Genomic DNA, 267632 nt, shown 5'->3' with positions numbered 1-267632 from the left:
ATGCTTCCAGCCTTCTTCCATTATCTAGGATTGAACCATATAATTAGTTACTTTGATTCTGTCCCTCTCCAGTTTGTTACCAAAGCCTGTTGATTTTTCCTTTTCTTTTCTTTCTTTCTTTTTTTTTTTTTTTTTTTGAGATAGGGTCTCACTCTGTCACCCAGGTTGGAGTGCAGTGGTGCCATCCCAGCTCATTGCAGCCTTGACTTCCTGAGCTCAAATGATCCTCCCACCTCAGCCTCCCAAGTAGCTGGGGCTACAGGCATCCACCACTACACCCAGCTAATTTATTATTATTTTTTTATAGATGAGGTCTTCCCATGTTGCTCAGGCTGGTCTCAAACTCCTAGGCTCAAGTGATCCTTCTGCCTCAGCCTCCCAAAGGATTGGGATTATAGGCATGAGCCACCGCAACTGGCCTTTTTGAATCATTTTCAATCTCTTTCTATCCAACTAAGAAAAAATCCCACCGCTTATTAAAGTAGTCCAGGTCCTCATCCTTCCTCACAATGGCCTTCAATCATGTCTTCCCAGCTTCTCAAGCTCAGCTTCTTGCAGTTTACTTGTACGATGCCACCAGATTAATCCTTTCAACTACTGCTTGACCATGCCTCCCCCACTGCTCAAGATCTTTCCTTGATTTCCCCATTTACAGAGGGGCAAGTCCTAGTGTGGGAACCATAGTGGCCTACTGGCAGCCTATATGCCAGCCTATAGTTGTTTTGTTTGAATCACAGTCTATTAAATGGCAATACATCCATACAATTTCTATTGTCAAGTGAAATATAACAAGCTTAGCTCTTATCATGTTGCAGACACTCTTCATAGACTTGTATCATGTGCCTTGTCCTGCTGTGGTTTGTGTTTGCAACCTATGTTTGGCCCAATAGCACATGTTGCCATGATTAGATCCTAGTTAAGTCTCAAGCTTTAATTTTTCCACCTTTCTACATTTTATTGTTTCAACCTGAAAGAACAAGTCGATAAAGTAGAAGGGGCAGAAAGGAAGGCAGTAGCCTACACCTAAGGCCCAAAGCATAAGACTGAATGGGGTCCCTCAGAGCTGCATTTCATGTAGTGAGAGGGGCGCCACAGGAAGGGGGATGGCTGGAAGCCAGTGAGTGGGAAAAAGAAGGGGACAAAGACGACAAAGAAGAGGAGGCCCCAAGGGCTTATCTACGGACTCTAACTCTGCAGGGCGTGGGGGCAGGTAGAAGAGGTATAGGAGGCTGGGAGTATTTCTGTGATATTCCTCGTCACAAGATCCAGCCTAGCTGTGGGTATGTGGGCGAGTGCATGTGTGTTTTCAGAGCTCTCTCCTGCCCACTGGAACAGAAGTGGTGATGGAGAATGAAGAAACAGGCTATGGAATTGAGCTGCAGAATCCTAGAAGTGAAAATTGAGCCGGATTCAAGTACTTGTAGCTTATTTAAAAGAGTTTCTCAGCAAAATGGGCTCCTAACTTTTCTTTTCTTTCTTCTTTCTCTCTCTCTCTCTCTCTTTCTTTCTTTCTTTCTCTCTCTTTCTTTCTTTCCTTCCTTCTTTTTTTTTTCTTTTCTCTTCTCTTTTCTTTGGGAAGTTTATTGCTTAGGGAATTCATGTCTCAGTTTTCCATTTCATCCTGGTCTCTGAATTGCCTCTTACTCAGAGAGACCCTCCTTGTTGGCTCTAAGGCAGTACCACTCCTCCCTAAATCCACCATCGCCAAGGCCTATCCTGTCAGCCTGCTTTTTGTTTCTTCTTAGCATTGGTCAGTTCCTTATACTTCATTATATAGTTGTTTGTTTGTTTTCTTGTCTCCTCACTAGAACATAAGCTTTTTGCAGTAGCAACTCTGCCCTCTAACTGCTGAGTGCCCAGTATAGAGCAGAGCCTGCCATATAAGAGACCCTCAACAAATGTTAGCTGAGTGGGTGAATGCATTTTCAGTGTTTTAGTTTTTGTTTTTGTTTTTTGTTTTTCCTTAGATTGCCCAACACTTGCTTCATGCTTCAAGCACATCAGGGTGCTTTCCACTTCTGGATGAGCCAAGTGTTTCCTCAGCTTTTCTGCACCTTCCTCTCTATTGACCTAGAGTGTCTATGGAACACTCAGAGTGTCCCCTGTGTAAACCACCTACCACAAGGTAAATGCCAGCCCCAAGAAGCCACTTTGGAAGTAACACATGCTTCCTTTCCAGTCCCTAACTACAGACATTTGTTTAGTAGGTCTACTGGCCTTCATCTGAGGCTAACAAGTTTGTGTTTCATTTTCTTCCTCAGATTATCAACCTCAGGCGATGGGCCACTCACCAGGATTCCACCTCTTTCTAGCACCTATCAGTGTTGCGCACATCATAGGCCCTCAACAAACAGGTGAGAATGAATGAGTTAAAAGTGAATTTTCCAAAGAGATGAGACTTTATTGTCAAAATATTTTAAAGATTTCACGAATTTTCATGATTTTTTTTTTTTTTGACAAAGTCTCACTCTGTCGCCCAGGCTGGAGTGCGGTGGCACAATCTCTGCTCACTGCAACCTCCGCCTCCTGGGTTCAAGCGATTCTTGTGCCTCAGCCTCCCAAGTAGCTAGGATTACAGGCGCCCACCACCATGCCTGGCTAATTTTTGTATTTTTAGTAGAGACGGGGTTTCACCGTGTTGGTCAGCCTGTCTCAAACTCCTAACCTCAGGTGATCCACCCACCTTGGCCTCCCAAAGTTCTGGGATTACAGGCATGAGCCACCGCACCTAGCCGAGAATTTCTATTAAATATATTACATATGTTTCTATCCTCTTAGGGTGTTCTCAACAGATTTAAATCTTAATGACTTCATTTTTTAAAAAATTATAAACTGAACCTAGGATCAAGAGAATTGAAACATCTTCTTAAAATAATTCACTTCCTCATCTCCAAATTAGACACAATGATACTTTGCTACAGAGGATTATTGTCAATCCGAGAATCAATTAGGGAAAATATATGAAAGACAATTCATAAATGTTTTGTAAACTTTAAATTTCTTTAGCTGCATCAGTTACTTTTATTCTTATTTTTTGTTTTTTGGGACAGAGTCTTGCTCTGTTGCCCAGGCTGTAATGCAGTGGCACAATTACAGCTTATTGGAGCCTCAACCTCCTGGGCTCAAGCGATTCTCTTGTTTCAGCCATCCAAGTAGCTGGGGCTACAGGTGTGCACTATCACACCTGGCTAATTTTTTTATTTTTTGTAGATATGGGTTTTCACCATGTTTCCCAGGTTGATTTCGAACTCCTGAGCTCAAGTGATCCACCTGCCTTGGCCTTTCTTCCTTTTTTTTTTTTTTTTTTTTGAGACAGGGTCTCATTTGGTCACCCAGGCTGCAGTACAGTGATGTGATCTCGGCTCACTGCAACCTCTGCAGTGGGGAGATACAGAATGAATAAAATGACGAATGGCTCCCTGACAGTGCTAGATGCTTGTAACTCTGAAGCCAACTTATAGTTTAAAAAGTAGCTTCCTTTTCTCTGACTTCCATTTTATTTTTCAAAAGGATCTCTATAAATCTATTAAAAATACTTCTAAGAATTATTGTTATGCCTATGTTCATTTTCAGACAAAATAGAGACAGAGTCTATATTATGGGCTTAAAATTTTTAATTTAAAGAAAATCAGTGAAAGTTTATGTTAGTATAAAGACTCAGAGCCTTATGCAAAATATGAGAAATGGGGGTAGGGAGGGGAAATTCACCTAGTAAATGCAATCTATAGCTTCTTTTAAACTCATTCAGTTGTAACAGAAAATGAAAACATGTATTCTCAGAATTTTAAATCAGTAACTGACAGGAAGATGGTTTTTCAAAAATGGTTATCTTTTGCAATGCCTTCCACAAAGCACTTACTGAAAACAAAAACAGAAAAATGCCACCATAAAAATCTGATGTTGTTAAAGTGGAACAGAATATTAGACAAACTTGACATTGAACAACTGCTATTTTACCGCATTAAAAATTTTTATTTAGTAGCCAAATGAAAAATGCTGGTGCCTCTGTTATTTTCTTTCCAATTACAGATTATTTAAATAACTGATGACACATTCTCAAACAGGAAAAATGATGGCAAAATAAACCAGGGTGATTCTGAGCTTGTTAAATATTTTGAAAGTAAATTTGCATGCTTTCAACCAACCGATTAAAACCAACTGATTAAACCAAATCAGTAATGTTTTGGCTTCTCCCCTACTTAAAAATTTAACTAAAAGATCTATAAAAACTTTTGCTTCTGGCCAAGATAGAGTAGGGACTCTGATTTATTCTCCTGCTTAAAACAACCAAAAAAAGATGAACAAAAGACAGTTTACAAGACAATGAATATCAGGCAACCCAAGACAGCAATCCCTGGAGAGAAGGAAAGAAATAGGCAAGCTCTGTGATTTTCCCAGCTTTCTGCCTTGAGAGAGGTTCCAGGCTGCTTTGCAGGGAGACAGAACTAAGGCAGAGCCCAGCAGATTCTTTGAGTTGAGGAGATGCAGATGAGATTCTGGGAGAGCAAGGAAACCAGAGTTCATAGGATGAATACCAAAGAGGAGAGAGCTGCAGAAAGAGACAAACGGTGTGTGGGAGGGCAGGCTTTGGAAACCTGCTGAGGATTTTCCTGGAGTATTCTGCTGATCAATGATCAATATGCACATGAGCAGAAAATAAAAGTTGCCAGAAACTGAACCACTGAAAAGGATTAGTGGGAACAAAGCCTGGTGCTTGCACAGAGACAGAAATAGTGCTTGTGCCTACCCATCAAACTGGAGAACCTCAAGATGAATGGGCCAATGGGTAGAGTATGCTAAAGTGTCTTACCTCAGTAGTGGGGAGCAGATAAGTCTCTGCTCTGGTCCTGCCTAACAAATCTTAAAAGCAGGATCCAAAAGGATGAAACTTCTCAAGTAACTTATCTGTGTTCCAGCACAAAGCTCAATAGCATTTATAGTAATAAAAGAAAAATCCGGCCGGACGCGGTGGCTCACGCCTGTAATCCCAGCACTTTGGGAGGCCGAGGCGGGTGGATCACGAGGTCAGGAGATCGAGACCATCCTGGCTAACACGGTGAAACCCCGTCTCTACTAAAAATACTAAAAATTAGCCGGGCGTGGTGGCGGGCGCCTGTAGTCCCAGCTACTCGGGAGGCTGAGGCAGGAGAATGGCGTGAACCCAGGAGGCGGAGCTTGCAGTGAGCCGAGATCGCGCCACTGCACTCCATCCTGGGCGACAGAGCGAGACTCCGTCTCAAAAAAAAAAAAAAAAAAAAAAAAAAAAGAAAAATCCACCACCCAACTAGGCAAAAAGGTTGGTGGTGATTTTTGAACCAACTGGGTTTATTAACTCACTACAGCAAGGGAAAACACCCTGGGGAGCCCTGGGGCATCTCAGAAAGAGAGTGTCAGAAAGGGGTCATTATGGGATGTTATAGGTGATTTGCATGAGAGTTTCATGGGGCAGGGCTTCGTTTTGGTTTAAATGTTCTAAGAAAGTGGGGGTGATTCTATGATTTCGTATCTTATTAAGAGATTAGACTAAGGCTAAGGCTGAAATTGGTGAAGAAACAGCAGTCATTCATATTAGCCAGGACCTGAAGATGTTTGGTCATTTTTGTGGTTTGGACAACGTTCATGTTTGCCTGTGTTCAGACATGATTATGGAGTTGGCTTGTGTTTGTCTTGATCCATCAGAGTCACAAGAGTGGTTTTGTCTGATGTTCATATTCCATGAAATTGTTTGTGTTCAGCAGGAGAACACTGAGGTCTGGCTGTGAGTGCCCATTCAGCTCCTGGCTGTCAGGGACTGCCTTTCTCATTACTCTCAGCAGCTCTCAGATTTTGCAGCCCCTGGTCCTACTATCAAAAGCTTAGTCTGCCTCTCAGTTTCCTCTTTCAAATCTGCAAATGCCCCTGGGGCATTTCTGGAATCCCTCATTCACCTCTTTGGGTTTCCAACTTTTCTAGAATCTTAGCTTAGTAATTCTTCACTATCTTTTTAGACTTTTATGCTTTAAAGATCTTTTTCTATTTTGTCAGTGTTTACAATTGTCTTCAGTGGGAGGGTTGGTCCAATTACATACTGTGCCATTACAGCAAAAGGCAGCACCCTCCTCCATCCCTGTCCCACTTGCAGATTTCCCTAAGCCTCCAAAAAGGTTTTTCTGGGCCTTTTGCCTGGGCACCCATCCTCTTCTCTGAACCATTTCAATGTGGATAGATGTCTGATCACCTTACAATAGCTCCACAGTCTTCATGGTCAGATTATTGAGGAGTTTTCACTAGACTTATGTTTAGCCTTCCCTAATTCAACACTCTTCGTTTCCTTCAGCTGTCTTCCTAACTCTCCAGAGCCATTTGACAATGTTTTTTGACATTTGAATACAGCAAAAAACCCCAAGCCCTTTGTTCCAGACAGATTGCTCCTTCTACCATCCTTTTCTATAAAAATCCTGAATCTACCTGTTATTTTCTAATAAATCTGTAAACTAAATAAATGTGAGTGGGCTCATGGTTGTACTTTGGAAATATGTTGAGTAAGCTAATTCTCAACTTTCATCCAGGAGTGAATAGAGTCTTCTTCTTTTCATGAGTGTCCTCTGTTTGTACCTCTCTGAAGCCAACACTAGGTATAAAACTAGTCAGTGGAGGGTAGAGGGTGATGGGTACATACTTTTAAATAAGCAGTTATCAACTAGAGAAGTTATGGATTACAGCCTTCAGGCCATGATGTACAGTTTACCACCTAGCTTTCTGAATTTTATTGACTAATAAGACAGGTCATTCTATCTTCAGAGCAAAGCAACTCTGTGTAACCCTAGCTATGCATTTTAAATTACAATCAGTGTCATCTAGTAGCCAACCAACAAGTTCTCTTGAGCGAAGAAAGCAAAAGCAGCAGGAGCTTCATCTAGTGGTAACAAGTGTAACTGCAGAGACTCCTGTGTTGTAGAGCTAACACTGTGCAAACACACATCTTGAGGCAAATCACACAATCCAAAAAGCAATAACGTTCTACGAGTATACAACCCAGACTTAAGATAATCAGATTTATAGGTAGGCTTGGATTTCGATATATGAAGTTGAGGACTGGGGGTGAGAATTTTTATGATACCATTACTAAATCTAATTTGAATGCTTGAATAACTATGCATTAGTAGAGCCTAGGGCAGTGATTCTCAGAGTATGCCTTGCCCCTCCAACAGCATCAGCAGCATCCTGAACATTTGTTAGAAATGCAAATTCTCAGTCTTTCCCAAATGGAATTAATTAGAAACTCGGGGTGGTGTCTAGAAATCTGTATTTTAACAAGCTTTTGAAATGGTTCTGATACACACTAAAATTTGAGAACCACTATCCTAGGGTTAGGAGTTCAGGATCTTAAATAAAACATTCCCTCATTATATCCCAGCTCAATTCCTGAATGGCTGGGTGGACTTGGGCAAGACACTTTTTCTCTAAGTTTTAAGTTCCTCATTTATCAAATGTTGGGAAAATAGCACAAACTTCATAGGGCTGTTGTGAGAATGAAAAGAGATATATCTGTGTTGCCTTAGTCAACGTTCCCCACAAAAGACAGCATAAGGCAAAGTTTAGGTATTAATGCTCTACTGAAGGGGTGGTAGGTTGTATTTCCAAGGATGGCCACACCGATAACCAGTCCCATTTGCTCTTGTTAGTGAGGTCTCTGTTTCCTCCCCTTGAATCTGGGTAGATTTTTGTAACTGCCTTCAATAATATGCAGCAGGTCATAAAAGGGAGGCGGCTTCTGTGCACGTGGAGGGCTGGGCTGACTTTTAAGAGAGAACTGATTGTATACATTTCTTTCCAATGTTGGGTCAGTGACTTCAAGTTGGTAGCCTGAGAATAGAGTTTTTTTGTTTGTTTGTTTGTTTGTTTTTCTTTTTTTGGAGATGGAGTCTTGCTCTGTCACCCAGGCTGGAGTGCAGTGGTGCGATCTCGGCTCACTGCAACCTCTGTCTCCTGGGCTCAAGCAATTCTCCTTGCCTCAGACTCCCAGGTAGCTGGGATTACAGGCACTCGCCACCAAACCTGGCTCATTTTTGTATTTGTAGTAGAGACAATGTTTCACCATGTTAGCCAGGCTAGTCTTGAACTCCTGACCTCAGGTAATCCGCCTGCCTCAGCCTCCCAAAGTGATGGGATTACAGGCATGAACCACTGCACCCAGCCCACATAGAGTATTAAAGCAGGTAAATAAACAAATTATACAAAGCAGGACCTTTTTTTTCCCCACCATGAGAGCTGGTTGTTAAATATTTCTTGGAACTACTACTTCTCCTTGGTTCTGTCTCTCTCTGCTGGTCCTTGGACCCTGCCATGAGGCTATGAGGAATCCCAGGCCCACAAGGAGAGATCACTTGTTGGCATTCTGGCAGATACTTCCAGCTAGGTACTTCCAGGTGACAGCCAGCATCCAATACCAGGCAATTGAGTGAATGAGTTTCAAATCATCCCAACGCCACCCTTCAAGAATTCCCCCTAAGACTCCAACATTTTGAAGCAGAGAAGAGTCATCCTAGCTATGCCCTGTCTAAATTCTTGACCTATAAAAACTGTGACAAATAGTAAATAATTATTGTTGCTTTAAGCCACTAAGTTTTGTGTTAATTTGTTATGCAGCCATAACTAAAGCACAGGGTATAACCTCAGGGAGAAGCCCAGCACAGTGGTTCATGCATGTAACCCTAACACTTTGGGAGGCTGAGACAGGGGGATTGCCTCAGCTCAGGAGTTCGAGACTACCCTGGACAACATGATGAAACCCCGTCTCTATTAAAAATACAAAAATTAGCTGGGCATGGTGGCGGGTGCCTATAATCTCAGCTACTCGGGAGGCTGAGGCAGGAGAATCACTTGAACCTGGGAGGTGGAGGTTGCAGTGAGCCAAGGTTGTACCACTGCACTCCAGCCTGGGCAACAGAGCGAGACTCTGACAAAAAAAAAAAAAATCTCAGAAAGGTAAAGCAGGGAAAAAGGGAAGTGAGGCAGGCAGAGAAGGAGGGAAATAAACACAAAGCTAGGTACTGATGACCTGGTCACTCATCAAGGAAACGTAGCTGGTTGCTTGGTCCTGTGGGACGTCCCCAGAGAGGCAGTATGGAACTCCTGGCTTCAGAATGGTTTATTTATAGAGTAAAAGGTGGACAAATGATTTGCTGGCTTCTTCTTCTCCTGTTTGTCAATAGCACATCAACTCCTCAGCACTTCCAGCTTGTGTCAGCAGGTCCCTCCTGGTGGCTGACCAGCCTCCAGGCTGGCTAGTGTGCATGTACGAGGTCACTCCTAGAAGGTGCCTTGTGATGTCTCCCAAGTTTCTTGTGGCTGTAATGGCAGGAACTATGGCTTTATAGCTGCGGGAATGACATTGGCTATTACTAAAGCAACTCCACCCAGAAAAACAACTCAGGCCCTGGGGCAGAGCTGGGATGGCGTATCAACCGGATTGGGCATACATGTTAAATAAACATCCTTAATGAATGTTGGTTATAATTATCACTATTACTACTATATGTTACAAACACTGGTGTTTGTCTATTTGTTTTCCACACAGATGTGTTTTTATTACTAAAATTGATATGAATATTGAAGAACGTAGAGATTAGCCTAAAAGTTGGCTCTTTAAGGCAAGAGTCACAGATCAAAATATGGGATGCATTAAGTATAAACAGCTTGTACACACATTAATTGCAGAGTTTAGATTATGTTGACACTTAGGAAGGGGAAGAGAACCAGAAAATGTGATCACTTTACCAAAGAAGAAAGTACAGGCTTGGCATAATGAGAGAATAAGGCATAACACTGGAAGCATGAAGCATGTAGATAACACTACTAGGCTTTGTACTTGTTTAAGCTAATAGCTATATTTCATTTTTAAATGGCTCCTTTTGTAAATACATAGAATAGTAATGTTACAAATAGATGTTACAATTGCTGTAAGTATGTATATTTGGTAGATTGAGTATGAAAAAAGCGATCTTGTATAGGACATACATGCGTAGAGTAAAAACACAACTAATTTTTGTCAGTCTGGGTGTAATGTCTTTGAGAAAGAAAAGTTCTTGGCAAGGCCTGATGAAAGCAACAGGGTTTGGAAGACAGTATTGCACCGCTTGTGTGGACCTATCTTATTTGACCATATGTAAATGAAGGCCATTCATCCATTCCAAAACCCTTATTGAGTATGCTGTGGAACTAGATTAGATGTGGTGTGGTAGGTGGTAGTAGAATTAAATGTTAGAGTTAAAGAAATTTTAGAATACAGTACTGGTATGGCATAATTAAAGCCTAAAGTAAGAAAAATGAAAAATAGAATAGTTACCTTTATTTTTTGGTAGACTAAAAACATTTGAGGGTTATTTGGAAATTGTATTTATCTTCCACTGCTGATTACCAATTTAGAAAACAAAACCTCAGATGTATTACTTGTAGAGAACAATTAACTATCTACCAAGTATTTCTACCTGGGTATTTTGACATCATTTCTGTAGCTTGCTAATGTTAAGCAAATCTCCGATTTCCTAATTTACTTAGAACTAGTTCGTACTTTGGAAAGCAGTAGGGCTTTTATACTCATATTTACAATCGGAACAGGAGCAAAGGCCAACAGGTTATATTATTTCAGTGAAGACATTAGAAATGAAGGAAATGGACCTCCTTCCAGTTCTGTTCTGGTTGGGTACTTTAATCACATTTTTTCTATAAGTTGCAGGTCTTGACTAATTTTCTGTGTCTATAAAAACATTCAGAGACATTTCCCATGACATGGATAAAAATTTCACTCATTTAGAAGACAAGGAGGATGGAACAGGTCATAAGTTCAAAGGAAAATAACTCAGTGTACTATCAGGGACCATATCCCATCACTTCAATTGTAGTTAATTATTGGCTAAAAAACCATAGAAAAAGTTCTAGGAAGAGTGCATACAAAAGTTAAAGGACAAAAATAAAACATTAGCTTTAGTCCAGGGCTTGTTTTTGAAGTTTTTAGCTCTCTGCTCAATTTCCATGTCTTTCAGATTATTAGCTCATATTTGCATTTCTGTATCCATAAGATTTTTACTGAAGACACACCTTTTTATAAATTGGACCTTTGATAATATTTTTATAGTTTTAACTTACACATATATAAGTCACTTTGAAAAAAAAAAGTATTGTTCCCTGTTCAACCTATCAAATCTTTCCAATATTCTAAGAAAATTACTATTGAACTTGCATTTTCAAGATACCCAAATCAAAATTATAAAATATGATACAGCTGACTAAAAAGGATAATTTCTTTTTAAAGCATTGTATCCTTCCAAGGGATTATAAAGGTTTCTTGTACAATCAATTGGCTTAAATTTATTATAAATTTATTTTTTGGAAAATAACCTTAAAACCTTCTACCACAGCTGAAATATGACTTCTGTTTATCATGTGTTGGAATATATCTGTGTATTTTTTTTTTTTACCAACGTGATGCATACAAAACATAGCAAAGTAAACCTGAGACTTTTCACTGTCATCTTGTCTGTACTAAGAAACATGTCATTTTGAAAGTACACTCATTTTCCATAAAATCTTCAAAACATTGAGTGTAATTTTTGAAGAATAAAGAAGCATCTGTTGGCCTCTCTAAGGGAAAACACAAAGACACATGGCTTTGACATAATTAGCACAAGTTAAATAACTTTTAGCTCAGCTACTGTGTCAACGATGGCAATTTCATTGCTTTGGGAGGTAAGTGTCAAATCGCCACTAAATCTAAGTACAAGGAAAGTGGTAACATTATTCATTTAGCAGCTTTTTTTGTGTGTGTTTACATTATCTACAAAGTGCCATAATAAGTATTGCCAGGAAGTCAACTATTGCCCCTGCTTGAAGCATCTTGTGTGCATGTAAATGTGAATATGTATATGAATGTACCCACCTTTAGAAACATCACAACAGTATATGCACATGGTAAAAAAAAAAATCAAGAATTTATAGTATAGAATTTAACACTATAGCTGGAGTCAAGGAAGCCTTTGAAGATAATACACAATATCAGCTGAGCCTTAAATGATTATTTGAAAAGGAGGAAAGAGCACATAAGAAGTGATACTAAAGGAGCAAAGTGATTGAGATGAGATTTTTTTTTTTAAATAAGATTTCTAAATTTCCTGGTTGGAATTAGGGGTTTGTACCAGAGAGGAGTGGTAGACGTGACTGGATCCTGAACATATCTAGCTTGAAGAACTAATAACAATTTTCACATAAAAATCAGTGGGTAGTTAGAAATGTGAACAAAAATGTATGAAAAAATCAGGTACGAATTCACATAAAAATGCAGCAAAGTCGTGACCATGGGTGAATCTGCTAAGAGAAAATACAGAGTAAAAAGAGAAAGAGGCTGAAGGAGCTTATGTTTCGGGGAACAAGAAAAAGAAAAGACAGCCAGAGAAATCAGGCACAGGGGAGGATTATAAGAACATGACAGAAGCCAAGAGAAGAGAGTTTCATGAAAAAGTGGTGATCAGGAGACACAAATGAAAGGTGAGTGAGGATGGTGATTGAGAAAAACCCACTGAATTGGATGACACAGAAAATGCCTCTGAGAGAAACCACTTAACTTCAGGGGTGGGCAAAGGGTGAAACCACACTGCAGAGGGCTAAGGAGGTGGACGGTGGGAGTAGAGCTGTTGGTAGAACCTGTAGAGGTTCTGGTGTAGAGGCTCTGCAGCTGACAGAGGGCAAATTGTGAGGGAGGGTGCAGGAAGAGACTGATTGGGGAACAAGCCTTGGGGACTTAGAATGGAGAGGAGCCTGAGGAGGGCACACAGGGAGTGAAGGTGGGGGCAGGGGGCAAACTTAGGGCACAGTGGTGGATTTAGAGAAGAGAGACTTGAGAGGATAGTGCAGGTGGATCTTCTGACAAAAGAAGAAATACTTAAGTAAAAAAAAATAAGTGAATCATAAGGTTCCAAGAAGCATAAGTTAGCATGGCAAGTGTGCCACTTTTAGTTATGCCCTGCTCAACCCAGACACGGGTGAGGGTAAACGAGGTAGCTCTGAAAGGTCCAAGGCATTTTGGTAGGAAGTAACAGCAAAATGGCAGGGGGACAGGAAAGGTCAAAATGAGACCTTTTCTTAGGGATGGGCCCAGAGAATGGCGCAGGGATGGTCTTGTAACAAGCACTTCTCTTCCTCCTTAATCTCTCAATTGCCTCATATCCTTGGAATGAGGCAGAGCATAAAGAATAATCTCTAGGCAATCATGGTGGCTGCAGAGAAGGTTACCCTGTTGCCATCAAGAAAAGATCAGCTTAAAATGAAACAACAGAAGTCCTTAAAACTCATTCGCTACTAAAAGTCAACCATTCACCAGACAATGATGGAATCTTTTAATGCCCCTTATTCATAACCACTGTAATTTCAGGGAGTTTCTGTTACAAGTTCCAGATCTCATATCTGGCTTTGACACACTGAAATATTTGCTAATAGCTGCCTTCTGATTTTCTGTGACTGCCTGGGTTAGACTGATTCTCAGGCCATCTTCACAAGGTTGGTAGCCGCAATTTCACTAATAAGAAGGCAAGTTTATTTATTTATTTACATGATTATTTATTGTAAAAGTTTACTGTTTATTGAGATGGCACTTGGGTAGCAATGTCTTGTCCACTAAAGAACTTATAGTATCACCTTTAGTAAAGATTGATTTAGACTGGGCAGGGTGGCTCATGCCTGTAATCCCAGCACTCTGGGAGGCTGAGGCAGGATTGTTTGAGGCCAGGAGTTTGAGACCAGCTTGGACAACATAGGAAGATCCCATCTCTACAAAAAATAAAAAGAAAAAAATAAAACTAGCTAGGCATGATTGTGTGCACCTGTGGTTCCAACTTCTTGGGAGGCTGAGCCAAGAGGATCACTTGAGCCCAGGAGTTCAAGGATGCAGTAAGCCATGATTGCACTATTGCACTCCAACCTGGGTGACAGAGCAAGACCTTGTTCTGATTTTTTTTTAAAAAAGAATCACAATATACCTTGGTTCACAAGTCATACAAGCTTTTTAGAATGGGATGCTTTAAATTTCAAGTTTATTTTGATCATTAAAAAGTAATAGGCAAAATTACTGTTGGGTAAATGCAACAGAATTCCCGCAAGGATGTTGTCTCTGCTCTGTAGTCACAGTGGAGTGTTAAGCACATGGGCTTTGAAGTTAAATGTCCTGGGTTCAAATGCTAGGCCATGTACTTCAGTTAGATGTTTAAGTTCTGTTGCCTCACTTTCCTCATTTGTAAAGTGGGGATAATTAAAATACCTACCTTAAAGCGTTGTAGCTGGGATCAAATAAGATGGTATGTGATGAAGCCTGGCATATCCCAAGTGCTCCAGAGATATTAGTGCTTATTATTACTGAGGAGGACAAATGGTATCCACAGCATCAGAGGAAACATTGCCAATTCTGATTAAGGCTTTCAGAAATGTCTTCAAGTACCTTTGGAGCTGCTTATGAACCTTGAGACTATCCCTGTGAAATCTTTAAATGAGAATAAGCACATACCAGTCAAAAGCCACCTAGATTTTTTACCTAATCTGCATTCAGATCCACTGGGGCTCAGACTGCTCATCAGAAACTCTCCTTAATTAGGCCAGTCTATCCTTTGTTACCAGAGAGTTAGTCGAAGGCTGCCTTAGTGAAGTATCCGTGTGTTCATTACCTCTGTAACATGAAGATGTCCCCAGGGAAAACCCACACTGATGCCACCTGCTTCTGGAAGCCACAGCAAGTGATAAGACCAGCAGATCAGAGGCACGAGCCCTTGTTCATACCTTCTTTGTTGTGGAGTGGTCAGATGCCTTATTCGTGGGAATTGATGAAAAGATTTTGGCAGTTCAAAGAATTGTCAGGAAGGCTGTAGAAACAGACTTACAAACTTCAAGGGAGACAATTTGGCCACAGAATCACAAAGGCAGGTTTTGACCTTGTAATGACTGCTCTCTTCAGTCGGTAGAGGCTTCTGCCCACACAATTAAAAAAAAAAGAAAGAAAGAAAAGAAAGCTCTACATGAAGACTGTTTACCTGTGTTGCTCACTTGTAAATTGAAGTCGCACATTACTGCATTGGATTGGCAGAGGGAAGTCACTTGTCTGCAATTTGGCTATAATGGAGGCTGGAAATTTGAGTCTGATTTCTTTGGGGCAGTGGGACTGAAAAGTGAGGCAATCATTTAGAATATGATAAACAGCAACCAACTGACAAATGTGCATTAGCTCCCCCTTTTATTCCACTCCCCTGAATTCTAGCCAACTCCTTCTTGTGGAAGTCTTCCAGAAACTGACTCTTACTCATGGAAACCTTCCTAGACCCCCTTACACTCAATTGGGTTACCAGACAGTAATATAGTAAGGTTGGGGCCCATGTCTTTTTCGTTCAGTGCTATATTTTAGTATCTAATACAGTGAGCTTGGCACACAGTAGTTGCTAAATAATTTTGTTGAATGAATGTAAGACTAGTTCTTCTCCTCTAAATTCAGCCTTAATATCACCACCACAAACAATAGCACAGGCCTAATTTATCATTATAAATATAATTACTTATATTTATAAATACACATCCTGTGAAACACATTCTCATTATAAATTTATAGACAGGGCTGGGTGTGGTGGCTCACATCTGTAATCCCAGCACTTTGGGAGGCCCAGGCGGGTGGATCACCTGAGGTCAGGAGTTCGAGACCAGCCTGGCCAACATGGTGAAACCCTTTCTCTACCAAAAATACAAAAATTAGCCAGGCGTAGTGGCACACGCCTGTAATCCCAGCTACTCTGGAGGCTGAGGCAGAAGAATTGCTTGAGACAGAGGTTGCAGTGAGCCGAGATCATGCCACTGTGCTCCAGCCTGGTCAACAGAGTGAGACTCTCTCAAAAATAAATAAATAAATAAATAAAATTAACAGATTGATAGACAATATGTATTTTGGGCTGTACTTTATCTCAATATGATGTTAAATCACAAAATGATATGCCATTCACTGCAGCCCAGCCCAAGCTCAGGGCAGGTAGTACGCTAAGTATTATTTTACACCAGCTGGAGGGGATTTTAAATTTTATGTATGAAAAATCTCCCTCAAACATTAACATAGCCTGCTTGGCCTTACTGATGTTATTAGGCTGATGTCAATAGGTCAGAGTCATAGTTGCCAGCCAAAATGAATAATGCCATAAGTACTACTAGGCTTGCTTAGCAGTTAACAAAAGCTTTGATATATATTATGTCATTGATCCTCAGAACAATCTCCACAGAAGTCAGGGGAGATATTACAGATGAGAAAATAGAAGCCCAGTGAGGTTAAGTGGTTTGCCAAGGTCTTAACAGTGACTAGATGAAAGGCCAAGGCAGGATCTAGCCTCTCAGCTCTGTCCCGGGCATTCCCTACATTGCACTTTGCAGCTTGTGTGACATTGAGGCTCAGATTGCCCCAATTCTGGAAAGATACAAGCAGGGAACCATCCACCTACAGAGGAGAATGGTCTTCTTTGGTTCCGCCAATCTAGTATCCCAGCACAAACGGTCTGGGAGCCTGAGGCAATGCTCTGGGCAACAGAACTGTTCCCTCAACTCAACCTACACTCGCAGAGCAACAGCGTGTTGGGAACACGAGGGTGAATGTGGCCCCCTGCTGTGTTTGGACTCTGTTTTCCAGGGGGGTTTTTTGGCAGTGTGGAGGGAAGGCTTTCCATTGACAGCCCCAAGTACAGACCAGGATGGACAAGAAGGACACTCCTGTGTCGCCCAGAGACCCAATTCAACAAACTGCACAGACAGCTAACAAACGAAGGCCTTGTGCTAATTACTTAGGGGCATGGAAAGGAATAGAACATGTCTGTTGTTCAGTGTGTGTGTGTGTGTGTGTGTGTGTGTGTGTGTGTGTGTGTGCATGTGGCAGGGGCTTGGTCTAACATAAGCTTCATCTTTTTCATTTGGAATTGTAGCAACCAATGTCATGCTTTAAAGGAGTAATCTTCAGAGCCAGGGTTCTTGGAACTGTTTTGTGATGTTGTTGGATTTGTGTTTGCCTCTGAATCAAGAACACAGGGAAGTTTTAAAGTGATGAGAATGACTTGCTGATGTTCCACACTGTTCCTCTTCCTTTTTCTCACTTTTGTTCCTTTGCTGGGCTTCTATTCTGGACATGACATTTTAGCTACAGTAACTATCTGTTTACATACCATGATTAATCTAACCTGGGGACTTCTCTGGGCTCTATAAAGGCAGCAGGTATAACAGGTGCAATGCTGATGGGGTGGAGGGCATTGTCATGCACTCTAACTTCAGTACTGAAGACAAATACTGTCACCCAAATTTAGGGCTCAGAGAAATCTTAGACACATTCAGTATTCTTTGGCATAAATCCCCAAGTTGAATGGCTGTCATTGATCACCAAGTAATTAGTTCAAGGTTATCAGGCACAATTAAAGTGAAGAATAATTTACAATTGGCCAGGCATGGTGGCTCACACCTGTAATTCCAACACTTTGGGAGGCCAAGGCAGGCAGATCACTTGAGGCCTGGCCAACATGGTGAAACCCTGTCTCTACTAAAAATACAAAAATTAGGTGGGTATGGTGACGGGCACCTGTAATCCCAGCTATTCGGGAAGCTGAGGCAGGAGAATGACTTGAACCCAGGAAGCGGAGGTTGGAGTGAGCCAAGATAGCGCCACTGCACTCTAGCCTGGGCAACAGAGTGAAACTCCATCAAAAAAAAAAAAAAAAAAAGAAGAACAAGGAGGAGAAGAATAATTTACAATTGTCAACAGTGGCTCAATGTTTGCTGTAACCAAATTAATCAGATACAAAATTATCTCCCATTGTGGCTTAACAGCAAAACCATGCTGGTAGAATCCACGGTTCAGCCTCTTTGCCCCTCCAAGCTGCTGTTCATTGAGCTTGCTTTCTCAGGTCCCTGCCACTGCCCTTGCTATATGACCCATTTGGAACATATTTTGAAAACTTGATCTTCGTTTTATCCTTTGCACATGATCCTTGGTATTTTCCCTCTGACCCTATTTATTTTCTTTCTTACCCTCTACCCTGCCCCTAGGATCTGTCATAAAGGGCTGAACACAAAATATGTATGCTCAGTCAGAGTTAGAAAAGCCTGAATACAAAACAGGTTTTCTCACTCAATCTGTAGCTTTTAAATTTAAGGTTATTTTGAAAGTTAATGAGGAATGATCCTTTATGATGGCTATGGTTCTATCCCTAACTCAAAAGCAAGAGGCATAGATTATAGAGTAGCAATTCAGCGTATAGGCTCTGGAGGCAGACTGCCTAGATTTGAAATGCACATCTGTATTTCTTGGCTATGTAACCTTCGGAAAGTCACTTAATTTCTCCATGCTCAGTTTCCTTATCTTTAAAATGGGAATGATGATAATACCCATGCTTTATGTGGTTGCATTTGTAGTTTTTTATTTTTAGCTTTTTATTTTTTTATTAATTTTTATTAATTTTTAGTTTTGTATTTCATTACACAAAAGTACTGAGAGTTTTCTATGGGCAAGGCCTTGTTCTGGATGCTGAGGATGAAATTATCACAAGATGAAGTTCTTTCCTTCAAGATGATCACTTCTTAAGTACTTCACTTAACTAGGGGAAACAGTCAAACAAAAAGGCAACAATAACCCAGTGTGACATGTGTGTGCTAGGAGTAAGACAGGGTAAGAAGCTTTAAGAGCACATAGGATGCTAACCTAACCTGGCCCTGGGAGATCAGGGAAGGCTTCTTTGAAGAAGTGGCATTGATGCTGAGTCCTGAAAGATGAGAAGCAGTTAGCCTGGCAAAGAGTGGAGGTCACATCCTAAGCAAAGAGAAGAGCAGATGCAGAGGGCAGAGGCAGAAGAAAGTATAGGAGATATCTGGGGGAACAGCCAGGGAAGTAGTTCAGTGGAATGACTGTGGTGGGGCATGAACTTGAAAGATCTACAAAGATGAGGCTCTGAGGTAGGAGCCCAACTGAGGGCATCAGGATGCAGAAAGTCAGACAGGCACCAGGGATCTGGAGAGGAGAAGAAGGGGAGAAGTGGGTGGTCTGTGCCCACAAAGTCCAATAAGAGGGAGCAGACAGAGAACCAGCAGAAAAGTGAAATGCGTAAAATATTGATATTTGGATCAGAAAGCCAACAGTGCCAATTTGATATGGTATCAAGTGGGAGAGACCAGTGAAAACAGAGACCCAGTGAGAACTATGCCGGAAGTGGGGAGAAGGAAAATGAACTGAGCATAATTGCAGGGGCCAGTCAGGGATCTATGGCCAAAGGCCAGTTAATGGGATGAGGACCCAAAGCCAGAGCAGAAGCAGCCAGAAACAGCAGCAGAATTGATATAAGTAATTACTGAGAACAGTGAACTAGCTCTAGCTCCATAAATGTTCTTAAGGACAGGATGACTGCCAAGATACAACGTAGGGTTTGAATTTGCTGGAAGGAAAGCAGAGGTTGGTGTCAAATAGCTCAAACAGCATTGTACTGAAACATACTTATATCTCAAAAATGAAAATAATTTGTTCCTTTCAAACTAATAGTCAAGTATTTGCGCTCTCTCTCTCTCTCTCTATATATATATATATATATTTTTTTTTTTTTTTTCTTGAGACGGAGTCTCACCCTGTCACCCAGGCCGGAGTGCAATGGTGCGATCTTGGCTCACTGCAATCTCCGCCTCCCAGGTTCAAATAATTCTCCTGCCTCAGCCTCCCGAGTAGCTGGGATTACAGGCATCTGCCACCACGTCCAGCTAATTTTTGTATTTTTAATACAGACGGGGTTTCACCACATTAGCCAGGCTGGTCTCGAAGTCCTGACTTCATAATCTGCCCACCTGGGCCTCCCTAAAGGGGTGGGATTACAGACATGAGCCACTGTGCCAGGCCTGCTCAAAATATATTTATAGGAAAGATCGACTATTGCATGTGAGTAAAAGAGAATAGTCTTTCTTCTGTGTGTCCCAGAAATTTGGTCGTGGCTACACACAGTCATTCCCAACATTGCAGTTAACAAGGCTCACACATACACATATGTGTGTGCATGTGTATGTGTGTATATACTTGCATAAATTATTTGAGAACTGAAAATTCCCTTCTCCTACATCTTTCTATTCCCTTTTACCTACAAGACCAAGAATGAGATGTCCTGGGACTCAGATTCACTCTTGACTGTGAAATCAGATCTAAAAATGACTCAGGCTGTCAAGTAAGTGGGAGAGAAGTGGAAATGATCCAACGGTGGCCAAAGTTATGCTGCAATTGCCTCTGACGGTTAGCTAGTTTTCAAAATGCCATCGCCCTTTTCTTCGGAGCAGTTCCTGGTTTCTGTAAGTCATGGAAAGGAACAGACAGTCTTCACTGTAAAATCACAGAGTTCTATGCAATCGCTGGTGAAGCTCCACAGAGAATGTTCATCTGGTTCCACTGCTGCCCACCCACCTGGGTTTTTTTCTTTTCTCCAAAGTTTTTCTGCTACAAAATTGTCTCCAGTGTGAGATATAGACAATGTATCCTGTGAAAGTAGTTTCGACAGAATCTCTGTTTACATTCTTAGAACTCAATTTCATGGATATTTATTCAACTCTGCAACAATCTATTCTTTTAGAACATTCCTTATCATTAATCGAAAGTGTTTTTTAATAGGAAATAAGGGTTACATTTGTTGTCATTATAATAATGATGCAATCATAGTCTGTTCTCCCACAATGTGTTTCTTTAATGCTAATTATCTCTACCATGACTGGTAAAGAGGAGGCTGAGGTCAGTGGAAGTTATGTGGCTTTATGCAATTTCCCCCAACATGCTAATGTTTTAAACCCATTATAGTCAAGCTTTCTTACTAATAGAGAAAAAGCTTCATAATATATTAAGACTTTAAGATAAAACCTATATATTCTGCAGAAATGCCTTTCATTTGTGTAAAGTGTGACTTATTTAGTGGTTTGAAAAACTGCTAGATTTTCTATATGTTAAGCTCTTTGGGGAGTTTCAAGAAAAGATGAAGCCTGAAGATATTTCTCTCATGTTAAAAAGAAAATTAATGATTAAAAAGGCTACCCTTGGATAGTATTTTAAGTTTTGGTTAAACTTCTTTCTATAGAAGTGACTGTTTCAAGGACATTCACTTTAAAAGAAAAATAAAGCATGACTCCATGGTAAAAGGCCACAAGGGTTGGAATGACTGAAATTTTATGGCAAATGCCTATGGAAATTGAACCATAATAGCATAATTTCTTATTAGGATTCTAACTGTTTGTGTTAGAGGCTTGATTTCAAACCTGTATTGGATTTAAATATCTTATTATTAATGCATTTTTCCCAAAGACCCTATTATTTTTAGTGTGCAATTTTTCCAAAATGTGAAGCTTTCTGGGGACACACATGGTATCATTGTAAGATGCCTATACTTGGCATTTGAACAAATAAGAAAAAATAAAAATTAAGAGTGCTCAGAGGTTTTTTTTGTTGTTGTTTGTTTGTTTTTTCACATTGGCCTTCAATGATTTGAGTGCATAGACCTGCTCAAAGTGATTCATTTATACATCCAAGTTAAATTATGGACTGCAGACCAGTTCAAGTATGTTTACATACTTGAGGTATCTATTGAATCATAAGCATAGTACTAATTTGCAACATTGACTGCAGTCTCATAATGACATTTGCCAGATAGACACTGCTAAGTGGTGTCTTTGCATGATCATCTCATTTGATTCTCATAAGAGATTTAGGAGGTTGATACTATTATCCATATTTTATAGATAAGGAAACTAAAGTAATTAGCTCAATAACATAGCTGTGTGTGTGTGTGTTTGTGTTTATTCAAGATTTGGGAGGGAAGGCAATGGTTAGAACAAGGTTATTTGACTCAGAACAAAGTCAGAAATGGCTGCATTCACAGATTTCTTTCATTGAGGTGACATCTTTCAAAACCCATCTTTTACCTGTCCTTTATAAATGAATGTTTCTTCCTCTGTGGGCACAAATGCAATTGCTATCACTATTAAGAGCATGTATTGGCCGGGCGCGGTGGCTCACGCCTGTAATCCCAGCACTCTGGGAGGCCGAGGTGGGCGGATCACGAGGTCAGGAGATCGAGACCACGGTGAAACCCCATCTCTACTAAAAATACAAAAAAATTAGCCGGGCGCAGTGGCGGGCGCCTGTAGTCCCAGCTACTCGGGAGGCTGAGGCAGGAGAATAGTGTGAACCCGGGAGGCGGAGCTTGCAGTGAGCCGAGATCGCGCCACTGCACTCCAGCCTGGGCGACAGAGCGAGACTCCGTCTCAAAAAAAAAAAAAAAAAAAAAAAAAAAAAAAAAAAAAAAAAAAGAGCATGTATTATTTTGTTCACTTTTCTAAGGTGCAGAAAAGTCCTCATGCTTCTTTTTTTTTTTAAGAACTTTTAAATAGCCTAAGGTTGATTGATCATACTTTTACCTGTGTCTTCTACTACCTTAGGTACTCGCTCACAAAACACATTTAAAATACTGCATGAAGTGGGTGATCTTTCCAAAGCCACAGTTCACTGTGAGTTCCAAATTCTCATCTGCCACTGGCCTGTGTTCAAAATGAGTTTTGCATTTTTAAGTTTGTTCCCTATTCTATGATGTGAATAAATACACATCATAAAACCCTTCCTGGGAGAAGATGAGTTCATTGAGCCAAATTAAGTTGATTGTAGCTGTCCTCTTACCTAAGAGCTGCTTTTATATCTCCCAGTTCTAGACATTTGTTCATCTGTACACACTTCTAACTAGAGATAAGTATATAAAGCATTGATATTGACTTTTGGAATAATGCTTTTGAAGTCGGTAGTGTACCTAAGGCAGGTTTGGCCTCTCTGTCCTGGAATCATAGAATTAGATTTACCTGCAGACTTCTCATCTCTTTCCACTATAGTCTAGATCCTGTTCTTTCCTTCTTCTGCCCTCAGGTTGCTTCAAACTGGGGCAGAGAGCAAACAACCTCTCCCCTGGGATCAGGAGCTACAATATTGTCTTTAGAGAATAAAGGTTGGCTATTCCTTTGTCAGTAGGTTTTTGGACCTAAAGGCTCATTTATTCTTTCTGTTTTAGCAGAGTCTCTGGCCTTGATCCCTTATATGCCTAATTCTGCGTTTGTTGAATAAATGGACAAGTGCATGTACTGCCAGCTCGGTCCAGTCTCCCAAGCCTGCCCCTGGAGTGAATCCAGGGGCATGATTTCTAGCAACCCAAGAGAAGAGTTTTAATAAAATGTCTGAGAAAATCAAATTTAAAGTCATCTACAGTCTACTTGTCACTCTGCCTCACTGTGGGTAGAGTACACTCATTTTTCATGGTGGATGAATCATAAGTTAATTTAAAACAGTTTAGCCATGAAAATTCCTGTAGCATGTGCAGAAGTAAGATTAAATTTAAGGCAATAATAATTCCCTGCCAAGAGAAAATGAATATATTCATCAACATACTTCATTTGAAAAGTAATTGAGTCACCATTTCTATTCACATTACCATCTGAACATTGTAAAGCTAAATTTAAAACTACGGGATTTTAAAATGATTTTTTGAAAAGTCTATTTTAATTGTCAGCCTTGAATATAGGACTTCGCATCTAAAATGTTGTTCTTTCAAAAGTAGGAAAGTACTAAATTTATGGAAAATTATACCATTTTTGTTATTGTTAAATAGGGAGACTATATCCTGCCCTTAAATTTTAACTAGAAAATCTGGGGAATGGAGTTTTTAAAAACATTTCTTTTTTTTTTATTATACTTTAAGTTTTAGGGTACATGTGCACATTGTGCAGGTTAGTTCAAATCAAACCTAAGAATGTACTTTCCTAGGCTAGAAACCTAGATGTGTAAAAATTGTATTTAGATTTTCTTTTCTATGTCTGACTTCTACTTTAAGGCCCAAAGCCACCTGCTGATGGAGACATCAGGGTTTCTGTACTACCTGGAGGTGGGGAGGGCACTGAATATTACACACAGATGGGAGAGGTTGGAGACACGGATCTGTCCACACTCAGCATTTGTCCATGTTAGCATCCTTTCTCATAAAAACAATATTTTATCTATGTCATTTCTGCCAGATTTCATGATCCTGAGTATATAAGGCCAAAACATTTTTTAATAATAACATTTAAATCATAATAAAATGTAAAAATAATAGAAGTGGGTGTTTAGAAGTGAATCAAGTTTAAGCTTTTCCCACAGAGTAAGTTTGTTGAATGAATGAGTGAATGAGTGAATGCCTTAATTACCACGCTTTTTGGGGTCGGGGGCTATTTGCCCCTCTCTCCACATGACAGAACTGCTCTAAGTTTCTTTGCTGCTCTTCTCAGCTGTCAGACGGCTTGCTGCTTGTTTTCCACACCACCATGTCTATTCTGTGCTGTCCTTTACTCTGCCTGTTTTTTTCCTTTTGTATTTCTTCTGGCTCTTGTCCCTTTCCCCACGTGTCTCAGCTTTCCTTTATTGCCACTTTCAGTCAGAGCAGTCCTGTGCTTCTGGTGCCGGCATACAATACTTACTTGAGTTTCTTGGCTTTTCTTGACTGTGCATCTCTTACTTCAACATAGGAATAGCCTGTCATAGAATTTCTCCAGTTCCAGGGCTCAAGAGGGAGATTGCCAGAAAATTGAGACTGTTTTCCCTGTCTTGGATTGAATTCATAAAGCAAAACCAGTGTTTGTGTGAGGGTTTGCTGTGTCATGCCTATAGGCTGTTTGGGTGCAAACCTATAGAATCCAGCCTGGGAAAAGAAAGAAACCAGAGAATAGCAGCATCAGAACAATGCTTGACATCATTTCTCAATCAAGCAGTCCAGTCTAAACACAGTAGGAGACCGTGCTAAATGCTGATCTGTCTCCTAAGTTTGCAGACGGCTCGGGATTTTTATTTCTCCCAGAGTTCATTTTACAATCTAATTAATTTGTAAATTGTGATGTCTCTGCTCATCCTTTACCTGTGAAAGGAGACACGGGATGTGAGTGAAGCACAGTGCAGCCTGATTAAGGAAACCAAGTTCACCTACTTCTCAAACTAATATTTCAACAGGGACAGAATTATTGCCTAGAAAATTACTTTTAGATAATCAACGATCAAAGTCATGCCTTCAAGTAAAAGAAAAGTTAATTTAATTACTATGAAGCACTAATTAAACATAGACCATAATATAATTATCCTGGGCTTTTAATTACCTGAAACCCTTTCTTACCAGAAATAATGTTCATGGATACTATTTACATATTCAAATAGGTATTTTTGAGGAAGCCGAAAGAAAAATGAAAGAAACTGAGCATGTCAAAATGTTTCCTAACTCCCCCAACCTCTGTTATTAAGTCTGTGACTCTAGAGCAGCATTTTACAGAATGTGTATCCTGGGATGTTAATGTGTAAGGGAGGTTTCTTTGGACTAATAGGTTGTGAAAGCAGTGGCCTAGATAAGGTTGAGAAGTTTTATTTTATTAATTTATTTCTCTCAACTATTCTGTGTACAAATATTGGCTTTCTGGATATCTTTGTCCAGCAAATCTTTTTTTAAAGGTTATTTTTATTTTTAAATGACAATAATTATACATATTTATGGGGTATAATGTGATGTTTTGATACACGTATACATCGTGGAATGAGTGAATCTGGCTAATTAACATATCCATCACCTCACTTTCTTATTCCACCAACAGCATACAAAAGGTCCCTTTTCTCCACATCTTTGCTAATGCTTATTAATCTTTCATCTTTTTAATTATAGCCATTCTAACAGGTGTGATGTAATACTTGATTCTGGTTTTGATTTGCATTTTGATCAAGATTAGTGATGTTGAACATGTTTTCATATATCTGTTGGCCTTTCTTTGTCTTTCTACGAGAAATGTCTATGCAGGTTTTTTGTCTATTTTTAAGTAGGGTTATTTGTTTTCTTATTATTGAGCAGCTTGATTTTTTAATATATCTTGTATATCAGCCTTTTATCTGATGTATAATTTGCAAATATTTTCTCTCAGTCTGTGGGTTGTCTCTTCACTCTGTTGTTGCCTTTGCTGTGCAGAAGGTTTTTAGTTTATGCAATCCCACTGGCCTATTTTGCTTTTATTACCTGTGCCTTTGGAGTCAGGTGCAAGAAATCATTGCTCAGACCAATGGGTAGCTTTTCCCTTATGTTTTCTTTTAGCAGTTTTACAGTATCAGGTCTTACATTTAAGCATTTAATTCATTATCAGTTGATTCTTGTATAGGAGGTGAGATAAGATTAAAATTTCATTTTTCTGCATATGAATATCCAGTTTTCCTAATGCCATTTATTGAACACTCATTGTGTGTTCTTGGCACCTTTGTTGAAAATCAACTGACTATACATGCACGGATTTATTTCTAGGCTTTCTATTCTATTCCATTGGTTGATGTGTCTGCTTTTATGCCAGTACCATGCTGTTTTGATTACTCTAGCTTTGTAATATATTTTGAAATTAAACAGTGTCATGCCTCCAGCTTAGTTCTTTCTGCTCAAGATTGTTTGGGCTACTTAGGGTCTTTTGCAGTTCTGTGAGAATTTTAGGATTGTTTTTTCCATTACTGTGAAGAATGACATGATAATTTTGACAGGGATTACATTGAATCTGTAGATCATTTTGGGTAGTATGGACATTTTAACAATATTAATTCTTCTAATCAGTGAATGTGAGATATCTTTCCATTTATTTGTGTCCTCTTTAATTTCTTTCATCAGTGTTTTGTAGCGTTCAGTATGCAGATCTTTCACCTCCTTGGTTAAAATTACCCCTAAGTATTATTTATGCTATCGTAAAGGGGATTGTTTTCTTAATTTTTTTCCAGATACTTCATTGTTAGTGTATAGAAACGCTAGTGATTTTTGTATGTTGCTTTTGTGACCTGCTACTTTACTCAATTTGTTTATTAGTTCTAACAGTTTTTTAGTGGAGTTTTAGGGTTTTCTACATGTAAGATCATGTCATCAGCAAACAGACTACTTCATTTAATTGTTTCATATTTGGATGCCTTTTATTTCTTTTTCTTATCTAATTGTTCTGGCTAGGACTTCCAGTACTATGTTAAATAAAAGTGGTGAAAGTAGGCATTCTTGTCTTGTTCCTTATCTTAGAGCAAAAACCTTCCATTTTTGAGTATCATGTTAGCTCTGGGTTTGTCATATATGCCCTTTATTGTGTTAAGGAGAATTTCTTTGATGCCTATATTATTGAGAGTTTTCATCATGAAAAGATGTTGAATTTTGTCAAATGCTTTTTTTGCATCTATTGCGATGGTGATATGGATTTTGTCCTTCATTCTGTTAATATGATCAATTACATTTATGATTTTCATATGTTGAACCACTCTTGCATCCCAGGGAAAAAACTCACTTGATTATGGTGAATACTTTTAATGTACTGTTCAATAGAGTTTGATAGTATTTTATTAAAAATTTTTGCATCTATGTTCATTAAAAATATTTGTAGCTTTTTTTTTTCTTGCAGTGTCCTTGTCTGGCTTCAATATCAGGGTAATGCTGGCCTCATAAAAAGAGTTTGTAAGTATTTCCTCCTTTTAAATTCTTTGGAAGAGTTTGAGAAGGAGTGGTATTAGTTCTTCTTTACATGTTTCATAGAATTCAGCCAGGAAGCCATCTGGTCCTAGGTCTTTCTTTGATGGGAAACTTTTCAATTACTGATTTAATATTGTAACTCATTATTGGTCTATTCAGATATTTTATTTCTTCATGATGGAGTTTTGGTAGGTTACATGTTTCTAGGAATTCATTCCTTCTAGGTTATTCAATTTGTTGGTGTACGATTGTTCATATTAGTCTCTTATGATTCTTTGTATTTCTGTGTCCTCTGTTGTAATGCCACATCTTTCATTTTTGATTTTTTATTTATTTGAGTCTTCTCTTTCTTAAGTCTAGCTAAGAGTTTATCAGTTTGTTTAGCTTTTCAGAAAACAAACTCTCGGCGGGGTATGGTGGCTCATGCCTGTAATCCCAGTACTTTGGGAGGCTGAGGCCGGCAGATCACTTGAGGTCAGGAGTTCGAGACCAGCCTGGCCAACATGGTGAAATCCCATCTCTACTAAAAATAAAACAAAATTAGACAGGTGTGGTAGTGCACACCTGTAGTCCCAGCTGCTCTGGAGGCTGAGGCAGGAGAATCACTTGAACCTGGGAGGCAGAGGTTGCAGTGAGCTGAGACAGCACCACTGCACTCCAGCCTGGGCAAAAGAGTAAGACTCTGTCTCAAAAAGACAAAAACAAAACAAAACAAAAAAACAAGCTCTTGGTTTTGCTGATTTTTTCTTTTGTTTTTCTAGTCTCTATTTCATTTATTTATTTCTGCTCTCTAATCTTTGTTATTTCCTTCCTTCTACTAACTCTGGATTTAATTTGTTCTTCTTTTTCTCGTTTGCTGAGGTACAACATCAGATTGTTTATTTGAGATTTACTCTTTTGGTGTAGGCATTTAATGCTATAAACTTCTCTGTTGGAATTGCTTTTGCTGTCACATAAGTTTCAGAATGTTTTGTTTCCATTTTTGCTTATCTTAAGATATCTTTTCATTTCCCTTTTAATTTCTTCTTTGACTCAATAGTTTTTCAGGAGTCTACTGTTTAATTTCCACATAATTGTGACCTTCCTATGATTCCTCCTGCTATGGATTTCTAGTTTCATACCACTGCAGTCTGAAAAGATACTCAATATGAGTTCTATCTTTTTGAATTTATTATGCCAGATTGTGGTTTAACATGACCTATCTTGGGAAATGTTTTATGTGCACTTGAGAAGTATGTGTATTCTGTTGCTGTTGGATGGAGTGTTCTGTATATATATGTTAGACCTGTTTGATCTAAAGTGTTATTCAAATCCAATGTTTCCTAGTTGATTTTCTGTCTGAACGATCTTTCCATTGTGTTGGGAGTGGGATATTAAAATCCCCTACTAGTATTGTGCTGCCATCCATGTCTCCCTTCAGATCTCATAATGTTTGCTTTACATATTTTGGCAAACAAGTTTTTAAAGCTGTATTTGTCTCATTTGTACTCAACTTTTTTTTTTTTTTTTTGAGATGGAGTCTTGCTCTGTCACCTAGGCTGGAGTGCAATGGCATGATCTCAGCTCACTGTAACTTCTGCCTCCTGGGTTCAAGCGATTCTCCTGCCTCAGCCTCCCAAGTAGCTGGGATTACAGGTGCACGCAGCCACGTCCAGCTATTTTTTTTTTTTTTTTGTATTTTAGTAGAGATGGGGTTTCAACATGTTGGTCAGGCTGGTCTCAAACTCTTGAGCTCAGGCAATCCATCCATCTCAGCCTCCCAAAGCTAGGATTACAGGTATGAACCACCACACCCGGCCCTGTACTCAACTTTTAAATGGCATTTTCCTGGACACTCTTTTATGCCATTCCAATGACCAGTTGATTACAGCATCCAAATAGAACCTTCAGTTCACAATTTGTTCCAGTTTTAAATTTCTTTACATCATCAGCAGCACTCTTCAGAGAAATAATTCATTTTTTTTACCATGGCTTCTCCATTTCTGAGTTTATACTTTTTTGCATCTTTTGGTTGAATGGATGGTGGAGAAAATGCTGGGAGGGGGGTTGGGAAAGAGATATAAAATTGTTGTTCAGGACTTTAATACTCATATGTGATCCCCAGACCAGCAGCAACAGCATGTCCTGGGTGCTTATTAGAAATGCAGGAACTCATGCCCTATCTCAGACCTACTGGAATCTACACATTAACAAGATTACCAGGAAATTCATATGCAAGTTTAAGAAGCACTGGAAGAAAACACTAGTTCTCAAACTTGGCAGAACATTGAAATCCCCTCAGCAGCTACAAAAAGTACTAATACCTGGCTTTCTTTTCTAGAGCTTCTGATTCAATTGTTATGGAATGTGGGCTAGGGAATTAGGATTATTTTTAAGAAGCTCCCCAGTTGATTCTAATGTGCAGAAAACTTTCAGACCTACTGGTCAGAAAGAATGAAAGAGTAAATAGACCAGTGCAGTGGCTCTCAAACTTTGATGTGTATTACCATCAAATAAAGCAATGCAGAGGACCAGATTGGTGGGTAGGATAGATCACGGGCCTCTGTTTATACCAATTTCCCCAGGTGATTCTAAAAACGCTGACATTTAAGAACTGCTAAACTAGGAGAATACATTACAATCATGGGGCAACTTTAAGGACCTACAAGGTTCCTGGAGATCTCCCTTGGGTTCTGTTTTTTACGACTGAATTAGGACATTGATACAAGCATCTGTGGGTGACCCTTCTATTACCTTACTATTTTATCCTCTAATATTTATCAATAACTGTGTCCTCTAGGGATTAAATTATGCCCTATTGTATGCTGGACTAGTACTACCAAGAACATTTTTTTCATATATGATCTTCAAAAAAAATCCAAAGGTTTAAAATCATGTACTTGTATAATTTCTCTCCTTCTTTTCTCAGAACATATACAAAAGTTTGCATGTGAAGGTGTGTATAGATTCACAGAGTGTTAGAGCTAGACTAGGTCTTAGAGATATCTAATCTAATTGTCATTTTCTATTGAGGAAATAGAGGACCAGAAGGAGTGAGTGAGTACCTCAAGATCATACAGGAAATCGCAGAATATGAGCAGTACTTCTGATAATTTTTAAAAGTTTGAATAGGCAAATATAGCTTAAATTATTCAGACTAATTAATATGAAGATAAATTAGTCAAATAAAAGAACCAATTTCATGTGTAAAATATTTACTTATATACATATAATTAATAAGTTGCAGCCAGGCAGTGTGGATCCCCACCTATAATCCCAGCACTTTGCGAGGCCAAGGTGGGCAGATCACTTGAGGCCAGGAGTTCAACACCAGCCTAGCCAACATGGTGAAACTTTGTCTCTATTAAAAATACAAAAATTAGCCGGGCATGATGGTGTGCACCTGTAATCCCAGCTACTCAGGAGAGTGAAGCATGAGAATCACTTGAACCTGGAAGGTGGAGGTTACAGTGGGCTGAGATTGTGCCACTGCACTCCAGCCTGGGTGACAGAGGGAAACGCTGTCTCAAAGGAAAAAAAAAAAGTTGCAACATAATTAAACCTAAATAATGAGAAGTTTGAATAAATGATTGTAATTTTATACTGATATTCTTATTTTTTAAATCAATTTTTCTATTCCCAGTTTAACTCTCTATTATATATTAATATAATCACCGCTAAAACTTGGTTTTCTCCCCAGTAATATACATAGTTTATCGTATTAAACATACAGACCATTCTGTAGGCAATTTTGTAAAACTTTGAAAAACACAATGCTTTAGTACCCTGATGTATCTGAGAAGAGGAATCAGACATAATTTTTCTCACCCAATTTGTTATTCCTGACTCTTCTCTGCTCCTCAAAGCGGCAATACCTCAACTTCTTTAAAGAATCTAAGATGATGAGCACTTGAAAATAAACAACCCTAGCTTCCATATTATTTGGATCAACAGCCCTTTTTAAAAGTTTGAGCAATTCTCGCCAAAGGAGGTGGAGAGTGCCAGAAGCCATGCTGGGCAGAATACTGAAGATAAGGTTTGTTTTTAGCATTCTCTTTTCTTCCACTTGCTTTCAGTGTCTGTCTACAAACCACAATGCCCTGGAGCTACCATCTGGTTGCTCAGAGATCACCCACTGGAATTGAAACCAGTCCTGTCTTCTAAAATATGTTCCTACTTCTCTTAGGACTTGTAAATTACTTGCTTGGGCAAGTAACTGATAAACTTCCTCAAAGTAAAATGTTAATTCATTAATGAGCAACCATATTATTTTAGGTTCTTTTAATTGCACATTATCAAAATTGGTTGTGACTAGCTTAAGCAAAAAATAAATAAATAAATAAATAAATAAATAACAATAATAACTTATTGGGAAGGAAATGGGTAGTGGTGGTGGCATTGGGGGTTGTCTCAGAGAATTTAAGAGAGAGTTACACTACTCAGCCCTGGGAAATGCAGGAAACAGAGCAGTAAGTATATTTGAATTATACCTGACGAGCTGACATTAAAGTGACAGAGTTTGATTGCTGTGCTGGAGCTTGCTCATAACAACTGGGGAGAACCAATTGTTGAAGAGTTGGAAGTCATCATATCACTGAATGATATTACATTAGCAGTGTTATTGAGATGAACTGAGGCCCCCTCACCTAGCACAGTGAGACCAAACATCCACACCAAGGTTTGCAGTGGGAGAAAGAAGGGTGTTTATTTGTAGGGCGCCAAGCAAGGAGAATTAGGCAGTTCAGGCTTAAGACCTGACCTTCTAGATGGCTTGCAAGTAAGGGTTTTTAAAGGCAAGGGTAAGCAAAATCATGAATCAACACATGGAGATAATACAATGGTTTGGCATAAAAAGGTAGGTTATCTTGAAGCGAGGGCTCATAGGTCATAGGTAGATTCAAAGATTTTCTGATTTGCAATTAGTTAAGAAAGAAAAGCTTGGTTTAAAAATTTGGGGTCAGTAGAAAAGAATGTTACCTCTGGCTCTTGGACTTGATTCCTTCCAGACCCCTCAAGGAGAAATTTAGAACAACGAATGGCCGTCAGAATTTAGTCCTCAGTTCTCCCTTACCTGAGGTTTATGTGCCTGTGGATCCATTTGGTGGGTGTCTGAGTTTCTGAAAAACAACTCAGGGACATATGTTAATGAGGCAGGAAAATAGGGTCTGAGGCAGGGAACCTAAGGCCAATTCAAGCTGAATTCCTGGAACTAAATCAAAAGGAAAACCCCAACTTTCCACGCCCAAGTAACAAAAGGGTTATTCCCTTTGCAACCTCCCCACTTCTGTGCATGGCAGATGAAAAACTGAAAGTACCTCTGGTCCCCTCCTGCAACCAATCAGGCTGGTCATGGGCCAAGTCTTCATTTGCAAGGGAGTATAACTTTGTAACTTCACTTTTGCCTCTGATTGGTCACTTTCTGCAACCAATAAGACATTTGGATAGGGTGTAACTTTGTAACTTCACTTAAGCCTCTGATTGGTTGCTTTCTGCAACCAATCAGACTGATCGCAGGCCACTACTTCATTTACTTAGGGTCTACACAAAATAACCAGTGGGAAACGTCGAGAAGGTATTTAAACCCCAGAAAATTCTGTAACTAGGCGTTTGAGCTGCTTGCGCTGGCCTGCTCCTACCCTGTGGAGTGTACTTTCATTTTCAATAAATCTCTGCTCTTGTTGCTTCATTGTTTCCTTGCTTTGTTTGTGTGTTTTGTCCAATTCTTTGTCCAAAGCTGCCAAGAACCTGGACATCCTCCACTGGTAACATTAAGATGTTATCTTTAACTGGCAAGTCAATTAAGGAATGTAGAAGAATGAAACTGGATCCTCGCCCCTCGCCTTATACAAAATTCAACTCAAGATGGATTGAAGACTTAAATCTAAGACCTGAAATCATAAAATTTCTAGAAGATAACAGTGGAAAAAAATCCTTCTAGACATTGGCTTAGGCAAAGAATTAATGTCCAAGAACCCAAAAGCAAATGCAACAAAACCAAAAATAAATAGATGGGACCTAATTAAACTAAAAAGCTTCTGTACAGTAAAAGAAATAATCAGCAGAGTAAACAGACAACCCACAGGGTGGGAGAAAATTTTTGCATGCTATGTGCCAGAAAAAGAACTGGTATCCAGAATCTCAAACAAATCAGCAAGAAAATATAAATAATCCCATCAAAAAGTGGGCAAAGAACATGAATAGACGATTCTCAAAAGAAGATGTACAGATGGCCAACAAATATATGAAAAAATGCTCAACATCACTAATGATCAGAGAAATGCAAATCAAAACCACAATGCAATACCACCTTACTTTTTCAAGAATGGCCATGATCAAAAAAATCAAAAGATAATAGATGTTGGCATGGATGTGGTGAAAAGAGAACACTTTTACACTGCTGGTGTGAAAGTAAACTAGTACAACTGCCACGGAAAACAGTGTGGAGATTCCTTCGAGAACTAAAAGTAGATCAACCATTTGATCCAGCAATCCTACTACTGGGTACCTATTCAGAAGAAAGTAAGTCATTATATGAAAAAGACACTTGCACACACGTTTATAGCAGCACAATTCACAATTGAAAAAATACGGAACCAGCCTAAATGCCCATCAACCAATGAGTAGATAAAGGAAATGTGGTATATACATATACCATGGAATACTACTCAGCCATAAAAAGGAATGAAATAATGGCATTTGCAGCAACCTGGATGGAATTGGAGGCCATTATTCTAAGTGAAGTAACTCAGGAATGGAAAATCAAACATCGTATGTTCTCACTTGTATGTGGGAGCTAAGCTGTGAGGACACAAAGGCATAAGAATGATATAATAAGCTTTGGGGACTTTGGAGGAAGGGCGGGATGGAGTGAGGGATGAAAGACTACACACTGGGTACACTGTACACTGCTCGGTGACGGGTGCACCAAAATCTCAAAAAATCACCACTAAAGAACTTATCCATGTAACTGAAAACCACCTGTTCCACAAAACTACTGAAATGAAAAAAATTTAAAAAATAAAATGAGAGTAAAATGAGTAATGCTCAAAAAAAAAAAAAAGAAGAAAAAAGATGTTAAAGTTTCTGGAGGGAATAAAATATCTTACTACTCTAACTTCCTTGGCTATTGTTTTAAGTTACTGTTACCTTTGTGCTTATCAAGTTGCTCACTTACTTCTCTGGGTTAGCTGGGTTGCCTGAAATTTCCCTTGGAGGAACTCAAGATTTTCCTTTATTTCCATGCTTGTGGGCATTTTGGGGGGGAGGGGGTGGTGCCAGGGTGGCACAGGCTCCTGAGAGAGATCCCTGCTCCATCTCAGCAGCTTGAAATTGGTCATGGTATATTTATGCCAAGGAAATCAGTAAATGTTACAAAAAGCATTACTAGAACAGTATGGCTGGGCTCTAAACTTGTTGCAAACAACAAGTTCTAAGCAGAGGTTGTTGAAATGACTCAGTTTGTGTACACTTTTGTGTTAATTATGTATGGCCAGCAGGACAGGGTTATAATATACAGATACCGCCAACCCAGAATATCAGTGGTGTCCTCGGGGAAGGGAATTTTTTAAACTGGGCAGCCACCCAAGGGCTTTCTGCACAGCCACTATCCTTTTTCAGATAATGTATTTGCATTTTAACCAGGTTAAGCAAGTAGAAAATTAGGAGACATGACATATGCCCCTGGTGGGAATGAATTTATGTACCCAGCCATGACTGTGATTAATGCTTCAGCTACCCCAGTGGTCATGACTGACGGCACATTTTTAATCACCTGGGACATTTAAAAATAGACCAATGCCTGGCCGGGCGCAGTGGCTCATGCCTGTAATCCCAGCACTTTGGGAGGCTGAGGCAGGCGGATCACGAGGTCAGGAGATCGAGACCATCCTGGCCAACATGGTGAAACCCTGTCTCTACTAAAAATAGAAAAATTAGCTGGGTGTGGTGGTGTGCGCCTGTAGTCCCAGCCAGTTGGGAGGCTGAGGCAGGAGAATCGCTTGAACCCGGGAGGCGGAGGTTGCAGTGAGCCGAGATCATGCCACTGCACTCCAGTATGGCGACAAAGCAAGACTCCATCTCAAAAAAAAAAAAAAAAAGTCCAATGCCTGAGTCCCATCAGACAGAGATCTGCTTTAACAGAGCATCAGCATTTTTTTAAGCACTCAGGTAACTCTAATATATAACCAGGATTGAGAGCAACTGAGATTACGAGTTAACATTATTAAGGGATTTAGAGAAGTGAAACATTTACACATTTGTCATTTGTTGCTAGGTTAAAACAATCATCTTTTTTTTGGTAGGCTATTGTTATTAGACTTCTAGACTATTATATCTAGCAGGCTTAAATTTTATGTTATGGGCTTTAAGGTGAAACCTGATTCACTGGGGGAAAGAGAAAAAAAAAGAGTGAAAATAAACCAATTAATATGTCTTCCAGGATCGGGGACGATTTTACTCCCTGGGGAGTGAGAAAGATTATAATCTGGGGCTGATGAACTGCAAAGAGAAGGCTGTAGTTAACTTGCCAATAACGTTGGGGTTAATAAGTCACACAGTCCCGATACATAAATCTTTAAAAGTTTTGAGACAGACAGTACAGATCTAAGGAGTTTTCACTACTGGAAAGATGGAGGTCCTTAGGAATGCTTAAAAGCAGCATTTCCTCAGTTATTGATTCCATTCTTCCTTTCATCTAATAATTGTTTATTGGAAAAAGTATTATATGCAAGGAATTGTATAAGGCTCAGATAACACCTGAGATTATTGAGTTTCCATTCTAGCAGAGGAGACAAGCAATAAACAACTCATTACACAATTAAGCATTTACTTACAAGTGTAAACAGTGAGGAGAAGTACAGATTTTATGAGAGTGTACAACAGGAAGAACAGAGACCTGAGAAATATTCTAGGAACTCAGACGAGGTCAGGAGATTTGGGGAAGTAATATTTGAGTTGAGATCTGAGTATTTTTGGGATTTATTAAGAAAAATTGAGGGTAGAGATTGTTTCAGGAAGATAAAATATATGGAAAGGGCTGTTTGACAGGAAGGAGCCTAATGTATTTGAGGAGCTAACAGAAGTCCAGTGTATCTGTTTGCTCCTTCCCTCTGAGCAGGGAGTGAAGGAGGAAATGAGACAGGTAAAAAAGGCTGGAAAATGATCATGCGGGGCCCTGTGGACCATGTCGATATATATCCTAAAGGTAATGAGAAACAATGAAAGGGTTTTAAGAATAGTATTGTGTATTAAAGAATTTGGCTGGTCTTTGTCCCTGGTTCCTGGGAGGTAACCTCTAAATCCTTAGAAGTTTCTGAGTAATTAGAAAGGAGTGTCTTCCTAACTCACAGTGGGCCCCTTGGGCCACACTTGAGTTTATGCTAATGAGATAACTCAGAATGGGGCTGGTCATCCCAGAAAGACCAACCATGTGATTAGAAATCTGGGATCTTGAGCCACATGCTATCAGCCAGATCTCTGGGGGGTGGTGGGGAGGGGAGCTGGAGACTGGCTTCAATCAATCATGTTTACATAATGAAGCTTTAATAAAAACTCTAGATATCTGAAGCTTGAGGCAGATTCCTGGTTAGTGACACACCTTTTATGTGCCACAAGGATGACATGTCCTCCAGACACAGAAGCTTCGAGTTTGGGATGTCCCAGACCTTGCCCTGTGAGTGTCTTCATTTGGCTGTTTCTCAGTTTTATTCTTTATGACAAAACTGTGTTTCCAAGTATAGTGTTTTCTTGGGTTCTGTGAGCCATTCTAGCAAATTATCAAACATGAGGGATTGTGGGAACTCCTGGAGTTGTAGCCAGCTGGTCAGAAGTGTGCACGGCCTGGGGAATCCCCAAGCTTGTAACTGGTATCTGAAGTGAGAGCAGTTTTATAGGAGATTGTGCCCTTAACTTGTGAAATCTGCACAGATTCCAGGTAGTTCACATCAGAATTGCATGGCAAATGTGTGTGTGTGTGTGTGTGTGTGTGTGTCTGTGACAAGTGATTTACACAGTTCTTCTCCCATATTATTGTTTGGAGCTCAAACCTAGTTCTGTCACTTCCTCTGTGAGGCCTTTCCAGTTCACCTGGCTTCTTGCATGGTGTTAAGCTGTTGTCATGTGTGGACTTTGGGAGGAAATATATGGAAGGAAGTAATAAAACTGGGCAACTTTATCTACAAATTTAAGAATTCAAGTGGACTTTGGGAGGAAATATATGGAAGGAAGTAATAAAACTGGGCAACTTTATCTACAAATTTAAGAATTCAAGTTACAATACAAGAACTATTATATCACTATCTATATGCATGTACTATTGCATCTATTACATACAAATAGATAAATCCACCTCTGAACCACCATGTTTTCAAAAACTGGGGGGAAAGAAAGCCTAGATAAGAGTGTATTTTCCAATGTAGACTTTGGACTACTGGCACCAGAATCTCCCTGAGGGCTACCTGGTCCATCTCAGGAATCTGTTCCACCTCAGAGGTACCCAGCCTGAAGCTCTGGCTGGACTGGGACCTGCACATTGGCAGCCTTGGCAATCAATTCAACAACCCAGGCATTTGGAGATATTATTAATGATAGGGACAGGAGGCAGGAAATTCTGGGCAGAAGAGGGCAGGTTCCCTGCAAGGACCCCACCCTTAAGCCTGGAACCACGGCCCAAAGTGAGAACATGCACTCCCGTTTTCCCGCTCAAATGTTGCCTTTCCCAAAACCACCCATGGCCCACCCCACCCCCCATCCCTGTGCCCATTAAAGCCCCAAGCTCCACCAGCAGAGAGAGAAGAAGAGGAGAAGAGGAGAGGCAGTGGGATGTCAGAGACTACAGTTGGACATTGGAGATAAGCAGGTTGACTTCAGAGGGACGGCTTGATGGCGTAGTTTCAGAGAGGGACGGCGGGACTCTGGGGAAAGCTTATCTTCCTGCTCTGTCCCCCTTTCAGCTCCCCTTCACGCTGAGAGCCACTTTCATCAGCAATAAAATCCCCCGCATTTACCATCTTTAATTTGTTCATGTGACCTCATTCCTCCCGGATGCCAGACAAGAACTCTGGTACAGGTGCGAAAGGCTGTCACACTGACCCTCCACTGAGCTGTTAACACTTAAGCCGTCCACTGACAGCAAAGCTAAAAGAGCACTGACTGTAACATTCCTTCTGGGGCTTCAGGAGTTGCAGGTACCTCCCTAGACGCTGCCATGGCACCCACAGAGTTTTGCTCCTGGTGGCGCCCAAAGGCACTCGCCCCGGCTCCTGCACCACCCACCTGCGCTCCCCGTCCCACGAGGGGTAGAACGCAGTGGGTTTGAGTGAGTGGAATTCACTCTGGCTGAAGCTCCTGCCTGGGTCCAGCGGCCGTGCACTCCAGTTCCCGCCCACGAAAAGGTCGGGGAAATTTCCTGCTTCATTAACATATAACTACTGACCTAATGTAGGTTTGTTTGCTGTTGTGTTCTGTACAATAACTTTGAAAAACTATGTACCCTTCCAACACTTAAAAATGTTATCTCTATATCTAAATTTCAAATATCTAAAAGTTTTATACATTTAATAGTTGTAAATGATATAATTCCTGGCATATCATAAATATTGACATTTAAAACTCATACTACATTTTAAAATGTGTCCAGTGGAATGTGACTATCGTAAGGAATTGATGCCTACATATCTACACTAAAAAGATGAACATGTTCTTTTTTAAATAGTTAGAAATTCCTCCTTCCTCTCCAATTCATTTTCTCTCCCAAATTTTAGCCTAATATATTTTGATTGAAAGTCCTTATGGCATCATAATTTTTTGAAACAGAAATATGTATGTAAATTGAAATATAAATAAAAATTTAATTTTCAGTGACCACAAGGCTTAACTATTTAAAAAATCTTCTGATTTGCATTATCATTATAATTTTTATTGATACCCAATTAATCAAAACATGGTAAGTACATTACACATTTTGATACATTATTTAACATGACGTATCTTTTAAGGAGAAGAATGAGGCCTGCTTTTCAATGGATGCATCCACATATGGCTCTTTATTGCTAGAATGAGTTGGGATTCAGCATCAGTTTTATTCCTATTTTAAATTATTCTTATGTAAGTGCTAAGGAATCTTATTCATATTATTTGGTGGCTGGGGATGAAATGAGTTTTGTTTTAGCAATGCCACTCAATTATTTGAACTCCTTGCCACTAATATGCCAAAAATCGTATAGTGACCTATCATCAAAAAGTATTTTTAATGATCTACTAGTTAGGTCTCCCTTTAATTTTGTTAAACCAAAGATGTGGACCGGGCATGGTGACTCACACCTGTAATCCCAGCACTTTGGGAGGCTGAAGTGGGTGGATCACTTGAGGTCAGGAGTTCGAGACCAGCCTGGCCAACATGGTGAAACCCTGTCTCTACTAAAAGTACAAAAATTAGCTGGGTGTGGTGGCTCAGGCCTGTAGTCCCAGCTACTTGGGAGGCTGAGGCAGAAGAACTGCTTGAATCCAGGACGTAGGGGTTGCAGTGAGCCCAGATTGCACCACTGCGCTCCAGTCTGGGTGACAGAGTGAGATTCTGTCTTGAAAACAAACAAACAAAAAACAGGAAAAAAAAAAAAAAAAAAACCCAAAGAGGTGGAAAATCCCTGAAATGTAAAAGGATTTGTTTTCCAGTCATTGAAGGCATTCATTTTTTCAATACCAGAAATATTATTTCACATTTCTCTCTCACTCATGCAGGTTTCTCATCTCAGAAATTGTATCATAGTAGTATTAACCATGGAGAGAAGTTGTTCCTTCTTTTGTCAAGTGAAAGCAAAGGTGAAACGGAGGTCCCATATAACCTTAAAACCACAAGAGTGTTCTCAGATCATGTTTGGATAGAGTATGCCTGCAGTTGAAATTCTGGAAATTGATGCCCTGTTAGAACCACCTGTCTGCCTGGGTGTCCCTTGGAAAGCCTCTGTGGTTTCCCAGAGGTCCAACCCCTCCTTTTAAAGATCCTGCTCCAGCTGATAAAGTTTGTAGTACCTACTAAGTAGGATGGGCCTTTCCAACTTGTGAGCCTTGGTACTGCTGGCTTTTTGAAGGATTTATTCATGTTTGTACAACTGTAAATTATGATAGTACAGTAAAACATGGTTATACAGAAGGAAAACACACTGTAAACTTAGACTTAAAATCAAACACATAGAGGTATTATTAATATACAACAAAACAATCAGCAATAATTTTTTTAAAAAGCACCTGGAATTTTTTTAACATTATTTCGTACAAATAAACTTCCCTACATGTAAGGATGCTCTACTTTGTTGTTTTTAAAAAGATATATGACAGAAAATCCTGACAACAGGGTTGGAATTTGAGACCAGCATCTAAGCTTCTACTTGGTCTTCATTTGTGTATCTTAAGATCCTTGTAGCAATTCACGTGGCTTAAAGGAGCAGTGTCTTGTCCTCAATCAAGTTCTTGTCAGGAACTTGGCAGGTCCCTGAAGACCTCACCATGTGCCAAGGATCACTCAAACTCCAAAGAAGTTCTAAAGCAGCTTTGGTCATAACCAGCTCGACAACTCCAATTATCCTTTTAGCCTTCTAGGACAGTCAACAGCAGAGTTTTGTCTTTCTCAAGAAATGTCATAATTTTATCTTAAGCCACAGACAGTGTCATGGTATTACCTTCTTTACTGTGAAAGCAAACTTCTCAGCCACTAGTACACGCCTAACAGCCCCTTAGTATTCTTTGAAATGTGGAAAGGGACAGCACACAACAAATACTAAAGGCCCTCATCCTGGTGGTTCTCAGCCGGTTGTGTGCCTAAGAATCATGTGGGTGTTTCTTTAAAATGTAAATTTACAGTCCCCAAATCAGATTTTGATTCAATGGGTCTAAAAAACTGCCTATTACTAGGTAAGTATTATGCAGTGTTTCTTTGTGTAACAAAAAATTACATAGAAATGAATCCTCATTAGATGATTTATACAGTAGAGGTTAAACACCATGCAATTATGATTTAGTAATAACAGTGAAATAGAAATGTTATTCCTTCCCACAGCATCAAACACTTCCAGTGATAACATTCACAGGTTTATTGTGTGTGTTTCTTCATTGAAGAAGCTCAGCAAATTGCACTACCATTTATTTGGATTGATTTTATTTTGATTGAGTTCTCAAATCTTTTTTTATTCTTCTTCCAGTAGTTCATTTTACTGTGAACTAGACCACAGGTAAAAGTTTTGTCTCAGTATAAGTTCACATACATCAAACTCAGGACTACACTTATCATATCACAACTTAGCAGTTAACTTTAAGTTCCTCAAATTGGATATGATCTGATCACTGTGTTGAAATCATAGAAGAAATGAACATTAATAATAGGCCCATTGTGCACAATGCTCTTTATGGTTGGGGTTATTATTCTATACTGAAGATTAGAAAACTGAGACTGGAAAGCTTGACAAACTCTAACAAATAGTAAGTGGGAGAGCTGGAATAGGACCCCTTCTGCTGAATGCAGACTCATGAGTTGAGAGGATTGACAAGTACACACATACCTTGGCAAGAAGGAAATTAATTTGTTGGAGAAGGAGATTCTTGTGGCAGAGAGAGGTATTTAAAAACATTTTTCTTTACTGAAAGCTTTAACTTTAACTGCGGAAGTCACTGAATTACTGAGGAACTAAATACCTGATGATGCTAACAAATTAAGGCTACCACTTTCTCATTCTGTGAAGCTATAGCTACCATTTTAAGTGTCAGTTTTTCACTTCAACTAGTTGTGGCTACCCAATTAGCAACTTTACTTCAACTGGCATGCATTTTGGTACAATCAGCAATGGATCATTACTACTACATTAATAAGTTGGGAGTATTCAATTTTTTTAATGAATACAAAGACAAAGATACGTGGACAGGAAAAACAGAAGACACATGGAGGGCTGAACCTGAAGGAAAGAAAATCCTGTCAGAATTCACATGCTATCTTCTTTTTCTTTTCTTTTTTTTTTTTTTTCCGAGCATTGCTCTGTCACCAGGCTGGAGTGCAGTGGTGCAATCTTGGTTCACTGCAACCTCCGCCTCCCGGGTTCAAGCAATTCCCCTGCCTCAGCCTCCCAAGTAGCTGGGATTACAGGCACGCACCACCATGCTCGGCTAATTGCTATTTTTTTACACAAGGTGAGGTCAGGAACCATGTGACTAAATTCTATTTATTTTCATGTCTTCCCACTACCTAAAATAGTGATCTGTATATAGGAGACCCTCAATGAACCAACATTTTGAATTGACTTTATGATTGAGAATATATATGTCCTTCAAAATAGTTCGTTTTTATCTTGACACCATTTTGATCACCAATATAACCACATACAAAAAAAACCTTTTGATCTCAGTAAACATACATTTCCAAAAAAAAACCTGTTGAGAAATATTTATATGATCAAAGCACAGAAGATGTAATGAACATCTTTTACTCATGAAGCTCAAGACCCCATCCACTGGAGAAGCATCATGGAACACAAAGAGATTTGCAGCTGGACAACAGCAATCCTAAAGTGTCACCTTTGGCAGATTGAATAATGTAATTAATAATTTCAGTTTCTGTCTAAATATTAGTCTCCAAATTTATCAGCTATCTTAGTTTAGGCTGCTGTAACAAAATAGCGTATTTTGGGTGGCTTATAAACCACAGAAATTTATTTCTCACAGTTCTGGAGGCTAAAAGTTCAAAATTAGGGCATCAGCATGGTTGAGACCTCTTCCAGGTTGTAGACTGATGAATTCTTGTATCCTCAGGTGGCAGAAAGAGAGCAAGATTACTCCCCGGGATCCCTTTTATATGGGCACTAATTTCATTCACGATGGCTCCACCTTCATGACCTAATTCGTCTCAAAGGCCCCATCTTCTAATATCATCACATTGGGTGTTAAATTTTATCAAATAAATTTTCAGGAGACACAAACATTCAGTCCATGACATCAGCCCAAAGGGATCATGAATGCAATTCAAGCAGTGTGGAAGAATATCGATAAAATCAAAGATATTTGTAGCATCACTGTCTCTTTTTATGTACAATGCTATCTGCTACTTATAGCACATTTTCAGAGACTTAAATACATTTTACAAATCCTGTTCATGTTTATAAAGATGATTAAATATTTTCAAGGATAAAAGTCATAAAATAACACAAGCTGGAAGGGGCCCAGAAAGAATTTTTTCAAATCCTTTAATTTTATGCATTCCTCATTTCAAAGGAAGACTTTAAAGACATTTGTGGAAAAATCTGAATGTGTAGGTCTTCTATATTTTTACAACTTTTCTCAGTCTTTTGCAGCTATTATATATACCCCCAATTCCACTCAATTTAATCAAGACTTTCCAAAATATTCGACTTGATGTTCATAGGTGCAACATTCTATTCTACCCATTGATTTAGTAACATTTTATTAACTTAAGTAACTACCTAAAGAATACAACTGGCAAGTCAGGTTTGAAACAAATGTAACTGCCTCCTGGCCAGCATTCATCTCAGGGGATAGAAGTTCTATCATACACCAGGAGCAAAGTTTGCTTTGATACCAGTCAATATGTTTTACAGAGTGAATAGAGAGCTTCCGTTAATATAGTGAGTCTGTTTCTGTACCTAATTATTGTAAAATTGGTATGTTAGGTAGGACTCTTGTTTCAGCGAGTTTACTGCCCCTGCATGATTCTGGCACACTCAGACCCATTCTGTGAAGCCAAGATTTCCCCATCTCTTAGATAAAATCACAAGCAGCTTCCATAATTTTCTCTCATTATTCAGAAACAATAAAAAGTTCTAATTACTTTATCTCAAAATACTGTCACTGTGGTAGTCAATATGTCCAGTTTACTGTAATAATAAAAATCTCTGACTGTATTCAAAGTTAAAGCTCTTCTCAACCCAGCTCAAGCCCACCACAGCAGCAAAGTCTGCAACGGGCAAGGCGAAGGGCTAGAGAAATGGAAAGAGGGAAAGACGTGGGCTAGCTGCTTCTCTACTTCACCATGTTTTGCTTCTACCCCTGCTAAGCTTGGATTCTGCAGGAAGCAATAGCAGCATTTCCCAGCCAGACAGATGCTATTCCTAGGACTGATGGCAGAGAAAAGGGCACATTAGACTATATCTAATTGACTTTGAGAGATGCTATGGATAAGACCCTTGGGGATTGTATCCCAGGAGTATTGATAAACCTGGGAGGAAAGTAGCTTTTGCACAAACTGCAGGTTGGCCTTATAATTAATGAAAGGAACATACTCTTTCCCTTTTCCAAAATAAGTCATACTATACAGTTGGCCCTTGAACATCATGGATTGAAGGACGCAAGTCCTCCTGTGCGTGGATGGAAAATACAGTATTTGCTAGTGATATGATTTGGATGTGCATCCCCACCAACTCTCATGTCAAATTGTAATCACCAGTGTTGGAGGTGGGGCCTGGTGGGAGGTGATTGGATCATGGGGGCAGAGTTCTCATGAATGTGTTAGCACCTCCCCCTCAGTGCTGTTATGGTGATAGTGAGTGAGTGAATTGTGAGATCTGGTTGTTTAAAAGTGTGTAGCACCTCCCTCCTCTCTCTTCTCCTGCTCCAGACTTGTGAAGTGTCTTGCTTCCCCTTTACCTTCCACCATGATTGTAAGTTCGTGAGGCCTCCTTCTCCTCAGAAGCAGAAGCTGCTATGCTTCCTGTACAGCCTGAAGAACCATGAGCCAATTAAACAATTTTTCTTTATAAATACCCAGTCTCAAGTATTCCTTTATAGCAATGTGAGAAGGAACTAATACAGCCAGGATATGAAATCCACCTATGTGGAGGGCCAACTTTTCATACACACGGGTTTTGCAGATGCCTGCTGCAGGATTTGAGTATACTTGGATTTTGGTATCTGCAGGGATCCTGGAACTAATCCCTTGTGTGTACTGAGGGATGACTGTATTTGGAGGATCATGAATGATTGTCTCTGCAGAGACATAACTAACATAGCTGAAGCACCCTGTGTGCACTTCCTTCCTCTCCAGAGGCAATCAGGGGCCCCAACTTTATGTTGATTGTTCCCTTGCTTTTAAACTTGACTCCAAGTGTATATATTACTAAACAATATTCTTTGTCTTGCTTGCTTTCGAATTCATATTATTGGTATCACACTATATATAATCTGTTACATGCTTGTTTGCTGAATTATATTTGCAAGATTTATCTATATTGATGTAGCAATGTTCATTTTTTACTGTAGCAATAGTTCATTTATTTTTACTGCTCTATAGTGTCCAATCATATGAATATTCCATCTTGTTGATGAACATTTGAGTTGTTTCCAGTTTTCAGTCACTGCCATAATGCAATGACCATCCTTGGTCACGTTCCCTGGTGCACCATGCTACAGTTTTTTGAAGTTACAAACCTGGAGTGGGGGAATCATTGGGTACACACATCTTCAAATTTCCTAGAGACACTTCGAGGCCTAAGATATTATTTTCCTCCAAAGAGGATTTTTAAATTACCTTTTGTCAAGTGCCCAAAGGCATCAGCCCTCTCGAATCATCATGTAATTTCTGGAGCCAGCTTGGGGACCACAAGCTGGTCTGCAGTCTGTACATAGGCTACTTTTCTTCTAGGTTTATCCTTATAGCTGGGATGTAGTCCCATAGGCTCTCATCTCACAGTGAGATATTTACCAGGGTCCCTCCCTACCTCTGAGTGGTCTTGGACTCCAACTTCTTGAAATGTCTTTCAAAGTGATCCCGAACATCATTCTTCAAGATCTTGTTAACTCTTTGATGCATTTGATAAGGTTTCTTTTAAAATCTTTCAAGCTTTTTTAGTTGTTGTCAGAGGGAAAGTTGGTTCAATTTACGTAGTCTATCATTATCAGAAGCAGAAATTCCACACTTTCAACCTTACTAGGAAGACTAATTTTCTGTTCAAAATGGTTTATACACCTGCTAACACTGAATAGCATTTCTATTGATGAGACATATTTACTTTCCTATGCATATCCTTTTGTACTCTTTGCCTTTTGTGCTCTGAGCATAAATTATATACTCAAAAAATCCATACAAAAATCATTAAAATAAAAAAATAGCCTATCACTATTTCGGAAGGCAGTTTGCTCTCAGAGAAACTAAACTGCATGTTGTAATTGCTTAACTCTGCTTCCCTGTGTCCTCGCTAATTTAATATTGAGCTGATTGTTATGTTAGCCTAGGAATTTTTCTTATGGACGACAATGTCTGGATTCACAGACTCTAAAATGATTAGTGTTGTTGGATTAGCATGGATCAAAAGGTCACAGTGGATGGAAAGAATTCAATCCAGAAGTCTTAATGTATATTTAAGAAATGACTAGTTCATTTGTTGCTATGGGGAAAATAATGTTTTCAATTCCTTCCCTACTAAGGGTGTTGTTTGATTTAGTAAAAATCAAAACAAGTCACTATGCCAGCAGTACCAATGCTGTAAGATGCGATCTTATAAGTAATCATATTAAATTTTGAAAATCCATTGAATTTTACTTGGTATATGAAAAAACAAGTATGTTTTTTCAAAAACAAGTATGTTTTTTCAAAAACAAGTATGAAAAAACAACCTATTATGTCAATACTATCTGTATACATGTGTAAGTTATTCGGACTGGGACCCTAGGGGACTGCACAGTTTATTTAAAATAAGAATTAAAATGTCATAGGCTGGGCGCGATGGCTGACGCCTGTAATCCCAGCACTTTGGGAGGGCGAGGTGGGTGGATCACAAGGTCAGGAGATCGAGACCATCCTGGCCAACATGGTGAAACCCCTGTCTCTACTAAAAATACAAAAATTAGCTGGGTGTGGTGGTGTGTGCCTGTAATCCCAGCTACTGGGGAGGCTGAGGCAGGAGAATTGCTTGAACCAGGGAGTCAGAGGTTGCAATGAGCCGAGATCGCGCCACTGCACTCCAGCCTGGTGACAGAGTGACACCCCATCTCAAAAAAATAATAAAAAAAAGCCACGAAGAAAAATACTATTAAATTGACTTTTATTGCCAGTAAATGGGTAATTTCTTAAAATCTATATATTTTTTTCTGACCTTCTCCAGACCCCTCACTCATCCCAAGTGTCTAGAATAACTGAAATGTACTATGCTCAAAACTAGGGCAAATTCCCATATGTCCAGGATGGGGTCAGTATGGCTCTTCCCTCACACAGAAGAATGGTCCTGAAAATCTCTCACTCTTTTTACCCTGGTGATTTTGTAACTATGATCCAAATACCACCCTGCCCTATTGAAAGTGTGGCTTAATTGGTGGATCTGCTCTAATACAAGTTCTTTTTGAAAAATGGACTTTGAATGTAATCAGTTCTCACTTATTTGTTTTATTTTTCTCTTAGTAAATATTTAAATTAGTAATGTTTATAATTGAAAATTTAATTTTTGAAAGACTGATACCAAAGTGCCTGGCAAATATTATTATTATTACTAATGTTTATTTACACTCAATCTAGAATCTTTTATATTCTTAGTAATTCATTTATGTTGGTAGTTGGATTATGAACTTTCCTAAATGTATCAATGTTTATTTTGTAGTCATAATTAAAATGTAATGACCCACAAAAGACCTATAAATTAGAGGCTTACCCCTGTAATAAATAGAAAATCAGAAGGCACTTGGAGCTAGACACCATAAAAGGCAACAAAGATGGTCTCTACGTTTTCAATGGTTCTGTTTACTTATTAGAAAATTTTTACATTTGTATAAATGTCGGGGAATTTCAGGCTAAAATTTGAAATAATTTACAAGATGGATGTATCCACTTCTAACAGGCTTAGTTTATCACAATAGCTTTAAATATGTTAGTCTGTGAACTACAAAGTCTTATTTGGAAAATAATAATGAAACCTAATAAATTCGAGTTTAAATTGGTCTAGTAGAAGAAATAATGGCCAGTGTTTCAGAACCCACTTATCTTCTATTATCCTCACAGGGTTTCAACCAATACAGGAGTCTCTGTTTTTTAGATTAGCATTTGGTGACTTAAATTTTATTCAGGGTGGTGGGTGAACATAGAATGGGTAGAAGTCAGGGGACAAAGTGAGGTAGAGGGGAAAAGTAAAATGGAAACTACTATTTAAAAAACTAAAAGCAGCAAATTCCCAAAAACGTTTTTATTTATTTATTTATTTATTTATTTATTTATTTATTTATTTAGAGACGAGTCTCACTCTGTCACCCAGGCTGGAGTGCAGCGGGGTGATCTTGGCTCACTGCAACCTCCACCTCCTGGGTTCAAACAGTTCTCCTGCTTCAGCCTCCCAAGTAGCTGGGACTACAGGCGCACGCTGCCATGCCCAGCTAATTTTTTTTTGTATTTTAGCAGAGATGGGGTTTCACCTTGTTGCCCAGGCTGTTCGTGAACTCCTGAGCTCAGGCAATCCACCTGCCTCGGCCTCCCAAAGTGCTGGGATTATAGGCGTGAGCCATCGTGCCCAGCCTATATTTTTATTTCTTAAACAGAGGGAAGCATTTCAATTTTATTTTTAACTTCTTAATCACTTGTCTTCTACCCCCAACTGACTTTTTAAAAGGGAAACAAAGAACACCTATCCCTTATGGCTATGAATTAAAAGACTCACGAGAACTACTCTTTGCAATTTCATCCAACACTGACTTCCCCTGCCTTTGCTTTATTAAAATCCAAGCAAAAAAGCAGGAAAGATCTGCTTGAAGGAATGTGAGTTAGAACCAGAATTAGAGGGGAGTCTCAGTTTCAGATCCAAAAAATTCTTGATGCAGTTTTGAGTGCTAACATTGTCACAAAAGTTTTAAAATTCTAACTACTCTCCTCCCCTTTCCAATACCACCTCATAAATACCACGGACATTTGAGCTTTGTGGGGATAGAGTTGGGGATTATTTTTATAGCTATTCCCTGCACTAAAAATATATCTAGTAAACATTTCTATAACTAGTTTATTTCAACTTCACAGTATAGTTTTCCCTATAGTTAGAGAAACTGATCCATCTCTAATGGCAAGTTTTTCAAAATAAGAGTAACAAAATTGAGACACAGTGAGCTGGAGTTCTTCCTGGAGAAGAAAAACCATAACGTTCAAGGCAGGGGTCAAAAATTCAGATGGTTTTAAGGGGCCAGTGGGCAATTAGGAGTATATGAATCAGCTACAGTAACATGGTTAGGAAGTCGTGTGCTGGCTGACTGGAGGAGGCACAGCCTTCTTACATGTATAAAAAACACCATACTGGCTGAACCTGGATGGCTAAATTCATCCACCACGACACCCATTTGTGGCTCTTTTTTCGAAAAAGTCCTACTTCAAAGGGAGAAAAAGGGATAGAGCTTATTTAACTGGGGGAGAAGATCCCTAAGAGTTTTACTTTCTTCTTTCTTACTTTTCCTAAGTAGATATTAAAAATAAAGCTTAAGGAATGGCCAGTCTAGTAAATAGACAAGTGTAATTATCTATTTATTTGAAGCTTTCAGAAATTCTCTCTGCCCAGATACTCTTCCTCTCTCATTTGCCACAGCATCTAAAACCACACTGTAACTGTACTGAGGGAACGGGGACAGTGGGGGAGGACATTAATGTACCATAGTAGCTTCAAGAACACACACGTGAGTCTGGCAGATGTTTAGTTGTACTGCAGCTAACAGCATACATCAAGTTTATTAGAAGAGTGGAAAAGAGTCAGATTTTTGTGGAGCAAAGGCATTTCAAAAGAAATTAAAATCTCTGGCCAGCCAGTAACACCAAGAGCATTAGAGTATAGAAGATATCAGGGATGCAGAATGAAGGAAAGCCAGGTGACTGGTGGTGCAGAATAAGCAACGAATCAAATAACTAAACTGAACTGATGTTACTGAGTGTCTTTACCACATACTATGCTTGGTGCTGGGGATACAAAGATAAATAAGGATAAATTCATCTAGAGGACCAGATAAACTTTAGCTAACCACAATATTTCATCAATTCTCTAACTCAAGTTTTTTTTGATGTTTAAACACCTTTGAAATTGATGGCATCTTATGATGTTAGCATTTATTTTTTCTTATACAGTGGTATATAAAATAATTGTGTGTTACAACAGAAGAAATATAGTATATGGATTATAAAATATTGCTAGCAAGTAGAAGGAACAACAGCTAAAATATATCGTGTAGATTATAGTGAACTATTGAAAGTGTTTAATCTGGGGAGTAACATATAAGATCTCTGTATTCATTTTTCCCTTCCTGTGCTTGCCTTCTTCCTTTCATTCAATAAGCATTTATGGAGCACATGCTATAGGTCAAGTTCTCTGTTAGATCCTGGGAATATAGTGGTGAAAAAGATAGATGTAACCATCAATCAACTGGATCTAATTGACATTTATAGAACACTTCATCTGACAGCAGCAAAATACACATTCTTCTCTGATTCACATAGAACATTTGCTAAGATACACCACATTCTGGACCATAAAACACACCCTGACACATTTAAAAGAATATATATCATACAAAGTGTGCTCTCAGACCAATGGAATTAAACTAGAAATCAATAACAGAAAGATAGCTGGAAAATACCCAAATATTTGAAGATTAATCAACAGACTTCTAAATAACTTCTGTGTCAAAGATGATGTTTCAAGAAATTAAAAAGTATTTTGAACTAAATGAAAATGAAAATACAGCCTATCAAAATTTGTAGGGTGCAGAGAAAGCAGTGCTTAGAAAGAGAGAAACACAGTCCTGTCCTCATGGAACTTACTGACCAATGACCAAGTAAATAGAAACATTTTTAATTAATTAATTAATTTATTTATTTTTGAGACAGGGTCTTGTTCTGTAACCCAGGCTGGAGTGCAGTGGCGTGATGATCGCAGCCCACTGCAGCCTCCACTTCCCAGGCTCAATCGATCGTCCCACCTCAGCCTCCCAAGTAGCTGGGCTACAGATGCATGCCACCATGCCCAGCTAATTTTTGGTAGAAATAGGGTTTTGCCATGTTGCCCAGGCTGGTCTCGAACTCCAGGGCTGAAGTGATCCTCCTGCCTTGGCCTCCCAAAGTGCTGGGATTACAGTTGTGGGCCACTGTGCCTGGCCAAAAACATTTTTTTAATGGAATAAAAATAATTATGATTACAGTGGTGTTAGAGAAGTAAGGGGATGTGACTACTTTTTGATAAAATGGTCAGGGAAGGTGACATTTAAGTTGAAGTCCAATTGTTGGCAGATGGGAAAGTTTTCCAGGCTGAGAGAATAGCATGTGTGAGGCAGAAAACTACTTAGCATGCTTATGGAAATGAAAGAAGGTCAGTATGATAGAAACTTAGCAAAGAGAAAAGAGATAGGAGATGGTTTGAAAGGATGGACAGGGATTAGAACACATAGGGATGTACAGACCTCAGGAAGTGTCAAGGGAAGTCATTGAGGGGTCCTAAGCAGGAGGATAGGATCCAATTTACAGGTGGACACAAGATTCCTGGGCCAGCAGAAGAGACATTTGAATGCTGGATTAGTGGAGTGCCAGTGGAGTGCCAGAGGAATGTGTTTTCTGAGGTAATTTGTTTTCTCAAGGGGATGAACATTTGAACATCAGGCATTGGGTGTGAATACAGGAGTCCACCCTTATCTACATTTCCATGGTTTCAGTTACCCAAAGTCAATCTCTGTCCAAAAATATTATGTGGAAAATTCCAGAAACAAACAATTTACAAGTTTTCAATTATGCATCATTCTGAGTAGTGTGATAAAATCTTGTGCCTCTCTGCTCTGACCTGTCTGGGATAGGAATCATCACATTGCCCAGCATATCCCCACTGTGTACACTACCGGCTCATTAGTCACTTAGTAACCTTTGTGGTTATCAGATCCACTGTCAAGGCATGGCCATGCTTGTGCTGAGCAACCCTTATTTTACTTAATAACAGCCTCAAAGCACAAGAATAGTGATGCTGGCAATTTGAATATGCCAATGAGAAGCAGTAAAGTACTTCTTTTATTTTTTTTTTTTTTTTTTTTTTTTTTTGAGACGGAGTCTCGCTCTGTCGCCCAGGCTGGAGTGCAGTGGCGCGATCTCGGCTCACTGCAAGCTCCGCCTCCTGGGTTCATGCCATTCTCCTGCCTCAGCCTCCCGAGTAGCTGGGACTACAGGCGCCCGCCACCACGCCCGGCTAATTTTTTAGTATTTTTAGTGGAGACGGGGTTTCACCGTGTTAGCCAGGATGGTCTCGATCTCCTGACCTCGTGATCCACCCGCCTCGGCCTCCCAAAGTGCTGGGATTACAGGCGTGAGCCACCGCGCCCGGCCAGTACTTCTTTTAAGCGAAAATGTGAAAGTTCTTGACTTAATAAGGAGGGAAAAAATTGTATGTTGAGGTTGCTAAGATCTATGGTAGAAACAAATCTTCTATCCATAAAACTGTGAAGAAGGAAAAAGAAATTCATGCATAGTGTACTTAGGGTTCAGTACTATCTGCAGTTTTAGGCAACCATTGGGGGTCTTGGAATTTCTCACCAGCCTAGTAGGGTAGGAGCTTGGGATAGAATTTATTGATTTAAATAAAATAAGAAAATGTGGTATTTCTTGCACACTTGAGTGAAGGATGAAGATTTTTGCCCATTTTAAGAAAACAACTTTGCCTGCTGTGTGGAATGGATTCTAAGGAGGCAAGTGCAAAAATGAGGTGAATTTGGAGGCTACTGTAGTATCTATGCAAGAAATACTGTGGACTCGAATGAGGAGGATGGCGGTGGAAATGGTGAAAAGTAGAAAGATGGGAAATGCCATCAAATATTTTTGGTACCTGTGATAGACAGGCTACCAATGTGTTTCCATCACCCATGCCTCCTGGTGTTGTCTTCATGTGATCCCCTCCTCTTGACTGCAGGTGGCATCTGCCACTTATTTCCTCCAAACAGAATATGACAAAGGTGACAGGAGGTGTATGATTATATGACTGTATTTCATAAGATTGTAAGGCTCACCCTAATTGAGTCTCTGTCTCCCTTGCTTCCTTGAGGAAGCAGGCAGCCACGCTGGGGGATCCCACATGGTAAAGAACTGCAGGTGGCCTCTAGGAGATGAGGGCGGCCTCCAGTCAACAGCCAGCAAGAAACTGAAGTGCTTTGTCCTACAACCTTGTGTAACTGAATTCTGCCAACAACCTGAGTGAGACTGAAAGTGGACCCCTGTCCAGTCATCCCTCAGGTGAGACTGTATCCCTGGATGACACCTTGATTCCAGCCTCATGTGACCCTAAGCAGACGACCCATATAAACTGTGCCTGGACTCAAGGCCCTCAGAAACTGTGAGATAATAAACATGTGTTAAGCTATTGAATTTGTGGCAGTTTGTCACATGGAAAAGTAATGCCTGCCCAGTAAATTGCCCAGTCTCGGGTATGTCTTTATCAGCAATGTGAAAAGGAACTAATACAAATGGGGTCTTGCTATGTTACCAAGGCTGATCTCAAACTCCTAGCCTCAAGTGATCCTCCTGCCTCAGCCTCCCAAAGTGCTGAAATTACAGGCATGAGCCACCATGCCTGGCCAAGAAATATTTTACAGGCTACCTGGGCATCCCTTAGTCCAGTCAAGTTGACACATAAAATTAACCGTCACACTACCTAAGACACAATTCTTGCATCTCCGTTTGATAACATTTGGAATTATACTTTATCTGGATTTTTTTCTAGGTTTCTGGGACCACCTTTGTTCCTGAGCAATGTTTTTGATTCTGCTTTGAAAATTCTTTCCCATGGCAGAAGTTGCTCTTCTTCTTAAATCTCTTGCCAAACTCTGGCTTCCTGATTTAGATTTCTGGGCTTCCTGCTAGCCTGGGAAGGTAGTTTAGACAGATGACAATACAAAAAAACAAATTCAAGAAGAGAAAGAGGTTACAAATTTAAAATATTAGTTAGGAGGTGCTGTGATAGCATAGGTGAAATTATCTGAAGCCTGATTAGAGGCAAGATAAATGAAAAGGAAGGGAAAGGCTCAAGACACCCTTTGGCAGCAAAATCAATAGGACCTGCTGAAATAGAGCAGTGAAGAGATGAATGGCGGGAGATAAGGCTGATGTGTTAACGACATCTAGCTTTGGTGGTCAGGTAGAAAGCAAGACAATAATCACACTTGGGATAGTTTATTCCTCCATGATCACTTTTAAATAAATATGACACATGAGTATACCCACACCAGGAAAGATTTGAAAGGCAGAATTTGTTTCTGGAATTAACCCCAGCCTCTCCACCAACAAGTCTCTATAGCTTTCTAGCTGTGTATCTCACAAAGTATTCACCTGACAGAGCAGACATAAATGAAGATTTCCTATAATTTAAGCTAGTTTATATTGAGGATATCCTGCTTGGGACACAGGAAATGCTCAATATAAACTAGCTCTTCCTATTGAGCTGTGTTCCCTCTGGCCCAGTCAGGCTTTCACCAGCCTCAGATTTCCTGCTATCTCGATGTCTCTTTCTTTGACTACATATTTCATTAGCTTTCACTGAGCTCTTAGGTTTCCTTGCTTTGACGTTGGTGCTCCTTCTAGGTGCACCACAGTACCTGGTCATAGATAAAAGATACTCTGCCCCTGCTCTTGCCTTTATCCTGTGCTTCCCCCTGGGTCCCATCAGCCTGAATGCCCAGGCCTGCCCTTCCCCTACGTGTGCCCACAGGAAGGAAACCAAAAAGGGAACACAAAAGGAGATTGAGTTTGTGAGGAATGTGAGGAATGTGGCAGTTTCTTTTGGAGTCTGTTGAATTTAAAAGTGTTTATAGAACATTGAGATGGTTAATTTTATGTGTCATCTTGGCTAAGCTATGGCACCCACATGTTTGGTCAAATGTTAGTCTATATGCTGCTGCTATTTTTTAGTATGATTAATACTTAAATCAGGAGACTTTGTGTAGATCTGATTATCCTCCATAATGTAGCTGGGCCTCATCCAATCCGCTGAAGGTCTTAAGAGAAAAGATTGAGGTACCCTGAGGAAGAGGGAGTTCTGACTCCAGACTGCCTTTGAACTCAAGATGAAAACATTGACTCTTCCTTGGTTTCTCCAGCTTACCAGCCTGCACTGCAAATTTTGGACTTGTCAGTCCCCACAATTGTATCAGCAAAATTCTTAGAATCAATCTCTCTTCTTCTCTCTTCCTCTCTCTTCCTCTTCTTCCTCCTCTTCTTCTTCTCTCTCCTGTAAGTTTTATTTCTCTGGAGAACCCTGATACAAATATTCAAGAGAAGTCTCCAGAATAAGTGTTTATACAGATTTAGAGCTCAAAAGAGAAATCAAAGTAAGTAAACAAACAAATTAGAAGTTATTACTATGAGAGTGGTATCTCTGAATCCAAGGGAGCTGAGAAAATGCAAGAAAGAAGAGGTTAGAGACAATATCAAACATGGCACAAAACCCAACATGATTGAGAAAAAAATATTTAATCTGGCAACTAACTAATCAGCATTTGCTTATTTGCCATTTAGCAAACAACATAGCTTAAAAAAAGACAAATGAAAGAAAATCTCATTTTCAGAATTAGTAGCAATTTTATAGGACTCACTAAAAAATTACATGGTTGTAGATATTCTATGATCCTCAACAGTTTAAGGAAAACTAGTAATGTTTAGATTTCAGCAAACTTTTACAAGACTGTTTATCAACATTCAAATCTGAAGTATATTGTTTTTTCACATATTAAGGACCAGATTAAGGACCAGCAATTAGAAGTATGACATACAAAATAATCACCCTCAAGGAAGGTTTAAATTAGGGATGAATTTCCAGTATTGACGTTCCAAACACCCTGCATATTCTTGCTACTGATTCTGAAAATGAGATTTTGTTTCATTTGTCTTTTTTTAAGCTATGTTGTTTGCTAAATGGCAAATAAGCAAATGCTGATTAGTTAGTTGCCAGATTAAATATATACTTGAGCATATATTTTCTCCCATAAAATGCAGTAAAATGATTTTTAGAACTTTGAGAGATCCTTTCAAGAATGTTCATGAAATTTTAAAGCTTTTTTTGTTGTTTCCGTTGAGATTTTATCACTTGAGAAACTGAATATGCCTGTGATGGCAAATGGAGAACAGAATTGGGTTGGGATGTGGATTCTGAGTCATTGGCCCACATATGGGTGAAGTGACTCCTTCTCTTGCATCTGTTCATGTAACTCTAACCTACGTCTCGGCAAAATTATAAACTACCCAAGTGCTAGACCTTCAGGTCACACCCAAATAGTCAAAATTGTAAATATTAAATCCATAGGTGCTTGAAGTCTATTACACGCTCAATCTTTTGATGATGTCCTGAGAAATAATGACTTCACTCACAAAATACTAGAATACTGTGCTGAATATGCAGGGTGCTTGGAAAGATCCACGTCAATACTGGAAATTCATCCCTAATTTAAACCTTCCTTGAGGGTGATTATTTTGTATGTCATACTTCTAATTGCTGATCTGATCTGGTCCTTAGTATGTGAAAAAACAATCCTAGGAAAAGTGTTTGGTTTTTCAAACTTACAGTATAACAAGTTTTGAAGAAGCTTCAAGGCAAGTAAAGGAAACACACCTGAGTTTTGTTGGTAGAAAACATTTTATTTTCTCTCTCTCCCTCGCACACACACAAACACACATACACAAACACACACACCCCTCCGGAGCCACAGGCTCTCCTGCCTTCCTCCTCTCACAGCAATTTTTCTTTGGTTCTTCCCCATTGTTAGTGAAATAGCTGGAACTCACCAGTCTACACTGCTGGTGATTGTCTGTAGGATGAAAACATGATGATATGGTGGTAGCAGCTGTCCATGAGGCTTCTGACAAATGAAGCTGTTCTTAGAGAGTACTTACCTGAAATTGAGTGATGTTACAAAATCACTGACATAAAGTCAGTTGGTTAGAAAATGCAGTTCAAGCCGGGCGTGGTGGCTCACGCCTGGAATCCCAGCACATTGGGAGGCCGAGGAGGGCGGATCACGAGGTCAAGAGATTGAGACCATCCTGGCCAACGTGTTGAAACCCCGTCTCTATTAAAAATATAAAAATTAACCAGGCGTGGTGGTGGGTGCCTGTAGTCCCAGCTACTCAGGAGGCTGAGGCAGGAGAATCGCTTGAACCTGGAAGGCGGAGGTTGCAGTGAGCTGAGATCATGCCATTGCACTCCAGCCTTGGTGACAGAGCGAGACGCCGTCTCAAAAATAAATAAATAAATAAATAAATAAATAAATAAATAAATAAATGCAGTTCAGGTTTGGCTTCATTGGAATTTAGGTTGACCTCAATGTATGGGAAAGCCAAGAAATGTCACTTTTCTCATGGAACACAAAAGACACTACCTTCCTTTAAGTGAATAGTGGAATAGCAGGTTATAAGATTGAGACTGTGGTTTGTTTATTACAACTCTTAAAATTAAACGCTACTGATTCTCACTGCAATAAAACTATCTTTATCCAAAAGGGAGGATTTATGGCATGGATTCTGAATGCCTCGGGAGTTGAAGAAAGCTGGAGGAAAGAGGTAGTCCCAGGCCTTAATTAAGGATGAACTCAGAAAACCTGCACAACAAAAAAGCCTCTCAAGCTTAGCCTCCTTTTCTTTCTTCTTTGGGGTTATTCTCTCAGCCATCACCCATAGTGGGAACTTAGCCATTAACTCTAGGGCCATATTTATATAGTGCTGGGAACATAAAGGAAAAAAAAAAAAAAGAGGCTTCCCTGTTAGCTTCAGCCAGAACAATCCTGGGCTGAGAGTCTGCTTGGACTGGCTTTGCCCTTGGCCTCTCGCGGTGGCCACAGAGTGGAGGTGTTGTGTTCATCTCAGACTGAGCCTGAGCAGTGTGATTATTCATTTGCAGGAGGAAAGGGAGGCGTGTTGAGCAGGCAAAAGGGTTTTAAAGCCCCTGGAGACATTCCAAATATACCAAATGATAACTTGATTTTTGGCAATATGCTTCTGTCACAATGTTAAATATTCATCTCACTCCCAAGTGCCCCATGTCTTTCATAATCTAAATCTATGATTGGTACCTCAATTATTATTTTTTGTTCTTAATTACAATCAATATTACTTGAGGCCTCCTCATGATTGCTTTATTTCTTTTTTATTTGTTCAACCTCAGTACAGTTTAATATTTATTGCAGATATTGGGACTGGCTCACTCAGCATCTCTTCCAAACGCTTTTCAGAATTTCTCACACCACTGCAGAGTCGGGAAAGCAAACACTTTATTTTCCAGACTCCTTGCTCCTAGATTCTAGATGTGCTTTAGGCTCTGCCAAACAGTAGCACTGGTGGGAGACTTGAATTTGGAATTGAGTTCGGTAGGGAGAGAGGCAGCTCTTGAGCTATTCATTTTGTGGGGAAAGATTGTGGCACACATGGTATGGTTCTGGAGCCAGCAATTGTGGCAGAGGCTGCCCAATTTAGCAGATGGCTCCTGGATCATGGAAAGAGAAGCAGTTTCACTGGTGGCCAAGTTCTACATTGTGGTTTTGCGATTTGTTTCTGGAAGCTCAGTCTAGTGTATTTTTTAAGCCTTCCCAATGATTATGTAAGTCATGTAATAGCCTGCAATAAATCCTTTCCCGATTAAATAGCTTAGTGATTCTGTGCTCTGCCACTGAACCCTGACACAACATAGAAATTAGTTTTTAAAATGTCATTGATCTTTTTGATTGTGTTATTTTTCTTTTTCTTATTTGTAATTGCATGGATACAAAACATGAAATGAGGTTGGCGTTATTTATTGCCTTGATGAGCAGGTGAATTAGGTGATCACAGTTGCTAACTGATGCTTGGTTAGTTAGACCCATGGGAAACACCTGCTGTGGTTCAACAAGCTGAGGCTGGAGGTCTTCCATTGGCCCCTACAGGTCCACTCCTTACCCTTCTCTATCCTGCTCTGTGCCCTGGGACTGCCTAGCAGGAATGGCTTTCTGTGTTCCCTGGCTTTGCCCATGGGGAGACTTGATTTATGCTGGTTGCCCGTCCCTCCAACCCCAAGTCTTTAGGTTACCATTTACTTTCTCTTTCAAAAGTGTCCTAGTTGATGTAATCCTCCTTTCTGCTTAGAGTTTGTACTCTCTAAATAATGAACACTTATTAATTCCTTACTATACAGTTCCTCTGTTTTGCCAACTGAGAATGTATAGTCCAAAACTCACGAGCAGAATGGCCACTCTGGTGCTGTAGCAGTCTGCTTTTGCCCCTGGAGTTTGGTGAGGTCCGGGATCTTATCTCACAACTACAAAATAGGCACACAGACACGGAGGGTGAGTAGGGCAGAGTAAAATTTATTAAGCAAAAGGAAAGCTCTCAGCGAAGAGAGGGATCCTGAAAGCAGGTTGCCAGTAAGTGTCTGTGTTCTGTGTCTTTTATGTGGCAGAAGCCAGGAAGTCTTCTGTGGGTTTTGCCCACATGGGAAGGATAAAATTCCCTCCTGGGGAACTACATCTACGCATGCCTAAGGTTGACCAAAGTGACTCCAACTGGTTGAATGCCTAAGTGAAACCCATGGTGGGAGGTGCCTGAAACCACAACGCTAATGTTATGTTAATGGCATTATAGTGAGCTGGGTCAAATTAAGGACATTTAGGTTGATTTGTTGCACCTGTGCCTAAGTTGAGACCGTCCCTGCTGAGCAACATCCTGGCATAAGGGCAAGTTCTTAACCACATTTCTTCCTGTTAGCTGCAGAGGCGGGGTAGGTGCTGTCCTGCAGTTGTTCCTGTGAACATTGTTCCTTTCTGTCCCTTCTCCCGAGACCCTCCATTTCTATCTGCCTATCCAGCCCCTAACTCCTCTCTCAGTGCTTTCCCTCCAGTACATACCCATATTTTAATTTTCAAGTGTGCAATTTTCACGTTTATAATTCGTTAAGAAAGAATGCAAGGGAACGATTCAGATAGTCGTCAACAAACTGCAGCTGAGTCCAGACTCTGCCTACCTTTCTTCCCTCTTCTGTTTGCATCATCTCCAATAGTTTTTCTAGGATCCAGAACTGATACTGATGCTGCCCAGTTTTTAGTGCTGGCCCTTTGAGGTTCACTGATTCTCCTACATTTTCTGGCTAACGTGTGGAAAATCTGCTTTGTTCCTAGTACAACAGTGATAAAATAATTTTTTATTCCCCTAAATTCCCAAAAGTAGCTTATACTTGCCATGAAGTTTAGGCTATATCTTGATCTCTATCTTTCCATTTATCTATCCATCCATCCGTCTATCCACACATACATATATGTGTCTATTTATCTCTCAAGATTTACAGTATCAGAATTTTTCAGAGTGTGGCTCAGGAATCTTTTTCTGTTAAGCAAGTTTCTTAAGCATTGTGATGTATTTTTTTGCTTCAATTTACTTATTGCATCTAATAATAAATTACTGCTTACAAAAACAGTAAAGAAAAAAAAGAATTAAAAACACCTTAATGGCTGAGTGTGTCTGTAATCCCAGCACTTTGGGAGGCCGAGGTGGGTGGATAATTTGAGGTCAGGAGTTCAAGACCAGCCTGACCAACACAAAGAAACCCCATCTCTACTAAAAGTACAAAAATTAGCCGGATGTGGTGGCGCATGCCTGTAATCCCAGCTACTCAGGAGGCTGAGGCAGGAGAATCGCTTGAACATGGGAGGCAGAGGTTGCTGTGAGCCGAGATCACACCATTGCATTCCAGCCCGGGCAACAAGAGCAAAATCCCATCTCAAAAAAAACCCACAAAAAACAGAAAACAAAACAAACAACAACAACAACAAAAACACCACCTTAATAGTTTGGGTGTTTTATTTAGCAGTGCATTTACAAAGATCAAATTAGTGACATAAACTTTGAGTTTTCTATTTTCATCTTTTAGAATGGGAACAGTCAGAATGCTAAACTCACACAGATTTTATAAAAGTTTAGCAATCTACCACCAGGACTGGAAAACCAAGGAAAAAACCAAATCTAACACAATGCTACAGAAACAGAAAAGCCCAGAATTCTTGCTAATTTAACTGAAGTTTAATTTTGACATCTTTGGCTGATCCAACCACTCAGTCTTGGTCTCTTTCCCTTCTCTTATGGACTGGGAGTTAGGTAATAAAAATGAGCCAAAGATTCTCAAAGTTCTGCAGAGGTAGACATGGGCTGGTCTTGCTGCCAGAGCTGGTTAGTACTTTGGGTCTTTCTAGAATATTTGGTGTTAGGCCTAGATAACTCAGCTACATCTGTAGTGCTTCTCTGTGGCTGCTCAGTTTATAATTCAGGTCTTGCTCGGACCCCTAGTCCCAAGGACACCTTTTCCTTTGTCTTTCTGTTAAAAGTCTCTTCAACTTTGAGCTTCCATTGGGCCTATACTATTTTCTCTAGACTGTAAAGGCTCTTTCTACCTTTAATCATCTTCTTCACCGATGTTCAAATCCAGTTATCGGGGCTTGGTCTCTTTGTTGGTCAGGATGTCAGCTGCCTTCTTTCTCCTGAATTTGGCATCACTTCTGATAAGCATAAGCTAATTCATTTTTCCATCAGGGAAAAAAGCTATCATTGATTTCTCATGAATATCTCTTATTTGGGAGATATTCCTATTTTCAGCTCAATGAAGAACCAAATCTTTCTAGTCTCTAGAATCTAGTCACTTCTGTAATTTCTTCCCAATTATCCACTCACCAGTTATTTTTTTGATATATGTCTCCTTCCCTGCCTCAAGAACACAGACTATGCCAATCCTAAGATTATAATAGTAGAAATACCTTCAATGTGCAGTAACATTAGTGTGGCAGACGTAATCTAAGTTGCCCCCATGATCCTTGCCTCCTGGTATTCATTCTCTTGCATAATTTCCTTTCTTTTAGTGTGAGAGAAACCTGTGACTTGCTTCTAACCCATAGGATATGGCAAGGAACTAGTCATATCTTAGAGCAGCCTCCAGAAAACAGTCAGCAAAACACTGAGGTTCTCAATCCGATAGTCAATAAGGAACTGAATGCTGGAACAGTGATGTGAGCTTGGAAGCAGATCCTTCCCTTCTGCTGGGCCTCAGGTGAGACTGCAGCTCCAGTCATTATCTTGATTGCAGCCCACAGAAACTACCAACCCACAGAAACTGTGAGTTAATAAATGTGTTGTTTTAAGTTGATATGTTCGTATTATTGATATACAATAATAGATAACTAATAAAATTAACAATAAGAGACACTTTTCCTCCAAAGGAAGGAAATGTGCCATTTTCTTAGACAAGATAGTAAAAAGTGACAAGGAAAACTTCCTAAACAAATATCATAACAGTTGGATTCACTAAAAAAAATTATAACACGAGAACACATATTTGAAATGATTTAGCTCTTTATGGCTTGATCTGTAAGTCTATCTTTTAGAATTTCTTTTAGCTAGATATAACAGAAGGCTGACTACAGTTTGTTAAACAAGTAAGGTAAGGTGTTTATCTTCCTCGTGTATGAAGATGCCTTATGCAGGCAGTCCAGGGCTTGTGAGGCAGTGCCAAGATGTCACTGTGGATGGGGTTCCTTCTGTCTTCCTATTCTAGCATCCTTAGTGAGTGGATTTAGTCTTCATGGTTGTAAGATGCCTGCTGCATCTCCAGGCATCTGTTACAGGACAGTGAGCGAAGAACAAAGGTGGATTCCGGCTGATTCTCTACTTTTTTAAAAAGGCTTTTCTGGATATTTCTACCAAGAAACTTCTACCTACATCTGAATGGGCAAGACAGAATAACAATACGGTCACCTGCAATGGAGTACGTAGGGGAGGCTGGGTATTTTATCTAGATATTTTGCTGAGGTATGCATAAACAAATCAGGGTCTGTTAGTAAAGAAGGAAAGGTGAGAGGATTTTGGGTGGGCTACTAGGAGTGTCCGCCACCACAGTCATGTAGTTAAATGGGAGTCTCTGCTTGGAAGAACAAAACTTACAGAATAACCCTTGGAGCCAAACAAGTCCAGACGAGTAATCAAAACTTGTTTTTAGTATAGAGGTTTTTTTTTTTTTTTTTTTTTTTTTGAGACGGAGTCTTGCTCTGTCGCCAGGCTGGAGTGCAGGTGGCACAATCTTGGTTCACTGCAACCTCCGCCTCCTGGGTTCAAGGGATTCCCCTGCCTCAGCCTCCCAAGTAGCTGGGACTACAGGCATGTACCACCACGCCAGGCTAATTTTTTGTATTTTAGTAGAGCTAGGGTTTCACCATGTTGGCCAGGACGGTCTCGATCTCCTGACCGCATGATCTGCCTGCTTTGGCCTCCCAAAGTGCTGGGATTGCAGGCGTGAGCCACCGCGCCTGGCCTAGAGGTCATTTTAATTATTTCCCTAAACCTGCCTATTAGACTACTCTTAAAATTTTACAAAGGCTTAGAGATTATCTTGCATTTTAAAATGTTTATGCCTAAACTGTTGCCCTTCTCTTCAATTTGATAGCTAGTATTTCTTTGTCTCAAAGGGCCTCTAAACACTTCATTTTTTCATCCTTTAGACAGCTTTGTAAATAAAACCAAGCGTTCCTCCTATGGTCCAGACAGCTTCTTAAGGACAGATAAAGTCAGCATTCCTAAGCACCAGGGTAGCCAAGGGAGTGTTGTAGGTTTATAGGGGTAAGATATTGTCTCTTTCTTCCACTTCCCACCACTTAGTTCAAACCCATAAGTTTAAATGAGATAAGGAGAACTGTCTCTTAGGAAGGGTTGGGAAAGAAAAAAAAAGAAAGGCTGTGGTGGCCTGAAGACCACTTGAGTCATTTCTTCCATAATCACAATCTAATTTTCCAATAAATGGCAAGCATTCCTAGAACCACAGACTTCACTTAAGCCAAACTCTGTCAATTTCACACTGCCATGTATGGATGAGCATAAATGAGTTTCTCTTTTCAGGCCCCGATTGTATATACTTTACAGAACTTCATTGAGAAAGTTATTCGTTTCTTTCCTTTTCTCCTTTGTATCATAGCTCATTTAATTTCAATATAATAAAATCCATTAACCTTCTAGAAACTAAGGTTTTAAAAAGTTATTTTTCCCATGTTTAGTTATTGCAACAGATATTCATTATAGCTAAGGCAAGACAATTATTTGGTAGCATAACACCATGGTCCCTCAAAAAATAACAATAAACAAATCTACATATTTTTCATCCCAATATTTTTATCATTCCTTTAGGCATATGCAAAGATCATGTTCACTCCTGGCTGGATAATTCATTCTTTCTTTGTGAAATAGCTGTGGCAGAGGGAGCCATAAATAAAATAAAGCCTCCTAAACAAAGGTTTGCTTTAATCTGTTCATATTGACAATATCTAGTAAATTCTGATATTTCAAACAACTCACCATAATGGTTATAGATCTGGGTTTTTAAGAAATTGACATGATTTATCCAGACACATTTGTGGGTTTTCTTTGAAACAGTAGAGCTTTACTGACTATGACACTTTGCATTTTAAAGAAATTTCATTGCTTTCTCTTGTGTGTCATAGATAATTTTTATATAACTGAATTGTGATTCTCCAGTAGATAAATGGACAAGAAACGTAAACATATAATTCTCAAAAGAGAAAACACAAAGCAAAAACGGCTAATTAACATATGTTCAGTGCATATGTTCAGTCTCATTAGTGATGAAAGAAATACAAATTTAAGAAATATGTCATGGTGACTTACCTCCTTGTTGACAGGAGCAAAGGTAAAAGCAACAGGAATAGAGAAGACTGGCTAGAGAGCAGTTAGATGGGCCTGTCACCTACTGAGGAAGGACAGAGACAGGTGGATTCCCTGGGTTCTGTAAGGCTGCAAGAACTGGAAACCTGCTCAGGTTACCTTAGGCAGCAGTATCTTGTGAAATAAAGGCCTGAGGGAGGGAAAATGGGAAACATGTGATCAGTCCTCGTGGCACCTAGAATGTTCTTCAGGATCCACAGTTCTAGAAGTTCAAGGGCAGCTGTGGTCACTCAACTTGCTTGAGTTGTTCCTACAGAATCTGGCATACATTGCTCCCTCCCATAGTGCTCTGTTGTATGGTAATACAGGACTCTCTCTGAAGACTGACTCCAACTGGCTAAATCAAAAAGGAAAGCATCGGTCCTCTTGAATGGAAGGTCTAAGGACAGGATTTGCTCAGGACAGCTGGAGTTGAGGGCTTTAGTGGAGGTATTCTCTGTCTCTGTCAGCCCTGCTGTCCTTTGAACTGGCTTCGCTTTAAAGCAGGCTTTTTCCATGTGGTGGCCCCTGGTAGGTCACTTCACATCTCTAATCCTGTTTCCTCATTCTAGAAAAATGGAGCTACTAGCCACCTGCATAAGTACAATGTGAGGATCCCATGAGACAGACTATATATAAATGCTTTCAAGCTGCCACATTTCAGAGGACTTCATTATTTGATATGAGCTCAGTGGCCTGTTTTGGAACAGTCTTTAACATGGCATCTGTACCGTCTTCCCTGTTTCTGATTATTAATAAGATGGTATTGCTGTTGTTAAGCAAGCCTGCTCTGCAACTTGGCACAGAGGGGGAAAAAAAGTCATCCTCTTTATCAAGAATATCAAGAATGAGGGGCATTATTATTTTTTTTTAAATTGGCATTTTAAAAAATTAAGTTCTAAGGCCCTGGGAGCCTACGGAAGAGTCTCAAGGACCACAATGTGTGTGGAAGGGCCGGATAGCAGTGGGCAAGGCTGACTGGGTGGAGCTGCCCTGTTTAATAAGAGCAGGCCTGCTTTTGTCTGTTTTCTACACCATGATTCTGGATGAGATTTTACATCAAAAAGGAGAGTGGTAATATGATTAAAATAGGAGCAGCTTTGGCAGCAAAACAGAAGAAATAAGCCAAACGCTGACATTAATTGACTAAAAGCTAATGAAAGCAGAACTGAATCAATCAATTACAGCAAAATTGAACATCACTTGACAATATCTAGAATTCAATATTTTTTAAGTAGACCAGTAATAGCTCAAAGTGGTATGTATTTCATTGGCCTAGGCCTGAAATTCTCCTCTTTCCTCTGGCTCACCTCTGAGACTAAGGACACTGAGAAGCCTCTGCAATGGATGGGCTCAACTGGTCAACCAGCCCTCCTACACTATATGGTACACAATATTAGTGTTTACCAACCCCTCCTTGTTCTGGCCAATGCAATGTGAGTAGAAGTAGTGTGTGTTTTCTCTTTGACTCTGAGCAAGTTGCTGACCTGTCTCATTTTTCTCATCTATAAAGCATAATATCTACATTACAGGGTTGCTGAAAAGATCAAATTATAAACACACACATGCACGCATACCTAGCATTTAACATAACTAACAGTTGGTAGGGAATCAATAAACCTAGGTACCCTTTCTCTCTGTTCCCTTCCTTCTAACCATTTCTAAGCTTGGTAATTTGCTGTTTTCATCTCACAGGCTCTAGAACTAGGACTCCTTAAAGTCCTTACTCCAAGGTCTGCGTCCTCTACATCCCTGCTAGGGCTTTGAAACTAGAAGTGAATGCTGCCAGATCCTCTAACTTATCGCTCTTTGTAGTGCACTTCAACTCTAAAGACGAAATCACGGCCAGGGCGACAGGCTAAAGTCTGAGTCAGGGTGAGCTTTTGGGGAAACGGCGTGGAGCGGGTGGTGGTGTCAGCTCTCTCCTCGCCTACACTTCAGCTCCTTTCTGCCTACATCCATTCAGGGCATTGCCCTGTTTGTCTCCTCAGCTGTCTTCTGTATTAACCTCCAGCCTGTTGGGTGCATTCAGTTCTGCCAGCTGGACTTTCAATATGTATTAAAAAAGACACACAAACAAAAAACAAAAACAAAAACAAAAAAACTTTACTAGAAGCCAAAGGAAAACCATCATATTCAAAAATATAAATACAAAAGCAAAGAAATGCATACATTTACTGGACAAAGAGGTCTCATCTTGAGTAAACTGGGAGCACTCCGAGATGTCTGGAGGTCTTGGAGGCTAGACGCTATCCATTGATACCTCCTGTCAAATTCTGAACATGCAGAAATTACCAGATCTCAAAGTCTTCATTTCTTGTTGAATTTTAATGAAAAAAACTTCCCTGGATCCCACCGTAGGTGAGTCTTGGAACAGGGTGTTAATCTTTATATTATAAAATGTCCTTGACTAGAGAGAATAGGCAGTATGAAACATTATATTTTTAAAAAGGAAACATAATATTGAAAAAAGAAAGAGAAATACTGTTGCAGTGACTTGGAATCCCCAGTTCTCAAAGGGAAGAAGGCCAATGAAGTGGGAGAAGAAAGTCTGAGAACCGCATGAAAAGGGTCCTGTTCCCACTAGGACCATGGTCCACTCACCAAATTATCAGAGACGTTTGAACCAGAGCAACTCCATCTTGAATAGGAGCTGGGTAAAATAAGGCTGAGACCTACTGGGCTACACTCCCAGGAGGTTAGACATTCTAAGTCACAGAATGAGATAGAAGGTAGGCACAAGATACAGGTCATAAAGACCTTGCTGATAAAACAGGCTGCAGTAAGGAAGCTGGCCAAAACCCACCAAAACCAGGATGGCAATGAGAGTGTCCTCTGGTCGTCACTGCTACAGTCTCACCAGCTCCATGACAGTTTACAAATGCCATTGCAACGTCGGGAAGCTACCCTATATGGTCGAAAAAGGGGAGGCATGCATAATTTCCCCCGTTTAGCATATAATCAAGAAATAACCCTAAAAATGGACAACCAACAGCCCTTGGGGGTGCTCTGCCTATGAGTAGCCACTCTTTTATTCCTTTAGTTTCTTAATTACTTGCTTTCACTTTACTCCATGGACTCCCCTCAAATTCTTCCTTGCGCAAAATCCAAGAACCCTCTCTTGGGGTCTGGAACGGGACCCCTTTTCGGTAATAAACTTGTAGCATTTGGTGTTTTAATGTTTGTGTTTTCTTGACTTGTTACCTCATTTAGCCTCAACTGTTTAAAGATGGTCTTTTTGGCCATTTTATTCAGCTTTAATTGTTCTAAGGGGAGTGAAGAAATGGTCATTTACTTTGAAAAATCAGAGGGAACGTGTTGATGCGGGAAGCAGCTAATCCTTGGGGTACAGTGGCCCTTGGTAGTGCAGGAAAGTCCTGGGGGCCACCTCTAACCCACCTTCCTCCTCTACAGCATCTCCCACTGTAGTCATTCTCTACCGAAGCCCCAGAAGGTGCGGCACTTTGCCACAACAGAGTACTGGGTTCGTGTTTCTTTCTGAGGCGGGCCAAGAGCTCTCAGCCCACTGGCAGTGGCGAGATGACGGACACCCAGCGAGTCCAATAGGCGTCGAACGCGTCTAGGCTTGGTGGACTTGTCAGCGCCTGCCTGGCTTCGGTCCCCAACTTGAGCACCGGCCCTTTCCTGCATGCCCCTAACCCTCGCAACGCTAAACAGTGAAAAAAAAAAAAAAGACAAAAACAAAAAGCATCTCAACACACACACACACACGGATCCTCGTTCAGAAAGGCGTGCACTTCCTACGCCTGATCCGCCGCATCGCAACCTCGCAGCTTCCCCGGCGTGCAGCGCTCATTTACCAATTCCCTTCCTGGGGGCTGCGGCCTACCTCGCTCGGCCCACTCCTGTTTACCCTTTCCCCAGCTCCCGCCTTAGTCAGGGGCTTCCCCGCCTGCCGCTAGGGCTCGGGCCGAAGCGCCGCTCCGCGCCCGCCTGCCGCTCCCCGGGCTCCACTTTCACTTTCGGTCCTGGGGCAGCTAGGCCGGCAGCAGTGGTGGCGGCGGCGGCGCAAGGGTGAGCGCGGCCCCAGAACCCCAAGAACAGCGCGCTCGAGCCGCGGGTAGGGGACTGCGGGCCGGGAGAAGAGCGCGGCACCCGTCCCTTCCCTGCGCCCGCCGAGGGGGGTGCTGAGGGCCTGGGGCACGGGAGGAGGGAGACGGGGCACGGGAGGAGGGAGACGGGGCGCGGGAGGAAGGCGACGGGGCGCGAGACAGGGCGCGGGAAGGGCGGGGGGAGTCGCTGGCTAGGCCCGAGTCCGCGGAGTGCCCGGCGGGTTGGCGGCGGGCCCACCGCTGCCGGTCCCTGTCCCTGTCCCTCCGGGCGCGTGGCCGGTGCGCCTGCTTCGCGGGTCTCCCCGCTGTTCCGCCAGCGGGAGCCTCCCTCAGCGCTCCGCCTGGCGCCTGGATGCCTGCCAGTCCTGCAGGCCACCGACGCCCGCGCGAGGCCAAAAGGCGGGGTGGGGCGGGCAGCTGGCTCGGGCTGAGGAGGGCACCTGCCCATAGCTGCTAGAGAAACCCAGAGGCTTTGGGTTAAAGACTCTGGTGGGGTGGGATGCGCGGGCCGTGTGTGTTGTTAAGGTCACTTCCCTCCCTGCTTGTCCTGTTCTTCTGGTCAGCAATTCTCTCTCTCCCCTTCGCTCTGGCTCTGGCTGGGTTTTATTCAGATAAAGCACCTCTGTTGACGCAAATTAAAAGTTTCCTATCTGGGTGCCTCACTGGCCAGGTGGTCCTACAAAGTTAATTCCATGAGGGGAAGGGGAAGAGCACACACTTCCTCACGCTTTTGGATTTCTTTGTGTAGGCTAGGTTCAGAAAGAAATTATCTGTTTCCTATTAAACACCCAGAGGATTCGCTCTGAACTCAGGACGTGGTCAACAATTAACAAAACAAAACAAAACAAAAAACTTGAAAATTGGGCACAGTTGTCTCTTGCCTGAGGATTTGAAATTAGTATAAGTAGCACATTTTCAGGTGCGGCCTGAATAGAAACATTCTAGTCCTTTTGTTTTTTTCAAATTAATCCAGCATTTTTGTTATTTACCAACAGTGCTTGTTAATTTCATTGTTCAGGAAATTCTGGAAGAACCTCAATTACTTCTTGATGATCTATTTCATATACTATAGTGCCTCAATAAAAGGAAGGGAGGAAGAGGTTGCAGTGAGCCAAGATCGCGCCACTGCACTCCAGCCTGGGAGACAGAGCGAGACTCCGTCTCAAAAAAAAAAAAAAAAAAAAAAGGGGGGGGGGGATCTTGGTGAAGCTGAAAAAGCAGGGAGTTTATACTCACACAGATGTAGATTGCATTCCAGCAAGTTGTGTGAACTTAGCAAAGTTACATGAATGTTTCTTTGCTTCAGTTACCCCACCTTGAATGAGACTAATAGGCTATTCGAGAGAGTGAGCATGTGTAAAGTGCCTGGCACTTTGGAGGAGCTTAGTAAATATTAGTTCTTTTTCCTCCTTGGCTTCTATTCCTTTAAGTGTTAGTGGAGTGTAACTTCAAAGAGAATTGTACTTCTCTTGGGAAGAGCTGATTATATTGAGTAGACTACTGTTTTTGAGAGCTTTCTTTTTTTTTTAACTGCATCCCTTTCAGAAAATTGTTAGTAAAACTAGACCCTAGGAGACCAGCCAGAACCATGAAATGCCATGTTTCAAATTGGAACACTTAACTATTGGAAGCAAAGCCATACAAGAGCTAATTTTTCAGGGGAAGAGCCAAACACACGAACATGATCACAGAATCTTGGATGTAGCCTACAGTTTGGGATTAATAAGAGAATTTATTAGTGAAGCCCTTTATTCACTACATGGAGTTTTTACCAAGCCCCACTCATGCACTGCATCCTCGTTGAGACATAACTGTTTCTCTTTGGCCCCCTCATGGACCAAACCCTGCAAAGCCTCTGATCCAAGGTCCCGGTACCAACCCCTTCTGCAGCACATCAGTCTTTCTGTCAGCTCATAACGAGTTGGAATTTCTAGATCTTCTCTGGGGCTGTTGGAGAGGTCTCGGGGACTTTCAGAGTCCTTACATGCTTGAACCTGCCACCTTCACAGAGTCCTCTGGATCCCATCTTGGGGCAGGGGCGATGCTCATTAAGCTGTTGCTGCCAGTAATTCCATATGGAAAGCAAAACACAAGTTCCATTTACTCTCTAGTTCCCCAACTTCAAGGGCAAAAAAATGTTCTCCCTGTTCACACTTCCTGTCTCACCTGGGTGGTGCCTTTTGAACTGGGATTATGAGATTTCCAAGACTCTCTCTAATGTGTAGGTATCCTTTCTGTTTAGCCTCCAGATTGCTCCAGAGGTGAGGAGAAGGGAATTCCCTTGAGCTGTGCATTTGGGAAGGGAGCAAGGAAGTGAGGGGTTAGGGAAGGCACTTCAGCCATTGCCTTGAATTAGTATCCTATCACATAGAGTTGAAGGGGGAAAGCCAGGATTTGGCAAGGATGAGCTTTTCAACCTTGGCTTCTCAGTAAAATCTCTGGACAGTTTTTTTTTTAAAAAAAAAAACAAAAAACAAAAACCAGAAATTAAACAATCCGTAAAACCATACCCCGATCTTATCACCGTAGGTTCCAGTTTAATTGTTGTCAATAAGGACCCAGGCATTGAAAATTTTAAAAGCTTCCCAGGTTACATTAATATGCAGCCAGAGTTAGGAAACTTGACATCTCAGAGAGGGAGAATTCCATGTACTGTGAACACTTTGAGGGATCCACATTGTAAGCTTGCTACTTTTCCCAACTGGAACAAGAGGAGTTTGGGCCAGTCACTTGCATTCACCTGGTATGGGCCCCTCTTGGCAAACACCCATTAGAAAGGTGCGTTTGTATAAAAGAAATAAAAAATTATGTTTGATGCTTGGGGCATGGTTTGCCATCTCCCTTAAAATTCACATTGCCGTTTTTTTTTTTTTTTTAAAGACAGGGTCTTGCTCTGTTGCCAGGCTGGAGTGCAGTGGCGCAATCTCAGCTCACTGCAACTCTGCCTCCCAGGTTCAAGCGATTCTCCTGCCTCAGCCTCCCAAGTAATTAGGACTACAGGTGCGCACCACCACACCCAGCTAATTTTTGTATTTTTAGTAGAGACGGGATTTCGCCATGTTGGCCAGGATGGTCTCGATCTGTTGACCTTGTGATCTGCCCACCTCATCCTCCCAAAGTGCTGGGATTACAGGCATGAGCCACCATGCCTGGCCTAAAATTCACATTGCTTTTATGTCTTTAAAATCAATCCAGGTGATTGATACGTTTGCCACAAACTACTGGGAAAATTAAGCTCTTTAAGCTCTTCCTGGCTAAATAAATAGGTAATTAACTTTTGGCATGACAATTTGAGGAAGACACTGACGTTATTAAAGGTTACCGTTACATATACTTACAGGGGAAGTGGAGACCTCATTCTAGTGGTGGCTGCCGCTGTGTCAGCATTTGATTTCCAGGGTACTACAGTGGCTTTCTCCAAGGTCCAGTGTCAGTGGGGAGTGGTAGCTTGATCAGATGTTCCTCTGATATGGTTCTGGTTTTGCTTGTTTCATGAGCCTGGTTTCCCAAATGTCCTGCAACTCTGTGACCCGTTTAGTGAGCCACTCAGGATCCCCTAATGATTCCTTTTCTGCCTACATCAGCCAGAGCTTGTTTGGTTGCTTTCAACCAAGAACCCTGACAGGTAGAGTTAATTTAAACTTTGAACACCAAGTGATGCTTTCTAGTACGTGTTAATGATTGTTGCTAACTGTAAACATCTTTCTTATATGAAACCATAACATAGGGGAAGGTCCTTTTACTTTCAGGAAAAGACCTAGTACTTTTGGAAGTTTATGCCTATTTCTGTGAATGCTGGGTGGATACATTCTGAAATTATGCTGTGTCAATAACATTTTAATGACATATATTTTTGCTTTTGTACATTTGTGCCGCTAGGTAGGTAGAGCAAGAAGATGGTGTTTCTGCCCCTCAAATGGTCCCTTGCAACCATGTCATTTCTACTTTCCTCACTGTTGGCTCTCTTAACTGTGTCCACTCCTTCATGGTGTCAGAGCACTGAAGCATCTCCAAAAGGTAGTGGTGGGACGCCATTTCCTTGGAATAAAATACGACTTCCTGAGTACGTCATCCCAGTTCATTATGATCTCTTGATCCATGCAAACCTTACCACGCTGACCTTCTGGGGAACCACGAAAGTAGAAATCACAGCCAGTCAGCCCACCAGCACCATCATCCTGCATAGTCACCACCTGCAGATATTTAGGGCCACCCTCAGGAAGGGAGCTGGAGAGAGGCTATCAGAAGAACCCCTGCAGGTCCTGGAACACCCCCCTCAGGAGCAAATTGCACTGCTGGCTCCCGAGCCCCTCCTTGTTGGGCTCCCATACACAGTTGTCATTCACTATGCTGGCAATCTTTCGGAGACTTTCCACGGATTTTACAAAAGCACCTACAGAACCAAGGAAGGGGAACTGAGGTATTTTTTTTTTCTCTTTTTCTTTTAAACTGCAAGTGCTGCCCACGCTAAATTCATTATTTCAGATTGATTGTCTTTTAAAATTCCCTTTGTTGTTGAACTTTTTCTTCAGTTTTGCTTTTGCATCTTCTTTATAGTGTTAAAAATGGCTTTTTCCCTTGCTTTTTAAATCTCATTTTAAAATTCTATTTTAACCAATTTTCTTTCCCCCAGCTCTATCAGAGTAAATATCTATTTGTTTATTTAGTTCGATTTCTGAGACATAATAAACATGTTTAATTTTCCTGAACTGTGCATTAGTTTCCTAGGGCTCTTGTAACAAAGTACCACAGACTGGGTGGCTATAAACAACAAAATGTATTCTCTCTCAGGTCTGGAGGCTAGAAGTCTGAAATCAAGGTGTCAGCAGGCCCGTGCTCCCTCCAGACTCTGGGTAGAATCCTTCCTTGCATCTTCCTAGCATCTAGTGGTGGCCGTGGATCCCTGGTACTCCATGCCTAGCACCTGCGTCATTCTAGTTTCTCCCTCTGTTAGTCGCATGGCCATTCTATTTTCCTATGTCCCAGTCTCCATCTTCTTATAAGGAAACCAGACATACCAGATTAGGGCCCAGCCTGGTGGCCTCTTCTTCACTCCATGATACTTGTAAAGACCCTATGTCCAAATAAGGTCACATGCACAGATACTACAGGTTAGGACTTCAGCAAATCCTACTAGCAACATATTAGAGGAAATACTTTTATCTCAGTTAAAACTTTTTTAGAGATCTCTACTCACCTTGCTTTGGTTCTGTTTTTAAGGAGGAGACTTATTTGGGGGAGATTTTATGCTCAGTTTTAAAATGGAATTTTATTTGTTGGTAGATTATACTAATTTATTTTTCAAATTCCATATTATTTTATCAAGGTAAAAAAGTAAAATTTATTTCACTCATAGCCCCCTGAACTAACCACTACTTCTATTTCACTGGAATATTCTGCCAGACTTCTTTCTGGATATGCATATATATTATTTTATATAAATGGAATTCTTATATTTTCTCTTTTACAAGGAATTTTTTTAACTTAATATGTTGGGAAGATGTTTTATATAAATGACTATTACTAGACATCTTTTTAATGATTTTATTAAAATACAGTTGTACATTAATATCTTTAATCCCTCGGGAATGGAAATGAAATTGTTTCCAATTTTTCAGTATCAACAACACTTTGATGAGCATCTTTGTAAATTATTTCTTTAGAATAAATGCCTAGAAGTAAAATTGGTAAGCCAAAGAGCCTATAAATTTTTGATAAACCTTGTCATTTTTTCTTACCCCTCACCAATAGTGTATATTGGCAGTCTTTTTAGAGCAAAAAAGGTCCCCAAATAAATGATCTCTTTTTAATTTATGTAACTTTGATTAAGGAAGTTGAGCAGCTTTTGATATGTTTGTTAATGATTTGTAGGTTCTTCTTTTATGAATTGCCTGTTAATGACCTTTGACTTTGCCTGAGATTCCCTTGGTTGTTGGGGATTTTTTTTTTTTTTTTTTTTTGTCGAGACGGAGTCTTGCTCTGTCACCCAGGCTGGAGTGCAGTGGCGCGAACTCTGCTCACTGCAACCTCCGCCTCCCGGGTTCAAGCAATTCTCCTGCCTCAGCCTCCTGAGTAGCTGGGATTACAGACGCGCACCACCACGCCCAGCTAATTTTTGTATTTTTTAGTAGAGATGGGGTTTCACCACGTTGGCCAGGGTGGTCTCGAACTCCTGTCCTCGTGATCCGCCTGCCTAGGCCTCTCAAAGTGCCAAGATTACAGTTATGAGCCATTTTTAGGATTACACATTTTTAGGATCTCACTATCTGTTAAGGCTATTAAGTCTTCCTCACATACTTCTTAAATGAATTTTCCCAGTTTTTTACTTTTTCTTTTTAACTTTTTTTTTTTTTTTTTTTTTCCCGAGACAGGGTCTGGTTCTGTCGCCCAGGCTGGAGTGCAATGGCGCAATCTCAGGTCACTGAAACCTCTGCCTCCTGGGCTCAAACCATCATCTCACCTCTGCCTCCCAAGTAGCTGGGACTACAGGCATGCACCACCATGCCTGGCTAATTTTTGTATTTTTGGTAGAGATGGGGTTTTACCATGTTGCCCAGGTAGGTCTCACACTCCTGGGCTCAAGTAATCCTCCCACCTCAACCTCCCAAAAATGTGTTAGGATTACAGGCATGAGCCACCATGACCATGCCCAGTGTAACTTGTCTTTTAACTTAGTTTATGATAGCTTTTGTCAGGTGAAATATTTTTTAGTAGTAAAATCCATCAATCTTATAGTAACTTTAGGAATTAAAAAGCAAACACCTGTTTTAGAGTTCCTGGTGCTTCATGCTCAATTTTTATTTCACTTGCCTTAATTTTAGGTTACTAGCATCAACACAATTTGAACCCACTGCAGCTAGAATGGCCTTTCCCTGCTTTGATGAACCTGCCTTCAAAGCAAGTTTCTCAATCAAAATTAGAAGAGAGCCAAGGCACCTAGCCATCTCCAATATGCCATTGGTGAGTCTGCACTCCTGTGTATTTTCTATAGGAAAATCTACTGATTCTCTGTGACTTGCACTAGCCCAGTGACAGTCAACATTGGGTCACCTGTTTTGTTTTATTGCCTGGCAGATCGTTACTAACTTTTCTTTTCATTTATAACCTATGCTTTTGTTTCAAGCCATAGTTATATGTAATCAAAGTAAAAATTGCACCTAAAAATGCAAGATTTCAGTAACAGTGCCATTCCAGGTTATACATGCTGATAGGAGGGAAGTGGTATAAGAAATTCAGGGCAGGTTTAAATATTAGTGCCCTTCACAAAGCACTTTCACCCTCATTTTCTCATATGATCTTTTAAAATGATTTTAAAGGTAATGCTTTGTCAATAAGGCCATATTTTTAGCATACAGTTATTTTCTCTAAGTTACATATACTATATAGTAATATTCATTATATAATTTGTAACTGAATGTACAAAATTGGGCAGACAGAAAAAGAGAATAAAAGTAATATTTTCCAAATATTATGGTGCTGAAGGTAAGTCATGATAGATAGCTTAGCTTCCAGAGGGAAACTATTATTCCCCAATCTCAATGCGGATGTGGACAGCATTCCCTCTGATTTTTAAAAGTGACTAGAAGATGACCATGCCAAATGAATAAAACTGTTCAGTAAGTGCCATCATCCTTTGATTCTGGTAGTTTAGAAAAGCATCAGCTGGGCCGTCATTCTGCAGCTGGTATATAACACCTCCTGGAAGCACATCCTTTGTTCAGAGAAACTCACTGGGGCTGAGAGTCAGAGTAGAATAGGCTTTGCCTAGAGTCCTGAGGGAAGAACAGCTTTGTCCCTGTGCTGACCGGGGAAGCAATATCATAACATGGAGAGATACCGAGAGCCACAGACCAACCTCTAGTGTGGTGCTTCTCAACCTTAAAACTCTATACCTACCTGCCTTCATACCATAAGGATGCCTTCCTCAAACAAGATTCGGATCTCCCACCCCACGCCAGAGGGCTATCTTCTGTAAAAATCACTCTTCTGCAAATTCCTACCAGCCAAGAACTTCTGTCCCCACTCCCACCCTTGTATATGAAAAGACAAGAAACAATTATGCTATTTTCCTAATATAAATTTAAGATACATGATGTGCTTTTTCAAAATATAGTCCTCTCCCCCAGTATTGTGGTATTACTCCCTGGGACAGAAGTGAGTTCTTTAATTGGTGAATCAAAGTTCTAGGAGAATAAAGAAAGGATCAGGGATAGGAAGGAGACAGGAGAGAGACTGAAGGACCAAACAGGATTAGTGGAGAAATTTGTAGGCTTTCAGAAGGAAGGCCTGGAGCTTTGGAAGCTCCACAAAGATGCTACAGTCTAAATCCATGGATATCCAGGATCCACTTAGCGAAGATAGGAAAACTTCTTTTTTTTTTTTTTTTTTGAGGATAGGAAAACTTCTAATGCAATGTTGTCCCTTTGGACGGGAATACCTCTCATTAATAGAAATCTAATACGAGTAGCCTGACCTCAGGCTGCAGATATTGAGCTGAGGGGAGAACAACGGGGTCTCAAAAGATCTTTTTGGAGACCAGAAAAACAAAATATATACCATTGGAACATTGAAGGTTTTGGGTATGGGGCAGAAATTAATCACATTTAAATTTGAATTAATTTAATCAGGTTATTTTCCTAATAATTAACACAACTCGAGAATGGAAATTTTTGGCCAGGTGTGGTGGCTCATGACTGTAATCTCGGCACTTTGGGAGGCTGAGGCAGGTGGATCACCTGAGGTCAGGAGTTCAAGACCAGCCTGGCCAACATAGTAAAACCCTGTCTCTACTAAAAATACAAAATTAGCTGGGCGTGGTGGCACATGTCTGTAATCTTAGCTACTTGGGGGGCTGAGGCAGGAGAGTCGCTTGAACTTGGGAGGTGGAGGTTGCAGTGAGCCAAGATTGTGCCATTGCATTCTAGCCTGGGTGACAGAGTGAGACTCCATCTCAAAAAAAAAAAGAAAAGTTTTTGTTGTAGGTAGGCAGAAGCAGAATGCATTTAAAAAGAAAAGATGATTTGGGATCCTTTATGAGTAATCTTAGGCTCGGTAGCAGAGTTGGTTTGAATGACCAAATAGTGACCAGAAGTTGGTGGCTGATGGGTATTAAGAAGGATGAGGGCCAGGTGAGGTGGCTTATGGTTGTAATCCTAACACTTTGGGAGGCAGAAGAAGAGGATTTCTTGAGGTCAGGAGTCCAAGACCAGCCAGGGCAACATAGCAAGACCCTATCTCTCAAAACAAACAAAAAAAGATGAGGTCAGAGCAATAGAGGTGAGTACCGGATTACAGGAAAAATGCCCGTGACCATGGTTTCACCCGGCTAATTCTGGCTGGTTCTTTTTCCATCTCCGTGCTTTTTATTGCTGAGGTGTTAGACTTTCTTCTTTAGGGGCAGACCTCTAAGACTGTACCTCCATCAACCATACCCCACCCTTACTCTCTGATTGCACTTAAAAAGGTGATTCCAATGAAGCAAATGAAGCAAATCTTTTTTTTTTTTTTTTTTTTGAGACGGAGTCTTGCTCTGTCATCCAGGCTGGAGTGCAGTGGCATGATCTCGGCTCACTGCAAGCTCTGCCTCCCGGGTTCATGTCATTCTCCTGCCTCAGCCTCCCAAGTAGCTGGGACTACAGGCCCGGCTAATTTTTCATATTTTTAGTAGAGATGGGGTTCCACCGTGTTAGCCAGGATGGTCTGGATCTCCTTACCTCGTGATCCACCCGCCTCAGCCTCCCAGAGTGCTGGGATTACAGGTGTGAGCCACTGCGTCCAGCCCAGGTTACTTTCGATTATACAGAAGAACAGAAGCTCTTTTAGGTACTACAGGGTTATGTATTTTCCCCGTTGCATATATGCTCAACAGCTCGACATTGCATTGCCAGATAATTCTCAAACCTGTATTTAAGAACAAGTGGATCAGCCACATCTTGGCAAAACTCACAATCTCAGTTTTGCTTTGTCTCATCCGTGTTATCAATCCACATATGCCAAATGTGGATTTACAGTGTATTGTAAACTTTAAAATGGTAAGTTTTATGGTATATGAATTATATCTCAATAAAAAAGAAATTGAGTAGAACTGTTTGACGTTAATATCTAAATTATAATTAGATATTGGAAAGATAACTTTTAAAGTAACTATAGAAGCGTCATTAGACAGGGTCTGGCTCTGTCATCCAGGCAGGAGTGCAGTGGCTTAATCTTGGCTCACTGCAACCTCCACCTCCCAGGCTAAAGCCATCCTTCCACCTCAGCCTCCCCAGTAGCTATGACTACAGGCACGCACCACCAGCAGGACTAATTTTTGTATTTTTTTTTTTGTAGAGATAGGGTTTCACCATGTTGCTTAGGCTGGTCGCAAACTCCTGAGCTCAAGCAATCTGCCTACCTCGGACTCCCGAAGTGCTGGGATTGATACACTTTTAATATTATGTCTGATAATTAGGAAATTTATCATGTTCACTGTATTGGATAATTGGATTACTTGATAATTTGAATTATTCTGATTTTAGGTGAAATCTGTGACTGTTGCTGAAGGACTCATAGAAGACCATTTTGATGTCACTGTGAAGATGAGCACCTATCTGGTGGCCTTCATTATTTCAGATTTTGAGTCTGTCAGCAAGATAACCAAGAGTGGAGTCAAGGTGAGCCTATGACTGTCACATATGGTGACCAGCTTGTTCTGGTTTGCTTGGAACTGGCTTTAAAACTGGAAGTCTGCCTGAGCGCAGTGGCTCATGCCTGTAAACCCAACATAAACCCAACACTTTGGGAGGCTGAGGTGGAAGAATCACTTGAGGCCAGGGGTTTGAGACCAGCCTGGACAAAATAGTGAGAACCTGTCTCTGCAAAAAATAAAATAAAAAAATTAGCCAGGCATGGTTCCTTGTGCCCGCTACTAGTCCTAGCTACTAGGGAGGATCCCTTGAGCCCAGGAGTTTGAGGCTTCAATGAGGTATGATTGTGCACTCCAGCCTGGGCAACAGAGCAAAACCATGTCTCTAAACAAACAAACAAAGACAAAACCAAATACCAAAATCCTGGAAGTCCTGCATCCTGGGAACCTCCTCAATCTCAGGCAAACTGGGATGGTTGGCCAGCCTGTTGTCACGGATGCTCATTTGTATAGTGAGGTTCTAATAACAACAACGTGGAGAGAGTGTGGCCTGGCCTGAGTCGTGATCCTGGCTTCACCGCAGTCACTTCACTGACTCTCTGACCTTGGCCCTATTCCCTCTGAAACTTAATATTTACTTCTTTGGAAGGTATAACTTGGACTAGATCCTGCAATGGTCTCTAAGGTTGCTTCTGGTTATGGCTTTCTACAGTTTGGAAGTAAATGTTACTATCTGGCAGGGGATTTCTGGCTATGGTAAGGAAGATAGAGCAACCTGCTTGGAATAGCCAAAGGCTTTGGGCCAGGTACACTGGAATGCTGGAGAGAAAAATCTTGTTTCAAGGCACACTTGTTCCTCATTTGGGTACTGTTGCATAGTGGGCAACCTATTCAACTGTGTGCCGTAGCTCAGAATGCAAACAGGTTTTTCTGAGGGGAGGAAGGGATGCTTTGTTTGAAGATACCTTATGTGTTTGTGCTGGTTTTCACTGAGGCCTGAATAGATGGGGATTCCCTGCTGAATTGCTTTGTGTTCCTCTAGTGCTGAGATTTCTTATTCTTGTGGAGGTATCTTTACTTACCTGGGGATTTGAAGGTGACGCTTGAGACTCGGATGAAGGGAACATTCTTAATTCAGCAGTGAAACTATCAGCAAAAACACCCGCCCATTGTTTTGCCACTTATCTGAATCTCTTAGAAATGATTATTTTAGTAATGTCTAATCTATATTAATATTTTTAATTCTTTCATTTCTTTAAACACATTAAGCATACAATTATATATCTGTGTCTGGTAATTGTTTTATCTGAATTCTTTGTGTATCTGATTTTGTGGTTGTTTCTGCTGGCTCTTGGTTATGGTATCTTGTTTCCTTGTTTGTATTATGAATTATGTCTGTGAGCTTATGTTGCCTGAGTCTAAAGTGGATTATTCCAGAGAGAAATTGTATTTGCTCTTACAGAGTGTCTGGGAGTACTTACTGGTCCAGGGATCACTTTACTTGTAGTTTCCTTGAGAAAGGGTAGTTATTTCTAGTTTACCTTTACATTAAAGGCCTGGCCTTTGGGTACTAGCTTTATGCAGGGGTTGTATGTCCTGTTAGACTTTCTACTTTGGGCAGGCCCTGGACTTGGTCTCTTAACTCCTGAATCCTTCAATGACATAAGAACCAAAGCTCAAGTCCAGCTATGTTGGGGTAGTGCCGGCAGGGTTAAAGCTGGCTGCAGTGCTCTCCTGACATCAGAGGGTCTAACTGTCATTTCACTTTGGCCTCTAAATCTTTCTTTCTCATTTGCCATCTTATAAACACATTTAAGAACACTTTATATATGTTATCCAGCATTTGTTGTTGTTTTCAGAAGGGGGATTAATCAGGAACAGTCAGTATTAATGCAAGAAATGGAATTCCCAATTATTTTCTTTAATATTGGCAACCGTATCCCACAATATGAAGACATTAATGTCAGTCTTCTACACAATGTGGGGAGAGAAGCCAGTTAAGATATTTGAATTCCTTTCTGTGCCTTTCTCTTTAGGTTTCTGTTTATGCTGTGCCAGACAAGATAAATCAAGCAGATTATGCACTGGATGCTGCGGTGACTCTTTTAGAATTTTATGAGGATTATTTCGGCATACCATATCCCCTACCCAAACAAGGTAGAGATTTTGCACAGATATTACACATGACATTTGATGAACACAGTCATAGATTTGTCATTATAATTGGCACATCCCTGTAGTTGCCTCAGCAGCCCCTCAAGCCACAAAAACCCCAGCAAGTGACAAACCTGCGGTTGATCTTTCTGAGCATCTCCTCACCCTTGATGAGTACAGTAACTTCTAGTGATAGTGAAGAAAGCAGATCTTCATAGAGTTCTTGAAGCATATGGCATGGGGACTCTTTTGCCTTCTGATTTTATTAGTGGGCAGACAGCAGAGGGAAGAGGCTACATTTTTTCTTTACTGGCACCTGCTTGGCAGGAACCCAGAGGATGCTCAACAAACTGTTTTGAATGAATAAATTTATATAGTGTAAGACAATCTGAATTTTCTTTCTTACACAAGCCCTTAAAACTATTGTATGTTTGATTTTTTAGGTATATGTGGGTCTTGGGCATCCAGAATAGAATGGATTATTGTAATTGTTTAGTTTTTCAATTTCCAAACTCCTCATCAGAAGGTTAGAAGTGGAGTCAAGAGGCCTGAAAAGGCGGGCACGGTGGCTCATGTCTTGTAATCTCAGCACTTTGGGAGGCCCAGGCAGGTGGATTACTTGAGCCCAGGAGTTTGAGGCCAGCCTGGGCAACATGGCAAAACCCTGTTTCCACAAAAGTACAAAAATATTAGCTGAGTGTGGAGGTGCACACCTGTAGTCCCAGCTACTTGGGAGGCTGAGATGGGAGGATCACCTGAGCTTGGGAGGTTGAGGCTGCAGTGAGGTGTAATTATACCACTGCAAATGCACTCCAGTATGGGTGACAGAGTGAGACCTTGTTTCCAAAAAAAAAAAAAAAAAAGGCCTGAGATGCAAGTCTGACTTTGCCACATTTATAGCAAAGTGATGCTGAGTCACTAAGCCTCTTTTTCTCCATTGTGAAAGGTTCTTCCAGTCTAGAGCTCCATGATTATGCATGGGCAGCTGGTTCAAACACCTATCCATTCTGAAGATTAGTGTGTTTGGGAGAATGTGTAGCTTAGAGACTGGTAATGTATTTTATTACTTCCTTCCCAAGATCTTGCTGCTATTCCCGACTTTCAGTCTGGTGCTATGGAAAACTGGGGACTGACAACATATAGAGAATCTGCTCTGTTGTTTGATGCAGAAAAGTCTTCTGCATCAAGTAAGCTTGGCATCACAATGACTGTGGCCCATGAACTGGCCCACCAGGTATAAGCTCATTCACACTTTTAATAAAGTATAAACTACATTTATATTGCTTTTATGGGACATATAAGGCTATTTATATAATTTTTACTTTGTCTTTTTTTAATAGGAAAAATTGTTTCTCCAAAGCATTCATTTTTATGTCTTATAATGCATGTTGAACTTTTTTTTATTTTTACCTTGATTAAATATTGGTCCTGTAAATATATGTTAACATTCATAAACTTATATTAGACATCTAAAATATACTTCTTTCTGAGTGTCTTTGTTTATGGCTTATGTTGTGCTTTTAGTGGTTTGGGAACCTGGTCACTATGGAATGGTGGAATGATCTTTGGCTAAATGAAGGATTTGCCAAATTTATGGAGTTTGTGTCTGTCAGTGTGACCCATCCTGAACTGAAAGTTGTAAGTAGTTATTCATCCTTCACATTTGAGGTTAATTTCTTGTTTTGTTCAATATTGCTGGAAAATATTTACTAATCTTTGATTATAGAACTTATAAAAATATTTCATTGATAACTTCCTTGACAGTTTAGATATGAATCGTGTTGCAAAAATGCTAGTGAACTTTCAAGATATATCACAAAGACTTATTTACAAACTCAGTTGTGAATCTATGATTGTTTGTGAATTGTCCAATTTTATCTTTCTTAATATCAAAGAAATAGAAATAATGGCAGCCTAAATGTTCCATTTCATTTTCCCAACCTTCAGGTTGCTCATTGCAGAATTATTAGGTACAGATTACTGATATCTGAATAGGACCCTAATTGCCAAATCAAATGAGTTATGCTTAAGGTAACTGCACATTTGATTGTATAACAACTTAGGCTTCTGGATCACAAATTTATTGCTTTGGAACTGCTATATAGTTTATTTTTTAAATCACCACATTTAACTTAAGAAAATCACATATAGCAAAATTAAACTTATTTTATGTAAAATTTTTTTTTATCCTACTCCAGTGATTCTTTTCATTTGTAAATATTTATTCCTATTTTCATCTGCCTGTATACATTATTTAAAATATACATTTCTGAATATTTATTACTGCCTATTTTCATCTGCCTGTGTACATAATTAGAAAGTACATATCAATATTGCATTATAATCATAAATATTTTCTTATGTTTCTACATAATCTTTAGTAATAAAAATGATTATGGATACATATTATATTGTTGAGCTAATGTGCTCTAATAAAGCTGGTTAAGGTTCTCCATTTATTTTCATTATGTTTTTAAAGGTAAGTATCTTTGCTCTAAAACAGTACAGACAATGATTGGAAATGTTGAAATTACTATACAGTTAATTTCTTGTGTTGCTGTTTGGCTATAGGCATAATCGTTTCGTTTTTAGATTAATACGAAATTTTCTTTATTCTAAAGGATTTAAGATGAACAAAATCTATAATGTTTAACTAAAATCATTGTTTTTTGGGTAGCTTTTAGAATATATTAATTCTATTTTGTTTCATAAATATTAGCAAATATGGAATAGGTTGCCCCCAAAATGTGAAGTATGGACTTCTTGCCTCAGATAAAATGTCCCACCTTTGACATTTTTTATCTAAATGTAAATCATAGGTGATGTTTTCTTTTTTCTGTCTCAATAGGGAGATTATTTCTTTGGCAAATGTTTTGATGCAATGGAGGTAGATGCTTTAAATTCCTCACACCCTGTGTCTACACCTGTGGAGAATCCTGCTCAGATCCGGGAGATGTTTGATGATGTTTCTTATGATAAGGTAAAAGTAGATTGAGTATAAGGATACAGTTTAGATACTAAAGTTATACATACTGGGGTGGAGAAGTTATAGGCAAGGTTGTGGGGTTAAACCCAGATTGAATGCCTTCTCTCTTGACACGTGCTGGCTGGAGTTAACTCTTTTAGGACTAACTTGCAGTTTGGCTCATAACCCTAAAGATTATTTTATGGGAAATTCTTCATATATTCTTTCTTGGGTTGAAAATTCATGGCTTACAGAAACTCTGCTTTTATTCATCATTCAACAAATAGGTATTGATTGAGGATCAATTTTGTACTAGACAAAAATTCCTGCCCTCGTGTAGCTTACTTTTCAAGGCCTTCAGCAATGGTTAATATTGTTGAGACGCAAATAATTGTCTTGCACAGTGTGCTTAGTAACAGAGTTGGGAATTGTTGACAACAGTTTAATGATTGGGAGATTTTATGTAAAATCCCCATTTCTAGCTTCTCTTGGGGAAGAAAAAGGAGGATTTGGCCACTGTATTTCCTTTGCAGCATAAGCTGGAGCTAAGTTGTTGTTCTCTCTTTGTAAGATCAAGTCTCTGCTTTTCCACTTTCCCTACCATTCCCAACTGTTCTATTGTCTTCTCACCGAGGCTGAGAATGTGTTGCCAGTTACCATTGTGCTTGGCTGTTGTTTTACCGGTAGCAAACAGAAGTCTTTCTTGCTTGCATGTTTCCATTGAAAGTCCAGGGGAAAAAGAATGTAAAAGAGCATTCTTCTTATCCTTGGACTATTTCCCTTATTTATATGCCCTGTCATGTGCCACTGGAGGCATTTGAGTTTGTGACTCACCATCCGTGGTACTGGGAGTGGAGGGGAAAAGAGCCCTTTACCCAGGAATACAGGGTGTCTGGGAAGACTCTTGTTCCCTTTCTCTTTTTTTTTTTTTCATGGATTTTATTTTTATTTTTATTTATTTATTTATTTATTTTTTTTTATTATACTTTAAGTTTTAGGGTACATGTGCACATTCTGCAGGTTAGTTACATATGTATACATGTGCCATGCTGGTGCACTGCACCCACTAACTCGTCATCTAGCATTAGGTATATCTCCCGATGCTATCCCTCCCCGCTCCCCCCCACCCCACAACAGTCCCCAGAGTGTGATATTCCCCTTCCTGTGTCCATGTGATCTCATTGTTCAGTTCCCACCTATGAGTGAGAATATGCGGTGTTTGGTTTTTTGTTCTTGCGATAGTTTACTGAGAATGATGATTTCCAATTTCATCCATGTCCCTACAAAGGACATGAACTCATCATTTTTTATGGCTGCATAGTATTCCATGGTGTATATGTGCCACATTTTCTTAATCCAGTCTATCATTGTTGGACATTTGGGTTGGTTCCAAGTCTTTGCTATTGTGAATGCCGCAATAAACATACGTGTGCATGTGTCTTTATAGCAGCATGATTTATAGTCCTTTAGGTATATACCCAGTAATGGGATGGCTGGGTCAAATGGTATTTCCAGTTCTAGATCCCTGAGGAATTGCCACACTGACTTCCACAAGGGTTGAACTAGTTTACAGTCCCACCAACAGTATAAAAGTGTTCCAATTTCTCCACATCCTCTCCAGCACCTGTTGTTTCCAGACTTTTTAATGATTGCCATTCTAACTGGTGTGAGATGGTATCTCATTGTGGTTTTGATTTGCATTTCTCTGATGGCCAGTGATGATGAGCATTTTTTCATGTGTTTTTTGGCTGCATAAATGTCTTCTTTTGAGAAGTGTCTGTTCATGTCCTTCGCCCACTTTTTGATGGGGTTGTTTGTTTTTTTCTTGTAAATTTGTTTGAGTTCATTGTAGATTCTGGATATTAGCCCTTTGTCAGATGAGTAGGTTGTGAACAACCCTTCATGCTAAAAACTCTCAATAAATTAGGTATTGATGGGACGTATTTCAAAATAATAAGAGCTATCTATGACAAACCCACAGCCAATATCATACTGAATGGGCAAAAACTGGAAGCATTCCCTTTGAAAACTGGCACAAGACAAGGACACCCTCTCTCACCACTCCTATTCAACATAGTGTTGGAAGTTCTGGCCAGGGCAATTAGGCAGGAGAAGGAAATAAAGGGTATTCAATTAGGAAAAGAGGAAGTCAAATTGTCCCTGTTTGCAGACGACATGATTGTATATCTAGAAAACCCCACTGTCTCAGCCCAAAATCTCCTTAAGCTGATAAGCAACTTCAGCAAAGTCTTGTTCCCTTTCTCATTGTGACTCCAGCTCCATCAGCCCTCCATGCTCAAGGCTGCCTGGGCTCCTTGGACATATCCACTTTTCCTTCCCTGGCATCTACCTCTGCCTCCATCTCTAGTGCTCCACCCCTTGTTGTACTGGCCTCTCCTTAGTCCTGCCCTGGAATGGCAGTGGGAGAGCCAGGTAGTAGCTCAAGGTCCAATGTTTAATCTGCACCATTATCCCCACTCACATGTGAACAAAGGGAGTTGGCAGATGATGCTAATTTGCCCCATCGGGAGGTCTGGCTACTGATAGAAAATAAGGGCCTCAGTGGGCTCAGAGTATAAGCAATCACATTAGACAAATCTCCTGCCTAAACAGGTCCAGGTTTAACCTGCTTACTCTGTTTCACAAATTGCCAGACATTAACAATGTTCCTGCAGTTGCGTTTTCAAAGAAATGTGTTTTATTGCAAAAGAATATGTGATTTCAGATGAGACTGCAATGAAAGTATAGATAACAATTATTTCTATTATCTTTTCAGGGAGCTTGTATTCTGAATATGCTAAGGGAGTATCTTAGTGCTGATGCATTTAAAAGTGGTATTGTACAGTATCTCCAGAAGCATAGCTATAAAAATACAAAAAACGAGGACCTGTGGGATAGTATGGCAAGTGTGAGTATGTTTTTGAATATCTCCGCATTTGGGATTGACAGGCTTATCATCTTGTTTTGTTTTCCCTGCATTATGTTAATCCCTCTGAGGAGAATCATTGTTTTCTATAGAAATAAGAGTGATGTGTTTATTTTTGGTTTTTAGATTTGCCCTACAGATGGTGTAAAAGGGATGGATGGCTTTTGCTCTAGAAGTCAACATTCATCTTCATCCTCAGTAAGTTTCTATATCTGTACATGTTCCCCCAAGCACATTCTTTTACTGCATATTCTTTGAAAGGTAGCTCTGTGCCAAACTTTCTGAGGTCCTTGATTATATCACCCTCATTCCAGATAAGACTGCATTTAAACTATACCATACTCAATCTTTTTCAATTTTTCTTAAAGTGTATCTATACTGGAGGGTTGCAGAGCTTTCCTTGGTAATGCTTCTCACTGATACTAATTTCTTTAGCTTCCCTTTTAAAGCAGTGGATTTATGACATGTTTCTATAGCAGATTACAGCTGCATTGTAGCAGTCAAAAGGATATGTCAGTCATTTACAGAGCTCTGCATTTGTACAAAGACAATGGCACTGAGCATTCTTGAATACTTGTCATGTGTCAGGCACATGTTAAGCACTTATGTGTATTATCTCCTTTACTCTTCATAATAAACCTGTGAGCCGGGTACTATTACTATCCCTATTTTTAAAGTTGAGAACATGAAATACAAAGACATCTGATTGGTAAATTGCAGAGCAGAGATTTGAATTTAGATCTAACTCATGTTTTTAACTGCTAAGCTATAAAGTATTCATAACATCAAGTCACAAAACAGCCTGAGTCTCTGTTCATCTGGACTTGTGGGATGTTTTCAGAGGAAGCTGAGGGTGAGTCTGGAGATTCAACAGAATTTTATGTTTTTCTTTTTATATGTTTACTTTCTTGGCTTTTTTGTTCCTAGAGATTGCTTTATTCAGTAGTTTCTAGATTTGTCCTGTGGCACATTTTATCTTTTTACTAATTCTTTTTTTTTTTTTTTTTTTTGAGACAGAGTCTCACTCTGTTGCCCAGGCTAGAGTGCAGTGGCGTGATCTCGGCTCACTGTAGCCTCTGCCTCCCCGGTTCCAGCGATTCTCTTGCCTCAGCCTCCCAGGTAGCTGGGATTACAGGCACACGCCACTACACCCGGTTAATTTTTGTATTCTTAGTAGAGATGAGGTTTCACCATGTTCGCCAGGCTGGTCTTGAACTCCTGACCTCAGGTGATCCACCCACCTCAGACTCCGAAAGTGCTAGGATTACAGGCATGAGCCACCGCGGCCAGCCTTTACTACTTCTTAAATCATTTCTTAAAAGCTTTTTTAGTATCAAAAAACAGCTCCTTTTGAGTTCCCACTATTTGTTGAGTGTGGGTCATCTCTGTGTTCTCACTTTAGAAACACAGGCTCTTGACTGAACATTGTTTCCACCTTGCTTGTCCGAAACCAGCATAGTTAGGTAGGTATTGAAAACCTGGCACTTTCTCTCCCTTCTCTTCCTTCATTCATTCACATGCCTGCTTTGTGCCCAGTGTTATTGCCAGCCCCAAAGTGTGCCTGGCAGAACTAGGTATGCTACCAGTCCTCCAGACACGTATGTGTAGTGGAGGAAAATGACAAGCAAACAGCTGGTGCTCTAATGGAGGTGTGATGGCTGGGGACATCACACTGAGAAAGGGATCAGAAAGTGCTCCCAAGAGGGGAGGTTGGCAACTGGTAGCGGCTGTTTGAGCATAAGCTGGTGTTCTGTCTTTTCTTAGAGTTGGGTTAAATGGGTGATGTGTCTGCCTTTTTGTGTACACACCAGCATTGGCATCAGGAAGGGCTGGATGTGAAAACCATGATGAACACTTGGACACTGCAGAAGGGTTTTCCCCTAATAACCATCACAGTGAGGGGGAGGAATGTACACATGAAGCAAGAGCACTACATGAAGGGCTCTGACGGCGCCCCGGACACTGGGTAATGCTCCTAGAGTAAAATTCGTTTTGTTGTCTAGGTAACATCTGCCTTGTAGGATGGAACCTTGCTTTTGAAATAATGCCCTTACCGCTATTGCTAAAATATTTCAGCTGCATCTGTGTATCCTATGAAGTTGACTTATACTCCCTGCCCCCATCTTCCCAAAAGGATTAAGGAGGCTTTAAACCTTGGTTATTCTCAGTAAAGTTGACGATGTAATTACTTTAACATTCTCATATTTTGTAATTTGATATGATGGTAATTTCTGGTTACTGGCTGCAACTGCTACTAGATTACAATAGTGCCTAGCATTTGGTTAGAGCTGAGGACAAAAGAATTTAGGTGATTTCCGAGAATGATGAGAGACTCAGTTGTCTTCTTCTGAGTTAGATTTGGAACCTGTTTGTCAGCTTAATGCTATAGAAGAATATTATTAGAAACAAGATGCTGCAACTTGATTGACCCTGGATGGATACCGTTAAAAAATTCTTTTATCTTGAAACAATTTCAGACTTATAGAGAAGTTACAAGAATAACACAACAAATTCCTATATATCCTTTACCTAGATACATGTTAACTCTTTACTCCTTTACTTTCTTCACCTCCCTCTCTCTCTCTTGCTCTCTCTCTCTCTCTATATGTATATGTTTGTGTGGATATATATGTGTGTGTGTATATATACATATATATGTGTATATATACACACACACATATATATGTGTATATATATATATACACCTCCCTCCCCCATCTTCCCAAAAGGATTAAGGAGGTTTTAAATCTTGATTAATTGATATCCATCTATCTACATACATACCTATATACATATGTCTGTATGTATATACTTGGCATATGTTTTTCTGAACTGTTTGACAGTAAGTTGGTGACATGATTCCCCTTCACACCTAAATGTTTCAGCATAGTATTTTCTACAAAACAACATTTATGGCCGGTCACAGTGGCTCATGCCTTTAATACCAGGACTTTGGGAAGCCGAGGCAGGAGGATCACCTGAGGTTAGGAGTTCGAGACCAGCCTGGCCAACATGATGAAACGCCATCTCTACTAAAAATACAAAAATTAGCCGGGCGTGGTGGCGGGCGCCTGTAGTCCCAGCTACTCAGGAGGGTGAGGCAGGAGAATCACTTGTACCCAGGAGGCGGAGGTTGCAGTGAGCCGAGATCGCACCACTGCACTCCAGCCTGGACAACAAGAGCGAAACTCCATCTCAAAACAAACAAACAAACAAACAAAAAACAAGAACATTCAGTTATATAACCATAGTCACAGTACAATTATCAAAATTGGGAAATAAACTTTATATAATACTATTATCTATAAATCCCATTCAACTTTTTCCAATTGTCCTAAAAATATCCTTATAGCAAAATAGAAAATAAATTCTGACTTAGGATTTAATACAGGATCACTTATTTTATTTAGTTGTTGCATCATTTTGGTCTCCATTTTTTTCTGAAACAACTCTTCAGTCTTTTTTGGGCTTCTTGATATTGACATTTTTTGAAGAGTACTGGCCAGTTATTTTATAGAATGCCTTTCAGTTTGGATTTTCTGCTGTTTCTCCATGATCAGGTTCAGCTTACGTATCATTGACAGGAATCCCAAGGAGGTGATGTTGTGTCCTTCCTAATATACTATTCAGGAGGCACATGAGTCCTGAAGTTAGGCCTCTGAGATGCAATCAGCCAATCACTGTAAAAAGGCTTTCAGGGTTCGCGTGAGTCCAAATTCTTAGCTCTACTCAAGGAGTCCAAGAAAAGGAAATAGTGCCTGAGCTGACACTCCCTACAAAGCTGGAAAACAGACTGGGGATGTTTTGAGAGCTTGGCTGTAGCAGTTTTGGTACTATCTTGTTCTAAACTAACCAGTGCCTGGCACATGATAGGTGATTTAATAACTGCTTGTTGAATTGAATCAACAAATGAACAATCCACCTCTCCTTTCTTTTAGGTACCTGTGGCATGTTCCATTGACATTCATCACCAGCAAATCAGACATGGTCCATCGATTTTTGCTAAAAACAAAAACAGGTAATTTATTTTGGAAACTACTAGTTTGATTCAAGGAGGAATGTGAAAATGTGTAGGATTAAAGTGCTGTTTCTTTTGCTATTTATCTTGGTTAAAGCAAAAGGGATCAGATTGAAAATGCTTTCTGGTTTCAAAGAAGAATGGCCAATATCTTGCCAGATAGAGATTGTAGCTGAATTATATAATGCTAAAAAGGAGGGATTACCAGTGAACATTCACTATTACTTTGTTAACATTACTGGGTTATATCATATGTATGGCCAGAGATGTAGTTGCCATTCTTTTCATAGATCTGTAAATCTCACAAAATTGATGTCTAAAGCTAGTGTTAGCTTTTGTCTATTGAGTTGCTGTTTTCTGGTTTCTGAGAGAAATAAGTGATGTTTTCAAATTTTTCAGTATTAAACTCTTCTCTAATTTCCTTGCCCAATCTTGGATGAGAAAAGCTTTCTTCAGGCAAGGGAGCAAATGGAGCTTTGATTTATTTTATTTACTCTAGATGTGCTCATCCTCCCAGAAGAGGTGGAATGGATCAAATTTAATGTGGGCATGAATGGCTATTACATTGTGCATTACGAGGATGATGGATGGGACTCTTTGACTGGCCTTTTAAAAGGAACACACACAGCAGTCAGCAGTAATGATCGGGCGAGTCTCATCAACAATGCATTTCAGCTCGTCAGGTAATACACGCTGCACAAAGTCATGGTTTATTTCTGAAAGCAGCTGTTATTGTTCAAATTCTTGATTTCTAAAGACAAAAATGATTGATTGATAACAAGAAGTTGAAAGGTGTTTTCCTCTAAGTTCTTCTAACAACCCAAGATTGCTTTTAGCCTTATAATTAACCTCCTGTCTGTGACTACTAAGGCACTTGAAGGAAGGAATCTGTATCTTAATCTTTCTCATTAATAATTCAGATCATACTGAGGCGGAAGTGCAGATAACCAGGAGATCAACATCCTGGCGAAACTCCTTGCCTTGTCCCTGCGGCATGGTCCCGCAGCTTCTTCTGGCCCCGCTATACCGGATCAGGTTTCTCCCACCACTGGGTCTTTATAACAGCCTTGAAGTCTTCTTAGAAGACTAAGTGACACAGGCCCAAGTTGTTTGCATTACATTTCTTGGGTTAAAGAAGGGATTTTTTTTTTCTTTCCTAAACCAGATACCTGAACTTTGCAGCATCTTTATGGAATATAGCTCATAAAATGTAGCCCAACCAAATGATCTCTGAGTGTGTGAGGACAGAATTAACACTACCCTTTTTTTTTTCCGTCCCCCATGACAATGGTTTTTAAGGAAATGCTCCCAAAGCCTAAAACTCAAACTTCTTCAACATATGTAGGCAGACCTAAAGTCCTAAGAGGAAGCATGCAGGTGGGAAGGATTATCTCTTTCTCCTCATACCCATATCCTTCTGGCCTAAATTTTGAGTGCCTTCTGGTTCTTCTCACCACCATACTGGGCCTTCTGAAGTGAGAAAAAGCAATGGGGGAGAAAGTTAAGGGTTGCTTACCTAGCTGTTTCTTTCTGCCTAAAAAATTCCCCTCTGTAGAATATTTCTGCTTGAGCCTTAGAGGGCTTCTTCTTTATTTATTTTTTAACTTATATAATATACACCCTACCACTGAGGTTTTTAACACTAACCCACTGTAATGAAGGGTTTCTAAGGATATGCAGTGTCTTTGAAATGGAGAAGAAAATGTGTTTCCTCCAGGAACTCATAGTTTTGACAAGATGATAGTCTGTTTGACCAGGCTTCCTAAAGGGTCTTTGATGGAAATCCCTTGCTTACTCTAGAAGTTCAGCACACAGTCCAGTGTTTCACAGGGATAGATGCTGATGTGCTTCCTTTCCGGCTTATCCACACGTTAGCCCTAGATGTTACTGTTTGAGAAACTTCCTCCCTAGTGTAAACATGCCAGATGTTGTGTTATATGTGATAGAAAAGAGACTTACATAGTAGTTATCTGTTTGTTTATTTATTTTTTGGAGATGGAGTCTCACTCTGTCGCCCAGGCTGGAGTGCAGTGGTGCCATCTCAGCTTACCACCTCTGCCTCCCGGGTTCAAGTGATTCTCCAGCCTCAGCCTCCCACATACCAAGTACCTGCCACCATGCCTGGCTATTTTATGTATTTTTAGTAGAGACGGGGTTTCACCATGTTGGCCAGGCTGGTCTTGAACTCCCGACCTCAGGTGATCCACCTGCCTTGGCCTCCTAAAGTGCTGGGATTACAGGCATGAGCCACCGCGCCCGGCCGCAGTTATCTATTTATAAGGGACATTTATATCTGATTGCTTGTTTTGCTAGAAGATTAAAATATATTTTGAAGCAAAAAGTTGACTTCCCGGATTTACTTTTAAACCACTAACCACAGTGTCTCTTGGTCAGCATTGGGAAGCTGTCCATTGAAAAGGCCTTGGATTTATCCCTGTACTTGAAACATGAAACTGAAATTATGCCCGTGTTTCAAGGTTTGAATGAGCTGATTCCTATGTATAAGTTAATGGAGAAAAGAGATATGAATGAAGTGGAAACTCAATTCAAGGTAAAAGCCTGAAATAAAAGTTATGTAATTATTATTTGTGTTAAAAAGTGTTAATCATTGTGTGTGTATGTGTGTGTGTGTGTATCTTTATATACATATTAAGGAAAAGCAAATAAATATTAGTTCAGTATTTAGATGGACTAGCAAAGATTTTGGTTTTATTTGGCACTAAAAATAGGAATGGCATTCTTAGACTCTATTTAATTTGCATGGATTTGTTATTTCCTTCCTTTCACAAACCTTTTATTTCATTTTCCTTTCCTATTATGATGGCTGACGTTCAGATTTTCTGGGACTCTTCATGGTACTTGAGGAAGAGGCACAAAATTGTTATGCTTGGCAAAATGTCCTGAAGTCTTGTTGCATAATTTGCTCTCAAAATTTAGTCATGTAAACTCTCTTTGAGTTTGTTTTAAAAGTGGCAATTCATCCTGACTTTAAGTAGATAGGATATCTTATAAAAGTTTGTTATGAAAATATGAAAGTCATTCATCATTATTTATTGTTTTTGGCCCTTTTATAATTAAACAGTGCTGCATGATTTATACAGTAAAAGTTAGATTATGCTTTAAAAATTAGCCCCCATCATCTGAGACCATAATGGATTATATTAACATGAAATGACCTGTGACAATACTGGTCCCTGTTTCCCTGTACAACGCCCTCAGGCCTTCCTCATCAGGCTGCTAAGGGACCTCATTGATAAGCAGACGTGGACAGACGAGGGCTCAGTCTCAGAGCGAATGCTGCGGAGTCAACTACTACTCCTCGCCTGTGTGCACAACTATCAGCCCTGCGTACAGAGGGCAGAAGGCTATTTCAGAAAGTGGAAGGAATCCAATGGAAACTTGAGGTCAGTCCATACTAAATAACCAATTTGTTGATGTGAAGGGTATTTTTTCTGTTTTCCATCATTGGTACTAAACATTAGGGAAAACAAAAAGTTTAAGTGTCTCCCCTGCTGCCCTTTTCTGGAAAATAAATTGCTTTTTAAGATTTATCTATGTATCTCGTAACTTTAAGAAATGCTAGGAGGGAACTTCTATGCATAAAAGTCAAATATCTGGGGAGTTAGGATGGTATGGGAATAATTCTCATTTTGTATAGGCAATGCAAAATCGTATTAAACGGTGACAGCCATGCCATAGAGAAACACATGCATTGTATTTTATAGTAGTTTCTTTGGGCTTCCAAATTCTCTGACAGGGATGCATAGTAATTGCTGACACTGTCTAAGCAAGGTAGGATTTTACCGTATCTGGAAATCCCTATTCTTGCTACACTTCAGTCCTTTTTATATTTGGAGCTTAAACCCCACCCAGGAAACATTTATGCCAACAACCTACATGCTTCAGCTTAAAGAAATCCAAACAGTGGTCCTACTGCAGTCCTGACTTGTGATCATGGTGTAAATTTTGAATATAGTTTGAATTTCTTTTGGCTTGAAAGGTGATCCCCTATGGACTCACCCAGCATCATTAAAGTATTTAAATATGTAGGTATTTATAAAAATGGCATTTCACATTACATTTTTGAGAAGGCTACTTAAAACCTAATTTTAGATATTTCTCTCTTGCCTTTTTTTTATAAAGTGTAACTAGGCCAGGCGCGGTGGCTCATGCCTGTATTCCCAGCACTTTGGGAGGCTGAGGTGGGTGGATCACGAGGTCAGGGGATCAAGACCATCCTGGCTAAGACGGTGAAACCCCGTCTCTACTAAAATACAAAAAATGAGCCGGGCATGGTGGCGGGCGCCTGTAGTCCCAGCTACTCGGGAGGCTGAGGTAGGAGAATGGCGTGAACCTGGGAGCTTGCAGGAACTGATATCGAGCCACAGCACTCCAGCCTGGGTGACAGAGCAAGACTCTGTCCTAAAAAAAAAAAAAAAGTGTAACTGAAGGAAATCAGTAGTTTTTGTTTATATTTCCAGGCATGCTTCTCTGATCATGGGGAAAGTTCAGCAGTTCATAGTTAGTCACCATTATGCCTCTAAACATACTTACTGCATCTCAGATTCTCACCGAGTGTGTTCCTTTCTATAGCCTGCCTGTGGACGTGACCTTGGCAGTGTTTGATGTGGGGGCCCAGAGCACAGAAGGCTGGGATTTTCTTTATAGTAAATATCAGTTTTCTTTGTCCAGTACTGAGAAAAGCCAAATTGAATTTGCCCTCTGCAGAACCCAAAATAAGGAAAAGCTTCAATGGTGAGTCCGTCATTCATTCATGTTCATGTGGCCAAGGGAAATTAGATTAGATTAGATCATTCTGGCATCTATTTTTGTTTTCTTGGCCAGGAATTGTCTATCCTGCTGGGAACATACTGCAAGTCAGCACACATCTAATGAGAAAGGCAAATAATTAGGGAGAACCAGGTGTTAGGAAAAATATTTAAAGGTGTATACATTTGTGCATCTTTAAAATGACAACATATTAAAAATATTTACTAGAGCTACTCTTCCTTAACTATTCTTTTGAGCAAATGAGAGGGTATATGAGAATGGGTGTTATGAACACTATATAAATGTTAGTTTTTATTATGTAGCTATAGTGGGTTTATCAGGATTGTGGTTACCCATTTATCTTTTTAACCTTTGTTACTGGCAGATTTTTTTTCCTTTTACAAGTAATTTTATTGCAGTGATTCATAACTGTTTCATCACCTATTCATTGCTAACATTTCTTTTCTTAATCCTTCTAGGCTACTAGATGAAAGCTTTAAGGGAGATAAAATAAAAACTCAGGAGTTTCCACAAATTCTTACACTCATTGGCAGGAACCCAGTAGGATACCCATTGGCCTGGCAATTTCTGAGGAAAAACTGGAACAAACTTGTACAAAAGTAAGTGGTGCCAAAATTGTGCTGTGACTGGATAAGTTCATAACCTTACTGTGTTTTAGCCTTGCTGTTTGTAAAAGAACAGTAACAGTCTAAAGGTACTTTTTGATTGAAGATAGGCAGTAGAAATACCTAAAATATTTGTAGAAAACATAAAACTGGACTTCAGTGCTAACTAGTGAATCTGGACAGGGATGTTTTCCATTCCATCTGGCATAACCCCTTCCTGAGCCCATGGACATATCTGAAGCCTTCCTCCTCACAGTTCAGCCCAGGCCTTCCATGAACACATTTGCTTGTTCACATCTGTCTTTGTCTAACTCTTATAGCATTTCCTGCCTCTGTCATTTTCTGTTGGATACTTAACCTTTTATTAAGCTGTTGGTGTGTATTATTCTTTACAGCTAGATCTTAACCCATTGGATAGACATCATATTTTGTATTTTTCACACCGATCAGTTTTTAGCTGAAAGCTATTATATATAGGAGGCCCTTAAAATATATGTTAAATGAATAAGTATTTCACAACCCGCTTTTGAATATTTCCCTCTCTAGGTTTGAACTTGGCTCATCTTCCATAGCCCACATGGTAATGGGTACAACAAATCAATTCTCCACAAGCACATGGCTTGAAGAGGTAAAAAATATATCTATATATATATATTTTTAAACATAAATGAAAATTAGCTAATTAATATGGGGTAGACAAAATACTTTGAGGGTGTGGTGAGTTAGAAATGGATTTTGTCATTTAGAAGTTATTTTTGGATGCTATGTTGTTGACAGCAGCATAAATCAGTTGCAATTAAACTAGTGAAAACTGTGCCTCTTCTCAGACACGTTAAGAGGTCTTAGCTCTGCCAGTAAAAACCTTAGGACTTGAAGAAAATTACTTGAGACAATTAGTCCTTGTTTAAGGATGTTAAAAGTGGGCACTGAGGTATAAATGACTGAAGTGGTCATCCAGCTATTGCTAAAGAGGCAGGTCTGGAATCTAGGTTCTTTATAAACCATCCAAGTTCATGGTTCCCTGTCACTTATTATATAACCATCTACCTTCAGAAAGAATTTCAGGCAGCTTTAAGATCCATGTATAAAAGAAATGTTAAAATGAATGACAAAAAGATACATAATGGACAGGTGATAACCATGTGAGGGACTTATGGCTGAGGATAATTCTCGCAATTGTCCCCTGAATTTATCACAGACATTCCTGGAAGTCAAGGAAAAATGAGGAATCAGTATGAGTTATTCTCATTGTCTGGTAAAAGGGAACATGAAGCATACACATTTTCTACAAAAGCAGACTTTTCTTCAGTCCTAAACTCGAGGACTTTGATGTGTGGGCCATTGAGTTCTGTGGTGTCCCTTCTATAATAAGGTTTCCTATAGTAAAGTCGTGGAACAAATTTTACAAGGCTCTTAAACTGTGGTACATTTAGATAAAAGCTGAGAGGCTAATATTAATTTTTTTAGGAGTGGTTCCATTGTGTAGTCTGGTTACACTATTTTCTAGCTTGAGATGGGGAGAGAGCTTTGGAAATGGAAAAGAATGAAGGGTTGTTACAGTCTCATAGCTTTTTTCCAGTTTTCAATAGCCTCATCCAGGCTTGTAAAATTAACTTGCATATAATAATTCAAGCTTGAACTCCAGCGAGGTCTAGAGCAGAGATACTCTGTGTGATGACTGAAGAGCTGTCCAAAGGCTTGACCAGAAAGGTAGTCATCTATAGACAAGATCTATAGCAACAAAGCATTTCATTCATTCACTTGTATTCTCATTAATTCATTCAAGACATATATGCCACACATGGTTTTAGGTTATGGGGCTATAACAGTGAACAGACAGACAAAACCTTTGCTGTCACGGAGCTGAAATTTCTGCTGTGGGAATCAGACAATTACAGACAAATCAACCAATGTCAAGTAGTTACATGCTCTGAAGATGAATAAGGCGAGGAGAGTGATTGGGATAGAGGGTTAGTGCTGTTTTATAGGATGATTAGGAGACATTTGAGAAGATATCGAAGGAAATGCCAACATCTAGAGGAGTATTGTGTGCAGAGGAAACATCAGGTGTGAAGACCCTGAAGCAGGGCATGAAAAGTAAAGAGCCCGAGATGTTATCATAATGGAGAGCAAACGACGGACATATAAAATACGGGAGTCATCCTGAATCCTTTCTTCCCCAGACATCTAACTACGAAAGTCCTGCTGGTCCTCCCTCAGCACATGCACTGGATCTTGCGCACTTCTCTCTGCTCTTACCCCCATTCAATCCTTTCTCATCTCTTGCCTTGCCTATTGCAATAGTGTCCTAACTGGCCTCCCCCTTGCCACTTTGCCAATAGCAAAACATTTTCCACATTTAAGACTGCAAGTCAGCCCATAACTCACCCTGGCTTCTTGAAACCCTGCCTATTGTTCTTGCAGTAAATTCCAAATCCCTCCTTCCCATGTGTCCATGACCTTGAAGACCTGGCTTCTGAGGACCTCTCTGGTGCCAATTCCCACAGGCTCTCCTGGTTTACTCTCTCATAACACTGCAGCCACTCAGCCTCCTTCTGCTCCTGGGCTACCACATGTTTCTCCTGTCTTTTCTCCTGTCTTCTCCTCTGCACTTTTTATTCTCTCTGCCTGGCTTGTCCATTCTCCAACTTTTCACTAGAAAGGGGCATTTTATCTTTGAGAGGTCTCGGCTCAAATCACCTTCCCCAAAACCATGCTGTTCAATGCAGGCCACATCTCCTCAGTTACTAGCATACCCCTGGCATATTTTCTTCATAGCAGTTTATTTACAGTAATCATATTTACTGCTTGTATACCCCAAAAGACTGTAAGCTCCATGAGGGGAGGATGCTTGCCTGATTCATTGCTGCATCCTCAGTGTCTAGCACAGTAATTACAGCAGAGGGATGAATAAATATCAGAGTAAATATTGGTGAACAAATGGATGAGGTTAAGTCCCTGATACATGCTGGGTTTGGGGCTTTGCACTTTACCTGCATTATATAACTACATCCTTCACCACTGCTCTTCATTTTACAAATGAGGAGACTGGCTTCCGTAGAAGTTAAATCATTTGCTCAAATCAAATTAGTAGGATAAACCTGTTTTCCTATCCCTGTATTGTGCTACTTATTGCACAGAAATTGTTCTTAAAGAGCCAAGTCTGAATCAAATATTCAGTGGAGATGTTGCATTTCCAAGGCAGGTGAAGACAGAAGAGATGATTTTGGGTCAGGACACGGGTAAGAGTAATGGTTAACAGCTGGCTTCGCTGTTGTAGAAGGTCTGTTTTTAGTGGAGCTATCATGATGAGCTCCTTTAGGATTAATGATTTGAGCAATTAGTAAAATTATTGATGTGCTTTGTTGAATAGTGCTCAAAGTGATTTTTAATTGACTGTGAATTAATCTTGCATTCTGAGAGCATATGAAACAGTAGGTTGAGCTACAACTTAAAGTAGACAGTGAAGTGTTTTCCAGGTTGCTACAGCAGGAGGCTATGCCTTCTGCTCATTGAAAAGTTGTACTGTATTGACATATAATTTTAAAACAACTCTGCATCATTTAAAATTGAATTCTGATCTTTCTAAAACCCATTCCTACTCCCCTCTTTATTCCCAAACTAATAATATGGTATTATGACATGGATTTCTAAGGAACTGGCTGTCTGGAATCTATGCTGAATAAATAATACATCTTGGTCTACATTCGCTTCCTGAATACCAAATCAAAAATTGATGGATTAATGCTGTGAAAATTTATGGGAAAAGGATAATAACCCTTTAAGGTGAAACAGAATCGCACAATGGTCAATCCTGTGGCAAAGCCAGCCTATCTGTCATGTGAGCTCAAGGGGTTAATTAAGATACCCAGAAATGAAACAAGAACAAACATATTTTTCAGGAGATAGCCAAGAGTTTCTTATCTCTTTAAAATCATGGGGAACTTTATGTGGATTTTATCTTGAGACAACAATACATGAATTGTAGATTAGGATAAAAAAATTGGCAAGGTTTGGGTCTTACCGCCATAACTTGCTAAGAATCCCATTCCCCACAGTGTTTCTATAATAACATACAAGGCCAGGCCCATGGAGAAAGACAACACTTACGTGGTGGAAACTGTTTTGCTTGGCAAAGAAAAGACTCCGCACATTCTGCTTTTTAGATATCATGTTTTTAAAAAACGAAGTTTGCATCTGTGGCAACAGAATAACACATTAAATAGACACAATTAAACCTTAATTATAAAATGGTAAACAGTGAAGTCTTTTAAAGTCTGGCAACTGAGAATAAACAAAAGAACCGCAGACAAAAAACAGAACTTGACATCATGAGGCATGAGCTCATTTCATACAGCTTATGTGTACATAATCCTATTCAGACAGCTGGGACTGCCTTCTATATAGAATTTTGACAAATGCTGGAATTTTGGCTTCAGTTTTAACTAAAGTTACATCTGATCAATGTAATAAAATCAATTTTTTAAAACCCACTTTTTCCTCACAAGGTAAAAGGATTCTTCAGCTCTTTGAAAGAAAATGGTTCTCAGCTCCGTTGTGTCCAACAGACAATTGAAACCATTGAAGAAAACATCGGTTGGATGGATAAGAATTTTGATAAAATCAGAGTGTGGCTGCAAAGTGAAAAGCTTGAACGTATGTAAAAATTCCTCCCTTGCCAGGTTCCTGTTATCTCTAATCACCAACATTTTGTTGAGTGTATTTTCAAACTAGAGATGGCTGTTTTGGCTCCAACTGAAGATACTTTTTTCCCCTCAACTCATTTTTTGACTATCCCTGTGAAAAGAATAGCTGTTAGTTTTTCATGAATGGGCTATCGCTACCATGTGTTTTGTTCATCACAGGTGTTGCCCTGCAACATAAACCCAAGTGTTGGGTTCCCTGCCACAGAAGAATAAAGTACCTTATTCTTCTCATTTTATAGTTTATGCTTAAGCCCCCCAGTGTCCAAAACCCTGTACCCCACGTTTATCATTCATAAACTGTTTCATCAGTCTCCTCGAAAGACTCTGAATAGTCGACTACTGAACAATGAACACCTGGATCTGAGACTAAGCCGGACGATGACTGGGTTAAAGCTCTCCCGGCTCACCCCTCCAGACCCGCTGCCCATCCCTTGTCCTTGCTCCATGCCCAGGGGCTGACTTGTAAAGGCCAAGTCATCAAGCTTTCTTGCCCTTTGGATGTTGGTCAGTGGGGAGCCAGAGAGCTGGAGCTGGGGTCGGAGGAGGTAGTAGGTGGAGGTGTTCTTCCCTGATTCCCTTGAGGGATGCCTCAGGCTGGCCTCCCCTGAGGGTCTTAGCTCTGAGAGGGGACCCTCTTTTCCACACAGCCTTCTCCACCTCTGGATTTTGGTAACTGCTCCCTCCTCATCCCTTCAGGATTAGTGGCCTCAGTGGGAGTCTGGCTTTTATTAGTCCTGGCGGACTTGTGGTTTCCACATAATGTGCTCGCACTTTTGCAAAAAATCTTTTTATAGAACCCTCCTCAGATAATTCTGAGTGTCATCTATTTCCCTGACTGGTACAGTATCTCTTCTGAAAAAGCAGAGTGCATTCAAGTCTGTAGGAAAACCCTTTTCTCAGGGAGGTGATTTTTTTTCTCTCTCTGCTTCTTATTTGGCCTACTTTACAATTTCTAACTAGTTACTGGCATTTACTGACAGTAAATTATCTCAGTCACCAATAAATGATAGTACATTGTGAAACAAAATATTTGCTCATATTAGCAAATAGGACATTCTTTGGCTTTGAAGTCTTTCTTTTGTGAAGACTTCACACACAGTTGCTGCTCAGGTTTTATGTATAGATAATAATAGAAAGCACAGTTTACTAACATGGTAAACCAACGGAGTTCAAGTCAGATAATACCCTAAGAATTAGATTTTATTTCTTATTCTGAAAATTTACTTGCTACACAGGGACTTACTTATCTAACCCATAGTGTGCTCTGTTGCTGACTTGATTCAAGTTGCAGCGTGTTTTGTGCTGACGCTAAGGTGCGGAAATCCTCACACCTGGCAAAGGAGAATTCAAACTGAACTTTTTGAATATAAGGCAAAAACTTCAAGATAAGGGAATATGATTGATATGAAAAATGTCAAAATGTGTTCCTCTAATACACGACACAATAGAGTGACTTCTGGACATAAATCTGCCATTTATTAAATTATTAAACCATTCACCACAACAAATAGGTATAAAAGTGGAATTGGAATTTTTATACTTATTTGTTGTGGTGAATGGTTTAATAAAAATATAAATCACTGGTAATTTCCACCCCAAACTAAACTATTTCCCTTTTAAAAAAATACACAACCAAGATTTTAATGTAAAATATTTTGCTTTAATTGTATTTTATGCCTTGATTAATGAAACATGGAAATATTGATTTTCAGTTTTGGTCACCTGAGGAACCTATCTTTTTGCTTTTGGAAAAGCCCATTTTCTAAACAGATACAATATTGCCACAACAATGTGCAGAAACCTTTTTGATAATAAAAATTGTTCTTTGCCTCTAAGTGGATATTTATTTGCAATTATTTTCTGCTAACTAGACTGTAAAAAGGGCTGCTTTAGATCCTGTAGCTTACTCCAGTTATTAGTTATTAACAAACACCCAAGTCTCGAAGATATTTCTAATTAAAAAAGAAGGCATATTCAGAGTTCTTTTTAAATAAATGTTGTTTACTTTTATAGGCATCTTTAAACTTCTGGATTTTGGTATGCCATTTAAAAATACTTCTAGATACACATGGAAATTAGTAATACTGCAGCCGTATCCTTGCAAACACATCTGTCAGTGTCAAAGGTTTCAAGGTTTTTCTTAAAAAAAGAAAACAAAAAAGCAAACACCTATACTGCCCAAATGGGAGGATTAGATACATGGTTAGAAATCCCTCAGGAAAAGTGTTTTTTCTTTTCTTGTTGCTGCCTTAAAAATAGAATAATGACTATTTCTGATGGACAGAGACATAGCATTTTAAGCTGGTGGTGTGTAAAATCCCATAGGTATGTGCATGACTTTCAGAGAGTATTTGGCGGGGGAGGTTAACAAGATGTGGTGCCATTTATAAGCAGTGTTATTGTTTTTGCTTGCCCCACTGCCACAAGTCAGCTAAGTCATAACAAAAGCTTCAAACTGATGCTAAGGAAGGCCATGCCCTTTGGAAACAATAAATTCCCAATCTGTTTTATGTTATGTACCTGACATCTTTTCCTGCATTCTCTACCAGGAAATAAAGATGAAATTAAATATCAAAATTCTAATCGATGATATCAGTGCAATGTTCAGGAACTATTCATTAAGATATTAGAAAACCATTCAAAGTGGTAGGACATCAGAGCCTACTTCTTACATTGCTGTGGGAAAAATGCAGATTTAAAATTTAATATATATATATAATTTTTTTAAAAGCAGAAGTTTCTTTTTATATTTGGTAAACTTAAGTTCCATAAAGCCAGATGCTATACAGTGCAAAGACTAATGTGGCAATAGCTCTAAGGACACAGTTGCTGCTCAGGTTTTATGTATAGATAATAGAAAGCACAGTTTACTAACACAGTAAACCAACAGAGTTCAAGTCAGATGAGTACCCTAAGAATTAATTAGATTTTATTTCTTATGCTCGAAATTTGCTACACAAGGACTTATCTAACCTTTATTTTGCTCTGTTGCTGACTTGATTCAAGTCTCAGTGTGTTCTGTGCTGACTGTAAGATGCAGAAGTCCTCATACCTGGCAAAGAAGAGTTCAAACTGAAAAGCGGTTTGGTGCTTCCTGGTTTGCCCAGGTTACCTGTTATTAATTTATTATTAGCAGCCCAAGAGGAGATATGTGCCCAATGTACAATATCTTATGTTTGACTTATAAACATTATCCCAAAGCAACATCAAATAACAGTTCAAAAGCCCAAGAGGAAAGGGGGTAATAAGAAATCAGAACACTGAAGAATGTTTAAAGCATTGTTTTCTAAACACTAACAAAAAAAATTAAGCGCAAACTGAAAATACAAATGAGATTTACAGGCACTGTGTGTAGAATGTGCAAAAATTCACTTAGCTTTTCTTTTGTTTTTTTGGTGTTGCTTTAAGAAACTTTATCAAATATATTTCTTACAAATATAAAGCTTTCTCTCCCAATTGAAGGCAATTTAAAAAATTCAAAGTTTATCAATACTCAATACACAGGTGAACCAGTCAAATTCATTTTCTTTCTGGAAAAGAATAACAAACCAATATTTAGGATGTTCAAAGACTCAACAAAAACCATTCTAGAAATCACCCAGAACAATTGTTTTCTGTTGCCAAAGCCTTTTGTTCTTCAAAAGTCACCATCCACCAGCTGAAGATTTTACATGCAGATACCTTAAAAATTTCAAATAAAAAATGCAGTGAATCATTTAATATGTAATTTTCTTGTTACAGACATAGTAAATATACCACTTAGCAAAAGCATTGTATAACAGACAAGAAGGAATTTCCTATAAGTAAACATGAAAGTGGATTAATAGAATTTTTTTAATTTTGGGAAAAATGTTAGAGCAGTTCTACCTAATATAGCTCCTTTTTCCTAGGAAATAAACATGGATCATGGTGAGAGAGCTGAACCCGATTTAACCTATACTTTGATTTCTTTTAGGCTTTGGTCAGTAAGTGCTTGTATGCTTTTAAGGCTTACATTAAGCCCTCTCCTTTCTGAAGATTAAGATAAGGGCCCAGTTCTGAAGATCTCAGAAATCCCTTCAATCTGTCCAGTTTCTTCAGCAATCATAAATTAGAATCAAACACAGTACTTTACTTTCCAAAATAATGACAAATAAAAATGGCCAATCTTTTCCTTTGCCCTTGTTCCCAAAACCCTGTAATTTCCACCAGACTCTAAAGGGTACTTCTCCCCACCCCACCACATATTGGTATTTTGGGGAATGCCAATATCTTCAGGACATTTCGCTAAGTTGTAACATGCTAATTTTGCTTTGCCACAATAACCTGCAGTAATGAGCATTTGGATTTCAAAGATTCAACTAGCCTCAGATGGTCATTCTAAGTGCCTGGCCTAATATTTTTAAAAGCTTTTAATTATAAGATTAAGGTTTTTAAACATTTCAACAGCAAACTCATCCCATTTAGTGCTTTCAGAGAATGACCAATTACTCTGTAGATCTTGCAGTATGCATTTCATGCCAATACTGTAAAGTGAGCATGAATTACTCAAGAGGTGGACTTCACTTCTCTCATCCATAACACATAAATTGGCAGAAGATACAGTTGTCTTCATTTACAAATAAACACCCAACTTACCAGATACCTTAACTTGTATTTCTTTAATCATCTTTTGGCTTGGAAGTTTCCTCTGTTGTCTAAAAGGGAAAGCAAAACCATCCATGAGCTTTCTTTTCTGTATTAAGTATGAGGAGATGGCCTTCTCAGAATTAGGGGACAAAAGATGGCAGTCAGTGGGGAAAAATAAGATGGTCCTTTCAGTTTCTCTTCTTCATCTGGCCAAAATATTGTGAGTTCTTCCTCCTCAAGCTTATAAGCTAAAAATAACCTTAAGTGATCCTGATCCTAAATGTATCACTCTCAGCTTTATTTTTTTAAGGCTAGGGTAGGTTATAAAATATGCATAGGTGTTCTTAAATGGCAATGTTTCATTCTGTGGTGATCCTTCCTTTCCTGTACATAGGGTCATGGCTGTCCAGCAAATCCACTCATCATAAAGGGTTATTATGCTTTCTATTATTTGTTAAAGGGCTGATTAAGTACTTCGTATAACTGAAATTAAATAATAGGCAAATAAGTATTGAATCTGAGATATAATGGCATAACTGTCAATTATCTATGCTGTTTCCTATATCCCTTAAGGGAATCTACTACAGGAAGATTTTAATATATTGTTTTAAAAGCTTTGGTGTAACTGGACTATTGTCTTTAAAGCTACACCTTTAACTCCTCCTTATAGCCAGGGGATCATAGTAATAATCATTTAAATCATATGTTCTTGGAATTGGAGGGGACCTAGAAGTTGTCTAATCCAATTTTCATTTCTCATCACAGCTTGAGTAATTTTAATAATAGGAAGTTTCCAACTTCCATGTTCTAAAATCTATATAAACCACATACTATGGTGGTATTTTAATTAGGGCAAGAAAGACAGGCAAAACACAGGCAAATTGGGTTGTGTCAAGAACATTCATTTAGGATTTTAAAGCACCAGTTACTTAAAAATATATGTATCTATACAAATTCAATTACTTTACCAAGCCATGCTATGGGATAGATAGTACTTTAAGAAATTTTATTCTAAATAGATTCCAGTAAGAAACTAAATGACTGAAATGATAAACCCCACTCTGTGTAACTGCTAAACTAATTTGTAGTATATTTACTGCTCCATTTACCTTTGCTGAATCCTTTGCTTTACCTCCATTCTTAGGTGCTTTGGAGCTGGAAGCAGCCTTCTTGCACTTATCCTAAAGCAAAGGAAATGTAATGAGGCTATGGCTATCACCAATCCATCTAGCAATTAACTAGGCTGCAGTTAAATTAATCCAGACCATTCTGAGATCTCCAATTTAATTAAATAATGGAAGACTTTGGGTGTTTTTTCATGATTTTTTTTGAACAACGGTGTCAGAGAATTGTTTAAAGCAGGAGGGAAAAAGGATAGAAATAAGGAGGGAAATGTGGGTGACATTGATGCTCTAATTCCCGTGGTGCATGACTCACCCAGACCTTATTTTGCTAATCAAAACAGAGCTTGTCAATAGATAATAAATGTTGGCAAGGGTGTGGAGAAAAGGGAACCCTAGTACACTGTCAGTGGGGATGTAGATTGGTACGGGCTATGATGGAAAACAGTATAGAGGTTCCTAAAGAAATTAAAAGTAGAACTACTATATGACCCAGTAATCCCTCTTCTGGGTATATACCCAAAGGAGATGAAATTATTGCCTTATAAAGATATCTGCACTCCCATATTCACTGCAACATTACTCACAATAGCCAAGATATGGAACAACCTAGTTGTTGATGAATGGATAAAGAAAATGTCATGTATATATACATAATGGAATATTATTCAGCCTTAAAAAACGATATCCTACTATTTGTCACAACATGGATGGACCTGGAAGACCTTATACTAGATGATATAAGCCAGACACAGAAAGAAAAGTGATTTCACTTATATGTAGAATATATATAAAAGAAAAAGCTCAAAAACACAGAGAATAAAACATGGCGACCATGGTAGGGAACAGGAGGAGGAAACAGAGATATAGGTCAAAGGATACAAAATAGCAGATATGCAGAATGAACAAGTGTAGAGAGTTAATGTATAACATGAGGACTAAGGTTAATAAAATTGTATTAGGGATTTTGTTAACTAAGTAGATTTTAGCTGCTTTTGTCACAAAAAAGTAGTTGTGTGAGAATGACAGATATGTAAATCTGCTTCCCTACAGTAACCATTTTATTATTTCTATGCATCCCAAACTACCATGTTGTAAACCTCAAATATACACAATAAAATGTATTTAAAAAACAAAATAGAGCTTGTCTCGATCAGGACTGGCTTTTGTGTACCAAAAGGCAAAAAAAAAAAAAACCCCAAAAAAAACAAAACCCTGTTTTCAGTGTTATGGGGGAGAAATGAACAATGGGAAACAACCAAGGAAAGCTGGAGCAGGTTACATACAAAAATAAAGTCCATTCACCAAAAAAGGCATTACTTACGAGTTACCAGGGGTGAGAGATAGGATGCTGAAGTGGTCTAGAAATTAAGCTACCCAGTATGGAAGGGCTGACAATTCAGTGATCGAGAGCAGTGCCTTAGAACAGCCAAAACAATAGCAAACTGAGATCTGCAGAATTAACTCTTCTGAAACTAACAAGGAGGTACTCATTTCACGTTTCCTTCTATTTGATTTACAAGAGGGTGTAGCTTGAGGGAAAATGCCTCACACTTGTTGAATTACACAGTCGTTTCTCATTCACTTTTAATCATGTTTTGAGCACCTGCTAAGTACCAGGCATTTTACTAATGAGGAGCACAGAGGTAAAAGACACATCACTACTGTATGAAATGCATAGCTCAGTGGTGTGATACACAAGCACAGAGAGGTAACAGAGAGCAAGGAGGGCATGGAAGAGAGGCCTCTAACTTTGGCCTGGGAAGGGAGAAGAAGTAAGACAAGAAAGTTTTCCCTAAGGAGCTGATGCTTGAGCTGTGCCCTGAGGAATGAAGAGTAGACCAGTTGGGCTAAGCAGACAGAAAAGGGGAGGAAGCTCCAGAGAGCAAATGAGCATGAGAGTGCCTGATGTAGTTAGGGCCTGCTCTCACTTTAAATGAACACAGACATAGCATTATTGTGGCACAACCATATAGTGTGGAGATAAAAAATGGTGGCTATGGAAATTACAAAGTAGCAGTTAAGAAATAACGTTAAGCAGTGTTTTATAAGTGGACTGTAAGTATAATTATGTAAAACATACATATAGAAAAAAAAGGAAATCCACAAAATAATACTGTTTTGGGGGCAGTGGAATTATAGGCATTTTTTCTTTTCTTCATTTTCAGGTTCTCTATATCATTGTTTGATTCATTCTACAGTTTAAAAATTGTAAGGGCCAGGCGCAGTGGCTCAAGCCTGTAATCCCAGTACTTTGGGAGCCAGAGGTTGGCAGATCACTTGAGCCCAAGAGCTCGAGACCAGCCTGGCAACATGGCGAAACCCCATCTCTACAAAAAAATACAAAAATTAGCTGGGTGTGGTGGTGCACGCCTGTAGTCCCAGCTACTCAGGAAGCTAAGGTAGGAGGATTGCTTGAGCCCAGGAAGCGGAGATCGCAGTAAGCTGAGATCACACCACTGCACTCCAGCCTGGGCTATAGAGTAAGACCCTGTTACAAGACAGACAGATAGATAGATCAATCAATAAATAAAACTTATATGTATGTACACATACACACACACACATTTCAAAGAGTGAAATGTGAAAAAGCACAGTACCTTTGCTGTGTTCTGTGAGGTTTCTGTAGTGGAGGGACAGCTGTCCAGATCTCCTGAGAGAGCATCAATGGGGTCTTGGTCATCTGCAGGTTTCTGAGATATGAGTAGAAATAACCATCAGTGAAGAAGCAGAAGGCAAAATGCAATATGGGGTCTTTTCCCACATCACTTACAAATAAAAGATGTTTCTATAAGAAAAAAACTGACTGACATTCTTTACTAATAATAATGTAAAGGAGATAGAAAAACAAGAAAATCTTGATGGCTTTTTTCCTGTCTACTCTTTAATACACGTTGCTTAGCATTCTCTGAGCCTCAGTTTTCTATCCTAAAGGGCTTTTGTGAAGACTAAAAGAGAGGTAAACAACAGTCACACACATTTATATGCATGCTTTGACAAAGTACCAGGCACAGAGTAGGCATTCAATATGTTTTAGTTTTCTAAAATGCCAAATACCCCTATGGCTAGAATAAAACAAAATTTAATGGAAATATGTTCCTATGGTCTTTACCTTTGAATCCTCTGATTTCTTTGTAGGTGGCTTCACTGGTTTGTCCTTAAAAAGAAGGCAGACTATTGGTTAAGCATAGATATTTGTAAAGGTTTACTTAGGTTTAGGCAGTAGAGAATCTATTGTCCCATGACTTGACTTGGATAAAATGGAGTGTAGACTTGCAGTAACTAATAAACCTGGGTCCCCACTATTTCTTTACCAGCTTGCTTAATTACTATTCTTTGTAATCATTTCTATAGACTTGGGGGAAACATATGAAAGGGTCTGGTCCTGGAAGTGAAAGAAACACTATTTGTGAACCTTCTGCCATCATGTATTATCACTTATAATTCTACTTAAAGTGTTATAAAAAGTTACTTGTGTTTTTACATCTTATTTACTATAGCTTATTACACTTAGAAAGTCATCAGGGATTTTTCCCAGCTTCAAAGGCAAGGGCCTTAAATAATAAATTTCCCAAAGAACGCAAGCAGGGTGAGTTGGTACTATCAAAGTGGGAAGGGCTCTAGCAGGATGTGGAATTGCTATCTTGAGGAATACTGAATGCAAGCAAGGAGAATTGGTTCCTGTAATAGGAGACCCTGAAGCTGACAGTGCTATTTAAACCAGGAATCATCTTACTCACCAAAATGAATCAGTACAGAAAGAGAAGGGTGTAATTTGGTCTTCCTTGTTTCTTATTTGATGAACAGGCATGGAAAGGGTTATTTATCATCTAATTGACTCAAAAGTTAGAAACTAAATAGGAAAGAGGTGGGGGACAGGCCTGGTTGACCTACAAAAGACTGGCCTCTATCATGTGGGAGACAAAAGGCCAGGGACTTTTTGGCAGAGAAACAGGATTTGTGATTGGGAATATTGCTTTGCCTGTCTTCACTTGCAATAGTGCTGATGGTGATGCAGGAGAAGATAGGGAGACCCCAGATCTTGGAGCTGCCTTATTAATTTGCCCTATTAATTATCCCAACACCAGCTCCTTTTCTGCTCTCCTTAAACAGATTGCTTCCTTTGAAATCCTATCACCTTAGTCATTTTTATAGCCTTTTCTTGAAAGAGAGAATCACATTTCTTGGATCACTCTTAAGCATCAGTGAGTGACTGAACAGTATTCAACCCTGTTTATACCACAGAGCCTAGCATATGCATATACAATAATATTGGCTCAAATAAATATTTACTTGCTGGTTGGCTTTGGTGACACATTAGAAGCTGTCAGTCATGATATGTTTTATGCTATTGTAAAGGAGTACAGCTACTATTTATTTCAAGGGAGGTTTGAATTTAAAGATCTTTGTAGCATAAATCCGATCTAGCAATTTGCCTCAGTTTACCTGTCCATTATCATCCAGGAGATGTCTGTATTCAGGTGGGATAGTGTCATCTCTTTCTCCAAGCTTGTCTCTATGTTCAGCTTTAGCTTTTTCCTATATCAACAGTGAGCAGATAGAATTAATATTCATTTCCTCTTTCATTTAGAAAATACATTGTCAAATGCAGCATTCAGCATTTGTTGTACTTTCATGAGGCAAAACATATGGTCTGTTTTTATTTTTTAAGCAACAGAACAACACAGATGACTTCAACAGACTGCTAGTTGGCTAAAATATAAAATCCCGTATGCTTCTGTATGTCAATTCATATCTGTGAATTTTCTAGCTATATTTTAAATGGAAATAAATGATAAATAATTATCCTCAGAAACCATGTTAGGAGATTAGAACCCAAAGGTATAAAATATCTTTTTCTTTTTTTCTGTATGGTTTCACTTTTCTAATACAAAATCAGGCCACTGTACCTTGCCATTTAGAGAGGTCACATTTACAACTTTGCCTATTTATAAGCAACCCTGAAGGACAACAGCTAATTTGAATGGATGTGCTGACTGCTTATGTTGCATGGGAGGAAGCCATGCATACGCCACACCTACCTCCCAGAATCCCCTCAGGGAGGCTCCGCTGGTGTCTCTGTCACAGATTCAGTGACCTTCCCCTCCAGTGGAGTACAGATTGATTTTTCTATTTCATTATAATTTCATGTTTAAAATATAGGCTAAGTTCACATCAATATTCCTATGACAATGACAGAGTCAAGACCCAAGGATTAAAATTTCACTTATTAGTGAATTTTTTTTTTTTTTTTTTTTTTTTTACCTTTACTTTATCTTCCATTGGTTTGTTCTCATCTGGGTCAGGCTGTCTTTGTCCTAGACTATCAGAGAGTTTATCCAAGGCATCATCGAGGTCTTTGTCACTCTGCTGAAAAGTAAATAATGCTGAATTAGTCACTCGTTAGCCAAACTGTATCAGAGGCAAATTAGCCCAGGAACTCCATCTTTTCAGGAGGGAACCTGTTTCCTTGGAAGAAAAAGGCATCTGGGGCTGGGGCAGGGGAGTAGACAGGGTCAGAGAAGAGAAGGCTAGGAATGGAAGATCAGGAGAAGAGCGGCAGTATCTGTCACCCTACTGGGGTTGGAGGGCCAGCGCCTTCCACCCAACCCTGCCCATCTCTTGGTGAAGATCCCACCAGGTTAAGGAGGTCTTAGTGGCAGCCTCAGGAGCCATATCCAGTGGGTGACCTGGAGGTCACATAAAGGGTCCAAAAGCAAATGAACCAATCATGTGTGCCTTTCATTTAGAAATTAAACACCATTGGAAAACTGGATATGAAAACAAACATCTACTAATGTTGTCAGATGGTTAGGAAGCAAGATTCTGCAACTATAGAGGGTGAGTGTTTCTTTGGTTCTGTGGGTCCTCTCTAAAACTCTAAGATCTTGAGGGGTGCATTTCATAAAGTGCAGCGTGACCCGCAGTTTGTGGGAAGCCATGGAGCTCGGCACTGCCATCCTAATACTTCCTAAAGCACAAAACCCCAGAGACAATCGGGTCAGGAGAGTGGAAGGGGCTTGTCTGCCACACTGGGGATGAGTGCCCTGAAAGACTTCAGAGAATTTCTGAACTGGTGGGGAAACCTCTCTTTTCATCTTCAGGAAGCTCATGGAAGCGAAATTGCAGAAATGGGAGCTGGTATTCTAGAGGAAAAAAATTATGGAACAACAATATCACTGTAACTAAGATAGCTTATTTCCTCTAACATTTATTTACTGTATGATTCAGGCAGCTTATTTAACCCCTTTCAGCTTCAGTTTCCTTGGCCGTGAAATGTGAATAGTAGTAGTACTTATACTCCTAAGTTGCTGAGAAAAGTAAATGATTGAAAAAGCATTTAAAACAATACTAGTTGTATGTTAGGACCCAACAAATGGTAAATTATTATTAGTATTATTATAGCAAAATCCATATTTTTCAACACATTGCATTCAAAATTCCACCTCTAAATGAATTCAATTAAAATGTGTTTAATATATCTACATTGTATAAGACACCATGCTGAACTCTGTCCAATACTGTATAGAACTTTCCAGTTGATTTTCAAAATGTTTTCACATACACTATCCAGTTTTATTTGATGCCCACAATGGTTCTCAGTGAACTAAGCAGGCTTTTTTTTTTGGAGGTAAAAAGCTCAGGGAAGCTAAGTCAGTTGCTTGAAAACAAATTGTTAAAAAGTGAATAGAACCCAGGTCTTGGGACTGATAAAGCTTTTCCCTGTCATGCTTAGTCACATCCATGATCTTCTATTTTCTTTGAAGCAGTTTTCCTGTTGGAGTGATTTTATTACACAGATCTTTGAAATCATGTCTTCAAATGCGTTCAGTGTATGTAACACTGTTAGTAACAATCTAATAATCACAGCAAAGAAAGCTCCCGTGAATTATCATGGCTTATTTGACTCTTTGATTTCCTAATAATTTTATCTAAATAAAGCTTTATACCTTGTTTTAGTGACATCTTCAAATAAAATGTTAACTAAAAACAAGCCTCTTTGATGGGAAATGTGATCAGAGAAATGTCATTGTAAAACCTACTTCTTAAAGGCAAAAAATTTTTTGATTGCAAATGTTTACTGATAGCCTTCATCAGGGCAGAATCTCTGGCCTGAATATTAAGAACTGAAGTGTAAACGGCAGCCTAGGCTATTAATGATTCTTCCTTTCTGTTGCATGGGGACTTTCTTCATTGTGGGTGTGTTTACATACACACATGCACACGCACATGCACATACACACACACGGGGCATTTTACTGGTTTTAAGTGCTTTACTATAATCCAGGATTATAGCTGCTAATGGTAGAGCTGCCCGGGGCCAGGTCTGGGCTTTGTCATTTGTGCCTCTGGATATTTTCAGATGATCCTGAAGCTGACGCAACAGGATGAAAATCCATCAGAATCTCAGACTACAGCACTAAATATGCTTTGATGCTACATCAAAAGGAATGGAAGCATAGCTGACTTCGCTAAAGTTACTTCATCTCCATCTAGCAAATGAGGCACTGTTCTCAACCAAAGGAGATGGGGATCTGGTTTAGGGCAATCCCTTTATAATTTGATGTGCTGTGGTCTCCTTGGTAATGTATAATTTGGTATTGCACAGGTGATTAGTCAAGGAAGTCTGGAAAAGCTTTGGTCCCACAGCCTTGCCTCACAGCATGTAAATAATTAAGACAATATTGATGCTGAGGTTCTTCTACTGCTAGCATGAAAGTGACAAATTTTTACTGGTGTGAATTGGGAAGAAAACAATGCTATTCCATGACGTTTGTAAAATTTTTGTAAAATGTTTGTAAAAGCTCAAACACGACAATTCCATAGAATAAACTTGAGGTTAAATAATGGGTAGTAAATTATAGAATGTATAAGAAAAAATATAAAGGAGAAAATCAATTATCAGGAAAGCTAAAGAACTTTTCAAATCTAGTAATTTGAATACAGACACAATGCACTTTATTGCACTTTCAATTCTTATAAAGCAACAATAATATTAAGGTCCTTGACTATGTGTACAATGTTTTCACATATATAGTATCATTTAATCATTTCAAAGTTAATCTCTGCCATCTCCCTAAATCATCAGTCTCGGCTCTTCTGAAATAGAAGGTGCCTGATCTTCCTAATAATTCTGACTATTTTCATTTGCTTTAAACAGGTGCCCTATTTTCTTTCTAGTTGTGGCTGCGCAAAAACATTTATCTCCCAAATAAGATGTGCTGCTTACCGAGGTATCACGGGGTGGGGCTCCAGCGTGGGTGGTTGAAGCTGGGGTTTGGGAAACCACTTCAGAGACGGCAGCAGCAAGTTTAGCATCTTCAAATTTCTTTCATTGAAAAAAATTTTATTAGTAACATGTTGTATATAAAATTATGACCACAATGCCATCACTTAACTATAACTCTTAAAGATAGCTTAATGACTGTTTATTCTCTTGACCAAATAGACTTATAATAACATATAATTTTAAAAGAAATTTAAATTCTTTCTTCTCTATTGTATTATTTTATACAATTTCCTATTTCTATTTCCTTCTCATATTGATTATTCTAAATACTATGCAATAATATAATTTAGAGTTCCATGGTTTGTTTACACATTTCCTGTTGTACATTTAGGTTATTCAAAGTATTCAGCTCTTTTAAAATTGCTCTGAATAAGTTCTAGTAAGTAAGTTATGGTGCTGGCTATATTTTGCCAAACTGCCCTCTCAAATGTTGCTAGGAATTCATACTGCAAAAAGCAATGAATAAGCATGCCTGTTTTCCCATGGCCTTGCTTGCCAGAATTTGACTTTTATTACATATTTTTATTTCTGATAATCAGGGTAAAATGATATACTACTATTGCTTGTATATTGTGGTATATGGTGTCAGGTTTCAGGTTTTTTTTCAACGTTAAATATTCTAGAAACTTTCTGAAATAATTTCTGTTTAAAAATATTGAATATTTGCTTCATTTCAAATACTCCCTTTTGACAAAAAACTTAGGTATAATTGTTGATGAAAAACCAGAAAAAAGTCCAGAACTCTTTGGTGACTCCAACTATGGATAGCTTATTTTGAAAAAGGAGAATTGCAAATTTTACCGAAAGATGGAGAAAAGCACATTAAAAAGATATCAACATTCAGAAATTTATTTCAGCATGTTATTATTGGAAATTATTTAAACTAATTTAGATAACTATAAGATACTTATTGTCCATTTATACCCTGTAAAGCCGTTTTAGAATGTAATATTTTAGGTAATCTAAAATGTACTAAATTAAATTCATTTTTAGTTATGAGAAATCTTTGCTTATATGACAAATGAAAAGAATAACAAGTTGTCAAATGAAAAGAATGACATTGAAACATTTGTATTGTCTCTTCTTAAACTATCTTATTGACTTATTATTTAAGCCTTTTAATACTAAGTATGAAACAACCTATGGTGTGGAAATTTGTATCACAAAGCTATATGTGCATATGTTATTTAATTCATCTAATGCTACACAAAAGCATAAAATAATGATTTTTCACTCTCTTTAAAAATACTAAATCATTTATGTCCATTTCTCAATTTTTTCATTGATCTATGCTTTGAGTTTGCTTTCTCAACATTATTGTATTTTCTATTTATTATTACTGTATAACATATGCTAGTGTTTAGTTGGATTAATCTTACCTAAAAGTACTGAAAAATGCTTTTTAGTACTTTTTCATATTTTATACATTTATTTTCCAAATGTATCATTGAATAATTTTATTGAGTTATAAAAAGTATCTTATTGCTATTTAATAAAAAATTAACATATAAAATGACTTGAATTGTCATCATTCTTTTTAAGATATTTAGTTAAACTGACTTAATGTATGGCCTTCAATTTTTTTTGTGTCCTTATTTTTCTGATCATTTCTCCTTTTATAGTTTACATAAGTCTGATCTCATATTAATTACATTTTCTCATCTGTTGTTACTAATAAACATGGCATAATGTTACTTACAAATGTATTATCTACAAGTAGTGCTATCCACAAATATATTCAAATGTTCCCTTTTAATGTTTGTCATTTTTTTCATGTGTTGTTAATGATTCTTCCATATGATAATAAGCAGAAATGACAATAAACTTTTCATAGTTTCTGCTTTTAAGGAAAATGCCTCCAGCATGATATTGAATATTGATTCTGAAAACTAAAGACTCTTTAACACATTAGGGGATTGCCTACTTTTTAAAAAGTTTTTATTTATAATATGAGTATATGTAAAATTTTAAATAGATCTTTTACATGGACATAATTATTTGTTTCTATTTGATATACCACTACAATATATTGACAATTTTCCTGCTACTGAATCAATACTTATAATGGCAAATAATTTCTTAACTGTTTGTTATATTCTATGTATGCTGTATGTAATTTTTACATCTACACATTTAAGTAACTTTAGCTGATACTGTTAATATTTGTCAAATTTTAAGATTAGCACCATAATTACTCATAGAAGCAACTATGTGACCCCATCTTTTTCATGACATATTTATGCCACATAAGAACTGAATGTTCAACAGTTAGAGTCATCTTTAAACCTTCAGTAGAAGGACAGTTTGAAAATCAATGCAATATTTTCTTCAGTCTTTTTTTAGGTTTTGTGAATTACGCAGTTTAATATTTTTGTTTAATCTTAGAAAATTGTTGTACATAGTGTTTCCTAATAATTTATTTGTGCTCTGTACTTATTATTGTATTTTCTCACATTTATGTTAAATTTTATTAGTAAGATTATTTTCTCTATTTATCAGTTTTGTAAAATGTTAAAAATTCATAAAAGCCAACTGACTATTGGCTTTAAACTACCAATAATTTAGTTGATCTCTATATTATTATATTACTCTGTTAAAATTTAATTGTATTTTTTGTAAGGTTTTTTCCTCTTTTATATTTGCTAGTATTTTATAAAGTATTTGTTATTTCAAAAGAAACAACTATTGGCCAGTTAACTTTCATGCTGCTATTTTCATTTCCTGGTATGCTTATTGCTACTTTGTTTTTGGTGCCTACCTTATTAAAACTTTTAGAAATTTCAGTTTAAAATTCAATAAGCATTTAGTTTATCAGGTTTCTCTTTTTCTCTCTCTCTACTATTGATAAAGGCATTTATGACAATGTATCACAGGAATACTGCTTTGACTGCTTCTCAAAGATTTTTACTTGTAATATCTTTGATGTTTTAAAATAGCCTATTATCAATGTGATCTCAGTATTATTAGGGGAATAGTTTTAAGTGTTTCTTTTTATATAGCATTTCTGTTCTATTATATCAAAGAGCATGGTACGTACAGGAGCTACTCTTTTACAGATGAACACTAATTATGAGCCATATGTGATACTTCTCCCCCAAATTTCTTGAAACTTTCCACTAAATAACTATTTTGATTATTTGGTTCTCATGATGATTAGTTATTTCTACTTTATTAACTATATTGTTGACACTAATGTTTCCTTTGCTAATTTTCTAAGAGTAAGATTTTTTTTTTAAAGGTTGTTTCATCTCACCATTTCACTGCTACATATCTTTGAAGGGGGCATATAAATCCATTGTTACTTTTTCCAAATCTTTGAATTTCTAAAAGAAAAAACACCCCTAACAATTGTAATAATAATAATGATAGAAGGAGGAAGGGAACTGGGATCTTGTTCCCCACTATTTGTTCATTTGTTCTGCCTCAGTGTAATGCTATGACTCCACATTCCTGGCGTACTCCTCACATTGTATTCTTCCCCATGTCTTATGGTTTCTAAATCAAGGCTGGAGTGCTTTGCTGTGATGTGGTCTGTATGGAAGACGATGAGAGGAAGGTCACGGGATGAGGTGACTGAGCAGCATGGTGCTTTTACAGGGGTACAGAGAATAACATGCTCTGGTTAGTAAGCTCTTCTTTGAGGGGCTTTATTGCTTCATTCAGCAAAAGTAACAACTTCAGGCAATTCCAAAGAATCATTATTTCTTCTAGTTGTCATTCTGTCTATTCTCCAACTGATATAAATATATTTTCCATGCCACTGTCATAGAAACTGTTAATACCTTTCCAACTGACTGCTAATAATACATTCAGTGGTTTAAAAACTGAGTTCCCAGTAAACAGATAAACCAGACCCCACAAGAAAAGGTTCTGCAGTTATTAAGTTTGGGAACTCTAACAGACTCACTATATATTTGCATATAAAAAGCCATGAAAATCCTACAGTAGAGAAACCTGCTTAACATTACCCAATATTGTCCAAACTTTTCGAGTAACAGAGTTCCCTTTGAGGGACTCTATATTCCACATGGAGCTAAGTTCCCTTAGGAGGCAATTTGGGAAATGATAAATTGTAGAAATATCAATAGGTAAAGTTGTCTGAGGAGTAATTTTGGATAAGCTTACATTTAAATTCTCTTTTCATAGGGGTACTGGTACTTGATATTAGTTACACTACTAAAAGCATCCACTATGTTGGGACAGTATTTCATGGTGCAACACATTTTTAATGGCTACAGTGGGTTGAGGGCCATTAATTTTATGATTGTTCCTGAGTTCCCAAGTCAGATTCTAAGTCACCAGTTTCCATTTATTTCTGCCACTCTAAAACTAAAGAAATAGGCCAGGTGCAGTGGCTCATGCCTGTAATCCAAGCACTTTCAGAGGCCGAGGTGGGCGGATCACGAGGTTAGGAGATTGACACCAGCCTGGCCAGCATGGTGAAAGCCCGTCTCTGCTAAAAATACAAAAATTAGCTGGGTGTGGTGGTGTACCCCTGTAGTCCCAGCTACTCAGGAGGCTGGGGCAGGAGAATTGCTTGAATCTGGGAGGTGGAGGTTGCGGTGACTGAAGATGGCACCACTGTACTCCCGCCTGGACGACAGAGCAAGACTCCATCTCAAAGAAAAAAAAAAAAAAACTAAAGAAATAAAACCAAGAGTTTTGGACTTACAAGAGATGAAGCATTTTGTGGACCAGAGAAGTCCTCAGACAAAGCATCCAGAAGGAAGTCTTCACTCATGGGCTGCAAGAACCAGGAAATGTATCAACAAACACCATTGCAATCAGGGCCAAAAGGAAAAGATATCCTCAGAGAAAACTGGTTTGCTTACTGGAAGCTGTTCCTTAGACTCTTTTGGCAGGAGTGGCTTTCCATCTTTATCCTATCCGGGGGGAAAAAACATGGCATGAAATCATTTTACATTTTATCCAAAGTATGAAACACCTTGTAAACATTACAAAGGGTCTACAGGTTATACTTGCTGTTGTACATTTTAAATTAGATCCATCATGTCACGAAAGATTCTCTCACCAGAGAATACGCTCTAATTAGTTCATGTCAACAAACAGCTCACAAGCACCAGGCATTCCTGAGTCACGGGGGCTGCACACTGGATGAGGTATGGCTTGTGACCTCAGAAGCCTAGAGACTATCACAGCAGGAACACGTGAAAGTCAGCATAGTGTGGTATGTGGTGCTGTGACTGGGGTTTGCAGGACAGTGTGGGATAAGCCCTTTACCTACATGGGGGTGGGCTTTGTAGAGGTTGTCTGGAAAATGCTGGTTAACCTTGTAAGCCACACATCTAACTCATATGCAAGGACTACATGCCAAGCCCTGACCTAAGCATTGGCAATACAACAGAAAATCGCACAGACAAAGGCCTTGCCCTCAGGGAGTTTAACCTGTCGGTGAAACGCTCTGCAATTTATGGTTCAGATTAGGTCAAGCTGTAAATGACTCCAAGTGCCACATTTGAGTAATAGGACAAAATGAAGAAAGCATGTGGGGCTCTTTAGTAAAAGGAGATCTATATACTAATAGTAAATCCCATTTATCCACCTACACAAAAATAAGTAAATACAGGATATATATATATATGAATATTTCACCTGAGAAACTGGTTAAGGTTGGTTTTTGTTTCATTGAAAATGTGAAGTGCAATGGTTTAGAGGTACAAGTTGAGTATCCCTAATCTGAAAATCTGAAAACAATTTAACTGCTCCAAAATTTGAAACTTTTTGAGTGCTGACCTAACAACTCAAAGGAAATGCTCACGGGGGCATTTTGGATTTTCAGATTAGGCTGCTCAACAGATACAAGGCAAATATTCCAAAATCCAGAAAAGTCTGAAATCTAAAACAGTTCTGGTCCCCAGGCATGTCAGATGAGGGATATTCAACTTGTATCACCTGTTTCCCTCATGACTGACTTGTGCCTTCTGACCATTCTTCAGGTACAGGGGAAAGCTGAACCTGGGCTTGTTCTCCACCATATCTCTTAGCTGTAAAGGCAGAAAATTTCCTAAGTGATGCCTGGGACTCTGGGGGCACTTTTGCTCCCTACTCAAACTGAAATCGATTTTCCATCACTGCGTCATTCTGTGTCTGGAAGGGGAGGTTGTGGCCTGCCCTCGGGGAGCCGAATCTCACTGAAGAGACCTGATGGGAACATAGCTGGTGAATACCAACATAGGATTTAAATGAGATGAAGCTAGTGCCTGAAAATGTTATTAATAGGTAACTAATAACGTGTGAGGTAAGTCAGAGGAGGATGAAATGACTACAGAATAAAGTGATCAGGGACTGTGAATCAACTGCTTCCTTAAACACTACTACTAAATTCAGTAAAGGGAGAGAGCAAATCACCAACCAATCACCTATCATGAAGAGAGTTTACTGGCACTTGACCAGCCTCTACTGAATGGGCACTCAGTGGAGACAGAACATGTGGCCCTTAGCATGCTCTCTAGGAACTTTGCAAAGCAATGTACAAATGAGCCCAAATTAATAGAAACGCTATGGCTGAAACTGAATTGTAAAACTCAGGAAGCAAATATAAAGGTTTCCAGGATAATAAACTTTCAATCACGGATAGCTCAGTCTAGTTCCCGTGTCTGCTAAATAAATGGGCTAGTGCACATGGATGAGTGAGAAGCATGAATTTGATTTTCTAGAATTGTTAATGTAGTTGAATACTCTTTTAAATTCTGGCCTGCTACAAAGATGACTGACATTGTTCAACTGTCCACGAATCTGCCTCATTTAAGTGACTGCACTTAAACCACAAGACTCATAATGGGGTCTTCCCCCTTGTTGTGTACAATCTGTACTTTCAAAATCGAAGAAATGGGGCAACTTAACACTATACTCAATGTTAAATAGGTTCTCTTATTTTTCCAACTTATATCTGAAAGTTGCAAATTTTTCTTATATAAAGTAATTGTTCCTTATTTTATTTTTTTTCATTTTTTACTTCTTTTTGAGTTAGGGTCTCGCTCTGTCACCCTGGCTGGAGTGCAGTGGTACAATCATGGCTCACTGCAGCCTCTACCTCCTGGACTCAAGTGATCCTCCCACTTCAGCCTCCCAAGTACCTGGGACTACAGGCACATGCCACCATGTCTAATTTTTTTTATTTTTTTGTAGAGACAGGGTCTCATTATGTTGCCCAGGCTAGTCTTGAACTCCTGGGCTCAAGAGATGCTCCTGCCTTGGCCTTCTAAAGTTCTGGGATTATAGGCATGAGCCACCATGCCCGGCCTATTCCTCATTTTAGTTCTCCTATTTACACAAGGTTTTTAAATATTTCTCGTATTGTAACAAGCTGTGGGTTAGAAAGGAAAACATTAGGTAGCTTAGACATTAGATTTCTTTCACTTGAGGATCAAGTCTACTTAGGAATATTTTAACTTTGTATCTGGTGTTCTAACACTATTAGTAGTAGACTAGTACTATTTGGTGTTTGAAATATGAAGAAACAAGATCTTTATATTCCAGTTCTGTTCCCAAGTCCCTTTGTTCTGTGTATGAATTCAGTATGAATTAAAATAAAATAGAAAAAGACTCCAGCCTGTTTACCTTGACCTCTTCTAATCTATAATCAGGAGGAATTGTTTCTTCTTTTTCACCAAGCTTTTCACGGTCTTCTTCTTTGGCCTTCTCCTGAAAAAAATTATACCATTTTCATTGTTAGCATGTTTTTTTCTCTCCATAAAATTCATGCCTGAGTGACTAGATTTGAGGTAAACAAATCTATCATTAGGTTAGGAAGTACATATGACCATATGCTTAGTGCTCCTACAACAACTTCATCTGGCAGGCTCAGGCACCAGCAGAAAGCCTGCTTGGATGCCAGACAGCTGTGAGGAGCAGCAGGCAGCTGCCCCTTCCTTCCCAAGTCCCAGCAATGTCAATGCAGGTGGGCAAAGATGAGACTCAGAGGCCTCCGGTCTGTGCATGTCGACCATCCACTGTGGGGGTTCAACACTGCAGCTTATTCAGGTTTAGCTTATTAAACAGGATATGCACAATAATAGAAAAAGCCAGCTGGTCATGTTTTACAGGAAATATAAAAAAAAAATGGCTTAACTTATTTGCAGGGGGAGAAGGTGATCAATGATATTTATTTTCCAGAAGCATCTCAGTTGCCATTACCTTGACTTTATCCATCACAGGTTTTCCATCTTCTGGATCTGCTTCCTTTTTCCCCAGGCTATCAGCTAAGGCTTCTACAGCATCATCTGGCACTGTGCCCTTCTGAAAGTGCATTAGTGGATATATTAAGTAGGTGGTTAATCACTCCCTTTAAAACATATGCTATCAATTCAGAAAGGCATATCATTATTTCAGATAAAAGGCACATGCTATCTTTTAATAACTCGAGTTATCAACTGAATTAGAATCTATGTTTAAAAAACAAAACGTTTAACATTCGAGCAAATTTCTTATATTAAACATTGTGTGCAAATTATATGTTGATAATGTGAAACTTACGAGACCTGACCCAGAGTTGGTTTAGAAATAAGAAAGACAATGGACTGAGGTGTATCACAGATAAGTTGAATACCAGGAAAAAAGAAAGATGTGGTCTTTATGGAGATCATTCCATAGACGGCACAGGAAAGATTTTCAGAGAGCCCACAAGAGGCCATTCCTCTCCATTTCCTGTGGGACAGCCTGGCTTGTCTCAGAAGAGGAGGCTCGGAAGCCTGTTTTCTCCACAGGGCTTCTACTGACCAAAGGGGTTTCAGGGCTGGTTCTGGTGACTGCCTGTGACCAACTAACCTGAATGGCACAGTGAGAACTGTCTACCTGTGGTCCGATTGTTCAAAATGAAATGTACTCCCCCAAATGTAATGAACTCTGGCCATGCTGGTATTTAAAATCACACTGGGTGAACACAGAGGATGAATGGTGTCAAGGGAAAATAAAGGGAATCGTCTGTACATTAGTAGGTCATAAAAATCAACTTAATGGTTCATGGCCAGGACTTTTCTTTTTTAATGAAGAGAACAGGACCAGGCACAGTGGCTCACACCTGTAATCCATCACAGCATTTTGGGAGGCCAAGGCAGGAAGATTGTTTGAGCTCAGGAGTTTGAGACAAGCTGGGGCAACACAGTGAGATCCCATCTTTACAAAAAGTTTTTAAAAATTAGCCAGGCATGATGGTGCATGCCTGTAGTCCCATCTCCTCAAGAGGCTGAGGTGGGAGGATTGCTTGACCTCAGGAGGTTGAGGCTGCAGTGAGCCGAGATCATGCCATTGCAGTCCAACCTGGATGACAGAACGAGACTCTGCCTCAAAAAAAAAAAAAAAAAATTGTAAGAGAGTGTGTGAGTGTGTGTGTGTGTGTGTGTGTGTGTGTGTATAAAATGCATCATACATAGAAGGGATAAATACTATTCTTTAAACTGTTGCTTCCAGTGTATGGGGATGGGGTTGCAATATCAATGAATTACCCACTGTTGGTCTTGGTCAAACAAAAATGTAAAAGGCCTTGGGTCAAACAATCTCAGAGTTTAATCTTATGATTAAAATCTCTGACCTCACAATGAGCACCTATTAAAATTTTAGAGTAAAACTGTATTTCTGTTTTATATTTTAGCCATGATTTCAAGTAAGAAAAGCTGTTTTTCTGATAAACTGCACTACAAAAGGAAAGATAACCAAAGAAAAGTGATTTAGCACCACCTAGTGGCTGAATACTGCATGGGTTTTCTTCCCAAGAGCTACAAAAAAAAAAAAAAAAAAAAATCCCTGAGGTTTCTAACCTGTTTGAGATTATACCTAAATTAAGTATTAAGAGTTGCAACACTCTAATCAAGGATATCAAGAGTTGCACTGGTACCCAAGTCTTATGCAAGCAATGTGAGTTGCTACATGATTTAAGACACCTGCTCACACTACAATTCTGTTTTCTCATACTCTATGCTACAGAATCTTTGGAAACCACTGCTTCCCCAAACCTGTGCCCTTTGCCAACCTCTTGCTTAATAAATTACTGAAACAGTTAAAGAAAACCTAGGAGAAGAAGCAGACTTAAGAACAAAGGAGCTCACGCCTGTAATCCCAGCACTTTGGGAGGCCGAGGTGGGCGGATCACGAGGTCAGGAGATCGAGACCACGGTGAAACCCCGTCTCTACTAAAAAATACAAAAAATTAGCCGGGCGTGGTGGCGGGCGCCTGTAATCCCAGCTACTCCGGAGGCTGAGGCAGGAGAATGGCATGAACCCGGGAGGCGGAGCTTGCAGTGAGCCGAGATCGTGCCACTGCACTCCAGCCTGGGCGACAGAGCGAGACTCCGTCTCAGAAAATTAAAAAAAAAAAAATAAATAAATAAAAAAAATAAAAAGAACAAAGGAATCTGGAAACAGGAGTAAGGACTAAAACTTCTATTTCTGTAGTATTTGATATTATCAAATTCACAACTACAACTCAGGTCTCTGGGTTGTCTTAATAAATTTTCTTTTATACACACAAGAACCACCTAGGGAACGCATTCATCTCCTTCCTCTGGTCTGTCTTCCTTTACTCTCTAATCTTCATGCCTTTCTTGAGTCCTCTGACCTTTATTACACTCTACAGCTATTCTTTCTGGCGTTCGAGGGTGTCACAATCCCAGAAATGCCAACTGCCTCAGTGACAGTAACCTGGGCAACCATGGCCAGAGTTGGTGGGGTTAAGGCCCTGGAAAGGAGGACGGGGAAAAGGAAAACAAGAGATTTTTGTTTTGTTCTGGTTTGTCTGCTTTCTAACAATCCAATGCTCAGCTCTACAGTCAGGGTAAAGTTGAAAAGCAATTGAGCCCTCTAAAGCCCCGGCAGTCACACTTGGCAGATGAGGCAGGTGGTGCAGGTGCAGGTTTTGGTTACAAGAGTTCTACTGGGGAATGCTGGCTATTGTTTTGACTCCAATCACAGCCTCTTTGCCTGCTTTCTTCACCAGAGTCCTCCTAGAGTCCCTCCTCCTCTCCTGTTCTTTACCACTGTGGCCTAGCACCCATGCTGTAAAAAGTACCTGAAGAGTACCCTGAAACCTCAAAAAACGGGGGAGGGCTCATATCCACACTAGTCGTGAAGACAGCTGAGAGCAGGGGCCATATCTTTCATCTCAACTGAGGCTCTGAAATATCAAGTGGATCAAGGTCAACTCAAAGCCTCATTTCCCTTATCTATTACAGGAAGATGATCAGGACAGACTTCATAGTGTCCTTGTGAAAATTTAATGAGAAGACATTGCAAAACATCTAGAGCAATGGCACAGCAGATGATGAAAGGTAGGTGTTCAGAGGGAAGATGTGCTAATTCTGTAGTAATGAAATACAATTGAAATATAATTCCATCAGATGTTATTCCCTGAGTCAAATTCAATCATTAACTAATGGAAAAAAAACACTAAAATCAAAAGGAAACAAAGATTCACCTTCTTAAATATCATACTTCATATGAAAATTAGAAAGTGAGAGAGAAGCACGAAAAGAAGAAGAGAAAGAGAAAGAAATTCAGTCAGTTTCACCTCCTGCAGTGGGAAGAGTGGGGAGGAATCATAATGATTTTACTGCATGTTATTCTACCAGGAAAGTCAGTAAAAAAGTAACTTTGGGCTTTCGGTGGAAATCCATATAGGCTTAAAAGATGCAGAGAAGTGAAAAGGCAGGATTATCCACAATAGCTGAGGAACTAGAATTTCAGAAGAGTAGAGAAAAATACAGTTGGGAGTAATTTAATTAAAAATTTAAATCTTAGTCTGAATTTCTACGACACCCCTGAAGCCCAAAGAAACAACAGATACTATAATGATATCAGATTTTATTTTTAATTTGTCAGAATAAGATAAAATGATGGTAATACACAGCAGAGAGTGACAGGAGGAGGCAGAAAACTTTCTCAAGCCACTGCTCAAATGCCCAGGGAGTCACTCACCAAGGTAGCCGGCTCAGGGGGTGCTGACTGTATACTACACATGGAGGTCCGAGACACAGCCTCCGCCACAGGAGCTGGAGCAGCGGCCTTAGATTCCTGAGGAAAGACACAAGTACTCCCAATAAGTTTAGAAATATTTGGTTAATAAGACTGAGTAATGGTAGACCAACAAGACACTCCGCTACATTATATGGTGTGAACATGATTCTCTTGAATACCTAAGGATTGCTAAATAGTAAATAAGTCAAAGCATGCTAAAACTCTTCAGCTGCCATTTTTTTTTCAACTTGGTTTTACTTCTCACCTCAGGCAGGTTACTGAAACTCGTGAAACCGAGTTTCCACATGTGTAAAATGAGAACAATGACAGTATCTACATCTGAAGGGTTGGTAAGGCGCCTATATGAGACAATGCAGGCAAAGTGCTATGCATAGTACCTGGGAACACAGTTAGCTCAATACATTTGAGCAATTATTGCTATTATTTCTATTATTTATTTGTCATTATGTATAACAAATATGCCTATTATGTAATATAACATTATGTAAAATATTGTATTTATATAAATCTAAGAGCACTTTATATACAGCTATGTAGGAATGGAAGGCAGTAGTAATAAGCCACAAGTTCTCGAAGTGTAATTCCTGAACTAACAGCCTCAGCACCATAAGGGAACCTAGAAATGCAGATTCTTAGACCCCTACCCCATGTACTAAGAAACTTTGGGGGTAGATTCTAGCAGTCTGTGTTTAAAGAAAACTCTCCAGATGATCCTGATGCATGCTAAAGTTTGAGAACCACTGTCCCATCTTATTTTATCACAAGAATAAAGTTTCAAGGCTGGGTGTGGTGGCTCATGCCTGTGATCCCAGCACTTTGGGAGGCCAAGGAGGGTGGATCACTGGAGTCCAGGAGTTTGAATCAGCCTGGGCAACATGGCCAAACCCCAGCTCTGCAGAAAATACAAAAATTAGCCAGGCATGGTGGCATGCACCTGTAGTCTCAGCTACTCAGGAGGCTGAGGCAAGACAATTGCTTGGGCCTGGAAGATTGAGGCTGGAGTGAGCCAAGACTGTGCCACTACACTCCCAGCTGGGAGAGAGAGTGAGACCCTATCTCAAGAAAAAACAAAACAAAACAAACAAACAAACAAAAAACAGAAGCAATCCTTTAAACAAATTGTTTTAAATCTAGACTTTTATGGAAGCCTATCCTATATGCAAGGTGCTCAGCAGATGGTCATTAATAGGATATGATCTCTTCATTCAAGGAACTTACTACCCATTTAAACTTGGCATAAATGTTAGAGTTAAAGAGGGACTAAAACAGCTAAACTCTTCTTTGTAACAAAGGCTTTAATAGTGATATATAAAAAAAGAACTACAGATCCTCTGCCATGTTGTGTTCTGCTTAATAAAGGTTGGATGGATATAGCTTAGGGAGGGAAAAGCAGCAGATAAAGCCATATTTCAGCAGAGCCTTGAAAAGATGAGTAAGACTTTAGTTGATCTAGCATTAGAAAGAAAGGTCAATCAAGACAGAGGAACCAAGTGAGAAAAGCCAGGGATGCACACATACTTATTGACACAGGGACACAGTTTGGTAGGAAAGAAAACTGGGTCAAGAATATGGTAATAGAACTTTTTTTTGTAGGGATGGGAAACTCCTGGGGATAGAAGCAGAGGAATGACATGACTACAGACATGCTTGAGAAAGAATGAGTCCGGCGGACATGAAGGAGACTGCAGAAAGGCCACTGCAACCCAGAGGGGAGGGGTGGTGACAGTTCCAATCAGATCAGTTACAGAAGCTGGGATAAGAACGAAGGCATGGGTTCCAGAGCTTTCCCGAAGGAGTCATTGCAGGACTTCAATTGCAAGAATATCAGGGTTAGGTTGGGGCAGAAAGCACATCCAAAAAGGAAGACAAAAACGACATGCAAAAAACGATGGCATGTTGGGCTTTCTAACAAACTGCTTGATGCTAAAACAGTCTGTCTCACAATTTTTTTTTAAGATCACAAACCTCAAAACTAGAGATTTATATGTTTAGAAACATACTTCTGTCTTTTCAGTTGGCTTAGATGGTTTTTCTTTACATTCAGACCGGTCAAAATCTTCTGAAAGTTCATCAATGAGTTCTGATTCACTCCGAGGCTGTAATATAAGAAGTGCTGTATATTACAAGGGGACTCTTTTTTATTTTGTAAAAAAAAGTTTTCATGGAGCAATTTTTTTTCCTAATTAACACATATGAGGCCATACTTAACACCCAAAGCTAATTTATAAAGGGCATATTTTTTCATTTATCAACGTTAAGATAAAATTTTCATGAAACAAATAAGAAATACTAAACACCTCAGTACCAAAGTATTAATGGTTTATTTGGTCAAATATTCCCTTGATGTTTCAGTTTCAGAAGAATTTTGTTCAAATAAAATTGCCTGTTCTCTACAATGAAGATCTGTATAATTTTTTAAAATGTGATTATTATTTTCCTATTTCCTCATGATTTCTCTTCTGAATAAGTCAAAACACGGATGATAAACTCCGTCTCTATGATTATGCAGGATTTTGGCAGCAAAGTTCTGCTACCCCTTGTTCTTTCAGGAGAGTGGTATTAGTTTAGGGCATGTGGAGATTGTCACTAACAACAGTAACATGATAGAAGGGCATGTGATTCAGACGCTGGGACTCAGACCAGACAGCCTGAGTTCTAAGTCCTGGGCTTGGCTTGCTATTTTATAGCCCCTTGACCTTGGGCTATTTACACAGGCCCTCTGTGTCTCAATTTCCTCACTGTAAAATGGGAATAATAACAGTACCGTCCTCATTCATTGAGGACTCACAAAGATAATATCCAAAAATCATTTGGTGCAGTGCCAGGTGCATAGCAAGTGATTAATAAATGTTGCTGATGTATGTGACAGGTTACTACCAACTTAAGGCAAAATAGAATCATTAGAGAATTTGATCAGGATGGAACTCTAAGTGCTAGCTTAATCTGACTTAAGGGCCCTCTTGACATCAGTTTCTAGTGTGCAATAAATTTTACCTAGAAATTTATAGTCTAGTAATGATTTATGAGGAAGATCATCTTTAAAATATATGGAAAGGAGCCACAGGTATCAGCCAAGTGTTACCATCAGAAGTTCCCCTTTCCTCTGTACTAGGTTAGCATGCAAGTCTGCACAGTGAATTCCAGACTGTCAAAATTATCTTAATTCATACTTTACACGTCCATTGTTCTTTAAGTACCAGAAAAAAATGTATTTCCTAACCTTGGGTTTTTCTTCAGGCTCTGGCAATAGTGGTTTTCCATCTTTATCCTGTAAACGAAATTAAAATTCATTGGAAATGAAATAGAAAATTTTGCTTTCATGTCCCATCAAGTTTGTTTCTGGGAATTCCAGGATATGAAATGTCAGCTAATTTTTTTCTTAGATTTACATGAGTTTGTGTTTCAGATTTACTTTTTATAAAGTATAAAAAAAGGAGTTGAGCTATAAAAATCGAGATGTTACCAAGCAGAATGCACATTTACTTTAAGTTATTAAAAATGTTTTTAATCTGTTGGGTAGAGTAATAGGAAAAAAAAGTTCTTTGGCAATAAAGATGTAGCTATGTTAATCAAAGTGTTTAAAAAATCCCAATTCTCCAACCTAGAGTGAAGAGGTGGCTATCATTCCTATAACACTGTTTAGTTTTTTTGGATATGAGGTTTCATAATTTAGAATTGTAACTATTTTCCAACATGTGTTTATATGCATGATTTCAAAAGTAAATGACAAATGTAATGACAGGAGTTAGTCTACCATCCTCACCATAATCAAAAACAACAGCAACAAAACCACCTTAACTTAGGATACTGGTAAACCCTCGTACATTCATATCTACCCCTCAGAAGACCTATGGTGCTTTTATCCATATAGCAGTTAGAAAAGAAATTATCCCCCAATTGTTCCTTCTGAGTTTTAGGATCTATTGTAAGAATTGTTAATAAATGAAACATTTAAATCTGTGGGAATTTAAATGAACACATGGTCACTACTTAGGAAGCCAGGCAGGGACAAACCATCCCTCAAGGGGTCTAACTGTAGGGAGCAGAGAAAAAAAGGTTCAGGGTTTTCAGAGTTAATATCTGAATGGGGGACAGACATGTCCTTTGACAATGTCAAGGGTACAGATACAACAAAAGAAGACGCAAAGGCAAGATGCTGTTGTCATGCTCTGTGGCTAAAAATTTACCGTGGCTGATTTTAATCTGTACTCAGATGGGATTGTTTCGTCATCCTCACCACACTTCTCTAGTTTTTCTTCTTTAGCTTTTGCCTGATGAAAATGGAGGAGAAAAAAAAAGTAGTTGGATAATGCACATAATGAGATGATATCACTTCCTCTGTGTACTTCTCGAGTGTTACAGAGAAGACCAAATCTGGTAAAAGCATCTGGAAGAGCTTTGTAAACTACAAAGCACAAGACGATGGTGGGCAGCTGTGAGAAAGGGAGCAGTGGGTGACTGAGCAAAAGCAGCCCAGCCAGGGATCCTGGGCAACTGCCCTGTTCTGCTCCCAGCTGCTGTGACCTTGGGAAGCCACTTAGCCTTTATTTGGTCCAGTTTCTTCAGCTGTACAATGTGGCTACTAATAACCCTTATCTAGCTCACTGACTTGTGAAGATCACCAGAGAAAAGTAAATAAAAGATCCTTTGAAGACAGTAAGCACAGTGCAGCAGTTAGTTGCAATTATTTTAATGGCCTTCATCTGTCTTACTCAACGAGGCAGCTGTCTAAGGAAGGGAGAGGAAACACGACTAATTTTCACATTAAACCCAGTTCAGATATGGGAGAAGCAGCCCATCACAAATCTTGGCTGATCCATGGATAACTTGTTTTACCTCTTTTAAAAGGACTCTCTTCAATAATGCCAGGACTTCTCTAGCTTACTGAACCATGAACAACTAGCTGCATTACAAATAAAAGCATAGTTCTAATAGTAGATCACTGACTGCTAGGACACAACACTTGCAATTTAACCTGCTGGTGGGTAGTGTGAAGTTCCATAATATGTAAGAATTTGTACCTACATCAAGGTGTGGATTTAATTTACAAACCAAGGTAGGAGGTTCACTTGGCATATTCCATCCCAACCCACAGCCCCCATCTGCATCTTAGCCTAAGAGTGTGGTTCTTAAACAATTGTAATTAGTAACATTTAAACGGGATATGCACAATAATAGAAAAAGTCAGCTGGTCATGTTTTACAGGAAATATAAAAAACAAAACAAATGAAAACATTTAAACATTAAATGTAACTAAACCCACTGATCGGTTAGTTGATTAATTACTACTTATTGAGCACTTTTAATGGACTAGGCACTGTTCTATGCTTTGGGATTAGTTTCACTGTTTCATAGAAAAGCTCTCATTAAAGGATGAAGTCATGGTTTTCTTTTAAACATTTCCAGTCACGCTCTATTTCGGCATCTGGAGAAATCCTGTCATGGAGCAGCACTCCCCAGGTCAAGGCACAGCAGCCTTCATGAACATCCAGGGTCACCTGCATTAAGACGGTCCTCCCCACTAATCTCAGGCTGTGGACAGTGAAAGTTACACATGCGGCCAGAGCTTTTATTTTCCTCTTTGATCTTTATAGTCTTGAAATGCCTGCTCTGTGGTTTGTATACAGTAGGCATCGAAAAAAAAGAGTCTACTGAATTGAAATGGCACTAGACTAGGCAGCCACACCTAAAAATGTGGGAGACTTATAATGGGGTATCATTATAGAATAAAAAACTTTTATGTTATGGTAGATGATGGGAATACCAAGTAGGCATGGGTTTCCTCTCTGGAGTATTGTGTGGTTTTCCACAGATAGCTCTCTATTCTGGGGTATGCTGGAGTGGCAATGGACACTCCTACAGGCTGATAGTGACCTTCCTGAGCCTTCTCATCACATCAGACTATCTAGGATGTAAAGGACCCACTAAGTCAGGTACTAAGAATTTACGTTAATAATCTAGAGGACTGAAAGATCCTCTTTAGAAACATTCATACTTTGTATACGATTAAAAAGGAAAACTAGTGATACGGTTTGGCTGTGTCCCCACCCAAATCTCATCTTGAATTGTAGCTCCCATAATTCCCACGTGTCGTGGGAGGGACCCAGTGGGAGGTAATTGAATCATGGGGGCGGAGCTCTCCTGTACTGTTCTCATGATAGTGAATAATTCTCACTAGATCTGATGGTTTTATAAAGGGGAGTTCCCCTGCACATGCTCTTTTGCTTTCCTCCATGTAAGACGTGACTTTGCTCCTCATTCACTTTCCACCATAATTATGAGGCCTCCCTAGCCATGAGGAACTGTGAGTCAATTAAACTTCTTTCCTTTATACATTACCCAGTCTCTGGTATGTCTTTATTAGCAGCATGAGAACAGACTAATACAACTATTATATCATAAGAGTGGAAAAGAGGAGTTCTTTTTGCTGGAATTTTAGTTTGCTGTGACTCTGAAGTTTTCTAGAGGGAACTTAATACATTCATATGCATTCCCAAACTAGTTACCCACATGTTTAAATAACTTATTTTATGTCACTTTTTTTCTTAACATCTGCTTATCTGCTTCTAGTCACTTTTAAGACTCCTTTGATCCTGAGGTTTATGACATGTTTATACCCTCCCTTCCCACATTTATTGTCTCTCCTTAAGTGTCTGTAAGAAGCCTGGGGCAAAAGTGCAATATACTTGTGGCCCTGTCGCCCTCAGGTGGTAAAGCCACAACTCAGCTTGGCCTCCTGACTCCCCCCAGGATTCTGCCAACACCCCCCTTTCCTCAAGATGACACTGCTTCTATCGGCTACTCTAAGTAATGTATATCTCACATTGTGTTGTAATTAAGTTTCCCTTCTTCCCAATACATTACTTGGTCCTGGAAGATACGAACTACTTCTCTTGCTCCTCTGCGTTCACCATCACAAAGCTTATCATGCCACACTGTGGCCGGTGAGCCCTCCAAGAAAGTCGAAGATAGAAACTGGCCCATCTTAGGCCAGGGTAGTCCCAGACTCAAGGATAGTTGCTGGAAGTCAGGGAGACTCCCCTTCCCTGATGACTCAGAACAGGAAGTGACAGCAGAGATGGGGCATTGTGACAGCAATGCCTGCCAGCGCCCCCAGCCTGAGCTGATGGAGGTGGGGTGGGCTCCTGGGGATCCCAGGCTACCTTTCCATCTCCCCACAACACTGCCTTGTCAGGAACCGGCAACTCTCTCCTTTCCTTCCTCTTTCCCCCCAAAGGACTGAGTTGAAAAATTCCACAAAAATTATAATTTAATATTAAAACTTTCCTACACCAGATGTAAGCTTGTTTTGGTTCAGAAGGCTTGTTAAGATCTTGGAGTGTGGCGGGATAAACACTCATCAGCATTATTCTATAAATATGCAGGAGCTCTAGTTAGAGTAATCGTTGCTTGATTTTAATTTGAGACAAAATTTTCAACATCTTTCCCCATAGTGATAAATGAAGGATCTTCCCACTCCGTGTATAGACATCTCCTTCTCTTATAAACAGAAGCACCCAGAACCCTTCTGAAAATACAAATTTCCAATTGCCAAACTTCACTATTTCCCGCCAGGCATTGCCTCCTTGTTACCTTGTTTAGTCAAGTGTCATTTAAACTCTAGCAAGGGAGATTTGTATTCATTTCAAATGTTAAAATTCTAGCTGTTTCACAAGTCAGTCATGTAACTATCCCCCTTAGTTGCTAACCACTCAGCAATAAATAAGGCACAATGAAGAATGCTCACTTTTACTCTCCAATGAAAGTTGTGCAAGAATTCTAAACATGCAGAGTGCATTCAGTTTTGTAACATGCAGACTAACAAGCTTTGTAAATCAACTCTAAGGTCAGTACCTCATCGACTTCCTTAATTGAGCTGAGGTCGAGCTCAGGTTCTGCTTGCCGGGTGCCCAGTGAAGCCGACAGAGCCTCGAGTGCTTGATCACTCATTGTATCCTGTTAAAAGTAAAAAATCCTGTGCATGAAAAAAGACATCTCTGGAGCCTGAACAATCCATTTACTTCTTTGTAAAATACAGTTTAGATTATAAACTGAATATGGATTGGGGAAGTGCTCTAGAAAGGCAATTTTATTTGAAACCTTGCAAAAGAGAGAAAGGAAAAAGAACTTACCAATGAGTGGAAATTGGGGCTAAGACACGTTTCTACAGTAACAGCGTTCTCTGGGGCACACTTCACCCCTTATTTGGTAAGCTAGACATAAAGCTATAGTAATATTATTATAAAATACTCTAAACAAAAAAAAAGAAGCAAGTAGTAAACTGTTACCACACTGTTTTTCTTTTTCTAAAAATGTATCTCTAAAAAGGCTTCTGACAACCTAAGCTTAGGAAGCAGGGAAGCTTGAAGTGGCCCCTGCTGCCTTCTTCTCTGAAGGCACAATGGCTGATCGTTGTAGGAACTCCCACTCTCAGGGGTGTGGTGCTCACCACTGTTCCCCAGCCTGCCAGATAAAAATAAACTGTCCACTCCAGGAGGGGAGAGGCACAAGCAGCTCTGATAGAAACTGTTCCTGAGCATTATCTTGACTGTTTGCAGAGGAGACATGTGTTCCCAGCCAGCACGGAGCTGCAGGATTGCCTTTTGCGATTTGTGAGAATTATGTCATAGTGAAATATAGTTGAGAATGGTGGGCAGTACCAGCTACTTGGTGTCCCTCTAGTGATCCTCAGGGCTCAAAGTCCTTTATACAATCAAACTTGAAGGTTTTATGTTCCAAGAGTGCAATTTCTCTGGTTTCTGCCCTTCTGTGTATCATAATGGTGAGATGGTCTTAGATGATGACTGAGACAACTGTGCTAAAATCATTCACAAGCAGTTACAGAAACACACAAGGCTTGCCTGGAGATGATCAACATAACCCTCATTGGCTTCACTATTCCACACAGACCTGAGAGGGAAAAAATCATGGCTTCTCATCATGGGTTATGTGCTACTGGCAGTTTCCTGAATGAGCTAGATCAGGCTCTGGAAAGCAACTGCTGTCAGGTAGACTGTGACTATACCTTCTCCACCTTTCTTTTCTTCTCTTGGGGTGGAGCAGCACTTCTGACTGTCCCTGCTGACTGAGCTTTTAAAACTTCTGTAGATTCCTGAAAAATAAAATACAAAAGATTAGATTTACAGATGAGGAAAGTTTAACTGTAATAGCCTGAACTAAAAAGTTATTCTTTTAAAGTTCAAAATAGTTCCTAACAAGTTTCCCTTAACAACACTAAAAACAATACCTCTTTTTCAGTTTTCTTTCCAGCAGCTGTAGGCGACCCACAGGTGAAGTCAGATGACAAGGCGTCTATAGCATCATCTGGCCCCATGGGTTTCTAAAGAAACAGGCACAGTGATGGGTAACTTACGGGAACCACTCAAGTGGAAGAATGGATCATAAACCTAGCAAATGAAGAATGCACTTTTCCAATTCCCTTGCTACCAAATGAGATGTGTTAATGAAACAACTTAGATCAAAGTGTATGTTTTGAAGAGAGTGGCTACTCATTGAGTATTATTTTCCACTTCTCCCTTTCAAAAGGAGTTACATTCTCATTCTATTATTATGAACATGCATAATATTCTATCCTAATACTTTCTCGCCTTCTTTCTCCTTTCCCTCAAAAAACCTACTTATGAGACTCAGGAGCACTGAGACAACCCTCCCACCAACCCCTTTCTCTGAACACACAGAAACTCCATTTGATTTGGAGATGAGTTAAGTCATAATCCTCAAATATAGAATTGATAGCCCTGTTCCCCCAACCAAAAATATAAAACTATTAATTTAGATCAGAAGACATGTATGTAAACTCACCGAAGAGTCTGGAGGAGGTCCTGTGATCCCTTCCTTTTTCTGAAACAAATATTAATTTGATGATGTTGAGAAGGTAGAATTAATCCTTAAGATCGGCAAAATGTATTGCCCGTTGTGGGTTGAATTGTGCCTCCCACCCCAGATCTATATGTTCAAGTCTTAACCCCAGTACCTCAAAACGAGACCGGATTTTGAGATAGGTTCCTTATAGAATCAAGTAAAGGTGAGGTCATTAGGGTGGGCCCTACTCCAATATGATGTGTGTCCTTATAAAAAGGGGAAATTTGGACCCAGAGATATGCATAGAAGCACAGAAGGAAGACGGTGTGTAGAGACACGGGAAGAAGACGGCCATCTATAAGCCAAGAATAGGCCTCAAAGATACCTTTCCCTCACAGCCCTCAGAAGGAACCAGCACTGCTGACACCTTGATTCTAGACTTCCAGCCTCCAGAACTGTGAGACAATCAATCTCTTGTTTATGCCCCTGATCTGTGGTACTTTCTTAACAGCAGCCCCAGCCAACCAATGCAGCGAGCTTCACAGTAATGACAATTTCACATGCACCATTATATTTTCTAACTTCTAAACACTGTAAAAATATTGACATGAAATTATTTTCTAAAGAGGAAACAGTGAAATAAAAGTAAATGATTATTTAACTTACAGCTAATAGTTCCCTATATTTTGGAGGAATTGTGACTTCTCTTTCACCCAATTCCTCTTTGTAGGTGGAACTCATTGGATCCTGGAACAAAATCACACACATAGGGATATTATATAATTAATTACCTGACAATGCTATATGCATATTCTGAAACTAAAGCACTATTCCATTATTAATTTATGGAAGTATTGAGATGAACGATAAAGCATTAAGAAGCCAACACTTTATACAACTACATTTCTAAGTTTACACAAATACCCATATTTAATTGGCTTAACTCATATGTAATGCTAGAAAATATTCAAAATACTAAAGTTGACTTCTAAATACATTTTGTTTTCAAATGTTTTCATTATCTAAGGTTTCTAACCAATACAAAAGAGCAGTTAATAAGATAATGAGTTTCTGTATAACCCAATACCCAACTCTATCAGCTTTGTCATTTCTAAGAAAACAAAATCATAGAGTGGATGTCTCCTGTTTAGCATTCTCAAACCTAATTCCCTTTCCCTGTTAATCAGAAATAGCCACCATTCTGAACTTTAGCATATCAATTTAAAGTTATTTTAGAACATTTTTTACATATGTAGGTAACCATAAACAATGTCCAGCATTACTTTGCATATTTTCCAATGTTATATAAATGGTATCATATTCTACATATCATTCTGCATTTTTTATTCAAAATTATGTTTTTGTAATGTATCCATGTTGATACATGAATAATCCATTTTAACCATTATAAAGCACTGAATTTTATTATCCTGTCCTCTATTGAACAAAATTGTTTCCAAACATTTCACCAGTTCTTATAACTCCTTGCACACACGGGCAAGGCTCCCTCCTGGGAATCTCTCTACAGGTGGACTTCCTGGTTGAAGGGAATGTTCATCATGAACACCCACCAGCTGTAGGAAAACTATAGGAATTGTCAGACTTCCACGCTTTTGCTAATCTGATAAATGCAAAGCAGTGTTTCTTCTGTGTTTTAGTATCATTATCCTAATTACTAAGGAGAGTTTCATTTTACTTGCTTATTGGTCAGTCAAGTTTTCTCTCGATTTTCTATTGGGTTGTCTTTTTCTGTTTTTTATTCTTTATAAATTCTAGAAACAAACCCTTTGTTATGTCTGTTGCAAATATTTTTGTCTAGTCTATGGCGTGTCTTTTTTTTTTTTTTTTTGAGATGGAGTCTCATCCATGTTGCCCAGGCTGGAGTGCAATGGCATGATCCCAGCTAACTGCAACCACTGCCTCCCAGGTTCAAGCAGTTCTCCTGCCTCAGCCTCCTGAGTAGCTGGGATTACAGCCATGCGCCAACACTCCTAATTTTTTTGTATTTTTAGTAGAGACAGGGTTTCACCTTGTTGGCCAGGCTGGTCTCGAACTCCTGACCTCAGGTGATCCGCCTGCCTCAGTCTCCCAAAGTGCTGGGATTACAGGTGTGAGCCACCATGCCTGGCCGGCATGTCTTTTTTTTAATACCAAGGAAAATATAATTTTAGGAATTAGGAATAGGGATAAACTGAGGGTGGTAAATATCGAGAAATCAAAACAAGTTCTAGTCCATTATACTTAAATCTTGAGGATGGAAAATAAGTGTGTGACCCAGTGGACTGTGTCCCAGTGTCAATCTTAGCACAACAACAAATGTTTGCTAACTCAATGTTATAATGCAGCTGCCAAAAGACAATTTCCATCCCCGATACTAATTTTTAGTTGCTGTGTTGATGTTGATACTGACATCATCCTGTTTCTATGCAAATGACAGAACACTAGATACTCTTTTTTTTGAGATGGAGTCTCGCTCTGTCGCCCAAACTGGAGTGCAGTGGTGCGATCTCAGCTCGCTGCAACCTCTGCCTCCTGGGTTCAAGTGATTCTCCTGCCTCAGCTTCCCAAGTAGCTGGGATTACAGGTGTGTACCACCATGCCCAGCTAATTTTTGTATTTTTAGTAAAGACAGGGTTTCACCATGTTGGCCAGGCTGGTCTTGAATGCCTGACTTCAAGAAATCTGCCTGCCTCGGGCTCCCAAAGTGCTGGGATTACAGATGTGAGCCATCGTGCCTGGCCTCACTAGGTATTCTTTTGTACTTCATGACCATGGCCTTATTTGCTCGCCTACCCACTGAGTATGAATTTTTACAGATATCGTGATCACATACTGAAACTTCTGGTCCAGTATACGTTGTATTTTCTTCTTCAGTTTCTTCAGGTCCTCCTAAAGTATCTATTAAGTCATCCAAAGCAGCATCCATGCCTGACTGGAAAAGAAAGAACAGATATTTAAATATTATTTGTTATACATATTTCACTTTTAGTTTAACTACAAAAAAAGCCATTCTGTGTAGAAAAACCACCAAACACCAAAAGTTCTTCAAATAGTTCCCCAAAATAGCTAAAATCTGGTCTCTAATAGACTTTACTATTTAAGTCTCAAAGTACAAATTCTAGGTTGGAAAGATGAAAAGCCACATTCAGGCAAGAAGCACAGTTTCAACAAGTCTACAGGCATTACATACATGAACAAATGTACAAGTTCATTAAAGCTGCCAGTCCAATGCACTGACAGTTAAAAAAGGAAAAACAAAACAAAACAAAACAAAATACAGGGAATTATAACCATGTTGCTCTAAGCGATAAGGGAAATGCTTGGTATTTATTGCTTATCAATACTTTTCCAGAGTTTTAAACAAAGAACCCCTAAAAATCTCTATATGGTACCTATTCCAAATAGAATCTATTTCATGAGGGAAATCACTGTATTATTTCATTCATGTTTTTTGTTGTTGTTGTTCACTTGCTTGCCTGAAGAGGTTTACAAAACAGAAATTACCTGAGACATTAAACTTACAAGAACTCACAAGTTTACTCTGCCAATATGGGCTTAAATCAGTATAACTGATATGGTTTGGCTCATGTCTCCACCCGAGTCTCAACTCGAATTGTAATCCCCATGTGTCAAGGGAGGGACCTATAATCCCCACGTGTCCAGGAAGGGAGGTGACTGGATCATTGGGGCGATTTTCATGCTGTTCTCATGATAGTGAGTGAGTTCTCATGAGATTGGATGGTTTTATAAGTGTTTGACTGTTCCTCCTTCACATGCTCTCTCTCCTGCTGCCTTGTGAAGAAAGTGTCTGCTTCCCTTTCCAGCATGATTGTAAGTTTCCTGAGGCCTCCCCAGCCACACAGAACTATGAGTCAATTAAACCTCTTTTCTTTATAAATTACCCAGTCTCAGGGAAGTTCTTTATAACAGTGTAAACATGGACTAATATAATAATAAATAAGAGTGCTTCTATCTATTTTTTATGTTAAGGATGACTCGTTATGAACAATAACCTGCACTGAAAGGAGAAAACAACAATCTAGGAAAGGACCTTGTATTATTTGATTTAGATGAAAAATAATTATTTAAATTGTCTTTTTTTTTGCAACTACCATATTCCCATGACAATTTTAGGACTCTCCTGATCATGGATATGTGAAATACAATCTGAAGGCTGTTAGGCTTACACTGATTCTTTTAGGAATTTCAGAAAAAAAGAAGTACCTGACTTCTTTAGTAATACCTCTGGTTAAATAAAGTGTATTTGCAGGAGAGAAACTGGAATGTAAACTCCATGGGATGAAACTGGAGTTTTTTTTTTTTTTTTTAAAAAGGGGTTATAATAACAAGTGTTACAAACATGAGTGTGAAAACCATACTTCCAACCCACACTTTTAGCTTGAAACAATAACTCATTAAAATGTTCCTTTAAATTACCCCTCTCATATTATTTGCCCACAAGAAATCAGATTATGATAAATACAGAGCATATGAGTAACTGTCTCATGTAGAAGGACACTGTTGTCTTCATACCTTTCCCGATGGTTTATCCGGTTTAGATTCAACTGGCACAGCTGGGGTAAATGATTTCTTTTCTTTTTTCTGGTGAGAATTGAGAAATTAACAACTCCTTCTCACATACCTTAATAAAACTCAATACTATTACAAATTTTAAAATAAATTCATTATATTAACAAGCATTGATCATACACTGAACATCCGCTCTACAGCAGAAACTGTGCTGTGTGTTTTATATCCTTTTTCAGAAGGGCTTTAATTATATTAGTCTCATTTAGTGATGGGCAAAGCAGGCTCAGATTAGGCCACTTTCCTCAGGTTACACAGTAAGGGACAGAATGAAGATTTGAATCCAAGACTGTTTCTTTCCTCGCTGTTCTTCTCCAGGGCCCACAGCCAGTTTTTGCAACATCCATGAATTCTTTCTATAGGCTGCCACTTCTGGCTTTGCTCTCTGGGTCTTTGCCCCCACACATCAAGACTTCCATATCCCTCACTTCGGCATCTCATCACCTCCTCTTTCCTTAAAATGAGTTGATCGCTCATCATTGCTTCCATTGCTCTATCAAAGACTGCAAACAACTTTTCAATCTGCAGTTTCCATGCTTTTATCCAGATATAATCTCTGAAATTTGACCCTTGGAGCATCTCTCCCTCCCAGTTGCCACCTTTCGGCACCATTCTGATCCTATTGTGGCATCTATGCCCTTTGTTCTCCATTACCTCTGGCATCTCTTTTACTTTGGTCCCCACTGTATACACTCTGCACATTTCTGCCCTGTGCTGGTGGTCTTATCCAAAATCATTCTCTATGGTCAGAGGCAAATGCTTTCAGAGACTGGCAGAAACTAAATGGGTGAAGTTGTTGGGTTTAAGATAAAAGGGGACCATTTCCCATTTGAAGGTATCCAAACTCAGGCAACAAAGCACAGGAAGAGCGCAGGCTCTGACTGCCAAGGTTTGCATAACAGTTGAGACACGCATGGCTGCTTGAGGCTTTAACAAGTCACTTCTCCTTGGAGATATTAGATAAGTGAATCTATATGAAGTATGAAAACCATTGTTTGGCACATGCTCAGCACTATGTAAGTACTTGCTATGTAATTGTAAGTGCTAAATAAGTGACTGTTACAATTGCAATGCTAGAAACACTGTGGGGGCCACTAGGGTGTGAGCCTGAGTCTGGATAATTGAAACCACTTCCATGATTCAGCCACTACCTCATGCAGATATTCACTCATGTTCTCTCCCCCACCTTCCTCTTCCTTCTCAATGTCTCTCTTCCCCTCCCTCTCTCCCCACTATCTTTCTATTCCATCCACTCTTTCTCTTCCTCTCCCTTTCCTCCTACTTCATTCTTTTCTATTAGAAAACAGTATTTTAATTGTCTTGCTACACATATTTCTTTGGACACTTCAAACACTTAAATTCAGCTTGTCCAAAATTAGAGACACCTCTTTCCTCCTCAGTTCCTCTGACATCTATCTGTACTCCTGCCAAATGGTACCCAGGGAACTTAGGGACTGGACTGCAAGGTGCCCAGCTCACAATTTAAAAAGGCACTCATTCTCAGGTGCCAACTCTGCACTTGCACAAACCTGACAATGAGCACCTTAGGGGCCTCCTTTCCCTTATCGTGTGGCTACCAACCTCCTGCAATCAGACTCAGAAGCACCAGGTTATCTTAGATTTTACGTTGTCTTTGCCCACTTCAGTCAATCATTTCCTAAAACCTGAAGATTTTTGCTCTGCAATTCGTCTTGGATAACTCCCCACTTTCTTATTCTATCACAGCTCTAATTTAGGCTAAAATATGACTCATCAGGACTACTGAAACAGTCCCTGACCAACCTTCCACCTTCCTATCTCTATCCCATCCACCTAACTGCAGTCCCTTAATCCTTCTGCAGCTCGGATTCAATTGCATCACCCCATCTGTTCTCTCAGGTTCTCAAAGGCTACCCGCTGTCAGCTGAATCACCACATGTACAAATTCACCTTAGGGTTCTCCACAGCAGTGCTCAACCTGTCTTTCTGGTCTTACAGCCCCACAATTCACTTCCTCTGTGCTTCACCCACATTGGAATGTACTTTGTGCCCAGAACACATCTTACACTTTTCAACACCTGCAATCCCAGCTATCCTTCCATGCCTAACTGAACTTGGATCTACTCTTTCAAAGCTCTTGTGGATTCCCTGAATTAGATAGAATCCCTTCATTCCTCACCAAATAACACCCTGTGGGGGCCTTTCTTCATCTGATTGAAATACAGCCCCAGGTATATTGTCTTTTCCCCACCCCCTAGACAGGCCAGCCTATAGCTAGTGCATCCTGCAGAACCAACCATGGTACCTTATTTAGTTTTTTATTTTATTTTTTTGAGACAGTGTTTCACTCTTGTTGCCCAGGCTGGAGTGCAACGGTGAGATCTTGGCTCACTGCAACCTCTGCCTCCCGGGTTCAAGCAATTCTCCTGCCTCAGCCTCTTGAGTAGCTGGGATTACAGGACTGTGCCACCATGCCCAGCTAATTTTGTATTTTTAGTAGAGACGGGGTTTCTCCATGTTGGTCAGGCTGGTCTCGAGCTCCTGACCTCAGGTGATCTGCCTGCCTTATGGTACTTTAAACATGCTATGTACTAAAATAAGAAGGCAAGTCATTAAATCCTATTTAATGGGAGAAGAATCAGAGGGAACGTAAAGTAAAATGACTTGCTGCAAGTTCCAGCACAAGTCAATGCACAGCAGAATTCCACATAAGCCTCTCCTAATTTTATTGTTTAGTTTTCACTTATAACACTGGTTAATTTACATCTAGCTCCAAACTGAAAATTTTGATTACATTTAAAAATCTATTTTAGCGGGCCTAATCCTCTGCCTTAAATCTATCCATTTCCAAACTGAAAACATTGATTACATTTAAAAATCTATTTTAACGTATCTAATCTTCTGCCTTAAATGTATCCATTTTCAAACCATTTCATGTAAGCATTCCTCGTTGGTGCAAGAGAGTGCTGTGTCTTCCTGGAGTGAAGTTATGAGTCTCAAGGTAGTATACAAGTGATCTATTGCAAGAAAAAACAATTTTAAGTTTGATATTTTCATTTAAAAGTTTTTGTAAATGTTGCCTTTGCTCCATAGGAGACCTGTATTAATTTGGATAAAATAATGTGCCTTTTCTCCCAAAATCCCAGAGGGAAAAAAATGATGTTTCAGGGAGATGTGCCATACTTTTACCCTAAAAATCATTTACCCTATGACCTTCTTTACCATTTAGCTGTAGCAGGATATCTGTCCCATTTACAGAAGCAAAAGTATAGATATATCTATATTACTTTTACATTTTTCATTCCCATCTTCTCATTGTTCCTTCACTTGCTTACTTGTGGCTTCAAATTCATTACATGCTCTCCAAACTGATTACTAATTCTATATTGCTTTTAGGTCTAATGTTTAAGTCTTTAATCCATCTTGAATTGATTTTTGTATAAGGTGTAAGGAAGGGATCTAGTTTCAGCTTTCTACATATGGCTAGCCAGTTTTCCCAGCACCATTTATTAAATAGGGAATCCTTTCCCCATTGCTTGTTTTACTCAGGTTTGTCAAAGATCAGACGTTAGACCTAAAACCATAAAAACCCTAGAAGAAAACCTAGGCATTACCATTCAGGACACAGGCATTGGCAAGGACTTCATGTTCAAAACACCAAAAGCAATGGCAACAAAAGACAAAATTGACAAATGGGATCTAATGAAACTCAAGAGCTTCTGCACAGCAAAAGAAACTACCATCAGAGTGAACAGGCAACCTACAAAATGGGAGAAAATTTTCGCAACCTACTCATCTGACAAAGGGCTAATATCCAGAATCTACAATGAACTCAAACAAATTTACAAGAAAAAAACAAACAACCCCATCAAAAAGTGGGTGAAGGACATGAACAGACACTTCTCAAAAGAAGACATTTATGCAGCCAAAAAACACATGAAAAAATGCTCATCATCACTGGCCATCAGAGAAATGCAAATCAAAACCACAATGAGATACCATCTCACACCAGTTAGAATGGCAATCATTCAAAAGTCAGGAAACAACAGGTGCTGGAGAGGATGTGGAGAAATAGGAACACTTTTACACTGTTGGTGGGACTGTAAACTAGTTCAACCCTTGTGGAAGTCAGTGTGGCAATTCCTCAGGGATCTAGAACTAGAAATACCATTTGACCCAGCCATCCCATTACTGGGTATATACCAAAAGGACTATAAATCATGCTGCTATAAAGACACATGCACACGTATGTTTATTGCGGCATTATTCACAATAGCAAAGACTTGGAACCAACCCAAATGTCCAACAATGATAGACTGGATTAAGAAAATGTGGCACATATACACCATGGAATACTATGCAGCCATAAAAAATGATGAGTTCATGTCCTTTGTAGGGACATGGATGAAATTGGAAATCATCATTCTCAGTAAACTACCGCAAGAACAAAAAACCAAACACCGCATATTCTCACTCATAGGTGGGAATTGAACAATGAGATCACATGGACACAGGAAGGGGAATATCACACTCGGGAGACTGTGGTGGGGTTGGGGGAGGTGGGAGGGATAGCATTGGGAGATATACCTAACGCTAGATGACGAGTTAGTGGGTGCAGCGCACCAGCATGGCACATGTATACATATGTAACTAACCTGCACAATGTGCACATGTACCCTAAAACTTAAAGTATAATAAAAATAATAATAATAATAAAAAATAAATAAATGCAAAAAAAAACCTTAAAGGATAAGGTAAAAAAAAAATTCTATATTGCTATGGGTAGAAAAGGTAGATAACTTCTCATCTTATATTCCTGGGCAAGTATTGGAAGCAGCTCTTCAAAAAATCTAAGGAAGTTATGCCCACAATCACCAGCTCAACACATCTACTTCATCCTGAGAGGACTTGAAATATTTCCTTTGAAAACTTCTCATATCCATTCATGTTGATGTCATGGTTGTGATACACTAGTATCAAGACAGCCGGCATCAGCATTGAAAGCTGAAAAAGCCGATTCAAATGCTCCTGGAAATTGTATTTGCTTTATTTCATATCTATACATTTGGAAGGGAGAGTCTGAGTCAACTCACATTTTAATGTCCTTGGTATTGATATCAGTACCTTATATATGGCATGTACTCAGTAAGCAGTTATTGAATATATAAATTTACAAATTATTTTTGGTATCTTGTTCACTCTCTCTCCCTTAAATGCATGCTCTTCACAAAATTTTACATATAAGCAGTGTTCAGTTTTGCCAGATGATAGGTTATTTGAGCATACGTTTCTCATAAAAGAAACTTGAGAAGCACAGAGGCCCACGTTTCCGTCTGCTTGTGTGTGCTCACCTTGTCACCCGGCTTGCCAGATATTGCAGTGACACCAGCAACACTCTCTCCACCAGCAGAAATCGTGTCTTGTGGTTTAGTCTAAGACAGTGAGGATAAAAGGTTGACAGAGCTAAGTATCTCTGCATGGCTATTATCAAGATCATGAGTTTCAAATGTCACTAACGTCTGCCAGTTCACCCTCACGGACGCCATAAGGGAATGTTTGCTCACTTCTATTGTACACGGTGCAGTGCTAAGCACCACATAAAGCTGGACTCAAGAGCCTAAAACCTTCATGCAGGTAACATGCGTAGGTCAATCAGGCTAGGTAAGGATTGTGGTAAACTGGAGCACACATACCAGGTGTAATGGCTCTAGTCAATTGTTGCCACGTGAGCTCACTCTTACTAGATAGTCTGATTTTTCAAGAGAAGTTACAATTTGGGATGTTATGTGAAATGCCCTGACTTTGATTGCTGGCAATTAATTAAAAATAATTTTTTAACAACATTGTAAGCCAAACAAAATATACATGTGGCATTTAAGTGGTAGATCACAAATCTGTGATCTCTGATATAAAATATACTGTGAAGCAGGCCTCGTTATTATCTTCCAAGTGCTCTCAATGAAAAAGTATTTCTTGTAGATGTTAATTCTTCTAAAAGGTGGCTGCTATTAACTACAGAAGTATGGAAGCAATTTCTAATTTTTGGCTCTGTAAGTTCAGCTCTTCTACAACACGACCCTAAAAATGCTTTAGGATTTCCATTTAAAGAACCAGATAATTCAGGGCACATATGTTCCCCAGCCCAGGTGTGGGGGGTCCAGGAGGCAGCCTCAATCCAAAGCTGCCTGTCTGGGAGACAGCAGAGCCTGCTGCCCTGCAGTCACAGCTGGTTATTGCTGGGCAGTAGAAGAAGGATGGACAGCGCATCCCCTAGACCAATCTGATGCCCTTCTCAAGCCATCCATGCATCCAAGTTCCTACAAGTCTATTTGAAAAACCAACAAAATAATAATACCAAATCACTACAATACAAAATATATTCAGCACAGCCCCATAGATTGAACTACACACCTCAGTGTGAACAGGGGAACCGTATCTTATTACCCAGTCGATGTTAAGGTTTTCCTATCAATCTGCTTCATTTACCTTTGGTTCTGTTGATTTCTCTGATGGCTGCTGTTCAGCTGATCTGGAAACTGCTTTTTTATTGTGAGCATCCTTACTTCCTGTATCTGATGCCTGCTTGGGTAGGCTTTTTGGCTGAAAGTACACACACAGGTGCCCACACACATATAAAGACATCGTTAACAAGATGGTAGTCTTAAACATAATACTGATACTTTTCTCTATAGAATAAAAATTGTTCATAACAGTGTGCTGTCTGTGGTTCTAAATTATGTCAATTTCAATTAGTGTGATGTACATGTGACAATTTCACTTTAGGTACAAAATTTGAAATAGTGCAAATCCTTCCCCCAAAATTCAGCAAGAATCACATAAATTGTAAACACTGCTATTGCCACAGGATGGCACCATTTTAGCTGAAAAACTAATATCCAACTATCCATTGTAGGGATTAGTTTTGAATTGATGTAAGATTTTAATTACATCCCACCAAAAGAGGTTGCCTTATAATTAAGCCTGGATGATAATCATTTACCTCTGTGTGTTCTTTTGGCTTTCCTTCTTGGGATTTTTTCTCATGAACCACAGACAGCTGTCAATTTCAAAAGATTAAACTTGATTACACTGGAATCCAACTTGTAATACTTTCAAACAAGAAATAGAACAAAATTCCAACTAAAACATTCTGCCTTTTTCAGGAAAAGCCCACTTAGGCCCACTCAGGCCCACTCTTTAGGATCACAGAAGTAGACATGTGGTATCAGGTCAATAGTAACCCTGTCAGCAGTCTCTGAGAATGGTGATTATCAGAATAATGAAAAATTCAGTATTTCATCTGAATAATATTTTCAAATACACGTATGTCTCTAAATTACTGGTTGTTTTTCACAAATGTACACAGATAACACATGAGCCATGTGACTACTGAGTTTGTTGACAGCTAATCCCACTCTAGAAAATATATTTTAGGCCAGGCGCGGTGGCTCACGCCTGTAATCCCAGCACTTTGGGAGGCCGAGGCGGGCGTATCACAAGGTCAGGAGATCAAGACCATCCTGGCTAACACAGTGAAACCCCGTCTCTACTAAAAATACAAAAAAATGAGCCGGGCTTGGTGGCGGGTGCCTGTAATCCCAGCTACTCGGGAGGCTGAGGAAGGAGAATGGCATGAACCCGGGAGGTGGAGCTTGCAGTGAGCCGAGATGGCGCCCCTGCACTCCAGCCTGGGCGACAGAGCGAGACTCCGTCTCAAAAGAAAAAAAAAAAAACTCCTTTCATAGGATTTACAGAGTTTTGTTTCTTTGTTAGTAGAGAAGATCTTATCACCAGAAACCCAATTTTCTTGAGATTCAGTAGATAAAAGTATTTAAAGTGGAATAGAAGACAACTTCCACTTAGCTGCTGAATTCTTCACTCGGAGTACCCTATGTTCTACCATCCCCAGGGGCCACCAGGAGGCCTTCCACAAATTCAGACAAGCCTCACCTTTCACCCTCACCTGTGCCTGAAGTACCTGGGCTCAAATATCTGTGCTTTTCCACAGGAAACCTTGTGGTCTTGTCTTAGTACTTGCTTTAAGTGCTTGACAAAATAAAATGCAGCACCTTATTGAAGAGAAACATTTGTGCTGCCGTACACACCCTGGGGTTCACCTCCATGAAGAGGCAGAATGGCATTCATTCTGGACAGTCATGGGTCAGGAAAGTAACAGAAGCTAGCCTCCTGTGTAACTGTTAACTAGCTCCACCAACTGAGGTAAGACTGTCACGATAAACCCAGCCAGCCTCTTAGGAAAGATTCTCATCCCTAAGCCATCTAGGTGCTGAGTTCAGCAGACACCTTATTCTTGATGTCTCACTGGAATTGGAATTGGATATTCATTACTACTCTTTGCCTTTTTTCTTCTGTTCCTCTTGCTTTTTTCTTTTTTAAAGCACTCACTATACATATAACAAAAAACTAGATTTGAACAAAATGCTTCTGAAATAGTTTTCATTTATAAAATATTATATATTCTTTTTAACAATATATGGACTTAATGTTATATTTTATATATTCTACATGTACACAGCCATTCGAAAGGGTCTAAAAATTAATTAAATTAGCCAGCAACCAACCCCCTTTACCATTCACAGCTGTGCCAAGGTAGGAAGTTGATTATTCATTATTATTAAAAAGAATCCAAATAACTAACTAACAGACTTAAACTATTTACCTTGGTTGACTGTGACTTCTTCTCAGGTTCTGTTTTTACAGCCTAAATTCAGAAAAAAAGAAAGAAAAAAAGGAAGGAAGAAAAGAAAGACAGACATAGTTTACAAAGACTATCATAGATTTTCTTCAGCTGAGGAAACTCAAAAGAGATGATTTTTAATGTAATTATAAACATTATCAGTTAAGTTTGTTACACTTTGCTTGAAATTGCAACTCTTTAGATAAACAATTAGGTATACTAGTTAATATTCTGCTCTTACTATTCAGGGAGCAATTTATATCTCCTTGCTAGGTATATCAAAGATATGTAAAGATTTATTACTATTTACATGGTAACACATAAATGGGCAACAGAAAATAAAAACCTTCATCACAAAGCCAAGGGCACTGTGTTTCCATGCCACTAACAAGGTGTTTTTATCAGTGAAATATTCATCACGAGTTTTGGCTGACAGTGTAAAACAATGGGATGGTGACAGAATTGAGGGCACAGAAAGCAGTGAAAATTACTTTTAGTGCCAGAATGTGGCTGATGGGCAGCTAAGCCTACAGAAAGTCCATGATGGGATCTCAGTGTTAACAGAAGACTGTGAATTGCAGTTATTAGCACATGCTGAGCGGGTGATGTAACCGTTAGTAAACAGAGATGCCCTAGTACAATGAACAACATCACCTGTTTTTTGTGTTTTTTCTTGTTAGGAAGATGTGGTCCTTCCATCTGTTGGCTGACTGGAATGGCCTAATATAAGAGCACAGCCCCAGGTATAATTTTATTTTATCTGTCAGTCAAATAAGTAACATGTACAAAAAGGGTTAAAATGATTATATCAAGATTCATTCTATTCATCTATTGCATCTACTCGATGCATATGTGTATAACTCCAAGAAGTTGTAGGCACTTACATTCTAAGGTCCTAAGCAGATATTTCAGTTTGTGTTTACATTTTTTCAGTGAAGGTTTTTTTCAGCGAAGGTTTCCATTAATAAAATTAATTTCTCATTCCTTTCCTTTCCCTGTGTAAAGACTACATGAATATCATTTTTTCCTATGTATCCAATGTTTAGTTATGATCAAATAGTCACAGATGTAACGGAAAGTTTTATGAAATTCTGTCAACATAATCCCCCCAAAATTGTAAATATTTAGTGCATGGATTTTTACTGGGCACATCACAGTCCTGTATGCAGAGATCGAATTTAAAGTTCTAGAAATGCTTCTACAGAACTGGTTGTAACTTAGCATCTTTAGTATGATATTTTACAGTTTTATCCAACTAAACATTACTTGTGCAAAAACAAGTAAGTACATGCATGCATTCTCAATATAGGCAAGATATACAATCATGAATAAAACTTGATTAAACATTTCATGAACTTTTCAGTCAGAGATTACAAACTAGGGTCCGATGCTTCCTGCTGTTTCTTTCCTTTTTATCTGCTTGGTAGTATCAGCACAAACTAGTGGTTTTTACTTATTTATTTTTATTTGAAGAGGCTAAAGTCAATTATCCTCTTAATTTATCATGTCTTCTACTTCAGTAATGAAGACACATACTTTCTTCAAATAATGGCCCCTTGCTAGGCTAACACACTATTTTGGGAAGGAAACAAAGCTTATGACTGAAATGTTTTTAAAGAAATTTTAAATTTTGGATCCTTTCACACTACATTCTCATTAATGAGTTTCTATTTATGGAACTATCCTTTCAGTTTATGCAAATATAATTTATTAAATGATTAACAAGGAAAATAAGCCAGCTGGTAGTATAGTGCTTTGAATCTATTAATAGCTTGCAATTTGGCAATCAAGATTTTGCATGGGAGAACCTACACTACAATTAAGAATGTATGCTCACAGACACAAGCAGCTTATAATGCAATCTATATTTAAATCAGTAATTGCTGAATTTATTTTTGTAGTGATTGTGGTGAATATAATAATGATGACCATAGTAACTAATGTGTATTAATCACCTCTCATGTGTCAACCCACTTTATCTTCATAATAATCCTATGAGACAAGTATTATTATACCCATTTCACAGATGAGAAATTGAGTTTAGAGCAGGTAAATAACTCCCTAAAGACATCCATGGTGGACCTGAGGTTGTGTGTTCTAGTCATCGCACTGCACTCTCTCCCCAGTAGTGGCCAACAGACAATCCCACCTGGATACTTGCTTAGGACAGGAATTGTCCAATATACATTATGTTTCCTTACACAGTCTTGTGAGGCAGGTACTATTATCACCTTCCTCCAAACTGTACAGATAAGGAAACCAAAGCAAAAGAGATTGTCCAATATCACAGCTGATGTGGAACCAGGTTCCAGGGAAAGAGACTTGAGGCCAAAAGTGGTCCCTAGTCAGCCACTGGGGACACTTCATTATGTGCATCTTATTTTTGTCTCTCCCTCTCTTCTCTCTCTTACTTTCCTCCAGTTTCACAGGACTGCCGAGAATTCTCATGATTAGAGAAGGGTGAAGAGTTTGCTGACATTTGTTCTAGGTAACAGGCCACGCTTGAAATAAACATTGGTCCTTGAGCTGAGGCACAGGGGATTAGAATCAGGCAACAGGATGAAAAAGAACCAAAAGAATAAAAAGGAAATCCTATATTTCTGGCTCTCCTTCCTATCTCTTTTCTTTGGTTTTCATGATCTCTAAATTCAATGAGATTATTTATTTATTTATTTATTTATTTTTGAGACAGGGTCTTGCTCTGTCACCTGGGCTGGAGTGCAGTGGTGCAATCACAGCTTGCTGCAGCCTTGATCTCCTGGGCTCAAGCCATCCTCCTGCCTCAGCCTCCCGAGTAGCTGAGACTACAGGAGTAAACCACCACACCTGGCTAATTTTTTTGCAGACACGGGATCTCGCTATGTTGCCCAAGCTGGTCCCAAACTCCTGGGCTCAAGCGATCCTCCCACCTTGACCTCTCAAAATGCTGGGATTATAGGTGTGAGCCACTGTGCCTGGTCTTAATGAGAACTTTCATTTTGTAGATGCTTCTGGAATATTTTTTAAAATTAGGATTTTTAATTTTAGGCTGGACACAGTGGCTCATGCCTGTAATCCCAGCACTTTGGGAGGCTGAGATGGGAGGACTGCTTGAGCCCAGGAGTTTGAGACCAGCCTGAGTAACATAGCAAGACCCGTCTCTACAGAAAAACAAAAATATTAGCCAGGCATGGTAGTGTGCCCCTAGAGTTCCAGCTACTCAGGAGACTGAGGTGGGAGGATCACTTGCATCCAGGAGGTCAAGGTGGCAGCAAGCTGTGATCATGCCACTACATCCAGCCTGGAAGACAGAGCGAGACCCTGCCTCAAGGAAAAAAAAAGATTTTTAATTTTTTAAGATTAAGCTTAACATAATTAAATAGAGACAGCTAACATTAATTATAGATTATATAATGTATATTTTGAAAGCAATTTAGAAATCAATGTAAATTTAAATACTAAATTTAAAAACTGATAATTTTAGATTAAAATTTTAAATGAATGCTAAATGACATAAGAACTTAGATGTGGATAGTGTATTTCTAGATATTTGTAACGTTCTTTGAAGATGATTCAAGATGAGGCCATATAATCCTTTGATAGTACTAAGTTACAGTGCCACATCACCTGGGATAGGAAACTACAGGGATAGCATAGTAATATGAAAGACAGAAAACAAAAGTAGGTTGGTAATTTTAAACAAGGGCAATTTAATAATAATGGAGTTGGGGTAGCTCTTAAAGGTATTAAAGAATATTGGCACGCAAACATTAGTTGAGAGAATTTTGAAAATGCTCTTTAATTCCCTCCCCTGAAATATTCCCAAGAGACAGAGCTTGAGCTAGAGTAACTTAGGGAGAGGGTTTGAAAGGCAGCTGCAGCCAGCTCTTCAGAACAAAGTGGACAATACCACTAGAGGAAATTCTTTTATTTTTAATTCTGAAATTCAAAAAATAATTTTAAGAATAAATCCCAAATAGAGCTCAAGAAAGGTGTGTCAATAAAATGGTACCCCACAAGACTCAAATTTCAGAAAAAACAACTTGGGAAAGCATCCGAAATAACCAGTATATTTTTATGTTCATTTAGTATAATCTTTCATTTTTATATTTATTTTTAAATGCTCAGAATAGTAAGACCATTTTAGCAAGAATTAATAATTTATATTCTCATTTTAATGTAGAGAAATGTACTTAGAGGAATATCTTCAATTAAAAAACTCAATCAAATCTAGGATCAAAAACAAAAACAAAACTGGCCACGGGCACGGTGGCTCATTCCTGTAAACCCAGCACTTTGGGAGGCCCAGGTGGAAGGATTGCTTCAGCCCAGGAATTTGAGACTGGCTTGGGCAACACAGTGAGACCCTGTCTCTACAAAAACAAACAAACAAACAAACAAACAAACAATTAGCTGGGCATGGTGGTGTGCCTCTGTAGCCCCAGCTACTCAAGAGGCTGAGATGGGAGGGTCGCTTGAGTCCAGGAGGTTGGGGCTGCAGTGAGTGTAATCACACCACTATACTCCAGCCTAGGTGACAGAGCAAGACCCTGTCTCAAAACAAAACAAAACAACTCTAGGTGACTCTACTTTTCTAGATAACCTAAAACCATGTAGATGATGTGTAAGGTAAATATTGGGAGGAAAGCTGAGTTTTCAAAGACCCCCATAAATTAGGACGAAAATGTTTACTTCCATAATTAAAACTTCCTAGCATATGTAACTCATCATCAACAATTAGTCTACATTTGTTTTGCTTTGCAGCACAATCAACTTAAATTAGCACTCACTCAATTAGCATTCTTCATACCTTGGTTTCTGTGGGATTCATACTGGAAGACTTGCTGGTTGCACCAGAGGAAGCTGACACCTAGAAAGGAAAGAAAGAAATAGAAAGTTCGATTCTATTTAACCTACAATCTACATGGTCCTTCAGCTCCTCTTAACCATACTGCCCTTGGCCCTTTACCTTGGTTTTACCCAGTTTAGAGCACAAAAATCTAGTAGGAGGTGGTGTCCAGTAGTGAAAGCCTTTGTAACCAGATCAAATAGGTTCAAAATTTGGGTCTGCTATTTACTAAACAATCTCGGGTAAGATACTTAAATTTTATAATCTCCAGTTTCCCAACCTCAATTTTTCTTTAGTAGTTAACAACTACCTTGTAAGTTTATTATTAGAATTACTCCCTGGCACATAATGAATGCTCAGTAAATATTATTATAATTACTGTTTATGTTATTTTCAGAAAAAACATGGATTTTGCAACTCAACAAAATTTTGTTCAAGCCCCAGCTCTACAGTTACAAGCTCTGTGACTTTCAGCTTTGTTTTCCAGATCCATTTACATATAAAGTACAGTAACATCTATTTGCAGGGTTGTATTTGAGATAGTGTGGCAAAATGTCTGGCAAATTGCAGATGCTCATTAAATTGCCAGTGTGTTATTCCTAATACATAAGATAGAAGGACAAAACTCCCGGAAATAGACTTGGGTGGATGTGAACTGTCCGTTCAGTGTCATGTAAGAAAGAGAAGGTGGAGACAAGGTTACAGAGGGAATTCTACTGCATTATGTCTCATCTAGGCTCTTCCTCAGAAGGCAAGAGGTGATAAATAGTAACTATTCAAGAAACACCCTTCCTTGAGATGCTTGCAGTGGTGCAATCAGCCCCTGTGATCCAGTCATCTAAGTACTGGGATGTGCGTGTGGATACTTGTATGGTTTGGAGTACTATTCTAGTACTTAACTTGTATTACACTGGTTAATATTAAACAGATAATTATCATCTTTGCAAACTCCTACCCAGACTCATTTAAACCTCCTTAACATTTAAGTCCATTAGGTTTTAGAACCCAGGGATTCCATCTGGCATGAGCTGCCTTCTTAAGTAACTGACTGTCAGTAAACAGCTGCTACCCTGCCAACAACACCCAGGGAAGGAAGCCTATAAGATGGACCTCACTCTGTCTCTAATGCCTGGTCCAAAGCCACTTCAGAGGCTGAGTCACAGGGCAGCATGAGCCCATTCCTGCTTCTCCCTTACCTTCCCCCACCCCCAATACACTACCACTCAAGGTGATTGTATGAAACCCACTATAGTCTATGGCCCATGAACAAAATCACCTTCCCCACAAACCTCAGTTAATGCAGAACACATTGATGCTTGTAGTTAAACTATCACAATTTACAGACAGAAATCCAAAGCTTTAGTATACTTATTTTTCAAAAATAATCATATAAACATAACTATTCCTGAGAACCCTTAAGCACCAACTGGACACTCCCTTCCACCAAAATACACACACACGCACACATACAAGAAGCCCCAGTCACTGTAGCAGGGCATGGAAGGGCCTCCCTCATGTTCTTTTTGGTACTGAAAACTGTAAGATGTACCAAGACAGATTTTCCCTCTATCAAATTAATGGATAAATATATGAATAGCCATATTTTTCCTTGAAAATATTTTTAAAACGTTATGGTGCTTAATGTCCCTGTATTTATGTAATTCTATCCTTCCATAATTGGAATTGATCATACAGATTTCCATTCAAACTCAAGAAATTCCACTTAGCTGCATTCCATTCCTTTAATGATTCCCCTCAACCATGCAACACCAACACAGAAACCAAACACTCTACGTGAAAGTGCTTCTGAAGCTGAAAATCTTTAGGTAGACATATTTTCCACACATCCATATGTATTAAATCATCCATAAAATCACATTGCCTTGAGTTGTCCAGCCTGCCTTGTTACTTTATTAAATAATACCTTGAAGTGATCCTCAAATTCCAGAAAGGAGAAAACTTTCAGAGGGCTCCCATGAACAGTAAAATCTCTATACAGAACAGCTGAAAATCAGCAATGGCGCAGGGTGTAGTGGGAATTTAGCTGAGGGCCTTGGCCCCTGTTGGCAGCACAGATTACTGCATGAAAGTTTTCTTCCCTCACTAAGGCAGTAACCATTTTAAAGCTGAAATATGAAAGCTGCTTCATGGGAGCTGGAAGTAGGGAATATGCCCACCCCATTATTAATCCATTCGATTCTGGCTACAGCTTGTTCAATTTTTATTCTCTCTGTAAAGACAAGCAACTTTCAATATTTGTAATCTCTGGTGAATGACTGAATACACTTTCATTGTATACTCTTTTGCATTGTTTGAATTTCGTATCATTGATGTGGATAACATTTATAATAAAAAATTGTGAAGGGTTAATCCATAGATCTTCAAAGAGAAAGCACCTTAGTGATAAAGTTTAATACAAGCTTTAATATACAGGCTTTAAACAGGTGAGAAAAATGGAATCTCATGTCCAAGATTTTACCAGAGTTCATTGGCTCCCCCAAGTGTTTATCTAGAATATGCTCTGTGCCAGGTACTGTGTCAGGTGCTGGGGACACAGAGGTAAAACCAGTAGGCATGTCCCTGCCCTTATGAAAGCTATAGCCTAGTCAAAGATGGCATTAGTAGAAATAATCACTCCCAACAATTATTTGCTACACAGGAAACTCACAGGGTTCCATGAGAATGTAGATGAGGGAACCACAGCAGTTCAGGGGATAGTTGAGACGGGCAGTTCTGATAATGTGACCTGTCATGTGGTGATTGGAGGATAAGGAGGGATCGCTCAGGCTGGAAAGGAACACTCTCTGCACGAGGACCCTCCGAGCTGTGTACGCCAGGCCTGGGAGCTTGGCCATCTGACTTCTAACCCAGGTCCCTCTACTGCAGTGCCTGCCACTTGGCTGGTCCTGCTAACATCAACAGGCTGCCAATTTTAAAGCACAACCATCAGTGCTCATATACACCAAAATACCTCTAAAGAATTAATACTGTAAATCAGAGTATAAAGTGCTGCTATCAAAATACTACCCCTCCCAAATGACCCATGTACCTATCTTAATATCCCGAATATTAGTAATCATTTATAAACTTGAATTAAGGCACAAGTCAGAGTAACAAGAAGCAGAGAAAAGTTCCTTAATAGAAATTACTCTTCACTCATCCACCTATTCAACAATTATTATTTAAAAAGCAATGTACAGATGGGTGCAATGGCTCACACCTGTAATCCCAGCACCTCGGGAGGCCAAGATGGGAGGACTGCTTGAGTCCAGAAGTTGGAGACCAGCCTGGGCAATGTAGTGAGACCTTGTCTCTACAAAAAATTTAAAAATTAGCTGAGTGTGGTGGCACGCGCCTGTAGTCCCACCTACTTGGAAGGCTGAGGTGGGAGGCTCACTTAACTGTCTTGTGAGACTGGATGGGAGTAGGGAGGGTTCTGAGCTCCCCAGCAGGTCCTGGCAAGTGAGCCAGGATGGGAAGGTAAGGGCTTCTATAGAAGCAGGGGCAGAGGAAGGGGGCTCCTAGAATGCGGGCTCATCCATTGCACCACTACATGTAGCTGATGGAACAATCATTCCCTCAGCTCCTTACTTCTTTGTCTACCACACATTAGAGTCCCTTCACGTCCTCCTGGCCTCTTGCCAGGCACCTCCCACTGGATTACAGGAATCCTCTCTGCCTCCCCTCCAGCCATTCAGCCTCCCCGTGATCTCTCCCCTTGACCGCAGCTGGCTTGGCTCAGAACTTGGCACAGAGTGGGGCATCGGATGCGTCAGAATTCTTTCTCCTCATGACAGACCTTCCTTCCCTTCTCCACCCCATCACTGGCAGCATTCCCATATCCTCCCACCTGCAACACTACTTGCCCTTCACACACCTGAATCTGTCTTTGTTTGTTGAGGGTTACTAAGAACACTGGGCTGCGTGCATGTTCCCTCCTTCTCCACTTGACAATCCACTGGCAGTTTCACTTTGAGTCATTCACTGACTGTTCTCTCCTTGTTGGCTGCTGTGGCTTTAGGAGCCCTGGGTTCCCTCCCTATACCTCTAACTTGTTTTCTTCCGGAAGCCTCTTCCACTTGCTCCATTCTTCTCTGTATTCTTTATTTTTTTAACTTTTAGGTTCAGGGGCACATGTGTAAGTTTGTTAAACAGGTAAACTGTGTGTCATGGGGGTTTGGTGGACAGATTATTTCATCGCCCAGGTGATAAGCACAGTACCTGATAGGTAGTTTTTCAATCCTTACCCTCCTCCCTCCCTCCAGTGTTCTTTAATAGTCAGTCTCTGCCTTTTCTCTGATATTATTGCTCCCTCTGAATGTTGATTTCTCCCCATGACTTTAAGCATCTCTTATTTTGGGAGCAATTCTTCAAACCTTATCAGCAACTCTACTATATGACCAGACTGCATTATTTTACCTTAAAGAGAGGAAGCCAAGAAAGATAGATAGAGGCTCAAATCCCTGCTCCAATGCTTATTAGCCCAAATTAACCTCTTGGAGCCTCCGTATTTCCTCATCTGTAAAATGGGGGTAAGACCATGAAGCTGCTCTCAGGAAATCACCTGGTCTTGACTCACCTGTTGATTCAGTGCCAGTTCCAGTCCTTATCACCATTACATCCTTCTCATTTCTACTGCTACGCTACTCCAGGTCTAATCACCTATCACCCATACCTGGATAGAAACCCCCTTTTAATAGTTTCCATCTAATAGTTGCCATCCTTACCCTTATTTGTCTTTCAATCCTTTCTGTCTATGGCTGACTAATCTTTCTAAAATAAACGTCTACCATGTTTCCACACTGATGAAATATCAATAAGTCCTAGACAAAGTTTAATGCCTTCTGCCTGATTTTTAGATTCTCCATTATTTGACCTCTCTTATCATGACCCCATATTGAGTCTCCCCTCTAATCATGAAGGTGTCCTTACCATCTCACGAGCACCACATCAGGCAGCATAACACACAGGTTAAAAGGGTTAGAGTGGATTCTGGTCTCAAGACCATGGTGGAATCCAGCTGCCATTTAATGCACATGCAACCTTGAGCAAGTTGCTTAACCTCTCTGCCTCAGTTTCCTCATATGTAAAATTGAAATAGTAACAATTCTTCTCTGGTTGAATTGTTTTGATAGCCGTTTTAAGGATAAGTTAATGCATGTGAACCAATAACTGCTTGGCCAGTGATAAGTGCTGGGCAAATGGCAGTTATTGTTATCACTATCACCATCACACTCCCTTCCACTTCTGAGCCTTGCAACTTGCCATTCCCCCTGCCTAGAAGCCTCTTCCCTGCCCAAGTCCCATCTTCCCTGCCCTTGAAGATTTAGCTCAAGATACAATATTTGCATCTGCTTTAGCTCTTATTATCTTCTCAACTCTTGTGTTGATATTTCTCACTTTAACACTGAACCATGCATTCTGTGTTGGAGGGTTACTGAGTTCCTTTCTAAGTGTACATTATGTCTTATCAATGAAGCTATAAATTTATCAAGAGGCAGAGGTCATTTCTACTCCCCACAGTGCCTATACAGCAGCAGAGAGGGGCTCAAAAATCACAGTTGATTCACATTTTTGTTTCCATTTTCTAGCTGTCAGTTAAAGACTCATTTAAACACAGAATAAGATACAGTTTTAATACTTTAAGTTTTTTTTAAGCTGGAATCAAGAACACACTTAATAAATCAGAAGACTTAAGTTTCCATTTGGATGGCTGCTAAGTGGCCGGGACTCCATGGGAGGTCAATTAAGCCTGCTGAGCATCTAGTTTCTTATCATAGGAATACCATGCACCCTACAGGGTTACTGTGAGAGTCAAATTAGATACCAAATGTTAGAGCAATTTAGGCAAACCACAAAACAAATACAAAACATTTTCTAAATTAAAAAATCTGACAAATCAATAACTAATTTTTAACTTTTACAAACAGCTCTGCTAGATGTACAAGAGAAAAACAAATAATTTGCCCTGAGCCATGATCAGATTCTTATTTAATAACACATCTCAAATATTGAAATAAAGGCAATCATGGGTGAAAAAAAATCCTCTCCTCACAACATTTATAAAACAGCCAAATGTGAACTCCATGAAGGCAGGGGCCAGGCCTGTTTGAGTTGCCACCCATCCCATCCCCATCGCCGGAGCCTTAACATAGTAGTTGCTTAACAAGTATCTGAGATAAATGCATGAATTTGTACATGAATAAACACAAGAGTATTATTTTATGGCACAAAACCAACATTGTCTGAGTTTTATTACTTGATCGTCAGAAATTCTGTTGACAGCAGAGGTCAGAAAACTGATTAGAATAACGCAATTTAAACTTTAGGTCATTTACGTTATGATTGTCATCAACCAGGAATTGTACAACTTAAAAATAAAACACATATACGCAAAACCCTGAGCTGCTTCCTGTAAGACACCTGCAACAAAACAAGGCTGCTCACGAGGGGCTTTTCTAAGAAAGACATGGACATTCTTTAAACACCTTTTATAGGTCTATTGAATACAGGCTTCCATTTTTCTTTCTGTAATGATGGATTATTCACTTCAGGAAATGAATATTCAGATGTCTGTTGTTTGCCAAGCTGTCACACCATGACATACATTCTTACAATCCCTTTAATTATTAAGTATAATAATGGTGCTTTTAAAGAGACCTGCAATAGAGTCATCTAACAAGGTATAGTGTTTATGATAACCGAAAGTGTGATTCTGATGAAAGATAAACAATGGATCATCTATGAATGAAGTTCAGCCATCTCTTTTGGGCAGAATATGGTGTTGTGCTAGCAGATCTAGTTACAGTGCCAACTTGTATCTCAGAACATAGTATTTGACAAGTTTGATTGTGATAAGATCTTAGGTACAATACAATGCTACAGGCGGTCAGAAGAGGGAGACTATTTCTGAGGTGCTGGTTCGGAAGATGGTTAGGAAAGGCTTCATAGACAAGGCAGGGACTATTTATTGGATGCTTATTGTAGTGTCATCTACAGGGAGGTGGGGACTTATAGAATCTTCCAAATACCAGGAGCTGTGACAGGTGCTCTATGTATCTGATTTCAATATATCTTCATAAATCTTGATAGGTAAACATTATCTGCATTTTATCAATGAGAAAACTGATGCTTAGAGAAGTTAAATAACTTATCTAAGATTACACAGTTAAGAAGGGGCAGAGCCTGAATTTAAACACAGATATGACAATAATGTCCATGAACTTTTTGCTGTAACAAGTTGACCGCCCTCATATCAAATATTAAAACAAAATATCTTGATTTTACAAAATGTGTAGATAGAGGCTGGATCAGGCAGGCATTCTAGGTGAGCAAAACAGCTTGCGCAAGACTTAGGGGTAGGAAAGTACCAGAGATATTCAGTCCAGAATGCAACAGGTTAGATGAAGTTGAATGCAAAAATTTAGAGAATTGGGACTATTAGGGAGAAACTGAAGATAACTACAGCTTGGCAGAGTAGGCTGTACATTCATAAAATACATTACAAGGAAACAGTTTAGTTAAAAATAAAGAGCTCTACTTGTTCTGAGAAGTGCAGAGCACATGAGCTTTGGCCTCTGATGCAACATGTGGGTAGACCTCGAAATAAACATACAAACGTTGCCTAGCAACTGTGACAATAGTCACAGCTGATCTGCCATCTAAATCCAAGCTAGAAGGATACCTGGCCATATTCTCTGAGTGTCTGATTATGAGCTCTGATACCGGACCACCCCAAGAACTTAGAAAAAAAAAATCCACATTTAAGGCATGAAGTTGAGCTTCCAGTTCTACGAGGCAACTGCTTCAGTTTCACTGCTTTCCAAACTCTAGTTTTCCAGTGCTTTTTTATGGGATAATAATTTTGTAAGTAAGGAGAAGAGCTAGTCACACAGCCTAGGTCAGTCATCAAAGAATAGAAAAGCAGATTTCTTTCCTGAAGTTGTATTCATGTCTCTAGGGATTCCAGTTGCTTCTCTTGATGCATGAAATAATTCCAAATATGTCTAATTTCTGGCTGCCTAAGATAAAGCAAAACAGGGAAGTCAGGTCCAGAAAATGCAGCCTATTTTCTGCTTCTTGTCCCTCCCCTAGAGAAGGTTTCACAGGTGAGGATTTACATAAGCCTGTGAATCAAACAATTTCTGTTAACAGGCACTACAGGAGCCATGAGGAAGACTGTACTTGACTAGCCATGTGACTTGGAGCTCTTAACCTTTCTTGCGCACCTTTTCTTTATTTGTAAAAACTGTTGGCCTTGAGAATCCTGTAGTTCTGCAATTCTAATATTATATGCTATACTTTAGTGAAGGGCATTAAATAATGTGCTTAAGGACAGATGTTCAATTGGGAAACAAAGAGGTTAAGAGCATGAGCTCTGGAGTCCCATAGACCTGAGGCCTAATTCTGGTTGCACAACTACAGGCAGGCTGCTTAATCCTTCCAAATGTGAGGTTTTTAAATTCATTTAATGGATATAAAAAAATGATACCTACTTCATCAGATAGCAGTGAGGATTAAATGAGGGTATGTATATAAAGTGCATGATTTGGTGCCTGGCACATGGTACATCAATAGACAGCAGTGATTTTTATTATTTTATGAATGCCAACAGCCTCGAAAGTTTCTTTGCTTGGCCTCAGAATGACAGAGTAATTCTGTGCTGACCACTGTGTTTTTTTTTGTTTTTGTTTTTTTGGACAGAGTATTGCTCTGTCACCTAGCTGGAGTGCAGTAGCATGATCTTGGCGCACTGTAACCTCCGCCACCTGGGTTCAAGCAATTCTCCTGTCTCAGCCTCCCAAGTAGCTGGGACTACAGGTGTGCACCACCACACCCAGCTAATTTTTGTATTTTTAGTAGAGATGGGGTTTCACCATATTGGTCAGGCTGGTCTCAAACTCCTGACCTCAGGTGATCCGCCCACCTCAGCCTCCCCGAAGTGCTGAGATTACAGGTGTGAGCCACCATGCCCAGCCTGAGCAGTAATTTGAGAAGTTACACATTTCACATTAATCTTGCTTATCTTCCTCAAAGAAAAGAACCTGCAACATTATTTTACACTGTGGCATTTTCTTTGGATTCAAATGCATGGTTGCTTTAGGTCCATGTTCCAGTCAAATGAAGAGGAATCTTGGTAGCAAGAGCATATAACTGTAACAACCCTGACAGATTATGAGCTCATCTAAAGCATATATGGTTATTGATGATATGATTATGGTATAAAAATGAGAAATTCTGGCCAGGCACGGTGGCTCACACCTGCAATCCCAGCTCTTCGGGAGGCCAAGGTGGGTGGATCACCAGGTCAGGAGATCGTAACCATCCTGGCTAACACAGTGAAACTCCGTCTCTACTAAAAATACAGAAAGTTAGCTGGGCATGGTGGCACGTGCCTGTAGTCCCAGCTACTCAGAAGGCTGAGACAAGAGAATCACTTGAACCCAGGAGGCAGAGGTTGTAATGAGCCAAGATTGCGCCACTGCACTCCAGCTGGGTGACAGAGCAAGCCTCCATCTCAAAAAAAAAAAAAAAAAAGAGAAATTCTGAGCTCTGCTGAACAATCACCCAGGAAGCCTTTCTACTTCCATAGTGCATTCATTCCTTAGGTGTAAACTGAACAGAGAGCAAGAAAAACATGAGAACTTTTATGTGCACTTAATGCTGCAAAACCAACTGCAAGCCTCAATCTCCACAGAAATGAGAGACTCAAAATGTCTCTAACACAAAGTAGGGAGGAACATATGAGGATATCTTAAGACAGAGCCAAACGTGAGGACTGAGAGATGGGCCTGGCAGCCCACCTTTCACTGAAGAATATTCTTAATTTAAAAGCCAATGTCATGAGAACTGTAACAAGGTTCTCTTATCCAAGCTGATTGTCAAATAACCAACATGAAAATGGGGAGTGAAATAAAACGTTATTCTGGAAACCACCTAAGAAGAACAAATTCACAAATGTATACTGACAGCAAGTTTAATTTTGCAAATATTAAAGAGGCAGTGTTGTATCAATCTTTGCAAATATTAAAGAGACGGTCGCTGGGCACAGTGGCTCATGCCTATAATCCCAACACTTTGGGAGGCTCAGGTGGGAGGACTGCTTGAGCCCAGGAGTTAGAGACCAGCCTGGGCAGCATAGTGAGACCCCATCTCTACAAAAGAATCAAATTAGCCAAGTGTGGTAGCACACACCTGTGGTCCCAGGCCCTCAGAAGGCTGAGATGGGAAGACCACTTGAGCCTGGACATCAAGGCTGCAGTGGCCCGTGATTGCACCACTGCACTCCAGCCCAAGTGACAGAGCAAGACCCCAAGACCCTGTTTCAAAAAAGAAAAGAAAAGAAAAGAAAAAAAGTTGTGTCATGGTTAGAAGAATGGCTTTGGAGCCAGGCCACTTGAGTTTGAATCTCAGCTCTGCTAAATTGTGTGACCTTGAGCAAATTTCTAAACTGCTCCGTGCCTGTTTCAGATAATGATACATTCCACTGCATTACATTCCACCTTCCCATCAGATAAAAATTCAGTGGAATAGATAGAACACATTTTAAAGTAGGATTCATTTGAATTTGAAACTGCTGTAAATATATGAGCACTGCTGCTTATATTTCAATCTAAGCAAAAGTTTCCTATAGGGTAAGGGTGTCCTATTTCCTATAGGATAAGGGTGTTTTCAGTTATGTGCTATTTAATTTTACTATTAATAATTTTCGCCATATTCCAAAATGGCTAATTTATTCCTTCTCTACTGCCCATATCAAATGTCCAAAGAAACTGCCAACTAAACTATTATCTCCTAATCCCAATCAGTGTACAATACTCTCTTTCAGACAAGTGGGAAACCTCACCCATCAGAATTTCAGCAGTACTAAGATACTGCATATAAGAAAAGAGCACAATATTGATTTCCAGTGTTTAAGTTTAGAAACAAATTCCCCTCTCAGTTATTTAAACTACTTAGATACAAACTACTGAACGGAGGATTTCGTAAGACTAGTCTGCTGCAAAGAATTTTAGAATCAAATAGAATCTTGCTATTTGTAGTGACCTAGGGTAAGTTATTTGAACTATCTTGGCCCTCAGTCTCCTCATTTATAAAACTGTCAATACCTCCTTACCTAGTTGTAAAATATGCAACTCTTACGAGGAATAAATGAAATCTTATGTAAATCACTTAGCACAGTAGTTGTCCAATAAATTAATAAATGTTAAATTTATTTGTTTCTACTTCTTTTCAAAATCTACATCCTGTAGAGTTTCTCTAAACTATATACATGCTGCTAGACTGAATCCTGCCCCCAGGGCATTCCAGAATTTTTTTCAGATTATCAGCAATAGCTAGAATGTTCTTAGTTAACTTTTTCTTTGTTTTATATTGGTTGTCTTCCCAAGTTGAATGGTACCCAAATTTTCAGTTCATTGACCTATATATAGTAGGATATGGAGAAGTTACACATACATTGAGAAAATATGGTTTACTACTACTTCAGCTGGAAATCAAATGGTATTTCACAAAGATTTTAATTGCAAATATGGAGATCAGTGTTGATCACATTTAATCTTTGGAAACCTGTGAACAGGTATAAAAATATGATTGTCAGAAGGGCTGGAGAAGAAAACAATTCTAATTTTCTGGGCTAAGAATCCAGGCCTGCCACAATAACATTGTGAGAATAATTCAGCACACAATACTGCAATAATTAAAAGATTATTGAAACCAACAGAAGGCTCAAACTCAACAGCCAAGAGAGATTAACCCTCCATTTTTAAACTCTGAATATTCAGCAGAGGACAGACTTTTTTTTTTTTTTAAGTGATGTGGATCCATTAGGGCTAAAATCCCAAGTAAATATAATTAACTAATTGATTAAAAACTCAAGGTTAGAGTAAGATATCATGTGGAAGATATTTAGTTTTATAATATGGCTGGGGGAAAACATGATCTGTAATTCTAATCATTGAAACTATATGTAGAATAGGCAGGAATTCATAACTATTTAAATATTTTAGGCTAAAAATGTTCATAATTATTGCTGGCAATGAATGTAATGTCAAGCCACTGGGCAATGTAACTGGCCAAGCATTAACACCGTAGCTCAGTGGTTCTTGACATAATGGGTAGAAATGGTCCTGGAAGAGAATTATTTATAGGCAGTAGTTAGAGCAGTGGGAGAGGAAGGGGGACAACAGACACTTAGAAACATACAAAGGAAAAAGGGCAAGAAGAAGAGGGAAGGAGTTCTGTGGCCTAAAAAGCTGTAAGCCTCTCACGTAATTCTAAAATTCCCAGACATGGAGAATCACTTTTAGGTAATTTAAAACAAGATGGCTTTGTAGTGGCTCAGTGAAAGGACCACCATTTTCTACCGTCTATTGCTGTACATTAGTGCTCTATTCCTGGTGACAATCTCTGTCTCTTCACACTTACATTTGGTTAAAAGAAAGGATCACATAAGATATTAGGATAAATTTGCAAAATGACTCTTCAAAATTACCTTCCAGCCAGCTTAAAATAAGATTTTTGATGCTAATATTGCTAGCCTAGGTTACTGAAGAACCTAAATGTTCCCTAAAAAGACTGGGACAAAGGCATACATGCTTGCCCTGAAGTACCTCAATAATACTTGTCCTCTTTAGTCTTATGTCCCTAAACCCCAGGAACACTTGATACTCATGACTTTCTCTATAGCCCGCGTCCTTTCTTGCACCACAAGGAAATAGTAGTATGTTGTAGACATCATCCATCCCAATATTGCTATCATTTTATAGGTAGATATTCTGGAACTAATATTAGGGGAACCCCTAATGCTGCACACATTGTACACCAAGTATACAGCTCAGCTGCCAGGATATTTTTTAAAACAGGATGCAATTTTCAAATGGTCAAGTAATTAAATTTTCAGAAAATAATATATGTCTATTTCTGTAGAACAGGAGTCTAAAAAGCAAATGAAAACATGTGTAGAGTGATATGAATATCATCAGATCATTACGAAGATCAGGCCAGTATGAATATCATAAGGCCAGTATGATGATAAGATAAGCATGTGACAAACTAGTACATGTATTCCCCAACTTAAAGGCTTTCAAACATTTTAAACACATTGTTCAGGTCTAACAAAATTAGTCTGTGTTCTAATAAAAGAACCCCCTTTTGTTCCAGACATGAGAATACTGAATAAAATTTAACATAAAAAATAAAATACATAGGTAAAGAAGAGAAATTCCCAAGTAACCTAAAGGGGAGGGAATTCTAAGTCCTCTGGTGAGCAAGGCTGAGACAGAATGACTCACGGGGATATCAGAAACAGATATAACAGCTGGGAACTAGGAATTGAATTCTCTAAATGAGAAAGGAATCCTGGCTACAGGCCCTGTGCTGAGTTACTAGCTTAAAACCAGAAGCTACTCAGAACTGATCATCCACAAACATAAGCCTTGACAACTGCCCACCTGTCCAGAACAATTGTAAGGCAGCTTTCTTTCTGGCTGGAGCCATGAGTGTAAAAATGCATATGCATGAGAAAAATAAATTCCAAACTTGTGCCATTGGGCACTCAAGGACCAAATTTATTTCTGTATAGTGGAAGCACCAAGCCAAGATATTAACGCTGTTGAAATCTGAATGACCACAGGCAGCAACGTACTAAAAACCACTTGGTAGAGGCAGATCTACAACATAGGGGAAAAAGGACTCTCATGGAAAACAATCTTCACTGAAGGTGAATTTCAAGCCACATTTTCCCAACCTAATCAGGAAGTAAAATAGCATGTGGGAGAGTCATTGTCACAAATATGGGAGAAATTTTACTTCAAGAATTAAAGACAGGCTGGGCGCAGCAGCTCACACCTGTAATCCCAGAACTTGTCTATCCTCTTTTGCACCTCGGGTTGAGTAGTGAAGAAAGAAATAGAGGTGAAGAAGGAGGCTGAGGCAGGTCAATCAGTTGAGCCCAGGAATTCAAGACCAGCCTGGGAAACATGATGAAACCCTGTCTCTATCAAAAATACAAAAATGAGCCAGGCATGGTGGCTCTCACCTATGGTCCTAGCTACTTGGGAAGCTGAGGTAGGAGGATCACCTGATCCCAGGGGGTCAAGGCTGCAGTGAGCTGTGATTGTGCCACTGCACTCCAGCCTGAGTGACAGGGCAAGACCCTGTCTCAAAGAAAAAAGTAACTAAAACAATAGAAAAATCTGAAGGGGACTTTTAATAAATTTTAAAAATCAAAGACACAAAAGAAAAAATAAAAACCCCAAATCAAAAATCGGTGAAAATATAAACCACACATAACTGCATAGAGACTTAAGCGACTGGAAGATAGATCTGAGGCCATTAATCACAATGCAGCACAGAAAAATAAAGAGATGGAACATATGAAAGAGAAGAATCCTGAAAAATAAAAATGCTGGTTACCAGTTTCAGTTCCCTGATGCAGACTCACCTCTCTAAACCTGACACATCTTTTAAAATAAAATGCTATAAAATAACGCATGTCTAAAAGCATATGAGGCACTGTTTTAAACATATTGTTAGCATGAGAATATTTATATTCAGGGACTCTGATGATTATTAGCCATAGTAATGGAGTCATATAAAAGGGTTTCATTTTCCCTATCGGATATAAACACAATTTCCTACATTCACAATAAGGAAAAAGCACATGTAACTGAAAAATGTATAAGTGATTCTATTTCCTGCTACCTTCCCTGGCCACTCTGTTAGTATAGTTAATAAGGAAACAGTATGTGCAGGAGGCTAAGCTCCTGATTTCTTGGTGGGAACAGCACTCATAGCTCACACTTTCCCCAACAACTCTATCCTAGGCAACTCTGGAGGCCCTGAGGTGTGGTCTAGGTCTTTGACTCTTAAGTCACTGGTATGGGGGACCTCAGTCCATTATAGAGTTCAGGGAGAATACTTGCATACTAAGCGCTTTAATCTGTTATGGCAACTTTGAGTGAAATATCAGTGGTCCATGACCTTGCTCAGGCTCCAAACGTGGGCCATGAACATCAGTTGGTTTAGTTCATTAGAGACCTTCCCTGTGAAGGTCGATTGGATCATGAGGTCAAGAGATCGAGACCATCCTGACCAACATGGCAAAACCCCATCTCTACTAAAAATACAAAATTTAGCCAGAAGTGGTGGCAGGTGCTTGTAGTCTCAGCAACTCAGGAAGCTAAGGCAGGAGAATTGCTTGAACCCAGGAGGTGGAGGCTGCAGTGAGCCGAGATTGTGCCACTGCACTCCAGCCCGGGCAAGAGAGCGAGACTCTGTCTCAAAAAAAAAAAAAGGTTAACTAAAGTTAACACATTCAATAAAAGCAGACCCAAAATCCTTTTTTCTAACATATAAAATATCTTCCTCAAATAAAGTTAAATGTTAGTTTTTTAAAAAACAGAGTGTTGTAAAGGGATCTGTAGGAAAACAAATGGCAACAAAACAGACCAAGCAACAACTTTGAAACCAAGGTGTGCTAACCATTCCTGTGAGAGGAACCAGGGAAAACGACAAAAGGTGAGTAAACTGGGTGTGAAGTTTTCCTCCTCTAGCTAAGGAGATGTATTTACCAGGTGGCAGCTGCCAAATATGAAATTAGAAACTAGATTGAGAAAAATGAATCGTTAGAAAGAATTCAGGGGCAGGTTATTCTGATTGTTGATGAACTTGTCTTTGCACTTTTGCACCTCGGGTTGAGTGGTGAAGAAAGAAACAGAAATATGAGCAGCAGAAACGTAACCCTCAGAGCTTGCCTGGGGGACTGACAACACACACCCAATCAGCTGTGGCGGCTCCAATTAAACTGCGTAGAGCCCCAGGACAAAATGAAAATCTTAGATGTTACTGACACCTGATGGAAATCCAGTCTGTCTACAAGGGAAGAGTAGCAAGAACATCTTATCAGAATGTCCTAGAATTAACCAGAACTCTCAGTTCCACAAAACAGCACATGCAAAGGTGTGCAACAGAAACTGGAGTGTCTCAGGGGAAAGCACGGGAAGAAGAGATTAAGAAAATAATGCATCAGGCAAGCCAATGACTGGGAGGCTGGATGTATTTCACACTTATAAGCAGTCCTGCCTTTAACTGACTGTGCTCCACCAGAATAACATCTCAGTCATTAGGATCTGCAGCTGTTGGCATTTTCTGCTTTAGCCTTGCCTCCTGGATGCAGATTTCCTTTAAAGAAATCATATTTCTACTGCATATTCCCAGAAAAACAGGCTCCCAAGCTTAACCTCAACCCTCTTCCTTTAACCTTTCACTCCGCTTTTACAGCATCATGACAGCAGTGCCATTTAACACTTTTCACATTGCTCTTTATATTTGTTATATGGGCCATACCTCTGTATGCCTAGCATCACGTCTGGCCAATTGCAGAAACTCCAGGGAAAAAATAAAGAAAGAAAAAAGGGTTCCTTGCTCATATATTTTTTGATTATCCACTCTATAATCTTTAGCCAAAGCACAAAGAGATATTAAACTTCAAAAACTCTACTTGTAAATCCTAGAGAATAAAAATGAATATTATTTTATTATTTCTACCTAACCAGGAATAATCTATATTAATGTAACAGCATCTTAGGGCTCTATTCATATTAAGATAAAACTAATCTTTTTTCCAATCCAATAAATATTGAGCAATTACTATGTGGAAGACATGAAGTAGATGCTATAGGGGATTCTGTCTTTAAGGGGCTCATAGTATGGTAAAAGTTTGCATTCTGAGAGAGGAAATCACTGTAGCAAAATGAGAATTTAGTGTGTGATAACTTTTCATGCACTGAAGCTCATTCTTTGAAAAGTGTTCATGGCAAGCTGTTAAATATGTCCTGAAAAACAATATAGTATGGCAGTTTTTATTTTCTTTATCTGTAAAACGAGCATAACAGGAGTTTCTACCTCATAAGCTACATTATCATCACAGCACGTAAGGACTCCGTATGTGCTTAGAATATAGTGTTTTCAGTAAATGTAGCTGTTACTATTAATGTGTTATAGCCACATTAGAACTATTATTAGAACTATTAATATAAATATTAATATTAGAACTATTAATACTATGTTCTAATACAGATTATGCTCATCTATTCTTTTACTAGAACCTATTACAGTCACCTTCTAATAATCTATTATTATTGTTTAGGGTAGACAATAGAGTACTATAGCACATGGGTCCAACAATGTCACCTTGCTAACGGTATGATTGATTACACAGTTTCTGCCCAAATCGCAATGTTCAAATAAACAGATTTGTCCAGAAGCCATCAAGTCTTAGGAGATGTAAAGTGGCCTTAAAAATTGGAAATCATGTGACTAATTATTTTTATGGCTTTCCATCAAAATGGTATGGCTCAATTCTTTTTTCTTTTTTTTCTTTAAATATATATTTTTTTTGACACAGAGTCTCATCACTGTGTCAGGCTGGAGTGCAGCAGCACAATCACGGCTCACTACAATTTAACCTCCCAGGCTCAACTGATCCTTCCACCTTAGCCTCCCAAGTAGCTGGGGCCACATAGGTGCACGCCACCATGCCCTAAGTTTTAAATTTTTTGTAGAGACAGGGTCTTGCTATGTTGCTCAGGCTGGTCTCAAACTCCTGGCCTCAAGCAATCCTCCCTCTTTGGCCTTCTAAAGTGCTGGGATTATAGGCATGAGCCACCGTCCCTAGCCCTTTTTAATATCTTTTATTCAATTTAAAAAAATTGGATGTAGTACCCAACCAAAGTTCATTTAAATGCATAAAAGTGCTTTCGGTCACGCTCTGACATTCAGTGCGAGCTAAGAGCCCTATCTAATTCAGAATTGTCACCCAAAATGCCAAGACTATGCCTTTTGAGAAACATTAAGATGACATTTTTAAGTCAAGAGCGTCCATAGAGGAAAAATTAAATGCAATGTTTATGAAGACCTCCTGTAATTTTCTAGTATGCAGATTGCTAATTCTATGTATCAGAAAAACTATGCGATATGTTCTTATGAGGTTAGACACACCAATGCTAAAACAGATATCCCAGATTCGTATGATCTCCAAATTGAGGGAATTATAAGGTATAATGAAAGAGGAGATACAAAGATATATATGAACATAGAAGAATATGGGTTATGGAGTTTTTATTTGAATAGGACTAATTAAGACAGTTCATATTTTGAGAAAAAGTAAATGTTTCCACCTAAGAAGTAGTGATCACTTAAAGTTAACTGTGATTATAAACAATGAATAGAAACATAAATACTCAGCTGATTTTCAGAAGTTATTCAAATGAAAAGAAAATGCTTTCTTTTTCTTTTTGGTTTCATTCTTTCAAACTGTTACTTTACGTACTATCTTTTATGTTTTCAGTGCAGGACAGATGTTATACTTAGTCAATTCTGCCAGAGAATAATCAAGGAACCAAAACTCCCCACTAATTCTATATAATCAACTACTCTCTGGCATTTGGACTCTTCTTTCAAAGCATCTGAACTGAACCACAGCCAGTATTTATACTTGAATGTGCTGCTTCATAAACACTGTTTCACAGTCTACAAAGCATGCTGATTCGTAACAGACACCAGGAGTCCTTGCTGCACACACACGGGATCCCTAGTCAGCCTCATTGCTATAGGTGGCTTATTCCTTCTTCATCAGTCTACAGGTGTGGCCTTTCCTTGTTCAGCAAGATTTTGCTAAATTTCACTACTTCATTTTAATCCTATACTGCCTCCTAGAACCCAAGCAGCACACCCTCCCCACCATATTCCCAACAACTCAATATTCCTTTTAGATACTGAAAAATCAGTGCACAAAAGTCGAATTCATTCATCAGAAAGAAGCAATCTATATTAATATAAACTCTAGTGCTGATTAGGAAATAGACTTTCCCCTTTTGAACAGTAGATGCCACTCCTTGTTGAGCTTCCCTGCAATGCAGAGGTTTTTCCTCTGAAAAACATGTGAAACAGCAGGAACTTTCCAGAGCTGCTGATTAAGCATTTCTGTCATTCTGATGCATAGGTGGTTTCCTAGAAAACTAGAGAGGCCCCAGAGTCCCGATCCTTAGGGAAGCTGTCTAAACTCTCTGCCTCATTTTCTGAAGCTGTACAATGGGAATAAAGAACTTCCCCCTGCCTGTGTGTAAGTGGAGAATGCCGGGTCCCTAACCATACAGAAGAGATAGTTAAATCTCTGTGAAAACACTTTGTATTCTTAAAAGATAGACACAAAGTAACCCTCAGTGATGTTATTCTACAACCGTCTCAGGTTGTGTAAAGGAAATGGAACCGAAACAGGTTACAACACTTGCCACGCCACACCCAGCATGTATCAGGTACGCAGAAAGGTCAGAGTGAGCTCACGCTCTAAAACGGAGGTCATCACAGGGTGGCGGCAGGGCTGGGGAGGAGGAGGTCTATCTCCAACCCTAGAGATAAAGGTGCCAAATCAAACTGACATAGCTGCTGCTTTCCTTCTTTTGGGCCACTTGTCTCGGGCCACTTGTCCCGGGCCACATAAATCCCTTGTTTTGTAACCCTACGCGTCCGGTCACCAGATACATTTCCCGGCGGAAGGGGCAGTAACAGTGTTACCGCCAAGGAGGAGGAGTCGCCAAGAAACACAGTTAAACTCAGAACGCACGGTATCGCCAGGGTCGCGATAGTAGGAAGAGCGCACGTCCCGAGCCTGGGGAGTCCGCTGCAGGGACCAGGCCCCGGACACGCAGGGCCGGTAGCCGGGGGCACAGGCCGCTGGACCCGGGAGCACGCGCGGCCTGGAGCAAAGCGGCGGAAGACAGTACTCACTCTGCGTGGACACCGGACCCCGCAGTCCTCGGCTTGGTTTTCAGGAGGTCTGCATTCCTAGCTGGGCTCGGCTCCCGCGGTTTCCGCTTGGAGCTCCAGCCCAGCTCTCTGAGTGCGACGGGGCGGGGCGGTCCCGGGAAGGCGACGCAGGATGCTCCCCGCCCCCCTGCCCGGCGGCCCCGCCCCGGGAGCCCGGGATGAGTGGGGAGGGAGGTCCCGCTCCGTGGACTCGTCATGCGCCTGGCATCTGGAGACTGGCTCACTCAATAACGCAGCCTGTAATGCGGACCACGTGCTGTGTGGGCTGCGCACCGCCGGCTGATGACAGGTTACCGCTCCCTCGGCTGTCACCCTGTGACTACCAGAATAAGGCAACGACGGTGGGTGCACTTCGCAAATATGCTCCCCCGAAGACCTCTTTTGAAACTATAAAGTGGATTAGTAATGACTACAACCAGGGATTTGCAAATGCAGTTAAAACTGTGTAATGGATTTCTTAAAGAGTAGTTTAACAGTAAGAATTCTACCGGATTACTTTATATTATAGTATATTACAAACTTCAAAATTAGAATAGATTTGAAGCTATTGAATACAATATAAATTCATGAGTCTATACTGCCGTAAATAAATGAATGCATAAATAGAGGGGTTAAGCCACTCTTTCATATAGAAGGCCAACTAATAAATATTGAATGACTGATAAGAGTTAGAGAAAATAATTATAAAAATTTTTAAAATAAATGAAAAGCCGTACACCAACCACATTAAAGGCTCTGAACCCTGAACTTGGGGTGTGAGTGAAGGAGGTAGTGTTGGTCACTGTTTGAGGAACACAGACCTCAGGACAGGTTGGACAGTGCTGTGTTGAGTCATGACAAATGATGGCCAGTGGCATGAAAAAGGTGAACTCATCCATACAGCTTTGTACCCCACCAGGCAGCCAAGGCAGTTAGGGCCCTCTGATGTCCCTTTCAAGGTACTCCTCACAGCTACCTTATTTTTTTTGTCTTTTATTTCTGTCAAAAATCTAGTGAAATAAGAGCCCTTCCAACTTTAAGATTCTAACATTTCCAGAGCAGAAGACCCTGACCTTATAGTTTTTTTTTTTGAGATGGGATTCTCGCTATGTGGCCCAGGCTGGAGTGCAGTCACGTGATCTCAGCTCACTGCAACCTCCACCTCCCAGGTTCAAGCAATACTCCTGCCTCAGCTTCCCGAGTAGCTGCGATTACAGGCATGCACCACCACACCTAGCTAATTTTTGTATTTTTAGTAGAGACAGGGTTTCACCATGTTGGCCAGGCTGGTCTCGAACTCCTGACCTGAAGTGATCCACCCACCTCGGCCTCCCAAAGTGCTGGGATTACAGGCATGAGCCATGCACCCGGACTTAGAATTCTTCTTGATATATAGCTTATATATCCCTTTTTGTTGTTGTTGTTGATCATTAGTATTGTCATTCCTTTTTAAAAATAGACTAAAAGCTCATCTAGGTTTCACTGACATTAATTTCTCCTGTGACAAAAACAGCACAGGGTGACTAATTTGGGCCACACCCCATAGGGATGGGCCCTGGGCCCCACAGCTTCCAGAGTTAGGCAGCTCAATGATGCCTATCTCTGAATGTATTTCTGTGCTCCTGATGAGTACAGATGAGTAATCACATGGTTATAAAACAAATTTTCCGGCCAGGCATGGTGGCTCACGCCTGTAATCCCACCACTTTGGGAGGCCGAGGCGAGTGGATCACCTGAGCTCAGGAGTTCCAGACCAGCCTGGGCAACATGGTGAAACCCTGTCTCTACTAAAAATACAAACATTAGCTGTGTGCGGTGATGCGTGCCTGTAATCCCAGCTACTCGGGAGGCTTCAGGCAGGATTATCGCTTGAACCTGGAAGGTGGAGGTTGCAGTGAGCTGAGATCACACCACTGCACTCCTGCCTGGGCAATAGTGAGACCCTGTCTCAAAAAAAAAAAAAAAAAAAATTTCGCAAGATTCTTCTGCTGTAAGTCAGGTGGAAAGAGGCTCCTTTCCTTAGAGTGAAGGCAAACAATGTAGTTCCACTGCTGTGCTGTGGCCATCACAATCCCTGAGGGTGTCCTTCCTGCCAGTGTGGTTCTCAAATCATCTGCATCTGAAACTCCTGGGAATGCCTATTAAATATATGAAATCCTGGGCTCTTCCCCCACCCTGGCGAATCAGAATTTCTTGGCTTCAAACCTGAGAATCTGCATTTTAATCAGATTCTCCAGTTGATGTTTAGGTTATGGGTAGCCTAAACTACCCACATTCTGCACTATTCAGTCTCCTGGCTACTCAAAATGTGGTTGCCAAAGCAGCAGCAGCACATCCACTGGAAGCTTGTTAGAAAAGCAGAATCTCAGCCTCATCCCGGACTTCCTAAATCAGAATCTTCATTTTAATAAAACCCACACTGACTCATTATGTACATTAAAAGGTGAGAATTACTGCTCTGGATCTTATTTCTCAAGCCCTGGTTATTATTTGTACATTACTTACATAATATTTTTTAACGTGCCACAGATATATTATGTTTACTTAATTTAAAAGAAGTAGATTTACTTTAACCTTAAATTCAGCCTCACTATAAATGAAAATAGCCATGGGATTAGGAGTTGATGTGCTAGTTTACTTTTTATAGCACATTAAAATATAAGCATAATTATTAAAATAAAAACGCTTTCTTGTCTAACACACAGTCATCTCACAAACCACACATGGTAGGAGGGTACTGTGGGCTGATGCTGGCACTGAATGTCAGCATACCCTCCACAGTACCTGAAGAGTTAACCCAAACCCTCACTCCTATTACAGATGAGAAAAGTAAGAACCTGGGAAGAGAGCTGTGTTGCCAAAGTCAGCACAGCTATTTATGGCAGACTCGGGACCAAAATCACGAAAGTATTTCTCTGATAGGTGCTTATTCCTTCATAGATCTCCTCCTGTCTAGGCTGGGAGGAAAGTTGTTTGCGCTTTCTTCTGTTTGAAAGGCCTAATGTTGCTGAATAACCTGTCATCTGTAGTTTTCCTATTCAATTAGGTAATTCTCCTGTTTTCCTTTCTGTCATGGATATCTGTCATTCAGCAGGAGGCCACATATTTGAAAACCCTCACCACATATTGATAATTTCCCGCCTTATCAGTCCATGCCTTCCCAAAGTAGGATCCAGAAGACTCACACCCCCAGATTACCTTGCAGCAGGGTGAAGGCATGTGATTTACACTGGCCAATCAGATGTGCCAAACAAGAATGAGCTGGGAGGTGAGCAACGTGTGCAGGCTGCTGCCCACCAGGAAATCCATGTTATAATAGGGATTTTGAGTCTTCTGCATTGTCAGTGGCAGAGTTCTGGCACCCAGTCCTACATGTGACAGGAGCTGAGCTGTGGTGGCAGCAGGAGAAAGCCTCATAGTGTTACTGTGCATTAGTACTGCTGTAAGGCTTTAGATTTCTTCTGCTGTACTCTGCTGGATTTCTCTACCAGCTACCCCGTTCCTTAATAAATTCCTTTTTGGCTTAGTCAGAGTGGGTTCTAATTGGAACTAACAACTTTAACCAGTACATCTTCTTAATAGCATGGTCTTCTACAGAGACATTCCTAATGCAATTTGAACCTCAGTTTCCTCACCTGAACAGTCAGGTTGGTGAAATAGAAGTTGTCTGACAAGTCTTCCAGAAATAAAATTGCATGACTGGTTATGGATCACAACTATTTTCATATAGGCTTTAGTAAGAGTCCGTATAATTTCTGCAGCCTCATCTTCACTACTGATTTCTCAAAAATTAAATTTTAAGAACTAAATATTTTATACTAATTATTTTGAATTAGAAAAATTTACATCACTTAAGAGCATTAGATCTTTGAAACCCAAAACTGCATAGCAGAAGGGATATTATTTGAGGGCCCAGTTCCTCATTTTGTAAGCATTCTCATAAAACAATTCTACAATATATAGAAACCATTCTCTAATACATAGCTTACACATATGCTTCAAATTAAGTACTTAATTTTTAAAACTTTAAAGTTTTCTTAATAATTGTAGAATTATCACTTATTTTAAATTTCAAATTAACTATTTCCAGAATCAAGAAAACTAGCACTAGTTCTCACTTCCAATTCTATCTACCACTCTGTCACGCCTTTTCAGAATGTGTTGGGAGAATATTATTTTGCCTGTGTGTGCCATGATAACTGTGTAATAAAAGGCTTCAAGTTATGCTATTACCCCCAGCTTTTCTAAATGATGCATGGGTATGTAATTCCTTAAGGGATAATGCTATGAGTTACAACCATTTCAGTCTGGCATCAAAAGAAGAAATAAGCAATTACGTTTGTTCAACACCTTATAAAAGTAAAAAATATGAGAACGGAAGGGGTGAAGAATCAAACCCTGGAGAACTCACATTCAGGAAACTGGCAAAGGAAAGTGAGTCAGAAAAGCATGGTGAGAAAGAGAAACAGGAGACATAAGAATGGAAATGGGATAGGATGGTGTTTTTAAAGCCAAAAAAAGAATTTCAAGTTTGCTGTTAAATACCAAAGCAATAAACATATAGCTAAATCATCTCCACTTCCCAGTTATGCCCTGCCCCTCCCAGCTCTTAAGACAGAACAGGGTTTGTGGGGAGATGTTCAAATTCTTTATAACTATCCCATCTCAGAAAATAGGGTAACTTCTACGTTAAAAAAAAAACATGGAAAGGGTCTGATTCTTATTCAAGAAAAAACTGGGTGTGGTTTTCCACAATGTACTAAACCTTCAAAAGTTTAGATAATAGCAAGTGTGGGAACATTTACAAATAACTCACTAAATCTCACTGGGTGGGTGTTTTGTTAATGAGGTGTATCATTTTTAGTGGCATAATTTAAGTGTATGCTAAATACAAGTGCTAATAACAATAAAAGTTAATCTTTTTTAGTTGAAGACTCTCTTTTATTTGGAGACCTGGAAATAACAGAATATGAAGATTAACATGATCAATCACAGGAGAGGTCCATTTTCTCAGCACCTACTAAATGCCAGGGCCAGGCCTAAGTGTTAGTATTTATTTTCTTTCATTTAAGGCTCTCAACAGCTCTGACAAGAGAAGTCCAACCCTCATTTTACAGATGAAGAAACTGAAGCTCAGTGGGACTCGACAAATAATAGTGGCACAGAGGAAATCCAAACTCATATTTGTTTGTGTAAGCAACTCTCTCACCCGGTGACCATCAGTGAATGCTGTGGTGTCTCTAGCAGCAGTAAAGAATGGCTAACAAAGAGCAGACCTCAGTTTTGAATTTATGTTGGTTCCAAATGTTAATTAACTCCCTGTATTTACGATTCATGGTCTTTCATGATTTTTATATTTTTATTGACTGGTAGAAGAGAGCTTTGAAAAGGTCTTTAAAAGGCACGGGTCTTAAAGCGGCATGGTATTTAGCGTTAGAGCTTCTCAGCTGATTATTGGTTTGGGCACCATCAGGGACTTGGAGAGCAGTCAGAACTCTGAGTGACACTAAAATACTAACTCTTCATTGAGCAAGTGACATCTATGAGAAAGTCTGACTTTCATAAGATAGCCGCCAGTTTTACAGAAAAAAAAAGCTTATGTTAAATAGTTGTATAGATACTCCTGAAACATAGGTTGAGGTTTTAGATAATCTTGGACATACTAAAAGACCACAAAGTTGAAATGGGTTGAATATAACAACTTTTTTTTTCTTTTTTTTGAGACAGGGTCTCACTTTGTTACAAGGCTGGAGTGCAGTGGCGCTATCTCGGCTCACTGCAACCTGTGCCTCCCGGGTTCAAGCCATTCTCCTGCCTCAGCCTCCCAAGTAGCTGGGACTACAGGTGTGCACCACCACGCACCATGCCCAGCTAATTTTTGTATTTTTAGTAGAGATGGGGTTTCACCATCTTGGCCAGGCTGGTCTTGAACTTCTGACCTTGTGATCTGCCCACCGTGGACTCCCAAAACAATTTTATTTATCAAAAATTACTAGCTAACATTATAAAATTATACTTTCTTTTTATTTTTGAGACAGAGTCTTGTTCTATTGCCCAGGCTGGAGTGCAGTGGCACTGTCACAGTTCACTGCAGCCTGGACCTCCCAGACTTAAGTGATCCTCCAACCTCAGCCATCTGAGTAGCTGGGACTATAGGCACGCACCACCAAGCCTGGCTAATTATTAATTTTTTTTTTTTTTAGGAGAGAAAGGGTCTTACTATGTTGCTCAAGCTGGTCACGAACTCCTGGGCTCAAGTGATCCTCCTGGTGATCCTCCTGCCTCAGCCTCCCAAAGTGCTGCGATTACAGGCATGAGCCACTGTGCCTGGCCATTTTCTTGCCTCGAAAGGTGAGGTTTCAGTGATTTTTATAAGTTGCAAAACTTTGAAGGGTTATATTACCAAAAATTGCTTGGATGGAGTTTATAAGACCCAGCATTGTCAAAGACCTCTTGACAGGAAACCTGGGTTCAAGCCGTATCTCCATCTCACTGGTGTTGTGAGCTTGTCAAGGTTACTTAACCTCCTTGAGCTCTGGTTTCCTCAGGTATAAAGGAATAAGAAGAAGATTGTGAGGGGATTACGTGATATAATTACATAAAGCACTTAGCAGCACGCCTGGTGTGGTTAATGCCCATGAGGAGGATATGAATTATTTTCTAAAGTGGGAGCACTATGTTTTTACTCACAGTATGTTCAAAAGTTTAATATTATCTGCAGATAGTCATCATAATAATTAATATTTATTTAATGCTTATTATATGCCAAGAAGATTTATACAATAAATGGTTTTTACTAGGTTTTAAATCTTTCACATCATTATTAAGAAATTATATTCTCTCTTCTAGCACAGAAATGATACTTTGTTAAAAAACCTTCAGTGATATCCGGACACTGTTTGCCATTCCTACAGGCCCCACCCACTAATGATATCCCTGTAGAATACAGTAGGGGTCTTTTCGTGTTCAGGAAATCACTGACCTTGGTGGCCGAGGCTGTTCCACCAGCATAGGTTCTGGAGGATTGACTGCTGCCGAGGCTTGCTGCTTTTTTCTTGAAAATAGAAAATATTAGTTTCAATGGGGGAAAACACCTTACCAATGTAGTCAAATGCAAACTTACATATCAATACAAATATTTTCTCAAGCAAAAATCAGACTAATATTTGAAACACACCCAAAGTAAACATATGCTTTGAATTTTTCATAACTTTGCCTGAAGATGATACAAATATTGAAATGAAGAGTAAGTTGAATAAGTCTCAATTGTTCAATATTCAGTGATTTTGGAGAACTGCAAAACTCACTGAGGCAGTTCTCATGTACTTCCAAAAACATCACTCACCCTTACAGTGCCATAGAGAGTATACAATGTTACAATGTCTATGCAGGGTGATTTAGAAATATGTATCAAAGATGCTATTCTACTTGTAAAAATGTATCTTAGGGAAATAAGAGAAGAGAAAAAGTATTTTTCTACAAAGATATTGATCACAGTACTATAACCTAAAAAAGCTGAAAACAATATCTATAATAATGAATGTTTATTAAGTACTATGGTGTGCCAGGTAATTATTCTATTAGAATAATAGAATTATAGATAATAATAGGATAAAATGCTTCAAGAATAAAGCCTCTCAGAACGTTATTCTAAGTACTCTAAGTGTTTTAAATACCATGAGTAACAAGATAAACCAATATAAACCCAATACTATTGTTATCTCCACTTTATGGGTGAGGGGACTGAGGAACAGAAGGAATAAATTACTTGGCCATGGTGACAGTTAGTAAAAGGCAGGATATCTGCTCCAGACTCCAATCTCTTACCTACCTATACTGCATCCCATAATAGGGGGTTATGTTATGGGACAGCCATAGGATGAAATATCATCTGGTTATTAAAAATCATGTCCTAGAAAAACACTTCATTAAATAAAAACATATTATTCATATTTTATATGAAGAAAAGTTAAATTACAAAATAGTATGTTTAGTATGATCCTTTAAGGTCATATGAGGTTATTTTCTGATGGTGTGAAGAGTAATTTTTAAAAAATCCTTCTTGGGCTTTTTTGTGTTTTCTTATGTAACTATTTTAATTGAGAAAAAGAAAATAAATGGGGGAAAAAGGAAAAGTAAAATACACAGTTGCTTCCTCAACAAGACCTTCATATCCTGTATCTCTTTCTCTTTCTTATGAATACCTATATTTCAAAGAAGCAAGCACATAAAGTTTTTTGTTTGTTTGTTTGTTTGTTTTTTTGAGACGGAGTCTCGCTCTGTCACCTAGGCTGGAGTGCAGTGGTGCGATCTCGGCTCACTGCAACCTCCGCCTCCTGGGTTCAAGCAATTCTCCTGCATCAGCCTCCTGAGTACCTGGGATTACAGGCACATGCCACCACGCCCAGCTAATTTTTTGTATATTTAGTAGGGTTTCAGCGTGTTAGCCAGAATGGTCTCGATCTCCTGACCTCGTGATCTGCCTGCCTCAGCCTCCCAAAGTGCTGGGATTACAGGCGTGAGCCACCGTGCCTGGCCAAGTATAAAGCTTTATAATGTAAAATGGTGATATGCGCCAAGGTCAATAAAGTGTGAATAATGTACTGTAAATATTGAATACACAAGGCAAGATAATGCATAAATTAGCTAGCATATAACACATTAAAGTGTTCTATGTCTATGCAACAAATATTTTATATGCATAATTGAGAATAACTTGGTTTTATTCTTTAATATTTAGAAGAAATATTTAGCCAAATTCATATTTTCCAATTTATTGAAAATGCATGCCATGGAAGTTTGAACTGAAGTCTTCTTTCCCTTCAGGGTAAATTTTGCCTTAGCATGCCCCAAAGTCAAAACTTAGTTTGCTGTCCTCAAAGCACAATCTCTATGTGTCCACTCGCCAACCACTCTAGGGGGCCTCACAGGCATTTGCAGGAGTTCAGGCTCCCAGGCATCATCTGTAGAATAAATAGTCTCTCCCAAGCATACACTTACTACCATCAACCAAGGAAAGAAAAAAACCTAGATAAATGTGATAAAAATAAAAGAGGCTGCTAAGAAGCTAGTGATGCAGGTGTGATATGTGAGATGGTAAAAGAAGGGGATAACTACATTTTATCCAGATTGCTAGTCTTTTTTAAATTATCACAAATAATAACAAATAGCTTCTGACAACCTTAATGTACAAATGGATTCTGTGTAAAAGACTGGACATAAGACATAAAGACAAGAATACAGCAGTAGCATTATCCATTTCAACTTCATTACCTATCTCAACCTCTCATTTTCCAGCGAGGAAACTGAAGGAGGTTAGGTCCGTTTTCAATGTGACACAGCTGTCCCAAACTCCAGCTATTAGCTTTTGATCTTAGCTACAATTGAGGAAGGCCATGTTCCAATCCTGGGCTAATTACAGATTCCATTCGCTACATCAAAGCCCACATACTTTAAGTCTATAAATGGATTCCACTACTTACAATATGCCAATTAGGATCTGCCAATGAGAATTTAAAAATTTGTATTTTGGCTGTCATGAAACTATTAAGTTAAAAATAATGACTGTTTAAACTTAATATATATGCTGAAAATGACTTACTAATAAACGAAATGTTTTTTAACTTAACGGAGGTCCCCTCAACTTTCTTGTGGGTATGATCTGTTCCCCTAAAGACTGGCTTGCTCTCAGAGCTGCCTGGATTACTAAGTCCACAAAGGACCAATGTAGTCCAGCTGAAGTGAGACTGGAATATGTAAAATCATCTTTCATTAAATTTTTATCTAACAAGTATTTATTAAGCCCTTTGTTGACATGCGGCACTGAAAATACAATGCAAAAGCCTTGAAATGCACCCATATACAGAGCAGACTCCTTACTTTCAGATTGGTAATCAGAGTTTAATTACATGTTGTTTTGGCCCCCTTTCTTCATTTGTGTCTGACTTCACATATTCATTTGTTCATTCATTCATTGGGAAAACTATGAGCCTGGTCCTATTCTAGGCAATGGGGATATAATGACCAATTAAACAGAAAAAGCTCCTGCCCTCGTGGCACTTACATTCCAGTAGAAAGACTCAGCCTTTAAGTAAGTCAACAAAGAAACAAGATGACTTCAGAGAATGGTGAGTCCTGAACAGACTGTGACATGGGATGAGGTAACAGAGAGTGATTGGCTCAGGGTTGCTTCAGACAGGATGGATGGAAGTGACATTTGACTAACACCTGACTGCTATGTGGAAACCAATCGTGTATATATGGGATGAGGGAAAGGAGGCATTCTAGGTAGACGGGGCAGCACGTGCAAGGGCCCTGAGGTAAGAATGGGCTTGGTAAGCAGGAGGAGCAGAAAGAAGCCAGTGCAGCCAAAGCATGCTGGGTACAGGCATGTATGGTATGAGATGAAACAAAATGCAGGATCAAATATTTATTCTGAAGTGATGTGGGATCAGAATAGCCCTATAGTCACATGAGTTTGGGATCATCAGTTTCTTCCAGGATCTGGTTTGCTTCCTAGTCTTCTCAGGTTACTACCTGACCCCCTGAGTCCTCCCTTGCCTCCAGGTGCAAGGTTTTCAACGTCCTCTGGCTTCATGTCACCTTGTGCTTAGTTTTGTTGGTATCTCTTCACACTTATACTCCTTAACATCAGCATCAGTCCTTAGAAATTCTACCCTGCCCTGAACAGATCTCTTAGCTCACTAGATCTGCATACTCACTAACTAGTGATAGGGCTGGATCCACCCTGAGGAAAGAATTCATCTACTCACAGTAAGTAGAAACTCTCAAAACAAGCTCATTTTTATATGATATTGCACCATCTGTTGCAAGAAGGCATGAAAAGAATTAGTTGCATACTTTTTTGTATATCTATTGTAGTTCAGAGAAAAAAATTTTTACTGAGTCAATCAGAACTCGAGTCTTTAAAATTTTCAAAATAACAATGAAGTTCCAAGAGCCAGGCAAAGAGTTGCTGTGTCACTGTCACTTAAAATCTTAGAAAAGGCTCCCTGAGTGAAGCCACATGTTTTACCCTGAGACTTCATGACTCTGTGAAGAAAGGCACCACATTCTCTAGGATAATGGTCCTGTCTTATGATTTATATAGCAAGAGTCCTGTTCCACCAAATGCCAGCTATGAGATCTTAGGCAAGTTTCTGAACATTTCTCAACACCAGTTTTCTGAGCAGGGTGAATAACTCTGCTCATACCTCGGAAGGCGATTTTGAGGGTTAAGTGAGTTACAACATATCCTGAGGACTGTGACCCACAGGTTGAAAATCCTGGCTCTAAAGGGAGAGGCCCAAAGTCCTTGCCCAGGTAGCAATGGAACAGACTGACCTCCGCAGGGCAACCCCAGTGGGTCTGGTTGGTACACATGAGAAGACTTAGTGGCTGCTGAAAATTTTCTACGAGTTTTATTATGTATACAATTATAAAAAATAACAACCTTTTATGGGATAGAAAAATGTAATTTTTTCCTTAGAACTAGCTCATGATTCTAACAATGGGATACTGTTAAGTTACTTGGAAACAGTTTGATTTTTTTGAGATTTGCTTTCAAGCTTTGTTAGGTTGGACCAGATCAGCTTTTAGAGTATGCGATATTGTGATATAATAAGAAATCTATGTAGTCATGTGCTGAATAACGGCGTTTCACTCAACAACAGACTGCATTTTCTGTATATGGAACAGTGGTCCCATAAGATTATAATGGAGCATATACAGAAACTTGATGTATGGCACATGATATTGGCATTGCAGATCAAGTAGGGGAAATGACTAATATTTGGTCATGATGCTGAGACATTTAGTTTTCTATATGAAAAACTATATATAAATAAAGCTGTATCTACCATCTAGGTTTGTGTAAGTACACTCTGGCATTTCCACAATGATAAAATTGCATAACAACACATTTCTTAGACTTCTTGAAATGTGTTTTTCAGGATAAAAACTCTCATTAAAATATGTAAGTTTTGACATATTTGTTAAGAATCTACTCCATAACTTAGTAGTTGTCCTATAAAATGGCAAGAAGTCTTGTGTTTCTACATGAAAATACACGCTTTATTTGAAAACAGTGTCAAGAAAAAGATTGTCTTTCAAAAGTGTAGACAGATTCTCCAACACTAGCAATTATAAAACTCTGACTCTTATTTACAAATGTTCTTTTAACACCATAGTTTAAGTGGTGACCAAATAAGTACAAATTGCTTTTATTACCAAAAGAAGTATAAATGTGTGCTACTGCAAGTGCAAAGCAGTAAATACAATATGCTGGCTTTAAAAAACACTAAGTCATAATGAATAAGCCTTACCATTAACTCATAATATTACATAGAAATTCACATACTGAGGCCAGGTGCAGTGGTTTATGCCTGTAATCCTAGCACTTTGGCAGGCAGAGGCAGGTGGATCACCTGAGGTCAGGAGTTCGAGACCAGCCTGGCCAACATAGTGAAACCCCATCTCTATACTAAAAATAAAAATTAGCTGGGCGTGATGGTGCATGTCTGTAACCCCAGCTACTTGGGAGGCTGAGGTAGGAGAATCGCTTGAACCTGGGAGATGGAGGTTGCAGTGAGCCAAGATCGCACCATTGCATTCCAGCCTCGGTAACAGAGCAAGACCCCATCTCAAAAAAAAAAGATAAATAAATAAATTCACATACCGAATGAAATGTCCCATGTTCTAGGCCCTTAATAACACCCACTATGGTGAGCACACTCCAGTGAGTTGCTTGTTGTTGTTGTTCTTTTTTCTGATTACTCAGTTTCCGTGTGTCATCTCAAGTGGAACCCCTCAAGGTAGTCCAGCTCAAGTCTTTTTAGTCCTGAGGTTGCTGCACTGACCAGGAGTCAGGAAAATGCTACTCTTCTAGGGCTCTGCCTCTGCTTCCCTCAGAGCCTCATCTCCTACCTACAAAGGGAAAATAGCTATACCTACATCATGGGAATTGGAATGACTGAACTTGCTATATAATCTTGAATGAAAAGAGGGCATCACACAAGGAAGAAAGAGGGAAATGAAGAAGTAGAAAAGTGAATAACAAAAAAAATGACAATAGAAGTAAGAAAGTCTATGGAGTTGGACTCCATCTATAAGGTAGACTTCATAATATAAGTAATTTTATGATGAGTATCAGATACTAGTTAAAAGCACAGACTCTGGAAAGTGATTTCAATTCTGGGTTCTATTATTAAATAACTGTGTGGCCTTAGATGGGTTATTTAATCAAGCTGTGCCTCAATTTCCTTATCAGGAGAATGGGGTTGCCATAAGGGGCATGTGTGTGCTCATGTGTGCACACATGTATTTGCATGTGTATATAATGCCTATTTAAGTGTTAGCTATTTTCATCAAATGATCTCTGGTGCTCTACTACCTTTACAGAATCTACAGAAAAAAAATGCTTACGGTATTCTCTTCCTTTCCTGCCAAACTAGTTCTCACAAGGGCATTAATAGTGAATATATTAACTAGAAATATCTACAGTTTAAAACAAGATGCAGAAAAAGGCAATGAAAGATTAAGGAAATTGTTAATGGTAGAATTTCAGACATCAGCAAGCCACCTAGGAAAATACTATAACATAGTGCATCCTAAATATATCTACTTGATAAGATTGTCCCTACAAGGGTGGGGATAGTGTGTGCATATAAACCTCTTTAAATTGTATGTAACATTTTGGAGAGTATTTTTTGTATTCGTACATGTGTGTAGCTTTCAGAGAAAAGATCGCAGTTTCATCAGATTCCAAAGAGAATATGAACTAAAAATATTTCAGTATTCTTGCCCTCCAAGTTGTCTTTGTTCTTATTTTCCGTCTGTATTTAAGAGGTGCTTTTCTACTAAAACACACGTGTGTGTGCCCCCACCCCTACACACAAAACATACACACTCATATACACACACACAGCAGCAGCAGCCTTGCTCTGAAAGTATCTCTTAGGGGCCCCAAAGTAAAAAAACTCCAATACACAGCACTTCTCTCTTTAAGGTCTAAGCAGATACATGCATGGGTACTTTTCTGGTCATTGGTAAAACACTCTTATCTTACTCTTTTATTATCTATGCTGCTTATTGTTCTTTTTCTTCTGGTTTAATAAATACATTTAAGATAAAAAAGTAGGAAGAAGAAATAATAATTACTTAAAATCCTGTCATCCAAGACAACTAATTTCAGTTTTTTCCTATTTTTATACAAATACAAAAATATGCACATGATAACATATTATAAGTAAGTTATATGAATAGAATTGTAATCTTACATTTAGAAAGATTTTTACCTAATATGAGCATTTTTGCCTGTCAGTAAATGTTTTTCAAAACACAGTATTAAAAATGCCTTCATCAGTATATCAGTGCTATGATTTTACTTTACTTCCATACAGGTGTTTCCTTCTTAGTTTGTTGTTATTATAAATAAAGCTATGATAAATATCATTGGATATAAGTAAGTCATCATGTACACCTCTGATTATATACTTGGAATACATTCTTAGAATTGGGATTTCTGGGTCAAAAAGGCTTTTCTTATTTATGACGCAGTCACTTGTTCCACATTTCTAATTTGTTTTAATTAAAGGAAAAGTTTAATCATATTTCTAACATTTTCAAAATTGTTGGTGAGTTTTTATTATTCAAAGAAAATTTATATATAAAGTCAAGACCAAACATTTTCTCAAAACACACACACATCCTAACATCTACTCATTCAGAAAGAAAAAATCAACAATGTGTGATCACTGCTGAGCCAAGAAATATATTTTTCCATAATTTTTTAACACTGTACCACAGCAAGGAATTACCTACTTTTAACCACTGGGTGTCCCCTGAACTATATGGTTAACATGCAGGCAGATAGCACCATATCACGTTTTAACAAATGTCTAACCTTTCTTATTGGCGCTGGTAGTAAGAACCCTCATTATCTTTTAAATTCGCCAGTCATTCAGCTTTCAATTTCACTAGTGAAATAAGTATATTGTATCAGATTTTACTGAGTCTACTTGCTGTATTAAGAAAGTAAACAGGAAAAAAAGTGACAAAATTATATTCAGAGAAGCAATTTTTATCTTAAGTACTAAGTGAAACCAAAAATGGGATGTTATTATAAGATTGTTTTAGCTCTCAGTTTCCTATAAATAGTTTTCTTCAAAATTGTAGATTTCAGATTTTAGAATGATGTATTTCTAGAATGGTACTAAAGTCCAAAAATTCTGGTCCTTAAGCTTGAGTTAGATCATTTAGGAATGAGAGGCTTGATGTGCAAAAGAGAGAGCCCAAAAATACCAACTTTAATGTGAATAACAAACTAGGAGGTCTAGAATCGTAATGATTAAGACAAACAAATTTTTAGAATTCACTTGTTAGTTCTTTCCAAACAACATCTTTCTTATTTGATGTTTCTTAATTAATAAATGAATTCATTTACCAATAAACAACTGGCAGAGAACAGTACCAAACAATCCAAGACATCTATAACATGTGAAGTGTCTCAGTCACACTGACAAAGATTCTCTCCTTGACTAAATTCTAATCAGGCTCCTCTGAGCTCTTTTTCAATTAGGCCTCATTGTTGGACTTCCATGTTCATCTCTGCACTATCCACTCATAGCAAGAATACTGACAGGCTACTTTAGTCAGAATCCTCCATTCTTGCTATCCGATCAAGTCCTCTCATCCTCCACCATCCGCCAGGTGAGATCTGATCACCCGCTGGCCTTAAGCAAGAATCCTATAGGTCACTTTTCCCAGAATCTGCCTTATCCCTGATGTTTCCTTTTAATTTTCCATCCAACGATCCCTGACCCTGCTCCTAGCTATAAATCCCCACTTTTCTTCATTATATTTGGAGCTAAATACTACCAAGGCCTTGAATAACTATAATAGAATACAATATTTGAGAATGATATACATGGAATTAGATTGTTAAAATTAAGGTTGGCTATGGAGTCAATTCTTGGAAAAACCAGCCACCCCTATAATTTCTCCCCTCTTACTGCAAAATTCCCTTGCAGTGGTCCCTACACCTATAGCAATGGTCTGGAATGAAGTCTGCCTTACTATTGTTTAACAAGTAACATGAATATTTTTTTCCTTACAGAACTTATCTCTTTTTGTGTAAGTAAACACTGACTTCATTTTTCATTGCTTTATCTGCTGTTCTTTACATAAATCTACATACATTGGAAGAAGAATCTACCATGCAGAATCTCCACATACTCAGCACCCTCTCAATCATAATCACAGTACAATGGAAACCTTCTGTTACTCCACAAAAACAGCTTGGAAGAGAACTGATATTATCCCAGTCTCCAATCAGGACCTTGCCTCAGCCCCCATCCCTCTGGAAATATCAGCATTTCAGCCCTACTGACCCTCCACTTCTTCCTGCACCCCCCACACTGATGACAGGGAGCACCCAGCTTCCTCTACCCCTTTGCTTGCTGCTTCTTTGACTTGAGTTATCCTTCCCACTCTCTACATGTAGGCATTTATCAACACTTCATTTTAGTTTCTCTCTCTTCTCTCTCCATACTCTTTTCTTCAATAATTTTAACCAGGAATTTTGGTAGTGAGGGTTAGAGGCAGAGATGGAATTGGAGCTTGAGCAGTTTCAAAGGAATTGCTTTAAAACAGTTTATGATGCAGATTGAGCTAATATGTAGTCTAAAGAGGAGTCATGAAATAAAGAGTGAAAAAAAAAGGAATAATCAAAAGATCTAAAGGACAAGGTCCTGGGAGAAGTGAGAAGAAATAGGATCAGTAACTGATCCCTCCAACCAAAGCCTCCCACAAGGTCCACTGACTCTGAAACTACAGCTCTCTTAGTGTGCTCTACTGTATTCCCACAATATGGCAGAGTGCGTCGGTCAGGGGGGAAAAAGAGCGGTCATTTGAAAAAGAAAAAAAAATGAAAGAAAAAAGAAATAAAGAAATCAATGTTTATGTGTGCTACGCACCATGCTATGCACTCCACAAGAATTATTTCAGTGTTACTCAAAATGTGCTCAAAAGACCACTGGCATAAGAGAAGAATCACCTGGAGTGATTGGCAAAAATACTGATTCCTTGGGCCCACCTTAGATCTAAATCAGTCTCTGGAGATGGAGCCTAAGAGTCCAAATTTCTCATACCATCCCCAGGTGATTCTTAGGCACAAAAAAAGTTGATAATCACTGCATTATCTCATGTCATATCCTGAAAAATGAGAAACAGAGAGTTTTAAATTTGTTTTGGTACTAATACAATGCTCTACACATTTACTAAGCATTCTGTAATAATGATACTTGAAAATAAAAGACTTTATGATGTAAATTTGCCATGAGATTTTGCTCTCACAAATGAACTATTTTTATAATGTACAAGCCATTATGTATTTTGTTATGTGGAAAAATAATATTGACATTACGATAAGAATCATACATATTCAGTCCTTAGATAAGACAGATATCTTGCTATGGGTATGATTTCAGGTTATTGTCCCTTTTGAACCAGTCATCCCATTATTTTTGAGAAGCTAAGAAAGTCTGAAGAATAAAAAAAGTTAACTTTAAACATGTTATTTCTGGAATAATATTTAATCCATCTGTCCATGAGGTTTCTAGTGCTTATGATCTGTGCTGAAGTGAACTGAACATCCATTCAATTCCGTGAATATTTTGTTAGTATTTTATTCTGATTCCACAAGCAATAAAATATAATCTTTTCAGAGACAATTTGGTGGGACCTAAGATCTTAGGTAATTCAGCTCATAAGTCTAAAATAAGATAATGAAGGGTATATTATTATTGTATGATATAATGTTGATATATTTATATATATATTTATATATTCTCTCATAGAGGCAAAGTGCTCAGTTGTTTTTTTAATACCACTCCCTATCCAATGATACAACATTTTGTATATCACAGATTCTTAATTTAAAGGCACATTATTTTCATATTCTTTTTAAAAAGTACATCCTTAGCTTCTGATAAAACAGTTCATTGAATAGTGATGCATAGGGCCTGGCATGGTGGCTCATGTCTGTAATCCCAGCACTTTGGGAGTCCAAGGTGGGCAGATCACCTGAGGTCAGGAGTTGGAGACTAGCCTGGGCAACATGGCGAAACCCTGTCTCTACTAAAAATGTTTTTTAAAAAAATTAGCTGGGCGTGGTGGCATGCACCTGTAGTCCCAGCTACTTGGGAGGCTAAGGCAGGAGAATCGCTTGAACCCAGGAGGCAGAGTTTGCAGTGAGCCAAGATTGCACCACTGCACTCCAGCCTGGGCAACAAAGTGAGACTCTATCTCAAAAAAAAAAAAAAAAAAAAAAAAAAGATAGTGATGCAGAGGTCTTTAGTTCTAGCTATTGGCGTATGTTTCTGCATGTTGCATGTAGTTGGTTTTACAACAAAAGTGCTACTAAAGTTAATAAACTATCAAACTTCCCTCATTTTTTAATGGGAAGGTGCTGCAATATATAATCAACCAAAGAATTTGAGCCCTGCCCCATCCCATAGGTAGACATCAATACGAGACTCACCTTTATTGCCAAACAAGTTCTCTTTACTGAGCTAATAATAATAATAAAGTAACACCAATAATAATAATAACAATAACAGGAGGTAAGATTTATAGAGCACCTCATAGGTCCCAGGCACTGTTCTAGACACTACATATGGATGGTCTGATTGTTCTTCACATTGACTCTTATGTAAGAACTATTAGTATCCTCATTTTACAGATAAGGAATGTGCCCTTAGTGAGGCAAAGTAACTTGCCTAAAGACACAGAGCTAGGAATTAGCAGAGCTGGGAATTAAATCCAGGCATTGGACCCTAAACCCTAAACCCTACACTCAGAATGTATCATTCTGCTTCTACAGAAACCACAGATCAATAGCAGGTTAACTGAGTTGTGAGTGTGGCTCTTCAAAGCTTTCACAACAGATGAGAAAGAAGATGCTCTCACTGTGGTCTCAGAATGGCACAGAGTTTTTGTCCTAAATTTTGTAAATTTTCTAAATTTCTCTCAGAATTCAAACTGAATTTGTATCTTAGGATAAATAGATTGCTTTAATGTCTACATAATGCCTGGAGTTTTAATTGTAGCTTTGAACTTAAATTCATGCAGTGCTCATGAAAACCTATCTGACACATTCCACATAGGAAAATAATTCTAATATCTATGTAAATAAGTTTTGCTCATAGGAAAACAAGCAGTGACCAACATTATTTCATGATGACTTATAGAGAAAGACAAATGTACCGGGACCACACAGAGAAATCCCACAAAAGAGGTGATGCAAATGCCCTGTGGTGACTAATCACGTCCTGCTAATAATCCTCCTGCCCCTCTGTTAAAACTCATGAGGGGCTGAATGATACACAGAACAGAGTTTAAAGTGGAAAGCCATTTCATAGGTTTCACTCAAAGCAAACTAGAATAGAGGAGCTTGATTCAAGAAGCTGGACACTGTCATTATGAGCCAATTTCAAGAATTCCTGGTATAAAATATTGTCTCTAGAAGTTTCTATTTTTTCATTTTCTCATAGAAGAGAGCAGAACTTAACCAAACACTAAAGGAAGCCTACCAAATGCCAAAAATCTACGCAGAATCTCCATCCTAATCGAAGCCAATGGAACTATACTGAAAAGCACAATTGGTGAACCACTTGTGTCATGCATCTGAAACAGAGCAAGCTTATGTCCCTGAAAGACCCCCTCTTTCCTGAATGCTCATACTCCACACAGAAATGTAGCCATCTAGAAAACCTAGCAGTCAAACCTCTTTGGTAGGAGTCCTCTTCATGAGGCAACCTCTCTTTATTCCCCATTAGTGCCTCTCTTTCTAACCCAAGTCAAAGATTCCAAATCCAAATCCTGGAAACCAACTAAGCAGAAATCTGGTGCGTTCAGTGGAGTGGGCAGGGTGTGGGAGGATGGGTTGTGCGCAGGGTGTGGCAGTAGCATGCTGCATCTGGGGGAGTAGTTGTCCTAAGTACAAAGTGGCCTTCTTGGGGGTGGAGGTAAAAAAAGCCGCATTAGCAATCCTTGCTAAAAAATGGAGTTATTCCCTGCATCTCATTTCATACAGTGGATATTCTGTAAAGAATGAAAGTCCACTAGGTAGTGGGGATTTTACCAGCATTGTGCATATTCACCTGCCAAACAGCTGTAGGTCTGAGGAGATTTAGTTAGCAGGGACATGGATGAAGAGCAGGGCTAAGGACAATGTGCTCATCACAGCTGACAAGCTCTAGGAGTAGGCCAAGCTCTCCTTAAAAGAGTAATCAGAAACAAATTTTGCCTCTCAAAACCACCAGAGAGAAAGGCAGAGGGCACCATTACCCTGAAGACTGAAAAAGACAGATCTCATAAAATGATACAGAATAAGAAGAAAATTCAGACAAAAGTGTACGTCCTTGATAGGAAACAAGATGGTATTACCTTCATGAAATGGAGTAAAGAGCTATAGATTGAGATGGAAAGATAATGGAGTGAGACAAAGAGGTAAGAGAGGATAAGAAGGGGACACAAAGAAACCAAAAACCAAAACCAAAATTTAAACCTGTATTAGAAGTTTCAAAGAGCAGAATTTAGAAATAAAATATGTGGGGGGCAAACTTCAGAAACTCTCCTAGAGTGCAAGGGTAAATGTCAACAAAAGAAAATTGTGAGGCAGATGATTAGTGAATGTCTAATGTCGGAATTACAGTAGTCTCTCTTATCTGCAGTGGATATATTCTAAGATTCCCCAGTGGATGCCTGAAACTGCAAATAGTACTGAGCCCTGTATTCACTATGGTTTTTCCTATACATACATACCTATAATAAAGTTTAATTTCTAAAATAGGCACAGTAAGAGATTAACAACAATAACTAATAATAAAATATAACAATTATAGCAATATACTGTAATAAAAGTTATGTGGATGGGGTCTCTCTCTCTCTCTCTCAAAATATCTCATTGTATTGTACCGTGGGTAACTGAAATCATGAAAAGCGAAACAGGTGATAAAGAGGAACTATTGCATATGTAGGTTTAGGAAGAAACAAGGGAAACCGAAACAAGAGCAATAATTAAAGAAATAATGAAATAACAGACATTCCAAGACAAATTAATAAAGAAAAATACATATTAATATATAAGTACATCCTGGTCGTATTTTTAAATTGTAAGAACAAAAGAAAAAAATCTTGCACCAACGCAAGAAAAATAGGCTTCCTAAAAAGTAAGTCAAAAGTAGGCTGCCTCAGACATCTCTGAAGCACAAAAAGCCAGAAAACCACGAAGCAATAGATAGAGAATTTTGAGGAACAAAACTGTGACCCAAGGATGTTGTACAATTTTGTATTGATTGACTTTCTTGTGAGTCACCAACGAGAAAACATGCTTATATTCACACACTCAGAAAATCATCATTGTGCTCCCTCCCTGAAAAAAAATCTTAGAAAATACTCTAGTCAATGAAACAATAAATGAAAATTTCAAATGAAAAAATGGGGAAACCACAGTTGAAAAGAATCTTGTAACTTCCCAGAGTCACTTTAGCCTCCCAAGTCAGACACCCAGTGCAAGCCTGTGCTGGCCTCTTGGGGCTAGATATCCCGGTGAGCCAGGCATGACTGCCTCGGTGCAGCTTTTCGGCTTAGCTTTTCTTGGCACTGAGACATGAGCTTGTGCAGCCACAATCAACTCCCCACAATTAGTATGAACTCTCTTGTCATGACATAAAAGAATGTTAAAATGTTTGCTGCAGTACTCTTCTAGAACTTGCTAACGACAGCTAAATCACTTGTGAGAACACTGTCACAAATTACTTCTTGAATAAGAAGTAAATTTCTCCTCCCTTCAAAAACAGAGCACAAAATAATGAACATTAAATGCCATACTGAATGCCAAGGTGCTTGAATAATGGTTTTCTATATACTTAAATGCCACACATACTGATGGGTCTTTTTTTAATTGGAAAAGATTTATCTATCACAAAGCACATTATTTATCATTTTCAGACTAGGCCCTATAATGGTGTTCCTTTGCTATTTCTGCTTAAAAATCAAGATATGCAGCATTTCAGTAAACAAAATATGCACACAAAGAAAAAAGATGCAGGAAAATACACCAAGATGTATATAGTGCCCGTCTCTTTAGGTGCTAGAATCCTAGATGAGGGTGTTTATTTTCCATTTTTCTTTTCTTTCTTTTTTTTTTTTTTTTTTTTTTTGAGACAGAGTCTCGTTCTGTTGCCCAGGCTGGAGTGCAGTGGTGTGATCTCGGCTCCCTGCAACCTCCGCCTCCCAGGTTCAAGCAATTCTCCTGCCTCAGCCTCCTGAATAGCTGGGACTATAGGCGCCCGCAACGATGACCACGCCTGGCCAATTTTTGTATTTTTAGTAGAGATGGGGTTTCACCATATCGGCCAGGCTGGTCTTGAACTCCTGACCTTGTGATCCGCCCACCTCAGCCTCCCAAAGTGCTGGAATTACAGGCATGAGCCACCACGCCTGGCCAAGGGTGTTTATTTTCATTAAATTCTCTGGTACTTTCTAATTTTTTTCCAATAATTATATTTTAGCTACACAATCATTAAAAAGTACTAAAATTGGCATATATAATAATTATAAATACATGACATTATCGCGTTAATTTAAGAATATACACACAAGTTTAGAGCAGTAGTTTAAGCGGTAAGACTCAGGGTAATATTGTTTTTCACAAGTATGTATTACTTTTGTGATTAAAAAAGTCTAACTTTATTAAAAGTAAAAAAAAAATGTTTGAGTCATTCAACATTGAATTCATGCATTTTAAAAGGAGGAGAGGTAAACACTGAGGAAAAGCATGCCACCAATGCCATTAGAGTAAGGAAAACGTAAAAAAACATCTTTTCCTTTAAGGCAGAATTTCCATTCGCTTTTATTTGTGTTTTCTTTTCTTTACTCATAAAAATAAATCCATTGTTAAATTTGAAGCTTTTAAAATTGGCTCTCTGAGATCATGCCCATTTTATACTTTAAATTCCATTCCCCAGGACTTTACTGAAATACATTGCTAAAAGATTCACACTCTCTCAGTGTGGCCGGATGTGTCAGTTTCATCCTTTAAATAGATTTGATTGCAGGTTTGGAAAGACTTATTTGTTCTACTGTATTTAAAGTTGCTGATGTTAAGTGTTTTCATTTTTCTTTTTCCTCCTCTCTAGTTATTTTAACTTTGGCTTGTTAGTCCATGCAACTTTTGGTCCTGTAATTCCTCTACATCTGAGAAAGAATTGAAAAATTCATAACAATTGGTATAAACAAGCAAACATAAATAAATTCTCACAGACACTTACCTTACCCTATCCTCAAGTATTTGTATTTCAAACGCAGCATGACAAATGTATTAGCTTCAACATTCTATTACAATTGCTATAGGTAGCTGGGCGTGGTGGCTCACACCTGTAATCCTGGCACTTTGGGAGGTGGGAAGATTACTTGAGCCTGGGGAGGTCAAAGCTGCGGTGAGCCATGATCACACTACTGCACTCCAGCCTGGGCGACAGAGTAAGACCTCATCTCAAAAAATAAAAATAAAAATGAAAATAAAATTGCTGCAGGTATCTTAGGATCACTTAATGGTTGTGTGTTGGTGGTAATATTCCAAAAAAGTAAAACCTATTGACAAATAGCAAGGGAGAAAGAACTCTGAAATTCACATGGCTACATTCATCTCCATGTGTGTTTTTGTTTGTTTGTTTGTTTGTTTGTTTTGAGACAGAATCTTGCTCTGTCACCCAGGCTGGAGTGCAGTGGCGTGATCTCGGCTCACTGCAACCTCTGCCTCCCAGGTTCAAGTGATTCTCCTGCCTCAGACGCCTGAGTAGCTGGGACCACAGGTGCACGCCACCTTGCCTGACTAATTTTTTCTGGTATTTTTAGTAGAGATGGAGGTTCACCATTTTAGCCAGGATGGTCTCGATCTCCTGACCTTGTGATCTGCCCGCCTCAGCATCCCAAAGTGCTGAGATTACAGGCGTGAGCCACCGCACCCGGCCCTCCATGTATTTTTATATATGGCAATATAATGGTGGTTCTCACCTAACCCTCATCAATTTTTTCTTCTGGTTATACCCTCCCAAAGTCCTCCTCTGTGCCCTTTTCTGGCATCTCTAATAGAAATGTAGCAGAATAATAAAAAGAGAAGAAAAACTGTGAAGAAGTACCCCTAAGATAGAAAGCAAATTTTCAAACTGATTTTGTTTCAAAGGCCCTGGTTTGTCCTCAGAGGGCTAACCAGTATATTTGCATATGCTTGGGGACAGTAAGTTATTTAACATTTGACGGTACATGCCAGTTTGAAAATGGATTACTAAAAACCAAACTAAGCTTCTTAGTCTCACGTTTTGTTCAACAGAGCAGTAGGTAAGAAAATATTTGGGAGAAATAATCAGTTTCAGGAAGTCTTTCTCTGGTAATTTTGAGAAGAAAAGGAGATGGCAACAAACTATGGATGGTAGGCAGGGCAGATAACAAATTCAGATTGCTCATAGTTTTATAATCATGAACATCAAGGCTAACATAATGCCTAAAGTGGGACAGTTTCCTTGAACTGTCTCCAGGACACAATATCTCATTAATGACTTATTTGCACATAACATAAAGAATGAGGCCCTTTGAGACAGACCATTTTGGAAATATACCCTGACTACCAAGTCACCCACCCTCATGCTTGGCCACCTTAACAAATACATACAGGCAGAATTTAAGGAGAGAGAAGAGCTCTAGGAACCTCTTCCAGTTTTGAATGCTGCCCAATTCACAAATCATTCTTTGCTCAAACAAATTCTGTTACGTTTATTTTGTCTAAAGCCATGATTTAAGCCATGGGGACAGAGCAAAGTCTCTATCCCCTCTTTACTTCTGCTGGTTGGGACAGAGCTGAAAGACTGGTATGTCCAGGCTCTGGCACAAGGGCAGGAGTCATGAATGTGAATTTACCAGAAATGCAATAAAACAATGTCAGAATTGCTATGCCAATAAAGAAAAGAAAAATTCGCTGTTCCTTCTTTAAACCAGAAGTTCAGCCTTTCAATTTTTAAAATCAAAGTCGGCCTCTTATAACATGGCTTCTTAACAGTGTTTTCCTTTCTAAACCTTTTATAAATATGGAGATGAGAGACATTATAATCCAGACATTATATACTTAACTATCTACCATCAGTTGTTACATACCAATAATGCCTGTACATCCTGTACATCCAAGGTGTAATATTTAAGTTTCCCAGTTATAATTGGCCAGAATGACCATATTAGTATTGGCTTTGTATCCAGTTGACCATACTGGAAAAGAAAACTTCCTTTTTAGGCAAATAACCTTAATTAACATTAATAGAGAATAACAACCAAAAACATTATTTACTGGTCTGGAGAATAAAAGAACACAATGGTTTTCAATCAGGAAGTGTTCAATATTTGCTCAATATTAATTTGATAAATAGCCTATCTGGAAATATATTTAAAGGGTAGGGTTGATAAATGAGTTAAATGACACTAGGTAGATTTTCTTTTCTTTTCTTTTCTTTTTTTTTTTTTTTTGTCACCCAGCTGGAGTGCAGTGGCGTGATCTCGGCTCACTGCAACCTCTGCCTCCCAGGTTCACGCAATTCTCCTGCCTCAGCTTCCAGAGTAGCTGGGATTACAGGTGCACACCACCATGCCCGGATAATTTTTCATATTTTTAGTAGAGATGGGGTTTCACTATGTTGGCCAGACTGGTCTTGAACTCCTGACCTCGTGATCCACCCACCTCGGCCTCCCAAAGTGCTGGGATTACAGGCATGAGCCACCATGCCCAGCTGACACTAGGTAGACTTTCATGTTGGGAAAAAGAAAAATTTGTGTTTTTTTTTAAAATGGAAGTTTATCTTTTATTAATTTAATCAGGAAACAGGATGAAATCTTAATATGTTTACTTCTACTTTGTATTTTTAAAGAAACATTTGCCTTTCATGGCTATAAAAAATTCACTAAAAACTTGCTTGGTAAGAAACAATCTAAATTACATTTTCATGGGTACTGGTGATGAAAACAATGGTAGAAAATGGAGGCATAAACTTTAGTACAGAATGCATAGCAGGTTCTAGCCATAACAGCCTCCTTACATATTGACTATTTTGAAACTGCAGAAAATAAGCAGAAAGAAGAACTAAATTTCAGAAAAACACCTGATTAATGTTGATAATATAGAGAAAAATAAAATGATCACTTGATGCTTTCCAAATTTCCATGTACCTTTTAAAATCTGGCTATACGACGTTTACAAGTTAGAAACGACTCAATTTCTACCGGATGAAGATGGATGTATCATCCAGTTATATTGAGATTTAACACACAAAAAGCAGGTAAAGGAAGGCAAATCCTGTATCCTTTGGAAGGGCAGAACTTTCACATGACCCTTCCATAGAGAAGTAGGTCATTCTAAACAGTGCAAAGAATGGTATGTCATTCAGCAAAAGAAGAAACAGCCTCAAAGAAAACCCATCTCAAAGTGGGGAGATTTGGTTTTACTAGTTTTCCACAGAATCTGTGCCAATAAAAATAGTTATCTCTTCCTTTTGTTTATGAATCTGAAGGACTGGTTAATCTGGCTGTCCCTGTCCTCCTTTCGTGGTTTATTGTCATAAAAACAGATTTTCCTTTCTACTACAGCAACTGTTTTCCCTTCTACACTCGACATATTTGCCAACAAAACAATTTGGATTCACCAATTCCTATAGGGAAAACACCCTAAGCAACAAAGTTCTATTACTAAAGGGAAAGTATTCATACAGGCTCTATTCCCAGGAACAATTTTTTTATTTATTTTTAGTGATTTCCTTTTATATTCTTGAATCAAATCTTGGTTAAATCAAAATTTCCCAATATTAAGCAAAGTAGAAGCTCTTTGCTACATCGTTATTTAATATTTCAAGGCAGACTTCACAGTTTAAAAGCAAGAGAAAATGAAAGCCCAGTATTGTGGAAATTACCTCATCTGATCCTTTCTTTTCTCCTGGTTTGGAAGGCGATTCACTGGTTTTTTCACTGACATGCTATAAAAAAGTAAAAAATAATGCTTAATAAAGGAAGATGACACAGATGACAGTAACTTTAATCCCCAAAGGCTAAATGCATACCCTTTTTTTTAAAAAAAGGACCACTTTAATCTTCCTCCTGAGAATGCTGGTAATTCACACCAACGTAGGTGGCTCTCAAAAATCAAGGGATGCTACACACATTCATTTGGAATCTAGAAGGTCAGTCTGTAATTAACTAGATGCAGAGCTGATGGTGATGCCAAGGCGGCATCTTGTCTCCTACAAAATGCTTCATGAATTTTAAGCTCAAGTTTTCAGCACGGTAGACATCTCATTCATCAAGGAGATGAGATAAGAACCATCTTTCATCTGAAGCCATACTTAAGGCTCAGTTCAGCATAGACTCAATTGTCCTCCAAGGGAATTCCCTAGAGTTCTTCCGCATATCCACCAATGCAGAAAGATAAAACCTGAAGGACAAAGACCATACCTGCAACTTCTTCTATGTGTTATGGCTTTAAGATTTCATTATGTCTATAAAGAGAATTATTTTTCTTACTAGGACACCGAGGATAAATACAATTTTTAAAAGTGTTATTTTATTTTTAATTAACACATAACAATCATACATATTTATGGGGTACAAGGTGATGTTTTGAATATACATTGGGTAATGATCAAATCAGGTTAATTACTAAATCTATCGCCTCAAACATTCATCATTTCTTGTGGTGAGGACATTCAAAATCCTGTTTTCTAGTTATTTTGAAGTATATAATACATTACTGTTAACTGTAGTCACCCTACTGTGCAATAGAACAACAGATCTTATTCCTCATAACTGTCTTTATACCCATTGATCAAACTCTCCCTAATGCAAATATTTTTACGTGGGGTATAAAAGCTTCAAGTAGTTTACATATTCATTTGTTTTGGCAATAAGATAAAATAAGCCATAACTTTACTGAAATGTTTTGAGAAATGAAAAAATAGTTGTATGTTCCTGAATAGGGGGCACAAAGAATTATTCCATTTCTGTCACACTGTGGGATGTTCAAAAAAGTGGGAAAAGGGAGCCAAATATGAAAAAATAAAAGCTCATCATTGGATTCGGTCCTAATCATCCTCAATTGAATCAAAATATAAAATGCTATTATGTTCCCTAAAGCAGAATCATAACCTAGATATATAGGTCAGTGAAATTATTTGAATTAAGAAGAATGATAATAATAGTAATAATAATTTATGTTATTATTATATACAAGGCACTTCCGTACAGTCTTGATACAAAAAAGAAGCTCATGTTGTTTTATAAATGAGAAAACTAAGAATAATAGTGATTTGATGGTGTTTACAAGGAAACATAACTAGTAAATGGGAAAAGGTCACAAAGCAGGCTTTCTGACTAAAATCTGTTGTTTGCCACTAGAACACACTAAATGGAATTAGATAATATTTTCTTTAATCATATCAACAGATATGCTATTAAAAATGGCCAAGGAATACCAAACCTGTGGCTGAAATCCTTTCTCGATAGTGTTTTGTATGAACAACTAGCCAAAAGTCATGTTCGTGACTCTACAATTCTTACCCAGAAGAAACACTCTCATGGATTAGTGATTGGCATCCACTGAAAAGCAGCCAGGGTGCAATAGCTTGGTGAAACCCTCTACAGGTCTTCTTTTACCTATACATCCTAGTCAAGAGTTTGTTTGTACATAGTTGAGGGCAATCTATTGAATAATTGAATGAATCTTTTAAAAATGAACCATTTTAAAGTCCACTTCTATATCAAGGCTATATGGCAATTGATAAATATTAGAATAATTGATGAGCAAAAGATTTCTAAAAGCCAGACTTGAGGGGAAAATATTACTTATCTCTGTTAAAGTAAATAAGGGGGCCATTAGCATGAGGTGGTCTCTGTCCTCGGATACCTTACTAAGCACACTGAAATTTAACTTGAAGGCATTTCTTGTAAATGACTTAAAACAAAACAAAAATTGCCTCAGCCAATCATAACCAGCCAACCAGCTTATTGGTTATATAACTACAAACCTCTCATCAGACCATACCTAAATAAGGCAAATGCCTAGTTGTAGCCAATCAAGTAATTTCTTCACTTTGCTTCCACATTCAGCTATAAAAGCTTGCTGCTCATGCTGCTGGAGTGTACTGAGCTCTCTGAACCACTTTTGATTTTCAGTACTGCCCAATTCATAAATCATCCTTTGCTCAAATAAACTCTGTTAAATTTGTCTAAAATTTTTCTTTAAACATCTCTAAAAAAATCATTCTAGAAAGACAGAGATGACCAAATCTGTCTCCTTCCAGAACTGGTAATTTTAGAACCATGATATCACATCCATAATCTGTAATTCATATTTTTTCAGATTATATAAGTAATAATAATAGCCACTGTTTTATTGGGTGTTTACTATTTTGAGTGCCTCATTTACTTGTCAGGAGGTGTAATTATTCCATTTCACAAATGAGAAACTTTAAAAGGTGACTTGTTCTTGTCTGGTACAAGGTTCCATGCTCTCCACAGAGTCTCACTCTGCTTTCTGCTCATGTGGCAAATACATATCATAATTTATTACCCCACAGTAAATGCATGTACAGCCTTTTCTCCCTTAAAATAACAACTTAAAATAACAACTTTAAAATTATGTACTATAAGCATTGTTATTTTCTGACTTCAAAAGAAAAAGTTGCTCACAATAGAAAGCCATTTTAAAATACACAAAAGTATAATGACATAAATAAAAATCACTTATAATAAAAGGCCAACTTTTTTAGAACTTCATGAATTATATTTTTCCAGTTCTTTTTTTTTTTTTTTTTTTTTTTTGAGACTGAGTCTCACTCTGTCACCCAGGCTGGAGAGCAGTGGTGCGATCTTGGCCCACTGCAACCTCCACCTCCTGAGCTCAAGCTATTCTCGTGCCTCAGCCTCCCAAGTAGCTGGGATTACAGGCATGCACCACCACATCTGATTAATTTTTGTACTTTTAGTAGAGATGGGGTTTTGACATGTTGATCAGGCTGGTCTTGAACTCCTGACATCAGTTGATCCACCCTCAGCCTCCCAAAGCGTTGGGATTACAGGCATGAGCCACCGCTCCCGGCCCAGTTCCTGTTTTAAGCCCAGCTTTTTATTATGAAAAATTTCCAACGGACAGAAAAGTTGAAAGAATAATACAATGAATGCCCATATTCCGCCCCCCCCCCCCCCCCCCGCTCAGATTTCAACAACTATTAACATTGTTGCCATATTTTGCCCTATTTGCATACACACACAGGCATACATACAGACACAGAAAGAGAGAGAGAGAGAGAGACAGAGAGAGAGAACAAGAGGGCACTACACGTCATTATATACTTGTATTGGAAACTAAATCACAGACATCCTGAAATTTTAACCCTAAACTTTTCACCATGCATCTCCTTAAATTTGAGAACATTTTCCCAAATGGTATTGGTATATACCCAATACTATTATCACCCTAAGACAATTAACAGGTATTTCCAGTAAATAACAACTTTATCAATTAACCATTGCCCTGATCATTTATTGAATATTATTCAATATTCAGCAGTCTGTTAATGATGTAAAGTCAATTGTATCTTTTCACTGAGAGAGATTCATGAAATAATTGAGTACTTTTCACATAACTGAGAGGATGGAATGAAATACTTGGGAATGACATATGTCAAATTCGATCCAGCTCAGGAATCTGCAGGCATCTTTCTAAAGAGCGAAGAGAGAAAACTCTGCTGACCACTACTACGTGTAACTGCTGGGTTGAGGAGAGTGAGATGAGCAGGGAACAGGTAAGGAGTGACAGCTGGGGAAAGAGAACTGAACCACAAAACTAATTAGAGAAAAGAAATTAACACCTCCTAAGCATCTGCTCTGTGCTAGGCCCAGTGCCAGGCATCTCCTATGTGGTCTTCTTTGCTCCCCACAGCAGCTCTAGGGAGTACCCACTGTCGCCTTGGTTCATGAATAAAGCAACTGAAGATCTGAACAGCGATGTTCTCCATGGTGATACCACTCAGGATTACGTGGGCCAAAGTCTAGGCTACTTTGGATCTAGTTAAAAGCTAACTAGGATCTTAGGATTTTCATCAAGAAAGTCTTTAGAGCATGTGGGTGATCTGAAATGAGAACAAAAGGCACGAAAAATAACAAAACATGAAAACTTCCTATTCTAAAACTTGTTTTATAAATGAACTGAACACACAATACTTATGAATTCTGTCCTGTATTGGCAGCTAGAGAGGAGGCCAAAGACAGGAAGAGCAGGACAGGATGCCATAGTAAAGAATTTCACTGGAAGGACAAGGCCATAGAAGACAGGAGACTAGATGGGGGCTAAGATGAAGGTGGTACGTGCTCCAGAAGCTCAGAGCCAGAGAAAAAAATCAGATCAAGGGCTTTGCTATCTTAACTCAAGAAGGAATAATTTTCCAAAACTGTTTTCACCCCCTTTATCACATAGTTGGCAAGTACAACTGTCGTTTGTCCTCATTCTAGGTGACAGCCTCTATACGTTTAAAATCTGCCATAGCAAACCCATAAATCTGAAAAAAATCAATAAGAGCTAAGTGCAATAAGGCTCAGAGCCTGAGCTCTCACCCAGCTAAGGGCTTCTGCCAGGGCAAGGTTCAACTCTGCCACATTTGGGCACCTGCCCTGTTGTTACCCAGATACACACAGATACATAGACAGCCAAGGGAACATGTCACACAAAACAAGATAAAAATCAAAGAAACTAGGCTGGGCACAGTGGCTCACGCCTGTAATCCCAACACTTTGGGAGGCCGAGGTGGGCAGATCAGGAGATCAGGAGTTCGAGACCAGCCTGGCCAATATGGTAAAACCCTGTCTCTACTAAAAATACAAAAATTAGCTGGGCATGGTGGTGCACACCTGTAGTCCCAGCTACTCCGGAGGCTGAGGCAGGAGAATTACTTGAACCCAGGATGTGGAGGTTGCAGCGAGCTGAGATCGTGCCATTGCACTCCAGCCTGAGTAACGAGCAAAACTCCATCAGAAAAAAAGAAAAAAAAATCAAAGAAACTTCTTCACATATAAAAGAAGCAAGAAGACAGAAAAGCAGCCCTTGCCAGCATTAAGTCCAGCTGTGAAAAGAGTATGAAATGCTAGTGTGCTTCTGAAATGCCTTTGCTTTATTATTATTATTTTTTTAAGTATGAGGCTTCTTTTAGGAGGAAAGGAAAACATTCTAAAGTAAAATTGTGCTGATGGTTGTGACCACCCTGTGACTATACTAAAACATATTGTATCATATGTCTTGGTGGGTGATTTATTTGAAAACTTAAACATTTTCCTTCTTCAATGTGGCGACAATTTCATCGAGATAGTATTTGCATGTCCAGGGACAGCTGTGGAAAAATCATGGAGCAATAAAAGGTTATCTTGATACCCTCTGGACTCTCCGAGCTCATGGAACTCAGCTCTCTACCATCACACACACTGAGAAAGGCTTCTACCAGGGGCTCCTGAGGATCACAAAGACTTCAGGTTAGCAGTGGGTCCCATCCTTCAGTGCCTGTCATAAGCACCTGGGAAGCTTTTAGAAACATTTGTGTCAGGGCACAGGGATTTAGATTTAGTTTGAATAGAATGGGGCCTGGCCATGGATAAATTTTTCTAAAGTTCCCCAGATGATTCCAATATACAGCCAGGATTGAGAACCACTGGTTTTGGGGGAAGATTTATGGGCACCATCATAGGAAGCGGAAGTTTCCGCTCCTCAAACCATCCCACTGAGTCGGCACCCATGGGGAGGTTCCCAGGGTCAGGCAGACTGGGGTGGCTCTGGGCTCCTCCTGGGTAAACTCTGATTGGTCAGTGAAGCAGCACAGTGCCCTATGTCCACACCAGTGTTTCCTGTCAAATTCTGAGCTTTGCCCTATTAATGGAGTATCATATTTTCATATTTGCACATTAATTTCTATTTTCTCAGTAAATCAAACAAATTAGCACTTTATTGTACACTCTCTTGCTTACTGATTACTTTATAAACTTACATCTTGCCTTCCTAATCACAGGGTAAATTATATCCTTTTTTTCCTAGATGTGTGGTAGGACCATAACAAAGAATTCTTGATTGAATGACCATGTTCCCACAAACCTATAAACATTCCCTGAGAAGTACTTTTGCTCTTTTCAGACCAGTAAACTAGACAAAAGAGAAAGAGGCCAAGAAGGTAGCTTGAAAAATTGAGAGACAATGTGCAAATTGCTATTTCCCACAAAAATGCCTTAAAATATATTTGTATATGTATTCTACTTGCTAAAGCAAAATTATTCAGCAAACAAGCAGATGGACCAAAGCTTCTGTAAAGTTGGTTTTGCTTCAGAACAGTCTCCCTGGGTGCAGATCCTAGGAGTGTCTGCCTTCAGGTGGATTCCTTGTTCCACTTCTGCTGTGTTCAAATTGTAGTGGAACTTTGCTGGCTGCAATTCTCTTGATGGATGGCCTCAAGCTGGGTTTAGCCAACAGCAGGCACTGCCAGGAGACTAGAGGTGGTGGGTGGGTGGTATTCCCTTTGCCCCACCCCCTCCTCCAGTAGCACCTCCTGCAGGATGGGTTGGCTGTGGTTCCAGCTTCTGCAAGGTGACCCTTGTCCTCCCTGTGTCCCTCTAGACTAGGGATGGTAGCAGCTTCCTGCAATTTCTAATCTCTGGGTTGCCTCACCCTCCCCTGACGACTTCCCAGCCTTTTTTTTACCTGGGTAACCAATTCCCTATGTTACACTCCCTTTGTTTTAAATACTCAGAGTCATTTCTGTCTGTTACTTGACTGCAATAAACTCTGATAGGGCAGAAACAGCGTAGATTTGTAAGGCTATGTGACCGTGACCTTGGGCAGATAATTTAATTTTTCAGTTTCTTTTTGTAAAATAGGGCTAATGATGTCTATCCCAGGGCCTGGCAAATTTATGAAAAGAGTTGACATTAGTGAAGCGCCTGGTTCATTGCCTTGTTCATTTTAAGAACACAATTAAAATTATTTCACTCCCTTCTTTTTCCCTGGCAATCTGACTGTGGTGAATTAGAAGCCAGTGAGTTAAGGTTTGAGGGTTTCATTTTCTAAGGCTGTAAACATTAGAACAGAAGAATTTAGTATTTTACTTTCCCTAAAGTGCAAAGGAACCTTATCAGGTTCATCTGATAAAGTTTTTGTTTAGTACTTTGTCTATCTCATGACTGTGTATTATATATTATTCTCACATCTTCGTATAACACTCAAGGAGATAAACTACATGGGGGTTAAAGAATTCATTTTCCCAACAAACTACAGCAATTTGGTTACAAGGATGAAACTTATATTTGCAATTCCCATGCTTTAAAACATGTTGAAAGGGTGTGTGTGTGTGTGTGTGTGTGCACGCGTGTCCGTGCTGGTAGCTGTGACGGTTAACAGATAAAACAAGATTGGCACAATGTTGACAATTATTGACACCAATGATTGGTATATGAAGAGGTCATTATACTTATTTATTTATTTATTCATTTATTTATGGAGACGGAGTCTTGCTCTGTCGCCCGGGCTGGAGTGCAGTGGTGCAATCTCGGCTTACTGCAAGCTCCGCCTCCCGGGTTCATGCCATTCTCCTGCCTCAGCCTCCTGAGTAGCTGGAATTACAGGCGCCTGCCACCACACCCAGCTAATTTTTTGTATTTTTAGTAGAGATGGGGTTTCACCATCTTGGCCAGGCTGGTCTTGAACTCCTGACCTTGTGATCCATCCGCCTCAGCCTCCCAAAGTGCTGGGATTACAGGCGTGAGCCACCGCACCCAGCCTCATTATCCTCTTCTCTTATTCTGTGTACTAATGCTTAATATATATTAAGGATTAACTGCATAGCTGTAATTCTGAAATCCCTCTGTTTTCACTGAACCCCAAGTGTTCGTTTTTTCTAACATTTTAAGATTTCAGTGGACATGGCAAGATGACACCGTAAAGGTACAGGCCCTTTGTGTCCAATTTTCAGAGGTGGCATCTATTGCCTGTCATAGATTAGCTCCTGGGATTCACCTGAAGTAAGGCTGGATGAGTTTTTTTTAAGTCAAAGGGGGTATCCTGAGAATTTAAATAGTTGCTTTGTTGCCACAGCAGTCGTCATGAGAATGAACTTGTAGTTTTATCTATGAGAAATGCAAGAGGAGGCCAGGCACAGACCACTGCACGATTTTTTTGTGTCCACCGCACTCTGCACAAAACTGACACACAGCAGGTGGACAATAAACAACTATCAACATCTTTGAGCTTTACCAAATTTATTCTTATGTTCTATGAGTTTCCTACAACCAAAACAAATTTCATACATTTTTAAGAAACTATAACTTTAGACCTTTTTCTTCCTGAGTTAACTGACTTTTCCATCTGAGGAGATAACTTACATGAACAGTGTTTATTGGATGGAACTGTTCTTGCATTTTTCTTAACTGGAAGACATCTGATATACTTCCCCCCGCCCCCCCACCTTTATGGTGGCTGTAAAGCTTTCTGGGTATGTTTTCACGAAAGGAAAATGAGACAACTCAAAGAACAGAACTTCAGTATCTGTTAATATGATTTTCATCTTAAAAATACCTCAAGGGGGAAAAATGATGTACTACTTAGAGTAGGTAGTTTTGTATCTGCTGAGACAATCTAGTCAGAACTAATTACCCACCTATCCACATGGAATCTCACATGACCCCCGACTGTTCCCACCCCCAGAAGGCTATAGCATTCTTTAAAAGGCACCTGTAGAATATAATTAACCTTCTGGGAAGTGCCACAACTGATTTAAAGAAAGATATTATCAGATGCTACTCTTGGTTTAAAAGGCTTATACACAATGGGGCGCGAACTAATTCAAAGACTGTCAGCTGAAAGAGAAAGGCTGTATTTGACCTCTATGTTTCCATTACCCTAAAGTCTGTGCCCTTTTTGCAGGCCCTGTTATTTGCCTTCCTTAGTTCTAAAATTCACTGTGAGCAAGTGATCTGTCCTACCATGGGAGGCTTGCAACATTCTTCCCAGGCTGGCAGCAATGATGGGGCCTCCCAAATGACTGGGCTCCTTGATCATGCTGTCACTAGGTCTATGGATCTAATTAGGCTAAGAAACACCTTTAATTAACATAGTCTAATAGAATCAACTGATGATTCAGGAATGTGATTACTGGTGTGGGCCAAATTAACCTTCTTTCACGCTTGATCATTACATAGCTCATAGATGTTCTTCAAATTTAGCTCTGCAAAGTTGTGTGGTGTGTGTGTGTGTGTGTGTGTGTTTACTACAACCACATTTTTCAGAAGATAAAGTCAATAGGATTGATGACATTCAATGTGGAAATATACATTGCAACGTTTCCCTGACTAGCTTTATAGGTGGCATGCTGTTAAACAAATGCATCTGAGACATGTCTTTTAATTATTTCAATTTATTCTGCCTAAATTTTGAAAGTTAGATCATTTATAACCTTTTTGGTACTTAAAGGATTCCACAAAGATATTTTAATTATAGGATTTACCTGAAGTATTCTGAGATGTCTGTGTATATACCGATATCTGTGTTTATATCTGTAGATATATATGCATATAAATCTGTCTATATATGTATTATACATGCATGTGTATATACAGACATCTGTAATTATATCTGTAGATACATACACACATAAATCTAGATGTCTATGTATTATACATGCATGTGTGTATTATATATAAATATGCACATATATGTATATTGGATTGTATATGTTTGTATGTGTGTATGTATATGTGTGTGTGTATGTGTGTGTGTGTGTGTGTGTTATAAACTGGCTCCATGGACCTTTGGGGGATTTATGGGTGGTCTTTTGGAAATCTCTGAACTCCCTGAAGCTATATTGGAAACTGCATTTTGTGTATGTTTGTATGTATTTTGTTGTGGGAAAGCAGTCCATAAATCCCATTTGATTCTCAAAATTGTCTGTGACCACCCACCTATCACCAAAGGAAAAAAAGAAAGTTTAGGAGTCCATGGTCTAGCGCTATACTGTCCATTACTATAGCCCCTAGCTGCTTGTGGCTACTGAACACTCTTGAAATGTGGCAAGTGTGAATTGAGATGTGCTGTTAATGTAAATATACATTGGATTTTGAAGAATTAATATAAAAAAGAATGTAAAATATCTCAATGGCTTACACACTGATTACATGATGAAATAATAATATGTGGGATATAGTAGGTTAAGTAAAATATATCAATTAGCACAAATTTCACCTGCTTTTTGTTGTGATGTTGTTGTTAAAGTGGCTCCTTGGAAATCTGAAATTGCAGACGTGGCTCACATTATGTTTCTATTGAATAGCACTGGTTTGGGCAAAGCTAAAGCTTGATCACAGGCATGTAGCTGGTTCTAGGAAGTTCCTACTAGCAAAAAGTTTTCATGATAGTACCAAAATTGGATTCTAAGAGAGGTTTTAGCAAAAACATCAGACTGTGACTAAACAAAACAGGGTTAAAAGCATAGATTTAAACTACTTTCATCCAAGTAACCCAGCAGAGTTTCCTGGAGAGAATCATGAGTCTGGAAGGAGAAGTTTGATGTCGACTCTGAACTACTGCTATCCATATTTGCAGATAAGGTACATGGTACATTTTGATAAGAACCTTAGGCCAATAATGACTCAAAGCAAATTGATGTGGTTTGTTCTTACCACATCAATCAAATGCTACATGTAAAAGCCCAGGAAATGTACTGGAAAACATTCATGAAGAAATATCTCAAGGGAAATTGGAATTCCCAATTCTTAAAAGTATATGTGTATGACATTTTGACTTTTAAATCTAATTAGTCCTCACCAATACTTATGTAGTGCATATAATTTCTATTTTACACATGTGAAGACAGGTTGAAAAGGTTGACTTATTTCCATTTGAGAAAAACTCTTTGTTCTCCACAGTGTACATGGAGGCTTTAAAAAGCACTTGTAGGCCCAGTGCAGTGGCTCATGCCTGTAATCCCAACATTTTGGGAGGCTGAGGTGGGAGGATTGCTTGAGACCAGGAGTTTTAGACTAGCCTGGGCAACATAGTGAGAGAGACCCTGTACAGTATATTGTGTGTGTGTGTGTGCATATATATATATTTACACACATATATATGCACACACACACTATAAATATACACACATACACACTATACATATATACTATTTATATAGAAACGGAGAATAAAAATAATCTAAAAAAACACTACTTGTGGGATATAATTCTGCCTGGCACATAATAGATGATCAATAAATGTCCATTGTCTGATAAGTAACAGTTTCTTTCTTGATTCTTATACAGGGTAGCTAGCTCCAAAGAATGTCTGATTCCAACATCTTTGCTTTTTCCAATACCACATGCCAAGAGAGAAAAAAACATACCTAACTAATTTTTTAATTCTCACCATAAATCAATGAGACATAAACATTTTGGCTCTCACTGTCAACAAAACTCCTGTGTGTGATTTTTTTTTTGGAAAGCAATCTAATGTTAAATCATGCTTCCTGGTTCCAAAACACTAGAAGTGCCAGCTTGACTGGATATCACACCTAATTGGTAGGACAAACATTCAACGCACCAAACAAATGGAACGTTCTTGTCCCTCATCCAAAGTAATAAAATGCAGAGAAGCTCGCTTTTGTGCGCGCTGTCTCTCTCTCCCTCCCTCTCTCACTTCCTCGCTTTCTTTCCTCCACCCCTCCACCGCTCCCTCCAAGGGTCTTGGTCTCAGATCTCAGTTGCTTCTGCCCCTTGATGTTTGGGATTTTCTCCTTGACTCACATTGCAGCTGCCTCTCCTTTGCGTCGGCGAATGTACGTTCAACAATCGCCCTCTAAAGGTTTTGAACTTTACTTAGGGGTTAAAAAAGAACTCTAGATCAAAGCTCTTGCGAGCTGCGTCCTAGTGCATTCAGGAATCCACCTCCTAGACAGAATTCCTCCAGCAACAATTCCAGTTCCATCCCACTTGTGAGCGCCAGCAGAGCACAGTGCTTGACACCGGGGCGAGAGAGGTGCCTGCGCCGCGCACGCTCGGGCGCGCTCATACATACCACAAGAGGGTGAGTCCCCTGCCTCTCCCCGAGCCTAATCTGAAGGTCTGCGAGGAGGGCGCACCCGGTCCGCACCCCTTCCCCGCCAAACCCCGGACAACGCTTCATCCGCACGCCCAGAAGGGCAAAGCAAACACACTCCCTTCCAACACACTCCCTTCCCGGTCTTGCCCTGGCACAACCGCTCCCATTTACCGTCTTGTACCACCAGCTGGCGAAAGCCATGGCAACAACCGGCTGGCTCCGATCCGCACGGCGGGGGAGCCGGCGAGGGCGCGGGGTGCTGCGTCGGGGGCGCCGGGCTCACACTCCGCTTGGCCGGGACCGGGCTGGCACTGAGCTCCGCACATCCCAAGGCGGCTGCCAGGTGGGCAGAATCCTGGGGGTGGGGCCCGGCGCAGGCCCCGCCCCTCCTCGCCCGCCCAATTTGGCTCGAGGCTGGTTAGGGAAGAGGCTCTGCGTCTCCAGGCAGCCACGCCCTGCGGCCCGGCCTTAGCGCGGAAGACTAGATCCCGCTGTCCAGTGAAACCACCCCACTCACTCGGGGGTCCTGAGTGAACCTCATTCCCCGTTCATCCTCATCCTCATTCACCCACGTCTTACCAGCCAACTTTTCTTGACGCGTCCCCCCCTCCACTCTACCTGGCCAACGCCACGCCCAGCGCACTGGACCCGGCCGGGGAACCGAAGCCACCTGCAGCCACCTGCCTGGCAGCGGCCAAGCCCCTAGCCCTCTCCCTGCCCCGCGGGGGCGCCGGGGACTGCAGACCCGCCAGCCTGGCAACGCCCAGGGAGGGCGGCCACAGCTCCGGGACCCGGTCCCCCATCGCCCAGCCCGGCGACGCCGACAGGAGCGCCACTCACCTCATGGGTGCGGCGGGCGGCGGCTGCTCGTCGGGGCCGCGGGGAGGCGGCGGGCTTCTGGCCGGGCTGGGACATGGCGAGGCCGCTGCGGGCGCTGCCTCCGGGAATACGCCGCGGAGAGTGGCGGGGAGGCCTGGCGGGGAGTCCTGCCAGGGAGAGAGGGAGGGAGGGAAGGAGGGAGGGAGCGGAGGGCCCGGGAGCGGGCGGTGAAGCAGCTTTTCCGACCCCACCCCAGGTCTGCGCCGGGGTTCCCCTAGCCCCGATGGGCCCTCCCCTTCCTGCCTGCGGAGGGACCCGGGCTCCTGCCCTGTAACTTAACACCCTCCGCCCCGGTCCTCACCCGGTGACCCTCCCCGGCCCCAGCACTGCTCTGGTCCCGGTTGGTCAGAAAGAAGGGGTTGGAGGTTGCAGCGTTCCTCCTTCGATGCCCAGATCTAGCTTGCAGTTGTGCAGCGAGAGAGCGGGACCCGGGCGTGGCCTGTCTACGCTTCGACCCTCCTCCCAAGAATCCGGAGAAGTAGATACTCTTTCTACATTCTGCTCCGCTTTAGCTGCGAGAGTTTACCAACTCAAATCTGGCCCAAGCCTGGACAGTCTAGATAAGGAAGCGGATCATAAAAACAAATTGGTCTGTGTGTGTGTGCGTGCACGCGCCTGTGTATGTTTTATATGATTTTACTTTGTTTTTTGGCAGTTTCGAATTTTAATAAACTTTTATGGGGAGGAGAACATAGGTTCCCATGCAAAACGGAGAACAGTCCCAAATTTAAACCCTTATAGTCTTTCTAGAGTCTGGCGAGTTTTGTTTCTGAAGCTAGATTGCTTTTGTCTTGGGCTCATCTTAAACAGCGCTTCCTGGTTTGGGGCTGGAAGTGAAATTTAACAAGCCCTACGTGCTTATGTGAGAAACTGTCAGCCTGAAGTTGCTGCTGGTTCACCATCAGGCCTGACAGAAAACCTGTTTGTTACCCTGCAGTAGCACCATCATTATGGGACTTGGGGTCACCGCTTTCTGCAGCATTGGGGTTTAGACAGTTGAAGAGAGAGAAGGCAGAGCCTTTTTTTTTTTTTTTCCTGGAGAGGCAGTTTCGCTCTGTCTGGAGTGGAGTGGCGCGATCTCTGCTCGCTGCAATCTCCGCCTCCCAGGTTCAAGCGATTCTTCTGCCTCAGTCTCCTAAGTACTTGGGACTACAGGCGCGTTGTCACACCCAGCTTTTTTTTTTTTTTTTTTTTTTTAATGGTAGAGACGGGGTTTCACCACGTTGGTCAGACTGGTCTTGAACAACACCTGCCCAAGTGGGCAAGTGATCTGCCCAGTGCGGCCTCCCAAAGTGCTAGGATTACAGGCGTGAGCCACTACACCAGGCCAGAAGGCAGATTTTAAGGAGAGATTTGTCATGATATATGGAGCCTGGCAGAACAGAATTCTGGTTTCCTTTGTACCTCATTTTAGGAATTCTGACTTCTTCCTCAAAGGATAGGCTAGCAGCATTCTTAATTTTGAGGGAGGGGATGCGGGGAGAAGAGGATTTAAATGCATTTCCTCTTAAAGTGTCCTACTTACTGTCTGTGTATCTAGTATTTCAACAAACAGGTAGCACTGCAGGAATTTATACATAAAAATGAAACAACTTAGATATTGGGACTATGTCCACTCAGGAAAAACAAATGATTGTTGGCATCGGTTACATTCAGAAAGGAGGGAAACTATGCCATAAGTCTGAAAACAAGATCTTCTTATGATTGTGACCACACCACTACAGTAATTTAAACGAACACAAAAGCTGTAGGGGTGAGGTGACAGGCAGCTCCTCCTTCCTGGCCTCCACCACAGGAACTAGAATGATTTTCTTACTGGGGAGCCAACATATCCCAGAATCAAGGTTTTAGATCCCTGGAGTACTTTATTCAAACTCTGGAATGGTTTCCAGTGACTTGGTGGCATTAGAGTTTGAGGTTATTTTCCAACAGAGTATTTAAAAATTGAGTTTAAACTGGTTATATATTTCTTGAGAGTATTTTATGTAAAACATTGTGAAAGGACTAGTAGAGGGAGAGATATATAGATTAAAAAGATACATTGCCTGTCCTCCAGGGACTGACAGTTTAGCTGAAGTTATATGGCATTTGTAACACATGATGGTATAGGGATATTGAAAGAGCTAACAGTGTGTGAGTAAGTACAAAGGTGCTTTGGGAGTTTGGGGTTCCACAGGGGTTGTATCAACAATAGGAGGGAAAGGAGGAAGGAGACATGAGCAGGCTGGCTAGCTGGTGAACAGAAGGAGAAGGGGTGGGGGCACCTGACGAGATAAAGAGGAACCCACTCACCTGGCTGGAGCTGAGGGTCTATGTAATGGAGTAAGTAATCAATCTATTCACCAGCTCATTGTTTGTGGAGCAGCTACACTGTAATACATGATATATTAGGTATCAAAATCTATAAGAGATAATAACCCTAACCTTCAGGCTTAGCTTAAAAGTCAGAACTCACATAAGCAGAACAATTGCTAAACAATGCATTAATGACTATGAGTACAGAAGAATTTCGAAGAAGTTGAAGACCCTGATGTTTTGCTTTTCCTTGTAGCCAGTGAAGAATTATTGGAACTTTGATATCATGGACCAGCATTTACTAATTTGGGGAAGCTCCTTTTAAATATAGATGGTGCGGTGGCTCATGCCTGTAATCCTAGCACTTTGGGAGACTGAGGTGGGCAGAGGGCCTGAGCTCAGGAGTTCGAGACCAGCATGGGCAACATGACGCAACCCTGTCTCTACTAAAAATACAAAAAACTAGCTGGGCATGGTGGCGTGCACCTGTAATCCCAGCTACTCAGGAGGCTGAGGCACAAGAATCGCCTGAACAAGGGAGGCAAAGGTTGCAGTGAGCCAAGATTGTCCCATTGCACTCCAGCCTGGGTGACAGAGTGAGACTCTGTCTCAAGAAAAACAAAAACTAAATATAAATAAATAAATGGCTTTTGCCACATTACTGTCTGCACATAGGTAATCATTTATTCCTTTATTTACTCAGTAACATGCCTGCTATGGGGAGGTACTGTAGACCTCTTACACTAAAGGACTTTACAATTAGAAGAGACAGACAAGTAAATACAGGCAGACCTCATTTTATTGCTCTTTGCTTTATTGCATTTCACAGATACTGTGTTTTTTATAAAATGAAGGCTTGTGGCAACCGTGCCTCGAGCATGTCTGTCAGCACCATTTTTCCAACAGCATGTGTGTTCACCTCATGTCTACCCACATTTTGGTAATTCTTGCAACACCTCAATCTTTTTCATTATATCTGTTATGTGATATGTGATCAGAGATCTTTGATGTTGCTATTGTAATTATTTTGGGGCACCACATACTGCACCCAGAGAAGACAGAGAATTTAATTGATAAATGTTGTGTGTGTTCTGACTGCTCCACCAACTGGCTGTTCTACCTAGGAATCGATTTGCATATAAATATATACTTGAAAGAGAATCCTATAAAGAAATAAAAAACAGAGCCAAAGAAACATCCAGGTAGATACCACATCGCATTTGCTGGAGATTGCCATATTTTGGCAATACATCATAGTGGGTAAAGCATAAGAGTTTTAGATCCACACAACTATGTTTAAATCCCAGCTCTGCCACTTATGGACTGCATACCTCAAGCAAATTACTTAATCACTTTGAATATCAGTTCCCTAACCTGTTACCTGTGGATGATAAAGCTGAGTACCTACATCCTAGGGTTATTCTGATGATGGAATAAGGCAGTGTATTAAAGCATTTGGCACAGTGCCTCATGTATGATAATTGTGCAAATAAATGCTGGTTGCAATTATTAAATTGCATTTATTATTAATAGTTAAAAATTTCAAAACCCCTGAATGTTCTTTGGACAGGGGCAAAGCAGTTTTTGTTGGATCCCCAGTAAGAAGCAACCTCCTGTCCAATCAATGAATGTTATAGATCTGTTTCCATTCAACCAGCATTCCAGACATTCTGTAGACTATAAAATGAGCCATAGCTGAGCAGTACCCTAGGAAAGCTCTAATCCAGACCCACATACCTGAGCTGGCAGCCAGAATTCACGCTGATGTACTCATTCCCAATAATGGGTGCTTTTTCCATTTTTCCATTTCCTTTTTTTTTCTTTTTGGTTTGCTTCTTTTGTGTATGTGCTGATAGAGTGGCTGGTTATTTGAAATAACTTTAACATTTGTTAGGCAACAAGAAACCAAATTTGGGATGATGTGTGCATGGTAATGAACTTACTAAACCCAAAGTACTCCCGTGTTCCTGTCCTGGGATAGGTGCAAGTTCGTCATGGCCCCTCAGATCTGGAGGCAACACAGAAAACTGAGTCACAAAATTACATTTTTTTTTTTTGAGATGGACTCTCGCTCTGTTGTCCAGGCTGGAGTGCAGTGGCACGATCTTGGCTCACCGCAACCTCCACCTCCTGGGTTCAAGTGATTCTCCTGCCTCTCAGCCTCCTGAGTAGCTGGGATTACAGGTGCCCACCACCACGGTCGTCTAATTTTTGTATTTTTAGTAGAGATGAGGTTTTGCCATGTTGGCCAGGCTGGTCTTGAACTCCTGACCTCATGTGATCCACCCGCCTCAGCCTCCCAAAGTGCTAGGATTACAGGTGCGAGCCACCGCGCCTGGCCTACAAAATTACATTTTCAGACTAGCAAGTGTATCTCTGGAAATCAAGTTATATTTTTGAAATCTTGCCACTTTCCACTAACTTTCATTTTTCTCCCACTCACAAACACCATCTTATGGAATTAATTTTCTATATAGAAATTTTTGCAGCCCAAATATCTGTACAGCCAACTGCTTGCTTCAAATATTTACCAAAGCTAGATTAATTTTTTAATGTGCTATTTCTGTCTGGAATATATCTAGACCAAGTCATTCATAGGAATCAATTTTTATTATAAGAATTATCATATTCTTGTCATATTGAAGATTTTGAATCAATTATCTTTTCCTTTCTATATATCCTAACCTACTCCCTCCCACTCAAAAAATTGTCATCTAAGTTTTCCCAGGCCTAGACTTCATTTCCTCCCTCAGCCTGTCTTTTGTCCATTAATAGGTATTTCTTGTAGCCTATCCAGAAGGCATGTAGATTGGGACGATATGCTGAGCAAACCACATTTCTTCACTATAGCAAAAAAGAAACCACAACTGGTCATCATGGTGACTCACCCCAGGCTTCTACCGCCACACCCAAACCACACAATACTGCAAACTCTTTGGTTAGATTTAAGGCAGAAAATAAAGCCATCCTGCAAAGCAAGATTTTTATGTTCCAAGGTACGCCTAAGGTCACCTCTCTTTGGTGTTTGATTATAAAATAGTCTTGATCCTTCTTGTTGCAGATCACTTCACATTACATATTTATTGGTGTCAGGTTTGTTTTCATTTTTGTTGCTTTCCCTGCATTTCTGTTTCCAGCTCAGATTATTGTATAAAGAAATGTGCCATTTCTAAGAGGTTCTTCAATTGCCTGCAAGCCACAGTGTTTTTTTTAATTAAGAAAAAGTGTCTCTTTGGATTTAATACTCAAAGTCATTTGGGGCACATGCAGAATCTTGATTCCTTTGAATCAATATATAAGAATTCACTAGTTTCTAGAAAGAAGAGTTAAGAGCATGCACCAGGGGCCATTTGGAATATCTGCCCGGCTCACCCCTATTCCTCCTTTGGAGTAGAATTCCAGATCCCATCATGGCTCCCCATTGCTCTATCCCTCTTCTCCACAGCCCACAGTTGACTGGACCAATGGTAGACCTGACTTGAACTGACCCAAACGGGCAGGTTTTCTTTCCTCATTGGGAGGTGGGGACTGAGTAATGAAATTAAGATGAAGATAGAGGAAAAAACTTTCTGGGTGCTAAAAACCGTAACGTGAAGCATGTAGACCTGGGCTTCACTGTGGAAACTGAGGACCCGGAAAGCCAGCCCGCACAGGAAGAAAGAACAGGCCTGCCAGGGAAGCAGAGATAGGAGGAGACAGAAGAGGGCTGAGCTTCCTTACGACCTTCCACTTAATGAGCTGCACTCTCTAGTGAGGCCCAGTTGCATTCAAAAGGCTTTGGTTCTGGGACGTACGCTATAGCCTTCAAAGTAATCTCCCCTCATTTTTGTTTTAATAGTACAAGTTGCTTTTTCTGTTATTTATTACCAAGAGTCTCAACCAATTCAGAAACTAAGCAGAATATGCATAGAGTATACAAATTGTTCTTAAGTAAAGTTCTTAGTAATTTTTCCAAACTTTTTTCCCCGTGGTCCTCAGTAAGAAATACATTTTACATTGCAACTAGTACATATAAATGCACATGATTTGAACATGAAGTTTCATGGAACAATTCTTCATTATCTATGATCAGGTAAAAACAATGAATAATGTGAACTATGTTTTATTAATCTGTAAACACAAAGTGGAAACAAATCCAAAACAAACAATAAAAACTAAAAATTAGGAAATATTTTACTTAATGCTGCAGCTATCTTTGCCTGTTCATGTTTATTACAGTCTGAGACACATGAAGATAATGCTACCTGCATTTCTGGTGCACTGTTCAGCCAGATTTTTTTTGTTGTTTTAATTGGCTCAAGATTGAAAATCCCGATTTACACAAATAGGCTCTTGAGAATGTTAACAATGGCAGCATATTCTGATATTTAACTTCTGTTCTACTTTATTCAAATTTCTTTTTTAAACTGTTGATGATGACTCACTAAATGTCATAACCAACTATTGTGCCCACAGTTTGAAAAACAGTAAGCCAGAATATATTGTTAAATTGCCTACTACTAAGATGAGCTAAGATAAGGCAAATGCATTGCAAGTATCTACAGTAGATCCTTATTTGAGCTCAGACATCTGTCCTTTTTTAAAGCTCTCTAGAGGGGAATCCCAGTTTTTCATTCACTACTGCAGATCATTTGTAACAATTCTCTTTATGTGGAGAGCCATCTGCATTTGACTGGACTGCCATTCAAATCCATTTCTTCTTGTCCAGTTTTCAGAGAAGATAAAGAATAGGTACTCTAAAGCTTCTCTTTGCCTGGGTCTATCCTTCTCCCTGCCTTTTCCCTCTTATCCACAGAAAGCCAGCTTCCCAGCCACACTGGTACCCCTACTGGACCATGCATGACCCGTGCATGCACTTTCCCTTTCCTGCAGTTTTCCATGTTGCTGTTCTTCTGAGAGACATCTTCCATCTGGTTATCTAAATCCTGCACATTCTTCAAGTAGCAGGACATGTTTACCCACCATCAGGTCTTGCTCATCACTCTGCCCCACATCTTTTTTGTCCTTTTCTGATCACCTATAGGTCTTGAAAGGTTTCTATTCCATATTTATTGACACAGAAAAATATTCATTAACTTCTTAGAAGAACAATGTATTTATAAAATAGCATGAACATTGTAGAGCTAAAGATAGACCTATACATCAAGAAATTAACTAGATGTGAGCATTTGGGTAATTCTATTTTGGTTTTATTTTCCCAGTTTATGTTTTCTTAATATTTCTTATATTTCTTAATGGTTCTTGCAATAAACACATAGTATGCAATAAAAATAATAAAAGGAAAGTCTTAACTTTTGAGCTAGCTGTGAAGGTCTTTTATCATGTGAGCCCTCCCCAAATTTAACACAAATATACATTGTCTTTATTTGTTCTCTTCTTGTGCGCTCAGCTTCCACTTCCAAATGTATTGCAATATTCTTGAAAATCCAGATGCCCCTTTTTTGTTTTTTCTTACTTTTCATTTTCCAATTTTGATATAACAGCAAGTTATTAATGAACTTACTCTTGATAACGTCTGAGTGTAGTCAAGTAAAAGCTTATACTGTGTATGTCTAGAAGATATTTGTGTTATATTTTACTTTCTTCAAACCACTGAAAACTCTGCAAATATTACTTCTCAGATTAAAATATAACATCAGAGAAAAAGAGAGTGCTTTGTTTTTGAAACTGGTAATATACAGTAGCTATGCACACTACACATGTGAGGTTTTTTTTGCTTACATTATGTACTCCACAGTTTGGTTTTCTTAAGAAAAAGATATAGGAAGCATAAATGAGGAAAGTAGTGAAAGTGAAAGAAAGGTAAGAAGAAGAATTGAAAAAAGAAAATGGGCCGGGTGCGGTGGCTCACATCTGTAATCCCAGCACTCTGGGAGGCTGAGGCAGACAGATCAAAAGGTCAGGAGTTTGAGACCAGCTTGGCCAATATGGTGAAATCCTGTCTCTACTAAAAATACAAAAAAATTTAGCCAGGCATGGTGGCGCACACCTGTAATCCCAGCTACTCGGGAGGCTGAGGCAGGATAATTCCTTGAATCCGGGAGGCACAGGTTGCAGTGAGCTGAGATCGCACCACTGCACTCCAGCTGGGCAACAGAGTGAGACTCCATCTCAAAAAAAAGAAAAGAAAAGAAAAGAAAATGATAAGGAGAAAGGAGAGATACAAGGGAAGAGAAAAGGGAGAGAGGAAGAAGAAGAAAAAGGAAAGAAGGATAGTTAAGCAACAAGTATGAAAAAGGGGAAATTAAGTAGTATTTTTAAGGGGAAACAACAAGTATTAGACTAAAACAACCACTAGAAAAATACAGAATAAGACTCATAGTTATTTATTTATTTATTTAGCTTTTCAGTCTTTCAGATACTTAAAGATAATTATTTTGGCCCCCAAATTCTTTTTTCTTTTCTTTCTAGAGAAGCCAAAATGAAATATTCCTTCGTTTTCTAAATATTGGGTTAAGATACAAGATAAAGATCTGAGAGAAAAGAAGAAAAAGAAAAGAGCTTTTAAATAATTTTTATTTCATCTATGATTTACCTTTTGCTTACTCTAATCTAGGACTTTATATTCATTTTATAAACCCTCACAGCAATGTTACGAGGTTTTATTTGTACCCTTATTTTACAGAGAAGGAGGTGGGTGTTTTAAGAAGGTAAGACTTCATCCACAGCTGGGAGGTGGCAGAGCCAGATTCCAAAGCCAGGTCTACTAACTACACTTCCTTTCCAAATTGTTGCCCTTTCTGGAGCAACAACTCAATTGTTCTCTTTTAATCATCTGTTTTTCTAGGTCTCCCAGAACTCTCTAGATGAGACAGCATTTATTTATTATGAATTTATTATGCAGTTGACTTTGAGGAAAAAAATGTGATTAAAAACACATGTCTGGCATAACTTCAATACCAGGTGGGGTCTAGCCCTGCCCCAAGGCAATGAATCTGGACTGGTTTGCCTACTCAGACACAGAGACTCCCTGTGAGGTCTGATCCCACCCTGAGGATACAGAATAACTGTGGCACAGAGTAGATATGTCCCTGGAGCCTGTGAGAAAATATGAAGGCAATCACTAAACTGTGGAATAACTGCCATTAATTTGGGAGATAATGGCTGTGGGAAACTCAGGCTCAACAGGGACCCTGATGGGTCTCAAGGATTAGGAGACATCCTTCAAGCACTGCGCTCAAGCCAAACCAGTTCCTCACAGCAGGTGGGTAAGAGGGTGTGGTCTCAGTTGGTGCCTAGCTACCTCTCCCAAACCTGTTGTCTTGCAGAAAGGGATTATGGTTCCTGTGCAGTCTGTGCCCCTTCTGAAGTATGCAGTAGTTAGCCTCTGACTGTTGGAGTCCCTGTGACCACCAATTTCTGTCACGAGCTCTGTTTTTCCTGGGATACATCAGATATCACATCTTATATTTTGCATTGTGTCATTTTAATATAGGCAAGATGATCCCATGTGCAAATAACACATCCAAGGGAAATCTTAAAATGAACATATGGCACATATCTTACTCCCTGAGTGGGTTAGGCCAAATGCTGTGTGTCAGGAGGCTCTGTGACACAGAGCATTTAAGTGGAGGCTTCACAGAGGAGTCACCTAAACATAGGGTTTCCTCTTTGTAGGTGTGCTGTGAGCTGATTGGATGAGTGGCTAAATGTATAATTAGGTGCTGTGGATTACTCAGCTAGTTTTTCTGTTTATGTTCCTCCTCCAGAGTTTTCATTGAGCACTATTTAGTACTTAGGCTAAAATGGCATTACACCAATTATCTTTGTTTAAAAAAATCCCCATGACCCATCAATTCTACATTTTTCCCTAACGTGTGTTATTTTTATACCATGAGTATTCTAATTATAGACTCCATGTAGGAAATCATTTGTAGTTATCAAACAAAGCAAAGCCAATTATTACAACCTAGGTTGGAAGATACCTAAGGGTTGGTCTGGACCTCGTTTGCTATGAACCATCTCCTTAGAACCATCCCTGGGAGGTCCTCTGACACTGCCCTAGTGGCCACTGCAGGAAGATCTGCTCTGGTGAAGAGCAGGGGTTTTGGATTCGATTGCATATGGATTTGAATCCCAGTTGTGGTCCTTAGCAGTAAGCGCTTAGGAAGTTTACCGAAGCTCTCTGAGACTCAGTATCTTTGTAACACGAGCCTACTAATATATACCTTGCAGGGCTGTTACTTTTAAAAACATGTCACAGGGAGATTCTGATTTAACACACAGATTAAATATGTGTGTCTTTATTCCTTCTCTCCCCTGAAACTTCACTGAGAGTAAATGAAATTAAAACAAATAGGAAAGCTCTAAACCCACAGGATAAAGGGCATAGAACAGGAGACAATTACAAACATGATATATCAACACATTTTTGTAAAAGGTGTAGTATAAACCAAATTTTACAGAATGGAGAAAGCTACAGCCTGAGAGTCTGCTGGGGAGATATGGACAGAAGTGAGCAAGGTCTAATGCCAGTTTGAAAGTTCAGGGTTTGGAGGTGGGGCATGGGTTGAAAAGAGAGAGATGGGTGAAAATCTTTACAGATTGCAGTTAGAACCTCAGTCTCTTTCTTCCTTTTCACACATCAAGGCAACTATCCCTTCCCAATCTCAGGTGAGATGGGAAGCTTACAAAGGAAAGGACAGTAGAGACAGGATAAGAAAATTAGATATCAACTCAAGACATACAACATCTATCCAGTAGGATTTCTGAAAAGACAGCAGAGAAAGCAGAGAAGACACAACCAAGTAATGATGTCTTAAAAAACCAGCATTGACTGATATTAGTACACACACACACACACACACACGCACACACTTCCCTCGGCATATTCCTGGTGCTCTGTCCCACGTTAGAATGTCTCAGAGGCTGAAGGGACATCCTCTGCCGTGTTATGGAGAAACCGAAGTTCTTGTTCCACTACAAGTTGCTGTTCTGCTTTCTAACTAGACAGTGCTTTGTTGCTGAGGAACCCAGGGCACAGTAGATTTTTGTCTGATTGAGATAATTGAGATGGGGAGGCTGGCATTGGCAGCATCATTTCCCTAAAACCGCATTTATTTCTAGTACTGCTTGGGTCTATTGTTTTATTAGTTCAATTTTTTCTCCAGAATGTTCTTGGAAAGAAAATATCTACCCACACTATTATCCAAGTTCAATTCTGAGAGAGCACAGCAAAAAGAAGAATCACAATACATCAGCCAATGAATGCTTCAGTGTCAAGATTGGAAAACAAATTTCCAAACACAATTCTAAATATCTATTTTGCGCTAGTCTGCTGAAAAAATTCTTTCCTAAATCTTCTCTATCTCCATCTTTAAAAGGATGGTATACATCTGGAAAGCAGTAAAGAATGTTTTGAGTAATCTTTTCTCCCTTTCTCCCACCTATCCTCCAACGAATGCACACACGCTACACACACACACACACAATTAAGTGGGTAAGAGGTAGGGAGACAAATTACATATATGGAAAGTACATCTTAGGCTGATGGGTAGAGAAAGTGAAGGGGAGAGCTGCAAATTACGTAAAATAATTCTGAAAGGAAGATTTTTAGGAGGAAGCACGTTAGAGGACAATTATCTGATTGTTAATATTGGATTTCAAACTCCAAGTTACAGTGTATAATTTCTAGATTCAGAAATGAATATATTTACTTCAACAAGTAGGATAGTCATCAGGATAAGATAGGCTATACTTCAATAACTAACAAACCTGAAACCTAAGTGGTTGGTCACATGAAAGCACATTCCTTTTTCATGCAAGGTCTGTTGTAGGCCCAGCAGCTCCCCAAAGCAGCTTGCTTCCAAGTGACCCACGCTTTCATCGTTGACATCATCATTTCAACCTGAGGCCTCTAACAAGGAAAAGGAAAATGCGTGAAGGGTCCTAAATATTGCTCTATGCTTCAAACTGGAAGTGACCCTCATCCCACGTACTTCTAGTCCATTGGCTAGAACTAGTTCCAAGGCCCCAGTTTAATTACAAGGGAGTCCAGGAAATTAAAGGAAACACATGGGTATTTGATGAGCATTGTATGTGTCTACCACAGGCTGAAAGCTTGGCTGCAAAGGGCTGGTTCTGCCACTTCCTCACTGTGTAATTTATTCAATCTCTCTGACTCAGATTCTTCAACTGTAAAATACAGATAGAATAATATCTAACTTATGAGGTTGCTATAAGGATTATGTGAGAATATCCAAGTAAAAGTTTTAGAATAGTGTCTGTCAGAGAGAAAATTTTATGACTGTTAGCTATTGTGTTACCGTCATTACAGTATTACCTAACTCATTATATACACCAAGGATTGACTAATCTTTACTGCCTCTGTGACTTGAAGTTTAAATGCAACTCTAACAGGAACATGTCACATTTGAATGGTATTTTACAGTTTGAATGCTGGCAATAAACCTGTGATGATGCAGGATGAACATAATTTTCATTTTATTATTCAGGAAACAGTTCAGAGACTGCTCAATTGGGTCAAAATTACATCACTAGTTCTGGTGGAAAACTAGAATCCAGTTCTATGACTCTTTCAACAGACTTATCCACTAGCCCCAGAATGACTGAACAATGGGGAAACCAAGGTGGCAAAGGTGGCTTGATCCAAGGTGGCAGAGGGCCAGAGAGCAGATCAATGGAAGAGAGTTAGAAATCAGGCCCATTGACTTCAAATATTTACGAGAAGATGACAAACAATGGATCCTGGGAGAGGTTACATTCCCAGGGCTTTCTCATTATTCGACTTATGTGAATAGCAAAATTCTTTAATGAGAGAAGAACTTTAACTCTGCTTATTAAAAGAAAACATCTGCAATGTCAGACAGATGCCAGGAACACAGGCTTGTGTTGAGACTGTATAATGACAGAAACACAGTAATTTATTGTCCTTGTCAGAAACCAAGGGCTGCAATGGGAGTCTGAGGCTCACTGACATGAAAAACTTTTTTAAAACAAATCTAACAGCAAAAGACTGAACCTTTTATTAATTTTAAATTCTTTTGGCAAATTGTATAAGATTGAACAGCATGAAACTGCCATCTCTGTAGGTTAAAAACTTTGAATATAGGCAGTTTTATATGGTTTGAGCTAACATTTTTAAAAAGACATGTCTTGCCCTATGAGTACCTCTATTCCTATTAATATAGCCATACATCGACAGAGCTACAGACTGTTTATGCAACAAAAACATGAATCCTGTATCCACCATGTGCCAGACAGTATTCCAGGCCCTGGGGGTAGATCTGTGAGCAAGATGAAGTCCCTGACCTAAGCTGGAGTCAGGTGAATGGACCATCTTTACTGAGTAGGCGTCTCAGAGCTAGGGCTTCAGAATCTATTCAGCCTGGAATGAATTCCTGGCTCTGCCACTACCTAGCTGTGTGACTGTGAACGAGTGTCTTATTACACCACACACACACACACACACACACACACGCATATATATATATATGAAACCTCTCCCAGTTTCACAATGCAGAGGTACTAAGTACTCATAAATGTAGCAATTGTAACTATTACGTTTGTTATTACTTGCTGACTGAAAAAACTTTTCCTTCAAAGATGTTGCCACTTAAAAATAATACACAGATATATTAATTCAAGTGCTGAAACTTAAATATACAGATATATTAATTCAAGTGCTGAAACTTAAATATACAGATATATTAATTCAAGTGCTGAAACTTAAATATACCTAAATATTAAATATGCAGAGAGAAATAAATAGTTTATGAGGAGAGGAGTGTAAACTTGGCAATATAAAGCATTCACAGTCTTGCTGAGTGACTCTATACTGAAAGACTTAATCTAGAAAGACCAATAAGGAAATGAATCTGCAGACAAGTTCTGAAAGTGGGTTTTGAAAGAGGGGAAGGCACACAGTTTAGCAAAAAGAGGGTGGTAAGTCATTCTAGGCAGAAGAAACAACTTGAGTAAAAACATCCAAAGCCTAGTGGAAAATATAACCTAAAGGATAGATGAGTTCACACAGAGAGAAGTGATATTGTAGTGTTTCTTCCTACAAATACTGGGGAAACACAACCTAAGTTGAAAAAGCAGTTACTCTTTCCAGACTAAATTACCAAAAGCAGAATTCAAATTCACAGGGGGTATTTCCTAGTATAGGAAAGAATTGGAGAAAGTCACAGCTCATTTTGAACTGGGGTCTTTTTTACTTTTGTCCAATTATTTCCCATCCAGAGTCCTTAGGCTGATATAACAAACAGCTTCAAACTAGGTGGCTTAGAACAACATAAATTTATTATCTCACAGCTCTGGAGGTTACGAATCCAAAATCAAGGTGCACGCAGGGCCATGCTGTTTCTGAAGGAGCTCGGGAAGGATCTGTCCTAGCTCCCTGCAGGCTTGTAGCAGTGTAATTCCACTCTCACACGGTGTTCTCCCGGTGTGTGCCCCAGTTTATTTTATTTATTTATTTATTTATTATTTATTTTTAACAAGGAAATCTGTCATATTGGATTACGTCCCACCTTAATGACCTCATTTTAACTTGATTACCTCTATAAAAACCCTATCTCCAAATAAGATCGTATGGGCTTAGGACTTCAACATATTCATTTTGCGGGGGACACATTTCAACTCATAACACTTAGAAAAAGGAAACTGATCTAATCATAAAAAGTGATACTGGCTAGAACAGCACAAGGTGGTATAATCGAAGGTTCATATAAGTAAAAATCCTATTAAATCTAAAACGGTTTTACAAAGCAAAGAAACTTCCTTGCAACAAGGCTATTTTTACCACAGAACTGTACTAGGTGTTAATTTGAATAACAAGTCATCCTCAGTGTATGATCTTGTACAACCAATGCCTTTGAAGTCTGGATTGGATGTAATTAACAAAAACGATATACCGAAACCTAAGGACTCCGGTTGAGACTGCAGGTGTGGAAAATGGAGCTGTGGGAGAGTTGGGGTTTTTGTTTCCTCCGATCCGTGTATGTCACTAAGCAGCAACAAATCACCCAACAAGCCAGTGCCCCTAACTCCATCACAAACATGCCAGCAGTTCCCAGCAGAAAAGTCAAGCCACTTATAGAAACAAAAATAATCCAAGTCTCAAAATGATTCAAGAAGATGGTGAAATGGGAGATGGTATATTCATTACAACTTTTCATTTGGTAGTCCGCAACAGAGAGGTTGGGCATCAGTAACAGTTTCACCTTTACCTCCTATCGTTTGGCTAAGTGATTTCTAGAAGTACAAGTTACTTCAGCAAAAGAACTGGAAATTCTAGAGATTCTAAGTGATAAGCTTTAACCTACACATTATACACGCACCTGATTTATAATATTTATTTTTTATTGGATATCTAAAATTATAATAGACAAAGAAATGCTGTGTGTGGTTTAAAACAAATAAGTTGAATAATAAAAACCAATCGATGATGAAAGGCAAATATTCCCTGTTTACATGTGCAGCCCCACAACACCTCCCCAGAGGCAACCATTATTTATAATTTTTTAATATTTTAATTCCAGAAACAGCCAATACAGCAATTTATATGTGGTTATGAAGAAAATTTATATAAAGAATATTTCTGTTTTTACAGACATACTAGAATACTATCTACACCGTTTTTCACACTGCCTTTTTCATTTAACAATACATCTTGCAAGACAGTCCACATCCCCTTACAGAAATCTACCTTTTAAACGACTGCATAACATCTTATGTAATTGCTTCATACTACATTTAACTGTTGCCTGGTGGTAGCCACTTAGCTGGTTTCAGTTTTTCCCTGTTATTAAACGATGCTGCAATGAACAGTTTTGCAGGTATCTTTGTGCCTGTGCATATGCAAGTATATTTGTTAGAGAAATTTCTAAAAGTGGAATATCTAGTCAAAAGATGCATAATTACAACATTTTGGACAGATATTTGCCAAATTACCAACCAAAATTTTTGCACCAGTCCAACGATGTGGGATAGTACCTCCTTCTCTGCAATACTGACGGTGGTATGTTTTATCAATTTTTTTTATCTTTGTAATGTAACGGGACAAAAACATTACCTCCTTGTGGTTTTAATATGTATTTGTCTTATTTTGAATCAGGTTAGAGCATCTTTTCACATGTTTATAAAGTATATTTCTTTTTCTGTGAATTCTATATTTGTGACCTTTGCCATGTTTCTATTGAATTGTTGGTTTTATTATTGGCTTACAGTTATTTTTGTCTTTATAGATTTTTAAGTTATTATTTTAAAATATTATACAGATTTTTAAAATTTTAATTTAGTCAAATTTATTAATCTTTTCCTTTCAAGTTTCTATGTTTTGTGTCTAGACCTTTAGAGAGGTCTTTCCACTCCAAGATTATAAGAAATACTCTCTTTTATTTTCCCTTGGTATTAGTAAAATTTGTTATACTTTCACAGCGTTTTCCCACTAATTAATATTTTAAAATAAAAAAGGTAATTGTTTAAATTTACATTACACCTCTTGGAAAGCAACAGTCATATTATCTTATAATTTAAAATATTTATTTTTCCAAACCATTAGAATCCAAAAATTTAAAGTTAAGTATTAAAGACGAAAGGAAAAGAGAATCTCAGTCAATTTTAATAATCTTAGAGAATCTTGCAAAAGAATATTATGTTTGAAACGAATAAAATAGGAACAATTTTCACATTTAAAAATTATGTGGGCATGCACTGGACTTAGTGACTTGCTTCCAAATAATATAGGAAGGGCGAAATAATAACATTCAAGTGGAGAAACCTGAAAGACACCACCTTAACCGCGTGATGAATGTTGACAGCACCAGTGGTAAGTCATGTGGATCTCATGTGGAATGTGACAAGAAGGCCGCTTTAGCACTGTGATAATCTTCCCCAAACTCATAACTCCAGCCTACTCATGAGAAAAACATCAGATAAGCTCACAACGAGAGATATTTTACAAAATACTAGATGTACTCAAACTGTCAATGGCATGAAAAACAAGGAAAGTCTTAAAAACTGTCACAGGCCCCAGAGGAGTCGAAGGGGACATGATGACTAAATATAGTGAGTATGTAGTATTGGATTGGGACCTCCAACAAAAAAAGGGAATTAGTGGAATAATAAATCCAAATGAAGTCTGGAGTTTTGGGTTTTATTTGTTTGTTTGTTTTTTGAGACAGTCTCACTCTGTCACCCAGGCTGGAGTGCAGTGGCCCGATCTTGGCTCACCGCAACCTCTGCTTCCCAGGCTCAAGCGATTCTCCTGCCTCAGCCTCCTGAGTAGCTGGAATTACAGGCAGGTGCCACCACTGCTAGGCTAATTTTTGTATTTTTAGTAGACACGGGGTTTCACCATGTTGGCCAGGCTGGTCTCAAACTCCTGACCTCAAATGATCCACTCGCCTCACCCTCCCAAAGTGCTGAGATTACAGGCGTGAGCCACGGCGCCTGGCTTGGAGTTTCATTAATAGTAATATCCTGATGTTGGTTTCCTAATTTTGACAGATGTATCACCATAATGTAAGATGATAACATCAGGGGAAATTGAAACTGAGTGAGGATTGTAGGTGGATTCTCCATACCACCTGCACAACTTTTATGTCAGTCTAAAATTACTCCAAAATAAACTGTTATGAGAAAAACAATTTTATGTTTAACAAGACTTTTCTGGGAATGGACACCGCCAAAATATTTGTAGTAAATTTTTATTTGTAATAATAATTTTTAAAGGTTAAAGATAATTTTCTAGCAGTTGCTGGCTGTAGCTGACCAACATGCCATTTGAATCCACCAAGTACCAAAACTACTTCTGCTGTGAATGCCTTATTCTTGGAGAAGCAGTAAATATAAAATGGGTGAAGAGAAATTTAAATGACAGACTTTCACTGTACAAGAAACTTAAAGCATTTTCTTGAAATTCATAGTCATCAATTAAAGACAAATTTGTTGTGAAGTATTTTTTTAAATAATGGTTTTATTCAAATATAATCCCCATACCATACAATTCACCCATATGAAGTATACAATTCCATGGTTTTTAGTATATTCACAGAGATGTGAATGATCAGTCAATTTTAGAACATTTTCATCGCCTCAAAAAGAAACCGTCAATTTTTTTTTTTTTTTTTTTTTTTGAGACGGAACCTCGTTCTGTCGCCCAGGCTGGAGTGCAGTGGCACGATCTTGGCTCACTGCAACCTCTGCAGCCTGGGTTCAAGCAATTCTGCCTCAGTCTCCCGAGTAGATGGGATTACAGGTGCACACCAACATGCCCAGCTAATTTTTTGTGTTATTATTATTTTTTTTTTGAGACGAAGTCTCGCTCAGTTGCCAGGCTGGAGTACAGTGTCATGATCTGGGCTCACTGCAATCTCCGCCTCCAAGGTTCAAGCGATTCTCCTGCTTCAGCCTCCTAAGTAGCTGGGATTACAGGTGCGTGCCACCACACCCAGCTAATTTTTATATTTTTAGTAGAGACAAGGTTTCACCATGTTGGCCAGGTTGGTCTCCATCTCCTGACTTCGTGATCCACCCACCTTGGCCTCCCAAAGTGCTGGGATTACAGGGGTGAGCCATTGCGCCTGGCCCATTTTTTTGTATTTTTAATGGAGTTGGGGTTTTACCATGTTGGTCAGACTGGTCTCGAACTCCTGACCTCAGGTGTTCCACCTGCCATGGCCTCCTAAAGTGCTGGGATTACAGGTGTGAGCCACAGCACCCAGTAAGAAACTCCAAACTCTTTAGCTATCACCTCCCTATCCTCACATCTGTCCCCTCACCAGCCATAAACAACTACTAACTTTTCTGCCTCTATAGATTTAACTATTCTGAACATTTCATATAAACCGAATTATATAATAAGTGATCTTTTGTGACTGGCTTGAACGATTATTTTGTATTCTCCAGATAGACTTTGAAGAACAGATAGCAAAAGTAACTTAGAAAAATGCACTTTTAGGGATGCAGATATTATATCATTTTGAAATATAATCTCAGTGCCCTACTCTCAAGGTGTCTTGCATCCCAGCTGCACGCAAACATGCCACTCCACATTCCATTTGAACGTTGTTTTGTATGTAGCAAAAGAATAAATATAGAGTAGTGGTTAAGAGCACAGCCCAGAGAGGCAGACTGCTTGATTTAAATGCTAATGCTGTCCCTTAGCAGCTGTGTAACCTAGGGCAAATTACTCAACCTCTCTGGTCTCTGGTCCTTAATTTCCTCACCTGTAACATTGGGAAAATAATGGTTCCTACCTCATAAGGGTGTTAGAAGGATAAAATGAGCAAATAGATGCAAGGCCTTTGAAACAGTCTGTAGTACATATTAAGAACTATATGTATTTGGCTGGGCATGGTGGCTCACACCTGTAATCCCAGCACTTTGGAAGGCCTAGGTGGGTGGATCACTTGAGGTTAGGAGTTTGAGACCAGCCTGGCCAACATGGTGCAACCCTGTCTCTTGTCTATATTAAAAATACAAAAATTAGCTGGGCGTGGTGCCGGGTGCCTGTAATCCTAGCTACCTGGGAGGCTGAAGCACGAGAATTGCTTGAATCCAGGAGGTGGAGGTTGCACTGAACCGAGCTCAGGCTACTGCACTCCAGCCTGGGCAGCAGGAGCAAAATCTTGTCTCAAAAAAAAAAAAAAAAAAAGGAACTATATGTGCTTTATTTACTATCATTATCAACCACGAGAGCCATTCAATGCAAATAGTGCCACAAAGTGTTTAAACAGTTCTCCTCATGGCCTCCTGGCCCTGTTCAGTAGTGAACCATTTCAACTGGAAGTGCCTTTCTAAATTCCCCAGTCTATTTCTTCTTGGAAGAAGAAAGTTTAGCCTGGAAGGACCCAATAATGTGTCCTTATCCATTTAACAAATATTTATTGAGGACATATTATGTACCATGCATTATCTCAAGTTCTGTGAATAAGATTGAAATGATCCTTTTCATCATGGAGTCTAGTGGTGGATACAGGTAAACAGTTATGACAGGGATCAAAGAATGTAGTAAAGAGAAGAAGTGTATCATTGCATAAGGAAACAAAGAGAAATCAGGTAAGATAACATCTGGTTGGTTTCTGGAGAGCTTATAGAAGTTTCAGTGCATGGGGAGATAATGGGAGCAAGATAAAAGGAGGAAGCATTTCTGAGATGTTTTGCTGAGAATTTAGATTGTGCACCCTCTCAGGCATTTTCAATTGCAGTAAAGAGACTTCAGTAAAGATTAAAACACTTAATTACTTTGTGAACTTTTGACCACTGTTTCTTTAAATACAGACTGCATTTAGGATTGAGCTGTGAGGATCCTGGGCTTTAAATAGGTTCTAGCCTGTTACAATATTATGCAATGCTGGGCAAAGTTAGAGGGAGCTTTGTGAGCTTGCAGGAAAGTGGACCTGAACTTAGAAGATCCAAAAAGGAGCAAGAGACACCTAAACTGGGACTTGGAGGATGAAGGGGTTGCAATGGGGAAAGGTAGTCCAGGAGAGGGTAAATGAGCAGAGGCAGGAACTGGGGAGAGCCAGGCATGTTTCAGGATCTGAAAGTAGGAGGGCATGGCTGGAACACATTAGCCAGAAGGCAGAAGAAGGCTGTAGATGAGGCTGCGAGGTCATAAGGGTCTAAACTCCATCCTCTTGGCATTGGGAAACCATCAAGCACTGTAAACAATGAAAAGGGATGATTCACATGGCGCTAGTTAGTTGTTGGCCCAGCAAAGAGCCCGATTCTCAAGAGTGGAGTTTTTTTCATTACCCCATACTGACCCCACATCCCACCCTCAAGAATGGAAAGCTGCAAACTTCAAGAAAATTAACAAGGAACCAGAAGATGGCTGGGAAGTTTCCATAGCCTCCTAGCAAGCAGAGGGTATTTTATACCTTCTTCCCTAGTGCAAGACCTAGAGAGGTAATTTTTATTATTATTATTATCACTAGACAAAATTAGAAAAGAAAATTTTATTTTCCCTTTATTTCTACAATTCTTAGCAATTCACAGTTGCAAAGTCGTTTCTATATCTCTAAACAGTAGTATTAATAGCATGGCTGCTCTGTGAAACAAATTATTCTCTGGTGACCCCTTTAAAGGCAAACATCATTGTAAAAGGAGGAGAAATTTAATTAAATGGTAATATTTTCAAACCTAATATTCTGTTATGTAGAAATTTGACAGTATGCTTTTGCAATATTTATTTTCTCCTTCATTCTATTTGCAAAGTTTTATAGTATTATATAGCATTGCGGAGTGTGATGGACATGATAAGCCATCCGGATCCCCCTCAGGAATAACGGAGACTTTACCTTCGTTTCTGGGAGTGCTGCCAGAAGACAGACCTCATCTGCAAAGGTCTGTCCCCTTTGGGGATTGCTATAGCTTCAGAGAGCCACCTCTCTCTCCTAAAGTCATGATTCTTCCCCATCAAGCATACCCAGTGACTAGGCGATGCAGGTATAAAAAGGCCTCCCCTGTCTCCTGAACCCTGGACAATTCTAAAGGGCATTCCATCTCCATAACTCCCCGCAGGGTTGTCTGAGGCATCTAGCAGATCTGCATCCCAGCTCAGCTCCCCTTTTTTCCATTCCTCCCTTCCCTTCCATAGGTGTTGATCCCAAGGGCTCTTGTGGAAAGGAGATACAATCTCAGTCCCAGTTGTTCACAGAGGCGAGAAGCAGGACATTTTGTCATGCTGAAGAACAAGGCCTGATGATATTTTGTAGGTGTTTTACTATCTGGAGAAGAATAAAGCATAAAGGTCGAGAAATATTCCTGAGGGCCTGGCTCCGGGTATGTGTGTGACTTAAGTTCTTGCTTGCTAGCAGTGCAAATTCAACATATTGCATATGCTATTTATTTTCTCTTTCTTCTCTTCTTCCTTTGTCCATCCATCCTTCCATCTCTAGAGTTTTTCCTCCCCTGGCCTCATCTGCTATCCATGCATAAAGCCCATTGTAATCCTAGAAGCACCACAAGGTCCCTGTGGCCTAAATGTATTCTCCACTGGCTAACATGCCTTCCTTTCCTTTATGCACAAAACTTACCACTAAAGCCATCCTTTTGGATAATTCAACAGCCAGAAACAAGAAGTTCCTATTCAGATACATGCACATTACATGGGAAAAAAGACTCTGAGAGCCTTTGCCTATTTTACTAATTAGTCTTTGCCTATTTATAAGGATTCTTTTTTTTTTGGTTTACTCAGGAAAACATCATTATGGAATGAACTTGATTGAGAGGAGATGGCCAATAGTACAGGTAAGATTGAGTGGGATTGGAGGCAACTGGATGTCAATTAGAAAGTCCAGGCTTCCTGGAGTGGCTTCTCTTCCAGGAGTGTGTGATGGTGTAGAAATAAATGCCATCCAAAGTTGAGGGAACTACCCAAACCGTGCATACCTCAAACAAAACAAAACAAAATTCTGGCTCCTTCTCAGTTTTACCCACTGAGTTACCAAAAAACTCTCAGCTGTTGGATCAAATGGATACTCATTACATATTGTCTGACATTCTTTGGGTGACTTTTTATGTTGATATGGTCCCTGCATGGCCCATCCTCGCCTTTGAGAGGGCCCTCCTCCTGGGGCCAGGCACCGCTTGTCTACAAGCTCCCTTGTGTACCCGCAGATCCTGTTCAGGTGCCATTGACTTCTTCCTCTCTGGACTTCATTCTGCCTTTCTTTTTCTCATTTTATACATTTTCTGAGAAGAAGTGATGAGTTTCTGAACAAGTGCAGGAGCAGTGGGGATGAAGAAGAGGAGATAAAATGTGCAGATTACTCAGCACAGGGTTTCAGCTCACTCAGGCCAAACATGGGAGGAAGGAGGCCCTAAGCTCTCCTATCTGTCCAGCCAGCCCACCCCTCAGTCAGGCTCAAGGAGAAGTCCATCTTGGAATCCTACAGCACTCTCCAAATACCTCTGCCTGCCTCTGCCCTCTTCCTAGGATCATGTGGCTGTGATTATCTACTGTACATTGGTCACAGTATGGGGGGCCCTGTAGTTCAGGCTTCAAGGTGCTTGCACACCTTCACTGGATTAGGATGATTTTCATCTTTTTCAGATGAACGGGATGAGTAAGTCTAGAAATAGGAGTTATATACAATGTTGGTATATGATCTAATGATGTAGGACAAGGAACAGGGCCAAAGGCCAAGACATGGGCTGAATATCAAAAGATGGACAAGATCCCGAGAAGATAGGAGGCCACCTCTGAGGACTAGTGTGTCTAGAGAAGGGATGAAGTCCTCTGAGGCAGGCTGTCCCTCTTTGAAAACAATGTCCTTAGGTGCTGCGGTAGAGAGGAGGAGATGAAACAGAAGGGATAGGGAAGTTCTGCAGTGGTAAAAGTTTGTTCTGCAACTTATTTGTGCTTCATTTAGAAAGGAATCCTTGGAATTAGATGGAACTGACACAAAATTTTGAGGCCCACGAACTTAAGAGGCCCACAGGAGGAGAAAGTTTCCTTATTGTTGACAACAGCCATGAATATGTTCGCTGAGAGGGACTTTGAGAGTTGAGCTGCTTATGGTGTTCTTACTGGTGTATCAGAACAAAATCGTTCAAGCCCATGAATCAGAAGATAAGGGAAGGAGAAAACTTCAGCTGCCTTGTGTAACCCTAACCTTGCATGCACTGGCACAAAAAACACCAAGGTGTTTGGGAGAGGCCTAGAGGATCCCCAGAAGAATGTCAAAGGCTTTTCCTATGGAAGAGAAGCAATTTGGATGAAGGGCCTAGTAATGCCATTGCTTACAGATGTGCATTTTTTTGTTTTTTGTTTTCTTTGAGATGGAGTCTCGCTCTGTTGCCTAAGCTGGAGTGCAGTGGCGTGATCTTGGCTCACTGCAACCTCCACCTCCCGGGTTCATGAGATTCTCCTGCCTCAGCCTCCCTAGTAGCTGGGATTATAGGCGTGTACCACCACGGCTGGCTGATTTTTTTTTTAATAGAGGCAGGGTTTCACAATGTTGGCCAGGCTGACCTTGAACTCCTGACATCAAGTGATCTGCCAGCCTCAGCCTCCCAAAGTGCTGGGATTACAGGCATGAGCCACCACACCAGGCCCTAAAGGGCATTTTGCTTAGTGCATAAAAACACCCAGATGAAGGGCCCAACCTCTTCCTTGCCAAGCTGCATGCCATGCTCAAGACTTCACTTAGTCAGAGAAAGTGACTTTTCTCAGTTAGTCTAGTCAGGGGAGAAGTTTTTCCAAAATTTGCGCTTAGGGCTTCCAAAAGATAGTGGTGGTCCAGGGATCCAGCCATCTCTTTCCAAAGCCCAGTCACACTTCTTGCACTATGAACACTGTATCTAAGGCCAATCTTTAAATCTTTGAATTTATTTAGATAGACAAAATATTGTATGTTTCTTAAATCATCATATTTTTCTTAAATAGTAAAATTTACTTATTTGGTAAGACATTGTTTTGCCCCAAAATGCAACTAGTGATTAATAAAAAAGAAAATTCTGTATTTAGAAGAGAAAATAAGCTATTTAGCTTTTATGGATTTTAGTTTTATGTTATTTTTCTGGGAAGGTATCTTTACCCTAACTCTTAAAGAGTTGGTAACATGATAGCAATGTAATTTCTAAAGGATCATTAAGCCAGCCAGTCTTCATCTGTTTAATGTCACTTTCAGGTGCTTGAATTTCTTTGATTACTTGCCATACAACAGTTCACCATAGGAAGTTATTTGCAAAATGTGCCCTAAGAAGCTGAATTCATTTACCCACTCACAGACTAGAATTACTGAAAATGGAACACTGGAATGTTGGAAAGCCACATTCCAGAAAGGTAGTATAAATCCATGGTTACACATGGTGCTCTGGGGCTAAACCTCTGAGTTGCCTTGTGAACATACTAGCTTGGGCAAGCTACCTGGCCTCCCTGTGCTTTAGTTTCTCATTTGTGAAATGGAACTACCCCTTATATGGTTGCTACAAAAATTAGCTGAGAAAATAAATGTAAAGTGTTTAGACTTGCACCTGACACATAGTAAATATAGTAATAAAATTACATTAGCAACAGAACAACTAATATTGAGCTGACCTAAGACGTAATTGGCCAAGCCTCAGAGCACTATATTCTGCCCTGATGCTGCTCCTCATGCTGAGCCTGCAACTCTTTCATAGTCACAGTAATGGTCTTGAACACATGGAGAGGCAGAGAGGAAACCCCAGAGGGGGGACTGTGATCTATTCCAGCTCTGACCCCCCTGCCAGGATCTGCTGAAGCTGCACCTCCACCTCCCCCAACACCGCATCTTGACCCCCAACCCTTATCCTTCTGCTCCCCACGAGTGATGTGATGTTAGATGTGGCTACTCAGGTTCAGCAGCTCCAGAGTGGAGCAGAACTTGTCATCCTTCCCACACTTCTGCAAATGTCGTAAGGGAATCCCAGAAGCCACATCTGAGCCCTTTCCCCCACCAGCCACAGCCACCACTGACCACTTTTCCTTCTGAATGTACATTTGAAAGCGATTCCAAATGCTACTCAACCTTTCATTTAAAATTTCAACATTTTTATTTTACTTTTTTGTTTTCTTTTTATTATTCCCAAATCTAACAAAGTATTTTAATATTAGGGGATCAGCAGCACAAATCTAAGGGTATCTGAAGAATTTTATCATTTTTTTTTGCCAAATAAAATGGTAGTCCATAATACTAAGCCATCAGCGCCACTGACGACAGCTACAGAAAATTTATGGGACATCTTAAGGAATCAGAGAAGGCTTTGGACATAGATGGGAAATGCCTGTATTTAAATAGATTTTTGACCCTAAAATTGGAATCATTTCCTTTAGTATAAAGTAAGGGTGGACAGGCCATTGTGAATACCAAATTTTTCCCACTAGTAATAATAAGTCCATCCCTCAAGTGCTGCTATGTGTCAGGAGCTTAACAATGTATTAGACACATCTTATTATACTCATTATCAGATGAGGAAACAGGCTCAAAGGTCAAGCCACAGCTAGCATTTGATGACATGAGGCCTTAAAAAGTGAACATTAACTTTTATAGAGTGCTTACTATGGAGCAAACTCAGTGGGGAGTACTTTTTATAATTCCCATACAGCAAACTTATGAGGTTGGTACTATTACTATTATGAATTTTTGCAGATGAGGAAGTAGAGTCACAGAGGAATCAAGTTGGAATTCTAAGATTGTTTAGCTCTCAACGCTTGCTTCTTCCACACGGCTGTATACCTAGATGAAATGGAAATTGACATTTCCAAGATTAAACACTAGTTATTGAGAGAAGCCAGGGTTCTAGGAAGTAGTAGGAAAGAAGAATTGATGATAGGGAAAAATAGAAAGAAGCCATCTAAATTTATCTATTGTGAGCCACAATGAAGAATCTTTAAAATAACCTGAAGCGGAAGCAATTGTCGAACTAAGCACAGATGAGAGTCATTTAATAGTTCAAAAAGGCAACTGAATGGCAATAGCTCAGTTTTGGAGGAGCTAGTGAAATTGGCTATGAACATTGACTGTTTGTGATTTTCACTAGGACAGAACAAATGCACAGGGCTTAGATAGGTCACAATGAGAGATACTTCAGTACACTAGTAGCAAGATTTTCTGATGCGAATGTTGCTGTGGAATTGAAAAGTTACCAGAGAGATTACATCTATATAGCTAGAAACTTTAAAATACAGCTTTAAACCAGTATTGGATGGCTTATCTCTTATCCTGCCTCAACCCAGAGAGATGGAGTCAGCCATTCAAGATCCCATCCAACCTCCTGATTATATGAAACATCCTAAATTCCCAATCAATTAGGAGAGGAGTATCTAGACTTTCCTTCAATGTGTGCATAACAACACTTGTTCTTTCTAGGCTTTCTTATCCTCTCCCTTTAAAAAGAGAGAGTTTGAATCTGGAAACAAAGAGAATAGCAAAGTCTATGTAATTTGGTCCCATTTCCTATTATCTCCTTGTTATGCCACAGCAAAAATGCCTTTCTCAGGTAAAGAAGTTTCAAATCTCCTCATCCTTTAGAACATCAAGATCCATTTCTAGGTGCAATGTCTCTGCTCACATTGCTCTCCCTTGCCTGGGATGCTCTCTTAGGAAATCCACCCACCTACTGTGTCATGTCCTACCCAGTGTTCAAGGTCTCACTCTAATCATAGAGCCTCTAGTCATACTCTTCTGAGAATTTCTCTGATACTGTAAGTCTGTATCACAGTTTATTGCTGAATTATGTTGTTTGTGATTCTTTGGCATTATACAATATCCATCTTTCCAACCAGATTGTGAGTTCTTTAAGAAATCTTACCCAGTGCTCTTCTGAATCTCCAAAATCGCACAGTCAGAATGCAAGGATTGTGTTGTTGTTGTTGTTTTTAGTCACAAATAGTTTTGAGAACTTATTTTCAGTCTTGAGTTTTCATGAGCTTAAAAACTAAAAAAACTAAAAATGCACAGGGGTTAGGTAGGGATTATTATATCCTTGTAGAATATATTAGGAATTAGTCAAACTGCAAACTATGTTGGGCACAACATTATCTCATTGCAGAGGGAACACTATCTGATGATTTTTACTGAAAGGATTTGGAATGGAGATGCCCTTGACATTTTCATGTAGGCATCCAGGAAAGATTCAGGAAATGGGGCTGCTCCTGTCCTCTGAAGCTCCAATTCTCTGGTCCCCTATGTCAAGATAAGAGTCCATTCTGCTGGAATCAGTTCATCTGAAGTTTAAGTGTAGAAAGAATGTTGTATACTGAAAAAGAAGGAAGAGAAGAAAAACTAACATACGTGAATATGTATTTGCCAGGAGCTTTATATACATAATTTCATAGACTCTTCACAACAATCTTGCATTGTAGAACCCTGAATGTCATGAAGATTAGATGATGTGCACAATCAATGAGTAGAAGAACAAGGAGTTGAAGCCCTTTTACTCTTGTTGATCTCTATGATAAAGGTTAAGCCAACTGAAAAACATACTGAAAGCAAAATGAAATATACACACTCCACAAAAGAAACCCGCACATTCTTCTGAAATCAAAGCACTGTTTTGTATACTTACATAAGATTAGTAAGTACGTTATGTTGTCAGTCAGCACAACCACAATAGACACAGTATAAAACTCGGTTTTTCTCAAAGAATTTATACTAGGCTAGACTGAACCCAGAGACATATTGAGGAAATAAAAAAATCACTTCTCTCCATTTGCAAAACAGTTTTGGGAGGTCAGGATGAGTCATGAGTTGTTCTAATTGGCTGGAAAATTAGGGAAGAGATATACACTGGCTGTGAGTAAAAGGAGTGGATAGATTTTAACAGGGGAAGGCCTGAAACACCATCTCTCAGAACGACTGATGTAGAGTGTGTTTCTGGGTGAAGCTGAGCCTTTCGCTAGAATTATCAAGAAAACATCAAACCCATCTTTTCCCTCTAGGTAGCTTCATTCCTAGGCTTTGCTATTTCTGTTCACACTTTGTCCTGGGTGAAGAAAGGGAACAGAACATGATGGTCTTTGCCCACAAGCAAGGGAAATTGGCATAAATAAATAGGGCCTTAATAAATTGGCCTTTGGAATATTGTAATAGGTTATAATACAGGTATCTGCCAGGTGGAGACATGACATTGAATGGAGTTGTCAATTCTCACTTAGGGGAACTAAAGGTCAGGGAGTTTTACCTGAGAGAAGATACTAATCTGAAAGTCCTATTAAGAAAACATTCAATTTAAATGGCATCAAGAGAATTAAAAAATAACCTTAGAAAAAATATTTAACAAAAGAACTGCAAGGCTTATACACTGAAAACTACAAAACATTACTGAAAGAAATTAAAGAAGACCTAAATACATGGAAAAACATATTGTGTTCATGGATTGGAAGAGTTGCTATTGTTAATACGGCAATACTATTTAAATTGATCTATAGAATGGCCAGGAGCAGTGGCTCATGCCTGTAATCCCTGAACTTTGGGAGGCTGAGGCAGGTGGATCACCTGAGGTCGGTCAGGAGTTCCAGACCAGCCTGACCAACATGATGAAACCCCATCTCTATTAAAAATACAAAAAATTAGCTGGGCATGGTGGCGGGCACCTGTAATCCCAGCTACTCAGGAGGCTGAGGCAGGAGAATCACTTGAACCCAGGTGGCGGAGGTTTCAGTGAGCTGAGATTGCGCCACTGCACTCCAGCCTAGGCAACTAGAGCAAAATTCTGTCTCAAAAACAGAACAAAACAAACCAAAAACTTTAAAAAAATGACATATGGAATAAATGCAATCCCTATCAAATTTCCAACGGCAAGGGACACAAAATAGGAAAAACAATTTTGAAAAATAAGAGCAAAGTTGGAAAACTCACACTTCCCAGTTTAAAACTTACTATCAATACAGCATGCTACTGTCATACAGATAGAAATATAGACAAATGGAATAGAACTGAGAGTCCACACATAAACCACATGTTTATGGTCAATTGATTTTGACAAGGGTGCTGAAAGAATTTAATGAGAGGGAAGAAATAGTGTTTTCGACAAATAGCACTGAGACCACTGAATATCCACATGCAAAAAAATAAATTAGCACTCTGTTCTCACCCTGTATATAAAACTCAAAAGATCAAAGACTCATAAGAGCAAAAGCTATAAAACTCTTCGAAGAAATATAAATGGAAATCTTTAAGACCTGGGATTAGCAAATGGTTTTTTAGATAAGACACCAAACACACAAGCAATTAAAAATATGTGTGTATAAAATATATTTCTTTATATTTATTTATCTTAGTATATTTATATATAAAATTGACAAAGCACAATTTTTATATATAAATTTTTATATATAAAAATCGGGCTTCATCAAAATTAAAAAATTTTGTGTGTCAAAGGACACTGTCAAGAAAGTGAGAAGACAACTCATAGAACGGGAAAAAGTATTTGCAAATTATACATCTCATAAGAGTATAGTATCTATAGTATCCAGAATACATCAACAACTCTTCCAACTCAGAAACAGAAAGACAACCCAATTAAAATCAGCAAAGTACTTAAATGGATATTTCTCCAAAGAATATATACTATACAAATGACTGACAAGCACATGAAAGGTGATCAACATAATTAGTCATTATGATGCTACATCACTTCATACCCACTAGGATAGCTATAATAATAATAATAATAATAATAATAATAATAATAATAATAATTTTTAAAAGGACAATAACAAGTGTTGGCGAGGATGTGGACAAATTGGAATATTCATACATTGCAGGTAGGACTGTAAAATGGTACAGCCCCTGTGAAAAACAGCTTGGCTGTTCCTCAAAAAGTTAAACATAGAATTACCACATGACCCGGCAATTCCACTCCTAAATATATACCTGAGAGAATGAAAACAAGCAGTCGGGCGCAGTGGCTCACGCCTGTAATCCCAGCACTTTGGGAGGCCGAGGCGGGTGGATCACGAGGTCAGGATATCGAGACCATCCTGGCTAACACGGTGAAACCCCGTCTCTACTAAAAATACAAAAAATTATCCTGGCGTGGTGGCGGGCACCTGTAGTCCCAGCTACTTGGGGAGCCGAGATCTCACCACTGCACTCCAGCCTGGGAGACAGAGCAAGACTCCGTCTCAAAAAAAAAAAAAAAAAAAGTATTCACAGAAAAACTTTTACATAAACGTTCACAGCAGCATTATTCACAATAGCCAAAAGTGAAAGTAACCTAAATGCCCATCAGCTAATGAATAAATAAAATGAAATCCATACAACGGGATGTTATTTAATCATAAAAAGGAGTAAAGTACTGATACATGCTACATGAATAAAACTCGAAAACATTACACTAAATGAAAGGAGTCAGACAAAAAAGGACACATATTTTATGATTACATTTGTATTAAATGTCCAAAATAGCCAAATTTATAGAGCTAGAAAGTAGATTAGTGGTTGCCAGGGCATGGGAATAGAGGTGAATTGGGACTAATTGCTGACAGGTCCTAGTGTCCTTTTTGGGGTGATGAAAATGTTCTGGAGTTAGATAGTGGTGATGGTTGTACAACAGAGTGAACTTGCTTTAAGATGGTGGATTTTATGTCCTGTGAAGTATATGTCAATTTTAAAAATGCTACTTAAAAAGGAGGAGATGCTTACATTGAGTCTTTAAGAAAGGAAGGCTCCTGTGAATGGACAATGAAGAAATATATTCTAGCTGAAGGATATCAAATGTCCAAAAGCACAGTGCCATGAAGCAATGCAGTCAGGTGGAGACTCTGTAAGAGATTATTTAAAAAAATTTTTTTTAGTATACAAGAATCAATTGTAGACCAAAACAAAACAACCTTTATTTCTTTTCCTTTCCTTCTTTTCTTCTTCCTTCCTTTCTTTCCTTCTTTCTCTCTCTCTTTCTTTCGAGTATGATACTTCATTATTTTATTTTATTTTGAGATGGAGTCTTGCTCTGTCCCCCAGGCTGGAGTGCAGTGGCACAATCTTGGCTCACTGCAACCTCTGCCTCCCAGGTTCAAGCAATCCTCCCACCTCAGCCTCCCGAGTAGCTTGGATTATAGGCATGCACCACAACAACTGGCTAATTTTGTATTTTTAGTAGAGACGAGGTTTCACCATATTGGCCTGGCTGGTCTCGAACTCCTGACCTCAGGTGATCCACCCGCCTCAGCCTCCCAAAGTGCTGGGATTACAGGTATGAGCCACTGCACCCGGCCTCAAGGGAGTATGATACTTTATTCTCTTGTTTAGAAGTTAGTTTTCTTCCCTCCTGTATTTTAATGCTTAGCTCAGAAGTAACTTATTTGTTCAGTAAACAAAGAATGATTTGATGTAGCCTCTCTGCCTCAAATGCTGTTTCCTGACTCTCCCATGGCTTATGTTTTCTTATTTTTCAGGCCCAACTTACTCTTTTTCTAGAGAAGCCTTCCCTGATAGCTAAGTATTAATAGATTCCTACTTATCACCTTCATTTTTCCATCACTGAATTCTGTTAGTATCCTGCATGGGTAATTATGGTTAATTGCGTCTTTGTTGGATTTTTGTCTCTAATCATAGACTGTAAGCTCGGAAGACAGAGAACATGATTGTTTTATTCAATGATACATCCCCAGTGCTTAGGACAGTACTCCATAAATATTATTTGAATGAATAATTGAGAAGACAGGAAGCTGTGACAGATATCTCAAGCCTTCTCAGGTTACAGGCAGGCCCAGAAGTGGCCTGGAATTGCCTTGTTCTGTAATCCTGTTGAGTCTAGTCCACCGTACTGCAGGCTTAGCTGGTTTAGGGCTTGGCTGTGGTTTAAATCATCTGTGTTTGCAAATTCATAGTACTTCATAGAAGAAGAAATTCATCTCTGCCAAAATCAACACTAAATAAGTGCTGTGGTACATTGCTTAGCCTGATTAATCAAGTTTAGGCAGAGAGTGATGAAGAAAACATTTCTCCCAGACAGCAGAGCAGTGGGTTTTAAAGGTGGGAGGTGAAAAAACCCATGTTGCTTGAGTCAGACGCTGACAGGGAGGGTTAAAGAATGAGATTGGAAGGAAAGATTGAGATATAAGTTACAGTTTGATTTCAAGTTGGTTGGCCTAAGACCCTCCTGTTTAGCACTATGTTCACTGTCTGAGAGAAACTGAGGCAAAGTGCCAACCCATACTTTTTAGCAAGAAGATGCTGAGACAGAGTCTGTGGTACAAGATATTTATAAGGAATTAATACCTGCGAATGGAAGAAGGACTCAGCTGTGGGAGAAACTGAACCAAAATGGAGGCTTGCAAAGTCTTGGCCCACCCAGAGGGGAGCGCTGGAAAGAATACTGTCTTAGCCTATTTTCTTCGGCTATAACAGAAGAACATCAGCTGGGGAATTTATATAGAACAGAAGTTTATTCAGCTCATGGTTCTGGAGAATGGGAAGCCCAAGAGCAAGGCACTAGCATCTGGTGAGCTGTCTCATGGCTAAAAGGTGGAAGGTAGAAGCGAACACACACCATAGAGAGAGGTACCAGAGGCTGGACTCGCTTTATATCAACCCACTCCCAGGATAACAACATTGATCCATTCATGTAAGCTCTGCCCTTGTGACCCAATTATCTTTTATTAGGCTCCACCTCCAAACACTGTTGTATCAGGTTTAAGGCATTTATAAGGAATTAATACTTGTGAATGGAAGGAGGATTCAGCTGTGGGAGAAACTGAACGAAAATGGAGGCTTGGCAAAGCCTTGGCCCACCCAGAGGGGAGCTGTTTCCATCACATGAACTTTTGGGGGATACATTCAAACCACAGCAAGTATGTGCATCAGAGTTGCCACACATCCTGCAAAATGGCTGGGCGTTTATGACCCCCCGCCCCTCCTGTCCTCTATTCAGTAGCCATATGCACAAGACATTTGCTCATTGATTATGTGCTAATCGTGCAGGGAAACAACATCCATACTTGCTTCCTAATTTGGGTTCTGAAGGTTAAACTAATTGGGTAACTTTGCAAAAGCCACATATCTGTGACTTAGATGATCTCTGACTATTATTATCCTCCCTTCACTGATGAGGAGGTAGGGGTGGGTGGTGGTAAGTGGTGAATGTCGCTTAAGGACCTTATCGCTGGCAAATGGCAGAGACAAGCTTGGGGCAGATCTGTCTGTCTGGCTCTAAGCCCAGATACTTTTAACTATGTCACCCAGCCTCCCAGTTTCTTAAAACAAGGAGGTTGGTTAGATACTTTCTAAATTTTCTCCTATTTTTAATGTTGCATGTGTTATTAGGGCACGTTTCAAGGACTTTAGGGTTATTGTCATGTATAAATGTAAACTTTGCTGAGTTCATCTACACAATGTGAATGCTGTGTGTTTATAGAAGAGTTGAACTCATTATTGCAATTCTTGCTCAGAAGTCTGAGTAGCAAGATGCTGGCATTTTCTTTTGAATACCAAACATTTTGGCCATAGGGCAGTGTCTGACCTGCTAAAGTTATATATTTATTAACCTTTTTTCCTCCATAGGGCATTTTTAATAAGTTATCAAACTTTTCCATGCATGCCATTACAAAAGAGGCCTTTGTGTGGTGAATGATAAGCAGATGATTAAGTAAAGTTTTTCTTCACTGAAACAGCACTTTAAAAGGATGCTTAACAAACAATATTTAAAAGGATTTACTGTATTTCCTTTCTAAATGTTTGTATAAGAGAGGGTGGCATTTATTTCCACATTCAACAAACATTCTGTTTCCACAACAGAATCACAGATGTCAATCAACGGAGCAACAAATATTCTGTCTTCACTTTGTAGGGTAAGGCACATGACTAGTGAAATGAAAATGAAAGCATGGCAAATAAAGGCAGGTTTCACCTGGAGGGTTTACTTTGTGACTATGAAACTCTGGGCTTCTAAGGGATAGGACTTGAATTCTAATGCCTTCCAGTAGTTTCCAAGGGACGTGAAGAACAAATTACCTATCTAGGTCCCTCTCCTTCTCTCATCTTCCTCCTCATAAATCACACAAGTCCAGGAGAGTGTAAAGACATTTATATTTCTGTGCACTGAGCAAACCTTTCTTTCCGTAAACAGGAGTTTGTTAAGGAAGTATTCTCCTCTTAAGAAAATTGGAACAACAGTTTTTTACATTTTTATAGCTTTCTAAGATTTTTCACAAGGTGGATCCCAAATTTTTAGGTTTCACAGACTAGTAAAATTATCAAAAAATGTCTGACTTTCTATTTTGCCAGATAATGGTATTTGAGAGAGAAAAAGTTATATGTAACATCACCATTATTTATGAAAATAAAAGGTCATGATCATGGTCAAGGGGGTCATTTTACATAAAAGGTCTTTTAAATAGCCCAAAATTGACTCTTTGGAAAACTCTACTGTCCAAAATTTTCGCCTTCTGCAGAGTTGTAGACACTTTCTCAAAAACTTTCATAATCACCCTCTAGAGTAGGCAAAGCATATATTGTTCTCATCTTGCCTGTTAAGAAATGTGTGCTAAGAGGTACAAAGTAACTAGTTGAAAATCACAACTATGTTGTGGTAGACCTCAAATTTGAATGGAGCCATTGGACTCCTATCTTCCTCATTCTGCAATACTGCCACCTGGAATGCTATTTCAATTGTTTCCCAGTTTCTCATGCATTTTTAACCTTGACATGTAGCTGTTCCCACATATTCTTTGTTTCCCTGTGAGCTGACTTTAGAATGATGTCTGTATACTTATTTGTATTCTCCCAAACAAAATATTCGTGGTAAAAATATTAGAAAGCAATGCAGAATTTACTGAAAATTGTGTAGCAAAGATAAAGGATAGAGCTTATATCATAAATCTGCCGTCAAACTCTGCCAGACCTCATTTATTTAACAAATGTTGATGGAGCTCTTGCTGTGCAAGGGTACTGTCCCAGGCCTCGGCGATGGAAGGACAGGGCTCCTGATAACATAGTTTCTGCTTTGTTTAATTTTAGCGGAGAACAGCAATCTAGATAGCATTGGAGAAAAACTGTCATGAAGAAAATTAAATGGTAACATGGTAAGAATGGCTGGAAGCAAGGGGCTTTGTGGAAAGTGGTTAGGGAGACCCTCCCTGGCAGGGATGTTGGATCTGGGCTCTGGCCCTGACAATAAGCAGTCCTGAGAAGATGGAAGGAGGTGGGGCTTCATCAGAGGAATCAGGAAACAGGACACTGACACTGCCAGGAGGGAGCGCATCTATGCATTTGAAGGCAAAGCAGGCCCAAGTGAGGAAGAGGGAGGGCAGGAGGAATGAGGATGGAGGGTGGAGCAGCATCCAGACCAAGAGGCCTGTGTCAGTTATGGTGCATTCATATGATGTTTCAAGAGTGATGGGAAGCTGTAGATGAGAGAGGACCTTACCTAATTTAATGCTTTGTTTTAATCACTCTCGGGAGTAAGAGAGGCAGCAGGGGAATCAGGTCATCATGGTGGACAATGATGGTGCCTTGGCCATTGGTGGTAGCACAGGAAAAAGGACAGCCTGATCTCTGATCTGTCCTCCAAAGGCTACAGGCCCCTTGCACTAGTGTGAGCTCAGGTTCTCATGTAGGTTCTCTTCCTCAGTGCATCAGTCCTTATTGGAGAAGCAGTTGCCAGGATGAGATTAGATATGGCAGAGATTTATTAGGGGAAAGTGCCCGTGGAGGATAAAGGGGAAGAGGGAGGACAAGGTGGACAGGGCCTTCAGACTACAATGCAGGCCAGACTCCTGAGGAGGATGGGAGGAAGACTGGGCAGGGGTCTCAGACTGCAGGCAGTTCTGGACGTCTCAGCTGGGTTGATGGGGAGTCCAGGAGGAGTGAGTTCGCATTGGAAGTGTCTTGCAAGGGGCAGGGATAGGCCTGCACTGCTACCTTCACCATGCTCAGCCGGTGACAGGCAGCAGATAGGAAAAGTATGACAAGTATGACCTCAGCACAAAAACTGCAGTGCATCCAAAGAAGCTGCAGCTGGGACTGTCAGCCATCTGTCCTTCCCAAGACAGATTCTGTATTATGCACCCAAAAGGGACTGAAAGGAAATAAAAACAAAATGCAATTTTGTATGTCACTTTCATTTCTAGTACATTTTGCATACAATAGCAACCTTTGCTAAGGAATGTTACAGCTTTTCACTCTTCTTTAAAATTGGTTTCCCTTTTATGAGCTTAGGTCATTTCACTGATGAGAAATTGGAAGCACAGAGAGGATAGGGGAAATGCCCAAGACTCCAGATATGGTGGCAAAATTGGGAACAGAATTCTGCCTTCCAGCTTTCTATACAATTTCGCTGCTAGTTTCAAGTATTTATCTAGAAAACATTACAAGAAAACATTTTGGACACAATTTTGGTCTATTCCACTTCAGTAAAGATAAAGGGGAAATTCATATTCTACTTTCTAAGTGTGCGTATGAGAGACAGAGAGAGAGAGACAGAGAGAGGGAGAGAGAAAGAGAGAGAATAAAATTTAACAAGAAACATCATTATTGTCACACTCTATACTAACTAGTAGTCCTAAACAGATGTTTGTTTTGTGACCCTTTGAGAGAAAATTGTCATGAAAAAAATGATCTTTGCAGTGTACTGGCACTCTTTATTGCTGCTCACAGAATTATGGATATTAATGTGAGTTCAAAGAGCCAAAAGTGCACCTTGTTTCTGCCTCAAATATTTACACCAAAATAAGGCATCATCACATGGAATTAACCTTTCTTACTTAGAAGAGTCATATGTCTGTAAAAATTGCACACAACAAATAGCAACAATGCCAAGGACACTTACTCGAATCCACGTGTTGCCATGGAAATAGATAACCAAAATGATGCCTTGATTTCTTATCTCTAGTAACAATCCTTGCACAAAGGAAACACAGAAACAAAGCTACACAAAGAGAATGAGAATATTTGCTTATTAAATGGCGCTGGTTCATAGTAATGCCCTATGGGAAACCTGTTGGCTTTATTGTTTTATTGAGACCAGTTTATCTTTCCAGCTAATGAAAAATTGGCAAAGAGATACCTCTTTATTATTAATGACCACATTCATAAACAAGGGATGGGTGCAATGCTAAGAAGCCTCATGACACGTGACAGTGCCCCCAGCCACCCGTTCTTTGCTTTGAGAATTTTCATGCCCATTAAAGATATTATTTTTGTGGGGCATTATATTAGCAGTACTCATTTATTTTAGCACAATTTAGAAGGAAGCAAAAAGGAAAAAGAAAAATATTCCTAACATTCAGTGGTAACCATTGTTATAATTCTGCTGTAATTCCTTCCAGATCATTACATGCATATATTATAAAACAAACTGGACATGTTAGTTTCCGTGTGCACACACACACTTACAAGATTGGAATCACACTATTCACCCTATTTTCCCAGACTCTTCTAAACTTGTTCAATGCCATGTGCTTAGTGTGTTGAAACACTCTACTGTCTAAGGATAGTTGCTTCTTTCCCATAGTAAGGTGTGTGTAGACAAAACCAAAAGCAAATCCCCCAAACACCATAACACAGAGTGGGTATCAGAACACTATTCCCTTGAATTAGTTGTGGTTATTTTCTCATTACACTGAAAATATTTGTGGAGTGCCCTGGTGTAGCACATGGATAAAAGATAGGTCCAGTTATAATCTAGAAAGATGTGCAGAACACTTTGAGTGCTACTTAGATCTGGCCAAAATAACATAGCTTAGATTTCATTTAAAAATTAACAAAATTGGCCAGGCACAGTGGCTCCCACCTATAATCCTAGCACTTTGGGAAGGTGAGGTGGGAGGATCGCTTGAGTCTCGGAGTTTGAGACCAGCCTGGGCAACATGGCAAGATCTCATCTCTACATAAAATAAAAAAAAAATAGCCAGGTGTAGTGGCATGTACCTGTGGTTGCAGCCAGATGGGAAGCTGAGGCAGGAGGATCACTTGAGCCTGGGAGGTTGAAGCTGCAGTGAGCTTGTGATTGTGCCACTGGGAAACAGAGCAAGGCACTGTTTTGGAAAAAGAAATTAACAAAACTATTATAATCCTAAAATAAAAAACCCCTAACATGTCTCCCCTTTTCTTCCAATAAGGTATGCTAAAATAATGTCAGAGGAGAAAGGAATTTCAACCTTCATGAGGCAAACAGGAGCAAAGGGTCTGGGATTGAATTCAGACAGACCCACATTTAAATGACACTGGCACTTAATATTTGTAAGACTGTAATCTTCACTCTCCCCTTGTGAAAAATGATGTAAATGCTCCCTTAAATAAGAATATGAATGTAAAGGTGTCTGTAGAGTGTCCGGGCTCAAACTGGGCAATTTGCTGGGCAGCTATTATTATTATTGGCTTTTGAAAGAATAAATTGAAGGGCTCCATGCTCATGCCCATGTATTCATGTTATGAATTTAGCAGTGGCAGGTGGCTTTAATGTTCACTTAACAGGTTGCTTTTGAACTCATGGAAAAAAAAATGACTTTATTGTGTTTTAGAGTTTGTGACCTGTCACTAAGACACAATCACAGCAGAGGACAGAAAAGGGTATCAGGTTATTAAAATTATTGAGGTAGGCTGGGTGCAGTGGCTCATGCCTGTAATCCCAGCACTTTGGGAGGCCAAGGAGGGCAGATCACGAGGTCAGGAGTTCGAGACCAGCCTGGCCAATATATGGTGAAACCCTGTCTCTACTAAAAATACAAAAATTAGCCAGGTGTGGTGGTGTGCACTTGTAGTCCCAGCTACTCAGGAGGCTGAAGCAGAAGAATAGCTTGAACCTGGAAAGTGGAGGTTGCAGTGAGCCGAGATCGTGCCATTGTACTCCAGCCTGGGTGACAGAGCAAGACTCTGTCTCAAAAAAAAAAAATTGAGGTACATTGGATATGACGTAATTTATGAAATACAAGACATACAATCGATTTGTGGCGGGAAAACGATTTCTATTCCTCATATCATGAGGCATTCCGCTAAATGACACAAGTGGACATGACTGCTTTGAGCCAGAAGGCAGCCAGCACTAAGCACTCCTTCTCCATCAACATAATGTATTGTAGCCACTATTGTTGATGCTACCCACATACCGTCTCCTTCTAGAGGGCTTCACAAACGATGGACAAAGAAATGGCAACTGCTTGTATTTTTCAAAATTCTCTTTTCTCCGTCGACAAAAAGGCCTGTCCATTCCTGTTTTTCAGTTTAAAATGAATATACCCAATAGTTTGCTTTGTTTTCAATGTTTTCCTTTATTAAGTAGAAGCTCTTGAGGGCACTTAAGGTTTCCTACTCTCTTTCTGGTCAATCAGACTGAAATATCTAGTGGTGCTTTCCTCATGGGTCAGAGCTGCTGTACTTGTGGAGCCAACTCTGGCACTTACTTCTCATCGCTATTTTTAGCTGTAAGGATGTTTTAGTTTGTTGCCTGTACTTCTAGATGAAACCTCAATGTTAGAGAGAATCATGTATCCATGGAAGAAGAATTAGAAGAGCATATTTGGGGCCAGGTTCAGTACTGTATGGATTGTACCCACACCATGCAAAGTTAGCTGAGAAATTCTAGCTCCTGTTTGTACCTCGCAACTAAGTTGAAATGATTTACTGTTTGTTGGACATGCTAGAAATTGTCCCATAAGATTTATTTTTCACTCAGCAATCAGCTACCACTATATTACTAATTCTAAATCATGAGCTGAAGGTTCATTGGTCATTTCATATTTCCCATGTGAGTCATGATCAATAAATGTTGGAACGGAAATAACCTCTGTTCTTAAGAGTCCCATAAGTTATTAATTTCATTATGCAGTTGAATAGCAAGTAAGAAACTGTAAATAGAATCTTAAGAAAATATATGAATTATTAAACTCTCTTATATGTAAAAAGACTACATAAAGTTTTTAAATCTTGAGACAGAACATCCTTTGGACATCAGACCCTTTGGCTAATAATTGAACCCAAACTTCTCCAATACTAGCATAACTCTCTTCATTATTTTATTAGTCCCCGGGAAGTGCTTCAATGTGGGGCTGCTCACCAGCATTGAGGGACAGAAAGATCTTCAGCTATAGTGATCCTGGCCTCATGTCACTTATCAACCAACATCCAGGGAAACAGAAGCTTTCACCAGTGACAGCTGACCATTTGGTGTATTTTCTACATGCATTCTCTCCTTCACCCTTAGTGTCTGGAGCCAGATTTTATGTAAGGCTGAAATTCACCCAGAGGAGAATATATTTTTCAAAATCATTGGCAGCTAGTGGTGACCACGTCATTAAGCTCTGGCCAATGAGACACAAACCTAAGTGTTTCATGGGCTTTGGGAAAGGCTGCTTAAAGAATGCTAACTCAGGCCAGGCGCAATGGCTCACACCTGTAATACCAGCACTTTGGGAGGCCGAGGTGGGTGGATCACGAGGTCAGAAGATAGAGACTGTCCTGGCCAACATGGTGAAACCCCGTCTCTACTAAAAATACAAAAATTAGCCAGGTGTGGTGGTGGGCGCCTGTAATCCCAGCTACTCAGTAGGCTGAGGCAGAAGAATCCCTTGAACCAGGGAGGCGGAGGTTACAGTGAGCCGAGATTGCACCACTGCACTCCAGCCTGGGCAACAGAGTGAGACTGCATCTCAAAAAAAAAAGAAAAAAAAAGAATGCTAACTCTTAAGTCAGTCAGCAGGTATTCCTCTGCCCCCTTTCAACTTCCCTTTCTTATGGTCTTAAATGACCTATCATGATTGCAGCTTCAGCAGTCTTCTTGGAACAGGAAGTAACCTTCCAGAAGGATGTCAACAGTAAGATAGGAGAGAAAGACTGAAGATGCAATGGTTCATGTCAGGGGTGATGGCTGTGAAACTGCCGCACCTGCTGATATGGTTTGGCTCTGTGTCCCCACCCAAATCTCATCTTGAATTGTAATCCTCATAATCCCCATGTGTGGAGGGAGGGATCAGGTGGGAGGTGATTGGCTCACGGGAGCAGTTTCCTTCATGCTGTTCTCATGATACTGAGTGAGTTCTCATAAAATCTGATGGTTTTGTAAGTGTCTTACAGTTTCTCCTTCACACACACACTCTCTCTCCTGCTGCGATATGAGACATGCCTGCTTCCCCTTCCACCATGACTGTAAGTTTCCTGAGGCCTCCTCAGCCATGCAGAGCTGCGAGTCAATTAAACCTCTCTCCTTTATAAATTACCCAGTCTCGAGTATTTCTTTATAGTAGCATGAGAATGGACTAATATACCTGCCCTTATATGTGACAGAAAGAAACCTCCATCTTGATTAAATTGCTATGATTTTATATTTTCTCACATGGGCAGCTGAACCTAGCTGAACTGATATAGCCACCAAAGAGAACCTCTGTAGTGTGTGAATTTTCTTTAATGAGAGACAAAACCTTTCTTCTACAACCCAAGAGATTTAAAATGCAGACACTTACAGGAGTCTCTTTTAAATCACTCCAAGTACAAACAACACTTAACCCCTTTCCTCAGGGCAAATTTTGAGGTAGAAGACATGGGAACTTGAGGTATCTGTGAGGAGGTTGAAGGAGGGGTAGGAGAAAGAAAAAAGATTCAGAAGAGGAGAGTTAAGAATTGGCTTTGCCTTGTGCTTTTTATAAAACAAGGGTACTAATTTACTAGAAATGTTAATTTTATACTTAGATGGACTCAAACCACATACGGTGACTGAAATCACCTAATTTCTTTGAGGAAGGAGCTTTACTGAATGGCAATGTGCTTTATAAATACCGTTTGCGCTTTTTCTTTGAAGAAAGAAGAGCATTTAAAATAATTGCAATGTAATGCCCCCAAAAGCTATGCCAATACATTTAAGCATTTGGGCTTAAAATTTTTCTTAAGTAGTAGCTCTCTTGTTCACTGTTGAAGATAGTAAAATGGTGAATTTTTTTCTTTATTTTATGCTGCTTAACTTACAATGAGGTTATGTCTTGATAAATATCATAAGTCAAAAACGTATTTAATACACCTAACCTACTGAACATCCTAGCTTAACCTAGCATACCTTAAAGGTGTTCAGAACTTACATTAGCCTACAGTTGGACAAAATCATCTGGTACAGACAGAGTACACTGCAGAGTACTGGTTATTTACCCTCATGATATCATGGCTGACTCGGAGCTGCAACTCACTGCTGCTGCCCAGCACCACAAGAAAGAAGATCATGAAGCATACTGCTAGCCTCAGAAAAGATCAAAACTCGAAATTTTAACTACAATGTCGATTGAATGTGTATCACTTTTATACCATCACAAAGCCAATAAATTGTAAGTCAATTACCAAAAAAAAAAGAAAAAAGAAAAAGAACTGGCTTCACCTGCATCACCTTTTTATCATGAGGCTGTCCTCCTACTCCTGATGACTAATTTTGGATTTGGGGCATATGATTGTTGCCCTAGAGGCTCTAGAGGACAAGGGAGGAGAGAATTGCAGGAATTTCAGTAGCACTGAATAACTGCCAGAGCCTGGCCTTCCGGTCATAACAGCAGTAGTAATAGATTGCCATTCTCCTTACTGCCTGCCTGCAAATTAACATGCATTGTCATTTAACATGCATTGTCTCTAATGTAATTTTCATGAGAGCCCTGAAACATATGGCCGTTGTCTTTATTTTACAGAAGTGGAAACCTGAGCTTGGAGAGATTTAACATCTTGCCCAATGTCACATGGTTAGTGAGGTACAGAACCCAATTCAAGTCAGGTAACTTACCATACTGGCTTGCCTAAGACTGAGAGGTTTCTTCAGATGCAGGACTTGTAATGCTAATGTGTCGGAAATTGGTGGTTTCTTGGTATCACTTACTTCAGGAATAAAGCCGCGGACCCTCGCGATAAGTGTTACCCTTCTTAAAGATGATGTGCCTGGAGTTTGTCATTCTGATGTTTAAATGTGTTCGGAGTTGCTTCCTTCTGGTGGGTTAGTGGTCTCGCTGGCTTCAGGAGTGAAGCTGCAGACCTTCACAGCGAGTGTTACAGCTCATAAAAGCAGCGCGGACCCAAAGAATGAAAAACAGCAAGATTTATTGCAAAAAGCAAAAAAACAAAGCTACCACAATGTGGAAGGCTACCCAGCACACAGGTTGCCGCTGTTGGCTCAGGCAGCCTGCTTTTATTCCCTTATCTGGCCCCACCCACATCCTGCTGATTGGTCCATTTTACAGACAGCTGATTGGTTCATTTTACAGAGAGCTGATTGGTCCATTTTACAGAGAGCTGATTGGTCCATTTTGACAGGGTGCTGATTGGTTTGTTTACAATCCCTGAGCTAGACACAGAGTGCTGATTGGTGCATTTACAATCCTCTAGCTAGATATAAAAGTTCTCCAAATCCCCACTAGATTGGCTAGACAGAGCACTGATTGGTGCGTTTACAAACCCTTAGGTAGATGCAGAGTGCTGACTGGTGTGTTTACAATCCCTGAGCTAGACACAGAGTGCTGATTGGTGCATTTACAATCCTCTAGCTAGACATAAAAGTTCTCCAAGTCCACACTAGATTAGCTAGACACAAAGCACTGATTGATGCATTTACAAACCTTTAGCTAGACACAGAGCGCTGACTGATGCATCCATGAACCCCAAGCTAGATACAGAGTGCTGATTGGTGCATTTACAATCCTCCAGCTAGACATAAACATTCTCCAAGTCCCCACTCGACTCAGGAGCCCAGCTGGCTTCACCTAGTGGATCCTGTGCCGGGGCTGCGGGCAGAGCTGCCTGCCAGTCCTGCGCTCAGAGCAGGGGGCAGCGCCTGTCGGGGAGGCTCAGGTCCCCCGGCAGCCCGCGGGGTGGGGGAGCCTCGGGCATGTTGGACTGCAGGTCCCGAGCCCTGCCCTGCGGGGAGGCAGCTGAGACCCAGCAAGAATTCGAGCTATTCGAGGGTGGCGTCAGTGGGCAGGCACTGCTGGGGGACCTGGTGCACCCTCCGCAGCTGCTGGCCCAGATGCTAAGCCCCTCACTGCCCGGGGCCAGCCGGCTGCTCCAAATGCGAGGCCTGCCAAGCCCGCACCCACCTGGAACTTGCGCTAGCTTGCGAGCGCCATGCGCAGCCCCGGTTCCCGCCCATGCGTCTCCCTCCACACCTCCCTGCAAGCTGAGGGAGCTGGCTCCAGCCTCGGCCAGCCCAGAGAGGGGCTCCCACAGTGCAGCGGCAGGCTGAAGGGCTCCTCAAGCATGGCCAGAGTGGACACTGAGGCCGAGGAGGTGCTGAGAGCAAGCAAGGGCTGCTAGCATGTTGTCACATCTCACTAAGACCAGGAGAATACCAGGCAAACCAGGATGGCTTTTCACCCTAGCCTGACTGCAAAGCTCTGTTACATTATCTTTAAGCCAAGAAGCACAGAGCTCAGATAGATCTCCCAGGAGGGCAAAGGACTCTCAAGAATATCCTGAGATGCTCAACATTTACCTTCTGCCTGAAAATCTGTTCTCCTCTCTGCAAGTGGGCCCTGGAGTTAGCCCTGCAGGACTGCGTGGATGGAGCTAAAGTCTCTGCTCTGTTTTCCCATTCTAAGCCAAGCTCCTGCCACTGGCCCCCCTCAGTTAACACCCCTAGAAGATCCTTGCCCTGTGTGGAGAGCAGAGCCTTGTCCTATGTGGGACAGACCCCTGGTTCCTGTCTAGCTAGGCAAATGCTATTCCTTCCAGCTGAAGTAATCTCCAAATCCTCCTCCCTCCTTAAGACACCAGATAGAACTGCTTAAAAAATTAGAATAACCTCTACATCTTCCTAGTAAAATCCTTTCTCCTAAGAGTGTTTTTTTTTTTTTTTTTTTTTTTTTGAGATGGAATTTTGCTCTGTTGCCCAGGCTGGAGTGCAGTGGTGTGATCTTGGCTCAATGCAAGCTCCACCTCCCGGGTTCACGCCATTCTCCTGCCTCAGCCTCTCGAGTAGCTGGGACTACTGGCACCCACCACCATGCCTGGCTAATTTTTTTTTGTATTTTTAGTAGAGATGGGGTTTCACTGTGTTAGCCAGGATGGTCTCGATCTCCTGACCTTGTGATTCGCCCGCCTTGGCCTCCCAAAGTGCTGGGACTACAGGCATGAGCCACCGTGCCCGGCCTCCTAAGAGTTTTAAAAGCAGTATTATTGATGCCTGCATAAAGATTAAAAGGTACAAACTTCAGATGAATAATGTCCAAGCTCTGTCCCTTTCTTTTTTTAGCTTGTCCTTTAGTAAATGATGACAATGGCATTTTGTAGGTGTTTTCCAATTTGAATATACCCAAATAATTGCCATTTTTGTTGGGGGTTCCTAGCCTGAGGTTTCTAGATAGGACTCGGGGGGATAAATGAACCCTGCCTAAAGTTGTGTGCCCTGTTGTGTGTGTGTGTGCTCTTTTATAGGGCAAGAGTCTGTAGCTTTTACTACATTCTCAGAGCAGTCAGTGATTTAGAGATAGTTGAAAATCACTGGTGTAGAATTAACAAAAAATCAACTTGGGAATTTTTTAATAAAAGGTGTCTTTATTTTATAAAGTGATTCACAGTAGCAACCTGTCCCAGTGTGTTAGCCTATGATTCAAGCAATGGCCTTGATGTGTCAACGGATTAAGACAGAGCCATAAGAAAGGTGTGGTCAAGGCAGCAACAGGGAAGTGTGGCTGAAAGCTCCAGGGCACCATGCCCTGCCCTGCCATGAGAGAACCAGAGGCTTCGGACTCAGAGAAAAGAGTCCTGGGGTCCAAAGCCCACTACCAAAAATTTTTTTGATAATCTTGGCCAGTGGTCAAGATGCTTGGTGTCTTATTTCTGGTGTATATGTATATGTGTGTGTGTGTGTGTGTGTGTGTGTGTGTGTGTGTGTGTGTGTATATATATATATATAGAGAGAGAGAGAGAGAGAGAGAGAGAGAGAGAGAGCGCTTGGTGTCTAAGAGGCCACACATTGGACCCTGGACCTCAGTTTTAAGTTCATACCCCAACTCCACATCCTGTAGCCACATGATTTTGGAGAAGTACCCTGACCTGCTAAGCTGCTGTTCTCTTCCCTGTAAAGTGAAGATGGTATCAGTGCCTACCTCAGAGAATCTTGGTGAGGATGGAGTGTGATGATACATGCAAGTTAATTAGCAACACAGTTAATTAGCCTGCCACATCAATGTCCCAGGCACTAAAGTGGATGGTGGCCATACATGAGGCTGGAATTCCTGACTTCTAGAAGCTTCTTGTCAGGAGGAACCTACTTGGTTGCTTTCTGTCTCTGACTCTTCAGTAGGACCTCACAGGCTGGAGAAGGGTTAAGGGAGGGGCTCCCTTAGGACACTGCCCTACAGAGCATCACTTCCATGCTTAGATGAACATCTTCTAGAGCTATGGATGAAGATTTAACACTTGGAGCCTGAGATGTAAACTGTGATGGTTAATACTGAGTGTCAACTTGATTGGATTGAAGGATGCAAAGTATTGATCCTGGGTATATCTGTGAGGGTGTTGCCAAAGAAGATTAACGTTTGAGTCAGTGGGCTCAGAAAGACAGACCCACCCTTAATCTGGGTGAACACCATCTAATCAGCTGCCAGCGTGGCCAGAATATAAAACAGGCAGAAAAACGTGAAAAGACTAGACTGGCCTAGCCTCCTAGCCTACATCTTTCTCCTGTGCTAGATCCTTCCTGCCATTGAACATTGGACTCCCAGTTCTTCAGTTTTGGGACTCAGACTGGCCTCCTTGCTCCTCAGCTTGCAGATGGCTGATTGTAGGACCCTGTGATCATGTGAGTTAATACTCCTTAATAAACTCTAGTATATATTTATCCTATTAGTTCTGGTTGTCAAGAGAACCCTAATACAAGAACATTTACACTTGCCCTAGTATGAGTCACTGAGTCTCAGTGGCATGGACCTGTTCTCGGGACCCCTCTTTCCCAGCAAATGCTTGAAGCAAGAACCATTAAGTAATAGGACGGCTGATAATCTCCTGATTCCCTACTCACTACCATACACCTCCACCTGACCCCTCTTAGGCTCCCTGGCCTGCTTCCCTGGGGCCTGGCATGGTGGAGCAGGTTGAATTCTCCCTCAATGTGTGTCTCAGCCAAGGACAGCCCACACAATCCTTGTCTGTTTCATTCTCCCTGTTGCCATTGGCACATTAGCAAAGCAATCTGATAGACTGGACTATGTGAGCACGCTCTGGGAGACAGCCCTGTGCAGCAGCACTGACTGAGTCAATGGGAGAGATGGTTATGGCAGAGTAAGGGGAGAGGAGGAAGTGAGACCTGCCTAGAGACTGCCAAATGCCATCCTGTACAGCTGCTCTTTGGCTTACGATGGGATAAACTTACTGGAAATAGAAAATATTGTAAGTCAAAAATGCACTTAATACACCAAAGCTGCTGAACATCATAGTTTAGCCTAGCCTACCTTAAATATGCTCCAACAATTACAATAGCCTGTGGTTGGGCAAATCATCTAACACAAAGCCTGTTTTATAATAAAGTGCTGAATATCTCATGTAATGTATTGAATATTGTACTGAAATTGAAAAACAGAATTGAATTGCTGTATGGGTACTCCAAGTACAGCTTCTACTGAATGCATATGATTTCTGCACCATCGTAAAGTTCAAAAATCTTAAGTTGAACTATTGAAATTTGGGGGCTGCCTATACTAGGCTAAAGCCTACTCACAGCTCAGTCAAGGCAGCGCTGAGGCCTCCCCAGTGCCCAAATTATTGCTTTTAAGTAACTAAAAGGCAAGAGAATATAATGAACTCATTAGCCTTCTTAGTAACAGGTGTCTCATTTTACCAAGCTTAGGGTGGGAGCAGTACAAGATGATGGATCCTTTTCATAATTCAAATATATATATATATATATTCAGTTTTTAAAAAGAAAAAAGCACTGAGGAAGAGGGGTAATCTGGCACCCCTGGGGACAGGCTGGGCCTAGGCTTTGGATGGAGGTGGGTCCCTGGCATTATTCTTGGATTTCCTCTGAATCTTTCGACTCTGTTTCAGGTTTATCTGCCTGAATAGCTTCCCGTTCCCCACAGTGAATGAATCATTTCCTCTTCTAATCCCCTGCCAAACATTTCAAATCATGTTTCCTTTTCTTGGTTAAGTGCCTAAATTGAACTCACTATGATGAAAAAGCAACCCATGGAAAACAGTTTTCATTCTCATTTATAAGCCTTCTGCCATAAGGTTTTTGGGAGAAGCTCGTGGGCATGTCCCGGCTGGATGCTTTTGCTGAAAATCCCTTGTCAACACTGAGGCGCTGTAGTAGGTAAGATTGCACACAGCAGCAGGAGTGAAAGGCCCTGATTCTGATTCTGATTCACTTCACCGCAATAACCTAACGAGTCAGGCATTTGCCAACAGCTAACACTCCATCCAGAGGGAAATGGAATCATTTGAGACAAAATGATGAGCTTCTGCTGCCATCTGGTGGAGTTCTCACCTTTAATCATGTTAATTAAAGGGTTCCTCACCAGAAAATGCTGTAGAGTTAGTGGTGGTTCTGGAAGTGGTTCCTTGGAGCGGCAGCATTTGTATTATGTGGTCACTTACTGCTGATGATATGTTGTTAGTTACTTTATACCTTAGATTCCTTCATTACAGAATAGACATAAAACATCTAACTCATAGGGCTGTGAGGATACCCAGCCTCACAATGTAGATAAATGAACAACAATTTAAAAAACAGTATAAGGCACCCAGTATTAAATCTAACAAAAGATGTGCAATTATTTTAAAAAGTATAAAATTTCATTGAAAGACATTTGGGAATACCTAAATATTTGCAGGCTCCACCCCAGACCTACAGGATTAAGATGTACATTGTAATAGAAGTCCCAGGTTATTTGTATAGAGAATAAAGTTTGAGGTACTTAACGTTTTCTCCAGGGAGATAGGTAGTTACTATTGTTGTTGTTGTTTTGTGCCTTTGAATACCCTTAAGTTGTTTCATTTAAAAATGCTTTAAAGACAATCATCAGAAGACAGAGTATGGATTGGAGGTTAAGAACACGGAATTTGGGATCAGATAGAACTTGTTTTGCATCCCGTCCCCATCACTGACTACTGATAACATGGTGAGTTACTTAATCTTTCTGGACCTTAGTTTCCTTAGCTAGAAAATGAACGTGAAAATATCTAACTCATAGGGTTGTGAAGACTTAAACAGAAAATATAGATAGCACAAATAGTAGTATTACAAAATCTGAAGTACCTAGTATTAAATCTAACAAAGGATGTGCAAATGTGAAAAAAGTATGAAATTTCATTGAAAGACCTTCGAGAATACTTAAATGAAAGGAGAGATGAAACCATGTTCAAGGATAGGAAGAAAACTTTCAATCATCTTCAAATCCATCTATTCTAATGCAATTCAAATTATAACCTCAACTGGATTTTTATTGCTGAACTTGACAAGCTTATTTCAAAATTTGAATGGAAGAAAAGAGCTAGGAATAGACAATTCTGAAAGAGAAGAAGATGGAGAGGGTCACTCTACCAGATATCAAGACTTACTATAAAACTATAGTAGTTCAGGCAGTGTGCTATTGGCACAGTGATGGATGACTTGCCAGTGGAACAGAATAGAGAGTTCAGAAAGAGACTCATACATATTTGGAAATTTGATACATGAAGCAGTGGCATTACAAATCAATAGAACATGCATGGGCTAACTGATAAACATTAATTGGTTACCCATAGAGAAAAATTACAGGTACTGTGTATTTACATATGTATATATGTGTGTATGTATGTATATATGTGTGTATATTTATTTAGACCTCTTGTTTATTTCATACACAAAGATAAATTGTTACCCCGTTGATAAGAGATCTAAACATCTAAAGCAAAACTAAAATAAGTTTGAGGAAAATGCAGAAGAATTTTTGCATAATCTCAGTGTAAGAAAGAACATATTAACAAAATCCAGTGAACCAAAATTATAAAGTAAGAGATTTGATATATTTGATTGGATTAAAACTTATTTATTTCTTTAAACCGGTACAAGTGCAGATTTCTCTGTTTTTGTTTTATTTTCTTCAAATTTTAGATTCGGGGGTATGTATGCAGGTTTGTTACGTGGATATATTGTGAAATGCTGAGGTTTGGGCTTCTATTGAACCCAACACCCAGAGAGTGAACATAGTACCCAGTAAGTAGTTTTACAACTCTTGCTCTCTTTCCTCCCTCCCCGTTTTGGAGTCCTTAGTGTTATTGTTCCCATCTTATGCCCACATGCATGCAATGTTTAGCTCTCACTTATAATGAGAATATGTGGTATTTGACTTTCTGTTTCTGTGTTAATTCATTTAGGATAATGTCCTCCTGCTGCATCCATGTTGCTGCAAAGGACATGATTTCATTCCTTCTTAAGGCTGAATGGTATTCCATAGTGTCTAAGTATCTCATATTCTTCATCTAAGCCACCATTAGTGGGCACCATGACTTTGCTATTGTGAATAGTGCTGCCATGAACATACAAGTACAGGAATAGTTTTAGTAGAACTATTTCTTTTCCTTTGGATAGACACATGGTAATGGGATTCCTGGGTCAAATTGTAGTGCTATTTTTAGTTCTTTGAGGAAACTCCAAACTGCTCTCCACAGTGGCTGAACAAATTTACATTTCCATCGACAGTGTATAGGTGTTCCCTTTTCTCTGCATCCTCACCAACATCTGTTATTTTTTGACCTTTTAATAATAGCTATGGGATTGGTGTGAGATGGTGTCTCATGTGGTTTTGACTTGCATTTCCCTGATTATTGGTGTTGTCAAGCATTTTTCCATATGCTTGTTGGCTGCTTGTATGTCTTTTTTTGAGAAGTGTCTGTTCATATCCTACGCCCAATTTTTAATGGTTTTTTTCTTGTTGATTTAAGTTAATTATAGATTCTGAATATTAGTCCTTTGTCAGTTGTATAGTTTGTAAATATCTTCTCCCATTTTGTAGGCTGTCTCCTTACTCTGTTGATAGTTTCTTTAGCTGTGCAGAAAGTATTTGGTTTAATTAGGTTTCAATTTTTAATTTTATTACATTTGCTTTTGAGGTCTTAAGCATAAATTCTTTCCCTAGGCC

At 39.6% G+C, this 267632-nt stretch overlaps 2 protein-coding genes and 2 long non-coding RNA genes across 46 annotated transcripts; 1 reads left to right on the top strand and 3 right to left on the bottom strand.

Moving 5' to 3' along the window:
• The first annotated feature begins 65970 nt into the window (after positions 1–65970).
• ERAP1 (endoplasmic reticulum aminopeptidase 1) lies at positions 65971–117605 on the top strand. Of its 11 annotated transcripts, none has more exons than XM_055387186.1 (20): positions 65971–69246; positions 73164–73704; positions 76106–76244; positions 79802–79936; positions 81945–82065; positions 83142–83296; positions 83587–83700; positions 84911–85042; positions 87804–87935; positions 88080–88151; positions 89765–89919; positions 91892–91971; positions 92471–92654; positions 94366–94522; positions 95191–95375; positions 96565–96726; positions 97221–97361; positions 97914–97995; positions 101876–102023; positions 115964–117605. In XM_055387186.1, the coding sequence occupies exons 2-20, from the start codon at positions 73181–73183 to the stop codon at positions 115981–115983; spliced, it is 2838 nt and encodes a 945-aa protein (XP_055243161.1). In that variant the 5' UTR covers positions 65971–69246; positions 73164–73180; the 3' UTR covers positions 115984–117605. The 11 variants fall into 11 exon arrangements, with proteins under 11 accessions (XP_055243161.1, XP_030867575.2, XP_030867574.2 ...); XM_031011715.2 differs by having other exon boundaries at positions 115166–117605; XM_031011714.2 differs by having other exon boundaries at positions 65971–69292; positions 115166–117605.
• Positions 98822–101880, bottom strand: LOC134758440 (uncharacterized). Its single transcript, XR_010133632.1, has 2 exons — positions 101478–101880; positions 98822–99098 (listed from the first exon to the last, which is right to left on the bottom strand). It is a non-coding gene; the product is annotated as an uncharacterized lncRNA (long non-coding RNA).
• CAST (calpastatin) lies at positions 103712–216474 on the bottom strand. 33 transcript variants are annotated; one of them, XM_019027435.4, is made up of 33 exons: positions 216180–216282; positions 215840–215985; positions 202809–202871; positions 182783–182854; positions 155956–156015; positions 151821–151886; positions 151149–151190; positions 149469–149525; positions 148955–149068; positions 147820–147900; positions 142436–142504; positions 140736–140834; positions 138569–138649; positions 137903–137941; positions 137328–137420; positions 137106–137192; positions 135935–136036; positions 132268–132351; positions 131301–131348; positions 130081–130176; positions 128021–128116; positions 124250–124351; positions 123674–123757; positions 120925–120975; positions 120765–120836; positions 116033–116131; positions 113068–113172; positions 112249–112341; positions 110915–110959; positions 110403–110495; positions 107791–107862; positions 106691–106749; positions 103712–105754 (listed from the first exon to the last, which is right to left on the bottom strand). In XM_019027435.4, exons 2-32 carry the CDS (start codon positions 215912–215914, stop codon positions 106714–106716), a joined length of 2376 nt encoding a protein of 791 aa, XP_018882980.2. In that variant the 5' UTR covers positions 215915–215985; positions 216180–216282; the 3' UTR covers positions 103712–105754; positions 106691–106713. The 33 variants fall into 33 exon arrangements, with proteins under 33 accessions (XP_018882980.2, XP_063561962.1, XP_055243163.1 ...); XM_063705892.1 differs by having other exon boundaries at positions 113068–113169; positions 216180–216264; XM_055387188.2 differs by having other exon boundaries at positions 215840–216474.
• Positions 216475–237095: 20621 nt separating this feature from the next.
• LOC109026879 (uncharacterized) lies at positions 237096–259687 on the bottom strand. Its single transcript, XR_008679852.2, has 5 exons — positions 259304–259687; positions 254485–254591; positions 253385–253483; positions 247261–247379; positions 237096–243871 (listed from the first exon to the last, which is right to left on the bottom strand). It is a non-coding gene; the product is annotated as an uncharacterized lncRNA (long non-coding RNA).
• Between the last annotated feature and the right edge of the window lie 7945 nt (positions 259688–267632).

Source organism: Gorilla gorilla, chromosome 4, assembly GCF_029281585.2.
Source record: "Gorilla gorilla gorilla isolate KB3781 chromosome 4, NHGRI_mGorGor1-v2.1_pri, whole genome shotgun sequence".
Taxonomy (NCBI): Eukaryota; Metazoa; Chordata; class Mammalia; order Primates; family Hominidae; genus Gorilla; species Gorilla gorilla.
This window is presented reverse-complemented; position numbering and strand designations above follow the sequence as displayed.

Coding starts and splice junctions, on each gene's coding strand:
- CAST (XM_055387188.2), bottom strand. CDS start 215,914: ATGTCCCAGCCCGGCCAGAAGCCCGCCGCCTCCCCGCGGCCCCGACGA. Junction 151,191..151,820: donor AGAAAAAACACAAAAAACAG/GTGATGTTGTTC, acceptor TTCTGAATTTAG/GCTGTAAAAACAGAACCTGA. Junction 110,960..112,248: donor TCCTGGATGATAATGGACAG/GTAAACTGAGGC, acceptor CTTCTTTTTAAG/GACAAACCAGTGAAGCCACC.
- ERAP1 (XM_055387183.2), top strand. CDS start 73,181: ATGGTGTTTCTGCCCCTCAAATGGTCCCTTGCAACCATGTCATTTCTA. Junction 83,701..84,910: donor CCCATCCTGAACTGAAAGTT/GTAAGTAGTTAT, acceptor CTGTCTCAATAG/GGAGATTATTTCTTTGGCAA. Junction 102,024..113,552: donor GCAAAGTGAAAAGCTTGAAC/GTATGTAAAAAT, acceptor CCTTTCATTTAG/AAATTAAACACCATTGGAAA.